The following is a 288358-nucleotide window of genomic DNA, read 5'->3' as shown; positions in this document are numbered from 1 at the left end:
CTCAAAATATGGTATGCAGAACTCGTACACGTACTATGTGTTCAAAAAGTAAATACTCGGTTGATGATGGCGTTGAGAGCGAAAATTAAAATATGAAATCAATTAAGACCAAATCGTATAATTTCATGCCATTGCCACTTGAAGTTCTTGGAGCGACATACATATTTCCTTTCCTGGAGTGTCTACATGTGTGCTAGAAAGATTTCCGTAGGTAACAGAAAATAAAAGCAATAACGGTCTTAAATTACGCACATCTGAAAGACAAAGAACGAGAATAAAAGTATTCGAGTGATAAGACATTCAAGTAATTTATATGATTTGTTACCGCTGCCGCATAAAGTAGGAGCTGTATGTGAGTGATTAATGTTATCTATTGGATGCGTGTTTGAGCTCCCATCCCCAACGTAATGGAGTTCTTATTTAACTGCCATTTATAAAATGATGCCGGTACGATTTCATTTTCATCTTAAATCGAATTTATTTTTCCTAAATTTCCGGGGACAAATTTAGTACAAGAACTTTCACTTTTCCTCTTCATCTATTGTTTATAAGAATTAATGTGACAAAGGATGGACTTTTGTATGGCGTATTATGTACATAAAATCTTTGTCCAGTGTCACAGCACATGGCCGTATTTAGAGAGGGACTTTGGATATCCAAAGGTTCACCCCCATCCCCCGAAACTTCTGACATGTTGTATTAATGGACGTCCAGGAACCAAAATCAGTATCACATATTCAAAAATGTATTCGAAGTTTTCAAAATACAAGGGTAGACAATGCTGAGACGATCGATATACCTTTATCAATTTCATCATATCATCTTTCATCCTCATATTTGCAATCAGCTAAAAGTAACAGAAAGCGAAGTAAAGTAGGCCAAACCAATCAAATGATCGAGCTAGAATTTTCAAACATTTGCAATTCCCGAAACTTGTGCAAACAGTTTTTTTCTCGGAATCACAGCCCACCTCCATTGCTCCATTTTCACTTCTGCTGTTGTCTTTCCAGTGTATTTTTCTGGTTCTGACTGAAAAATGGGTTTGGGGTGTCCCAAAATTGCCTTTCCGACCTTTAAGTTCCCCCATTTGATAAGGTTTTAATCCTCCTTGACAGGAGTTCAAACCTACGACCTCCAGCTTCGTAGCGCGTTACGTTCACCACCCTCCACCCAGCGGCCTATGTAGTGTATACATGCAGTCCTATAAAACACGTACTTAGTGCATAGCGACTGTCGTCTGTCGACTGTTTGGTAAGTATAAGAACAATTATGAGCATCGGGAGGAGAGGATCGAACCGAACCGATCCATGGACCCCCTGGAATTTGCATAGTTTATTTCAAGATACAAAACATTTTTACTATTAATAAGAGAAATAACAAAACAGTTGTATTATTAATAAGAGAAATAAAGTTCAGTTAGTATTCGAACAGGATAACAAAAATAAAAGTTTCATTAGATCGAAAGAAATAGTGTACATTAAAGAAACCATTTTATATATATATATATATATATATATATATATATATATACGTATATATATATATCATAATCTACCATTTAATCGAAATAATAAATGGTTCCACAGTTTTGAAAGTTCCATTTTTTTTAAATAAAATGTCCAGCTGTCTCACTTTGAAAGCTTTTATCGAACAACGAATATAAAAGATATTAACAAAAGAGAATAACTACACATGTCGTGTACTCTAACTGTATTAAATGTAAAATATACAATGTAAAACAGCTATGCTGTTCATCTGGTGGATCGAGAACGAAAGTCTCCTTACGGATATAATACCAGCAATAATAATAATAATAATAATGAAAATTATGATAATAATAATGGAATTAAATTATATAAGTTTTATGGTATTTTGATTAACATTGTATAATAATATTTCTTATTATTGTTATTATTTATATTATTGAAATTTGATCAATGGTCTGATCCCTCCCAAAAAAATTTTTTTGAACCCAACCCATGTCTACGGCCATACCATAGAAGGAATTAAATTCCGCCACCAAACTGATTTGCCGGAACAGAGTTCCGTTGTATTCCGGGTCTGCTGCATATCTACTTATTTAATGAACTATTCACATTTCCATAAAGTGTAAATATTTATTCAATTTGTTCAGGTTTTCAAACGGGTGGCGACAGCCCCCACCTTGGCATGTATATTTACGTATGTATGTGTGTGTGGGAGAAAGGGGTCATCCCCAAAGAATGAACATTTGCAAGCTGAAAGAGAAATTCCCCTTTTAACCTTCCCCCAAACAGGTATCACTCAGGCACGGACACACGCACAGATTTACAAAGATAACGTATCACCAAATAATGAACAAATAATGCATCCCTGCTACTGTTTCTGGCACCTAGAAATGTGTGTGACTCATTCTTTTAGATGTCCCTGGTTGATGTGATGTGGGAGGAGATTTTCTTGATCTTAGCATAAACAGTAGTTTCCAATAACTGGATGTTCTTGACCCATCCAACTAGAGCCCACGGGCCATATAGCACAGATTAGACACACACACACACACACACACACACACACTCACACCTGTAATACAACTCTAAAACGTTGCCAGAGTATCCCATATATATATATATATATATATATATATATATATATATATATATATATATATATATGAATGAAACCGTTGAAAGCATATGAATTTTCCTCAAGGTAAAAATGCAAATATGCAAAAATCAACCCACTAGTAATGACGTGAGACTGGAGGGTGGTGGAGGGTGAGGGCGGATGGAGGGTCGTGGAGGGTGAGGGCGGTGGAGGGCGAGGGCGACTGCGATCTCGGAGGGCGAGGGCGACTCCGATGTCGGAGGGTGAGGGCGGTGGAGGGCGAGGGCGATTGTGATCATGGATGGTGAGGGCGGTGGAGGGCGAGGGCGACTGCGATCTCGGAGGGTGAGGGCGTTGGAGGGCGAGTGGCGAGAGCAATCTCGGAGGGTGAGGGCGGTGGAGGGCGGAGGGCGAGAGCGATCTCGGAGGGTGAGGGCGGTGGAGGGCGAGGGCGACTGTGATCTCGGAGGGTGAGGGCGTTGGAGGGCGAGGGCGAGAGCGATCTCGGAGGGTGAGGGCGGTGGAGGGCGAGGGCGAGAGCGATCTCGGAGGGTGAGGGCGGTGGAGGGCGAGGGCGACTGCGATCTCGGAGGGTGAGGGCGGTGGAGGGCGAGGGCGAGAGCGATCTCGGAGGGTGAGGGCGTTGGAGGGTGAGGGCGAGAGCGATCTCGGAGGGTGAGGGCGGTGGAGGGCGAGGGCGAGAGCGATCTCGGAGGGTGAGGGCGGTGGAGGGCGGAGGGCGAGAGCGATCTCGGAGGGTGAGGGCGGTGGAGGGCGAGGGCGACTGCGATCTCGGAGGGTGAGGGCGGTGGAGGGCGAGGGCGAGAGCGATCTCGGAGGGTGAGGGCGGTGGAGGGCGAGGGCGACTGCGATCTCGGAGGGTGAGGGCGGTGGAGGGCGAGGGCGACTGCGATCTCGGAGGGTGAGGGTGAGGGGAGGTTGACTCAAAATGAACACCTCTGCATATGAAGAATCACACATATCACCACCCTCGGTTCCTTCGAGAAAACCAAACTCCCGTGAGGAAACGAGGCTGATGTGACCGCGCAGTGGAGCATGCTATAGAGAGTCCTATGCGTCTCGAGAATGTTCATTGAAAAATACACTTGTTACAATTAAAACCAGCATGTTTCAAAGAAACCAGATAAAGTTATATATTAACATGAGTTTTATTGCACGGTATTGAAAACAAATTGAAAAATATAATGTTAACAAAAATCTTTTGGAACCATTCTATCGTTCCATTACTCCCCTAAGTTAAATTAAAGACACATACCAAATACGAATTAGAACTAACGAACGCTACCTTACATGAATAACGATAGTGTAAGAGCAGTGTATCTGATCGGCGTGCTACCCAGAACTCAAGTGATTCAGCCTTTCTGGTAGCTCTTGAACACTCGAGCTCGTCTTGTGCAGCACCAATCAGATCACGCCTGACGTCATCTCTACTTCTTATATTTAACCCTAGAGTTCGTTAGTGTACACATCATCTTGAAAGACCCACATTACATAACAAAGTGGTCTTACACAGAGTACAAATGAAGAGCTCATATGATTAACAGCCCGATTTGGCAATACTTAAAACAATGTCAAGATGTCTATATGAATCAATCGGCCAAGTGTGCACACAGTTAAATCTAAAGAATCTTGAGCCCTAGTGTACAAATGAAGAAGCCTCAACAGACAGATTTGGCCATGTGTGCAAAGGCTGAATCTGTGAGATTGTTGTTTGATGTAAGCCTGCTAAAGATATCTAATACAATACAGGATTACCTTGGACAAAGGCAGGCTGCAAATAGAACTGTTACCTGTTTTCTTCCTAATCTTTGATCAGTTTTATGCCTGGGGCAGTAATTACTTAGCTCAGAAATGCATTAGTCTGTCAGACAGTTTCGATCGAGGAGATCGATGCATTGCTTGCCCCGGTAATAAATTATGCCCACTTGGGGACTTTTATATTCCATTATTGCTGTCATGCATGGGAGGTAATCTACACAGAAAAAAAATAAGTTGAAAGGGGGCATTATTGATATTTCTGTGTAATTCTAGAGAAAATTTCTTTTGCATGCTCTTAGCAGGCCTGACACATGCCATTGACTCCAATTCACTAGAAGGGCAAGAAACTTCAATTAATATTTCTGAGTAATAGGGGAAATTCTTACTAAAAGGACATTACTTCTTTGCATAACAGCATGCAAGCCTGAGTCCAATTGTAAAAGGCTTTGCTCTGAAATAATATATACACAAGTGAAACTTTGAAAATATTCACTGCTAGCTGATATCCAGCTCAGAGCTCCCGGATCTGAAAACCGGTAGAGAGTATGGGCATAGCCCCATGGCTTATATGCCTTGTAATCAAGAGGCTCCTGGGCTCTGATACTCAATAGAGCGTGGCATAGCCCCATGGCTTATATGCCTTATAATCAAAGGCTCCTGGGTTTGAGGCCTCCCCATGGAGAAGTGTTAATATTGCTGCCTTGTAATCAAAGGCTCCTGGGTTTGAGGCCTCCCCATGGTGAAGTGCTAGTCTTGCTGCCTTGTAATCAAGGGCTCCGGGTTTGATACCAGGTAAAGTGTGCAGGCCTCCCTGATGGCAAAGTGTTGGTATTATTGCCTTGTAATCAAGAGGCTCCCGGGTTTAATACCTGGTAAAATGTGTGAGATTGAAATACATGTGGTAGAATAATATCCCCACACGTGAGACTTTGAGAATATTCACTCCAAGTCCAAAGTTGGATTTTGACTGTATTTAGCTGATATCTAGCTGATAGCTCCTGGGTCTGATACCTGGTAAAGTGTGTTATACAACAGCATCATAGAGCAAAACTACTCTATATTGGGGATCACCAGAGCCTAGTTATTGCTGTTGTCTGGGTATAAAAGCACCAGCTCAGCCACTAACTGCTGTTATAATTGTTTTGGCATAGTTCTGTTTTTTTGGACCAAGAAATTTTATATAAATAAACAATAAAAATGCTAAACTTGAAATATTGTAATCAATGCAATAAAAATATATCTAGTTCTAATTGGGCTAGGCACCGGCATAATTGTGATCCTAAGAAATGCAGAAAGGCTACAAAAATATGTCCAAAATGCCATAAAATATTAAGCAAAGCATATTACAATAGGCATAAGTGTACTTGTTATGTACAGTCATCAACATTGCCCTCACAGCCATCTACATCTGGTCTGAAAAGGAAGCATGAAACACCTGTTAATGCTAGAGCAGCAAAGCAGCCACGCTATGCACCACCTATCCATAGCAGTTTTAATGGCCAACTTAGGGATCACTGTTTTGAATCAGAGCCAAGATGTGACATTAAGAATTTTTTGAACAGTATAAATCCTGATGTGCAGGCAATTCTAAATGCACAAAATGGCTCTTATAAGCTGTCCCTCAAATTGTTTACACAATATAAGAAACCAAATGGCACAAAATTTACACAGCCCCACATAAAAGAAACTGTAGCTGTATATTCAAATGCAAATTTAGACAAAATAATAAGCAGTTTGATAGAGCAATTGAATATTAAACACTCTGAATTTGCAGCAAAAGAATCAGGATGGAGCCTATGTGGATCTCCACACAAGCTCTATGTTAATATTTCTGAATTCAGCCCATTACAAGGTTCTACATATCTGCCATTACCTGCCAATATTAAAAACAAAAGAGCCGTGGTTAACATAGAAAATAATGATGAGAAATGTTTTCTGTGGTGTATTTTAGCTGCTTTGTATCCAGTTTTAAGGAATCCTCAGAGAATAAGTTATTATAAACAATATGAACACAATTTTGATGAAGCAATGGAGGGCTTAAAATATCCAATGTCAGTTCAGAATATTGATAAATTTGAAAAAAGCCAGGGATATCAATGGCAAACAATTATCTATTAATGTTTTTATTTGTTCTACTGGCCGTGGCAATTGCTTGATAGCACCTCTCAGAATCAGTACACTTGATGATGATTCTGCTGTTCCGATTGATCTGCTCTTAATTGAAGGGGATGACACACACCATTACACTCTGATACATAGTCTTGAAGCTTTAGTCAGAAAACAACTAGACAAATCTAAGACAATATTCAAGTTGTGTAGAAGATGTTTGACTGTATTTGATGGTAGAAAAATGATGAATGGTGTTTGTGAACAGAATGCAGAAATTGCTAAAAACAAGTTAATTGAACATTTAAAATACTGTGGCAACCATAAACCTGTTCATATGGTGATGCCTAATCCAAGTGAAAATGCCAAATTCAAAAAATTTGAAGCCTTGTTGGAACACCCAGCATATATAGTCTGTGATTTTGAATCAAACCTCAAACCCCTTGCATTCTGCAGCCCAGATCCTGATGAATCTTCAATTACATCATACCAGTTACATGAGCCTTCTAGTTTTTATTATGTTGTTGTACAAAATGGTGTGGTTAGTAAAGAATATTTATACATGGGAGCAGATGCCATCAAAGAATTTGCACATAGAATAGAAAATGAGTGCCATGACATAGCATCTAATGTCTTATTAAAATCAAAACCTATGTTGCCTTTAACAGAGGATCAGATTTAAGATTTCAACAATGCAGAAAAATGCCCGGTATGTGATTCTGAATTTTCAAATTCAAATATCAAGGTGCATCACCATTCTCATACAGATGGTAAATTCAAAATGGCCCTGTGTAATAGCTGTAATATTAAGATCCAGAGACCAAAATTTATCCCAATATTTTGCCATGGTGCATCTAATTATCATTTTTCATCATTTGATCAGGTACGAGGGGTTTGACAAGCAGAATTTAAATATTTTAGCAGAAAATGATGAGAAATATATTGCTATTAGCAAGATAATTAAAGTTAATGGTGTTCCCATTCACTTAAGATTTCTTGATTCCTACAGAATTCTGTCGGCAAGCCTTGCCACACTGGCCAGTCAATTATCTGATGATCAATTCAAAATCACATGTGCTTTGTTTCCAAATCAGGACCTGAAATTAATTAGGCGGAAGGGTGTATACCCATATGACTATGTTACAGGTTTTTCTAAATTTGATGAGTGTGCTCTGCTACCACAACAAGAGTTCTACAGCAAACTCAGAGCATCTGGAATCACTGATGAAGATTATCACCATGCCCAGTTGATGTGGAACAATTTAAAATGCCAGACATTTGGTGATTATCATAAGGCATATTTGAAACTTGATGTGGCTCTCTTGGCTGATATACTTCAGGCATTTAGAAAATCATCGATGGAAAATTATAAACTGGATCCAATGTATTTTACAGTGCTCCAGGCCTAGCATGGTTTGCAATGTTTTTAAACACTAAAATGCAATTGGATCTGATCCAAGATCAAGACATGTATCTGTTTATGGAACAATGTATAAGAGGAGGCATGGTGCAATGTTCTCAGAGATATGCCAGAGTAAATAACAAGTATATTCCTGATTATGATCCAGCACTGCCATCAAATTATATACTGTATGTAGATGCCAACAGCCTGTATGGTTATGCTATGATGGATAAATTGCCATATGCAGGGCTTGAGTGGGTTGAAGATTTCAATATTGAGGATCTTCAGGACTTTGATGACAGTGACTATGGCCTGTTCTTAGAAGTTGATCTGACAATTCCTGATGATTTATACAACACATTTTCTGATCTGCCCCCAATTCCTGAGGTTAAGTGTTCACCTGGTTCTAAACAGAAGAAGCTAATGATGACTCTAGAGCCAAAACAGGATTATGTCATATATTATAAAAACCTCCAGTTCCTGATGCATCATGGTGTTCAAGTGACCAAAGTTGGCAAAGTCTTAAGGTTCAGGCACTCAAGATGGTTGAAGCCATATATTGATACAAACACCGAGCTTGGACATCTGCAATGAACCAATTTGATAAGACCTTGTTTAAATTGATGGTAAATTCAGTGTTTGGCAAAACCATAGAAAATGTCAGAAAACATATTGATGTTAAATTAATTACTGACCCCAGCCTGAGCAAAAAATTGATTGCAAAGCCTAATTTCAACTACAGAAGAATTTATGATGAAAATATGGCACTCTTCAACATGAGAAAAACAAAGATTAAGTTTGATAAGCCTATTTATGTAGGGGCTGTGATATTGGAATTGGCCAAATTACACATGTTAAAGCTCTATTATGATGTATTGAAGCCTATTTATGCTGATCGTGTAAAACTGATGTACATGGACACAGATAGTTTTATTCTTGATATTCAGACAGAAGATGTCTATCAAGATATGTCACAGCCTGCATTGCTTGAATATTTTGATACCAGTGAACATAGAAAGATTCAACCCCACAACAAAAAGGTGCCTGGCAAGTTAAAAGATGAGACACTTGGTGATGTTATTGTGGCATTTGCTGGGTTAAGGGCCAAGATGTATAGTTTTGAAACATGTAGTGGTGTTGTTGCCAAAAAAGCCAAGGGCATTGGCAGAGTAACTGTGGACAAAGAGCAATTTAAAGATTATGAAGATTGTCTCAAATCACAGAGTTTAATCAGAACATCAGAATGCAGAATTCAGAGTGTGGATCACTTGTTGACTACAAATGTTGTAAGAAAAGTGGCTCTGGACCCACATGATGATAAGAGATGTATTTTATCATGTGGCATACATACTCTACCATGGGGTCATTGTGATTTGAAAAGTGGTAATCAATGCCCAATTACAGAGCATGATTTGAAATAAATAAACATGCCTATGAACTTATTTGGGTTCAAAAAACAGGCTATTATGGACCTGCCAACACCAGCACCCTCTTCTGATATACAATCTATGATATCTAAACTAAGTGGTTTGTTAATTATTCATCTGAACAGCATACTTACAGATGTTGATGATAAAACAGGTAAAACATTATACATATTTAACAATAATTTAAATCATTACCAATTACCTGTAGGTGGTCAATTACAATTTATTACAACTCCCGAGGGTAATGTCAAGGTTTCAATAGGGAGAAATATTTATTGAATTAAGCACTCAAACATGATTTCTGGCACTGTATATACTGTTTCTGCTGGTGATTGTTTATATATTGAGGTCCCGGGATCCTATGACAAGCTTATACCTTTTTTTATAGAATTAAGAATTAGATATTTTATAATAAATAACCACTAAAACAAAAATGCCTAATGATATATTTGGCCATACAAGGCATGAAGATCACAGTGATGAGATTCTGATGCTTGATGTCAGAGTCAAAAAACTAAGAAGTGATTTACAAGCTTTACAAACCACACTCAATGCCAGTCTTCAACTAGAAATTACAAATTTACAATCACAATGCATGGACCCTCTTCTTAAAATTGATTCAGAACTCAAATTTCTGCTTCAAAAATATACTGACTTGGCCACATTAGATAATTTTCAAAGTTTAGAGGAAGCTGTAGCAGCTCTTCAAGCCAAATTTAAGACTCAGGCTAACAACTCTGAGCAATTGAAACAACAATTGGAAGAGCAGATTAATAATGTCCAGGCACAGCTCCAAACAATTGTCAAAAGCATAAAATCACAAGAAGATTTTGATCTAGCAATTTCCACTCTAAAGGAACAGATTCAATCACTACAGGTACGTAATCTGGACCCCTTGAACAATGCTATAGCTGAGGTTAAAGAAAAAATTGAGACACTTGAAAATTTTATGAACAACCTGGAATATTCTGATGCTCTGAGTGCTATAACTCGTAGTGTTACCAACATAAGCTGCAACTTGAAACATATGAAGATTTTTAAAAATTCAGAGTACCATAAGCCATCTTGAGGGTACAATAGCAGCAGTGCAAAGTGATCTGACAAATGTACAAGAATCTCTAGAATTTCGCCTGCCTGGTATTGTAGATACCCTTGTCAGTGTCCAGCAACAGATCACAAAACTTGAAAACCTCAACACTGAATCTGAGCTATCTCATTTTCATCACTTGATCGATGATATCCAAACAGAGCTTGAAATTTTACAACAATCAACACCTACTCAGGCAGACATAACCCTGCTCCAAGATGCTATGCGTAGTGTGGCTGATGCTTCTGAATTAAATGATGTGAAATTGGCACTTGAATCTTTGCAAAATACTGTATCAAATCTGCCTACATCACAACTTAAAAATATTAAGAGAGCTGTGAATCGCATATTGAAATCAGAAGATATCAAGAATATCCAGACAGAGATCAAACTACTTACTCAGACAGTGGCCACTCTACCAACTAATCAACATATTAATGAATTGCGTGCCTTGTTTGAGGATATCAGAAGACAAGTCCATGATCTTACTGCTCAAAATTCAAAATTGGCAGTTGTTGAAAATTTACAGCAAATTGTAGCCAACATCAAGCAACAGGTAGGGACCATGGAATCCAACCAAGCAAATGCTCTGTCTGTTTTTGCCACGCAGCTTCAAGAAATTGTGCAACAATACAAGAAACTTGCTGTGGACATAAGAATTAAACCAGGGCACGATGAGATTGTTAGGACTATCAATGAGCACCTTGAATCTGTAATAAGCAGATTGCTTACAGCAGAAAAAGAAATAACTGGCCTAATCGAGAATCCTAAACATACAGTAATTCTTGAATTGTACAGTATCCCCAACAAAGAATATGATTCACCATTTACACCAGGTGGCAAAATATATATGCTGTCCCCTGCACAATTTTATTACCAGTTTTTTGTTGGGGGCACACTCAGACCAATCAAGATCAAATATTGGCTACAACCACAGGCACACCACTACCCTACCTTATCAATAACCAATGCTGACAACAAACCAAAGGTCACCAGTGTAGAGTTAGAGGATTTTACAGACCCCAATACATTAGAGACAGCTTATGTTGAAGATGATGATTTTTTGGAATTTAATATACAAATAGGAGACAAATTATATTTAGAAAATCTTGTAGTATCAGCTGCTGAACACCCCATAGTTGCAATATTCTTGTTTACGTACTATGTCTAGACAAATTATTGTTGATGAATTACACAGACAAGCCAGACATAATTATAAGAGACTGCCAGTGGTTACAAAAGGCATAGATGATTTATGGCAGTGTGACTTGGTTGAGATGGCAAGTGGACAGCTGAAAAATTTAGACAAGATCAACAAGGGCTACAAGTATCTACTCACTGTCATAGACACATTTCAAAATTTGCCTGGGCTGTGCCACTCAAATCCAAGACTGGAGCATGTGTTACAGAAGCCTTCAGGACAATCATCAATCAGAGTGGAAGATCACCGCGCTATTTACAAACAGATAATGGCAAAGAATTCTATAATTTGGTGTTTCAAAAATTTATTAAAAGCCAGTCAATACAACATTACTCAAGTTACAGTGATCTCAAGGCCTCTATTGTAGAAAGATTAAATAAAACCCTAAAAAATCATATTTATAAACAATTTACCCTTCAAGGTAATTATAAATGGCTCAGTATCCTACCAGAACTTTTAGATAGATATAACAACTCGGTCCATTCCACAATCAACATGAAGCCCTCTGAGGTAACTTCATCTGATGAGCAAAAATTGATCAGTACTGTTTATTATCCTAGATACCAGCCAACAACAAAAGAAGCTAAATACAAGTTGGTGATCAAGTAAGAATCAGCAAATATAAGCACTTATTCAAAAGAGGCTTTACCAGAAACTGGAGCACTGAATTATTTACAGTGGTTCAAGTTAAACCTGGGACCCCTAACACATATATAATAAAAGACCACCCAGGAGAAATTCTCAAAGGCAGGTTTTATGAAGAAGAACTCAGCAAAACTAAGCAGCCTGACACATATCTTATATAAAAAATCATCCGCAGAAAAGGCAAAAAAGATACTGGTGAAATGGCTAGGACTCCCAGAACACAGCTGGATCGAGGCAGACAAAGTGATACTATGAACACCTGCGATGTTATAAAGAGACTGCCAGAGCCTGAACAGCAGATTAAGAGAAATGGCAAGCTGCTGCCTGATAATATTAGATGTCTTATTGTTGGGCCATCGGCTTGTGGTAAAACTACACTAATGATTGATAATTTTTTATTGGCACCCAACTGGTTAGACTGGAAAAACAGGCACTTGTATGTTTTCTCTAAGAGCTTGGAACAATTAAAATATCAGCAGCTGATGAAGCTATATGATGGACTGGATATAGCCACTTTTGAATCAGATGTTAAGCCACTCCATGATTGTCTTGATAACTCTGTTGTTGTGTTTGATGACATTATACTGGATAATCAAAACAAGGTTAGAAATTTCTTTACACAGGGCCGACACAAAAATATAGATTGCTTCTACCTGGCACAGACTTTTTCTAAAATACCGAAGCAGCTGATCCGAGACAACAGCAATTTTATATGTGTGTTTCATCAAGATCATACCAACCTCAAACACATACATGATGAATATGTAGGTGGTGACTTGAGCTACAATGATTTTTCTAAGTTTTGCAGTAGGTGCTGGAATCAGGACAGCTGTGGGTTTGTCACAATTGATATGACAAGGAAACCCAATAGTGGTAAATACAGAAATAAAATCAACAATTTTCTAGACATTGAAACATATATAAATAACCATGAAAAGGCCAATTATTGATGATCTTAAATTAAGAGATTATCTTGTAAAAAGATTTAAGGGATGGAAATCAGAGAACCGAGGAATCTATGAACAACACAAACAAACAGAACAGCCTATTATTGATGCTATTAGTGAATTAGGTAAAAATATCAAAACTGTTACAGAGCAAAATCAAAATTTAATCACAGAGCTTGTACCTGTAGCTGCTAGGAACATATTAGATTATCCAATCACCCCACTTTCTAGTATTCATACACCTAGTCCTGTTGCTCCTCGAAGAATTGAGGCTAGTCAGGATCCTATTGAATTGGGGCTTCTTGCTCAAAAATATTTAAGCACACCTAAAGACAACAAAGATGAGGTGTTTGGTTTATATGCTGACACAGAGGTTGATGGTTGCAACATACATAGAATTGGCAATTTTAGGGTAACATTTATGGGAGATGATCTAATTGTATATTCAGAATCTCATCTTGGAGAAAGAGGTGATTTTGTTAAGTATCCTGGCACACCTGGATTGTGGGAACTGATGACTAGGAAAAGGCCTGGCAACTATACAGATCAAGATTATGAGCATTACAAAGAAATATTAATAAAATCAGATGCTCTATACCAGAACAATGATCCCACACAAAAAAGAGTCAATTCTAGCAGTGGAGCAAAATACAACAACTTAATCAAGCCCATATGGTCACAGATCAAGACAGGTAGTGGGATCAAACAATACAACACCCTGCCTAAAGAATTTGTGTGGGTTGATGATGTCAGGAAACTTGTAGATAGGTTGCTGGTCATAGCTGGGGAAGAAAATGCTGGCAACCACAATTTTTACAATGAAAAGGTTGGAATTATGGACATGATAAGCACCAAATTGTCTAATTTTATAGTGAATGACACTAAGGGGATTGGATATCTTATAAAAATTATTAATACTCTACCATATAATTTTGGAATATCTCTGAGGGTCGGGGTCTGGTTAATGACATCATAAACAAGCTGCCATTTGAACTACACATACCAGGCTATCAGTATTGTGGTCCCGGTACAAAATTAGACCATAGATTAAACAGAGGTGACCCTGGTGTTAATCCTCTAGATGCTGCTTGTAGAGACCATGACATAGCATACAACACACATTCTGATCTTGACAAGAGACATGTTGCAGACAAAAAATTAGAAGAGGCTGCATTTGGTAGATTTGTAAGCAAAGATGCTTCTTTAAGTGAGAGAATAGCAGCATTGGGGACCACCATAGCTATGAACACCAAACAAAAACTGGGGTGGGGTTTGTGATAAATTAAATAAATTTAAGCCTCTTAATTAAGCTATGTAATCCCAGAATATATATATATAATAAACCTAGGATGAAGGCCAAGGGTGTTATGTATCAGATACCTTATGCAGGTCTCAAATCTCTTAAAACTATTGATAGTCTTTTAACCAAAAAGCAGCGCAAGAAAAAAAATTCTTGTCTTGCCAAGGGCCATGGTATGAAATTATTACTTAGTACCCCTCAATTAAAAAAATTACAGCATTCCAGGAAAAAATTGCATACAGGGGGCTTCATATTTAGTATCCCGGCCATCTTAGCAGCACTTGGTGCTGTTGGGAGCTTGGCTGGGGGATCAGCTGCTATAGCAAAAACAGTAATAGATGCCAAAAAGAATAAGGCAGAATTAGATTAATTGAAGCGCCATAATCTGGCCATAGAGAAACAAGGCAAAGGTCTTAAGAGAGCCATGAATAAGTTTAAAAAAAAAACAATTGCCGCTTACAAACCAAGATATTGAAGCTTTAATCAAGCCACTGGGCATCAAACATTTTAGAGGTGTGTACATGTCTGATTCTTTACCAGAACAACCACTCAACAGAGAGTGTGGCATAGTTAATTTGGATAAGTACAAAAATCAGGGCACTCACTGGATCTGTTATCTTAAATATTTAAAAGATGAGGCATTTGTGTTTGATTCATTTGGAGGTACTCCACCTGAGAATTTAATAAAATATCTAAAATCAACTAATTTTTATTACAATAATGCCCGTGTTCAAAACTTCAAAGATGTTAATTGTGGACATCTGTGTTTATCTGTTCTTAGATATCTGTCTCAAATAAATAAACCATCAATTGAAGATTTTCAAAAGGCCTTGTGGTATCTGAAGCATCATGGGAGTATTCCATCTCACCAGCCAAAATTCAATATTGAAACTTAGATTACATGATGATATAGTGTATCCCAAAACAATAGCTCTCAGAGCATTTTATGGCATGTACTTGATCCCTAATATTACACACCACAACAACAAGATTGCAGTTGGTGATCAAAACATTGTCATCACTCCAGGGCAGTATAATCTGTCTACTTTAAATGCTCAGTTACTCAGAGGTATAGTTTTAACTCAAAATTCTGTCACTCACAGAGTAGAGATTGTGTCTGCTACAGAGACAGTGGATCTGGGTACTATAGGAGAGCTGTTAGGATTCCAAAACAACACAAAACTTGAACCAGCCATCAAACATACTGCTATTAATATACCTAAATTCTTAGCCATAGAGACTCTGAATATTCACTGTAATGTGGCCGAGGGTATGATCACCAAATCAGATGGCATAGGCACTCACAAACAAACTGGAATCATTGCAACATTCAAACCTAACTCTGAATTTATGGAACCGATCATCTACACTCCATCACCAACATTATATTTTCCTGTGTGCCATAATAGAATACATAACATTGAATTGATGGTCACTAATGAAAAAGAAGAATTAGTTGATTTTGCTGGAGCCACAACAACTGCTATCATAGAGATTAATATTTAAATAAAAATACATACAAAAAAAATGGAAAATATTGAGAGTTATGAGCTACAATCATTCCCCCCAAACAGGAGGACATTTGCAAATTTAAATCAAGCCAACACAGAGATTGAGGTTTATCTTGATGTAGGAGATGGCTTTATACACCCCCACAGAGCAGATCTATATATCAAGTTTGATGTTGTAAAGCTCGATGGAACAGATTATCCGGCAAATTCAAATATAAGATTGGTAGATAATTTTGTGCCGCATCTGTTCTCTGAAATTGAGATCAGAAAGCATGGTGTTGTTATAAACAGAGTGGATTATCCCGGCATTACCTCCACAGCTTTGGCCACACTAAAATTATCCAAAACTGAGGCTTCTTACTACAAAATAGGTGGATTTGAGGCTGGTGATAAAATTATATCTAAGATCCACACAGTGCTGTTCCCAATGCGCCTGTTGCCAGGATTCTTCTCAGATTACAAAGATATTATGTGGAAGGGTGGTTTAAGAATCACATTTAGAAGAGCTGCCAATGATAATAATGCTTTGATGAGGTACAGCACATTAAACTCTACAGGAGAAGCTCTGCCTAATACCCTACCTGATGAGGGCAAGTGCATTATTCAGACTATGGAGCTAAGAATCCCGGTTGTTGAATATGAAGCCAGTTATGCTCTTAAATACAAAGCAGATATAATAAAAAATCCACAGATTCCTTTACAATTTTATACATATCAATGTGTACAGAAGCCTGCCACTGGTAGCTATTATGAATTTGATGCTACAAACTCATTCTCCAGAATACAATATGACATGCCAGATTTTGTGGTGGTATTGTTTCAGACTGGAAGACACAATAATCAGGAAAAAAATTCAAGTAAATTTGATAGCTGCAACATCAAGAACATATATCTTAAAAATGGCAGAAATGAGGTGTTTCCTAGAGAAAATTATAATTTAAACATGTCCAAGGATGATTTCCTCAAATTATATGAAGCATTTACAGCATACAAAAGGGTCACTACTGGCAATACTGACATGTATTACACACCAGATGAATTCAAAGCACAGAGACCCATGTTTGTCATCAACACCTCAAAAAGGAAACAAGTTGTGGTTAATGACAGGACAAACATTAAAATTATCTGTGAATTCCACGATACACTCCCTGATGACACCATACGTAGTGTTATTCTTATAGGTGAAAAATCATATGTTTATGATGTAAGAAATGAGAGCGTCACAGAGCAATTCTAGAAGGCCTCTGCATATTACATTGTCTTAGTACTAGATATGCAAGTTGGGCCTGGTGCCCAATTAAAATATTGAGCATATTCCAGGTAACAAGTATTTAAGCATAAATTACATTATACTACTGTGTAAGCAAAAGCTCTTATGAGCATTTTTGGCTTAGTTTTAAGTGTAGCCATAATAATATCAAGAATACTATATCTTTAGCAGGCTTACATCAAACAACAATCTCACAGATTCAGCCTTTGCACACATGGCCAAATCTGTCTGTTGAGGCTTCTTCATTTGTACACTAGGGCTCAAGATTCTTTAGATTTAACTGTGTGCACACTTGGCCGATTGATTCATATAGACATCTTGACATTGTTTTAAGTATAGCCAAATCGGGCTGTTTAATCATATGAGCTCTTCATTTGTACACTGTGTGATTCTTCATTTGTACACTAGGGCTCAAGATTCTTTAGATTTAACTATGTCCACACTTGATCAAGTGATTCATATAGACATCTTGACATTGTTTTAAGTATAGCCAAATCAATCTGTTTAATCATATGAGCTCTTCATTTGTATGATTTTTGTGCTCATCCTATCACAAATAACACTACTGTTTGAGGTCGGGATGTGTTGTCTTGAACGCATTTCTCATTGTCACGGTCCTTCTTGATGCGTTTCATACACTTTCCATGCATTGTCCTTGCTGGAAATCCCCAATTCCTTTGAGGACTCCATTGCGCATGCGTGCAGTGAACTTTTCATAGTGACTTCCGGACTGAGAACATTCGATTCCTTGCTGATTCCCTTGGAACCGCCTCTCTATCTGTGATAGTATTCGTCCCAGTTAGGTGTGACGTTCACTTTGTCACCTTTTGCGATGCTCCTATCTCGGAAACGAAGCCTCAGTCGTAAAAATGGAACTCACACTTTTTGCTTGTTTTCGTGTGAGGAATCACCTCCCAAGCGTTGTAAACGACCTTTAGAAACACCCTGTATATAAGTATGTGTGTGTGTAAGTCTTGATCTCATGTTGACAAAGTCACATACAAGGGCCTACAGGGTTATTCAAAAGTCCCTTAACACTCCCTATAAAGAGTAAAGAAATTAGTCTTGGTACATGATAGAAACAGGTTAGGCTTAAGGGGAACCACATTGGTATGTTCCAAGCGGACGTCCGCCATATTGAATTCAACTCAAAATAGGAAGGGGGTGATGTGCATTGGGGGTGGGACAAAGCTAAGTAAAGCACTGATCTCTTTCTGTTTGCGGGGGGGGGGCAAAGTGTATTTTTTTAAAGTTGGGACCTAAAGCAAGAGAGTTAAACTTTGAGAAATTGTAATATGTAATTATACAGCATAATTCTTTACATGTAACTTTTGCCTGAGAATTTGATTATCATATTCCGTCCTTTATAGGAGTTTAATATCTTCACACATATTTACATAAAAAAGGAAGGCCCAAGATAAAATTTTCATCCAGGATAGGTGGATTTTTGGCACCCCAACTGTCAACCCTGTCACTGCCCGCCTCAACTTTCTACCCTAGTCTCATGTCTCATGTCTCATGACCGTGCTGTATCTGCAATTACGGTTTAAACGACGATAAATAATAGCCGTGTGTTTTCAATGCCTTAAATTCAAAGAACGCGGATATTGTAACTTGATATCAAAATAACAGTAGTCTCTTAGTTTAAATTTGCTACATGATTTTGCAATATACACTTGTCATTGAGAAGTAACTTCAATCAATTTTTCCTATACGAATCCAACTCTTTATAAAACAAATATCCACATTTATGTAATCAGAAATGAGAATTTGGCTCTACTAAATCGAGACGCCTCGGTCTGGCGCCGTTGAGGGCGGTGCACCGGACATTCGCTTGGGTCGCCCGGCCCTTAATACCCCCCCCCCCATACACACACATACACGTATTGTTTTAGACGTTGGATAATCACTGGTATACTGGTAATACTGCAACTTTCAGCCACATCAATGCAGTATGAAGTAACACACACATATTTACAGGTACATGTAAAGAAAAATACTAATCCTTATTATATAAAACAGTGGCATATTGAAAAACAAAATATTTTCAACTTCTACTTGATTTTTCCGAAGGGAAACAAAAATTTATATTTTGCAATGGACTAGCTGATTCAAGAGCACGAAGACTATAGTATTCCCATGCTTCTTCCTCTATTCTCGCACATATTCATTCATAATATACTACCATGCGTTTTCCTTAATTCATTGTCGGTTTGAAAAATGAAATACTGAAACAAACAGCAGAATCCTGCGTAATTTACCACCTGTTGTGTGCAAATTTTCTGTGTGCAAAAGTTATGTAATATGCTGAAAGTTATAGATTGGGCTCCCTATAGTGGGGGAGGGGGGCTAACGAGAACTGGAGGGGCCGGGACTCCACTGACCCCTCTTGGTTTCGCAGACCGTGGTGATGTAATATATATATGACAATGTTTTCTCACACCTGGAAAATGATACATTTGTTACAATCATGCAGTCATAACATTTTCCTGATTAAACCACTGCATTTCTCATGAAATTCTAGCGTAATTTGATTCTAGTCTGATTGCCACGTGGGAGACCCGGGGAGGGTGATCTGAGGTCGGAGTATTTCCGGCTTTGTCCCCACATAAAGCGGCTCCAGGGCCCACCCAGCCTCAAATCATATTGTACCAGGTGGAGGGTAAAGGCTGCCGGAGTGTGGTGCTGATCACATCACTTCCAAGATATCGGACATCGAAAACATGTGGGGCCCTAACCCCCATACCCTTAATGTGCCTTCATGGCACAGGAGATTTAACTTTACCTGTACATATTGTATTCGTTTCTGTACCCCTGAGTAACAATGCTTTTTTTTCCTTTTTACATACGCGAACCCTCTACTATGTCAATGGCCGAGGGCCCCCTAAAGGCTCCCTTGTCTCCGCTCACCCCCCCCCCCCGCACTGTGGGGGTTTTGCGGCTTTTAGATCCGGCACTGTGCATGCTCTACTAACCTCTGGATCATGGATTTTGGGTCACGTAATAACAATGTTATAGGTATTTTCTACTCTTGCCTCGGGCGGCCCTCATGCTAGCAAGGGAAGTGGGGAGCGGGGATTACGCCGCAGATCAACCAGACAACGGCGGTGGCGCCGAGAGATACGACGTGGCGGAAATAAGTACTATGTGAACCTCGTAGAGGCTGCTGCATTTCTTAAGGCGATGGATTTGTCGCTTCCCCGCTCCCCACTTCCCTTGCAAGCATGTAGGGAGCCCGCCGTAAGATTAGAAAGGACCTTTAATATAAAAATACATTTATATTTCAAGATGTAGCCCACCCAGACTTTTGACAGTCGCCCAGTGAACATTCTGTCAGCCCTTCTATTTGGAGTTGGTGCCACTGAATTCAATGCTGTTACCAGGGAACGGTAAGAAAAAGAAAAAAATTTTGCATATACAAATATGTAGTTAGTAATTTCAATCCAAATACGGAAATAAATTCGAACTTACAATTGTGAAAAAAATTCATTAAGTAAGCGGCGAGCCTAGCTAAATAAAATTCATCAGGCTTGCATGACAATGTAATGCATAATTCATGCAAAATGTCCATAATTTTTGTTACCAAAATAATGGAAGCTGCGTGGGTTTGGATGACTCACAGACGACTGTTGTCTCTGAATAATTTCAGCATGCTGTTTCCAAAAATGAAATCCATTATTACCCATCACGTCTAGTTTCTTTTTTCAGAAAATTGCAACATACATATTAACTGCCTTAATTTCACAATAAAATGTCCAGTTTTATCATTTCCTCAATAGATGGCTCTGTTTTGATGGTGCTAATATGTTGGTTATCTACATTACAAATCCTCCAATTTTGAACTACAAATGTACATACAATAGAAGCATTTAATCTATATTCTATCCTCACAGGAAACATCGGCATGAAAATTGTAAACTTTGATTATGTCAGTTCCATTTTTGAAATCCCTCATAAAAATTTCCTTTACAAAATGTCTAAAATTCAATGTTATAATATGGTGGTTTGGTTGAATACAGCGAGCTCATGACCTCTAAGATGCCGAGAATAGTATACTACAAACGACAGTTCCTGAAGCAGCAGCAGCAGCAGCCATCTACTGCGTGCCAAAGTCGACAGACTAAGAAACCTTCAGATAAGGTAGTTCCGAGCCAGGAAAGACCTACCTATGATGGCCCTACAAAACAAGCCTAATTCGAGGCTTGGTGCACCAGTTTCTCTCCCCGGCCAAAGATGAACAAACAGAATGCAGCTACAGCAGCAGACCAATTGCAATGGCACTACTACCCCGCCATTGCAAACAAATGAAGGAGCGCGGAGGAACATCACTTCAGGTTAACAAGAAGTAAAGTTCCCCGAAAGAAAGACGAAAACCAAGATGATGATGGAAAACAACACAAGGCTAGCCCAGCAGACTCAAACTGCCTCAGATGATATTGCAAACCGCAAAAGAGACCATCCTGTCAAGTCATCCGATGAAATGGAAGAAGAAGGGGCATTTGTCCTGGCAAAGAAGGCAGCATGGAAACAGCACGCGAATGACCTACCATCACCATTTATTGAAACAAAGAACACATATCACAGCCTCAGTGAAAATGAAGACGAGATATAAGATACATCAGCTTCAGCTAAGCAGCCCAAACCGCCGATAGGTTTCGTCTACGGAGTACAGAACCAATATAACTTCACTGCTTCAATAGCCAGAGCAGCAAAAGAAAATCCCATAGGCCAAACAGATCAAAAATGGATTAAAGATACAGTTTCAGACCAACCATGGGTTTGAACTGCTTGTCAACTTCTGACAACAGCAACAGTATGGATATGCAGTAGAAACTCAACATAGAGAAAAACCATTGAAAGCAGTCATCAGGAAGCTACCCATAGATGCACCTACAGCAGAAATTCAAGAAGAATTGACAGAAAACTACAACCTAAACATAATTGATGTCAAGCAGATGTCCAGAAGATCCAGAAGCTCAGAAAAAAAGAGTACCAATGCCACTCTATTTGGTGGCCCTTAAAAGGGCCGGGAACTGTCGCGAAATATATAATGTAGAATATCTACTTCACTATCGAATAGAAGTGGAACCCTAAAGATCACCAGGGGTTCTGCAATGCCACAGATGCCAGCACCTGGGCCACTCGCAGCTGAACTGCCATGCAAGACCTAGATGCGTCAAGTGTGCAGAGGACCACCTGACAGCTGACTGCGAGAAGCGAGACCTACAAGATCCAGCTAAATATTGCAACTGCGGAGACAATCATTCAGCTAATTACAGAGGTTGCAAAGGCTTTCAAACCAAGAAAACCGTAAAGCAACTAACTTCGCAGACCAATCAAGAAAATAAGCGGCACTTCTCACCAGCAACCTCAACAGCAGACAAGTTGTACGCGCAAGCGGCAGACCCAAAACGACCAACAGCACGTCCCACCCAAAACCCACGCCAAGATGATGAGACAGAAGATGATGCACAAACATTCTTCACATTTATGAAAAAATTCTGCAATAGCCAAATCATGGACCAGGTGAAATCTGCAGGCCGCAGAATGCAACAAATCAGGGACCAGATCACCAAAACAATGATTGTTCTTGAAACAATAATCCAAATCATCGCTACTGGCGACTTCTAGATGACAAAAATGTCACTTGTAAAACCATATGGATTTTCGGCCCTTCTTAGGATGAAACTCTGGTAGGCATATACCATAACAAACCAAAGCAGATTGAACTTCAAGCAGCAGTTGCAGAAGTTCTATAAGACCTATCAAAAAATGCAGGGTAGTGAAATTTATTCACCAAAACAATGGATCATCAAACTTTATTTTCAGTGCTGAAACGTGAATCTTCTTCTGTTATCCCTGAAGACTGATTTAGATTGACTGAAACTGCGTTCATTGTCAAATGAAGTAATGAGAATAAATTTAAAATATGCAAAGGATTTCACAGCAAAGTTGTTGACAAGATTGTTATAATAACGGATGCATTGTCTATTGTGAAGATGTAAAATAAACAGAGTACAAAGAGAACAAAATACGGACCAATTGCATGCCTTTGGTATTTAACACAAGAAGGAAATAAGTGGTAACAGCATGAATATGGAGTGTATGTCGCAAAATATTTGAAAATGTGGAAATTACATGTAAAAAATAACTAAAATATGTCTTAAGAGTTGATATAAGTAAAACTACTGAAAGTACAAATAGCAATTTTCTAGTTTACTTACAACGATTATTACAGAGCATACAAATCATTAAAGAAAGTTTATTTCATGTTCTGAAAATCTATTGCAAAGCTGTGTAGTATTACGCAATCACATACTTCATTCAGATGGAACGAAAGAAAGAAAACGATAGAGAGAGAGAGAGAGGAAAGCGAAAAATAAAGAGATGGATAATGAGAGAAAGAGACAAGACGAGAGAAGAAAGAAAATAGAAAGAAGGGAGAAAGGAAGAACTAGATAAAGGGAGAAAGGTAGATAAAGAAATAGATAAAGAGAAGAGGGAGAAGATACAATAAGATAGAGAGAGAGAAGAAGACAGAAAAAAGGGAGAAAGAAAGAACGAGATAGAAAGAGAAAAAGGAAGAAGGAGAAACTGGATAAAGAGAGAAGAAAATAAAAGGAAAGGAGAATGAAAGAACGAGACACAGAGAGAGAGGTAAAAAGAGAAATGAAAGGATAGTTAAAGAGAACAAGGGAGAAAGAAGAACGAGATAGAGAGAGAGAAGAAAGAAAACTATAAGGAAGGAGGAAAAAACAACAAGACAAACAGAGAGCAAGAAAAAGGAAGAAATCGTAACATAGCCCTAATGGCTTGGCACTCACTCACCCATGTCCCCCCCCCCCCCAAAGAACTGCGATTTGAGGTATGGGCCTGACCAGATCAAAATTAAATACGTTTGTAGGTCTAATATCATCGCATTTGAAAACGGCAGAGCAGCTTAATACAGAAGGGAAGAAGGGACTTACCCTGTCCGTGCAAGTAGGGTCTAGAGCTCTCCTCTCGACGATCTCCAGCTCTGCCCCTTTCTGATCACCTCTGTCCTTTTTGTTCTGTCAGTATTCCGCAATCACACCTCACTGACCCCGGCAGTGACCGGGCATTTACCTGTGGAATTCCCTTCTCATCATCTTTGAGTTGCGAGAGACAAACCTGCACCGACAAGCATTTCAGGAAAGAAAGAACTACATAGAGAGAAGAAAGAAAAAAAAAGGGGTATGTACAGAACGAGACAGAGAGAAAGGGAGAAAGATATATAAAGGGATAGATAAAGAGAAGAAGGTAGACAGAAATATGAGACAGAGAGAGAGAGAAAGAAAGAAAATAAAAAGAAGGGAGAAATAAAGAACGATATAGAGAGAGAGGAAAAAGAGAAAAGACAAGAAGGAAGAAAGAAAATACGAGATAGAGAGAGAAGAAATAAAATAAAAGGAAGGAAGAAAGAAGGAAAACGATATAGACAGGGAGGGGTAGAAAGAAAGAATGGGAGAAAGAAAGAGTTAGAGAGATAAAAGGAAAGAAAATGAAGGAAGGGAGAAACAAAAAACGAGATAGACAGAGAGAAAAAGGAAGAAGGGGAAATAAACAAATGGATAAAGAGAAAAATGGGGAGTGAAAGATCAAGATAGAGAGAGAAGAAAAATAAAATAAAGTGAAGGGAGAAAGAAAGACCGAGACAGAGAGGGGGAGAAGGAAATACAGAGATAGATTAAGAGAAGAAAGCAGAAGGAAACTAGATATAGAGAAAATGAAGAAATATAAATAGAATGAAGGAAGAAAGAAAGAACGAGATAGAGAGAGAGGAAAAAAGAAAAAGATAAGAAGGGAGAAAGAAAATACGAGATAGAGAGAGAAGAAATAAAATAAAGGCAAGGGAGAAATAAAGAAAACTATATAGACAGAGACAGGGGGAGAAAGAGATAAAGAGAGAATGGGAGAAAGAAAGTAAGAGATAGGGAGAGAAGAGGAAAGAAAATAAAGAAAGGGTAAAGAAAAAACGAGATAGACAGGGAGAGAAAGGAAGAAGGGGAATTAAAGAGATAGATAAAGATAAAAATGGAGATTGAAAGATCAAGATAGAGAGAGAAGAAAAAGAAAATAAAGTGAAGGGAGAAAGAAAGAACAGAGAGGGGGAGAAGGAAATACAGAGATAGATTAAGAGAAGAAGGCAGAAGGAAACTAGATGTAGAGAAAGGAAGAAATATAAATGGAATGAAGGGAGAAATAAAGAACGAACCATAGAAACAAGAAGAAAGATGAAGAAGAACAAAAATTAGAGAAGAAGGGAAAATAGTAAAACAGACAGAAAAAGAGAGTGTGTGGAGAGTGTGTCTTAGCACAGGACACTGTAATCACTAACCTTGAGCCAATAACCATCGCTGAAGTACAGGAACCACAAACACAGTACAAATACCGTGTGGGGAGGGGTGGGGGTGCAAACGCACGCAAAGTAAAGAGTGAAAACACAGAATATCCACGTGCTCCGCTTGCACTAGAACATATGGTCTAATGTCTGCTTGCACAAAGCCGCAATTGTGTAGGAATCCAGAAACGGTTTACACAAATCGAAAACTCTCAACAACGTTTTTCTACGTAGTTGAAACAAAAGAAGAACCTCGGATGAATGAAAACATTGTAGAAAACGAGTTCTAAGGAACAAAGCAGTAGTTCCTTCACGGTGTATAAAAGGAAATCAACGGAAGTTGGAAAGCACAAGTGAAACCGCTCCACAATGGCTTCCAGAGTTTTTCTCACCGCTGCTTCTCTGCTTCTGCTGCAGGTAGATATTTGTGTCTCTACCTTGTGCCGATCACCGTGATGGAGTGGTTATCACAGCGCGCTACAACGCCAAGGGTTCCCGGGATCGAATCCCGGCCTGCGCTTGGGTGTTACTTGTGAATGTCCCTTCACAAATTTATCATATCATCCTCGTCTTCGCGATTAGCCAAAAGTGGCAGAAAAGCGAAGTAAAATAAAGCTAATCAATCAATCAATATACTTCTACTTTGCCAATCTTTGACAAGTAACCTAAAACGTACAAAAAATGGGGAAACCCCCGAAAAGAGACCGCATACTTTCAGAGGTATACGCTTATGCCCTGGTACCTAAAATCTTTAAACCAGGGCGTCTGTTTGTCGAATGGTTCCCATATTTTTTGTTGCTCTTTATTGTCTCATTTTGGGCCATACATTTTCCAGTCAGAGTACCTTTCCTTTTTCTGGTTTCCAGAACATTCAAAGTTTACAGTTCATTCGTAAATTTTCCATCATTTTTATTTATATATACGTGTATTCAAATATTGAATTCTGTTGGTGTTTTAGCACAAGTATGCACATTAAGGCTAATCGGGACTGAACCTACAGTTTAAAGTGGGATCTGAACCACTATGTGCCTCCACCGGTATCAAACCCGGGACCCCTTGATGACAAGGCGACGACGCTACCACTGCGCCATCGGGGAGTCATTGTATTCACATACTGCTACAACTCTTGGTATTGATAGATAATGACATAACATATGACGTGAATAATAATAGTTAATATGTTACATTACCACGTTTCGAGTTGGAGTACGTCGCACGTTCTGGTTTCCACTTATTTCGTAAATGTTCTTGAAGGGCACAGTTTCCAGTGCACATTGCACATTGTCATTTTGATTCACCGATGCCACGTCCCTCGCGTGAGCATCTACCAGCTTAGCACAGGGGAGAGACAATGAGATACCTCTGGGCACAGACCAAGGTTACTAACGCTAAGCATATGTGAAAGGAAACAACAGATTTAACCCACTACGGAGGGTACAATTCGTACTATATTCTTGAATAATTATATACAAATATTAAAATCTTTGTAAATCCTTTTATACAATATTCTTCTTCTAATCTTTAGGCTTCTTCTTCTTGTGATCAATATGGCCTCTTCTTCTTATGCCATCTTCTTCTTATGGCCTCTTAATTAATATGGCATCTTCTTCTTATAATTAATCTGGTATCTTCTTCTTATAGCCTCTTAAATAATATGGCATCTTCCTCTTATAATCAATATAGCATCTTCTTCTTATAATCAATATAGTATCTTCTTCTTATAATGATTAAGGTGCCTTCTTCATGCAATTAATAAGGCTTCTTCTTCTTATAATCGCTAAGGCTTCTCCTTCTTGTAATCAATAATATTTTTTGTTCCTTTTCTTTGTCGATCCAAATTTACGGAAATATTAATAAAATCAATCCCCCAGACAAACAAAGAGAAAGGGGTTAGTTAAAGATCGCCGCCTAGCCTGCGCTAACCTTAACTTGGAGCTACAATGTATGCGCTTCCAAATGTGCTTGGGTGCTGCCGTGAACTGGCGCTACACCTGGGGAAGACAACCCAAAAGCCACACGAAACTCTCAGTTCGTGGGAACTGTAATAGACACAAAATCGAAATTACAACTCGACTTCATTACTTTTGTATATTAATCACTTATGCCATTACTGAATGATAATTCCCCTTTTCTCCTTATTTATATCCTGTTATTATGTTAAATTTATTTATTTATTTCCTTATAATAGTATTAATATATATTCACTATATCATCATATCTGCTCTTTCCGTTGTCTCTATTTACAATCGTATAAGTTCTCCTGGGTGGTGGCATCTCTTACCCACTTTCTAAACTATTTTATGCATCACCTCATATAACCGTTGTTCCTTTTGCATGCTGCCATCTATGGTCCTTTATTTCAAAGAATAGCAATGCAGTTTGTGTACGTGACACCGATTTATTACACTTCGCTTTTCTGCCACATCTTACTAATCGCGACGATGAGGATGAATAGTGATAAAGTGAAATGAATGAAGACGCAATAACAAACTCAAATTGGCAGCACACAACGCGAGCCATATAGAGAATTATACTGGCCTCGAGTACAGAGGACTCCGCCTCGTTAGTCTGCAAAATGCAGTCCAGGGTGTACTACGTGGAAGGGAGGACCGTGCCATTTTGAAGCACATAGAAGGATGCTGAGGTAGAACTCTACACATTCACGTTCTTGGCTCTTTTTTAATATTTTTTTTAATGTGAAGGGAGCAGCACCACGCTCCGGCCGTCTTTACCACCCCCATGTATCCATTTATTACGGACTGGGTGAATCCTCAGAGCCTCTTTAAAGCAACCTTAGATCACCCACCCCGAGAATTCTACCTGGGTCTCCCGCGTGGCAGTGAGACGCTCTACCGACTCAACCAACGCGCTTTCCTTTCAGAAGTAGTGCAATAAAATGAAACATAATTTTGTCAAATAACAGAAAAATGTATAACACGAAATTGGCAAAAAATATATATAAAATAATGTTCTAAGCAATATATACTAAAGGTTCTAGGAAATCCGTGTAAAGCTTGGTCCGCCATGTTGGAAAATGGCCGCAAGAGCATTATAAAGAGCCTTGCCAAATAACAGGAAACGCTCATAGAAATTTAGCAGAAATGTGTGGAATGTTGTTCTAGACAGCATGCTAAAAGTCCTAACACACTGGAAATTTGCTTTGAAGCACGCTAAATATATTATATAAGATATCTTCAAAATTTTGTGATTTTTATATGATTTTCGTCCCAGTTCTGTTATTTTAGTTATTAAGTTTGAAGAATTATTGTTTCTAATTATATGTTTTATGTTTGTTGCAGGTTGCCTATACAGCAGGAAGAGAACTCGCATACCCCAGGTAAATAAGAAACGTTACAACAAGAATCATGCTTTGAAAGAAAAATTGATCAATTATAGTATCAAGACACGCCACTCTCAAATATTTCACTTGGCACTACAGTGTGTAATTTTGCTCACAAATAGAACAATCAGTATAACAATGGCCGAAAATATTATAAAGCATGTATGCATTTTATTTTAAGTTGCAATAAATTGTGCATGTTGTTTCAAAATAAACATACAATAAATATATCAAAATAGGACTAAAACACATGGTTGTGGTCATGCATACCCTTGCTCAATATACCCTGTGTCGGCTGTCTCTGGAGCAGGAGAACGAAACCAAGTCTCTGCTCAAGTAGTGACTCGAGACGGCTCCACCAATGAACATGCGAGAGGGAACGGTATTGGGTGAATGAGGGGGGAGGGAAGAGACTGCATTTACCAGCCCTGGCAGCAGCATGTACTGTCTTCGATGTGCCCACTCGATTTCCACTCCTTCTCTGCGGCTATGAGCGGCTTTGCCCCAGAGATAACCGGGACAGGGTCAGATGCGCAACCACGATTTTTTTTCTGTACCAATAATAATAATAACAGTAATAATAATTTTAATAATAATAATGCTAAAAATTATAATGTTAATAATAATAATGTTGTTATTATAACATTATTATTAATATTATTATTATTATTATTGATTTGCTTTTTTTTTTTTTCGCTTCTTGTGCCACTTTTGGTTAATTTCCGAAGATGGGGATGAGTGATAATATGATGGCCAAGCCGGGATTTGAACCCGGGACCAACATTATTATTATTAGTAGTAGTAGTAATAGTATTGTAGTATCAAAGATGTTATTACCCTCGTAAATTATTCAAAAAGGGGGTAGAAGTTAGTGCTATAGCATTTGTGTTCGAACAAACGATTTGAATTATCTTTTCAAAATATTCAATTTCACATTAATAATGGAAAACAAGCACATAAACTATTTTTGAAAGACAGAAAATGCTTGATAAATGCATTCCAAATATAATTATTTTTTACATTAACATGTATAACTTTCAAGCACGATGTATGTTTCACATATATGCAACGTGGAGTGACGTGGACACTAAATTGTGTACGTATTCAAAGTTTCTTTAATACATATTACATACAGCATATAATATTTAAATACATTACACAACCAATTCATCCATCTGACAATAAACCAACAGCAAAAGTTACATAAATCGTCTCTCAAATGTGCATGCTCCCTTTCCTCCAAACAACTGTTCATGCATTTAAAAGAAAATCAAGTAAGACAAGTCTTGTTTCTCTGTCTGGAAAATTTACAATGCATTATAGAGAACAACGAAACATTGCGAGCGAAACGAGCAAGAAAATTTTTGGATCCACTTTTTTGCAGGCTGTAATCAATAATAGGGCGCAAATAATTTCACGGGACGCGAGTGCATTCTCTCTTTTACAACTTTTGTGCCTCCCCGATGGTTTAATGGGTCCCGGGTTCGATACCCGGTGGAGGAACATGGCACAGTGATTCGGATCACACTTTAAACTGTAGGCCCAGTCCCGATTAGACTCTCTGTGCATAAAGTGGACTTAAAATCGCAAATCAATCAATCAATCTTACAACTTATTTTCATTTAGATCGTCCGTCGTCCAAGGCAGAAGACTCCCGCCGCCCCTAGCTACGGTTATGAACTTGATAAGACTAAGAAAAGCAGGCATTGCTAGCGCAGCGAGCAAGAAAATTTAACGAAAAGAAATTATATTTTCATAAAATTTGAAGTTGTGGGCGGTAATTGACCCCTGCAAGTGCACTTAGCTGTCAATGTTTGCCCCCCTAGAACTCATTTCAGTCCAAGGTTGGGGGGCAATGCCCCCCCCTGTGGTTTCGCCACTGGACAGGATATAGAGTGCTGCAGGCAAGAAGAGGATTTCGTTCGAACGCCAAATAGTACGCACGGACGACGCTAGATAGCGTACGGAATCGAGAGCTTCTTCACTCGAGCGAATAACGCTCGAACGGACAAAACGAGCGGTACACGTCTAACCGTAATTTGTCTGTGGTGGTGAGTGAGTCCTCATATATGGATCGTGAGGGGAAAGACGCACTGACATTGAAACTTAAGTGAACAAAATCATCCTCTGCACGTTAAAATTTAGTTTAGTATATACTCCCAATACAGTGATATATGAAAACGAAACGTGAATGTGGGCTGAAACTGCCAAGGCAGATATTTTACATATGGTCACGTTAAAATGATATTCAATTATAATGCTGTAGCGTTGGAGACTGAAACGAGTATTGCTCACAGGACATGACGACTTGTACAAGAGGTACTGGGGGCGATAGGACTCGCGCTAACCACTAGTCACCAATGAAAAAGCCGTTATGGTAAGCCCCGGCTCTTAGAGGGCTATTGGCGCCATGGAGCTGAGATGTATACAGGGTGTTCCGGGAGGAAACGGCAATACTTTGGGAACAGATAGTACGGGTGATTCTAAGCAAAAAATTTCATATGATCATGGGTCCGATGATGTAGCAAAACGAAAACAAAAACAGTAACAAGTAAAACATGGCAATGTAAAGGTAATTGTGTAAGTAAAAACGAGAAGGGACATGCTGATACTAATCTTTATTGCATGAATTTGTGGTGTAGCAGTAATTAGTACACGATAATTAAGTAATGAAGCAAGCAATAAATGTAGAAAAATGAAATGTTAACACCTGCTGGTCAGTACTCACATCAACGAATGTAAGGAGGGAAAAGGCCACAGAAATGATAGCAGGTCAGAGCAGATTCTCAAAAATACCATCACCAACATCAATGCACTTCTGAGCGCGTCGGAGGACATCTTTTGTTGCACTACAAAGTTCCCGATGATGTTCCCGTATTAACGCAGCAGCATTCATAATGCGAATGTGCAGTTCATCCCTTGTATTCACCCTTTTCCGGTAAACCTCCTGCTTCATCCACCCCCATAAACAGAAATCAAGAGGGGGTGAGGTCGGGAGAACGAGGTGGCCTCGGAACCAGACCACTACCACGACGACGACAACGACCAATCCATCGATAAGGGTAGGTGGAATTCAGATGTTGAATGATCAACCGACTGGAATGACCAGTTCTACATTTATTGCTTGCTTCATTATCCATACTACCAGTTCCCAAAATATTGCCGCTTCCTCGCGGACACCCTGTATGTTCCTATGAATGTGTATCTTTCTTATTTTATTATTCTTCGCCCTTCCATCTCCGTTATTCTTAGGTCCCAACTATTGGTTTAAAAAAATAACCTTTCCCCTCCCTCTCCGCAAACCGAAACAATCAGTATTTACGCTTTGCTTGACTTTGCCCTCCCCCAAAATATCTCTGAAGAAATCGGCGCCTATGAAAATTATTGATAGCAAATTTTACACTTTGTGAATAATGAAAATTTTCTTAAATATTAGATTGTATACTAATTACCTTATTATAATTTAAAAGATGACAAGGGTGAATATTAATTATACCAAATCTACATTATAATTTTAGTTTGTTACAAGCCACAAGAGATGCAAGCTTACGGGAATCAAAATAGATGGCACCACTGAAGTTTTAAAAATTTAGGATGTAACGTTTCTGCACAAAAGTTGGAGTGGAAATTAATGGAATCGAAAATAAAATGCATCATATTACATATGATGTATATAATCAACAGATATTAAAAAAATGCAATAGTAAGGGTTACTTGTTAAATAATAACGAACTTTCGTTAATATAATTAAGAGTTTCAGTTTGAAATTCTCAGATGATGAATGCAGACGATCAATTCAGATTAACAGATCATAGTCATCAGTAGGGTTAGGATTTTTATGACCTAAAAATTACCAAAATATGCAAAATAAAATATGCTCTTATGCCCTAAAATTTTACAAAATATGCACTGCAATTTGAAAAATATGCCCTTATAACTAGTCTGTTTCGAACATCAATATCTAACATATGCTGAAATATTTTCATATGGGCCCTGATGAGTTGAAATGCACAATGAATACTTTCTCTAAATTTTCAATTGAAAATGAAAATGATTTTGCACCTAATAATTACATTATAAATAAATAAATTAAATATATATATATATATATATATATATATATATTCCGAACCACGAGCCGCCACTGAATTATTTGCCCAAAATTAGGTATAACATGTTCTCTTACATGCCACGGAAAAAGATGTGATCCACAAGGCGTAATCAAATACAGCTAGTCAGAAGGGGCTCGGGAGTAAAACATGATGACTTTTTGGTCATTTTTGAGTTAACGAAGTAAAAAGAACGAACCATCCTTCAATTTTCACATGCAATTACCATGTTATACCATTTGATTGATTGATTGATTTATTTGTTGTTTTAAGTCCACTTTATGCACAGTAAGGCTAATTGGGACTGGACCTACAGTTTAAAGTGGGATCCGAACCACTATGTGCCTCCAGCGGGTATCGAACCCGGGACCCCTTGATTACAAGGCGACGACGCTACCACTGCGCCATCGGGGAGGCCCTATACCATTTGCATTGGTAAACATAAGACGACTGCAATGTATATACAGCGTATCTTCTAATAACTTGTTTTGTTAATGAACTCAATAATTACCAAATTGTCACTTGGAAAATGACTCTATATTTCTTGAAAAAGCGAAAATATGCTGAATATAACCGAAAATCCTTCAAAATATGCTTTACCACGTAGAAATGACCAAATATGCCAAAATATGCCCTTAAAAAGCACCTTAATTCAATTTGTTTCTTCACAATATGAATTTCTATATATTTTTAGGGAACAAATCACCCTTAGCAAAAATATATATATATATATATATATATATATATATATATATATATATATATATATATATATATGCTAAGTCATAAAAATCCTAGCCCTAGTCATGAGCTATGAGAGAGGGCTCGGGAGTAAAACCTCGTAAGTGACAATTTGGTAATTATTGAGTTTATTAACAAAATAAGTTATTAGTTTTCGTAACAGTTAATTCTCACAACCTGGAATGATGAGAATGGTAAATAACATTATTATTTCACTGATTTTCGTTTCTTCATTTCTCACAACCGACAACTTCTTTTCACTTTAAAAAGAGGTCTACAACGCGCCTTCTTCGCTTTTTATTTAGATTTTTCCCCCAACCCGTGTGCCAGTTGACAACATTTGTATATTTTTGGAGAGCTTATGAAATGAAGAAGTTTTTTCCGTAATTTTTACGCTAAGTGTGTTACCAATTTTTTGAGTAATCCTCTTCGATTTAAACGATAATTTCCAAATTCCTTCATGACGTGTGCTCCAATGACTGTTTCTTTCTGTGGGTATGGGAATTTTGGGCATGAATTTTTCTCCCAGTAGTCACTCATTCTTCAGCTGTTAGCAAAATGTCGATTAAGTGTCCAGGGTGTAGTAGTTTTTTTTTCACAACTAGTAGTTTTTTGATCGCAAGTCGGAATATGTCACGAAAATCTACAAACTGCAATAACTCGAAACCCATTGATTTCCGACCCCCGGTGCATAGGGTCAGATTTGTTGCAAATGAGCTCTAGTATTGCCCCTTTCCAGGAATAGGTCGAATTACCAATCACCCTGTATATATATATAAATACAGGGTGATCTGTAATTAGATGTATTCCCTGAAAGGGGTTAAAGTAGAGACAATTTGCAATAAATTTGACCATATGATTGATTTCGTTTATTTTACTTCGAGTTTTGCGTCTCTTGGCTAATTTGCGAAGATGGGATGATGCGAAGATGAGTTATGAAATGATGAAATTGATGAATGGACATTCGCAAGCAACCAAGCCGAAGCGGGATTCGAACCTGGGACCCTTGGCGTCGCAGCGCGATGTGCTAACCACTCGGCCACAGGGTCCGGCAATTTGACCATATGATACCACGTCCGAAAATTAGTAGTTTTAGAGATAATCGAATTTCTATTGTTTTTTTTTTTAAAAAATGACAATTTTCCACATAAAAAGATGAATTGAGAAAAAACTGCTCATTGTGTGGCACATATTTCAGCGTTTTCTGATAGCTAACAAATAAGTGGTTCGTTGAAAAAAAAAAAAGGTTTTCCCAAATAACAATCACATGTAAGTAACGGGTGGGTCCAAACTTACAAGTGGTGATAAAAAAAATACATTCTCAGTTTACTAGGCAACGTATTAATAACAAAAATGGTATGACACAAAGCGTACAAATTACTTAAATTACTTCCTTGAGTCATCAGCTATCCAACAAGGTACAAACGTTGCTAACATTCAAATTTGTGTACAAGAAATAATACTTCATTCATTTTCATATGAATGGAATCAATGAACATTACAATTAAAGAACATTACACGTGTTGCTCAAAGTGGGCACCTCCGTTACGAATGCAGGCACGCAGATTTTTACGGACATTTGGTCTCGTAGCTCGTGGTGTGATGGTGTTGACCAGCTGTTAAGATCCTTTCCCTGATCTCTTCTGCTCCAAATGTAGAAGTCGCAAGGCGTCAAATCGGGGGATCGGGCCGGCCAGGGAATCGGGCCGCCTCGGTCAATCCATTTATTTGGGTAATTTTCATACAGCCACTGTCGCACGTCCATACAGAAGTGAGCTGGGCAGCCATCATGCTGGTAAATCATGTCAACACTGATTGTGCAACACTGCAACAATATCAGTAATCGCCCCTGGCAAATATGTCCAAATTTCCATGGAATTGTGATATTTTGCCTGAAATTTCTTATTGCCCTTTCAACTAACTCATCATGTTGAAAGTACAGTTCATCCGCAATGTTAATATCAATCGGGAAAGGTAGAAATAGACACTGGTCTTAATTTGCGTCACTACTGCATGCATTTATTATATTTCTTCTATTTTCTGCTTTCTAGGAACGAGAGGGCAGTGACCAACTGGAACGACGGAATAGACACAATCCTCACCACACTCTCCGGGTACCTGAAAACAAACGGACAAGATCCCCTTGCACTGCCAGACTTCAAGAAGGGCTTCGATGTTCAGGTAAAGCCATTGTTTATTGCTGTTTCGAATGCACCTGCCACAAAATTGGTCAGAAGTGTCCTAGTATCACGTGTATGCAACCACACGACACATACTCGCAGACGCCACTTACATTTATTCTGGCTCTTTGAGAAGGAAGACAATTCTCGTATTCAAAGGACAGAGTATATAGCCAATCAATGCAAGGGCCGCATTCAAGACCCCTGAAAAGAGGCGGTGTTTAGGGGTGGTGCATGGGAGCAGTTGCTACTTTCTGACCCGGAACTATTGCCTTTTAATACTAAGCTTTACCTATCAAGAGAAAGTAAACTGTCCTTGCCCCCCCCCCCCCTCAGTTTTGGCATCCAATCGCCGCTACTACTCATGAAAAACATATGAAGCCCATCTTTAACACAGAGCTATTCATAAGCGTATGCAACATATGGGTGTTGTGCGCTAAAAATACAGTAATTTGTTTATATGTAGTTATAAATAGATAGAAATTATAATTTATTAAAATGTATGTTTTCTTTAATTAATGGTATTCATCACGTATAGCCCATATCAATGCAAACTTTTCCTTTTTTTTAGGGTGTTCTCGGTGTAGAATGGCAGGGAGAAATCGGAATTAAAGATGGCTCCCTTTCTGGGCTCTCAACGATCTACAGAGTTGGCAATGCTACAAAGACCACTGGCCTAGTGTGGAACATCACTCTCACGGCTGGATTTGATAATCTTGATGTGAGTAATAATTTCTTGGATGCTACAGTAAGACTTTGAATTTAAATTTGAATTCAAAACAGCCACTGATTAATTTTGTTTTATCACATAATAATATATAATAATAAAACAAAAAATACCGCGGCTGAGACGTAATGCTTTGTGCAGGCTTATTCTTTCAATTATTCGTTCAACAATTTATTTGTGTTTTAATAGAAAAATAGCTGCGTATGATTTCAATTCAATGTGCCGTGATTGTATGGCCTGGAAATAGTTCTAACAAAATGCGCGAGATGCCACTACTAATATCAACAGGCAGAGACACCTGTGACAGAAGGGCAAACTGTGTGCACAATAATCGTACACTGATAAATGTTCCTATCATTACATTTATACTATAAATTAATGAGAACAGCCACCAAGAGAAAATAGAAAGTCAAATTTGCACATTGAATATGTGTTACTAATGTGTGTAACAATTGTTTAGTAACATTTGATCTCTCTAAAATAAATAGAAGAGATTTATAGATTGCGCCCTTCTATCGCATGTTCTATGTGTGGTAGGTATTTCAGGGTTTGCATGAGACAGTGGCGTGCTATGGGAGGGTCATATCCCCCTTTGGCCCAGTGTTTTTAAAAAAAGAGAACGTTAAAGCCAGAAGAAGATAGCAAAATTAGATCTGACTACTAAAAAAAGTATACCTAAACCCCCTTTCGAAAATCCTGGGCACGCCACTGGCATGAGAATTAATTTTATTACGTATATTCAGGATCACCCTAGCGGATGCGAAGCTAGGTATCTACAACAAAAAATATATGAACTAAAGATGCCTGAAAATATATTAAAACTGCTGTATACACTGAACCCAAGCACATGAAAATAAATTCATGTTTCAGCTTCAGTACGGGTTTGTGGCTGAATTCATGAACCTTGGTCCCCAAGGAACGATCAACGCAGTCATCTCCAAAACCACAGCTGACGTCAAACTTCAGGTCAAGATCGTAGGACTGAAAGCCGAGCTTCAGTCACTCGATTTGCATCTTGGGTAAGATTGCCTTTTTTCTGTTTGTTTCTTTCCTTGCATTTGCGAAAATTCATCTGTGTTTTCAAAATGTACACACAGAGAAGAGAATGCATCAAGTTGAATATATTCAGTTCAATTATTCAATTGTTGTTGTACTCTTGGTTCGTTGTTGATCGAAACTTATGCATTTTTAAATGCATCAAGAAAAAATGAAGTATGAAGATAAGCCAAGAGAAATTCTTGAATATTTCTGTGCACTTGAATCGAAATTTAATGCATTTATAAATTTTACTGCATCATTAGTTTCTACAAATGGCTTAACATGCATTTTTATCTTAATCTTATTAATACTTATTAATGTTATTCTTCTTAATATGTTGTTGAAGATTTGAAAAAAAAAGTTTTCTCAAACAGGAAATTAAAAATGACAAATATTTGATGGTTGCTTTTATGCTACTCTTAGCTAATTGATGAGGATGAGTGATGATACGATGAAAATGATGAAGGCACTTTCACAATGTACACCCATGCTCACGCCGGGTCTCCCTGGCGTCGTAGGAGGGGGCAAGGGAGGCAGCTGCCCCCTGGAAAATGAATGTCCACCTAAAAGTTATATATTTTACACATCATTTCATTTCAGCAACAGTAATTTATGTTAATTATTATAAATACGTTGAAGGAACATGATAATTTCAGACTGAAATAGTGTTTCTTGAGGGGGGCATCACTATTATGGGGGAATATGCCTCCCTTGCCCCCCTGGAAAAAATTACCTTGCTTGCCCCTCCCTGGAAAAAATCCTGCGGACGTCCATGGCTGTGCTAACAACTCCGCTACGTAGACCGGTAAAAATTACCAATAATTAATACGTTATGCAATAAAACAAATTAGTTCTTAATCCCATTACGATGTATAAAATAAAGTTTCCATTTATGGAATAAAGAGTTGTTTAGAGTTAGGTTTACGTAATATTTAACACATTTTAGTGAGTCGATTAGTATACTATAATATTTATATACAGATGAACGTTACTGCATATTCAATATCTAAAACTTTGAGAGGATTCTTTGAGACTAAAGCTATTGTGCACTACTTTGCATCAATGTATGCGTTCAGTCTTCTGTTTGCTGTTTACTACTTCACCTGTTTTACGCACACGAATCTACAATGAATTTTGAAGGAAGGGGCCCCAGATTTGAATCTCGGTCTGGGAATTGGTATTCTTTGAGTGTCACTTTATCAATTTAATCATATCGTCACTCATTTGCGATTAGCCAAAAAAAAGTTGCAGAATAGCGAAGTAAAATTAACCAAATCAAACGTTTCAACCTATTTTCTTGAATTCTCTTCAAACGTGAGATTCCAGAGAGCTCTTGCTTCAGTTATCCTTTCTTCCGGATATGATCCAGATCCGGAATTTTAAAGTATATACACCTCAAATTTCAAAAATTCCCCAGATGGCAATGTCCCAGGGGTTGAGGTCAGGTGACCGTGGTGGCCACACGACCACAACAGCGTCACTGGTTTCGGATTTTACAACGTAAAGCTTAATCTGTGTTGTGAATCTGTAGTAAGAAAATTTAACCTTTATGCACGAATTACTATTGGTACAATGTATGTAAGGTAATGAACTGTTTTCCAAGAAATTAGTTTCACATGTTGGTCTAGAATGTATCTCCTTTTCTACTCAAGCCATAGTGAATGTAGTATGTTGTTACGTATCTTCGAGTCTTTTCAGGAATTTTCCCTTCCCTCCTCATGCCGTCAGCAAATGATTCTAGTAATCACAGGTTTGTAGTAACCACAACTTACTCATGTACCTTAATAAAAGGTTTATTCTTCATAAACGTACATAACAGCAATTTACAAACTTAGAACCAAACATTGGAATTATTGTCGACATTTTTATACTACTATCCTCTTGTTGCTATCCTATTTCTAAGTTTGTTCATAAATCTCTCAGGTTTTTAAATTGCCAAGTTGGTACATGAAGGTTAGTCCATTTGTCCATCTGATGCTAGTTGCCTGTGACATTTTAATTTGACAAATTTTAAAAAAAGAACAAACACAACGTTACAAATAAATAATTATAATGTAATGTCCAGGGCCTGTTCTTTAGAAAATTCACACAATATATGGGTACAAAACATATTGCTTCTGTCTTTCAGTCACATTGATGTAACAATCAAGGGATTGGGTAAAATTCTTGGCTTCCTCGCTGGAACTATTTCTGAATGGATCGTCAATCTCCTGAGAGGACCAATCAACGCCATTGCTGAGCGTGTCATCGCTGAACAACTCAACGACATCCTGGCAACAATTGATATTGGCGGCATTGTTAACGGCTAAGCAACGCCACCTACAGCATACATGTCTTAACTCCGTACCTACACAAAGTGAACTTTAGATATACAATCTTATCGAAGACAAATTCTGTACCCCTCCTAACATTTTTTGGTTTAATGGAAATGTAGAATACATTTTGTTTGAATCCAATGCACCTTTTTTCTTTAAAAACTAAATCCTTTGGAGTGTTCATGAATTTTGTCTTAACCTATAAAAGTTTTAAGACTTAAAACAACCTGGACTGGGCCTACAGTTTAAAGTGAGATCCGCGGCCATGAATGTGTAGCACCATCGGTAATCGATCAAGAGTGATTACTTGGCGAATGCGTTAACCAGGCAGGGGCGATTCCTCCAGGAAGTGAGGAACTTCCTACAGTTCATTCATACTTTTTTCCAGTTCTCTGCCTTTTAAGAGTTTAATGCACGTTGTAAAATTATGAACGCAATGTACGTACAATTGACTAGATTAGCCACTGTCGAGAGTTGCTCTTTCGGAACTTTCCTTGAAGTAAAGTGGCGTTCGAATAAGAACTTCAACTTTATGCGTTCATATAGGAATGCGCGCCCTGACAACTTTTATATCACAGCGACGAAAAAGTTAACGCATGCTTCATTTTAAGGTGATGGAATTGTTGGCCGTAATAATGAAAAACACGGATTTGAACGTCTTATTGTTAACTAGCTTTAGGGGAAAGGAAGTCCCAGTGTTTCGGAATGTTCGCTGTTGTGGTGGGCGAATGTACAATGTCGTCTGATACAGGAAGTTTTATAATGAAAGTTGGAAAGATACGTTTTGAAAGAATATTCGGAGAAGAACGAGAATTAAAAGTTATGGCTAGAATTGTGCGAGATCGTACAAAAGTGGAATGAACTATCGCCTGCAAAGAAGATCAAAGGTAAGGACAAATTTGAACATATTTGAAAGATGTTAGTATATTTTCAGTTCAAAATACAATATATGAACTGTGTCACAATGGATATCAGTTAATATTTGCACAAATTAAAAACAGTTTATGTTTTCTCGTAGTACGTGTGACAACAATGAATGCATACTTTTAATACTTCTGCTTTTATTTCTATCTCAAGTCAGCCAGAAGCGTAAGGTGGCCACAGGAAACTTGTGGAAATATGACCTATACAAAACAGAACGTTGATATCATGTAACAATTTATCGCTAGTGCGCTGGGCCATATCGTTACAAAAAAATGATTGCTGCGTTTCGAGAAAATGGGCAATTCTATGCTTCTAAATTTCTTTTCAAAGTCAAAAAAGATCGGAATTGAAACACTAAAGTGAGAATCATAGAACTTAAGACCTTCTGTAAACAAAAGCACGTGTACCCTAACAGTGTTGCAAACTTATGACAGAAAAAATAATCCACATAGCCTACAAGGTGTAAAAACATTCCATTTGTCAACAGATGCGGAATATGCAGTGTATCACTGAGTGATGACCTGTTGAAAGTTATTGAATGTATGTTTTAAAAAAAGTTAAAAAAATGTACATCTTGCCTGGTGGCAGACTTTCAGAGTCATCACCGAAGTTCCCTGGCTCAAATCCCGGCATGGGTGTTATTTTGAGTGTCCCTTCATCAATTTCATCTGACGATCACTCATTCTCATCGTCGGGATTAGCCAAAAGTGGAACAAAAGAAACGCTAAATTAAAAGAAATCAAATACAAAATGTACATCTTATCCCCCAGAAGTAAGACGGTTCCGTACCAAAGGATTAATTTTCTCTCATATTTTACTAAAAAAACCTTGCTGGAAGAATGTGACACATGAGATAAATTACGTTTTGAAACCGGGGTTTCTTCATTAAATTTATTTGATGTTTGAAAGTGTTATGATTTATTATTATAGATAATGAAAGTAAGCTAATACATATGATTTGATTGACTAAATTGATAATTATGCAGCAAAGACACCAAGGGAAACTAAAACGGCAACTTAGAGAAGCATAAAAGTGGGGAAAGAAGACTGTAGAATACAGAAATATTTTGAGGTAGTCACATTTTATTGTACGCTACATATAAAATAAAATTCATATTTGGGGGTGAATTTTTAAATATTGTCACATTTTTCTTCTCTCTTGTTGTGAGGTGTTCATTTTAAATCAACCTCCCTCACCCTACGGCCTGCCCTCCTTCACCTGCAAAAGTATTCCGGAGTGTGAGGATGTCACCATCCAGATGGTGAACACCTCTGTATTATAGATCGACTCCCGCGTCAGAAAAATTGAACTTTTGGCGTAGAAAAATATGTTCATTCTTGAACAAGAACACGTATTTAATCACTTGTAGAAAATTTATTATACTTCAATGTGTAGATTATCAGTTAAAATAAGAATACGTTTTTCCATGTTACGTAAAATTAAAGATTGCGAGTGAGCAGCATGTGATGGCCGCACCATTCACGAACAGCTGGCGCGGAGTAATACGTTACTCGAAGTGAGACGGTTGTTTACAGAAGGTCGGAAGGTTCGGGATTCTTACTTTTGATTGTTCCTTTCAGCACTTTACAAGTAATATTATTTCTAGATTAGATTGTATATACATGAGATTATCACATTACCTGAGTACTTCCATGCTGCACAACCAATGTTTGGTTTTACTGGCACACGATGTAGCTTTGAGCTCCGTCCAGTTCGCCACACTTTTTGCCTCTCTCTGCACTGGCGCGTCTAGTTGGCTACGCGGTGCAACACCGACTCCTCTACTTCGTTCATTAGGTGTCTGCACCGTTTGCACCACATTCTGAAGCGGCAAGAGTGTGGTGTATGATCACGTGGTGCGTGATAACTAATCAAATGAAGTTTTATAGCAGCAGACAGGCATTTGTTAAATCTTCTGAACTTGAACATCGCTATTCGCCTACTTGCACCAGGCTGCCAGTGACACCGGGATATACCTGTGCTACACCTAGTGTCAAAAAGTGCAGCGAAATAGACGGAGCTTTTGGCTAATGTATCGTTTTTCTGTCTGGTCCCTATTCAACGAACTAGCAGCAAGCTTCTTCAAGTCAGCCATTAGGTTCCTAAAGTGTAAATCACCAGCCCTGAGACCTTCCGTAAACAAACGGTCTCACCGATTCGATGTATCACTCCGCGTCAGCTGATTCATGACCGCAATCATCTGCTGTTACACTCATAGTTCGCCGGACCTATTCATTTTATATAAGAGCCTCTGAATGTGAGAACCCGCTATCAAAACATCAGACGAATATGCAGCCACATACATTGTTACTCTCCCGGTCATTCTCTCTTTCATAACCCTTAAAACTGCAGACACTGACTCACCACTGCACTGGGATACGAACTTAACCACTTCATTTACTGATTTCTCGGGATACCACTGACAGAACGTTACATAAATATTGAGTAGAATACGTTTCTCACCCCTTTTCAAAGGCTGTCCTTGCTGGTGTTTTGAAAACAAGCTCTGAGAACACGGAGACTTTCCCGCACGCATAGAACTCGGCATGTTATTTTTCTAAGGATAAGTTAGGCAATATTATTAAGTTGCACTACTTCCTTGCTGTTCACATGATTATTTTTAGAAAATAACCAATGTTATAATATCATTATGTACACAAATCTCTAAGCTCATTAAAAGTTACAATGCATATTACTACAAAATGTTCACACTTATCTTGCCTTGCCATGTCACCAAGTTATTTTACGAAGTGCACTATATTTGGCGGAACAAAAATCGTTATTAGGATGCTTGTCAAAGTTTCCAACCGCAATAAATTTACGAACTTTTTGTCTTGTTTTGATCATCATCATCAATATATTTATTGTACTTACAGCAATGCATATGGCTGTTTATGCCCAGTATATATTTTATTTACATAAGATAAAGATAAACCATAAGATAAACCAGAAAAGCCCCCATCAAGAAAAGTAAAACTTCAGGCAGGAAATAACGTTAGTTGTAAAAAAGAGTAACTGCGGTTAAGACTAAATATGCACAGGAACTTGTACAGTCAAGAGCAGAAGCATTACATAAATCGTGTCATCTTAACAAGAAACCAAAGTAATTTATTAATCATGTTCTTCAGAATAAGAATTTTCTTATTAAAACACCCTCGATTGTACTAAACTGCTTGCCTGGTAATTTGAAATAATATTGGGACATGGTTCGAGTCGCGTCAGCGCGATCGCCAGCAGCAACGTCGCTGGAATCAAAGTTTAAACCTCACAAGCTGAAAAACGGGAGCAGCGCCAAAAGTGTTAACACCGCTGCGGGCGAATCCTCCGCGATAACCAAGCAACCAATCACCGCGAGTCCAGCCCGACGTTATAAACATTAGAGAGAGTAAACAGTACAGTTTTAAACACGTGCATTTTTGTATGGGAGCGACCAAAGTCCAGCTCGGCAGCGGAGAAGCAAACCCCTCTCACTCCTCAAACCCCTTGCCATCCCGCAATCCTCCGTCGGTCATCTTTGGACCCAGTCGGCTTGTCACGACACATTTTTTTTCTTTTCCAAACGTTGAATTTAGTCTTGAAGCCGTCGGAATGAAGAATTTGCAACGTAAGAAAATCACCCCCCTTTCCCTCTTGTATCGAGTTACGCAGCAAGAAGCAGCCACTTCGGCCGCGAAAGACATGTATTCCTTTAACAGGACAACCACGGGAAGGAAAACTTCAATGATAGCAAATTCTTTGTTTGATACAATGTTGCCACTCCGGCGTTATAATTCCCAGAAACGCTTTTACGAACAGAATTTGCTTCAAGCGAAGCAAACTATTAGAATAAATTTAAGCGATTATATATCTTAACGTTTTATTTTCCAGTAAAAGTATGTATATTTTAAACCTCTCTCACCACAATGAGCCAGTACACGTTCAATTTTTAACGATAACAGGACTTGGTCGACTGTCTAGAATGTTCGTTAACAATAGTATAATAATAGGCAAAGTAGAGTTTTCAATGTTTATAGCAAGCAATTTTCCATTCAAAAGAGTAGTAGTAATTTAAGTTGAATCAAACGGAAACAGGACATTTCTCATAGCACAAGGGAAATTAAAGAAATAATTTCGATAATTTTAACAAATATTTCATTGGTTTCGTTATGAATTCTCACATAAATATAACTAACCTTATTCAGTATCAATCTAATTACATACCTTATTATTTTATGGTTATTAGCTTTCTTTATATTGTATTATCGTGGTAACTTATAAATGTTCATACGAGGAATGGCAAAGCAGTTGAATTTCTGTATTTGTGTTAATAAGTCTAGATCAACACCCCTTTCCTCATTTCCCGTTTACGAAATTATACTTTATCCTTTACCTAAGTCTGTCTATTCATCACACCAGTCAAGAGCTATCAACAGGAGAAGGATTTTCCCAGCGTATCTATTGGGAATCAACATGCAGCAGTTTGGCCAATCACCAGCGAGGAGAACGGGATTCGAACCCGAATCTGCACGCATCCCGACGGTTTAGCTTCCCAGGACAACAGCATGCAACAGCCATGTGAGCCAGCCAGCCTGCCAGTATTTTAGTACATGGAACAAACACTTTCCACCCTTATAAGAAGAAACTCCCAAACCGGACAAAATTCTTCAGTCCCTTTCCCCATCAATGCTCCCACAAAAGAAGAACAGAGGAGATGCAGAAAAGAAGAACAGAAGACATGAAGAGGGAGCAGGGAAGAGAGCAAAATACCAGAGAGAAGAATGAACACCGTAGTTTTGTCCCCACAAACTACACACAATATGCTCCTGTTCCGAAAGTGCATCGCTTTCCACAAATATCACGGTACTTCAATCAAAAGTGCAGCTTACATAATCCAAGTCATCACTGTGTGTAAACGTTCCCCAAAATCTGCCAGTCTTTATAAATTTCACCCAATGAAGAAGCAGAAATTCATCAAGGACGTATCCTAGTGTTTACACTTCTCACCTCTGTACACTTGCATTACAGAATGTACATGACCCCTCCTAAAAAGTCATTCCGCAGTGTTTACGAAAGTGCATTTTTATGTGACATGTAATGCGTCACATTCAACTCTACAACTTTCATGTAAAGCAGTTTTACACCCACAAAGAAGAACCTTCCAGTGTGTGCAACCTGTCTTTTAACGTCATGCACAGGAGTGTACTCAGTGAGTTTCAACGTCCCATGTCTCATTCACTTTTCCATAAATGCACAAACTATGCTTATCAACGGTGCAATTTTACATGGTTTAAGTGAATATGCTGCATGACAAAATCGTGTTTCGCCAGTGTCTACAATTTTGTCGACCGTTTCTCACTTAGTTCCTTGAAAGAAACGTTGAAATGAAAATCTGTGTGCAACCAGTTGTGCAACTTTTGCACGGGAGTGTACCATGTGAAAATATTTAAAAGTCGTTTATTCATCATTAAGTACACCGAACAATACTAATCAACAGTGCTTTTAACACATGCCCTTGTCGATCGTTTTCTTACCAGCTTTAAAGAAAACATCGAAGCAAAATTGCTAAGTGCATCAACCTACAAAGGGAAGTCTCACAGTAACTCGACGGCATGTTTCCCCCAAGTGTACATGTGTGCTTCATGGATTCCAAATATTAATTCATACTTACATCCGTAATTCCAGTAGTGCCGAGAGTGATAACAATCCACTGAACTATCGTGACAACTCCAAACACTTCCAGTGAATGCGTGTGCATCGCGATATAAAACAAGAAGAACCCAAGTGGAAATATATTTATTATACACACATACAAACACTACGTAGTGTATCCGCGAATTTACGGTACTTTTTAACTCAAGTGAAAATATGTGTCGTGTGAGTCCACTTGTGTTGACTACTAACGCACACGTGTGTTCACGCCCCCTTTTGGCGACCTCAGGTCATAAGCAGTCATCATTGTTGCTTGGCCACACCTTTAACATGTTACGTCAGTTATGTCAGTGATCATCACATGTCAATCTTCCGCATCTATTACAAAATTGACGGTACGCTCATTCCATGCATGATTATGTGAGCGAGTATCCAGTATACAATATGACATGCCAGATTTTGTGGTGGTACTGTTTCAGACTGGAAGACACAATAATCAGGAAAAAAATTCAAGTAAATTTGATAGCTGCAACATCAAGAACATATATCTTAAAAATGGAATAAATGAGGTGTTTCCTAGAGAAAATTATAATTTAAACATGTCCAAGGATGATTTCCTCAAATTATATGAAGCATTTACAGCATACAAAAGGGTCACTACTGGCAATACTGACATGTATTACTCACCAGATTAATTCAAAGCACAGAGACCCATGTTTGTCATCAACACTTCAAAAAGGAAACAAGTTGTGGTTAATGTCAGGACAAACATTAAAATTATCTGTGAATTCCATGATACACTCCCTGATGACACCATATGTAGTGTTATTCTTATAGGTGAAAAATCATATGTTTATGATGTAAGAAATGAGAGAGTCACAGAGCAATTCTAGAAGGCCTCTGCATATTACATTGTCTTTGTACTAAATATGCAAGTTGGGCCTGGTGTCCAATTGAACTTAAACCGGAAGTAAACCGGAAGTGAACCGGAAGTGGACAGGAAGTAAATATGTGTGGGTGTGGGTGGGTGTGGGTGTATGTGGGTGGCTCATATGAGCATTTTTGGCTTAGTTTTAAGTGTGGCCAAAACAATATCAAGAGGGGCATATTTTTGACAAGCTTATGGACAACAATCTCACAGATGTAGCTTTTGTAAGTGTAGGCAAATCTGCCTGAGGGGGCTCATCATTTCACGGGACATTCCCGAGGGCATTTTTACAAAAATCTTGGGTTAGACAGAGTACCACACTTGAGCAATAAGCTCATATGCACATCTTGAGCTAGTTTTAAGTGTAGCCAAATCTTCCTGAAGGGGCTCATCATTTATCGCGCCAGTAATAGGGTATTTTACACTACTTAAAATATGTAAAAAATGAGCCAAAACCTAACATATGTACAAATATGGAAAATAAAAACAGAATTTTTGGAGTCTGCATGCCATGATGCGCAAAGATAATACAAAATATATTTTATTTCAGTTTCATACATAAATATGTATTTACATATCAATCCGTTCCCTGTTCATGAGATTCATTCCGTATTGTAGCGATACCATACAAACCGGTAACACAAAAACTACAATATGGTTTTGATCGCAATAATATTGCTTTCTCTAATTATCAAATTTTGTTTTCGTCGCCAAGCAACGTTTTACCAAGATGGCGAAAATTGTGAAAGCAGCCAGCTGACGTACCAAATATTGCAGCTGCGTTCGTCAGCGCTGGAGGCTAGGATGTCTGTGCAATGTTGGACCCTGCACTTCAACGTAGGCGATAGCACGACGTCTGCGGATCGTGGAAACGATCGACGGGCCTAGGTGATTCCTAGGGCGGCATCCCCGCGCAAAGCAACATGCCAGCGGGCTCCCGAACACATTGACTAAACGCTGCGCAAGGGAAGATGACGTCATCTGCCCGCTGGTCCCGGGTTTCGGCACCGGGCGCTGCCTCTTCGACGCCGCCACTCACCCCTTGGAGGCTGCAGGTCCGAGGGGGTAGGGCTCGTGGCGGAAGCCTAAACAAACGCCCGTGGTCGTCGGGAGCTTCTTTCAGCCCTGCGATGAACCTTGCAACACGACGGAAATCGTAGTGCCAGCAAGTTTGCCATCGTTAGCTGTCTGCTCAGTTGTAAAGAGACATTGTACTCTTGTAAATAACTGTATATAAGATCTGTGAAACGTAAATAATTGTAATTAGAAACTTTGCAAAACTGTAAGTAATTGTAAACAGTTGTGAATATGTAAATGTTTTTATGGGATGTAAGTAAATAATGTACACAAAATGTAAACTTGATACATACTGAAGCGTATATAAAAATAAACATTGTAAACCATACTTGCTTTTCTTTTATGTGAATTCTAAAAAAGTTCCCTATAAAATCCATTATAAAACTAAAAACAAAAACGAAATGATACTCATTACAACGCTAAGTTTAAGCATTTTGCACTCGAAGTTTGGAAAATTAGTTCAGACCGTTTAGATCACATTTCTTCAACTATACTGCTAAACGTTTGTAATCTTTTTCAACTTCGGTGTGGAGGTTGTTGATGAACAGAACTGCAATTACTCTCTTATTGTGTAATGAAAATACGTTTACATCTCTTTAACAAAAAGGTTGGTATATTTCGAGTCAGAAATACACAATAACAGATAGATACTCCAGTCAATTTCAAAATATGTCAGACTGATCAAAACCTTTCATTTGTATGATATACTTGATGTGATCCATATTTTTGTGACGTCACTACTTGAAACTATGTCACTAATATATTATTTTACGAAGGAAAGCGTCATTTTTGTGTTATTGCATGTAAATTGCACTTTGTAATGTATATCTCTTCTTTAATATTTATTGTGTTCTATATTCTATTTTCAGTGATTGAATGTATCTTTATATTTGAGAAAATTCATTGTGTGAATTTGGAATGTAAACTTGTGTAGATGTCAGTTTTGTTTCTAGCATGCTTTCGTAATTAGTAAGTGATTCATCTGTGTTTAATCTGTGATCTTGAAAAGGTATAAAAGCGAGGATTTCGCATGAGAATGAACATTCGCCGCAGATCATCTACCGAATTCAAACCAAAAACTGCTCGGTGTTGTACAGTCTTGGACACTGCAGGGTTGTAACGACCCTATTGAAGAAGCACTGAAGCAAGCCATCCATGTCTGAGCATCAAGCGCCTTGTGACTAGACAACCCAAACAGCATTGCAATTCTGCGGCTTGTATACCAGTCACGGGTATACATCTCTGTACATTGAGCAGTGATGCCTAAGAGAAATACGAGATGAAGTTTGTTGGAAGTAATGTCTCGTGTTCTCGACATGGAATAATACTAGGTCCACGTTACGTTCCTTTATTTAATGTTGTTTGGGAACGAACCTGACGAACTGGGTTTATATTTTCACTCCTTGCATTGCACTAAGTTCTATATTTTACAATTATATTAATGCTTTGAAGGAAAATAATACCTAGAACAACATCAAACACACGTTCAGACCACTCTTGTCACACACATGCACGTGAAAACACACAAACAAAGCTAAATTTTAACTTCCAAGTGAAAGTCCAAATAACAGTAAACGGAGAAGCATGATGTGCGAAACATGGGATATTTCACAGAAAGAATGCGTCTATTTTTTTTTTTTTGACGTACGTAGTTTCTATCAATAGACAATGAAATAATTATCAGTGAAATTAAGATGGATTTACTTCTTCAGATGTTGAGGAAGAAACACACTGATTGGAGAAAAGAAAATGTAGTGTTATTGATAGTGTGTTGGTTAGCGTGCAGAGTTTTCATCAGCGAGGCGTTGGTTCGATCACCACCATGGGCAACTTTTTTTATTTTTCCTAGCAGTGAACAAGTATATTATATTGTTTTCTAGGCATTGTGACGAAAGGATAAACATCAAATTTAATATTTTAATCTGCCCTTCATTCTTCTAATAGGTTCTCTATCACAAGGGTTTTGAGATTTTCTATCTTGGCGAAGGATATCTTCAATGGTTCCGTAGCTACGATTCTTCATATCTACTCACGAAATACCATGAATCTAACGAAAACACACAGATATATAGTTAGAACAAGATACACACCTCTCACAGAAGGTTTCAGGCTTGAGTTCTGGATTTTTTGCGAGGGTGATTATTTCTGGGTGTCTATTTATCATCCTCGTCTAAAAAACATTCCTCACTATTCCCATGATTAACTTAGGGAGAGACCAAAGCTACTCAAATAACAAAAGTACAGAAAATGCAAGACACACCTACCAGGCGATGTTATACTTTGGGAATTAGCAATCTGAAAATAAATTTTCGGTTTAGTCGACTACTTGCAAGAACGTTTCGTGTTGTCTGGTTTGGAGTGTTTTGTCGACCTCCGTGGCGAAGTGGCGTCGACCTCCGTGGCGAAGTGGTTAGCAGAGCGCGCTACAACGCCAGGGGTTCTTGGTTCGAGTCCCGGGTAAGGCATGGGTATTTGTGTTCGTCCAGTTGATAAGAGCCAATGAAAAATGTAAGAATTGAAAAGTGTAAAAGTGATAAAAAGAGTGAATGGTGGGGGATACCTCCGTGTAGGGGGTATTTCCTTTAAAAAAAAAAAAAAAAAAAAAAAAAGTGGTTAGCAGAGCGCGCTACAACGCCAGGGGTTCTGGGTTCGAGTCCCGGGTAAGGCATGGGTATTTGTGTTCGTCCAGTTGATAAGAAACAAAGAAAAATGTAAGAATTGAAAAGTGTAAAAGTGAGAAAAAGAGTGAATGGTGGGGGATACCTCCGTGTAGGGGGTATTTCCTTTAAAAAAAAAAAAAAAAGAGTGTTGGCTATCGTGTCGGACTAGCATGCGGATAACCTGAGTTCGAGCACAGCGGAAGGTAACTTTTTTTGTCAAATTTCATCCAACCTTATTTATGAAACTGAGGTTTCTTCAATACCTTTTGAATTACATGCCACTTCGTATGTCGGTAATCTGAAAGCAGCAAATGTGAAAATTTATTGTTCCGAAGCGACGATGTATTTGTGTATAAATTGAAAAATTGCAGGAACATGATAACTTGACACTGAAGAGTTTTTTTTTTAAAGGGAGTAATTCTATTTAGGGGAAATTCTGCCACATTGTCGTCGTCCCTCCTCCCTTGGAAAAATACCTTGCTTGTCCCTTCCTGGAAAAAATCCTGGAGACGTCCATGTGTCAGCGGCGTTAAAAATTTCATTAAATGTCCATATATCACAGTTGACAAGCACACATAATATGCATGTAATGATACAAGAGGTCCTCCTCCGTAGTCGAGCGGGTTAAGGCGTTCACTGCGGGACGGCGTAGGTTCGAATCCGGCTCTGGTCGGAATTTATTCGGCCTACGTATAGGGCCGGTGGCAACCCACCATCGTGAGGAAATTGGGAAGCTCCGAGTGAGTGAGCGTAACCTGGTCAAGAAGACCTACAATAACGGCTGGGGGTTCGTCGGGCTGATCACTCGTCACCCCAACACTGGTCTGAGACCTCCACGCTATAACAGGTGACGGCGGAACAGTGTGGGAGGGAGACCAGCAGTCGGTAGGTAAGCCAAGGCCCGCCATGGTGCTGTAGAGCTGTAGAGTTATGTTAATGATACAAGAGATCACAGCTTTTAAAGGCTTCTTTTTATGACAGTGAAGAGAAGAGCAATACGCGCAAGTAATACTTTTAAAAGAGAACAATCTAGCCAGAATTGGTGTAGCATAATTCTAATACAACTGGCAACACTGGATCTGTCTGGCAAAGGCGATGTCTCTACCATGTACGGAAAAGTCGAACGCAACGTACAGCGCAGCGAACGAAGTTCTCAACCCCGAAAACACCCTCCTCCCCTCTTGAAACGGGCACAAGACCAATGCGCTAGCCGATTGCACTGAGTCACCTGCAAGGAACACGGAATACGGCACAAAACGAAGCTGTCTGTTGTATGGGGGAGGTGGGTCGGACAAATCCGCAAAGCAGAAAAACCCATTCAACACATAACATGCAAACTCTTATATCTGTCACAATACAAATTAGTACATTTCAATACAGAACTACTATTTACGAAATTCATATTTCAACTTACTACATCAAATTACGTACTATAGCTCTCTCTCTCTCTCTCTCTCTCTTGAGCCAAAACAGCATTCTCGTATTGTTTTACCAATGTTTAATGTGCATGATTGATTGAATGATTTAGTTCATTTTATTTCTCTTCTTCGTCGCTTTTGGCTAATCGCGAAGATGGGGATGATCGATGTTATGATTAAATTGATGAACGATACACACAAAGATTGTACACTCGCCTCACTTAGAACTTTATACAGCATACTTGCAGAAGATACAATTCAACACACAAGTGTATCAATGTAAGCTCTATAAAACAAACTTATTACTAACTTCGTTGACCCTGTACAAGCCCATGTCGGGATTTGAACCACCCCACGGATCCCTGACGTCGTAGGGTGCTGTGCTGTAGAGCGACCACAAACAAAAAAGCTTCGGCCAAAAGTCCCTACACACCTCCCATCGCCCGTTCGACTAGGGCTATAAGGAAGCATGATACACTCTGTCCCTACCCTCCAAGCGGGGGCGATCATACAGACAAACAACTAGAGTATGTGGAAACAGGACTGCAGGCTCTTTCCCATGTGGTTCCACTACAAGGTCCGTAGACCCTAGTTTCCCCCGCTCTTGAAGGTCTGGTCATAACTCGCCTCTTTTCCAGCCCCCAAGTTTACAACCTCTGTAGGCTTTCTGTGACGACATCAAGATGAAACTTCTATTTTCAGCACTGTAAAGCACACAACGGTCTTGTTTTTAATAGAAAAAGCACATATTGAGAGCATCGCAACACAACTTACACAGAATACAGGAATGTAATGTGCATAGAAAAAATATAAGTAAGCAAAAACACAAATTTACCCACGGTTAGTGCTGGAAAGAATTGAAAAAAAGGGCAGCTGTGGATCCATTGCTTTTGCTTTATGGTATTTGTCCTTTTAATTTTTTTGGATCCTGCGGTTCAAATATCGACAATATCGACAAAACACGAAGTACTTTCTGTTGTTTTGCTTTTACAATTTTTCGTTTTGTATTAAACAAACAAATGATAAGACTGATCAAGATTTTTGTTCTCGAGGTTACACACACACTTACTCAGAACATTTTTCCTAGCACATCTTGTCTTCACACTAAGGATGGCCAAAAAATATGACGTCACAGTTTCACAACCACCTCGTCTTGCTCAAAAGGGGCGTTATGAACAGACCTTCCAAAGCAGGCGGCAAACAAGTTAACGGACCTTGAATTATATGACTACAAAAGTTCCGCTGTGTTTGTTGTAGTAGCTCTATATAACATTATACACTTTTAAAGTATGAGAGTAATTTGCACTCAGAATTTCTGCTCACTGTAAACTACTGACTGACTTGATTTTCGACTTGTCATATTTTTCCTTGTAGAGTGACGTCTCTTTTATTCCTTGGTTAAACTCTAAAGTGTTGCAATTTTAGTATTGTCATAGTTGTACAAAGTCTCTTCTCAAAAATACTCCGTAACTTCCTGAAGCTCTCTAAAAGTTTGTAAAAACACTTGATTTTGTACAGTAGAAAAAAACTTATCTTTAATGTACATTATATAACTTCAATTTTGTCGCTCTAAAGTTTTCTTAACCCAATTCCATTGCTCGGTTGTCAACATATTTTAATGTCTTATTTGCAGGAGCTAATGTAGTGCCATCTATCCGAGAAAGCTTGAATCATTGTTAATGTTAAGGTGCATTGTTTAAGATGCTTGCTTGCTGTTGTCTCGGTATTGCACCAATTTTCTTAGGACTGGAAACTGAATCTTTTCATTTATGCTTTGATGTAGTGAAAATAAAAGTTTTCGCATGTTATTTCCAAAGGAGAACTGCTGTATAACACGGGAATTGAAATGCCAAAATGACCCCACAATGTTTTCCATGTGCAAGTACCATGTGTCACTTTAACAATAACATTTAAGTTTACTTTGTTAGTTCTCCTGGGTAGCTCAGTTGGGGAGTTCCGTGGAAGCCTTCAGAGAGAGCGGACGCGGAAACTAGTTGCTCCGTGAAGGTCAGTGAAAAGTTGCCTTCAGGAAACAACGAGCGGGAGTGCCGTGTGCGTGTTGCTTGTGGCGTTTGGTGCAGTTGGCTGGCGAGTAAGTAGAATTGGAAAAGTACTTTAGAATAGTAAAAAGATGAATATTATTAGACAAAATACCATCCAGATACGTTTTCCGTTCGGGGCACCGAGGCCGTCGGCGCGAGAAATTCATGACTTTATTCATGGACAATTTCAACTCCACGTAGATGAGATCTTGGGAATACAAATACCTACGCATTTTCGATGTGTTTTCGTAAAATGTATCAGAGAAGTTATAATGACGCGAATATTAGAGAAATGTGGTCCGGAAACAAACTTTTGTTATGATAATGGTGAAACTGTAAAAGTGCTTTTGAGTGATGCGGGGAGGGAAAGAAAAGCGGTAAGAGTGTTCAACTTACCACTAGAACTAGATGATGACTGTGTGAAAGAAAAAATGACGGAATTTGGGAAGGTGGAATGTATAGACAAAGAAACGTGGTCTGAAAACTTTAAATATCAAGTTTACAACGGGGTGAGAATAGTGAAAATGGAACTGAAAAAACCGATTCCGTCGTTCATTACAGTTTGGTTTGAGTTGGTGTTTTAAGTCCACTTTATGCACAGTAAGGCTAATCGGGACTGGACCTACAGTTTAAAGTGGAATCCGAACCACTTGTGCCTCCACCGGGTATCGAACCCGGGACCCCTTGATTACAAGGCGAGGACGCTACCACTGCGCCATCGGGGAGGACAACGTTCATTACAGTAAAATCTCATCAATGCCATGTGATATACGACGGACAGTCGAGAACGTGCAGGGTGTGTGGAAAAGAAGGACACGATAGCTGGCAATGTGATAGTCGTCAGATAACAACGCTTCGTGTGAATAAAAACCGAGAGAGAAATTATAGTGATATAGTAGTGGAAAGGGGGAGTTCCTCGAACGTGAAAAATCAGTTCCAACCAGATAATAATCAAAACAGGTCGGAAGGTCTACAAAATGTGATAAAAGAACAAATGAAAGATAAGGGGATAAAGAATGTGCCAAGTGACACCCGCCCGGTGGAAATGTTCCCACCGGTAAATACGGAGACCACAAAGGAAGAACACAACCAGAAAATAATACCGATGGACACAAAACAACCGGGAACTTCCCACCTAGACAAACAAGAGGAAAAAGGAAGTGAAGAAATGCAGGATGACCAGATGCAGGACGAAGGAAACTCAGTTGATCTTCCTCCCATCCCAGCTGCAAAGGACAACGTCCCAAAAGAGGAGGACAAGGGACCATCAAAAGACTGTGAGCTGGAAAGTGAATTGAATACAGAAGAAGAAAGTGACGAAAGTGTCACTTCAGTGTCAAAGTGGAAAAAATCTCAGCAGGTGGGTGCAAAAAAACGGACGAAAAATACTTCGAAAGGTAGCGAGAACACAGTAGCGAAGAGGAGATCAGTGAGAGAGGTAGGAGGTATGAATAGAGTAATGAACAGAAGAAGTAAACCCTAAAAAGGGAAATTTAATTTGATATTTCATTTGTTGTTTGCATTTCTTTTTTCAACGTTATGAGGGACGATCGGAAAGTACTATTAACTGTGTGCTATATTATTCATTTATTAATGGTATATACCACTAGAATATGTACTATTAATATTAATGGAATCTTTTCGCCTGTAAAATGTAAAATGTTAGAAGAATTTGTACGGGTACACTCCATAGACGTATTGTTTTTGCAGGAAATTTGTATGTGTGACTTTCCATCAATATATGGTTACGAAGCGATAGTTAATACTGGTATCAATGGCCGTGGGACAGCAACACTTGTTAAAAACGGCCTAACCATTACTAATGTAAAAAAGTTAGTAGATGGGAGAGGCATTAGCTTTCAAAGTAAGAACTATACTTTTGTGAATATTTATGCCCCATCAGGCAATCAAAATAGACAGTTACGTGAACAATTTTATAATCAGGACATTTTATATTTGCTACCGTTAAATGAATCTAAAATAATATTTGGGGGTGATTTTAATCAGGTATTAAATCCCACCGATTGTTTAGGAGCTTATCAAAAGAGTCCAGCCCTTGCAACATTAATTGAAGAATTGCATTTGAAAGATATTTGGTTACAGAAGAGACAGGATATAATATTTACATATTTTAATAATAAATCTGGATCGAGAATCGATAGGTTATATACAAATACAGATCAAATAAAAAATATAACATCCATAGAAGCATGGCCAGCGCCCTTTACTGATCATATGGCAGTAAAAATGGCAATTAACCTGGAAGAAACAAAACTAGTCAGGGGTCCTTCATATTGGAAGCTAAATATACAGTTATTAGAGCTTCCACATATCAATGAAATATTTGCACAAAAATGGGCCGACTGGTGTAAACAACAAAAGTATTACAGTAATCATAATGACTGGTGGGTTCGATATGTAAAACCAAAATTAAAAACATTTTTCTGCTGGTATGGAAAAGAAAATGCAAAAGACAGAAACGGATTGATCAACTTTTATTACCAGTGTTTACATGAGGCATGTCAAGGGAGAGATGTCACCAAAAATTACCAAGCCATACAGCAGTATAAAGCCAAAATCTTAACACTGCAGAGGCAACAAATGGAAGGCATAACAATAAGAACAAATTCCAAGAATTTAATTCAAGATGAAAGAACTTCGATGTATCACTATGTACAGATGCAAAAACAACAAAAAACACTCATGATAAACAATCTTGTGGATTCAGGTGGAGAATCGCATGCGAGTCAGCCAGGAATCATGCAAACATTTTATGACTATTATGGGGAGCTTTATCAAACCGGGGAGGGGGAATCAGAAGCAAGAGAGACAATACTGAATTCTTTAACTAATGGTTTGCAAGAAGAGGATAGACAACTTTTAGATACTGAAGTAACAATAGAAGAAGTATATGAAGCGTTACAAACATGCAATCTTAAAGGAGCACCAGGAAAAGATGGTATTGGTTACAAGTTTTATTTGCAGTTTTTTGAGATTATAAAATATGAACTAATCAAAATCATACAAGATGCCTTTAAAAATGGAAAAGTTTTACAAAATGAAGGCATCATCATATTGATACCGAAAAAAACACATGCTAAACAAGTAGACGACTACAGACCAATAACATTACTAAATTGTGACTATAAAATAATGGCAAAGATCTTAGCAAATAGGTTAAAGTTAATTTTACCACGGATACTCAGCGAGAAACAAACATGCATTGGCAAAAAGCATAACATATTCAGTGCAGTTGGAGGGATTCGCGATCTGATATCCTATTATCTGGTGCAGAAACTTGATGCATGTGTGCTTGCTTTTGATTTCAAAAAAACGTTTGATTTAGTGTCGCATGACTACCTGTTTGATGTGCTAAAGGCATATAGATTCAGTGATAAATTTATTAATATTTTGAAAGGTTTCTATCAACAGGCAACATCTCGGATAATGGTCAATGGATTCCTGTCGTCCCCAATAAATATAACAAGATCAATTCGGCAAGGATGTCCACTAAGTATGCTCTTGTTTGCTTTAACCCTGGATCCTTTGCTGCAATATATCAGGAAAACTACTCCCGACGCGATACACGCCTTTAAGGAAAACCAAGTGTTTGCTTTTGCAGATGATTTATCCGCTTGTATCACCACAAACGAGCAAATGGAGAAAATGATGGCAGCGATACATATATACTGCTGTGCTAGTGGGGCCAAAATAAATATGGAAAAATCAAAGGCGTTACCCTTTTGCACTTGGGATCAAAAATATCCAGATATAGGGATCCCATATGTACAGGAAATTAAAATATTAGGAATAATTTTTCACAGGGACGAGGAACAAATGTTAGAATCCAATTGGCAAAAGATAGCGAGAGACATTCGCATACAATGTTATAAAATGCGAAGCAGACAGTTGAACATGATACAACGAGTGTGGTTTTTGCAAACATATATGTTTAGTAAATTAAACTATACGGCCCAAGTGATCCCAATCAATCAAAAATACCTCAGAATAATGAATTCAGCAATTGGTTGGTTTATGTGGTATGGCCATTTTTTTCGAATACCACTATCCAATCTATGGCAAATGAAACAAAAAGGAGGATTGGAGCTCACAAATATTGAGATCAAATGCAAATCCCTATTCCTGGCAAGATCCTATACGCTCTATGGCATTGAACATTCCATTACATCATTATGGATACAGTTATGGACGGAGGAATTTCCACCCCAAAATCCGCCAGATCTACACAGATTGCAAAACGGACCGATATATCTACGAAGTTTGATGCAAGAATTCAGTTATGTGGTGCTTCCGCCAAAAGGTGAAGATGTAAAACTCTCTCAATACTTATATACACTGTTTCACAAACAGTTGCAGATACCGACTCACCGCATTCAAAAACATTTTCCCAATAACAGATGGCAAAATATTTGGAAAAATTTAAATAAGAAATTTTTGGATACATCAGTGTATAGTGTTTGGTACAATGTAATACATGATATTATACCAACTAATGAACGCTTACATAATATCAAGAGACAAACAACTAATAAATGCCACATATGTGGAGAGATAGACACCACTGAGCATAGAATAGTAACATGTAATGGAGTACAGGAAATTTGGAAATGCCTAACGACATATCTAGGACAAATATGTCGAACATCACCCCAATACTTTGAACCGTCGATGTGTACAAGACCAGATTTCAAATATTTTCCAGAAAAGAAAAACAATGCAGTAATTTGGTTAATAGCTAATACAATATATTATGTATTTTGTAAAAAGTATGAGAGCAATAGCATTTTGTTCACACAGTATTTAAAAAGAACTAGATGGAAAATGTTACAATATCCAAAAATGTATGAGTATTTTGGAAACTACCTCAGTGTTGTTTAGAAAACAATAATTTTGTACTTGTGGTGTGAAAGTGTAAACAGGTATTAAATATATGAAGAAATGTATATTTATATTACAGGTACAAATGCATGTTTACGCCAAAAATATTGTATCAGGTAGCCAAAATGGGACTCTTACTATAATACTTACTATGTTAAAAATTCTATACAATACTTTAACAGAATTCATGTAAGAAAACAGACAAATTTTGTATATATGCTGATAAAATAAAATTTTGTTAAAAAAAAAAAAAAAAAAAAAAAAAAAAGCGTGTTGGGTGGTAGACTCAACCCGCTTTGATCCAGAGGTCTCGGGTTCGAGTCCCGGCGAGGGCATGGGTGTGTTTTAATGTCCGCAACAGACATGTGATGGGTTGCAAATAACCCATAAAATAAACAATATTTAACAGTTAAAAAAAAAAAAAAAAAAAAAAAGTTGGTTAGAGCAGGTGGACTTAAGGTAAGTCGGGTCTGCGAGTTCGAGTCCACCGCAGGAGAACGATGACTTTTCTCTTTACAAATTACATTTTAAAATTTTTTATCTAGTTTTTTAACAAATATATTTTATGTTTTTAGCAACACGTATTTCGTTTTTGATAGATAAATTTCGGATGTTCATGTGTGCAAATCTACAAATGACGTTATATCTCATTACTGATTGACTGTTTTTCTTGGTGATTTTTTTCTTTGAGTGGCGTTTCATTGCATGGACGTCCGGAAGGGGGCAAGGGAGGGCCATGGTTTCCACCTGGAGAATGAATGTTCACCTAAAAAGTATATAATTCACACATAATTTCATTTCAGCCAACGTAATTTATGTTAATTATTATAAGGGCTTTGGAAGGGACCTGATAATTTCAGACTGAAGCTGTGTTTTTTTGAGGAGTTGTCGCTATTATGGGAGAAAATATGCCTCTTTTGCCCCCTCGCCCTCCTCTGGAAAAAAATCACCTTGCTTGCCTCTCCCTGGAAACAATCCTGCGGACGTCTGTTGCTTCATTGACTCCTATTTCATTTCCTCTTTTCCTTGGCATGGCGAGTTGCTGATCGGAGTTTCTTTTCAGTTCTGCTACTGTTTACGTATCACTTCGTTTGGTCCTGGAAGTGGCTACTCGCTGCTGTCGGTGTCAGGTGAGTAACCCGTGGAATTACCGCTGTGCCTACATGCTTCTGGGTGCGGCGTTAGACTCGCTTTAGATGGGAGCATTTTCTTTAACAGTTTTGCTAGCATAAATGGCTATGTAAAAAAAAAAAAAAAAAAAAAAAAAAAAAAAAAAAAAAAAAAAAAAAACTTGCTGCAGAGAGTACTTTACATGGAAGCATTTATTGTTCCGAAGCGACGATGTATTTGTGTATAAATTGAAAAATCACAGTTATTAGCGAAAAGCATGCAGCCATGTTATCATTGAGATCGCATCCTAGTTGTTAGTGCCAATATGGCAGTAGTTACATTCTGTCAACGCACCAACTTTCACGTTCTCCGTAAAATTATTACCTTTCCACGTTTCAAAACCGTGAGTGCTGTCTGAAGTAAATATTTGATACTTGTGTTTGCATGTTCGAATCCAAAGTAATACAATTTTTTTCCCAGCAAATGACATTGAAACCATTAATAACTGTTTTTGCAATGTGATATTGATATCATATATTGAAAGAATAAAAAATGGAGAATTTCGCTTATACCATCTTTAAAATGATCATACCCTATGTGAAGCCTAAGATGCACGATAAGAAAGCCTAAGTGTTGCATTGAAAACTGCAGAGAACAATGACTGACTTATGAACAGTGAAAGGTTTTTGTATGCTTCAATGAGCTTTTAGTTATTACTATAAATAAACAAGGGAGAAGAACGCAGGTTGGTTTGATGAACTAAATTGTAAACTAAAAGTTTTAATTAAAGAAAGAAGACACGTTCACGATTTAAAATATGACATTGAATTTCAGGCACATTCCACCAACTGAAAGAGTTTTTTCAAATTTAATAATATTTGGATAACCGACAAATCCAAAATTGACGTTGAGTCCGTAAAGCACTTGATAATTACAGAAATATAATTTTACTTGAGAATGCCCTTAATTTTGTTTCTTGATTGTGGAAATAATGTGTTGCAACAAGCAGCAGTATGTTTTAGAGAGTGTGTACTGCATGAGAATACTGATGTCATTTTTAGTTTCCTAATCAAATAAAAATGATTCATTGTAATCTATAAAAAGGAAAGGCTTTGTTTCTTTGCGGCTGTTCATGATAGAAATTCAATTGCAAACAATTATCAAATTAACAAATATTTCTCTTAAATATTTTAGGTATGTGCTCGTATGCTTTATACTCTGTATGTCTAGTGTGGTTTGCCTGTCCCAAAATAGTAAGCTGAAGACAAACATATGTAATTATAATATAGCCTATACTTTTCTGCAATTTGTCTCTTGTCTTAACCTTTCGAACCAGTTTTTACATTGATTCAAATTACATGTATGTATTTTGATATTTGTATATGTATAATATAAATGAAGGTGTGAATTAATATTTTAGGAAGGAAAGTTCAAAAAGAAACTAAAGAAGAACGAGTAGGGTCGCAAAACTGAAATTTGCGGGGGGGGGGGTGCAGAACGTGTTAGTTACGCCACTGCTCAAATCTGCTCTTTTGGTTTCAGTCGAAGTAAGACGAGAAAAGTAAATGCATCAGCTGAAAAAAAAGAATACATAAATTGGTGCATTCAAGTACATTTCGGCATTGCATTACTCAGTTCAATAATATGATGCATTTTGGCGCTACCTGATACAATTGATATACATTAAACTGTAAACTTGATTATTGGCAAAGACAATAAAACAGACTTGATTGCATCAATCTAGATTTTATGCATTTAGTTCTCTGTGTGTAGAAAGAAGCCTTTCTAGGTACGTTAAAATGGTATCAACCAGGGGGCGTAATAAACGAAAAACAATTCAGGCACCAGCCCCTTTTTCCCTTAGAAGTCAGCTTGTTTTTGGACAAATATGGTATAAGAAACCATTAATCCAACATTTAATTTATTAATTAATACAAGATTGGATTAAAAGTAATTAATTATTCCACCAGAGTGGCGCTTCTAAGGAAAGCTCAGCTGGTAACGCCATGAATGACCTAAACTACCTAACTCTCTTGCCTTCTTAAACCCGAAGGTTTATCGCTGCAGCAACACATGCCTTCCACCTGTCCTTATCCTTGGCAAGATCAATCCAATCTTTTCCATCCTTACCGATTTCCTTTAGGTGCATCTTAATGTTATCCCTCCATCTTCGTCTTTGCCTTCCTGCAGGTCTCTTACCATCAGGTTGCAACGTCCCCCCGGTTGGACACCAGTCGTCACAAAGTTAGTCCGCTGCTACTTTTGTCGGGAACATGAGACGCTTTTATCACTCATCAGGGCTTGCTGGGTAGAAAAGAAAACACAACATTCTTTTCAAAGTTAAACACAGTTTTATAATCACTTATATTTCCTAATCACTTACCAATAAAAACACTAGAACATTCAATACTAACGTTGGGCAATTCACTCACATATAACGAAAGTCAAATTACATAATTAATTGTCTACTTTCAACTTATCGGCAAGAAGAAAACTCGAAAACCCAAAATCTATACTTCAATTCTCTCGGTTTCCAAGTTCTTATTATTTTTCACCTTCACCTGTTTTTCAAACTCAGTCTGTCGTCAGGTGAGGAACATTTAGGTGGGTTCACTTCCTCGGCTGAGATTAGAAAGTGACGTCAACACGAACAGATTTTGACGTATTTATAAACATATATAAAAGTTCCAACTACAACTGTATCAGTCTAACTATAATTATCTGTGACAACTTGAACATTATTTGAAGTAACAAACATTTTAAAAATCTTAACTTCTTACAAATATAAAATCTTAAACTCTCAGGTTCGTTACAAGGTTTCCCAACAAGAATCCTGTAAACTCCTCTTTCCTCTCCCATTCGTGCCACATGGCCTGCCCACCTAAGTCTTCTTGATTTAATCATTCTAATAATATCTGGACATGAATACAAATTATGTACTTCTAAATTATGTAACCTTCTCCACTCACCTGTCCCCTCATCCCTTTTAGGTCCAAATAATTTCCTAAGGATCATATTTTCAAATACTCTTAATTTATGTTCCTTTTTTTAGTGAAAGGGACCAAGTTTCACATCCATATAATAATACATACTTACTATACAGGGTGGCTCAAAAAGTCACTTAACACCCTCGGTACAAGGCCACTGCAGCGTGCAACATGGAAATGGTCATGACCAATCGTTGCCAGGCTAAGGGGGAACCACATTGACGCCACCCGCACGGTCGGCGGCCATCTTGATGTCCGCCATCTTGAATTCAACTTCAGAATTTTAAATGGGACGGGGGTGATATGATATATCTAATCAGGCTAGAATTTCACGAGAAATGCAATGGTGAAGGTTTTCTCCAAGTATCTTTAACCAGTAAAAAGTTATGACTGAATTCTTGTACCAATTTGCTCCTTTTCGAGGTGTTACAAAAATGCCTTAAAATTTGTTTAGCGCATCGGTAATGCATCGAGACCAAAGTGATGTCTAGGGAGAGAAGTTCGCATACCATTGCACACGATTTTAATCGGATACATCCACGAAGAGCTGCGCATTATGAATATAGTTGTCGCGAACAATTTACAGTGTGACGCTTCCATTGAATTAAAAGTCCTTCACAGTGACAAGGCTAATGTTTATGTTCATAAGGAAGTTCATAAACAGAATATGCAACCCTTGTCACCTGATAACTAACTTTGGAGATAAACTGCTTCACAACGTTCCCATAGTGTTCTGGTGGTCCTCCCTATTGAAAAAAAATCTCTGTAACAAGTACCTTCTTCCATAAGCAAGGATGAATAAACCTGTTTATTTAACAAATCCAAGTAGCCCTAAGCATTTAAGGTTCCGTTGATGGAAAATTGACTAACCAATCGTGTTCCACACAGCACGCCACACCATTAACTTACCAGCACTAACCATTCAGCTTTGATCTGGCGAATATTAGTTATCAGATAAAAAGCATCGAATATTCTGTTTATGAACTTATGAACATAAACATTAGCCTTGTCACTGTGAAGGACTTTTAATTCAATGAAAGCGTCAAACTGTAAATTGTTCGCGACAACCATTCATAATGCGCAGCTCTTCGTGGATGTATCCGATTAAAATCGTGTGCAATGGTATGCGAACTTCTCTCCCTAGACATCACTTTGGTCTCGATGCATTACCGATGCGCTAAACAAATTTTAAGGCATTTTTGTAACACCTCGAAAAGGAGCAAATTGGTACAAGAATTCAGTCATAACTTTTTACTGGTTAAAGATACTTGGAGAAAACCTTCACCATTGCATTTCTCGTGAAATTCTAGCCTGATTAGATATATCATATCACCCCCTTCCCATTTAAAATTCTGAAGTTAAATTCAAGATGGCGGACATCAAGATGGCCGCCGACCACGCGGGTGGCGTCAATGTGGTTCTCCCTTGGCCTGATAACGATTGGTCATCACCATTTCCATGTTGCACGCTGCAGTGGCCTTGTACCGAGGGTGTTAAGTGACTTTTTGAGCCACCCTGTATATAAACTAAGGCTAGGGTTTTTATGACCTAAATATCACCAAAACATGCAAAATAAAATATGCTCTTATGCCCTAAAATTTTACAAAATATGCACTACAATTTGAAAAATATGCCCTTATAACTAGTCTGTTTCGAACATCAATATCTAACATATGCTGAAATATTTTCATATGGGCCCTGATGAGTTGAAATGCACAATGAATACTTTCTCTAAATTTTCAATTAAATATGAAAAAGATTTTGCTGCAAAGCAAGGGAGTAAGAACGAATCCACTTCGAAAATAACTGTATATTTCTTGAAGAAGCGAAAATATGATGAATATAACCGAAAACCCATCAAAATATGCTTTATCACGTAGAAATGACCAAATATGCCAAAATATGCCCTTGAAAATTACCTTAATTCAATTAGTTTCTTCACAATATGAATTTCTATATATTTATGGAACACATCACCCTTTCCAAAAAAAAAAAAAAAGTTCTAGCATATGATCGACTCTACCATGACGCAAGTTTTGAAACTCGGCTACCAACAATGAAAAAACAAATATTGGTGTTTTTATGATTGTGATTTGATGATACGGAAGAGACACAGACATTAAGAAACACACATTGTACACGATATTTTAAATTAAGGATATTTTCACAACCGAACTCGAAATATTAGAGAAAGAGTATGAAAATTTTCAGACCTACCTCTGTTAACAACACACTACATTTACATTGCCACAAAATTTAATGCATATCCTTGCAAATAAATGCATGTTTACGAGTGAATTCAGCACCCTTCCCCCCAAAACTGTACTGTACCGGTGGTCAGATATGAAATATTTCCCTGGTTATTATTATGCGTCGCCAACGTGGGGGACGGGGGAGGGATGTATTTCCACGGAAATAGCCTGTATGAATGTTCGGAATAGATAATAACAGAGCTACAATCACACACGCAAATAAATGATATAGAGAGAAGGATATAGAAATATAGAAGGATAAAAGGTAGAAATGGTATAAATAAAGAACGATAAGAGAGAGAAGGGCGAAACAGATGGAAAAAGGCTCAGATAACGAAAGCAGTAGAGAAGGAAGGAGAGGAAGGTAAACAGGCAACAAATAGATGTATATATTCCTGAGAAAGAGAGAAATTGAAATAGAAGAAAGAAAAAGCGAGAGGAAGGAAAAGAGATAAAGAGAAGGAAAGAAAGAGGAACAGAAAAGTGAGAAGTGAAGGAAAAGGAAGAGAAATATATAAAGTAAAGTAAAGAAGTGGGAAAAAAGTGAAAAAAGAAGTGAGAGGGAATAAAAAAGAAAAAGTGAAATAGAAATAGGAAAACAAAATTCAAAGGGAGGATGAAAAGATAGAAAAAAGAGAGAAATTTAAAAAAGACTGTGAAATAGAGCAAGGAAAAGCGAAGGAGAAGTAGAATTTGAAGAAAAAACTGATAGAGAGGGAGAAATCAGAGTGAGAAACAGAATATTAGGAGAGATCACATGAAAATATTTGATCCACCTTTGACAAGCCCCAGACGCCAAACACATAAAATTTCTCTATCGAGACAATTGTTACAACGCTCCCACGGCTTCACATTTCGAAAAATTATTTGCTTTACTGCATTTTCTAAACTCTTAAGTGAATATTCCACCAGATTTAATGCATACGAATCCGTACCTAGTGATAATAATAATAATATTTCTTTCAGTCGGTCAGAGTGGCTAATACCGCATATCCTGTAGGATACGCCACTGCTTACGGATAATGGGTACAGGAAATGACGTAGTGACCTTGTGGGACAAATTGTAACACATTTTCTTGCTTCACCTGTAATGGAGCTGTAAAACAAACAGAAGGGTGTGTGTCATATCCATTCATTCCGTGACCTTCTGAATTGAGATCCAATCAAAACATTCCCTCCACACTTGTGCAACGGCAGACATTATTGTGGAGAGCTCCATTGACTTCTGTTCGCATACGCAGACGATATTGTCTTCAGCAGTGGGAAAGAAACAGCGCACATGGTTTAACAATGCAGCAACAATGGTTTTTGGAAGAGATTAGGCTACTTGCATTGTGTGCGTCCACGTGTTCGATGTGCCATGTGCTTGCTTCCATTGGGGTATAAAAAGCCCCTAAGAAACAACTTTCATCATATCCTGTCTCCTTGTTTTAGAGAAGAACATCGCTATCAAGATGATCATGACGTGGATTTCCGTCTTCTTGTCTGCATTCCTCATTCTTCAGGTAACTATTCGAAAAAATCCGTAACCTATTTTTCAGCAGGCTGTTATTTTCACATTTTTCCGCATAAATGTTTACGAATGCCCAACAGGGGCGTGAGAGGGGGTCTCTAGCCTATCTAGACGAGAAAGTTTCAAAATGATTTAAAGTGCAATCACCTGCAAGAGAAATGAGACACCTCAGTCCTGAAAAGCGTTATGCGTGTTGCATAATTCTAAGGCGATTTTAATAGCAAATTTTCAATGGCAACTTCTACCACCGCTGTCGAGTTAGGCAACACACATAACGCCTTGCTGGGAAGCGAGTGTTTCATGATCTAGGTGACCTGCTTTTATTGCTTGTGACTGTACAATCGCGCACTCACATAGAAGGGTAGTTGCAAGAATCAGATTCAGACAGATAAGAAATAAATCCGAGGAAGAAAGAAAGTGGAACAATGGGAAAAAGAAATATAGTGATATAAATGGATGGAAATGGGAAACAGCTGATGGAAGGTAGACACAAAGAAATAGGAAAAGGAAAACATAGAGATCCAGAGGGAGAGAAAGAAAGATAGAGACAGGGAATGAGATGAAAAACTCATAGACAAAGAAATTGGAAGGGAAGAGGAAAAAACCAGAAAAAGAGGAAAGTTAGAAATAGGTAGAGGGAGACAAAATAAGAAAGGGGGAAGAAAGATAGAAAGAGAAACAGAGGAAGAATATATAGGAAAAGGGAAAGGGTAAAATGAAGAGGTAGGAACATCGAGAGGGATAGAAAGCAGAAGATAAAGAAACAGTAAAGGAAAGGTAGAATCAAAGAGATTCGAAGAAAGGAAGGAAGACCGAGAGAAGAGCGGATGACCACAGAATAACAGGACAAGTAATCGATTTTCCCATGCTGCGGGCATTCCAAATTCTGTTCAAATTTTCGAATCTTAGTTTAGACTGTACGAGTCGGTGTGTTCAAACAGGAGGGGACTCCTTTGAAGGGAATTCATCACAATAACCTGTAAGTACTGTCATTTTGAAATTTCAAGCCTGAGAACTTTTCAATCACACCTCGTATTTATGGGCGTAAGAATTTTAACTGTCAGTAATTTAATTGAGGAAATTTTCTCAGATGGCGCCACGTCACTGATGCTTAGTTATGTCCTAAAATTTTAATGTTCTTATTTCTGTTTCTTATTCCAGGTCACATCTCAAGAAGGGGATGTAGCTGATGTGTAAGTACATCAATTGCATGTATCCCTATATTGAAGCATAGTATTTCAACACTTAAAATATCTAAAAACTTCCATATTAGTTTACAAAATTTATAATTTTTATTGCTTTTCCCCCTAATAAAATTTAATAATGTCAAATAACTTTCGATTGATTGATTGATTTAGTTTATTTTACTTCGCGTTTTGTGCCTCTTGGCTAATTTGCGAAGATGGGGATGAATGATGAAATTGATGAATGGACATTCACAAACAACCAAGCCCGGGACCCTTGGCGTCGCAGATATAAGTTTCGAAACAAACTTTTCCAATTGTTCGAATTTGAAATAGAGTATTGCACATTTTCCACACAAGATGGCACTGTCTCAAAGATTTTTATGCTTAAGGAATATACAAATGCATTAGACATACTTTACTAATATTATTGTATGTGTTTATTGAGTATTAACTATCGCAGGGGAAAGGTACTTAAGGTTCCTTACTAATTGGATGACAAAACTGCTTTTATGGAACAAAACCTTTAATCCTCAAGAACAAACACTTATGAAAAAGTTACTAAAATGAGATGCATGATCCGAAGCGCCATGATCGCAGAATTAGTAACCATTCTGAAAATCAGTAATCCTCAATCTTACAGGCACTATTCTCTAAGAATGAACGTCTCCATACGTCACAATTTTAACAGTACAGGGTGACCACATAAAACCTCCCTGGTTTCAATTACAATTGGGAGGAAAATATTTGACATAGAGCCTTACGGTTTGCGGCATCACGTAAAGCAACTCAATTTCATGGATCCGAACCCGACACCCCAAGCGTTGTAGCGCGCTGTGCTAACCACACCGTCACGGTGGGTGGCGAAATGTTGTTAGATTATTATATATGACTACCAATGCTATGAGCTAATGGTACAATTGTAAAGTTGTAATATTATGGTCCAAATTAACGAAAATATACAGCCTCCTCCCTGAACCCAAAAATCAGCGATAAAGTTGCTTACAGACAAAGGTTGTATCACCCGGTGAATTCAATTCAATTTTTAGTTTTTTTTAGTTTGAGCTTGATGATGATCTGATCTTGGCGGTTTTTGCACTGTAGATTTGGAGTTCCAGCTGGTTTGCTTTGCTTCCTGGTTTATTTGAATGGTTGTTGTAGTGACAGTTATTTCAACATTGAAGAGTTGTTGACGCCGCACAACTGTCGAGGACGATGAGTGGTCGTCTGGTTTTCCCCTGTTTTTCAGGTTTTATACTTCTTAATGATCTGGGGAGAGGATCCGTCGCGCTCCTTCAAAAGCGGTCACCCATCCGAATAGTGATCCGGCGCAACACTGCTTGACTTTGAATATCGATGGAAAACTGCCTATTCTTCATTGGAGACGGGGCAGCCTGTGCGTTCTTCTCGCAGGTTGGACGTCCCTTAGCAGTTGGATGGTAGGGTTGTGGTGATGCGGCTGCTGGGCCCAGAATTTTACTTTTTCCCTCATCATAAACTCGTATAGCATCTCTATGTCGAGGTCGTCGTGAATCTGGGCTGTGCTTGTGTATCGATCGGCTCCATAGATAATTCTGAGGGCTCTATTTTGTACACGTTGAAGGCTGTCCAGGTGACACTTAGAACTGTGGAGCCACATTGCACATGCGTAGGTCAGAAATGTTCGTATTATTTTCTTGAAGACTCGTATGCGTACACAAGATTGTTTGCGGAAGATTGGATTGTTTTAAGTGTACCTTTGTGCACAGGTAGGCTAATCGGGACCGAACCTACAGTTTACATTCGAGTAGAACTGCGTTTCGCTAATTAGTAATGTTTGCAAATTTTCATTTTTTTAAAAAAGAACATGTCTAAATGTGAGTTAACCCCCTCCCCCCAAAAAAGAAGACATTTTCGCATCACGACTGCAGATTGAAAAAGTCGGGACAGGGATTAAAGGGAATGGACTGTCCCGACTAAACCGGGTGGCCTGGCAGCCATGTATGAATGGTTATAAATCTGGAACTACCCAATATTGCGACTGCATACTTCTGGAGCCTGCCTCTCTACTCAACAAACACGTTCATTTATGCAATATCAGAAATAGAAAAATTTTACATTTTTTCAAGTCGTCCAAGTTATAGTTGCACATTCAAATATTACATACCTCTTGGCGGGGGCATGTCCCACATATCCCCTCCCCTGGCTACGGGCCTGAATTTGACGCCATTAGAAGACACTATTTTCTTGCGCTGTTTTAATTATTCTTATTTTTTAAATTACTATTTCTACTTCTGAAGTCATGGACCATCCGATTTTCCTCTTCGCCTTGTGTTCCTCTTCTTTGCTAGTCAATTGATCTCTCTACTAAACATTACTTTTAGATATCCACAAAATCCTCACAACATGTCCGTCGCTTCTATGATCGTTCCACCCTTTGTCTTCACAGGCATTAGTAATGTGTTCAAATCCTATTCCAATTTTAAACTCTGTAAAGAAAATTGTTTCTCGCCAGTACTAGGGAGAAATAAAAGCCGGTGAGAGGTGACTGCCACCCGTGCTGACTTGCAGCCCGAGCTGCCAACCACAGTTGATTGATTAGGTGTCTTAGGACCACTTTATGCACAGTAAGGCAAATCGGTACTGGACCTAAAGTTTAAAGAAGGATCAAAACCACTATGTGCCTCCACCGGGAATCGAACCCGGGACCCCTTGATTACAAGGCGACGACGATACCACTGCGCCATCGGGGAGGCCTGCCAACCACATGGAAAGATGACCTTCCGTTGAGATTTCCACTGCGATATCAGAAAATGCTATTGCGACAGCGTCGGTTGTGGATGAACCGATCTAACAGTGGGGCGCGTTGCTTCCCGCCTCCAAATTTGGATTTTGACACAGTGATTTTAGTTTCATTAATAAATATATTGAAGTGGAAATATTCTTATACAGGAATTTTCCGGTGTCCGAAATGGAACACGCCAATGAACGTCAGCACTTCACAATTAAATTTAATAATATTGGCCAGACGAAACTAAAAGATTACATTATTGATTGAAGTCCACTTTATGCACAGAGAGGCTAATCGGGACTGAACCTACAATTTAAATTCGGATCCGAACTACTTTGTGCCTCCACCGGGTATCGAACCCGGGATCCCTTGACTACAAGACGACGACGCTACCACTGCGCCATCTAGGAACATAAAACATTCCATTAGATCCTGTCGTTGTCATCTAATTTAAACCAAATTTTACATTTATCAACAAGCCTAAACATAATCTAACTATTACTGTCTATGATTATGGCCAAATTTATTTATAAATATTAAATTTCAAAGGTATTCACGAAGCTTGAGAACCACTTTTTTACATTGTGACAGCGATAAATTTTTTGCAGTCACTCTGTGACTACTACTAATTGTAGTAGTCCATGTGTTGAACAAAGAAAATCACAGAAATATAAAAATCACAGTGAGTATGAAGTAGCAATCACAATTTAATCGGTGACTGAGAAATCACAGTGACTGTAAAGTAGCAATCACAATTTAACCGGTGACTGAGAAATCACAGTGACTGTAAAGTAGCAATCACAATTTAATCGGTGACTTAGGAATCACAGTGACTGTAAAGTAGCAATCAAAATTTAACCTGTAACAGAAATCACAGTATTTTCCGTCTTTGTTCTGAATACAGGGAAACCGTGGCAGCGAAGGCAACCGACTGGAACGCCCTCATCGACGGGGTCCTGGCCAAGGTAGCAGCCGCACTTCCGGAGAAGCAGATGGAGCCAATGGCACTTCCGGATTTTGAAACAGGCTTCGATATCACGGTAAGTGTGCTTGCGTTTTTATTCATATATTGATATTGATCGGTTTAAAATAACTGGCAGTCTTTTTTCTTTTAATATTCAAGCAGAAACATCATGTTTTAGAGGAAATTTTATTTTTTAATTATTTTTAAAATGCAAATTATTGTTGTGAAGACGGCATAGTTATTTGTAATTGTTGGGACAGACAATGTTAAGCATTAATGTATTGATAGTAATTTAACATATTAAAAAAGGACTAGTATAAACTTAATATGGCACAGAAATTTCGTGTATGTACGATTAATTGATTATTGAGTTAGTGTTTTAATTCCACTTTGTGCACAGTAAGGCTAATCAGGACTGAACCTACAGTTTAAATTGGGATCCGAACCACTACGTGCTTCCACTGGGTACCGAACCCGGGAGCCCTTGTTTACAAGGCGACGACGCTACCACTGCACCATCGGACAGGCCCATTTGTATGATTAATATATTATGTATTGGATATTATTGATGTATAGAAAAGAATATATGTAATTTTGGAGCCATACACGTGTACATTGTACATATATATATTATATAGGGTTTTCTTTTTCTGGGAAGAAAGTTCATTTACTCTTTAAGTTGTTTCTTATTGTTGTAGTCCTCATCATAAGAACTACTCAAGATATTGTGGTATGACCATAATCGATCGTGCATGCATGCAGTTACAGACACACACACACACACACATAGACATACACATAATTTTTTCGTTAAGACGGAGAAAGATACATTCGCACCCGGTATGCACTTATTTCAATATCGTCAGAATGGACACTGCTACTGAAAAAGCAAAACATAGGACAAGGGAGTATAATTTCTTTACCCATGTTGCAAGTAGAAGAGGTTTTCTTATTAAGCTAGCTACGATGTTTGAAGCTATAATGAGTAATTATTCATAGACTCCCATGTATTCCTTATGGACAATCAAGTTACGGCTAATCAAATGTAAGTTTCAACTTTTCCTAAAACAAACAAAATCTTCAACCTTTCCTCTTTCTGTTCATATGTTTTTCTGCGCCATCCGAAGTTTGATATTCCCAAGAGAACAAGTAAAATAATACACCCAATACATTCTTCTCCTCCTTCTACAGCAATCCTGCTCAGAGACCTCTCTTTCCCCAGCTTGCCTTGGGAAAAGGTCGAAGAGGGGGGGAGAGTAGTTTAGGGGCCTCGTGACTGGCTGGAAGTGGCTGAATCGGGCAAAACAATGTGTGTATGTGTGTGTGTGTACTCAAATTTAACCCCTAACACAACATCTTAACTACGTTACTGTAATCACTAGTATAAAACTTGATAGATTTCTTGCGGATCACCTGGGAAGATCTGGTGGTCCGCGAACCTCAGGTTGTAAACCGTTGTCACTTACGTGTGTTGTTGCTTTCAGGGTCTCATAGGTTCCCACTGGAAGCTGGAGATTGGAATCAAGAACGGCGAGGTTAGCGGTCTGTCGTCCATCCATAGAGCTGGCAACGCCACCGTCCACAGAGTCGGGATGGCCATGAACGTGACCGTCGCTGCCCAGTTCGACGACCTTACCGTAAGTATAAATCTGGTAATCTAGTACGAGAAACATCCACTTTCATGTCCCTGGAGCCTATGCACCGCGTGACGATAGAGAAGGGGAGAAAACGAGGGGACGGAGCAAAGCAGACGCGTTCCTCCCTCCATGCATTCACTTCTCTCACGCGATCATTAGTCGAGCCCTACTTGCGCAGAGAACTTGCTTTCGTTCGCATGCTTCACATTCTCCCGGGACAGAGTATAGAACGCCGGTGACTTAATTACCTAGAACGAATAGAAGTTGGATTTTTGAGTTTTTAAATGAGTTTCAACTCCGCTTCATACATTGAAAGGCTAATCGTGACTGGACCTACAGTTTAAATGGGAATCAGAAACCAATACGTCCCTCCACCAGCTTTCGAACCCAGGACTTCTTGATTTATATAAATGTATTTGTCTCCTAGTGGAAGTGAATTTGTAGTGAAAATATCTTTGTTCTTTAAGAATTGCACCACCTTCCTTCAGAAACGTTTCGGTATGTCTCGCATCCACCTCATTTCCAGCCTTAAGTTCTGAATTCCAGTCGTTGAATTGGAAAACGAAATATACTTCATCTTGGCACCTTGGCATCTTCATCACTAACACGCTTTCTATTCAAGGGTGGTATTTAAAAAAACAATCACTGACTTAAATCACTTTAAAGAAATAATTTATAAAATAATGTACATAAGAATTTTGCAGATATCAGAATCACTTTTGGTGATTGTACATTAATCTTGTCATCATTTAATGGTGATTATTAGGCTCTGAGAAAGAAAACAAAATGTATGTACTGATGGTTGATTGATTTGGTGTTTTAAGTCCACTTTATGCACAGTAAGGCTAATCGGGACCGGACCTACAGTTTAAAGTGGAATCCTAATCACTATATGCCTCCACCGGGTATCGAACCCGGTACCCCTTGATTACAAGGCGACGACGCTACCACTGCGCCATCGGGGAGGCCCTGTGTACTGATGGTGTGAAGCTCATACGAAAGGAAATGTAGACCCAGGATTTATCTTGATTTAAAATTCAATAATTTTTATAGGCAAAAGTAGCAAACATTTTGTGTAGAAAAATATACAAAATAATAATCATGTTAAACACTGAATAGTGTTATTATCATTAAACTGTAAATAAAGATGGTAGCTGATATTTTTCAAACTATCATTAAAAAGAATTCCAAAATTCATCTAAGACTATAAAAATATTTTTAAGTTACAATTATAGAGTACATCCAGAATGTTTTATTTTCACTGGATGAAAAGTTACTGACACTCAACAAACATTTCCATAGTATGTACAGTATCAGAAAAAGAAAAAATGTATATTTTCATAATTCTTTATTTGCTTTAATCAAACTGTTCAAATATTTTACAGGGCCGTTTACTAGAAAAAGCCTTCCTATAAAAAAATCATATATCTATATGTATGGCGACAAAAACCATGCAAGCACTTTTCAGCGTGTTTTCTTTTTTTAAAAAAATTATAAAAAAATCGATTTAAATAAAAAAATCCGATTAAAATAAAAAATGAAGAAAAATGATTTTTTAATAAAAATCATGATTGTTATCCACTCTGATTACTAGTAAATTACATGTAGTATTAATACTACGTATATCCAGGTGATTGTAGTTTTACAGTGTATTTTGTATTTGAAACCGAAATCTGTACCCCCAATTATATTAAGCTGCCCCATCACTGATAAAACATTTGCTACACCGTGCTCTAAGTGGTGGTTCTAACTCTCCTCTGAATTTCCAACTATCTAACTTGCCTGTTTCAATTTCACACTTTCTAACTCACCTGTCTCAATTTTCAACTTTCTAACTCACTTGTTTCAATTTCCAATTTCCTCAGTTACTCACACTAACACTCTCCTGTTTAAATTTCCAGATCTCCTACGGATTCGTGGCTCAGTTTCTTGGACTCGGCCCCTCAGGCAGGATAAACGTCATCGTGACAAAGGCCACAGCCAACACGATGATCAACGTTAAAATCATTGGCTTGAAGGCATCCGTTCTGAAGCTGGACTTGAAGCTCGGGTAAGTTTTTCACTGCTGTAGTGTTTCCGATGGTCTCCGTATAGATGGCAGTGCTTCAATAGGGCGTCTAGAATCATGCAAGAGCTACATATCCAAGTTACTTTAGGGCAAGCCCGATGACGCAGTGGTAGCGTCGTTGCCTTGTAATCAAGGGGTCCCGGGTTCGATACCCGGTGGAGGCACATAGTGGTTCGGATCCCACTCTAAACTGTAGGTCCACTCCCGATTAGCGTTAGTGCATAAAGTGGACTTAAAACCCAAATCAACCAACCAAGTTACTTTCTGCCCACGTTTATAACAAAAAGATCTAATCATAAGATCACGTGACTTACGAAAGTATTTATTGGTCTGGTAGTTTTGCCTTTATTCAGCTTCCTGTATAATTAAAACGACCACAGGTATTAAATATATAAAATAATTTTTAAAAATGTGACTAGGTTGGACAATAAGATTCTTAGGTAAAAGCTGCTATCTGGTCAATAGGTGGGTTTCATGTGACGTCATGATGCACACAGCCGCCATCCTTTGTGGCCAATTTTCTTTGTCGTGTGCAAGGGAATATCGTGAAATAACGTGAGCTTCTGTTTGAAACACCGAATACTGGACATTGTATCATCGTAAACAAGGTTAAAATCTCCCGCCCGGTCGTTTGAATTCCGTATGCTTACAAGAACTGGCCCCAATCATGGCTGCTGGAAGCCACAATTCAGCAGTTTGTGAGGTAGGTGAAACACACCTATAAGATTCCTCTATGTCATGTGAAATTGTTCACATCGACGCAGAATGGTATTTTTCTTAGCGCAGTGATACGGGGGAGAGGGCACACCACTGAAGAACCTATTAACGACCAAGCCAATGGCAGACTAACGTCACTCTGTCGTGGGAATTGATTATCTTTTTTCTCAGCTGTCAGCCGTTTAGTTAATTTAAGGTTTGTTGCTACTTCTTCTTCTTCTTCTTCTTCTTTTCTGGCACTCCAGTCCTTCACAAACCCTGACCTCCTTCAGAATCTTCCGCCATCCATCTCTATTCACAGCCTTCCTTCTCCAACTCCTAATTCCCAACACACTCAGGTCCTCTTCCACCAAATCAACTCACCTTAAAGGTGGTCTTCCTGCTTCTCTTCTCCCATCCATATTCGTAAATGAGATCTTCTTGCACACCATGTTGTCTGGCATTCTGTATATGTGCCCCAACCACCTTAGCCATGTTAGTTTAATTGCCTTCACAATTTCTATATCCTGATAAAGCCGATATAGTTCCATATTATATCTTCCTCTCCATAATCCATTTTCATATAACGGCCCACAGATCCTCCTCAGAATCTTCAAAGCTTCCGATCCTTGACTCAGTCTTCTTGGTTATTATCCATGATTCACATCCATACATTAAAATAGGTCTTATTAACGTTTCGTATAGTTTCACTTTTGTTTTCCTCCTGACGTACTGAGACATCATATGTTTTCCGAGGCCAAAATAGCTTCTATTTGCCATACTTATCCTGCGTTTAATTTCTGTCAGAAAATCTCCCTTCTCCGTTATATATGCACCGAGATATTTATATTCCCGAACTCTCTCAAAAGAGAGCTCGTTAACCTCAAAAGTTGCAATATTAGTAGGCACTTCAGTCATTTCTATATATTTTGTTAGCTGATTTCTTATTTGTACTCTACAACGTACTTTTCTAAGATTCTCTTCTACTAAGTTTGTTAACTTCTGTGGGATGTCAAATTTCCTCATGGCTTCGATTAACTCTCTCCATTTTATGGTATCATATGCAGATTTAAAGTCTATGTAAAGGTGATAGTTTATTCTAAATTCCTATGTCTTGGCACATATTTGTCTGATTGTATATATGTGATCTGAGGTTGATTTTCCCTCTCTAAAGCCACATTGGTAGTCTCCTATTATATTATTTACATATGGCTAAAGCCTTCGGAACAATATATATAAGAAACAATTTTGTAAATGTTAAGTTTGCTAATACCTCTATAGTTTCCCGTTTGTAGACGGTCTCCTTTCTTATATATGGGGTATATGATACCTTCCTCCCATTGTGATGGAATTTCTTCATCCTTCCATATTCTATTTAGTAGCTTTTGCATGCTTCCCATGAAATCCCTTCGATTTAGTTTCATCATCTCAGCTGTTTTTCTCTCAGATCCTGGCGCTCTGTTTTTGTTCAGCTTTGCAATGGCAGTGCTAACTTCTTCAAGGCTATGCCTATCTTCTCCCCGTTCATTCATTTGGAGGGTCGTGGCATTATAATTTTCTTCCATATCCTGATTCGTTCTTGCTCCCTTTCATTCTCATTCTGGTTCTGGTCATTCAATAGTTCACTAAAATGTTCCTGCCATCTAGTTAAAATATCCTGGTCATTGCTTAGCAGTCGTCCATCCTTATCATTATATATATATGCTCCTGTTTGGAATCATACTCTCATTTCAATGACATTTCTATAGAAACGTCTACTTTGCATTAAATCTTTCCAGTTTCCTCATCTTATTTGCTTCATACTCCCTATTCTTCCTTTTATGTACTTTCTTTTCTTTCTTCCTCCATTCCCTATATAGTTCTAACTTTGTTCTTGTAAAGTAGCTTTGTATCATATTTCGATAAGCTTCATTTTTCTGCCTGGTTATCTCCCTACACTCCTCATCAAACTATTCACTACGGTTTTGTTTCATCATTTCCCCTATTTCTTCATCAGCTACCTTCATAATTATATCTCTTATGCTGGTCCGCCCCTCAGTACTAGTACTATTCATACCACATACCAATTTCCTCAGCCTGTCAGCAATCTTTTGCTCATACCTTTTTCTTCCGTCTTTTTCCATTAATTTATTTATGTCATATCTTGTAATTTCACTTCGTTGTCTTCCTTTTATACAAGATATTCGGTTCTTAACTTTAGCAATAACCAGGTAGTGGTCTGTATCCACGTTAGCTTCTCTAAAACTACGTACATCTAACATGTTAGATTTGTGTTTACTATCTAAAATTACATGGTCTATCTGATAACTTGATCCCCCATCCGGAGTTCTCCATGTTGCTTTATGTATATCTTTATGACGATAAAAGGTGCCTGCTATGATCATTTGATGTCTATTTGCGAGATCAATCAGTTTTATTCCATTATCATTACTCTCGTGCTGCAGGCTTTGCTTTCCAGTCACTGGTCTAGCCAGGTTTCCTGGCCTACCTTTGCATTAAGATCTCCGAGGATTATTTTAATATCATATCGAGAGCAGGAATCATAGGCCCTCTCCAGTTTATCATAGTAGGCATCCTTTTTATCCTCCGTTGGTGCGTGGGTTGTTATCAAGCTGTAGTTATGAAATTTTCCTCTAACTCTTAAAATACAGGTTCTGTCATCTACTGCCTTAAAATCCATTACAAGATTTTCCAACTTCTTCTTTATTAAAAACTCTGTCCCAAATTCATGTCTTTCTCCACAGCTATAGTATATTACTGTGTCTTTTTGCTCCAACGCATCCTTTCCAGTCCACCTTATTTCATGTAATGCAAGAATATCAAGCTTGTATTTATTGAACTCTTCGATAAGGTTTCATAGGGCCTTTTCTTTGCCTGTTAGTCTTACATGTTCCAGTCCGGCTCTCCGATTTGCAGGCTTCTCAACTGTTGGTGTTATTACTGGCAGGAATGGTCAGTCCCACGCCAAACCCCCAAACTTGGGGGACCAGGATTTTCCAGGATGTTGCTACTTAGTTGCTGAAATTTAGGTTTCGAAAGGGGGATTGCCTTTTCCAGTTGGACCACAGACCTGCGCAGATCTGCGAGTCCTGTGCATCGTACTCGCGCATGGAGGAGAGGGGTAAAGTGGAACAGGCAGTTTTATGGTCCGAGTTGAACGGATGGAGGGGAAGGAGCGCGAATGCTCTTTTGTTTGTGGTCGCTCTATAGACATCGAAACAGAAGATCGTCAATTATTCTTTTGTCAAATAAAATGTTGTTGTTTTCAGACGCCTCAGGGTGCGTGACTGTTTATTTTTGGATATCGAATAAGAATGATCGTTAAAGTTGAGACGTCACTTGATTTTGGATTTCAAGTGGGGTGTTCGTGTCAAAATAAGGCAATCACCAATGTTCCTTTCGTTAATTAAAAATTCATTGTTAATATTAGGCGTCTCACAAGGCGCAAATGCCCCAGAAACCTCACCTCTAATCCGCCTATTGACTAAACACCGTTACCGATTCTAGTGTATAAAGTTGTAATGAAAGTTTACTAATTGTTCCGTTAATTTAAATTCTCTCGCCTTTCTACAGTCACATTGATGTCGATGTTAAGGGGCTTGGCCTCCTGGGTCTCCCACTCGAGTTGGTCAGTACCTGGATCGCCAACCTGGTGAAGGGACCAATAGCCAACCTCATCGAATCCAAGATCAAACAAGAGATTAACAATGTTCTTGCGGACGGAATATTGAACAACTTATAGTTGATCAACAGATGGCAGCATCGGTCTCTATGACGTCACATCTTTTCTTTACGAAGGTGTGTAAAACCGAGTAGAGAACGTATGACTGAGGAACAACGCTGAAAATATTAACATTAGCATATTAGCATATTTGGGAAAGTTTTAATGCTGTTACTTTCCAAATAGATTTCGAAATTGTTTCCTGTAAGTTCAAAGTACAAATATACTTAAATAATAAACTGAATCAGTTTTAAATCTGTGTTTGATTGTGTAGTTTCTAGACTAAAATGTATGTTGTGTTAAATTAGTGTTAGATTAGCTACTTTCCGAGGTGGTTAGTGTACAGCTCCTTGAAACCTGAGCTCCTATCTTGAAATCCTTAAAATCCAGAGTAAGTCATAAACGTTTTATACCATATTTGTATCTTCATTTACTTCATCTCTTCACCGTTCACCCTCATTGTCGCGACTAGCCTGGAGAGGAAGAAAGCGGCGTATAAAATAACGAAAATTCAGACACACAAGAAAAGCTTATCAAAATTTACTACCGTCCATGATGATGTACAGACAAGGACAAGTTATACGCTATAATAATAACAAGAAAACACAGGATAAATATATCAACACTAATAGTAATGTCCATGCTGGTCATGAAATCGGAGGACACCGTCTCGGCTAGGTACATGAACTCACTTGACCTCGCCATCTCGTCCACCAGAGAGGTCTGGGGCGGTCGGTAGGTGGGGAGGGGGCTGGTCCTCCTTGGAACCTCTTGGTTCGTCCGCAAGGGTCGTTGGACGTCGGCCATGACGGTCTTCCTGAAGACGCTAGGAAGGAACCGCTCTATCCAGTGGACGATGTCTTCCTTGTTGAATTTCACGAACTGGGTGGCGGACCAACTTAAAAGCCAGCACAGGTACTTGAGCCCCGTTACCTGGACGCTGATGTTCCTGTGGGAATAGAATTTACTCAGTGTTTTAACCAGGTAATTATCTAGAACTATATTTCGGGGGAGGGTCCGAACCAAGCGTCTCAAATGTAATAATAAACGTTTTGGTTAACATTTTACATATTTTAGTTACTTTTACACACTATTTCCATATTTCAGATAATTTATTAACATATACTCCATATTCGCGCAATAACTATGTACAGGGTGGGCACAAAGTCGCTTTCCCCAATAAATGAAGAAATCAAATATTTGGGGAAAGCGACTTTGTGCCCACCCTGAATGTGTCCCCGTGTGACTGAAATACTTGGGTGATTTTCTTGCGAATAAACTGACAAAATTTCGAAACGATATTAAACGAACAATAGTGTACGACCTTTTTTTTATGCACCCAATTGCGTTTATTACAAGTTTTCTGTCATCCGAACATTATTTTTTACACCTTAAGATTCCTGTTTATTTACAATTGTTGTCAACAATGGAGAATGAGGGTTCAAGCATCGGCTTCTGGTTGTTACAAACGTTTGAAGAGAGTCCCAAGTCGAGCAGCCCATTGCTATCCCCACCCTCTCTACTACAGTTGTAGTTGCGAGCCCGACAGCATCGCCAGAAGCAACGATTGTACGGGATTCGCTTCTGGTTTCTCTTGTAGACAGTCACGACAGCAGCGCCAGAAGCAACGTTTTAATGGCACACGTACGGGATTCGCTTCTGGTTTCTCTTCAAGACATTCACGGTAATAGTCACAATGCCGAGACTGAATTTCATGTAGCTCGTGTAATGTCTTATATTATTAAAAAGTAATATCTTACAATCTTAAGTTAATATTGAACTTCATTTTTTGGTGAAAATAACTATGTATTTATATATTTAGCACATTTTTACTACATTTAAATATGTTTCCTGATAATAATAATAATAATAATTTATTTAAGTGATGAACACTATTTGACAACCAGGTACATCACTATGTCTAAATGTATTATACAAAATTACACTCTTGAATACATAATTATAAAATATTGAAGTAGATCCTACAATCTTATACATCATCATAAATTCAAATTGCAGGTTTCAACAAGATCAGCTGCTAAACCTCTGGCCTTATTTAGGCATGTGAGAATTGAGATATACCTATAGGAATATATAGGAATTTTATAGGATATATTATTAAAAAAATGTATCCTTTTCATTTTTCTTCTTTCTTCTAAGGTAAACATATTCAACTGTGTTAACCATTCAGAGTAATGTTGGTCATAGTATGTTTTTAAAACTTTGTGCATAATAACCTTATAAAAAGATTTTGAACTGATTCAACTTTTTGAAGTTAATTCTTGGCTGTCAGAAACCATAATTCATTAGTATATTCAAGAATAGGACGAACCATCCTTTTATACAGGTATGTTAAGGTATTTTTTTTAAAAAAATCTCAATAATAATAATAATCATAGTTTGTTATAAGTGCTGAACACAGTATGCACTCTATCTATACAGCACTGAGTCAAGTAAAAAAATACAAAAATATATAAGATATAGAATAATATACTGAGAGTAGCATTAATTTTCGAGTTAATGTTTTCGATAAGATGTATTGCACCTCACATAAATAATGCTGAAGACATCAATGACTAACAGTATTATATGCTTATACAAGATATACCAAAAGGGGACAAAGGGGTGACCTTCCACCCAATTGTCAACCTCACTTCCACGTAGTACACCCTGGACTGCTTTTTGCAGACTAACGAGGCTCTGGCGACTGGCCCTATGGCCAGTATAAGTCTGTGTCTTGTCCTGTGTTTTGCCCTTATGTGTGCCTCTTTACAGCCTTAGCTTTTAACCGATCAGAATATTTTAATATTTTAATTACACGTCATTACAGTTATGACATTTTAGTTCTGGTAAGGGCTGGACCCCGTATCATGTGACGGGTGCAAAATGGCTTAAGTGCTGACGCACCTACAATTTTAAATTCAAATTCAACGATATGCCACAACGTCCAATTTCTACACAGTACATAATCACTTAAATTTTCTATTAGTATTTTTATCAGCTCAACATCATTCTTACTATTTAATGAAATAAAGAAATTCTGTCTAATGATATATTTGGGAACTTTGCAAGCTATAGCTCCCATACACCTATTCTGTTACTTCTTCTTCAGTACAATGTTTGAATTTAAGTCTTTCCAACCACTCCTCATATTTAAATATTGCATAGAAATGTTTTTTTCTCATTCACAATAATCTGATAAATAACTTTTTAATTGGCTTTATTTTTTCTACATGACATTTAGCTGCTGAGCTCCATAATTCGCAACCATAATAATAATAATAATAACGTTTATAATCAATAGGTTAATACGAATAATATGGGCCTGTCTGACGGCGCAGTGGTATCATCGTCGCCTTGTAATCAAGGGTCCCGGTTTCGATACCCGGTGGAGGCTCATAGTGGTTCAGATTCCACTTTAAACTGTAAGTCCAGTCCCGATTAGCCTTACTGTGCATAAAGTGGACTTAAAAACAAAAAATCCAAGTGAAACGAGATACTTGTCACCGGTCTGAGAGCTGCCTTTCCTCTTTGTCTCATAGTTCTTCCTCTTTCACCTACATATTCCTTTTCACGTTAATTGCATCATACCCTACAAATTCCTGACACTTGTACAAAATAAGGTGTTCTTTTCTTGCCCATATCTTGTCTGTAGACGCGCAAGTACGTGTACAAAAATATTTTGGGAGGGGTTCAAACCAAGTGTCTCGCAAACACATATAATAATAATATAAATGTTTATAATTAATAAGTCAATATAATTAATAGATCTCAAAAAGGTTTCTCGGGGTAAAACCTCTTCATCATTCGGCGCCAGGAAAGATTCAAGAATAAATTATGTACATTGATATTATTACTATTATATGAATAGGTAGACAGACGGCATAAGGATTGCGATATAACAGCACATATTCATTATCTAGCTTACGTAATCAAGATCGCTAATATTTGTGCAAGAAACAAGTGTCCTGGCAAAAAAATGTCACAAAAATAAAAAAATCGAATTAAGTAACAAAAAATAATCTTTCTGATTAATATTTAATGCATATAATTTTAAGTAGCAGTGTGCATAAATCTTCTTAGGTACTTTTAGTTCAAGCACGATCTAATTCTTGCCTTCGTGTAAGTTAAGCGGAAATAAATAACACTCGATTATGCAACAAAAGCTTAACAATGTTTTCGTTATTTTATCTTAGTACCTCACGGATCCCCCTCTATAAATACGTTCTTGTCTGCAGATTACTCTTGCTGCAGAAAACGTTCTTTTCCACAGAAGTAGCTATTCAATTTGCTTCCAGTCTTCGCTTTAGACAAGCTTTGGAATCACGTGATACTCGGTGCGTGTCGTACTTGCTTGTGTAGTCCGGTGTTCCTCTGCCAATTGAACAGGACTATCGAATGTGTACAATTTTTTCAGTAGGAAGTAAAAGTCTATGTTCGTGTGTTGCACGAGGAAGTTTTAGTGGTTCGTAGAACAAGAAATGTGGTCTAGTGCAAAATTGCCCAAATTATTTTTTTCTAAAAGTGAATTTGTGTGATTCGTGTCAGACAAGCCCTTGCCTCTATAACCATGCAGTGAGAAAAGCAACATGACAAGGTACGTATTGTTCTAAGCAACATTGCTATCATTGAATATATCTTCTATCAAATGTGCTGTTATTGCGTGTACTCGAATAAAAACTTTGCTAGATCTTTTCAATTTTAAGGCGCCATATTTGCAGGGAAACGTTGGGCAAGATGGGTGCGACATCTATCGGATTTATTTTTAAAAAACGTTATGGGTAAAAGTTTACTATCTGTCGGACACCTATAACTTCTGAGTTTCGTCAATTTTTGACATTCGTACTTACCTATCTGCTTCGCGGAACATTCCGTGAATGGTTTTTGGGGCTATCCATCCCGGAATCTGTGCGAAATTTAAACAAAAAATATATATTTTTTACTCAAATTTCCCACCGATTCCGGGCTCCGCCCCCGGGGGAAACGTACCTCCTTCAGTTACAAAAACACATGTTTGGAAACACTGACCGGGATTACGTCATCACACACAGGCAACATGCGGCTGGAAGGAAATGGATGCAACAGCTTTCGTGCATCGGTCACACATTTATATCAATAAATACATGATTTACCGGCAAAATTCAATGAACGATGCGAGAAAACACTTCCCCGAACTTCCACAAATCTAAAAAAAAACTGCATTCCGTAAGTAATTTCACCTGTAAATTTTAAGAAATCCGCTTTCCGGATACGGAAGTTTCCCATTAGATGGCACACTCGAAGAAAAATTTGGTTAGCATATAGATTAACACAGAATTGAATAAGCTAAATTTGGTTTTTATGTAGGTCTACTGGTTAATTTTTAATTGAAGTCTAAACTCGAGTAGGTGTTGTTTCGTCAGCTCCCCTAGTCTGATTCAGTTCATGCAGTTCACAGTATCCCGACTTCATATTTACAGTTTGAACTAGTTCATTCCTCTGTCCCTTGTGCGCCTGACGGTGACCCGCTTGGCGGCCGGCCGGACGGCAACTCCCGTCAAATCGCGTGATATCTCCGCTATGGAAACCGCTAGCTTCGAAATGACTTCAAGTTCTCAGAATTACAGTTAGAATTATATTCAAAGTGAGCACGTGAACTGTCACGGTGGATGTTGGGAATGTTGTCCTCGTGCATCTACACATTTTTTTCATGGATGTAAACGTATTATTTGGGATTCCTTTGTGGGTCCCTTGACCGACTGTGACCATCGAGAATTACGTCCACAAGTAGCAGATATATGATCCCAAAGTATGGCCCGCGTAAGTAAACACCCTCCTTATCTCGAAGTACTTTCGTCGCTTTTTGTTAGTAAACACCGGTTAACACCCAAATAACGAAGTAACATGTTCAAATGATAACGTCATCAGACTTAGCACTCCTAACGTCGAAAATTGCTAGCAGCGTCAAACCTAAATATCATAACCTAATAACCTAAAATTATAAACACCAATAAATCCTAACGCTCCTAAACACTGGCAGCAATTGGGGGGAGCGAGGGAGCAGTTGCCCTCCCCTCAGTTTTGCCAGCTTTTGCCCCTGCACTATAGCATCTTAATGCCCCCCCCCCCCCCCCCGCTCTCAGATTTGGCATCCAATCACCGCTACTTCTACTAACGATAGTTTCACTCTGTTTTGTAAGTTTTCAGTCCACCTTTTTTTATTTACTTTATTTTATAATAATTATAATAAATTTTAATGTAAAATAAATAATATTTATTGTAAATTTATTGACTTTCGTAATTAATATTTTGTGTGTATGAAGCGGTAGGCAACGTCACACGTCCCGTCTGCTGGGTTGAATTTTCATGTTGGGTGCCATTGCAAAACCTTGCTACGCTGCTTCAGACTTCACAGACTTCACACTCACACTCCGTGAGTTAAAAACAACAGATAAATGTTCACAAACAACATTATCTTCACAAACTATGCATTTTTTCACTTTTTAGCGGGGGTACAGAGGATCAAGGCTCAAGGGTACCCTTCTTTTGTACACTTTATTGCGGCCTGATTTAGCGAGTCCATAAAACAATTTAGGTTTTTATTATCAATGCACAAGTTTCGCGTTATTATGACATAACCTAAAGAACAATCCTTCAGGCATGACGGGGCGCCACCACATTTTGCGCCCCATTCTCTTTGTACACTACTTTTTACTTTTTAACTTTAGGTGGTAGAGCAGCCTACGACTGAACCTCGCCCGCTAAATAAAGGAATTATTATTAATTATTATTATTTATTATATTAACGTTCATTGTTACGATGGGCTACAACATTATATTATCGTGTTCTTTGAATTTGTTGCTCGCTTGGGCACACAGCTCTTGCACAGTGCTGAATCCAACCACTTTCCTCCGGGGGGAGGGGAGGGGATAACAAACTTCACGGGTGGAATGTCATTATAAGCATCAAATTATATACTAATAAAATAAATACCAATATTATAAAATTGCCCTTACCCTTGATATGTAATTCAATTAAGTGTAAATTTCGATAACACTACAAAAGCATGTCACTAACATTCCACAGCAAATTGTTGACTGCCTAACCGTTAAAATAGCTGTTAGAACTTGAAAAAATCGTTACAACAATACAGGATCTACACGTGTCCATTGCTGAGTTTGAATTATTTTTATTATATATTACTACTTAGCATTTATAAGAACGGACGAAAATTTACTTCCGTTCTTTATTTTCACTTTTAATTATAAAGGATTGAATCAGTTCTTATTAATTTACGCTAAAGCAAGGAAAAGTACGTTCTACGGTAAATTAAATGAAGGTCAAATTGAAACATGGTTGCCAAATTTCTTAGCTATTGTCCGAAGGGTCTCACATATCGCCAGTGATGTGCCTCTAAGCGTAAACAAGGATAGTCTACATTCTACACGTAGACTATTTTATACACGTAGATGACGTAATCTATGTAAACAACATGGCGAAAGGTGATAACTCAGCAAAGGGCGCCGTGGAATTAAAACAAAATTATACTGCGTATCAGTTGCTGATGTGTGAGGAGAACTTTTCATATACTCCCTTCCAAATTCGGGTACCTGTGCGATTTCCACAGAACACCTCTCACTCGTTTATTTCGGCATTTTTAACATTCGTATTTACCTATTCCGCATTGCGAAAGATTCTTTAAGGTGGCATTTTGCTTTTTTCACGAAAATAATTTCAATTTTTCACACTAACAGTATTGTTCTTCGTTTTTTCGCTTCCGTAACACACAATATGGCAGGTACAGCTTGAGTGGCGTCGTGGATCATGTGGGTATGCAGTGTTTCCAACCTTCGTAACCGAAAAATACCTGAATAGTCCCACAAACCATTGACGCATAGCCAGAAAAACCATTCACGAATAGCCACTCGAACCATTTCCGGCAAGGTTAGGTTAGGTTCGGTTAGGTTAGGCAAGCATAGTTAAAATTTTGTTCGTAAAACAATGCGATACAGCTTTAAAAAAGAGAAAAATTCACCTTCACTTCTTGCAAAACAACGGCGTGGTTGGAAAAACTGACAGGGGGTTACGTCATGAAACGTACGGAACATCCAGCTCACGTAGAGGAAGCAACGGTCACTGTGCGTCGGAGAGATATTTTTCTTCAAAAATACATGAATTCCCGGTCGAATAGATTCCACAATGGAAGAAAATACCTCCACGAACTTTCAGAATGCTAAAGAAACTCATTTCCGTAAGTAGTTTCTTCTGTAAAAATGAAGAAATCCGATCGGCGGAGATCGCACTGTTACTCAAATTCGAAACATTTCTCACCTAGGAAAAGAACCTAACATAGCAGACATTCTAGTGTAACGGGAGAAGGCTTTTTAATTTTAGGCTAAATGCCTACGTTGTTAGGTTAGGCTAGCTATGTCTAGTTCTCTTAGCCTAAATAATAATTTTTAATTGTGTTTATGCTAATGGAACCTATCCTAACAGGCCTAACCTAACCTCGTAGGCATTCCTCGTCTGACGTCAGAACACAAGATAGCAAAACTGTTGTGCGAACAGGAAGACCCATTGTCCGAATGCTCTGCCAGGTTGCTGAAATTTTCGGGGGGGACTTTTCTATTCCCGGAGGGGATTCACTCTCTCTCCGGGGCCAACCCTTGAAGTCATCACGGTTGACCCCAGGTATAGACACTGAGGATGAACGCTCTTCATATTCGTATTTCACCATTGTCTTCACTAGCACTAAACACTTCATTTATTTATTTTGACTTTTGAATGCTAAAATGAATTATGGCCGTCCGTGTTGCCCCAATGTGAGGACAAGGAGAGTAAAATACATATTTCAAATTTTAGTTTATATACCAATGTTTCATGCATATTTTTATTTACAAAGGTTCTGAAGGAATCTGTGCTGAAAAGGATTGTTTGTATATATTAAATAGACGTTCCATGTACAACATCCTTCACGACGTTCTCCTGTGATCTGTACTGATGAGATTTCATAAATTATAAATTAGCACAGGGCGATTCGACGCTAGGGCCCCGGTTTCGAATCTCGGCATGGGTGGTCTTTGTGTTCAGTGGTGGCAATTAGGGGGCGTGGCGCCAGTCGCCCCCACTTTTTATACTTTTGCCCTAGACACAAGCTAAACCTTATGTACCAAGGAAAATTGTTCTTGCGATCCCCTAGTTTCGGAACATAATCGCCGCCGCTGCTTGTGATTGTCCCTTCATCATATCGACTCATCCTCACCGTCGCGGTTAGCCGAAAGTGGAAGAAAACTGACTTTCAGTAACAAAAATCGTAGGATAAACCATCGGGAAAGACACTTGTTCTTGTAATAGAATGTCGACTCGTAATCAGAGGGTACCGGTATCCTATCCGACAATGGTTTCGGGTGTCATTTGATTGATTGATTGATTTACTTTATTTTACTTCGCTTTTTGTGCCACTTTTGGCTAATTTGCGAAGATGGGGATGAGTAATGATCCGATGAAATTGATGAATAATGGGCACTCACAAATATCCATGCCGTGGCCGGGATTCGAACCCGGGACCCCTGGCGTCGTAGCCCGAGGGTGCCATTTGAAACTGTACGTTTAGTACCGATTACAGTCTGAGAATAAAGATGACAAACTATTTTTTTGTCAGTCTTCATCCCTTCGTTCCCTTTAACTCCTCTTTCTTTCCATCTCCTTCATTGTCTCTCTATCTCTTCCTCTCTCTACGCATTTGATGTCTTCTCCCCCTCTCTCTTTTCTTTTAACTCTACTTTCCATATATTATTTTCATTTTTTCTTTTTCTCGATTTCCATTTTGTTTCGAACCATAGCTTTAACACTGCAGTGGCTATGCTACTGCAGTTTGGCAACACTCTTGACCTTGGCTCCCAGTCTACCTTCCTGAAATAAACGATATTTCTCTATCTCTTGTTCTTCATGTATCTGTCTCTCTCTTTCCCTTTCACCGGTGGAGGTACATGGTTCGGATCCCGCTCTTGGCCGGTCTCCATGGCTAGCAAACCGGGCAACGATGTCACGGTTCGAATTCAGGCCTGGGCATTCTTTGAGTGTGTCCCTTCATCAATTTCATCATATCATCACTGGGGAACGGATTTTAAGATGCAGCACCTTTCCAAAAATATAGCTGTTTCCATACCGATCATTTGAGATATGTGTTTTAGGATATGAAATCAAGTAAAATGAACATACTTTGTTGCACCTTTTCGTGATAGCACATTTATCACCTTTTTACCCCTCTGTGATGCTTCAGTAACTTTTTCCTTCATCTTCTTTCATGTTTTGTTAAAAAATTGAACAGAAAAATAAATGATTTTTACTCTTCTTGAGCAGCTACTTAACATAATATAGTTTTCATTTCGTAGAGCAGAACGAGAGCTATAACATGGTATAATATAATCTTTGCAGCCCAAATAGTTCCCAAGATAATGTAGCAAAACCCGCGAGAGAAAACACAAACTTCAACCTAACCTACTCGGCAGAACCACAGCTCTCTACGCGGTCCGCGCTCATTATATACAGAGGCGCAGAAAAATAGCATTTTATCAGAGACTTTTCTTGCGCCTTTTTAAAACATTTTCAGAACTTTTTTTCCTTTTCCGACCATAATTTTGCACTATAAAATCCTTTCCCCAATCATCACTCATCCTCATCTTCGTGATTAGCCAAAACGTGGCACAAAAGGGAAGCAAAATATAAACAAAATCAAACAATCTCACTTTAAACTGCAGGTTCAGTCCTGATTAGCTTTCTGTACATAAAGTGGACTTAAAACAAAAAAAAACTATTTCCCCTTCGTTCTTTACTCTCTCTCCTAGTCTCTTCCGTTTTCCTTACTCTTAACAAACTATTAACTCACTCTTTCTCCCTCTCCTCACCTCAATTTCTCTTTTCTTCCCTCTCCTTTCCTTTAGTTCCGTCTCTACAGATCCATCCCCTCTCTCCCTTCTTGGATCTTTCTTTCTCACTGGCATTCTATCTCCATATCTCTCAATCTTTCTCTTTCGACCTTGATTTCTGCAATAGCCTCTCGCTCTTTTACTCAAATCTATTTTTCTTTTTCGATTGATTCCTCTATCCTCTCTTTTGCTATTACAACTGCAAAAACTTCCAGTGTTGTGTGTCACAATTTAGTAGACGCTCCCTTATATTGAAACTCTGTCCCTACTTTCCTCTGACTTTATCCAGGACACAAGGAATTTCCCGTTTCTCCTTTGTTAAGCACAAGAAAGCAACTGCTGTTAAGTACCCATAATTAATACTAATTTCTTCTACTAGTTCAGACTTGTGTGATAGGAAGGATATCCGACGTACATTTATAGTTTGCTAAAGTAATTAAAGCGCCATCTATGTTTGTATTTCCTTACTTAAGAAATTCCTCAAACGATAAACTTCCTCTTCCATTGTAATGAAACTTATGATATTTCTACTTTTGTTCAATGTTTTAATTTAAAGTAGTTTGACAGTTCGTGGATCGTTTGCTCTATTCTCAGATTTAAAAAAATAGTTTATAAACAATTCTTACGTGCAACTTCAATTATATTACTTATATGATTACACCATATTATTATATAAGCGCATATGGAGAATGAATGTCAACGTAAAATTATGCATTTCACACATATAATTTCATAGTCTAAGTAATGTATGTCAAAGAGATAGGTTTGGAAGTTAACAAAGAGAAAACTAAATATATGCTTACAGGCCGAAACCAAGTGTTAGGTAATAATCAAAATCTAATTATTGATAACAACTCGTTTGAACCAGTTTCCAAATTCAAATACTTAGGAGTAATATTAACAAATGAAAATTATATTAAAGAGGAAATAAAAAGTAGGCTTAATTCAGGAAATGCATGTTACTTCTCTCTTCATAAACTTTTGTCTTCTCGTTTAATATCTAAGAAACTAAATGTTAAAATATACAAAACAGTAATTTTGCCTGTAGTATTATATGGATGTGAAACTTGGTCCCTTACATTGAAAGAGGAACATAAATTGAGAGTATTTGAAAATAAGATCCTTAGGAAAATCTTTGGACCTAAAAGGGATGAGGAGACAGGTGAGTGGAGAAGGTTACATAATTTACAGCTACATAATTTGTATTCATGTCCAGATATTATTAGAATAATTATTAGAATAATTAAATCAAGAAGACTTAGGTGGGCAGGCCATGTGGCACGAATGGGAGAGGAAAGAGGAGTTTACAGGATTCTTGTTGGGAAACCTGATGGTAAGAGACCTGTAGGAAGGCCAAGACGAAGATGGAGGGACAACGTTGAGATGGACCTAAGGGAAATCGGTAAGGATGGAAAAGAGTATATAGATCTTGCTCAGGATAGGGACAGGTGGAAGGCCTGTGTTGCTGCAGCCATGAACCTTCTGGTTTAAGAAGGCTAGAGAGTTAGTTAGTTAAAGTAATTTATGTCAGTTATTATAAGGGATTGCAGGAAAATGATAACTTCGAACTGATGGACTGTTTTTTTGAGGGGGCAACATGCCTCCTTTGCCCCTCCTTGGAAATAATCCTCGAGACAGTCATGTATACATAATACCTACGATGTGTGTGTGTGTGTGTGTAAATTTGGCAGAGCTACTCATGCACATTGTAATTGCCATTTGTAAAGGTGGTCCACTCTATTGAGGTGACATCCCCACCAGAAATAATCCACTCCGGGAATCGAACCCAGGCCTCCTGGCCTGGGCATGGATGTTTGTGAGTGTCCATTCATCAATTTCACCATATCATCACTCATCCTCATCTTCGCAAATTAGCCAAAATTAGCACAGAAGCGAAGTAAAATAAAGTAATTCAATCAATCGATCAATCAATGTTAACCTTTACAATACCAGCCCCCTCCGAAAAAAAATCCTACATCTAGCAGAATCTAAGAGTAGCAGGACAAAATGATACTGAAGATGGAATTAGTTTTCATATTTTTTTTTAAAAAAAATTTCCAGATGGCCAAGAGTAGCTGCAGGGGCGGCACGGAGGGGTAGAGGGGCAATTGTCCCCCACGATTTCAAATTTTATGCAAATAAAAATAAGTTTCGTAAAAATTTTTTGTTCGCTTCAATCACAATGCCTGCTTTTCTTACAGTCTCATCAAGTTCAGAGCTGTTGCTAGGGGGTAGCAGGAGCCGGATCTGGGCACCGAACGATCAAAATGAAAAAAGTTGTAAAATAGAGAATGCCATGACGCTGCGTGAAATTATTTACGCCGTATTAAATCAATATTGTTTTCAGTTTGTAAAAATTGGAGCTAAAAATTTGCTTGCTTGCTTCGCTCGCAATATGATTATTTTCTGTAATGCATTGTAAATTACTAGAGAGAGAGAGAGGTAAGACACAATATATACTTCAGACTGTTGCTGCTCAAAAAGTTTTGTTTCAAATGTATGAACAATTGTTTCGAGGAAAAGAAGCACAGACGTGAGGCAATTTATATCATTGATGCTGTTGGTTTGTTATGAGGTGGATGAATTGATTATGCAATGTATTTAAATAATATATATATATATATATATATATATATATATGTGTGTGTGTGTGTGTGTGTGTGTGTGTGTGTGTGTGTGTGTGTGTGTGTGTGTGTGTGTACGAGAAAAAACATTGAATACATGCGCAATTTAGTGTTAACATGTTCCATAGATATTTTCTTATTTTACGTCGCTCCATGTTGCTTAAGTGTAAAACTTATGTTCTACATGAAAGTTATACATGCCATATGTAGAAAAGTAATTACATTCGTCATTTTTGTGTTTCAAAAATACAGTTTGTGTGCTTGATTTCCATTATTAGCTAATCTGAAATTGAACGTGTTGAAAAAATATAACGAAATATGCCAATAATAATAATAATAATACTGTCATTATTATTATTGGCACGTTTATCCTCCTAGTACTTGCCCCCCTCCCGGACAAAAAATGTAGTTGCGCCTCTGACAGATCCAACAATAACCAAACAGAATCTGGAAAGAAGAAAGATTCACTGTGACACGTACCTAATGTTCTCGACACTGGCCTGTTTGAGAACGACGTTGAACCTGTCCCTCTTCTTGATTTGGAATTCTATGAGGAGGGAGATGTCGCCCACCGACGCCCAGCTCTCCCCCTTCATGTTCAGGCACATAAAATGGGCTAGGAAGTTGCTGAAGTACACCTGTAAGAGATTCAAGAAATGAATTTGTTAATATTTAATTCTCTGCACAATATTACACAGAATTGGTTTGTTTTTATTAACTATATTCTTTAAATGGGATTATAGGTTCGGCTCGGGTTATATTGACTTATCCGAGGAGAGGGGCTGAAGGGCAACTTCTTCTTTCTACTTCCCCTTCTAACAAAGTGACCTGGCTGCAGTGTTGCCAGTAGCATAGGAGTTATTCTACACTATGGGTTGATGCATAAGTTCGTAACGTTTTTTTCACAGTGCCAAAAGTATTTTTATATGATACTAATTTTAGATTAACAAAAGACATAAGTTAAATAGTAAAAAAAATTCCTTCATTGTCTACCAACACTGGGATAGTCGCTTCAATTCAACGCCTGAAGAAATCAGCTGATTCCGGGTTTAAAAGCGTCGTGAAGCCATGTTTGAAGAGCATTTTCGTCACCAAAGGAGCTTCCTTGAAGATTGATGGATTGAGAGCTGAATAGGTAGCAATCCGAGGGCGCAAGATAGGGGGGAGGAAGGAGGATGTGGAATAACTACCCAACCAAGCTCCTGGAGAGCAGCTCTTGCCATGTTAGCAGAGTGTGGGTGTGCATTATCGTGTCGCAGCACTTGATGGTGTCTTCCTGGTCTACTCGCTGATTTGGTTGTGTTCATTTAAAGCGTGCGGTATCCTGAATATTACCCATGGAATGCAAATGTCGGCCGATGGTTCAATGGTCACCGTTCATCACATTTGCTAATTCTCGAGTCGACTGACGTGGATCCTCGTGGATTAAAGCTTTTAAACTGTCTTCATTAAAGCCCGATGGTCTTCCTGAACGTGGAGAAACGCCTAAGTCAAAAATGCAAATGCATTCTCCCGTAGAAGGGACAAATGTTCCGAGCCGCCTCCGCTGCCTCTCCCCTATGTTAAACTCAGAAAAAAATATGCCGGAAATGTTTCCCCCCAATGGACACTTATTGTTCGTTAGCCCATAAATAACACCCTCTTTCTTCAAATCTGTAAAATTCAATGCGTATTCACAAGCACAACAATGCCACTCCAATTGATGAACATTAAACAAACTCCTAACACCGCAGTGTTGCCATACCAAACACAAACGCTACGAACTTATGCATCAACCCAATAGATTAATATCTCCGTATTGTGGCTAAATTTTGTAGTGTGTCCGAGAGGTCCCCTTCCCCCATAGATTATACAGGGTGATTCTTTATGTAGTTTACAACTTCAATAAAGTATAATTATTTATTGGAACCACATACAGACTTGGTTTATATGTCATTATGCAGCAAAACACTTCAAGTTTTGACTCACGTAGTGTGTAGTTGCGGAGTTGATCACATGCAGCGCCACCGGTCTATCGTTGAAAATGGCTTTCACTGGTGCGGAAAGAGCTAAGTGCGTGTTTTGGTTCGAAGAAACACTCCACTCGACTTTTTTTGTGGGGGGTTGTGAAAGATAGGGTGTACACCCCTCCCCTACCTCATAATCTTCATGAACATCAAGATCGCATCACAACAGCCATCACTAATGTTACCCCTGAAATGCTGGTTAATGTTTGGCAGGAAATCGACTTTCGTTGGGGTGTGTCCAGGATGACCAACGGTGCACACATTGAACCATATCAGATTTCTAATAAAAAACTGGAAGTGTTTTGCTGCATAATGACATATAAACCAAGTCTGTATGTGGTTCCAATAAATAATTACAAATTATTGAAGTTGTAAACTACATAATGAATCACCTTGTATTACACAGTACATATTGGGGTGTAAGGGGTGACCTTTGGAGAAGTCACCTAAAAATCAAACTTCCTTCCACGTAGCAACCCCGGTAATTGCAATGTTGCAGGGCAACGAGGCTCTGGCGTCTGGACCTACAGCCAGGATAATCCTCTGTATGGCTGTGTTTGTCCTGTGTTTTGCCCTTGTATGAGCCGAGTGTCCCTTGCAGCCTCAGCTTTTAATTTCGGCAAGGAGTTTTTAGTCCTTACAAACAAAGTGTTAATTTCAGTTACGGTAAGGATCTAGATCCCGTGTAATTTGACGGGTGTAACGTAACCCAAGTGTTGACACACCTAAAAATTGTATTTTAACCCATCAAACATAGTACAGTCACGGACAGTGCTGGGTTGTAACGACCTTATTGAGGAAGCACTGAAGCAAGCCATCCATGTCTGACCACCAAGCGCCTTGTGACTAGACAACCCAACCAGCATTGCAATTCTGCGGCTTGTATACCAGTCACGGGTATACATCTATGTAAATTGAGTTGTGATGCCAAAGAGAAATACGAGATGAAGATTGTCGATCGTAATGTCTCGTGTTCTCGACATGGAATAATACTCGGTCCACGTTACGTTCCATTATTTAATGTTGTTTGGAAACGAACCTGACGGACTGGGTTTATATTTTCACTCCTTGCATTACAGTAAATTCCATATTTTACAATTATATTAATGCTTTGAACGAAAATAACACCCACAAAAACATCGAACCCACATGCACACCACTTCTCACACACGCACGTGAAAACAACCACACAAAGCTAAGTTTTAACTTCCAAGTGAATGTCCAAATAACAGTAAATGGAGAAGCACGATGTGCGAAACATGGGATTTTTCACAGAAAGAATGCGTCTATTTTTGACATACGTGGTTTCTATTAATAGACAATGAAACAATTATGGGAGAAATTAACATGCATTTTCGTCTTCAGGTGTTGAGGAAGGAAACAGACTGACTGGAAAAAAGAAAACATGGTGCTATTGAGAGAGTGTTGGTTAGCGTACAGAGCTTTTATCAGTGAGGTCTAGGTTCGATCCCCACCAAGGACATTTTTCTTATTCTTTTCTATTAGTGAAGAAGTATGTAATATTGTTTTCTAGGCATTTTGACGAAAGAATACACATCAAATTTGTTCATTTAATCTGTATTTTCATTCTTCTAATAAGTTCTCTATCACAAGGGGATATAGAGATTCTCTATGTAGGCGATGGATATCTTCTCAATGGTTCCGTAGCTACGATTCTCCAGTCCCTTCCACCCACTTATCTTATTTATTTACTTCATTCATATCAACTCACGAAATACCATGAATATAACGAAAACACACATATAGTTAGAACAAGAAACACAGCTCGCGTCGAAGGTTCCAGACTCGAGTTCTGGCTTTTTTGCGAGGGTGATTATTCTTGTGTGTCTGTTTATCATCTTTGTCAAAAAAATATTCCTCATTATTGCCGTGATTAACCTAGGGAGAGACCAAATCGACTGAAATAACAAAAGTACAGAAAATGCAAGACACATCTGCCTAGGCATGTTATACCTTTGGAATTAACAATCTGAAAATTAACTTGCGTTTCAGTCGACTACTTGCGAAAGAGTTTGGTGTTGTCTCGTTTGGAGTGCTGGTTATCGTGTCGGACTGGCATGCGGGCAACCCCAGTTCGAGCCCAGCGGAAGATTTTTTTTTTTTGTCTAATTTCATCCAACCTTATTTATAAAACTGAGTTTCTGCAAAACGTTTTGAATTGCATGCTACTTCGTATGTTGGTAATCTGAAAGCAGCAAAGATGAAAATTTGATGTTCCGAAGCGACGATGTATTTGTGTATGTGTTGCAAAAACGCAGTTATTTATTAGCGAAAAACATGCAGCCACGTGATCATTGAGAACGCTTCCTAGTTGTCAGTGCTAGCACGTTTCAAAATCATGAGTGCTGTCTAAAGCAATACTTTGATACTTGCGTTTGCATGTTCGAATCTAAAGTAATACGAAATTTTTTGTCCCAGCAAATGACATTGAAACCATTAATAACTGTTTGCAATGTGATATTGATATCATATATGGAAAGAATATAAATTGAGAATTTCGCTTAAAACAACGTATAAATATATTAAATTATGTGGATACCTGATGTGAAACGTACGACCGCGAACGTGTTTTGTTTCTTCAATTAAAACTTTTAGATTACAATTTAGTTCATCATACCAACCTGTGTCCTTCTCCCTTGTTTATTTATAGTTATAAATAAAATCCCATTGGAGCATGGAAAAACCTTTCACTGTTCATAAGTCAGTCATTGTTCTCTGCAATTTTCAATGCAACATTCAGGCTCTCTGATCGTGCATCGTACGTTTCACATCAGGTATCCACATAATTTAATATATTTATAAGTAGGGAGCGGAAGTTGATGACCTAAAAAATATAGGTATATGACCTATAGAATATCCTAAAAAATGGAAAAAAATGACGTAAAAATGCAAAAAATGACCATTAAATTTGTTAGTTTCAGGTTAAAAATTGAAATGAAAATGAAATTAAACAAAATGCAATCTTGCTTTAAAAAAAAGGCACCAAATGATAGCACATGCACATTCAATTAAAATATTCAACGAGGATTTCCAATGGAAACAGGGTGTAGCTATGGTATTTCCAGCCTCTCCTTATCTAATCTTAAATCTGAGTTTGCCCCAGACGTGCACCTGGTGGTTTCCCCCGGCACAACAAAGACTGTCACCAGTTCAGTTTTTTTTGCTCGTAAATTGCAATCCTGCGAGATAGGCATATATTCACCTTGGTGAAATGATTCAAGTATATTACCAAAAGCAAAGAAGTGACAAAATATGATGAAACAATATACCGAATATTGCAAAAATGATGGGAAAATCCCGAAAATCGGGGAAAATGACCTAAAACCTGACAAATGGCAACAAATGCAAAAAAATGCACTTTAAAATTACCTTTTTTGGGTTCTAGACGAAGTGTAATATTGTGTATATTTAATGGGCATCCTGTCCGAGATGTCAGAAAAAAGATGACATTTCAAGAACTTCCGCTCCCTTTTTATAAGTTGTTTTAAGCGAAATTCTCCATTTTTATTCTTTCCATATATGATATCAATATCACATTGCAAACAGTTATTAATGGTTTCAATGTCATTTGCTGGGAAAAAAAAGTTTCGTATTACTTTAGATTCAAACATGCAAACGCAAGTATCAAAGTATTGCTTTAGACAGCACTCATGAATTTGAAACGTGGAAAGGTAATCATTTTACGGAAAACGTGAAAGTTGGTGTGTGTTGACAGACTGTAGCTATTGCCATGCTAGCACTGACAACTAGGAAGCGTTCTCAATGATCACGTGGCTGCATGTTTTTCGCTAATAAATAACTGCGTTTTTGCAACACAACAAATACATCGTCGCTTCGGAACATCAAATTTTCATCTTTGCTGCTTTCAGATTACCAACATACGAAGTGGCATGCAATTCAAAACGTTTTGCAGAAACCTCAGTTTTATAAATAAGGTTGGATGAAATTAGACAAAAAAAAAAATCTTCCGCTGGGCTCGAACTGGGGTTGCCCGCATGCCAGTCCGACACGATAACCAGCACTCCAAACGAGACAACATCAAACTCTTTCGCAAGTAGTCCACTGAAACGCAAGTTAATTTTCAGATTGCTAATTCCCAAGGTATAACATGCCTAGGCAGATGTGTCTTGCATTTTCTGTACTTTTGTTATTTCAGTCGATTTGGTCTCTCCCTAGGTTAATCACGGCAATAATGAGGAATATTTTTTTGACAAAGATGATAAACAGACACACAAGAATAATCACCCTCGCAAAAAAGCCAGAACTCGAGTCTGGAACCTTCGACGCGAGCTGTGTTTCTTGTTCTAACTATATGTGTGTTTTCGTTATATTCATGGTATTTCGTGAGTTGATATGAATGAAGTAAATAAATAAGATAAGTGGGTGGAAGGGACTGGAGAATCGTAGCTACGGAACCATTGAGAAGATATCCATCGCCTACATAGAGAATCTCTATATCCCCTTGTGATAGAGAACTTATTAGAAGAATGAAAATACAGATTAAATGAACAAATTTGATGTGTATTCTTTCGTCAAAATGCCTAGAAAACAATATTACATACTTCTTCACTAATAGAAAAGAATAAGAAAAATGTCCTTGGTGGGGATCGAACCTAGACCTCACTGATAAAAGCTCTGTACGCTAACCAACACTCTCTCAATAGCACCATGTTTTCTTTTTTCCAGTCAGTCTGTTTCCTTCCTCAACACCTGAAGACGAAAATGCATGTTAATTTCTCCCATAATTGTTTCATTGTCTATTAATAGAAACCACGTATGTCAAAAATAGACGCATTCTTTCTGTGAAAAATCCCATGTTTCGCACATCGTGCTTCTCCATTTACTGTTATTTGGACATTCACTTGGAAGTTAAAACTTAGCTTTGTGTGGTTGTTTTCACGTGCGTGTGTGAGAAGTGGTGTGCATGTGGGTTCGATGTTTTTGTGGGTGTTATTTTCGTTCAAAGCATTAATATAATTGTAAAATATGGAATTTACTGTAATGCAAGGAGTGAAAATATAAACCCAGTCCGTCAGGTTCGTTTCCAAACAACATTAAATAATGGAACGTAACGTGGACCGAGTATTATTCCATGTCGAGAACACGAGACATTACGATCGACAATCTTCATCTCGTATTTCTCTTTGGCATCACAACTCAATTTACATAGTTGTATACCCGTGACTGGTATACAAGCCGCAGAATTGCAATGCTGGTTGGGTTGTCTAGTCACAAGGCGCTTGGTGGTCAGACATGGATGGCTTGCTTCAGTGCTTCCTCAATAAGGTCGTTACAACCCAGCAGTGTCCGTGACTGTACATGTTACGCTTAGATATGGCATGTTTATTTATTACAACATATGCATCTATTTATTTATATTGTAACGTACTTGGGAACTTTACATTACGTTCGTAATATTGCATTCATCCGTGCACCAACACACACGTCACTAGCCGTTCCTCAGCCAGGGACGGCGCTACAGGGGAGGGAGCTAGAGGGGGCCTGTAGCCCCCAAAGTTGGTCCCAGCCCCCCTGTATCCCCTAGATTTTTGTAGGATGGCAGACGGATTTCGACCGAAAACTTGAAAAGCAGAAATTTATGATTTCCATTCTCAAACTTTCATTGAGGCAAGTACAATGATCAGCTGCATTTTCTAGTTCGGTTAGATCGCAAGGCAATTTTATTATGATGTGTTCTAAAATGAAGAGGAGGGGCAGCTGCAGATATACCTGGTTAACAGTGGTCACTGATCATTTGATACTAAGTAATTGGCCAGCATGAGTCGCCAATCTTTCTGCGAAATCTACTGCCTGCCTGGTAGGTGGACGTATTCAGTGGCTGTGATATTGTTCTTTGATTGTTGGCATTACAGCTAAATGTGTACAATTATCAGCCTCTATAAATCGTACCATTATACTTCTGAATAGGTCTAACAGGTGTGACAAATGAATTTGTATATGTAGGACGACGTTCAAAATCTAAAAATGCGTTATGGCTTTTTTTCTGTGTGTTTGTTCCTCAAATGAGAATGACATGATGTTCGCTCTGGTTTCATTATTGGAAAGATTAAAATTGGGCTCCCAGCACAGATAGTCTAGCGATAAAACTTCATTTCAAGGGTCGCGGGTTCAATCTTCGGTGGAGGTAATATTCCATTAAGTGGTTCGGATTCCAGTAGAAACTGTAGCTATTGTGCCGATTACCCTCTGTGTATATAGTGGACCTTTATACAAATCCATTCAACTAATTATTGCAATACGGTGTACGCTTGGACAAATTTATTGCTCGCACTCCTAGCCCTACATGTTCATTAATTATAATTTGTGAGGTTAGAAAATAATTTCTGAAGTGTCATCATAGTGGCCAAACTTGATTCTGTGCAGGAGAAACACATTTAAAACTATTGATCCAATTCTGATCAGTATTTATGCATAATATATTCTGAAATTCAGCAGTTATTTTCACTAATCAAAATGCCCAGTTCAAGAGCTGCAAATACATTCATTGCTTCTATGTCAATGTACAGTCACGGACACTCCTGGTACAGCGCCTTGAATAACGTAGTGTGGAAAACGACCCAACAAACTAGTTCCCCAGAGGGATGACAAACATAGACGGCAGTGCGATCGGACCAGGTGCTAATTTTGTTATGCAAGTAATGCGGCTTAGTTCGTTTTTGGAATATATTGTGTAGATTTGTTTGTCTAGAAAGGCGGTAAATGAATTGATGTAAACAGTTATATTTGTGGAGTGATTTGCAGTCACTAAATTACATTAATTTGGAAAGAAAAGTAAAATAAAATTAATAAATAAATAGCATGTGTAACACAATAAGAAACATCGCAAAGTGATTCCGGACGTCAGGTGTTGGATTGTGTACTAGAGTTTTATTTTTCTATAATATTAGAATATAAATAGTATCCTGAGAGATATTTCATACCGAGGCGACAAACCACAAGTGTCGCTTGGAAGCGAGCAGTTCGTAATCAATGCAGCCTTTCGAACCGTAGGGGCACAAGCTCTGACTGCACGGGTCCTTCGGTCCAAGGCAACTTTCATACCGAAGCGAGACGCGACACATGTCGCTTGGAAACGAGCCAATCAAGAGCAACATTTCACATTGTAAAGGCATGACGGGCAGCACAGGCCAGCGTTCGGTTGGTGAAATCCTCAAGCGATAAGTGTCGCGTGCCGCTTTGGTGCGCAATATCCCTAAAGCAAGACACTCATTGCATCGTGCATGCGCGAACAACAAACCACGGCAACACGTTGCAAGCTATTGAGGAAATGGCCCAGTTTGAGCGACACCCAAGCGACAAAGCGACACGTGTGGCTTATCGTGTCGCCTAGATCTGGTGTTCGCACAATTAGCAGCAAACGCTTGCTAATAGACTGAAGTGCCGCTTCAAGGCTGTCGCTTGTCACTTAGTTGGGAACTCCCCCTCTAGCGCGTCGCTGCGGTCTGAGCACCCTTTCTTTAAGGAGCTTTTCCGACCGAAAAAACAAGTAGCATGCGAATACGACATATGAACGTGTCGTTTGCTGTTTCGACCCTCATGTGCAATGAATGCTATTTTACAGTCTGGAAGTGTGTGTCACTAGTGTGACAGTGCGAACATCCCGTGTCGCTTGTCACATTGGTTTGAAAGTTTCCTTATACTCATGTCGATGGCACTAAGAAAGTTTTGTGGGGTTCCCCTTGTCGTTTCATTGAATCATCAGTATCATCATCGCCGCGATTAGTTTAAAGCGGAAGAAAAGAGACAGTAAATATCAAAAATACAAATGCTTCAGTGTGTATATCTTTAAAAGAAATGATGATGATGATAATAATTATGAACCTAATTCATACACAAAAATTTAGTTGCCAAGAACATTCCACGCGTATTTTTTCTCCCGTATTATTAACGAAAGTATGACGATAACAGGACGTGGTCGACTGTCTAGAATGTTCGTTAATATCTTCGCGACCACTGTACCAAATATCATAGCAATTATCACATTCAAAGAAATGCTTCATGTAAAAGAATCAGACGTTGCAGCGAAAACTCCATTTACTTCCATTGTAAGCAGACGAATACCAAGCACCGGCTCCAACACCAGCGCCTCTAGCGGTATCATTTTCGAGTGGAACCAGCCAGAGAACCCAGAACCATGCCGTTTTCCACACTACGTTATTCAAGGCGCTGTACTTCTGGGTTGTAACGATTCCATTGACATTTAATGGGATTGTTACAACCCAGAAGTGTCAGAGACTGTACGTATTTGTCTCCTAGTATATGATGGGGGAAAATGCATCATCTCAGTGATATATCTTTGGAATGAACTGCAAAATATGTCACTCGTAAAATTATACCGCAGAAATCGTATTGAGCAAATACCTTTTACTCGGCATTAGCTAACCCGCCGAGAATTTGACTCCGAAATTTGTAGCCCCCCACTTATTTCAGGCTGGCGCCGTCATTGTCCTCAGCACTGTAACTGTGACCGCTCGCATCAGCCATTGCGCAACAACAGCGGCCCGTCAAGTATCTGAGCGACGCTCGCTGAGCAAGATTTTCCACTCGTTCAGCAGACAGATCATTTACTTGAAGCCGTGTGCTCATTGATCCAAAATATCAGTGCCTTTGAATAATCTGTGATGAATGTGGCTGCGTCGAGTGGACAAGATTTCGGTGTTTGAAAAAGCTGTTAATTATGGAAATAGAATAGTTGATGTGAACAAAAGTGTCGAACTTTCCAAAACTACAGAGTGTGTATTTAATATTTTTTTACTTTCGAATAAACATGTTTTATTTTAATACAATTACAAAAACTGGAATATTACATCACCTTCTGTTACTTGAACTTCCTCTCTAAATACGCTACTGGCGCAGTGGTAGCGTCATTGCCTTGTAATCAAGGGGTCCCGGGTTCGATACCCGGTGGAGGCACAAGTGGTTCGGATTCCATTTTAAACTGTAGGTCCATTACCGATTAGCATTACTGTGCATAAAGTGGACTTAAAACACCAACTCAAACCAAACTCTAAATACGCTACATCTCAAGCCGTTCATCATAAATATTTCCTTCCTCATTGGTCGCCACCACGCCGTCATCATACAGTTTTCCTCTTCTTCACTTTGGCTCACGACATTGAAACACAAAAACGTTATATTCTGTGGCTGAAACCTGTGGCGAGCAAGGTTCAAGTTCGCTCAGCGATCAAGTGAACAAGTGAGCAACGCCTATTTGGCCGTCAAGTAGCTGAGCGATCACATACGTGACGCGCCCCTGATGTACGAATTCAAGCGTTCCATGTTCAGAGCAAGGTTGCCAACCACGAGAAGCGAAATATCTCAAGTAACCAAATACCGGCCAATACGGTCGGAACAGGATGCATGGAAGTAGGTGTACGGGGACATCTAGGACACTCTGTAGACAACAACGAAAGAAGAAGTTCTAAGCAGTTGTGATAAGTATATTGAATTTTGAAAATTTTATTGGTTTATCGAAGGGAGAGGAATTTTCGAAAACGACTTTGTTGCCGGAGACTAAAGGTACTCCGTGACCTTAAACCCATATCCGGATTAGGCAGAAAGGGGTTAAAGAACTGGAGCACGGATAGCATGTACACTCTGTCCCAGGAGTCTCTGGAGCGAGCGAACGAAAGCAAGTCTCTGCGCAAGTAGTGACTCGAGAGGGCTCGACCAATGAACGCGTGAGAGGGTAAGTGAGTGCATGGAGGGGAAAATGCGGAGGTAGCTACCAGCTGTTAGCTGTACCGCTTCTCTCCGCCCCTTAGTTTTCTCCCCTTACGTGCAGCCTTCCTCCACACATTCCCGGGACAGAGTATAGACTAAGTGTAAAAGGGTATTCAGAAAGTAAGTTCTCTTAGTGTCTCACTGACCTTCCTTTAAAAGAAAGGCACGTACATATTTGCCACGAAATTTATTAAGGGCCTCCCCAGTGGCGTACCGGTAACGTCGTCGCCTTGCAATCAAGGGGGTTCATGGTTCCATACCCTGTGGAGGCACATAGTGGTTCGGATCCCACTGTAGGTTCAGTCCCGATGAGCGTGCCTGTGCATAAATTGGACGTATGACAAACTTGCATAGTTACAATTATAATTCTTCATTTCTCAGTCAATGTTACATTCCATTGACGACGTCATAAAACCAGGAATTTTAAATAAATTCCATTCCGGTCCAGGAGAGAAAATCAGTAAGCATAAATGGGTTCTGGACCGTAAATAATATTTTTTATCGGTAAAGTATTTCAATTCCTTCCAGGAACCTATTTTCCAGATCAATTTATATTCGGTCCAGGAACTTTTTCTCGGGATGAATTTAAATACGGTCCAGGGACCTTTTTTCAATGAAACAATACGCAACTTTGACAGAATTTAAATTTGGCGAAAGAAATGGTTCCGATCCTGCAGCGAAACCCAATAGAACCCATTAGAATTTAAGGATTCCTGGAACTTTTAACAACCTGCATAAAACTATTTCGCACTTTTTTGCCCGTACGGTCCATTTAACTGATTTGGCGTGTTACGATATTTACTATGGGTCGCACGACATCAACAACGAGACATGCTGACTGTGGCATCCGAAACACGTAGCGAATGGATAAATGCTGTTTACGAGCCGTAAAACTTGTTAACCTTGTTCATGAAGGTTGTCTCGGTGAGAAAACAAAGTCCGCGATTTTGCAAATCAATTTCACTTTTCTTTCTTGTTGTCACTAAGAACAACTCAAATTGTAAGTCAGCTGCATAAAAGAAGAAAATTCAGCAACGAATTCTGAACAAAATAAATGCTGATGGTTAGCACAGCGCGCTACGACGCCAGCAATCCCGAACTTTCTGAGTGTCATTTTCTTCATATCATTGCATATCCTCATCGTCGCGAATAGCCATGAGTGGCAGAAAAGCGAAGTAAAATAGACCAAACCAATCAATTAACCTGCAAATTACATTTTTTAAACTTTATTTACGTTTAAATAACTCTGTAACCAAATAAATAACTCTGTAACCGTGTGACCTATCAAAACCAAGATTATTACAAAAAGGGAAGCACACGACCTTGAGGCCCTTGTTATTCGCGGAGATTCCAAGTAAATTTTCCACCAATTTTCAGCTTTACACTTAATTTGAAAGGTTCGGTCATATTTTTGCATAAAATTACTTGTCTGTCAAGTAAGGATTGCCTATTCGAATGTAACCATAGGTGTCGACAGAAATTTTTGTAGGGGCTGTCTGGTCTTGAATAGTAAAAATAACATTAGTTTTGAATTAATAATGAATTATTTTATTGCCAATGCGTTATTATGTTAGTTATTAAGTATACCTTGAACGACACAAATTTTTTGACTTCCGAAAAACTCATGAAACTATTTATTCCTTGGTTGGATTCAGTGCAGAATATTGAAACGAGACGTTCTTACGGTTATTACACTCAATTTATCGAACTAACTCATATTTTCCTTTTGCTATTCTGTTTGGATACATTTCAATGTAATTTTTATATTTACTTTTATTTATTCATAATTTTATTAATAATTTCAATTGATTGATGCCAATTTCTAAGAATGTGTTCGACTAATCTGTTTGATACTCCGTCGCTATGCTCATGATTTGACCCAGTTTTTTTACTCAAAATAAAAGCCTTACTTTTCCATTGTGTTAAAATTCATTGTTGAGAAGTTATGTTGATAACATAAGCAATCATATTTTTTACCAGAACAGCGTCATGTTTTCAATTTTAACAAATTTCCAAGGCGATGCCATACGGATCCGAAATAACTTCAATTATTTTGTGGGTCACTGTTTAATATGCCCGGCTTGAAGTCAATTCTTTTCTCCGATTCGTGTTGCAATTCGTAGGTCGTAAAGTGCTCGCTAGATGGTGCCAGTAAAGCCGAATGACAACTGGCCAACCTTCACCTCAATGTACTTTGTTTTTATTGGCGAGTTGAGTCCATGAATAACAAGATTAAATGGATTGATTGACAAAGCAGTGCTTAAAAGAATTTTGTCCCTGCTTAAAGTAAAGCCGTAGAATTTCATATTCATATATTTAATCAACTGGTACAGCTAGCGACAAAAAAAATACTAACACGAACTGCGGCATGCTTCTACGACATAATGAAAATAAATTTAGTAAATTGAAATCAGTACAGAACAACATATGCTTCGCATTCTGTAGGCTGTACACCGAAGTTCAATAATCGAAACACAATCGATTGTCATAGAAAATAATACAAATTATTAATCGATCATTAAGTGAATGATTTTTCTCGAAATGGAATATGAATGATTTTGTGAAGTGGGTTATGGGGTAATTTTGAAGTGAATGAATCCATTGTGCTTGCGCATGCGCAGTGTTTTAAACTATATAATAGATGAACTGCTGGGAGGAAGTAATTCGTCAGTTACTTCCCATGAACTCTCCAGTCTATTACCAGTGCGTAGTTAAAGATCGGTTAGTAATTTGAACTATCCAACCTAACTATTGCCTATTTTTGTGGAGCATGGAAAAATGTATTAAGTTCTTGCCTTGACTCATTCTCACCCAACAGGTCTGTAGGTGCCTGGGCTTTCCCCAAGTTAATACCTTCCTGGAGATGGGACCCGCTCCAGAAAAGGTTCCTAAAGTCTTAAAGATGAAATTGTTTGCGGTGGGTTTTTTTGTTCTCACGACGATAAAAAATCGAAGACATGGTCAAAGAAAATTTTGGTTAGCATAGATTAACGAAGAATTGAATGAACTAAATTTTCACGTAACTCTCGCTTTTATCTAGGTCCAGTGGTTAATTTCTAATTGTAGTCCAAACTCGAGTATCTATATTTTTTATAGTAGTAGCGCCAACCACGGTTCTAAGTTCGAGTCCTGACATGTTCTTGGGAGTTCCTCACACTATAAACATTTCCATGTAATCATCTTCATCGTCATATTGGTTCTACATCAATACAATACTCACTTGCACATGCTGAAACTTCCGATGACTGAATTAAGTAACCTGGCATCAGTGATGTGCAGTAGACTATAAGTTTACGTCTACATGCGTTGTCTACACGTAATCTACGCGTAGATTACATTGGGTTGTAGTTTACATAGACTACTTACACAATCTAAAGTGCATTAAAATTAATTTTCAAGGGTTTCATGAAAGGAAAGTGACATATTCAACTATATTGGTTCCTAACGAAATGAAAAGAATTCTATTTACAACAAAATTTCTCTTCTCTTCTATTATTAACTATGGAAGAAGATAAATAGTATGCAAAAAAAACAACAGATGGCAGTCGTGAGGCAAGAGTGGTTTTCTTCCCATAAAACACTAGAATATTTCCTATATTAGGTTTCTTCCTAGGTGAGAAATTGTTCGAATTTGGAAGAAAGAGTATGAAAAGTTCTTCTCACACATCAACAACTGATACGCAGTATAATTTTCTCCTAATTCCACGGCACCCTTTGCTAAGTTATCACCTTTCGCCATGTTCTTTACATAGATTACGTAAAATACGTGTCTAAAATAGAGTACGTGTAGAATGTAGACTATCGTTGTTTACGCGTAGACGCACATCACTGCCTGGCATTGAAATGATACAATTTAAGTTATTCTATATTAAAGTATTGCCTCTTTTATATTCGTGCCAGCAAAAGTATGAGAAGAAATTAGGGGTAGAGGTGGCGATATATTCTGGTGCTGTGACTGGCGGAAAATGTCTGCTTAAAACAAAGAGAGCATGTGTTCAGGCACGTAGCTAGGGGGGGCTAAGGGGGCTGAAGCCCCCCGAAATCCTACAATATCTAATTTAAATGTTATTTTTATTCTTAATAACAGAAATAAAGTTATAACCACAGTAAAAACTGCATTACATAGAAATAAGTTTAGTGTATAATAGAGGAAGCAGTTTATATCCACAACTTCCAAAACTTGTAGCTTTCTTTGTGAGAGGTCACAGAATGTAAACTTTATGAGTAAATTTTACCACTAAATGTTAAAGCCTTTTTTTAATGATTTTGGTTTGGTTTCGGTTTGATTTGGCGTTTTAAGTCCACTTTGTGCACAGTAAGGCTAATCGAGACTGGACCTACCCGAACCACTATGTGCCTCCGCCTGGTATCGAACCCGGGACATCTTGATTACAAGGCAACGACGCTACCACTGCGCCATCGGGGAGGCCCTTTTTAATGATTTTGTAAAAGTTAATAGCAAAATACAATAACTATGATTTTCAGTACAATAACTGTACAAAATATAAGAAAAATAATGGACAACAATTGTGTTAGATATTTACTGATACGGTGGATCGAGTAGCAAAATCTTTCCATTTTATGTAATAACAATAAATTTGGATTCAAATTGGTATATTTTTAATAACTTATAATAGTTATTATGTAAAATAAAAATAATTATTAGTCATTATTATTTGTACTAATCAAGTTTTATCTATGGTCTGACCCCCTCTACAAATATTTCTGGCGACGCACGTGCTGATATAAGGATGAGCTCCCACAGCCCCGAAATAAAATTCTGGCTGCGGGCCTGCATGTGTTGACACTAAATTATTGGAGAGGGCATAGCGCATAATAATAATAATTATCATGCACACTAACTAACTCTTAGCCTTCTTAAACCCGAAGGTTTATGGCTGCAGCAACACAAGCCTTCCATCTGTCCCTATCCTTGGCAAGGTCAATCCAATCTTTTCCATCCTTACCGATTTCCTTTAGGTCCATCTCAACGTTATCCCTCCATCTTCGTCTTGGCCTTCCTACAGGTCTCTTACCATCAGGTTTCCAAATAATAATAATCCTGTAAGCTCTTCTTTCCTCTCCCATTCGTGCCACATGGCCTGCATATCTGTCTTTTTGATTGATTTATTCTAATACAAAGGTGCCCACTGGAGGGGGGGAGTGTGGCGCAGATTGCGCCATCAAAATTTTGGGGGGGGGGGATTTTTCCTTAATGTAATATAAAATTCAACATTTATATATTATTTCCAAAATAAATGTAAAGACGTTTACACCTTAGGTACACCATATTTAATCCATTAGATGAAGAAAATGAAGTATTTTGAGGTAGCGATGCCCACAGGTGGGTTTGTGGACTCTCGTTATGTCCAAGCAACTTATTTTTTTTGGGGGGGGGGATTTGATGTAAAACAGTACAGCATTTGGCACAAGTTGAATTACGTTATTAACTATCCATTGCTGTTACATAAATAGCAAATTCTAGACTGCCAAGGAAATTGTAACGGGTAATATTATTGTTAAGGAAGTGGGGATATCAAACTCTTACACATTGGGTCTTAAATCGACACGTGGATTCTGCTGGGGGGGGGGATTGAGGATTAAACGTTGGGGAAGGGGGCAATATCTGACTATTGAATATCAGTGTTAAATCTTAGATTATCGTGGGAATTTTAGTTAGTGGGGGTAATATTACGTCTGAGATTGTAGCGAAAAATCTGGTTTGGATGTTTTTTTTATTTTGGAAGGAGTAATATCTAGGTTGGAGGATTGAATATTAAATTTGAGGCGAGGATATATGGAGCTCTTAATAAAGTGTAAAATCTTAGATTGTCAAGGGATTTCTTTAGGGTTCGAACATTATATTTGGGGACTATATTTAGCGATATGGTATGCGCACGTTTCGGCGCCGACCATGGGGAAAAGAGAAGCTGGAAAAGAGTAATATCGAGGGATCCTATGAAAGTATTGACATCCCATTAAATTAATATTCTTGCAAGCCTGCGTTGCAAAAGCGTGTGTGTGGCATTTTCATGAGCCAACTGTGAAGAATTATGCGGTACCTGCAAGATATAAACAATATTCTCGATATTTATTAATAATTTAATTTCTTAAAACATAATGTTTAGTGTCGGTATACTGCTTAATTTAAAGCAGGTGAGTCAGTTTGATGATATGGTTCTATTAGCAATATTATTCTATTATTGATTCCCTGTAGGCTATGCTGCAATAGTTGTACTAACTGTGTACTTCATAGTAACGCCTTGCACATTACTCGATAAAACTGGAAAATAAATAGTGTCAAATTCGCATTTCTAACTTATTGTTGCAGGGTAAGTTTGCTTTAGCAAGTGAAATTTTCACTTAAGATGAAATCCATGTAATTATTGCTATGGATTACTAAAAAAATGTAATTAGCCCAAGCCGGGGGGGGGGTGAGTTCTTTGAAGGAAGCACCTTATTATATTCTCGTCCCGACCTTGGGAATTTCTAGCTAGGGTTCTGTAATTTTCGATCTTAAGTTGTGTAAGACTTTGTGTTATATTGAAATTATCCAACCGCAAACACTGTTTAAATACATATTTATATAATTATGACACTTGAGATTGCTAGCTTTCCGTTATTTCGAAAATTTGAACCATTAATAAATATGGACAGTTTAACAGGCTATTGTATTAAAATAAAATGAATTATTACGTATTAACCAAAATATTTTGAGGGGTAACTTGGGGATGAAAACCATATTTACTGGATTATTTATGGAGTTTCTTCGATTACGACACCTGGCGTTGAATATCCATAACCAGAAAAGAACATAAAACAGTATACAATGAAAATTGTATTGTTAATCTACGGCAGCTGTAAATAACACAAAATACACTAAGTTTAGAGCTCTTTGTGTATGAACATACGCTATTTAGCCCGTTCGAGCTTCTCAACGACTTACAATATTATCTAAAAAGTCACAAGATACACTTTTCTATTGTGTATTTTTAAATCGAGAAACTAGTCACGTCGGTTAAAATAGTGTTTGAAAGAACACTGCACCGCGCTCCGATGTAAAGCTTACAGCAAACAAATGAACGATATTCTCTAAAGCCCGAAAAGTTTGACAGTAAATAGCCGCTTTCGTAGTTCGCGAAAACCTCGCCAGATGGTGCTAGTAAAGCTGATGGGTAACTGGACAACCTTCACCTCGATATACTTTGCCCTTTACTGGCGAGTTGATTGAGTTAGTACTAAGAATAAACAACAAAGCGGTAAGCTTAAGTGGATTATCTGTACTTAGAGTACAGTCGCAGAAACTATACATAATTCGCAACTACCAAGTAAGAATTTATGCACTTTATCAACTGGTATGATACAAGTGCGTTATAGAATTTGAACCATGCCACTGCGTGACGAAATTTCAAGGTGTACCTGTTTTCTTCGCCCTTGAATTGCATGCGTCAGATGATCCAACATTACGGTACTCGAAAGCAAAATTTTACAACAACGTTTCAGGAACAATTAAGGCATGGAGCATATGACCAAGGTATGAAAATTAAAGTTTCGTGAGTGGTGAGCGGTAGCTATGTAATTGCGTGCAAAATTACGTGAATTTTGTGTTACTTTTTTGCGGATATTTTGGTTGATTGCGACAAAGAGGGAGAATGACGATTGGTTGAAATTGATGAACGGACACTTGGAAAACCAACGCTCATGTCCAGGTCGGGATTCGAGCCAGGAACCTTCAACGGAGAGATCGTCATCGTCATGTTTCAATCAATACTCAAAATCGGGCCTATGCAGCTAGCCACAAAATGAACCTTTGCACTTTCCGGTTCCATCCAAGCAAATCGAAATTGTCCGGCGTGTCGCCGATTTGCGGTAAAGCGCGAAAGTCCTTGTAAAATTAAGAAATCATTATTCTGCCTCAATTTCTCGTGGCGTTTAGATTCGTTCACTCAAGCTAGACATGTGTTCCGCTGGAGGACAGTATTATGTATAATTATTTGTAAATAAAATTGAGAAGCAACGTGTAATAAGTACTTTCGTATGGGATATATTGTTTAAAAAAATAATATTAAAAATGTTTCGTACGACAGTAAAGGTCTAACGTACGCGCTCGCACACACACAAACACCTATCATTTGCAAATTAGAATATTTAGTGAAGCCTTAAACTTTAAAGCGACATAGTAGCGACGCGAGAAACATTTTAGAAGGGGGTCCGAGGGACGACAGGCTTACACAAAAATCTCACAAATCCAAAAGTTAATATACGTACAATATTGCACCGCACGTGATACTAAAGTTGCAAACCATCGATTATATACACATACAAGAGACTAAGTAGTGCTCGAAGTGAGGGGGGTGCGGGGGGGGGGTATCCCTCCAGCAAGCAAAATTTTCGAAAAGCATCTCTCTCGGCTGTCTCATTCTCTCTGTGTTAAACAATAGGAGAATCCTCCCAGCTAACCCCAATGCTTGACCACCAACGTCCCCCGGCTAATATTTTCCACTTCAAGCTCTGTGTTGATTGATTTGGTTAATTTTACTTCACATTTCTGCAACTTTTAGTTAATCGCGAAGTTGAAGATGAGTGATGATACGATAAAATTGATGAAGGCATACCCCCTGCCCAAGCCGGGATTCCAACCCTGGACCCCTGGCGTCGTGACGCGATACATTAACCACTCCGTCACGGAGATCGGCAAGCGCTTTGTATGTATATATAGCCCAGTCAATAAAGATTTATGTCGGGAATAATTCCGTAAAAGCTCAATTTTGGTCAGATCTTAGAACACTACTAGTAGCGCAAAATCCCAAAAGTCCCTCCCCCTCCTCGCGGTATTTCCCCTCCAGCGTCCCCCCAAAGATCAATTTCGCAGACTCGCAGATATTGATCTATATCTCTGGAACCAATTGTCGTAGGGAGGTAATCTTTCTTTAGTCTTAATCCTGATTAGATGGACTACAAATAAGATTCTGTTTACTTTTTCGATAATGTTGATGGTTTTGCCGTAATTTAAAAAATAATCTTCAAAAAGTGATTTTTTTCTAGTACTTTCTGAGGTTTTTGCTTTGTAACTTTTGAACAAATTAAATGACAAAAAATTGTTTCGAATTAAAGTTGTAGCCTAATTTATAAGCTTTAAAATGATATCAGTTGTAATATATTTTAATGAAGGATGCGCCATAAAATGTGTCTCTTATGTCTTATCACAGTCCGGCGTTTAAGTCCGGAATCATTGACTTTTCGATAAAGGCATGAGACTTGGTAGAATCAATTGTTATACCACGTTCAGTCGAGTAGCCAATCGCCATCTGCGTGCTGATGGCCGCCATCTTGAAAAGAGTCCGCCATATTGGATATTTTTGATATGCTATATCTCAGGATTTTTCAGATATGCTCCAAATAGTGTAAACTTTCATAATATATCAATAAATAGAAATAGTGGTTTTCTAGAAAAACTCACTAATACTTTATGTGAATAACTCCGAGTTAAAAGTCTTAATAATTCTCGAACCATACAATAGTATTGTATATTTGGTAACGTTATGAAATGTTTGTTAGAAGACTTAGATGAACTGAACCCTTAAAATACTATTTTTTGTATTTATAAATTTACCTTAAATAACATTTTTAAGAGGAAATTTAATTTATGTACAACCAAATTTGATTTCTGAAAGTAGAAGTAATTGAAATTCTATTAAATTGTTTTATTTGAAAGAAAAAAAGCATTAACTGTAATTGATGATACGAAAATACCGAAATTTGTTTTACAAAATATTTTGTAATGAATTTTCTCATTACATCGGTTCCCTTCTTGATCAGGTCTTCAATTCAAATACTTCACATTTGGATAATATAATACAGGCAAGATTTTCCATTCAACACCAAACACCTATACTCTATCCTGGGAATCTCTGGAGCAATCCCGCGCATAACGGAAAAGAAGGGGAGAAAGCGAGCAAAGCAGTACACGCTGATGCAAACAGCTGGTAACTGCAGTCCCTTTTGCCCGCCCACGCAATCCAGTTTCCTCGCAAATTTCATTGTTCGCGCCCCTCTTGGGCAGAGACTCACTTTCGTTCGCTTGCTCGGTAGATTCCCGAGACAGAGTATAGTACTCTGTGCTTGTTGTAATGGTCTTGACCGTGAAAAACCCACTGCAGATTGCACAAAGTTTTGATGTATAAAAAGAAGTTTATTTCATGAAGGCTCTTTCCCAGGTGAACAATGTGAAGTTCTCTCACAATTTAAGTTGTTACACTGAGAGTTTTGGGCTTTTTTAGTTTCTTGCATGCACTAGTTTTCCAAATGACAAGGTAAACATCTTATGCAGTTTGTAGAGTACATACGTTGTAGTCTGATGGGCATGTGATGTTTTCCTCACATGTCTAGCTTTACTAAATCAATCCCTTGTACCAAACAAGAAGGAATTTTGGTTTGCTCCAGAGTTTATATGTAGGCTCCTCCAGTAAGAACACCGCCATGCATTTGAAGGTAGTCATTTCAAGGTGGAACCTCCCAACAAGACGACTCTCTTATCGTCTTCATATAGTTGTGGCTAGCCGGAAACCACTGAACCCAGTTCGATATTTTGAATACATGTATATGTACTGTACGTATATTCAATATCAATATGCAAAAGTTGAAACTGTAGTGTTTTCAGAAGATTTACGGTTTTTTGAGTGACGTCAAACCCATGTCAGTCACATCATTACGACTTATTTAGTCATTAAGAAAGAAAAACAGCAGTGCTGTTACATCACGTGAATGGGTTGAAGTTTGAGTATCCACTCATTGCTATCAACTCATCCAGTTCATAACATGTTAGCAACAGGTGGTTTATTTACTTGCAAGTTCTTACTTCATCACATCTTGAAGGCTGAAAGGTACTCAGCTTAAGTAACTCACTCACTTCCTAGCATTTCTAAACCCGAAGATTTATGGCTGCAGCAACACAAGCCTTCCATCTGTCCCTATCCTGGGCAAAATCAATCCAATCTTTTCCATCCTGGCTGATTTTCTGTAGGTCCATCTCAACGGCATCCCTCCATCTTCGTCTTGGCATTCCTATAGGTCTCTTACCATCAGGTTTCCCAACAAGAATCCTGTGAACTCCTCTTTCCTCTCCCATTCGTGCCGCATGGCCTGCCCACCTAAGTCTTCTTGATTTAATTATTCTAATAATACCTATCTGGATATGAATACAAATTATACAGTTATAACAATCTCCACTCACCTGTCTCCTCATCCCTTTTAGGTCCAAATATTTTTCTAAGGACTTTTTCTTCAAGTACTCTTAATTTATGTTCCTCTTTTAATGTAAATGACCAAGTTTCACATCCCTACAATACTACAGGCATTTTTTTTTGTTAATTTTGACTTTGTTTCATAGATATTATGCGAGAGGATAAAAGTTTATGAAGAGAAATGTGTTTTGAGCTTAAGGCCATCCGGAAATGCGTAGTTATTGGAAAATACCCCAATAGTTTTTACTCGTTTCGACATGGTTAGAATTGGATATTGTGATCCTCTTTTGTCAACATGAGGATGTTAGAATAATAGAATTTGTGTATCATGAAAGAACCTCCAGCACTTATAGCCATAGGGTTGGTATCTTTGTAAGTGCCTTTGTTCTCAACCCAGCTCTGCTGATTTCTGACGGAGGAGTACAAAGCGACAGAGGTCCTTGGATACGTCAATGGCTGACAATGTATGTAATTATTTGCTGGTGATAACTAGAGAGAAATCATAAAATACGCGCCAACAGTGAACTGGACGTTCCAAGTGTTGAATGGAAAATCTTGCCTCCACTATATTATGCGAATGTGAAGGATACGATTTTGAGATCTGATCAAAGAAGGAAAATGAACTTCTGAAAAATTCATAGCAAAATATTTTCTAAATAATTTTCACTATTTTCGTATCATTCATCAGTTACAATGAAAATGTGTTTTTCTTTCATTCATATCTTCAGAAATCAAATTGGGTTATATATATTTTGTATTTCTTTTTAAAGTGTTATTTGAGGTAAATTTATAAATACAAAAAGTAATAGTATTTTAAGAGCAATATCAATAGTTCATTTACTTTTTTTACATCAAACCGGATCCAATAATCCTCTTTCTATTAATAGTAATCTAGATAAAATCCATTTCATCCTTATTTTTCTATTAAACATATATTAGGGTTTATAATCACAATCTTAACACTAATACAACTTTCATTAATATTTCCCACAACATTAGGAGAAAAAGTTAGTTAATAATAACATAGGAATGTCAAACCTAAATTATCTACATAAAGATACTTTCTAATTCCAAAACATACCCATTAAATTGAATTATTCTATTTATAATATAACTCGGAGTTATTCACATAAATTATTATCGTGAGTTTTTCTACAAAACCACTATTTCAATTTTTCAAAAATAGATTTTCTGAAATATGAAAGAATACACTATTTGGAGAATTTCTGAAAAATCCAGAATTTCAAAAATATCCAATATGGTGGACTCTTTTCAAGATGGTGGCCATCAGCACGCAGATGGCGATTGTCTACTCGACTGAACATGTCTTAAGTGGTATAACAATTGATTCTACCAAGTCTCATGCTTTTATCGAGAAGTCAATGATTCCGGAATTAACCGCCGGACTGTGATAGAGACACTTTTTTCGATGTCCTCCATTTAGAGACACATTTTATGGCGAATCTTTCATTAAAATATATTACAACTGATATCATTTTAAAGCTTATAAATTAGGCTACAACTTTAATTCCAAACAATTTTTTGTCATTTAATTTGTTCAAAAGTTTCAAAGGAAAAACTTCAGAAAGTACTAGAAAAAATTCACTTTTTGAAGATTATTTTTTAAATTACGGCAAAACCATCAACATTATCGAAAACTTAAACAGAATCCTTTTTGCAGCCCATCTAATGAGGTTTAAGACTTTAAAAAATTTCCTCTCTACGACTATTGGTTACGGAGATATAGCTAACAACTGACCAAAATTCAGCTTTTACGGAATTATTCCCCACATTGGCCCTTTTTTGTATTCATTAACTGTGCTAATTGCTACATCAGCACATCTTGCAGATAAAACTCCAGAAGACTTTATTCTGGTGAACTGAAGGTATATGTATTGGTAAATAAGGTTGCCGGGTATAAGTGTAGACATTATGTAGTTTTCTGTGAAAAAACGTAATAATTAATCAGAAATTTGATAAACCAAATGCGAAAAATATCTAAGCCGAAGGAATCTATCCGGGTAGTTCTTGCAGATCACCACCAGAGGCACTGCAGAGTCTGGAAGTAGCTGCACTCTAGTGGCCATTGCATGAATTAAGTTATAAGTCCTTTAAGTGTATTCTAAAGCAGTGTTTCTGAAGCACCGGCGGGCTCTGGAGTCAATCATACCGGGTTGCGAAGAGAAGAGGTTCTACTGACACTTGCAGGTCAAGCTGGCAACCACTTGAAAAGATGGGGTTTCGTTTGAGATCCATCAGCGATAAGAGGAAATCCTTTCTCGCCAATGCTGGTGAGAAATCAAAGTCACTGAAAGGGGAGCGTCACTCGTGCAGCCTCCAAACCTAAATTACAACCGTGGGGTTGTTCTCAAGTTAGGGCCAAAAAGGTGAAGCGACTTACAGCCTAGGGGGAGGGGGTATCGAAAGTCCTGGACTATTTTCCAAATAACTGTTACATTTAGTAAAATCAGAAAATCACAGGAGGTAAAAATGACACCATCAACCCTTTAAATTTTAATAAACATGAAAATTTCCGGGGTGAAATGCCCCCATTCCCCCGACAAGTTAGGCCTATGACAATTTCGTTTGGCTCTGCTTCGGTCATCATGTCTATGAAGATTGTCTCATTTCACACTCAATTTTTCGTGTCTGTTTCTGTGTCTATGTATCTCGTCCTCCCCTCTCTATATTTTTATATCTACCTCTACCTCTTTCCCTCTCTTTCTCTTATCTACATACTCCATACTCGTCTTTCCACCACTGTTCCTTTACCTCTTTCTCTGTTTGTCTGTCTTTCCTTCTCTTCCTGCTCTTCTATATACAAAAGACAAAGACCGAAGATAACGCTTGATTTTCCCCAACTAGATGAACAAAAGAGAAAATCGATGACGTTAGATTTTCCCCAAATAGAAATACAAAAGAGAAAAACTATGACGTTTAATTTTCCCCAACTAGAGAAACAATGACGTTTAATTTTCCCAAACTAGAAAAACAAACAAAACTAGAAAACGATGTATCTTGATTTTCCCGGCTGAAGAAACAAACAAAAGAGAAAGATGAAGGATGACGCTCAATCTTGGCTATTTAAAGAGGAAAGTACATATTTTTTTCTTGGTGCAGGCAGTGATTCAATGAACAACCGCTCTTCATATCACATATCTCTGTCAGAAATTGTTAACCCAACCTATTGTAGATTTCAAGCGAGGTTCGATACTGAACTCAAACGCTGGGATGTCTGCTTCTACCACAAGAAGCAAGAGACTAGGTAACATGCCGTTCATTCAGCCGCAAGTTCTAAACATAGATTTATTATTTTCATATGAAAGTAAATACATACATATTTCGATGTAATGAAATTTTTAAAAGTAAGGGTTTGTATTTACCAACCACCAATATTAAATGTCCAAAGATTATTGCCACCTGTTGGTAGACAGGGATTGATGTGCCTTGACACAACGAACACGTGTCTGGATTTCCGCGACTCAGCAGTGGCGTGCCTGAGGAATGGGGGTGGGGGGACTCGTATTAGGTTAACGAGCACGGCCACAGAGTCGTAACGTTGGCGTATTGTCTCGTCGTTTTGTCATCAAGGAGTGACTGGTTTGGTACTGTTGGTCCATTCCGCATTAGCATATGTGTGCATAAAGTGGCCTTGAATAAAACAAGTTCCGAGTTCGTTTCCTATGGGTGTTCTAAGGTCTGAATTTTCCCGGCCTTGCCCCTGCAAAAAGTGGCTCTGCGGCTCACCCACCCTCAAACCAATGGGTAAAGGTGTAAAAATTGCCGGAGCGGTGTGCTTGTCATATCACCTCCAAAATGACCGAGATCGAGAATGTGTGGGGCCGCCCCTATATTCCCTATAGGTACAGCACGGTGCAATATGGACGGGGAACTTTACCTTAAGGGAAGGTGGACATGACAAAGGAAGTAGTGCCGGTCACCGTGGCGGAGTGGTTAGCAAAGCACGCTACGACCCCAGGGGCCATGGGTTCGAATCCCGACCTGGGCATGGGTGTTCTTTGTGAGCGTTTCTTCATCAATTTCATCCTCATCTTCGCGATTAGCCAAAAATGGCACAAAAGCGAAGTAAATTAAACTAAATCAATAAGCAACAACTGTAGTGCCACCCTAAATTTATTATTTTTTTAATTTTTTTTATTATATAATTTTGGCTTTTCGTTTTTCTTTTATCAGTTAGTTTTTTCAAAGTCGCACCCAGTCCCTTGCTTGGCATGGCTAGAGGGAGAACCGGGCTCTTCAGGCAAGTTACACTGGCTAGGGTGTCCTTCTTTTTTCTTAGTTTTTTCTTCCTTTTGGGTATTTGTGTGTTTGTGTGTGTGTGTGTTAGAGCCACTGTACAAGGCTAAAACCGGCAACATTGGAAGAACACAGGGAAAGTTTGGGCGTCTTTGGGGAAAGACGGGACACAAGGATATAGAGGTGAGAGGAGTGAGGAGCTGTATTTCGAAGTGTGGCTAAACTGTGCGTATGGCATCCAGCGATGCAAGGAGACACGTTACCAAAGTAGGTGAAGTGTGGCTGTTGAGCAGCTGGCAGCACCGTGCAGCGGAAGTAGCGGTGTTTTGTTCCTGTGTAATTCGAGCTACTTCCCCGTGTTAATCACAACATGTCGCAGGAGCATCAGCCATCAAAGTACGTGAAGTGCGATTTGTGACAGCTGACAGCGCAGTGCAGCAAGAAGACCTGTGTTTTAATTTTGTGTAAATGGAACTACTTCCGTGTGGTTACTGAACAATACATGAAGCAGATCACACCATGTGACCGGAACATCAGCCAACCTGACCTGAAGCCGTGAACAATCCTCTTTTACCCCCCTTCAACAACGAACCACAGCCATCCCCTGCAATCTAAAGTAGGAGCAGTGTGTGTGAGGAAGTGCATCGCATAAGTGACAATAAAAAGTAAGGGATCCCAACAAACCTTTACTTATGGCCATAAGGTACATGAAGGTTATTTATTACTTGTGTTTGTATTTGTATGAGCTATGCCGGGTTAATCTACATATTTTCTTAAGATCAATAATAATCTTCGGAACAAATTTCATGTTATTTACATATTGCCCCACCACACAACAATAAAGGAAATGGTGGTCTTACAACAGCGTGTATTTTCAGCCATCTGGATAATCAGATATGGCCCAGCTGCAGGGTGGATAATAATCATGATTTTGTTGATTTTCTTTATTTGAATAGAATTTTTTTTGATTTAAATTGATTTTTCTGATTTTTTTTTTTAAAAAAATGCTTAAAATTCCTTGAATGGTTTTTGGCACCATGCATATAGATATATGTGTTTTTTTTAGAGAAAGGCTTTTTCTAGTAAACGGCCCTGTAAAATATTTGAACAGTTTGATTAAAGCAAATAAAAAACATACATTAACATACATTTTTCTGTTTCTGATATTGTAACTACTATGGAAATGTCTGTTGAGTGTGTTAATGAAAACGATAATAATTTCAGTAACTTCTCTTCCAGTGAAACTAAAACATTCTGGATGTACTCTATAATTGTAACTTAAAATATTAACTTTAATATTTTTATAGTCTTTGTACCCGATTTTTGGAGATTCTTTTAATGATAATTTGAATGATATTGATATATAATGATATTGACACTATTTATGGTTTAACATGATTAGTATTTTATATATTTTTCTACACAAAATGTTTGCTATTTTTGCCCATAACATTATTGAATTTTAAATCAAGAGAAATCCTGTGTTTATATTTCCATTCGTATGAGCTTCACACCATCAGTACATATATTTTATTTCCTTTATTTCCCTATATTAGAACCTAATAATCACCAATAAATGATTACGAGATTAATGTAATTTCGCCAAAAGTGTTTCTGATATTATTAATTTAACCTGATTAAATCAATCCTCCTTGCACAGCTGTGACTACAAACAATTCAACTATTCTTTAGTCCCAGTGCTAAATTCCAATAGGGCTCACTGCCCCATTCGCTGAAATAGCATACGCCACTGGATAATAGCCCCCTCTCATTAATTTAGCCACGCCCCTGTTTCCATGCGGACCAAACGAGAGAGTGCCACAGACGCAAGCGGAACAAAACTTCAATTTGTTCACCAGCGCAGTTGTCGGAAAGATGAATAAAAAGCAATGCGTACCTCTACGTTCTGCAAGCTGATTTTGACCACGAACGCCACTGCGTTTCCGGCTATCCGTACGTGGCCTCCTTCGATGGTGAAGTTCTTGTAGTCCACGATGCAGCCTTGGGATGCCTTCAGAGAGGCGTTCCAGTCCATGAACATTGCCTGGTTAGGAAGAAACAGATAGTTTTAAAAATAATAAATTTCCAAGCATTAAAATCTATATTTACGTCATAGCAGTTGCGAAGATATAGTACAAGCACTGCTTGCACTATTAGAATATTATATAATGTACTTAATGTTTTAGCCCTATTTAGTTTCCATCGCACTCGATTTGACAACTTTTTACTGCCACAGACTCCCTCAGCAACTCCGAAGCAAGCACCAGACTCAATGATTGCGTCCGCTGAATAATACAACCAGTGCATTCAAAGGAGGAGAAACGGACCTCAACCCTCACAGAAAAGCTGAGCCTTCAGTGCTTCTCATAAAGCAACCGAAAGGAGAAGGAGAAATTGACAGTAACCAATGTGTGTCTTCCTGCACGCTTAAACAAGATCGCGCATAAAGAAACTATTCTCATTGCTCTAAATTCCATATAGGTTACTTAAATTACAACTTATTTTGTATTTCGCGAATTTTAAAACGTGTCAAAAATTTGACGGGTTGGGTCAAAGATGGTATAGTCGACGCGCTAGCTACGTTAACGACCGGCTGGCTTTGAAGTCCACGGAGCGCGCCCACCAGCTGCAACAATCACATTCAACGCACAGTGTTGCCACACATCTACTCTACGCCACCTTGTCCCTCCGCGCACAAGCACGGTCTCCACATTGAAGTTTCAAAGTACGGCAACAGCGTATCCGCAGTCATGTGACTGAGACTCCACGTGGAGTAGACTTGCAGAATGACAGCTGCACCCATTGGCTGAAGGTTGAGTGTGATTGGACGAAACAAACTCGCCCGCTAATTATCCCCACCCACGTTTGTGGCGGCGGGTTTCTTTAGTCTTCGACGTTAACGAAGTAAACGTGCTTCCGGGAAGAGGAATGTCTGCAGTCTTCAGCCTGCGTCCATCTCGAATTACACCACTAGTGTTGACAGCTACAGTGTTAGCAACTGTCAAATTATTTACACGGTAATTCAAGTGGACTGTTTGACAAATTTTACAAGTAAATTCAATAAATTGATGACTTTTGAATATAACTTTTTGGTGAAAAAGAACTATCTTCTGATATTTGTAAACAGCACAAAAGTAAATCGTATACATTGCACACACATAAGAACATTTTGTATTATTATGGCACTTAATTACTTGAATATTATATACATACTCTTTCTGTTGTAATGATTTTGATTCCACAGCGCAATTTCTATCTCCAAATTGATATATCTTCTCCCGTGAGCGATAAAATTAAGGACATGGTTTGCTGTCACTTTCTGTCGTTTCAGAGCTTTTCAAGGTTATCTTGTTTGGATGCTGTTGGGGGAAACGTTTACAAGGATGTGTGTGTTTGTTGCTGGTGTTTGTGCTGTGAATTAATCGAAACTAACATAAATTTGGGAACGGTTGATACGACGAAGTGCGGGTGTTTTACTGAGATAGGCTGATCAAGACTAGACCTACAGTTTAAAGTGGGATCCGAACTACCATGCAATGTGCCTCAACCGGGTATCGAACCCGGGACCCATTGACTACAAGCCGACGGTGTTACCACTACGCCATCGGGGAGGCCTCAGGGGTGAATTAATTTGTAATTTAAATGGGGAGATATTGCAATTTGGCTGCAGTCTTTGTCTTCTGTAAGTATGATACATAAAATAACAAAGAAAATAATTCCAAAGTTTGAGAATGTGGTAAAAATTAGGTCACAACCGTATTTCTATACCGTATTCAACAAGTACAAATATATTAAATCCAGAAAAAAAAATGCAATGTGTCATTTCTAAACCCAAAGTTTCACTGCCGCAACAACACAACTGTTCTATCCTTGGCAAGATCAGTTCAATCTTAACAGCTCTGCGTGGCGGAGTGGTTAGCACATCACGCTACAACGCCAGGGGTCCCGGATTCGAATCCTGGCCTGAGCATGGATGTTTGTGTGTGTCAATTCATCAAATCATCACTCATCCCCATCTTCGCAAATTAGCCAAAAGTGGCACAAAGGGCGAAGTAAAATAAAGCAAATCAATCAATCGAATGCCATGCCGGCCTGGGAGCAGAGTTGTTTAAGGTCCAGGAATTTTAAATCAATTCAATTCCGGTCCAGAAGATAAAATCAGAAAGCGTAAATGGGTTCTGGACCATAAAGAACCTTTTTATTTTTAAAGTATTTCAATTCGGTCCAGAAACCTTTTTCCGGATCAATTTAAACACGGTCCACGAACCGATACAAATTGAGAATACCGGAAGAATCTCCGATTACTTTCAAATTCGGCATACTCACTAATTTTGGCCTCGTAATCACAAATCTGCAGCTAATATTTGGCGGCCACGTCTAGAAATTGCAAAATAACCTTCTCAATTACCGCTATCATTCTCCGTACACTAACATGGAAACATCCTTTCCGCACAACGGTCCTGCTACCAACGTTGCTCAAGTGTTGTGCAATAAGTGAGAGTGTTGATTTGCATGTGAGAAAATGGCATCTTGCGTAAAGGTGGAAAACATGTTTGCCCCACGAAACCATTCACGGTAAGGTTAGGTTAGGTTAGGCAAGCATAGTTAAAATTAAGGGTGAACGTAAACATAGTTTTGAAACGCTAATCATTGCAAAAAAAATAGTTGTTTTCTTCATAAATCAAGGGTGTTTTCTCCGTTCGCGGACCCACTTTTTTCGACTTATTTTGCAATTTATAGACATGACTGCCAAATTTTAACTGCAGATTCGTGATTACGAGGCTAAAATTAGTGAGTATGTCGAATTTGAAAGCAATTGAATTCCGATATTCTCAATTTGTTCCCAGGAACCTTTTTTCCGTATAAATTTAAATAAGGTCAAGGAACATTTTTTTGAATGAAACAAAATGTAGTTTGGACCGAATTTAAATTGTGCGAAGGTTTCGGTCCTGTTGTGGAACCGAATAGAACCGAATAGACTCCTGTCTCTTTAACAACCTTGCGTGGGAGTTCTTTGTGAGTGCCCTACCATCACTTTCATATCACAACTAATCCTCATCGTCGCGTTTAGCCAAAAGTGGCAGAAAAGCGAAGTAAAATACACAAAAAAAAAACAGTTTATTCTTTACCATGTTTACGAAATCCCTTCAGATCCATCTTAATATTGTGATCCCATCTTCGTCTTGGCTTTCCCACGGGTCTCTTACCATCAGGCTTACTGACAAGTTTCCTCTCCCACACATGTAATCCTCCAATCAAAATCTGTATTTAATTATTCTAGAAATTTAGATTTCGTAACCACCTCAACTCGCCTGATTCTCTATCACATATAATTATAGTTCGTGGGATTTTATCTTCAAATACTCGTTAGTTATGTCCTCACAGGATCCATAGTTTACAAACATATAATTAGATATACACGTAATAACTGTTATTTAAGAGTACTAATTAATGCATGCTAGTATTTAAATTTTGAATATTTTTCATATTACAACATTTCAACCTTCAAAGAACCTGTTCTGTTCTGTTTTCTGTTGGAAACTGTTTATAAAGATATATGAAAAATATAAACTTGCTGACAATGTCAAGTTTTCCACGTCATCATGCCCTTGGCATTTGCCTCTGGGAACAAGGCAGTTTCATACAAAGAAAGTATGAAATATTAAATTAACAATACTAACAAAATGTACTGTCTCCCATCGCGTAAGTCAAAGGCAGTTGTCTATTAAATCTTAACTAATATTTTAAGTTCTCTTTCTTTGTGTAAAAATTAATCTCCTCTTTCTTGTTTCTTTCTTGTACTCTTTCTCCGCATTTCTTATTCTTTTCCATTCTTCTTCTTACTCTTTCATCTCTTCCTCTCTCTCTTTTTGTCTTTATTCTTTTTATATTTTCCTCCATCTATCTCTTTATTTCCTTATCTTATTCTCTTTCTCTCTATATATTTTTATTTTCTTTTATTATCTCCTCTTTCTTTTTATTCCTCTCTCCATTTCTTTTTGTCTCTTTTTCTCCGTTTCTTTCTCTTTTTCTTTTCTCTCTTTTCCTTTCTCCTTCTTCCTTTTTCTCTCTCGCTATATCTTACTCTATCTTTTTCTTTTCTCTCTTCTTCTCTTTATTATTTTTATCTTTCCTTTCTCCATCTCTCTGTTTTTCTTCATCTTCTGGCTTTTTCTTTCTTGTTCCTTTTCTTTTCCTTTCTATATCTTTCTTTCTCTTTTCTCTCTCGTTTTCTCCTTTTCTCTTTTTCCTTCTCTTTGTTTCTTTTTCTCTCTCGCTATATCTTCCTCTCTCCTTCTCTCTCTTTTTCTTTTCTCCCTTCTTCTCTTTATTCTTTTATCTTTTCTTTCTCCATCTTTCTCTTTCTTTCTTTATCTTCTGGCTTTTTCTCTTTCTGTATTTTTTTATTTTCTGTTTTTCTTTCTTGTTTCTATTATTTTCCTTTCTATGTCTTTCTTTCTTTCTCTCCCTTTTCCTTTCTCCTTGTTTCTTTTTCTCTCTCTAATCTTTCTCTCTCTTTTCAGTATATATCTTCTCTCTCCTTTTCTCCTTTCCTTTCTCTCTCCTTCTCTTTAATTTTCTCCCTCTTTTCCTCCATATCTCTTTACCTCTCCATCTCTCTAATTCACTTTTCTTATTTTTCCTCAATTTATATATCTGTAAATATCGTTCTTATATTACACGCTCTCTCTATCTGTTTCTGTAGTGTAAGAAGTGATCTTTGCTATGAAAACTCAAATGTCAACCTTTCTTCTACGTAGTACTATGACTTGGACTACATACTTGCAGACTAATGAGGCTCTGGCGTTTCTAATCGCAACTAGGTTTTTCTTCATGAGTCTTGTGCTATATCTTTTCATCCGCATCGTCGCGATAAGCCAAAAATGCCAAAAAAACAAAGTAAAATAAACAAGTTCATTAAATGATTTTCAACACATGTTTATCCCAATTTACATGTGTATGAAATACATAATTTTACAAGGCTGTAGGCTAACATTCATTTTTCCAAAGAGGCTGCCGTCATGCTCCTGTATATTTCTATCACTCGTGTTGCCTGCGAATGAACCTTGTGAAGCAGGCATGTATATAGAAATATATTTCGGCGGGGGGGGGGGGTCCGAACCAAGTGTCTCAGAAATAATAATAATATAAATGTTTACATTAACATAATTACATTAAGCTAAATTAAAAAATATATTATTAATTAATATTGTATTATTATTACATGAATAGGTAAAAAGACGGTATAAGAATAAGAGATATAACAGCATGTATTCATTATCTAGCTTACAAGTAGTTATGATAGCCAAAATTTGTATAAAAACAACTTCCCTGGGAAGGAAATTAAATTCAAGTAGATAACGAATTGAATATTTATTGAATAACAAAAAAGGATGTTAGATCTATTTGGCGAGAAATAAAGTTCCTGGTTAATATTTTATGTATTTTATTATAAATAGTAGTGTGCAAGCATAAATCTTTAGTTCTGTCCTTCAAAGCTATATGATCCCAACAGTGGCGGCGATTGGGCTCCAAAACTGGGGGGGAGGGGGGCAAGGACATTTTATTTTCTCTTGGTAGATAAGGTTTAGCATAGTGCGGGAGCAAAAGTGACAAGGGGGGGGGGGCAATGTCCCTCATCGTCCCTCCTAATCGCCGCCACTGATTCCCAATATAATCTTGCTTTCCAATAAGTTCAGAGGAAATTATAACCATCCATTATACAGGGTGTCGCACTCGAAGGTAGCGCCAGAAATTGTTGTGTAAAAAGGGTAGGTGGAGACGAAATGAAACAAAATTCGTACCTGATATACCTGTATATGTGAGAAATGAAATGAAATCACATGAGGTGCTGGAAATGTCCTCCCCCAGCGACTAAACACATTTGAACACGACGTTCCAAGTTTGTGAATGTGTCTACCAGAACGTCGGGTGTCGCTGCCTGGATTTCACTGCGAATGTTCTCCCGTAACTCGTGGAGGGTGCGTGGTTTGTCACGATAGACCTTGCCTTTCAGGTGGGGTCAAATCCTGTGACCTGGGAGGCCATAATCCTCTTGAAATGACTCTGTCAGGGAGAAAGGATTCCACCGCAGCCATGCTCACTCGAGAAGTGTGGCATGTTGCTCCATCTTGTTGCTACCAACCGAGTGTCAATTCCTGATCATCCAACCGATTCACGAACTCTCGAAACAGTTCACTGAAAACACGACGCCAATAACAACGACTCGCGAAACTTGTTTGTTACCGCCCTTCCTTAACGGTTACGGCGTACAGTGTTGCCGCGTCATCTTTCTCATGGAATAAATTACATTCTCTCAAACGGTCAAATATTTACTCAATGACGTGATATTTTGCGAGGCTACCTTCGAGTGGGGCACCCGTTATAATAAATAGTAAACAAGTATATATTCATTACGTAATTTTAGTACTTGGTAAATGTAAGTAGTAATGTGCATGGACGTCCGGAGAGGGGGGCAAGGGGGGCTACGCCTCCCCCCTGGAAAATGAATGTTAACCTAAACATTATATATTTCACACATAATTTCATTTCAATCACAGTAATTTATTTTAATGATTATAATTTCGTTGAAGAAACATGATAATTTCAGACTGAAATAGTGTTTTTTGAGGGGACCTCATTATTATGGGGGAAAATATGCCACCTTTGCCCCCCCTTGGAAAAAAATAACCTTTCTTGCCCCTCCCTGGAAAAAATCCTGCGGACGTCCATGGTAATGTGACTAAATCTTTAGTATTGTTCAAAGCTGTTCGTGGACATAGTTCTTCGGATCCCACTACAAACTGTAGGTCCAGTCCCGATTAGCCTTACTGTGCATAAAGTGGACTTAAAACACCAAGTCAATCAATCTATTCAAAGCTGTCCATCACAATCTAATACTTGCCAGCATTGATTATACAACAAATGCGAAAGCACCACCTGGACTCCCCCTCCCGCCAAATACATCCTTGTGTGTAAGTGACCTACCCTTCCGACGAGAGAGAAGCTGTACTCTGGAATCTCCAGCCTGGAGAGACTCCTGATTCTCATCTCCGTGTTGATCTCCTTCAGGACTCTCCGAACGATGTCGGACTCGTTCACGATCAGCGGGATCTCTTCATTCCTGTGGGATAAACAAACAACGTTCATTTACTGGAACGGTCATGATCTAACAGTGTATCTGTAGTAAACAGGTGGGGTGCTAGGATATAATGGGCGGGTAGGAAACAGGTCAAATCTGGATATTTCCGGATATCGCATGATTTTCTACCTGGATTTCAGATATCCGAATATTCGTCTTATCCGGATATCCGAAATATCGTAATATTAAGCAGAAATATACAAAAGTGGTTAAACAAACATTTGGGGTACACAATTTGTCGAATCCAGGTAGGGGAGAATTACAGACAAATACGGATAAAAGATATGTGAAGGAATTAATTACCAAGTATGATATAAACAAACAGAACGAACGAACGACAGATTTGCTGAAAATCTGTACCTTGCATTTACGAGCAGAGAGGATTATCCAATCTATCCAGATAAAGAGCATAATCAGATGCGCAGATGTTTTGAATGGCGAGGTTAAGGCACGAGACTTTCCTTCCACTTAACCATCTCTAATTCATTACAATAGCTAATTGTTTGCGGAATACATATATAAGAACTAAAAACAATAAAATATAAATGAAAGAGATAAAACACAAAAATGTTAAAAATATACGCAAAACATATCAACACACACACACATACACAGTGTGCGAATTGAAGGGGGGATTCCGGGGACCCCCTCCCCCATAAAACATTTTATTTCTGGCAAGAAAAAAAAATATTTTTATCCCTACCAGGGTGTCCGCCTCAAAGAAAATTGAATTGAGAGCATATTGGATATTATTTCTTAACTGTAACAAACACAATTGAAAAATCATTAGTGATTTTTTTTTAATTTTCTATACTGTGTACGCTTTTAGATAGAACATGAGTTCAGTTTCGGGACGGTAAATCGGAACTTCTGCCTCGCGAAGTTGTTCGTTGTGGTGCTGTAGATTACATAAATACCTATGTCCCGTTTTGACCGGGACAGTCCCGTTTCAAAGGCGTGTCCCGGTCGTTCCGTTGATGTTATTAGAAAACCATTATTGTCCCGTTCTATAAAAGTCTAGATGTTAGCTTGAAAATGGAGTATACGTTTTACATTTATACTAAAAACACAATGTTGATCCGATTTTTAAACTAGCGTCACGGTAAAACAGCTGAAATGCGTTTCCAACACTTCATAACAATTAAAATGTTTCATTATTGTCGAGAACGTTCTGGCACACAGAAGTTTACTGTTAGCTCGCATCGCGGGTTGTTTTGTTTTGTGTGTGTTCCGTTACTTGTAGAGCAGTGAATAAGTATGGTGACGAAGCGTACATGTAGTTTCAATACAGGCATGTAAAAATAATTCAAAATCCTGTATCTTGACACAAACTGAAAAGACAAATCTCGCGTTGTATGTCTGATATGTGGTGTAAGTTTTCTGCGAATTTTATTAACAATTGGTCAAGAATACTAATGTACAGTGCGTCCATTTCGATCTTCAGCCGAGAGATCGGGAGAAGCATGGCGGGCGGCGCTGGAGGAAATGCCGACATTTGCGGCCTGTAATGCCCGCTTATTTTTATGGACATATGCAGATATTTCTATAAATATTGCAAAACGAGCACTAACCTGTGTTATAATTTATCATCTGTAATTCATCCAAGTTCTGCCCTTATATTCACAAAAAATACGCTTTAAAAAACAATGTAAAGAGCCACAGATAATAAAACATTTTAATCATAGTTTTGACCAGTAACGTCCTGCTTAAGTTTATATTCTTGAAAGAGTTTTGTGTCGATGGGGATCGTTTGGAGGTTTCGAATGTGCTACACTGTATCAAGATTACGCTGTAGACGAAACCGTTAAAAGGCAATGGTGTTCGTGAGCTTCCTTGCAATCCGAAATATCCGAGCTCGAGTTTTTTGTTCCTTCGCGACAGAGCTGTGAATATAGTGGCGAGCAGATGTAAACCAAGAGCGTGTTAATTTCGTACTGTGTGCAAGAGTGTTATTATTGGTTACTTGCCGTTACTTGTTTGTGTTATTGCAGTGTGTATGTGTGTTGTGTCAGTAAGAGGATTGGAATGCCAGCCGCAAGGTTCACGTTACGAGGGGGGGCTGATAAGTTCTCGGCCCGACCTAGAAGGACTTTAGCTACAGGCACGAAAGTTTCAGGCTATTCAACGCATTCTCCCCGAAAGTCTACACACTTGGCACTTGGTGGATATCAGTTTGAACAATTCTTATAACACAGGTTAGTGCTCGTTTTGCAATATTTATATAAATGTCTGCATATGTCCATAAAAATAAGCGGGCATTACAGGCCGCAAATGTCGGTATCTCCGTCAGCGCCGCCCGCCACGCTTCTCCCGATCTCTGGGCTGAAGATCGAAATGGACGCACGGTAGTTCCCAAGAATGGTTCTGCTAAATACTTCTGGTATTCTTCAACTTCAGCGTAAGACTAACATCAAAGGTGAATCAGAAGAGAACAGAAACACTATGCAAGCCATACCGAGATTATAATTATTATTAGCTTTTGACATCGGAAGATAATATTTCATTTATGTTTGTGATGTATCTTCATGTGATCCAAACTTTAATTAACAACAATAATAATAATGACATTAATGTTATAATTAGGTCTAACAGATTTTTAAAGAGATGGAGGAATAACTAATCTACTTGGAATGTCCCGTTTTTGGGTCAAAATATTATCGTCACCCTATATATAGATGATTCTTGTAGATCTGCCGCCGTATTTGGGGTTAGCATGTTGTTGTTTTAAACGTTTAAAACACACGACTGTTTCTTACAAAATGTTTAAAACGTTTAAACCATGGCGTTTTAAACAAGTCTTCTTAGATTTGTTTAAAACGCATTGATATTTGATAGTCTGTAGTTATTGCGTGTTTTGTAACTTTGTCCTTTCAATCAATCCGTGCAATTTTCTTTACTGTGCACAGAAATAGCTTGAGTGGATGAATATATATGTTATTAACACAAAACATGTCGTAATTAGTACTACCCGTTGGCCACATTTAGAACAACTGGCCATGTTTTATTTTGTTTACAAGTGTTTAAAACATTTATAAAATTAAATAGTATATGTATGAAGCAGTTTTGTTTCGTACTTAACATACTGCACATGGTTGTTAAATGTCAATATTTACACGATAAAATGTCGAGTTAAGAACTCATGATCGAAATCGACGAATCGATATGATACCGTAGGCTATACCCAACCTATCATTTAGTCTATATAGTAGAACAAAAGGTGGCGCTTTATCTTTATTAGCTTTTCACATTGTTCTTTTAAAAATCTTGAAAAGATATTCTCAAATGATACTATTACGTATTTGTATTCTTTTTCGATAAAAATATCCGTAAAGTTGAGAAAACAATCTTGGAAAGCCAAACTCGAGATTTTATATAGTTGGAGTGGATAACTTAGAAGTTCGTTTCTTACATACATTTATAAGAGCTGAGCAGTTGAAGTTCCATGGTACAGAAAAATCATTATCAAATGGCAAATTCTCATAAAACGTATGATTACTATATTCTGGAAGCCAAAAACAATTTTTCTTCACTTTAATATCTATGTGGGCGAAACTGTTGGTTGCAACATTGTTCGTGCGACGAAATTAATTCTCTAATCATTTTCATTTCCTGCGTTTCGAGGATAGACTTCAGGGGTCGAATTAAGGGTTTCCCTTATCGCACAACGCGAGAGCAACCTTGCGTTCTCTGACGTCACTGGACAATATTTTCATTGTTAGGCTAAATGCGTAAGTTGTTACGTTTAGCATACATAATAGATTTACAGTGTAGAACCAAACCTAAGGCACCTAACCTAACAACGTAGGTATTCCTCGTCTGACGTCAGGTTGTCCTCGCGTTGTGCGATGAAGGAGACGCTTGAATTAATGTGTCTACCAAATTTTGTATTCATTGTAGCAGTGTTACCATATAAAGGAAAATTTCCTTGTTATTTGCCTTGTATTTTCTTTCTTTTACTATTTTTATATATTTATAGTGATCATATATGCATTAAATATTTTGTTATTTATTTCCTCTCAAAATTAAATGTTATTACATCCAACCCATATATTATGTCTTTACGCTTGTGATTAGCATTGTTTATATGGAAGGTTAAGCTCTAGGAATTATTAAACTATGTACTTGCATAAGGATGGATATGTTCCAATTACACAGTTATACATATTTACTTTATTATATTATGTAGTGTATGTGTGTGTTTGTGTATGAATATAAGTATATATAGCTATTGTTGTATATACAGGGTGCTTCATTCGCTCTCGGCCTCTGGTCTTCGCTTATAGAAATCAAATTATTGATCATTATGTAATGAAATTTGCTACGGACATACCTTGGTGTATGAAATGAATAGTGACGTCATTGGAGATGGCACCACAGTCTCTATAGTCCTTGCGTGGACATGCGCGTGCGTCTGGTCGATTCTGCCTTTAATTGCCAATCGTACGGACGTGTGCTTTCAGTCTGAGTTTTTGCCCTGCTGTTGTGACGCACCCGATAGTGGTTCGTGTTTGTTCGGTTGAAACTTCGTGAGTAAGTATAAGAACTTTTTAAAATGATATATGATTTCTACGGTGAAAAATAATTGCTTATAACGCGGAAAAGACAATGTGTTAGTTTTACCTACTGATCGTATTTGGCGCTGACGTCGAAGTGCAACCCGAAATATTTCCACTTCCAGTCCAAGACTTCGAGACAAAACTGCGAGACCATTCAAGTACGGTGTTGTACCTTTTTGACACTAGATGTAGTGCAGGTGTATGTCAATGTTAGGCTGGCGCAAGGAAATTCTGTTAGTAGGGTAAACGGTGCGTTCTGGGCCACCCCCGAAATTTTGGTTTACTTTTATTGTGTACACCTATACAGTAATATACTCAAAATCGAACTTTGACTGTTACAAAAAGTGACACAATACAAGCGCAAAAAAAAGTCAAAGCTCAAATTCCAATTTTCATAGTGCAAAATTGTTAATTTTCGAAAATCCCTCTAACTTTTGCTAAAATTTTATTTTTCAATAATTAAAGCGAAGTGCTAAGTTAAAAATATTATAAATTATTACAAATTTTAGCAACATACCCCAGCATCTATTCGGTTCAGATCTGAACCGAAGATTCTGTATTTGTATATTTCTATATCATTATATGTGTACTAATTTTTATTTCTTATACTGTTAGGAAGTTGAGAGAAGAGGTTTGTTAAAATAATTAATTATCTAAAATTTTATAGTTTTGAGAAGAATCCTAAACCTCAACATATTTTATGCAAATATATTAATAAAATAACCATATAAATATTTTCTAATTATGCCAATGAATGTGTTTGGGTTTAAGAAACAACATATTCAACAAATAGAGAAAATTCCAGTCAACATGGATATTATAAAAAATATTCTTAGTAAACTGAGAAGTTTGGTCATCATTCATCTAAATAGTATCTGGTACCAAATTGATGAAGACACAGGGAAACAATTACATGTATTCAATAATAACAAACCATCATATAAAATTCCTGTCAGTGGGAAAATGCAAATAAGTATCTCTCCATCCAATGCAGCACTTGTACACATAGGTCGGAATTTGTATAGAATTAAGCATAATGCAATTAGTCCCGACACAACATACGAAGTGCAAGCAGGTGAATTCCTGTATGCTGAAACAATTGGGGAGTATAATAAATTAATTCCTCTCTTCATCGAAATAAGAATAATCTATGAATCTATGAATTTATGAAATATATAAAATACCAAAAACAAAATAATAATAAATAAATAAAATAACAAATATATTATGGACATATTTGGGAACAGGAGAAGACAGGAAATACCGGATAATTCCAATGATATTGCTAGATTAGATGAACGTCTAAGAAAACTTAAATCAGATTTATTAATTTTACAAAATTCATTAAATGTGAATATACAAGCAGAAATCACAAATCTTCAAACTCAACTGATTGACCCCATAGCAAAAATTGATGGAGAACTCAAATCTCTACTGGAAAAATATACCAATTTAGCCTCAATAGACAATCTTCAAAACTTGGAGGAAAGTGTAGCCAAATTAAAAAATGAACTCGATAAATTTCGACAAATGCAGATAACCAATACCGAACAATTGAAACAGCAATTAAACGAGCAAGCGAATAGTATTCGCACCGAACTGCAAACCATTGTTCAGGGTATCAAAACTCAAGAGGAATTTGAACAAGTAAATGCGAGTATTACCAAATTACGAGAACAGTTTCAATCTTTCGAGATTCCTACACTGGAAAATATTAAAATAGAACTGCAGACAGATGAACTGCATTCAGCCATAACCGAAGTTCAAACCAAACTTCAAACATTGGAAGATTTTATTCATAATTTGCCTTCATCTACTGAACTCAATGCCATTGCTCGTAGTGTAACAAACATTAAATTGCAGCTGGAAACTTTTGAGGATTTTGGTAAGATACAAGCAACCATAGCTCACATCGAAGATACTCTTAAAACTATGAAAAATGAATTAATTACTGTACAGGAAACTCTGGAATCAAAATTGCCAGGTATCACCGAAACTTTAGCCCTAGTACAACAACAAGTTGCTAAATTAGAAAATCTCAATACCGAATCTGAATTATCTCATTTCCACCATCTCATAGATGACATACAGAATAAGTTAGAAACACTGCAGCAATCTACGCCTACTCAAGATGACATAACCCAACTGCAAGAAATTTTGAAAACTGTTGCAGATGCAACCGAACTGGATGCTGTAAAATTAACTCTGACCACACTTCAGAATACTGTAGCAGGGTTGCCTACTTCACAGGAAATAAGAGCCATGAAGAGAGCAGTAAATCGAATACTCAAATCTGAAGATATTAAAAATATTCAGGGGGAAATTGCACAAATCAAAGAAACTGTTGCTAATCTTCCCACCAACCAAATAATCAATGAACTAAACTTATTATTTATGGACATCAGAAATCAAGTACACGATCTCGCTAGCCAGAGTTCGAAATTGAAACTAGTAGAAAGTTTACAGCAGATTATCTCGAACATTAAGGTGCAAATTAGCACCATTGAAGCAGCACAAGAATCGAACTTATCGAATTTCGCCAATCAATTGCATGATTTGAAAGAACAATTCAAACAGGTATATGTGGATGTGAAAATTAAACCGGGTTACGATGAGTTGGTTCGTACTATCAGCGAACACCTGGAACCGGTATTAAGCAGATTAGACGATGCAGATTCTCGTCAGTTTTATTCTATGGAAATTGTTAGGTTACAAAGTATTCCAAACACTCGAGGGCACTGGACATATGTTAATGCAGGTAATGTTTACAAATTATACCCGTACGCACAGGCACACGAATTTTTTGTTGATGGCAAACTTAGATTTTTGAAGTTTAGATTTCTAAATAATATAAAACATGTCGAAGTTCCCAAATTTACTATAATAAGAAAAGATGGTATACACAAAGCAGTTCAAATACCTATAGCATACTGGGATGAATCTGCCAACAAATATAAAATACATGAGGATGAACAATTATCGCTTTTTCATATTGAAACTGGTGATAAATTAATTTTTGACATAAAACAATTATACCCTGAGGTTAATCCATTTTATGTAATATTTTCTCTTCGCAGTTAATGAATTACACAGACCAGCCCGTCGTAATTACAAACGATTATCTGTGGTAACAAAAAGCATAGATGATCTGTGGGAGGGTGATCTGATAGAAATGTCTACGGGGGTTTTAAAAAATTTACATAAGATAAATCATGGTTACAAATATTTACTTACCGTGATAGATACATTTAGCAAATATGCATGGGCAATTCCTATAAAATCTAAAACAGCAACTTGTGTCGCTGAAGCTTTCAAATTTATTTTCGAGCAAGGTAGGATACCGAATTATTTGCACACAGATAGAGGAAAAGAATTTTACAATTCCACATTTACCAAATTAATGAATCAACATAATATTAAACATTATTCTACATACAGTGATCTTAAAGCAAGTATAGTAGAACGATTCAACAGAACATTCAAAAATCTCATGTGGAAACAATTTACTCTACAGGGTAACTATAAATGGGTAGAAATTTTACCTGACCTAGTACATAATTATAATAATTCCATGCATAGAACCATACATATGAAACCTGCCGAGGTAATTAAATCTGATGAACAACGATTGATTTCTACTGTTTACTGTCATAAGTATAAATACACAACAGAGAAACCCAGATTTAAAATAGGAGATAAGGTGCGAGTTAGTAAATTTAAGCATTTATTTGAGAAAAGTTACACAAAAATTGGAGCACCGAATTGTTTACAGTGGTTCGAGTTTTACCAGGCAACAGGTATACTTATATATTAAAAGATAATTATAATAAAATACTGAAAGGAAGATTTTATGAAGAGGAACTCAGTAAAACAAAATATCCAGATACATATCTTATTGAAAAAATATTAAAGAAAAAGAATAACAAATTGTATGTAAAATGGCTAGGATTGCCAGAAAAAAGTTGGATAGAGGCAAACCAGGTGATTCTATGATACCAACTTGGAACGTTGTGCAACGTTTGCCAGAGTTAGTAGAAACTAGTAAAAAAATGGTGAGTTGTTACCAGACAATATTAGGTGTCTTATTGTAGGCCCATCCGGTTGTGGTAAAACTACACTGCTGGTAGATAATTTCTTGCTTGCGCCTAATTGGTTAGACTGGAAAAATAGGCACCTGTATGTATTCTCAAAAAGTTTAGAACAACCAAAATACCAGCAACTCATGAAATTGTATAAGGGACTGGGTATAGCCACATTTGGATCAGAAATTAAACTTCTCGACCACTGTTTAGAAAATTCTGTTGTGGTATTCGATGATGTGATTCTGGAAAATCAAAATTTAATTCGAAATTTCTTCACTCAAGGGCGACACAGAGGAATAGACTGTTTTTATTTGGCTCAAACATATTCTAAGATTCCCAAACAGTTACTGAGGGATAATTCAAATTTAATATGTTTGTTTCGTCAAGATCACACTAACCTTAAACATGTTCATGATGATTATGTGGGGGGAGATTTAAATTACGACCAATTTTCCAAATTTTGTTCATCCTGTTGGAACGATTATGATTTTGGATTTGTTACAATCGACATGACTAGAAAACCTAACAATGGAAAATATAGAAACAAAATCAACGATTTCATGAACGTTAAATCGATATAAAAAACGTTAAAACGTTATAAAAATAACCTCTAATCAAAAAAAATGACAAAACACAAAATAGAAGACAATTCTAAATTACGTGAGTACCTCACCAAACGATTCAAAGGTTGGAAATCAGAAAATCGAGGATTCTATGAACAACACAAACGTCAAGATCAACCAATTATAGATGCAATCAGTGGTCTTGGTAAAGAAATTAAAGGTGTCACAGAACAAAATAAAAATCTCATAAATGAATTGGTACCTCTTACTGCTAAAAATTATACAGATTTTCCTCCTACACCATTATCTAGTATCCATACTCCCCTAACACTCCAACAGCCGCCTATTAAAACTATAGATGAACCTGAGAAAATTGAGTTGGGTCCTCTGGCAAGAGATTACCTAAGTACTGGAAAATTTGAAAAAGATGAAGTGTTTGGATTGTATCCGACCATGGAACCAAATGAAGGTGTAGTATGGAAAATTGGGAAATCTAGAGTAACATTTCAAGGCGATGATGTGAAAATAAATTTGGGTGAAAGAAATAGTTGGTCGAGATACCCGGGAACTATAGGGTTGTGGGAACTGATTACCAAGAAACACCCTAAAGATTACACAGATGAAGATTACCAGAGTTACTCCGAAATTTTGATATTGTCCGATGCTCTATACCAAAATAATGATGCCAGTCAGAATAGAGTTAAATCGAGCAGTGGCGACAAATACAAAAATCTAATTAAACCGATCTGGAACCAACTTAAAACCGGTAGTGGTATCAAACAATATAATACTTTACCTAAAGAGTTTGTCTGGGTGGATGATGTGAGAAAACTCATAGATAGATTGCTGGTTATAGCCGGAGAAGAAAATGCTGGGAACAATAATTTCTATAATGAAAAAATAGGTATTGTAAACATGATCAGTGATAAATTAGCCAATTTTATTGTAAATGATCCAAAAGGTATAGGATACTTAATTAAAATTATCAATACTCTACCTCCTAAATTCTGGAATATATCAGAGGGTCGAGGTTTGGTGAATGATATTATTAATAAACTTCCATTCGAATTACATGTACCTGGTTACCAGTACTGTGGTCCGGGCACCAAACTTGATAAACGATTAAAAAGAGGAGATAGGGGAATTAATCAACTTGATGCCGCTTGGAAAGATCATGATATTGCATATAATACACACACAGACCTCGACAAGCTGCATGCTCTAATTTTTGATCGGCTGATCGGCATGCAGAGTAAATTGTTTCCACATGAGATTTTTGAATGTTCTGTTGAATCGTTCTACTATACTTGCTTTAAGATCACTGTATGTAGAATAATGTTTAATATTATGTTGATTCATTAATTTGGTAAATGTGGAATTGTAAAATTCTTTTCCTCTATCTGTGTGCAAATAATTCGGTATCCTACCTTGCTCGAAAATAAATTTGAAAGCTTCAGCGACACAAGTTGCTGTTTTAGATTTTATAGGAATTGCCCATGCATATTTGCTAAATGTATCTATCACGGTAAGTAAATATTTGTAACCATGATTTATCTTATGTAAATTTTTTAAAACCCCCGTAGACATTTCTATCAGATCACCCTCCCACAGATCATCTATGCTTTTTGTTACCACAGATAATCGTTTGTAATTACGACGGGCTGGTCTGTGTAATTCATTAACTGCGAAGAGAAAATATTACATAAAATGGATTAACCTCAGGGTATAATTGTTTTATGTCAAAAATTAATTTATCACCAGTTTCAATATGAAAAAGCGATAATTGTTCATCCTCATGTATTTTATATTTGTTGGCAGATTCATCCCAGTATGCTATAGGTATTTGAACTGCTTTGTGTATACCATCTTTTCTTATTATAGTAAATTTGGGAACTTCGACATGTTTTATATTATTTAGAAATCTAAACTTCAAAAATCTAAGTTTGCCATCAACAAAAAATTCGTGTGCCTGTGCGTACGGGTATAATTTGTAAACATTACCTGCATTAACATATGTCCAGTGCCCTCGAGTGTTTGGAATACTTTGTAACCTAACAATTTCCATAGAATAAAACTGACGAGAATCTGCATCGTCTAATCTGCTTAATACCGGTTCCAGGTGTTCGCTGATAGTACGAACCAACTCATCGTAACCCGGTTTAATTTTCACATCCACATATACCTGTTTGAATTGTTCTTTCAAATCATGCAATTGATTGGCGAAATTCGATAAGTTCGATTCTTGTGCTGCTTCAATGGTGCTAATTTGCACCTTAATGTTCGAGATAATCTGCTGTAAACTTTCTACTAGTTTCAATTTCGAACTCTGGCTAGCGAGATCGTGTACTTGATTTCTGATGTCCATAAATAATAAGTTTAGTTCATTGATTATTTGGTTGGTGGGAAGATTAGCAACAGTTTCTTTGATTTGTGCAATTTCCCCCTGAATATTTTTAATATCTTCAGATTTGAGTATTCGATTTACTGCTCTCTTCATGGCTCTTATTTCCTGTGAAGTAGGCAACCCTGCTACAGTATTCTGAAGTGTGGTCAGAGTTAATTTTACAGCATCCAGTTCGGTTGCATCTGCAACAGTTTTCAAAATTTCTTGCAGTTGGGTTATGTCATCTTGAGTAGGCGTAGATTGCTGCAGTGTTTCTAACTTATTCTGTATGTCATCTATGAGATGGTGGAAATGAGATAATTCAGATTCGGTATTGAGATTTTCTAATTTAGCAACTTGTTGTTGTACTAGGGCTAAAGTTTCGGTGATACCTGGCAATTTTGATTCCAGAGTTTCCTGTACAGTAATTAATTCATTTTTCATAGTTTTAAGAGTATCTTCGATGTGAGCTATGGTTGCTTGTATCTTACCAAAATCCTCAAAAGTTTCCAGCTGCAATTTAATGTTTGTTACACTACGAGCAATGGCATTGAGTTCAGTAGATGAAGGCAAATTATGAATAAAATCTTCCAATGTTTGAAGTTTGGTTTGAACTTCGGTTATGGCTGAATGCAGTTCATCTGTCTGCAGTTCTATTTTAATATTTTCCAGTGTAGGAATCTCGAAAGATTGAAACTGTTCTCGTAATTTGGTAATACTCGCATTTACTTGTTCAAATTCCTCTTGAGTTTTGATACCCTGAACAATGGTTTGCAGTTCGGTGCGAATACTATTCGCTTGCTCGTTTAATTGCTGTTTCAATTGTTCGGTATTGGTTATCTGCATTTGTCGAAATTTATCGAGTTCATTTTTTAATTTGGCTACACTTTCCTCCAAGTTTTGAAGATTGTCTATTGAGGCTAAATTGGTATATTTTTCCAGTAGAGATTTGAGTTCTCCATCAATTTTTACTATGGGGTCAATCAGTTGAGTTTGAAGATTTGTGATTTCTGCTTGTATATTCACATTTAATGAATTTTGTAAAATTAATAAATCTGATTTAAGTTTTCTTAGACGTTCATCTAATCTAGCAATATCATTGGAATTATCCGGTATTTCCTGTCTTCTCCTGTTCCCAAATATGTCCATAATATATTTGTTATTTTATTTATTTATTATTATTTTGTTTTTGGTATTTTATATATTTCATAAATTCATAGATTCATAGATTATTCTTATTTCGATGAAGAGAGGAATTAATTTATTATACTCCCCAATTGTTTCAGCATACAGGAATTCACCTGCTTGCACTTCGTATGTTGTGTCGGGACTAATTGCATTATGCTTAATTCTATACAAATTCCGACCTATGTGTACAAGTGCTGCATTGGATGGAGAGATACTTATTTGCATTTTCCCACTGACAGGAATTTTATATGATGGTTTGTTATTATTGAATACATGTAATTGTTTCCCTGTGTCTTCATCAATTTGGTACCAGATACTATTTAGATGAATGATGACCAAACTTCTCAGTTTACTAAGAATATTTTTTATAATATCCATGTTGACTGGAATTTTCTCTATTTGTTGAATATGTTGTTTCTTAAACCCAAACACATTCATTGGCATAATTAAAAAATATTTATATGGTTAGTTTATTAATATATTTGCATAAAATATGTTGAGGTTTAGGATTCTTCTCAAAACTATAAAATTTTAGATAATTAATTATTTTAACAAACCTCTTCTCTCAACTTCCTAACAGTATAAGAAATAAAAATTAGTACACATATAATGATATAGAAATATACAAATACAGAATCTTCGGTTCAGATCTGAACCGAATAGATGCTGGGGTATGTTGCTAAAATTTGTAATAATTTATAATATTTTTAACTTAGCACTTCGCTTTAATTATTGAAAAATAAAATTTTAGCAAAAGTTATAGAGGGATTTTCGAAAATTAACAATTTTGCACTATGAAAATTGGAATTTGAGCTTTGACTTTTTTTTTGCGCTTGTATTGTGTCACTTTTTGTAACAGTCAAAGTTCGATTTTGAGTATATTACTGTATAGGTGTACACAATAAAAGTAAACCAAAATTTCGGGGGTGGTCCAGAACGCACCGTTTACCCTACTTCTGTTCAATCAAGTAGACTCTGTACAAGGAGAAGAAGTGTTCAAATTCAGAAGACTCAACAAATGCCTATCTGCTGCTTTAAACGTCCATTTGATTGGTTAGTACATATCACAAGACCACACACTACATTGTGAACTGCTCTAGAAATTAGTACAAAGGCTGTAAACACAATCGCTTCGTAAGCTCGAAGCATTTTTCTTTACTCTAAAGTCTATGCCCCGATACCAACAATTTAACCCCCAACTATTTTTTCAAACTTTATACGTTAAGTAATATATACAGTATGTATAAGCTTGGAACTGAATATTAATAAAAATAAATTGTGGAATAATCATAGAGTTGTTCGTTTATGTCTAGGCTTGTTGACAAATATAAAATTTGGTTTACTTAAATTAGTTGACACTGAGTGGATCTAATGGAATGTTTTACTTTCCTCTGGCAAAATTCATTAAATTAATTTGGTAAGTGATGAATTTCCAAGGTGCCAGCTTGGGCTGCAAGTCGTTTCAGCCCTTCCGGCACAAGCTCGAGAACGGCCAGTCCGTCAACCTCCAAATTTGAAGGCGGGGAGGTAGATCATTTGGTCCATCACCGCTGCTGTTGAGAAAGGATTTCCTCTTATCGCTGGATTTTGAAATTTGAATTTTAATTTGATTACTCCATATAAACCATTGGTATTTGGAGGGTTCAGTACAGTTGAGATAAAAATATTAGAAAATGTCTATAATTTACTATCTAGATATTCACTAAGCTCTAGTTTCTTTTTAAATTTGTTTTTGAAACTTGTCATATTTTCGGTTTTAATATTATTCGGTAGGTTATTGAATATTTTAATTGCCATCTGCTCGGGTCCTTCTTGAACCAATGTTAGCCTGGTGATGTATGGATTTAGGAGCTGTTTATTTCGGGTGCTATATGTATGATCTATTGAACTTCGTAGCGTAATATTTTTTCTCGCATAAAATGACATTTCATATATGTACAGTGAAAGGAGGGTTAATATTTTGAATTTCTAAAAAAAACGTTTTGCACGATTCCCTAGGCTTTATTCCTGATATAGTCCTAATGGCTTACTTTTGTTTTCTAAATGCTTCTAAACTTGCCGGTGAGTTCCCCCAAAATTCTATTGCATAATTTATTAGTGAATGAAACATTGCATAATATACCTGAATTACTGAATTTGTATTAAGTGTTTGCTTTAATATCCTGAGTGCAAATATTTTCGAATTTAGTTTTTTGATAGGTATCTTTACGTGGTTTGACCAATTTAGATTTTCATTTATAGTTACTCCTAAAAAAAATTGTTTTGCTAACTAATGTTACTGGAAGATGGCTATTCTTTACTACATCTTTAGTTTTAGTGTGAAAAAGCAGGTAATTAATTTGTTTTCTGTTCGTTCAATATTAATTTGTTACTGTTAAACCAAGATTTCATTTTTCTCATTGTTTTTTCAATGCTGACTTTTAACTCGTTCATATCATTTCCCTTCACTATTGCGCTACTTTCGTATGCATAGCTACAACAAAATCTTTATTATGTATATTTAATGGTAAATCATTTATGTACAAAAGAAGAAAGTAGCGGGCCTAATATTGACCCTTGGGGAACTCCATATTTTATTGTCTTTAGAGTGGATTTGTATTTTCTTACGTTTCCTTCTCTTTCGTGGCTAATTTCAACAGATTGCATTTTCTCTGGTGACCCCCGAAAGAAAGTCCAATCTTTCCATCTTATTGCCAGCTCTGGCTGCAAGTTAGGATGACCTCTCGCTGCTTGGTATAATTGACGCTAGGGGCCGACACCTGAAGCAGACGACCCAGTGTTTTACTTTGTAACCAAGTAGACACGTGATTGCAAAATGCAGCGAATTACATGAGGCTATTGAGGACTCCAAGGGCGGAACGGCTACATCTTGCCGTGGACGTAATCGCCATGTAATCAAGGGATCCTGTGTTCAATTCCCAGTGGAGGACTTTAAACTGTAAATCCAGTCCCCTGTGCTTAAAGTGGACCTAAAACTCAAGTAAGCCACTTTTTCAAAAAATAAATGTCTCAAATTTCACTCTCTTCATGTCCTTAATATGATCAATAAACTGTCATTTCGTTGTCAAGGAGAAATTGTGGATACTTGTTAAATACAAAATACTTAAATCGCTACTTAATCATATTAATTCAGTGTTTGGCAATTGTAGCAGGTTGTATAAAAATAAAAATTTGCAATATTTTCGATGAGCATATTCATCATATTTTACTGATAACACCATATTAAGCCTTGTTTCCATGATAACCAAAAACTCAATATGCTGACCAAGGCAGAATTTATATAATTTCAAAACATAAATACAAATGGTACAGAGTCTGAAGAAGACCTTGCTAGAAGGTTGAAACGTAACGTTTAGTTGATGTTTTCAAATAAGATAAATTCTGCCTTGGTCAGCATATTGAGTTTTTGGTCATATTTTACTGCATATTTTGAAAGGAAAGTTACCAAATGTCTAGATTCTAGGTACGACTGCGGACACAATACAAACAAACTTGTCGAGTAAGAAGTCAATTAACATTGTTGATAAACGGTTTGTTTTCCACCTACTTGTTCTTCCTTACACTGGAGCTGCTTTTAAGGTATCATCAAGTCTTGCTCGGGAAATTATTTAATCCGAGTTGTACAGTGGGATCCATGAGTATTACTGTGCAAATTGTCCATGACTATTTTCATTAATTTTTTTCTTACATCCTGTACGTTTTTAAGCTATGGATTTTTATGTACGCTGGTGCAGAAGTTGTCAACAGCTTATTGTGAGTTTTCTTTAATTCTTAAAGCTCTTATTGGGTCAAATAAAGTGCATGAACATGGTGATGGACAATTTGCACGGTAATACTCATGGATCCCACTGTACCATGAAGAGTAGTTTTCTTCTTAATACGTTCTATGTATTTGTTCCACGTAATATGTCTAGTAAACGTACCATTTCAAGCTTTTTCAAAAACTGTTAGGAAGAGGCCCAATGTTCACGAAGAAATTTTGTTGTTGGGGATGGTGCTGCAGAAGGGATTTTAAAGATGACACAGTTGCTGTGCTCTTCGCGTTTTGTCTTGTGGCAGACGGAAGGTATAATGTAATATGTATTTTGTACCCCCATTGGTTACATTGAAAAGTTTCAAAAATTGAATTTTTAAGGGCAGAATGATTTTTTATTTTGTATTTCACTACATAGTTCAATAAGACTGCAACGTGTATCTGAATGTTTACACTGCATGACCACTTTCTTGGAGTAGAAGACTTAATACATATCATCATGGACGTCCAGGGGGAGGGCGGGGGCAGCATCATTGGAAAATGAATGTCAATCTAAAGTTATATTTTAATTTCAGTCAGTAATTTATGTTAATCAGTGGTGGCGATTAGGAATGCAGTTGCCCCTCGCTTATTTTTGCACTATGCTAAACCTTATCTACCAAGGGAAAGTAAATTGTCCCTCCACCCCCCCCCCCACCAGTTTTGAAAGGTTGAATACGTGTTTCATGTTTTCCTTACTTTCACAATCACACCCCTAGATGTGTTATCTTGGCGCCGCCGCTGAGTGGCACTCACAAATAACACCCATGCTCAGTCCGTGATTCGAACCGGGGAGAGACGGCCTCGTTTACACGGTGAGAGACCCCCGTGAAGTTGGCCCAACCCATTTTCGTTGCCCACCTCAAACCTAGTCAGGACGTTAGTTCTTCGTTAGTTCTCGATAGTTCTCATAAAATTTTCGCTAGTTCCGAAAATACATAGAAGCTATTAAGGAAATAAATGGGTTGGGCCAACTTCACACTTTTTCGACCCATATTCAACTTTGAACCGAAAACCATCCAGATCGATTGATTTTCGTTAGTTCTCGTTAGTTCTCATAAAATTTTCGTTAGTTCTCAAAATTTATCCAATTTATTCGCCGAACAAATAATGAAGGCTATTTGCAGTTTTCCAATTCTCACACGGAATTTTTATCAAAAAATGGTCCGTATTGGTAGAAAGTAGAGAGTAAGAATCAATTTTGTTGAAACTTTAGTCATTTTATAAAATTTATCCCATTTATTCACTGAATAAATGATTAGTAGAAATGTGTTGGCCAGAGAGGCCAAATTTCGTTGCCCACCTGAAACCTAGTCAGGACGTTAGTTATTCGTTAGTTCTCGATAGTTCTGGTTAAATTTTCGTTAGTTCTCAAAATTTATCCAATTTATTCGCCGATCAAAAATGGAAGCAATCTGAAGTTTCCTAATTTTGACACGCAATCTATCTCAGAAAATGGTCTGTATTTGTAGAATGTAGAGAGTATCTTCCAATTCTGTTGGAACTTTAGTCATTTTATCAAATGTATCCAATTTATTCACTGAATAAATGATTAGAAGAAATGTTTTGGCCTGAGAGGCCAAATTTCGTTGCCCACCTGAAACCTAGTCAGGACGTTAGTTATTCGTTAGTTCACGATAGTTCTCGTTAAATTTTCGTTAGTTCTCAAAATTTATCCAATTTATTCGCCGATCAAAAATGGAAATAACTTGAAGTTTCCCAATTTTGTCACGGAATTTTTCTGTAAAAATGGTCCGTATTTGTAGAATGTAGAGAGTATCAATCAATTCTGTAGAAACTTTTGTCATTTTATCAAATGTATCCAATTTATTCACTGATTAAATGATTAGAAGAAATGTGTTGGCCTGAGCGGCTAAATTTCGTTGCCTACCTGAAACCTAGTCAGGACGTTAGTTCTTCGTTAGTTCTCGATAGCTCTCGTTAAATTTTCTTTAGTTCTTAAAATTTATCCAATTTATTCGCCGATCAAAGAATGGAAGTAATTTGAAGTTTGCCAATTTTGACACGAAATTTTTCTGTAAAAATGGTCTGTATTTGTAGAATGTAGAGAGTATCAATCAATTTTGTTGAAACTTTAGTCATTTTATCAAATGTATCCCATTTATTCACTGAATAAATGATTAGTAGAAATGTGTTGGCCTGAGCGGCCAAATTTCGTTGCCCACCTGAAACCTAGTCAGGACGTTAGTTCTTCGTTAGTTCTCGATAGTTCTTGTTAAATTTTCGTTAGTTCTCAAAATTGATCCAATTTATTCGCCGATCAAAAAATGGAAGCAATCTCAAGTTTCCCAATTTTGACACGGAATCCATCTCAGACAATGGTCTGTATTTGTAGAATGTAGAGAGTATCAATCAATTCTGTTGACACTTTAGTCATTTTATCAAATGTATCCAATTTATTCACTGAATAAATGATTAGAAGAAATGTTTTGGCCTGAGCGGCCAAATTTCGTTGCCCACCTGAAACCTAGTCAGGACGTTAGTTATTCGTTAGTTCTCGATAGTTCTCGTTAAATTTTCGTTAGTTCTCAAAATTGATCCAATTTATTCGCCGATCAAAAAATGGAAGAAATCTGAAGTTTCCCAATTTTGACACGGAATCCATCTCAGACAATGGTCTGTATTTGTAGAATGTAGAGAGTATCAATCAATTCTGTTGACACTTTAGTCATTTTATCAAATGTATCCAATTTATTCACTGAATAAATGATTAGAAGAAATGTTTTGGCCTGAGCGGCCAAATTTCGTTGCCCACCTGAAACCTAGTCAGGACGTTAGTTATTCGTTAGTTCTCGATAGTTCTCGTTAAATTTTCGTTAGTTCTCAAAATTGATCCAATTTATTCGCCGATCAAAAAATGGAAGAAATCTGAAGTTTCCCAATTTTGACACGGAATCCATCTCAGACAATGGTCTGTATTTGTAGAATGTAGAGAGTATCAATCAATTCTGTTGACACTTTAGTCATTTTATCAAATGTATCCAATTTATTCACTGAATAAATGATTAGAAGAAATGTTTTGGCCTGAGCGGCCAAATTTCGTTGCCCACCTGAAACCTAGTCAGGACGTTAGTTATTCGTTAGTTCTCGATAGTTCTCGTTAAATTTTCGTTAGTTCTCAAAATTGATCCAATTTATTCGCCGATCAAAAAATGGAAGAAATCTGAAGTTTCCCAATTTTGACACGGAATCCATCTCAGACAATGGTCTGTATTTGTAGAATGTAGAGAGTATCAATCAATTCTGTTGACACTTTAGTCATTTTATCAAATGTATCCAATTTATTCACTGAATAAATGATTAGAAGAAATGTTTTGGCCTGAGCGGCCAAATTTCGTTGCCCACCTGAAACCTAGTCAGGACGTTAGTTATTCGTTAGTTCTCGATAGTTCTCGTTAAATTTTCGTTAGTTCTCAAAATTGATCCAATTTATTCGCCGATCAAAAAATGGAAGAAATCTGAAGTTTCCCAATTTTGACACGGAATCCATCTCAGACAATGGTCTGTATTTGTAGAATGTAGAGAGTATCTTCCAATTCTGTTGAAACTTTAGTCATTTTATAAAATGTATCACATTTATTCACTGATTAAATGATTAGAAGAAATGTGTTGGCCTGAGCGGCTAAATTTCGTTGCCTACCTGAAACCTAGTCAGGACGTTAGTTCTTCGTTAGTTCTCGATAGCTCTCGTTAAATTTTCTTTAGTTCTTAAAATTTATCCAATTTATTCGCCGATCAAAGAATGGAAGTAATTTGAAGTTTGCCAATTTTGACACGAAATTTTTCTGTAAAAATGGTCTGTATTTGTAGAATGTAGAGAGTATCAATCAATTTTGTTGAAACTTTAGTCATTTTATCAAATGTATCCCATTTATTCACTGAATAAATGATTAGTAGAAATGTGTTGGCCTGAGCGGCCAAATTTCGTTGCCCACCTGAAACCTAGTCAGGACGTTAGTTATTCGTTAGTTCTCGATAGTTCTCGTTAAATTTTCGTTAGTTCTCAAAATTGATCCAATTTATTCGCCGATCAAAAAATGGAAGAAATCTGAAGTTTCCCAATTTTGACACGGAATCCATCTCAGACAATGGTCTGTATTTGTAGAATGTAGAGAGTATCAATCAATTCTGTTGACACTTTAGTCATTTTATCAAATGTATCCAATTTATTCACTGAATAAATGATTAGAAGAAATGTTTTGGCCTGAGCGGCCAAATTTCGTTGCCCACCTGAAACCTAGTCAGGACGTTAGTTATTCGTTAGTTCTCGATAGTTCTCGTTAAATTTTCGTTAGTTCTCAAAATTGATCCAATTTATTCGCCGATCAAAAAATGGAAGAAATCTGAAGTTTCCCAATTTTGACACGGAATCCATCTCAGACAATGGTCTGTATTTGTAGAATGTAGAGAGTATCAATCAATTCTGTTGACACTTTAGTCATTTTATCAAATGTATCCAATTTATTCACTGAATAAATGATTAGAAGAAATGTTTTGGCCTGAGCGGCCAAATTTCGTTGCCCACCTGAAACCTAGTCAGGACGTTAGTTATTCGTTAGTTCTCGATAGTTCTCGTTAAATTTTCGTTAGTTCTCAAAATTGATCCAATTTATTCGCCGATCAAAAAATGGAAGAAATCTGAAGTTTCCCAATTTTGACACGGAATCCATCTCAGACAATGGTCTGTATTTGTAGAATGTAGAGAGTATCAATCAATTCTGTTGACACTTTAGTCATTTTATCAAATGTATCCAATTTATTCACTGAATAAATGATTAGAAGAAATGTTTTGGCCTGAGCGGCCAAATTTCGTTGCCCACCTGAAACCTAGTCAGGACGTTAGTTATTCGTTAGTTCTCGATAGTTCTCGTTAAATTTTCGTTAGTTCTCAAAATTGATCCAATTTATTCGCCGATCAAAAAATGGAAGAAATCTGAAGTTTCCCAATTTTGACACGGAATCCATCTCAGACAATGGTCTGTATTTGTAGAATGTAGAGAGTATCTTCCAATTCTGTTGAAACTTTAGTCATTTTATAAAATGTATCACATTTATTCACTGATTAAATGATTAGAAGAAATGTGTTGGCCTGAGCGGCTAAATTTCGTTGCCTACCTGAAACCTAGTCAGGACGTTAGTTCTTCGTTAGTTCTCGATAGCTCTCGTTAAATTTTCTTTAGTTCTTAAAATTTATCCAATTTATTCGCCGATCAAAGAATGGAAGTAATTTGAAGTTTGCCAATTTTGACACGAAATTTTTCTGTAAAAATGGTCTGTATTTGTAGAATGTAGAGAGTATCAATCAATTTTGTTGAAACTTTAGTCATTTTATCAAATGTATCCCATTTATTCACTGAATAAATGATTAGTAGAAATGTGTTGGCCTGAGCGGCCAAATTTCGTTGCCCACCTGAAACCTAGTCAGGACGTTAGTTATTCGTTAGTTCTCGATAGTTCTCGTTAAATTTTCGTTAGTTCTCAAAATTGATCCAATTTATTCGCCGATCAAAAAATGGAAGAAATCTGAAGTTTCCCAATTTTGACACGGAATCCATCTCAGACAATGGTCTGTATTTGTAGAATGTAGAGAGTATCAATCAATTCTGTTGACACTTTAGTCATTTTATCAAATGTATCCAATTTATTCACTGAATAAATGATTAGAAGAAATGTTTTGGCCTGAGCGGCCAAATTTCGTTGCCCACCTGAAACCTAGTCAGGACGTTAGTTATTCGTTAGTTCTCGATAGTTCTCGTTAAATTTTCGTTAGTTCTCAAAATTGATCCAATTTATTCGCCGATCAAAAAATGGAAGAAATCTGAAGTTTCCCAATTTTGACACGGAATCCATCTCAGACAATGGTCTGTATTTGTAGAATGTAGAGAGTATCAATCAATTCTGTTGACACTTTAGTCATTTTATCAAATGTATCCAATTTATTCACTGAATAAATGATTAGAAGAAATGTTTTGGCCTGAGCGGCCAAATTTCGTTGCCCACCTGAAACCTAGTCAGGACGTTAGTTATTCGTTAGTTCTCGATAGTTCTCGTTAAATTTTCGTTAGTTCTCAAAATTGATCCAATTTATTCGCCGATCAAAAAATGGAAGAAATCTGAAGTTTCCCAATTTTGACACGGAATCCATCTCAGACAATGGTCTGTATTTGTAGAATGTAGAGAGTATCAATCAATTCTGTTGACACTTTAGTCATTTTATCAAATGTATCCAATTTATTCACTGAATAAATGATTAGAAGAAATGTTTTGGCCTGAGCGGCCAAATTTCGTTGCCCACCTGAAACCTAGTCAGGACGTTAGTTATTCGTTAGTTCTCGATAGTTCTCGTTAAATTTTCGTTAGTTCTCAAAATTGATCCAATTTATTCGCCGATCAAAAAATGGAAGAAATCTGAAGTTTCCCAATTTTGACACGGAATCCATCTCAGACAATGGTCTGTATTTGTAGAATGTAGAGAGTATCTTCCAATTCTGTTGAAACTTTAGTCATTTTATAAAATGTATCACATTTATTCACTGATTAAATGATTAGAAGAAATGTGTTGGCCTGAGCGGCTAAATTTCGTTGCCTACCTGAAACCTAGTCAGGACGTTAGTTCTTCGTTAGTTCTCGATAGCTCTCGTTAAATTTTCTTTAGTTCTTAAAATTTATCCAATTTATTCGCCGATCAAAGAATGGAAGTAATTTGAAGTTTGCCAATTTTGACACGAAATTTTTCTGTAAAAATGGTCTGTATTTGTAGAATGTAGAGAGTATCAATCAATTTTGTTGAAACTTTAGTCATTTTATCAAATGTATCCCATTTATTCACTGAATAAATGATTAGTAGAAATGTGTTGGCCTGAGCGGCCAAATTTCGTTGCCCACCTGAAACCTAGTCAGGACGTTAGTTCTTCGTTAGTTCTCGATAGTTCTTGTTAAATTTTCGTTAGTTCTCAAAATTTATCCAATTTATTCGCCGATCAAAAAATGGAAACAATTTGAAGTTTCCCAATTTTGACATGGAATCTATCTCAGAAAATGGTGTGTATTTGTAGAATGTAGAGAGTATGTTCCAATTCTGTTGAAACTTTAGTCATTTTATAAAATGTATCCCATTTATTCACTGAATAAATGATTAGAAAAAATGTGTTGGCCTGAGCGGCCAAATTTCGTTGCCCAACTGAAACCTAGCCAGGACATTAGTTCTTCCTTAGTTCTCGATAGTTGTCGTTAAATTTTCGTTAGTTCTCAAAATTTATCCAATTTATTCGCCGATCAAAAATGGAAGTAACTTGAAGTTTACCAATTTTGACACGGAATTTTTCTGTAAAAATGGTCCGGTATTTGCAGAATGAAGAGAGTATCAATTAATTTTGATGAAACTTTAGTCATTTTATCAAATGTTTCACATTTATACACTGAATAAATTATTAGAAGAAATGTGTTGGTCTGAGCGGCCAAATTTCGTTGCCCACCTGAAACCTAGTCAGGACGTTAGTTCTTCGTTAGTTCTCGATAGTTCTCGTTAAATTTTCGTTAGTTCTCAAAATTTATCCAATTTATTCGAAGATCAATAAATGGAAGCAATCTGAAGTTTCCCAATTTTGACACGGAATCTATGTCATAAAATGGTCTGTATTTGTAGAATGTAGAGAGTATGTTCTAATTCTGTTGAAACTTTAGTCATTTTATCAAATGTATCCAATTTATTCACTGAATAGATAAATTATTAGAAGAAATGTGTTGGCCTGAGCGGCCAAATTTCGTTGCCCACCTGAAACCTAGTCGGGAAGTTAGTTCTTCGTTAGTTCTCGATAGTTCTCGTTAAATTTTCGTTAGTTCTCAAAATTTATCCAATTTATTCGAAGATCAAAAAATGAAAGCAATTTGAAGTTTCCCAATTTTGACAAGGAATCTATCTAAAAAAATGTTCCGTATTTGTAGAATGTAGAGTGTAACAATCAATTTTGTTGAAACTTTACTCATTTTATCAAATGTATACCATTTATTCACTGAATAAATGATTAGAAGCAATGTTTTAGCCTGAGCAACCAAATTTCGTTGCCCACCTGAATCCTTGTCAGGATGTTAGTTCTTCGTTAGTTCTCGATAGTTCTCTTTAAATTTTCGTTAGTTCTCAAAATGTATCCAATTTATTCGAAGATCAAAAAATGAAAGCAATTTGAAGTTTCCCAATTTTGACACGGAATCTATCTAAAAAAATGTTCCGTATTGGTAGAATGTAGAGAGTAAGAATCAATTTTGTTGATACTTTAGTCATTTTATCAAATTTATCCCATTTATTTACTGGATAAATGATTAGAAGAAATGTGTTGGCCTGAGCGGCCAAATTTCGTTGCCCACCTGAAACCTAATCAGGACGTTAGTTCTCGATAGTTCTCGTAAAATTTTCGTTAGTTCTCAAAATTTATCCAATTTATTCGCCGATCAAAAAATGGAAGTAATTTGAAGTTTGCCAATTTTGACACGGAATTTTTCTGAAAAAATGGTCCGTATTGACAGAATGTATAGAGAGTGGGTGAGTTTTGGTAGAACTTTCGTCATTTTATCAAAATGTATACAATTTATTCACTGAATATATGTTTAGGCGAAATGTGTTGGCCTGAGCGGCCAAATTTCGTTGCCCACTTCAAACCTTGTCAGGACGTCAGTTCTGCGTTAGTTCTCGATAGTTCTCCTAGCCATTTGTGATTTCCCTACTTTCCGCAGTCGAGTTTGACTATACAGTGGTCCATGTTAGGTTTTAAACATTATTGCCTTGTTTTTTGTAATACGTAGGTATTTTTTTACCATTGTATTCATGAGATAAATGGGTTGTGAAAGTTTGGAGATGTAAGTGGTCGGAGGAAACCGTTTATCTTTAGGAGGGCGGAAATTTTTTCCCGCGGGTTTCTTGTTTCGCCTTTTCCACACCGCAAAGTGTTTGATATTAATTAAAAAATAGATTAATTGGCCTCAATTTTCTAGTTCCACATTATTTATCTGTATCACTAATGTTAAAGCACATTTGTATCTAAATTTAAAATACAGCTTTCGAATTAGAATTGATAGGTACACAAAAGTATACCGTCAATCAACAGTTTGTTTCTTAAATTATCCAAAATGTACTATGAAACCTTTTTACATTTGTAGCTTAAGGTATTTGTATTCTGTATTTGAAGTGTATCATATGTAATTTAACTTAATGGCTGCTGAATCTGGTCATGGAGCAAGTCCTGTTGCATTTTTCCAATCTAATGTAGTGGTTCTGAACCGTTGTGAGACCAAAGAGCGAAAACTTAAATTTATTCTAGTCGTTGGCCTACTAATATATATATATATATATATATATATATATATATATATATATCCTTTCTATTTTTTAAAAATATTATACAATTTAAATTGACCCTTTAAATTAAATATTAATAAATATATTATGGCATGCGTTATATTTCCAGGCTTCACAGCAAATATAAACTTGGGTTTAAAATAATTGTCATCCACAAGACATAAGTGTTTCTCTTGGGCCGGTACCTGGCCACAGAGTGAGTGCTCGGTAACCCTAAAACTGAATCAAAAACAGAAATAGATTGGCCACAAACGGCAAAAAAAAAGTCCACTTAAAGAAAGGAAGAAAAAACTAGCTTTCCTAAGACTGTTACATTTAATAAGTAAAAATCCGGGACGTTATTCACCAGAAGTATGTTGTGTAGCAAGAGAAGAAGGCTTTGGGGGGTGGGGGTTCTAGATCCGACAAACTAGAATGTATGTACATCATAATTATTATGCACAGTCCAATTAGCATAATCGCTAAACTTTCTAATAAACACAAATTCACTTTGAAACTTACACTTCCTTTTGGGTGTCATAATGAACTTACTCCCGATCTTATGTGACTTTTTGCCCCGCACTATGTCGCCTTAATGCTAAGTCTTGTCTACCTACGAAAAATGTCGTTCGCCCCCCGCCCCGAGTTTTGGCACCCAATCGATGCTACTGGAATTAACTTAAATTCAACACCACAAACAGAAGGAAATGACAGATCTCTGCTGCACATTATTGCAACTCAGCAACTGTTGTATTATTGAGAGGAAGCGATTCAATGTGCAGTTTGTTTTGTGAAATGACCATTTGAAATATTGTTCACACATTTAAATAGAAATAATTTACATGAAAGTATAATCTTAATTATTTCTGCTTTCCCACCCCACTCAGGGATATTTGTGCGTCCTAAAGGGACTTTTCAGGACACTGGGATAAATTATACCTTTCCGGGACTATCCTGGAAAATGCGGGACGTATAGCAACTCCTAGCCTTCCCTCTTTAAAATTGTGTTTGTTTATGACCAGATATGCTAATTGGGATTGGACCTACGTCTGAAAATGGAACCTGGACCTCTGTGCCATTACTTTATGCCATCAGGGAAGCTCATTCTTTTGTTCTAGATATATATTTCTTATACATAAGATGAAATAAAAAAAAATCCGGCAATTTTTCAACAACAGCACTCAAAGTTATAAGATACTTTGGGCTCTAAATTTCCATTGCAGTAGCATACTGATCGTAAGTATTACATTGGGTATATATACGTGCATTTCTGCATACGTATTATGAATTGTAAATTTTCTAATTGCTTTGAAACATCTAATAGTTTAATATATTAACATTTGCCTCATTTTATGACATCATCGGCACAAACACATGAAAGTTTGTTTTATGTCTATTATTATTACTATTTTATTAATTATTTATTTAATTAATTATTTTATTAATGCTCAGATACGTTAATCAGGACTGGGCCAACAGTTTTAAAATGGAATCCGAATTACTATGCCAAATGTCTCCACTGAGTATCAAACCTGGTATCCATTGATTACAAGACAACAGTGTTACCACTATGCCCCTGTGTAGGCACGTAGGACAAAAATAAATTATACCCTATCTCAGTTATCTCTGGAACAAGCGCAAGGAAACAATCCTCTACGCAAAAAGTGACGCGAGACGGGTCATCCAATGAACAGGTGGAAGCGACTGCAGTTACTAGCATTCGCAGCAGCGCGTACTGCTTCGCTCTGCCCACTCTATCTCCCCCACTCCCTTTTCTACCGGTATGCGCGGCCTTGCTCCAGAGATATTCGACTCAGAGAAGAAATTGCCAATATGTCTCTCGTTGTTGCTACATCATGTAAAATTATATAGCTAGTTCCAAATATAACATTACGAGGCTCTAAACTCTTAACTGACACTGCAAGTGAACCTCGCATACATTTAGAAGAAGGAAATAGAAATTTATTCACCTCATATTACTACACCTGACTACAAAACTCAATACATGCTGTTGAAAATATCTGAAATGAGAACTTTCTTGTGTAGTACAGGATATTCCAATCCAACAGTTTAATTCATTATATTTCCTTATGCAAATAAATGTAAAATGATATGTTTTTAATGTAGAATTCAATTAGGTTTGAGAATCTTTGTACTTGAGCACTAGACGTGTAATGTGGTGGTTTAAATTGTATTTTAGTGATATATTTAGTATAAACGAAATTTTAAAAAATAAATTGAATAATGCTAGAAGTATCGAAGCTCACACTCTCGTAATTATGTTATCAGGTTAATACATGTGCCCAGTACCTGCTTATAATAATTGCAAAATTGTGTGTTTCCAACAACCATCTTGTAGGGATTTGTGTAAGACAGCAGCAGGGAGCATGGGATGCTGGAGATTAGAATAGAATATTTATACGGTGAAAGTTTCAGGAGGCAGTGGTCTGAAAATTTGGGGAACCACTCTAGTAAATTGAAAAGGAAGCTACCCCCTTTTTTTTATTCAGAATTCTGCTGCAATGTTACATTAATAGGATGATATGGTTCAACAAGTGCAACCTCTGCTCACATGAGAAGTACGATATTTCACAATTTTCCTTACCCTTGATGTCCTTTGTTCCTCTATTTTGTTGCGGCTCATGAAAATATGTCTGTCTGAGGAACGTGCCTTTCTAACGATTTTTACAAGAAAATTGAACATGCAGGAAGCTCTCAAAGATATTTATGTAATAACCGTAATAGGATATGTATTTATTACATGCAATTATTACTCCACACATTTCTGTGTATTTTTAGCGGTGGAGGTTAAAATGTTATTGGAAGGATTTGGCCAACCATTTAAGCGGAAAGGAAAAAACAGGTTAACATGACCAAGTGGAAATATCTCTTCTTTACTCGTAATTTAATGGTTAAAAGACAAATAGCTAGGTGGGAAGAAAATCATTGTTTCCACAAGTAATTGTGTGTTGACAATTAGTTGAACATGTATAGAGGACGCTTGGAAAAATTAGTATGAAATGGGGTAGGCTGACAATAAGAAGTGGTTTTCCCTGATGGGAATAACATTTGTTCACTTCCTTTCATTTACCTCTTCACACCAGACTAATTACTCGAAGGCAAGGATTTGTTTTGCAGCACCAACATATTACTTCCATCATTCACGACCTCTTTCCTTTTGTGATGTACAGTCCTATCTATCGACATAATCCCATCCTCCGTGGTGCCTTATTTAGAAATATCTATTGTTCGTAATGTGTCGTTTCAGGGACATCGGACGCAGTAGCAAGCTTTCACGGCCGTGTTGTGTAACGAAGTCTCCTTTCCAGCGCCAGGTGTGTACAGGTGTTCTGCCGTGAAAGAAATAGCTGTGAAAGCATTCGTAGACTGGGATTCTGTTGTAATTGTAATTTTGCCGTTAATGGAGGGAGTTGGTTTTGTTGTAGAACTCACGGCCTCTGACATTTAGAATTAAGCACGCTACTGAATTTGATTCAATTTCACATATTATTATTATTATTATTATTATTATTATTATTATTATTATTATTATTATTAAAGCTACCATTTTGATATTACAATAGATATGAAAGTTCGATCGTCAAATTCAATAGCCTTCTTGCAGTGGCGTGCGCAGGATTTTCGAAAGGGAAAGGCTTCATATACTTTTTTAGTAGTCCGTCTTCATTTTTTTCTTTTCATGCCTTCCACATTTTTTTTTTTAAATACTGGGTCAAAAAGGTATGACCCTCTTCTACACAGCCCCCTTGGGAACGCTATTGCCTATTTGAAATCATTAAGAACTCTAAGGATTTTGTAACCCAGATACAACCAGGAGTCTAGGGTTCCAATCTCGGCCTGGGAATGGGTAATTGTGACTGTCAATTCATCAATTTCATCATATCACTCATCCCTATCTTCGGAATTAGCCAAGAAGTGACAGGAAGGTGAAGTAAAATAAACTAAATCAATCAGCCAAATCAAAGGATTGTGTGGTGGTTATTACTAAAATTGTGTAATAATTGGTCTGTTTAAGGTTAAATATTCCCTTCATTAAATTGTAGACAGTTTTAAATACCTAGGTATATGCGTTGAATGTGATATATAAAGTGGAGGATGTCTTTCCCTAGGCTATTGTAATTTAAGTAAAGCAGGCTCAGAGAAATACCTCCATTTCGAGTACCAAAACTATTAAGAAATCAGCTGACGACATACGTAAATGTATATATATATACCGATTGTTCCATCACTTCTGAAATTTTCTATCAAGAAGATAGTAATTTATTCGCTAGAAATTTTAGGAATATATCTACTTTACATGAAAAATTTTCGTCGTCTTCCTTAGCTTCAACCAAAGACGAATGCGATTGACTTTTTTATTTATTTTTATTTTTTATTTTGTTTTTCGGGATTTAAATCTTCTTCCACTACAAATAGTTGTATATTATGTACCTTGTCAAGTGTATTTTGGTTAGGCGTTGCAAGACCGAAAATTATAGAAAGAAAAATGTAAGCAGAAATCAGTCGAAGGCCACGGTTTTACCCCCGATGTTTTCTACGCTACCACAGCTTTTCCTCTCTCGCTGGCACTTAACAACAACAACAAATTAAACCATTGGAAAAGCTAAAATATGTAAGCCAATGGTAAGATCTGTAATATGCATAAAACACATTTATGAATAAGTCACTGCGCTCTTGATATGAGCTGAAGTTGTAATGGTATTCGGCATAGAAAGGGACAAAATACAGGGCAGCATAAATTCACAGACGATTACATTGTATCTACGTCTAGTTAACAGAGCTTCGACCATGTAGTTCAAGGTCATACTTCGTGAAAGGGAAATTGACTTTTAGGTGCCTTCGAAAGTCACCCCTTACACTTTGGTATAAAAAAGAAACTCTTGAAAAAAACGAGAGCTCAAACACCCTGTGAAGTTGACCCGACCATTTTCGTTGCCCACCTCAAACCTAGTCAGGACATTAGTTCTTCATTATTTCTTATAAAATTTTCGTTAGTTCCGCAAATACACAGAAAATTGTAAGGAAATAAACGGGTAGGGCCGACGTCACTCTTCTATGACCCATATTCAACTTCGAAAGGGAAACCAACCAGATCGATTGATTTTCAATAATTCCCATTAGTTCTCATAAAATTTTCGTTAGTTCTCAAACTTTATTTAATTTATTCGCAGAACAAATAGTGAAAGCAATTTGCAGTCTACTCAATCAATGTAACACTTTCTGAGGAGTAGAGTCTGTGCTGTAGTAGAGGCAACATTGTTATGAGTTCGCTTATTAAATGTATTTTTTTAGTAACCATAAATAGGAGGTGGTCCAACACCATGAAGTTTGTTGAACTCTACCATGAACTTAAATGTCTGTGGAATTTATGTAATATCTATACAGGAACAAACAGAAACAAGCCCATAGTGCAGGAGATGGGATTGTATGGGTATGACGTTGGGATGAGAACTTGAAAATAAAAAAGAATACGCTCTACGTACAACCAACAACTACCGAAAATAGAAAAATCAAAGAAGTCAGGTTTCTTGCTTTACATGTCCTTGTGCATTATTGTACTCATTTCTCATTAAAAAGAACCTGTGTAACCCGTTGCAGGACCTTTCTATTCGCCAACGACGGTATCCATGGATTACGAATGGATTCAGTCTGCCAGACAGCAGAAAATAGCTGAAGACAATATCGCACTTTTCTAGACTCGAGTAGAGAGTGTGTAAGCAGCGGCTCCGTTACTTTGTAACCCAATATTTTTGTACCATCAAAACCTCATTTGTCAATTTTTGTACTATTTTTGTAGTACTCAAAAATGCTAAAAATAATTTTTGTACCATTCAACTTACCGTCGAAAAACAAAAATCAATTTTGGGGTTACAGGGTAACGTCTCAACCTCATCATCGGTTTCGGCTAAGTTATCCACATCAAAATATTGTACTATTTATGTACCATTTTGTACCACTATTTAAGATTTTTTGTACACGTCAGGAACAGCCAGAAAAAAAGGCGGGAAAATTTGTACCTTGCAACCGTATACTTTTGTACCGTCTCGAGTTACTTCGTAGAATATTATGCTATTTTCGTACTAATTTTTAAAATTAAACCTTCTACACACCTACTTTTCAATAAGTGGATATCCGATGAAACACAATTCTTAAAAATCCCCCCCAAATTTTCAAATTTGTATTTATTACTTAGAGGCCACGGAAAAAAATGGACAAAATGTTATCGAATTTGTGAGGTTTATTTTGCTTAAAGTTTAAATAAAAATCTTCTGAATCAGTACTATATATTAAGATCGTTTTTTTGTTTTTGTACCTTCACGTAAAACCCGGAAAATATATTTTTTTAAATTCTTACTTCTTCGCTAAGACACGCAGTTCACAAGAAACTATGGACGAAATATTATCGAATGTGTGAGGTTGGTATCTACGTATTATCTAAATATAATGTTCTTAATCAGTACTATAAATTAAGCCCATTTCTTATTTTTTTACCGTCACGGAAAAACCGTGAAATATTTTATAATTCTTCCTACTTTGCTAGGACACGAAGTTCACAAAAAACTATGGACGAAATATTATCGAGTGTGTAAGGTGAGTATCTAGGTATTCTTTAAATAAAATCTTCTACATTTGTACTTCATATTAAGCCCATTTTTGATTTTTGTATCGTCACGGAAAAATCCTGGAAATATTTTATAATTCTTACTTCTTCGCTAAGACACGCAGTTCACAAGAAACTATGGACGAAACATTATGGAATGTGTGAGGCTAGTATCTAAGTATTATTTAATATAATCTTCTAAATCTGTACTTTCTACTTAGGACCTTTTTGATTTTTGTACCGTCACGGAAAATCCCGGAAATAATATATAATTCTTCCTTCTTCTTAGCGAAGAAGTAAGAATTAAAAAAATATTTCCCGGGTTTTACGTGAAGGTACAAAAATCAAAAACGATCTTAATATATAGTACTGATTCAGAAGATTTTATTTAAACTTTAAGCAAATATCTCACAAATTCGATAATATTTGGTTAATAATTTCTTGTGAACTGCGTGCCTTAGCGAGGAAGTAAGAGTTAAAGAAATATTTCCCGGCTTTTCCGTGACGGTACAAAAATAAAAAAAAAGGACTTGATACAAAGTTTTAGTCCATGAAATATTATTGAAGGATTAATGAGCTCTAAATCTCACAAATATAATAACATTTTGTCCATGTATTCATACGAAGTAGTACATCGAAGTGAAAAAAAAAATTGAGAATTATTTTGGGGTTTTCCGTAACGGTGCAAAAATCAAAAAGGGTCTTAATATAAATTACTTATTTAGGACATTTTTCTTGAACGTTAAGCAGATATATACCTCTCACATCCGATAATATTTGGTTCATATTTTCTTGTAAAGTGTGTGTCTTTGCGAGGAAGGAGAAATTTTTAAATATTTCCTGGGTTTTCCGTGACGGTACAAAAACCGAAAAGGGACTTGATACAAAGTACATTTCTTTAAAATTTTATTGATGATTTGAAGACCTTTAAACCTCACCAATATCATAAATATAATAACATTTTGTTCATGTATTCATAAGAATTAGTACATCAAAGTGAAAAAAAAATTGAAAATTATTTTCGGGTTTTCAGTAACAGTACCGTAATCAAAGAGGGGCTTATTAGAAAGTACTTATTCTGAAGATTTTATTTCAACATTAAGCAGATAAAGGCCTCACACTTTCGAAAAAATTTTGACACATTTTTTCAGTGAATTGAAAATTTTGGGGGGGGATTTTTAAGAACTGTATTTAATCGGAAATCCACTTATTGCAAAGTAGGTGTGTAGAAGGTTTAATTTTAAAAATTAGTACGAAAATAGCATAATATTCTACGAAGCAACTCGAGACGGTACAAAAGTATATGGTTGCAAGGTACAAATTTTCCCGCCTTTTTTTCTGGCTGTTCCTGACGTGTACAAAAAATCTTAAATAGTGGTACAAAATGGTACATAAATAGTACAATATTTTGATGTGGATAACTTAGCCGAAACCGATGATGAGGTTGAGACGTTACCCTGTAACCCCAAAATTGATTTTTGTTTTTCGACGGTAAGTTGAATGGTACAAAAATTATTTTTAGCATTTTTGAGTACTACAAAAATAGTACAAAAATTGACAAATGAGGTTTTGATGGTACAAAAATATTGGGTTACAAAGTAACGGAGCCGCTGCTTACACACTCTCTACTCGAGTCTAGAAAAGTGCGATATTGTCTTCAGCTATTTTCTGCTGTCTGGCAGACTGAATCCATTCGTAATCCATGGATACCGTCGTTGGCGAATAGAAAGGTCCTGCAACGGGTTACACAGGTTCTTTTTAATGAGAAATGAGTACAATAATGCACAAGGACATGTAAAGCAAGAAACCTGACTTCTTTGATTTTTCTATTTTCGGTAGTTGTTGGTTGTACGTAGAGCGTATTCTTTTTTATTTTCAAGTTCTCATCCCAACGTCATATCCATACAATCCCATCTCCTGCACTATGGGCTTGTTTCTGTTTGTTCCTGTGTAGACATTACATAAATTCCACAGACATTTAAGTTCATGGTAGAGTTCAACAAACTTCATGGTGTTGGACCACCTCCTATTTATGGTTACTAAAAAAAATACATTTAATAAGCGAACTCATAACAATCTTGCCTCTACTACAGCACAGACTCTACTGTCCTCAGAAAGTGTTACATTGATTGAGTAGACTGCAAATTGCTTTCACTATTTGTTCTGCGAATAAATTAAATAAAGTTTGAGAACTAACGAAAATTTTATGAGAACTAATGGGAATTATTGAAAATCAATCGATCTGGTTGGTTTCCCTTTCGAAGTTGAATATGGGTCATAGAAGAGTGACGTCGGCCCTACCCGTTTATTTCCTTACAATTTTCTGTGTATTTGCGGATCTAACGAAAATTTTATAAGAACTAAAGATGAACTAATGTCCTGACTAGGTTTGAGGTAAACAACGAAATTTGGCCGCTGAGGCCAACACATTTCTTCTAATCGTATATTCAGTGAATAAATGGGATACATTTGATAAAATGAGTAAAGTTTCAACAGAATTGGAACATACTCTCTACATTCTACAAATAGAGTCCATTTCTTGAGATAGATTCCATTTCAAAATTGGTAAACTTCAAATTACGTCCATTTTTTGATCTGCGAATAAATTGGATAAATTTTGAGAATTAACGAAAATTTAACGAGAACTATCGAGAACTAACGTCCTGACAAAATTTCAGGTGGGCAATGAAATTTGGCCGCTCAGGCCAACACATTTCTTCTAATCATTTATCTATTCAGTGAATAAATGGGATCCTTTTGATAAAATGACTAAAGTTTCAACAAAATTGATTGATACTCTCTACATTCCACAAATACAGACCATTTTCTGAGATAGATTCCGTGTCAAAATTGGGAAACTTCAGATTGCTTCCATTTTTTGATCGGCGAATAAATTGGATAAATTTTGAGAACTAACGAAAATTTTACGACAACTATCGAGAACTAACGAAGAACTAACGTCCTGACTAGGTTTCAGGTGGGCAACGAAATTTGGCCGCTCAGGACAACACCTTTCTTCTAATCATTTATTCAGTGAATAAATGGTATACATTTGATAAAATGACAAAAGTTTCAACAAAATTGATTGATACTCTCTACATTCTACAAATACGGAACATTGTTTGAGATAGATTCCGTGTCAAAATTGGGAAACTTCAAATTGCTTTCATTTTTTGATCTTCGAATAAATTGGATAAATTTTGAAAACTAACGAAAATTTAACGAGAACTATCGAGAACTAACGTCCTGAAAAAAATTCAGGTGGGCAATGAAATTTGGCCGCTCAGGCCAACACATTTCTTCTAATCATTTATCTATTCAGTGAATAAATGGGATCCTTTTGATAAAATGTCTAAAGTTTCAACAAAATTGATTGATACTCTCTACATTCTACAAATACGGACCATTTTTACATAAAAATTTCGTGTCAAAATTGGGAAACTTCAAGTTACTTCCATTTTTGATCGGCGAATAAATTGGATAAATTTTGAGAACTAACGAAAATTTAACGACAACTATCGAGAACTAACGAAATACTAACGTCCTGACTAGGTTTTAGTTGGGCAACGAAATTTGGCCGTTCAGGCCAACTCATTTCGTCTAAGCATTTATTCAGTGAATAAATTGGATAAATTTGATAAAATGTCTAAAGTTTCAACAAAATTGACTCATACTCTCTACATTCTACCAATACGGACCATTTTTTGATAAACTTTCCGTGTGAAAACTGGAAAACTGCAAATTACCTCCATTTTTTGTTCGGCGAATAAATTGGATAAATTTTGAGAACTAACGAAAATTTTACGAGAACTATCGAGAACTAACGAAGAACTAACGTCCTGACTAGGTTTGAGGTAGGCAACGAAATTTGGACGTTCAGGACAACACATTTCGTCTAAGCATTTATTCAGTGAATAAATTGGATAAATTTGATAGAATGACTAAAGTTTCAACAAAAGTGTCTCATACTCTCTACATTCTACCAATACGGACAATTTTTTGATAAAATTTCCGTGTGAAAACTGGAAAACTACAAATTACCTCCATTTCTTGTTCGGCGAATAAATTGGATAAATTTTGAGAACTAACGAAAGTTTTATGAGAACTAACGGGAACTAACGAAAATCAATCGATCTGGATGGTTTTCGGTTCGAAGTTGAATATGGCTCGAAACAGTGTGAAGTTGGCCCAACCCATTTATTTCCTTAATAGTTTCTATGTATTTTCGGGACTAACGAGAATTTTATAAAAACTATCGAGAACTGCCGAGCAACTAATGTCCTGACTAGGTTTGAGGTGGGTAACGAAATTTGGCCGTTCAGGACAACAAATTTCGTCTAAGCATTTATTCAGTGAATAAATTGTATAAATTTTATAAAATGACTAAAGTTTCAACAAAATTGACCCATACTCTCTACATTCTAAAATACGGACCATTTGTTGAGAAAAATTTAGTGTCGAAATTGGGAAATTTCAAATTGCTTCCATTTTCTAAATGGCGAATAAATTGGATAAATTTTGAGAACTAACGAAAATTTAACGAGAACTATCGAGAACTAACGTCCTGACTAGGTTGGAAGTGGACAACGAAATTTGGCTGTTCAGGACAACACATTGCGTCTAAGCATTTATTGAGTGAATAAATTGGATAAATTTGATAAAATGACTAAAGTTTCAACAAAATTGACCCATACTCTCTACATTCTACCAATACGGACCATTTTTTGAGAAAAATTTAGTGTCAAAATTGGGAAATTTCAAATTGCTTCCATTTTCTAATCTGCGAATAAATTGGATAAATTTTGAGAACTAACGAAAATTTTACGAGAACTATCGAGAACTAACGAAGAACTAACGTCCTGACTAGGTTTCAGGTGGGCAGCGAAATTTGGCCGTTCAGGACAACACATTTCGTCTAAGCATTTATTCAGTGAATAAATTGGATAAATTTGATAAAATGACTAAAGTTTCAACAAAATTGACCCATATTCTCTACATTCTACCAATACGGACCATTTTTTGAGAAAAATTTAGTGTCAAAATTGGGAAATTTGAAATTGCTTCCATTTTCTAATCGGCGAATAAATTGGATAAATTTTGAGAACTAACGAAAATTTTACGAGAACTATCGAGAACTAACGAAGAACTAACGTCCTGACTAGGTTGGAGGTGGGCAACGAAATTTGGCCGTTCAGGCCAACTCATTTCGTCTAAGCATTTATTCAGTGAATAAATTGGATAAATTTGATAGAATGACTAAAGTTTCAACAAAATTGACTCATACTCTCTACATTCTACCAATACGGACCATTTTTTGATAAAATTTCCGTGTGAAAACTGCAAATTACCTCCATTTTTTTCGGCGAATAAATTGGATAAATTTTGAGAACTAACGAAAATTTTATGAGAACTAACGGGAACTAACGAAAATCAATCGATCTGGATGGTTTTCGGTTCGAATTTGAATATGGGTCGAAAAAGTGTGAAGTTGGCCCGACCCATTTATTTCCTTAATAGTTTTTATGTATTTTGGGAACTAACGAAAATTTTATGAGAACTATCGAGAACTAACGAAGAACTAACGTCCTGACTAGTTTTCAAGTGGGCAACGCGAATGGGTCGGGCCAACTTCACAGGGGTCAGAGAGAGTGTCGTCTTGTCTCGTGTCTTTTCTAGTATGCAAACGTCTGAGATGGTGGTCAGTTGTCCATTTCGCGTTACGTAAAACAAATATGATCTACGTATATATAAACTTCCAAGCATTTACTGTGAGGGTTGAATAAGTCTTAGAGAAAAACAATACCTGTTTTGATCTAACTTTCACGTGTACTTGCGTGATAGCACACTTTGATTTTCAAAAATTAATTGTGGTCTCTGAAACATAAGAAAAACCTGTTTGTGCTTGCTAATGCTCTTCGTAACCTCTCTAAAAGCCAGCACCATCTATTGGCTGAGATTCAAAGCTTCACGCATGAGACGTCATTAAAAGAAACCCGATTGCCACTGTGTAGCAGATAGAAACAAACTTCGCAGCGACAAACGCCAAGGTCGGATGAAGTGTCTGGTGATGGGAACGCAACAGTCGACGTCTCTCTCGCCAAGCAGAGAAGCAAAACAGATGAATAATCGTGCTCCAACGTCTGTTGACATTTCCGCCTTTGGATTTGAGGAGTAGCAGAACGTGCGCAGCTAGGAAAACATCCTCATTGACAACGTTATTTATTTGAAGCATGCGTGTCTGTGGTGCAGTGGCGAATTAATGACCTTCTCAAGTGGGAGGCGAATGACCCTTTCTGTTTTTTTAACTGGTACGGTTCGCTGAAGATTTTAACGCCATTTCTCAAGGCTGACCGTTTAGGTTAAACCATTTCAGAGGGCGATCGTTACCATTGGTAGAGAATATCGTTCCACTCTTTCTGTTTCTTTTTTATCTCCTTTCTTCTGCTTCTTCTTTTCTCGCTTTTCTTGTCTTTCATTCTGTCTTGTTCTTTCTCCTTTTCTTTTTCTTTTTATTTATTTCTCTCCTTCTTCTTTCTTTCTTCATCTGTTCTTCCTTTCTCTTTTTTCTTTCTCTTTTCCTCTCTCTCTATTTCTTTCTTTTTCTACCCCTTCTTCTTTCTCTTTTCTTTCTTCTGCTTCATTTTTATCTTTCTTCCTCTGCTTTCTTTTACTCTATTCTTCCTCTATTTCTTTCTCTTTTTCTACCTCTGCTTCTTTTATTTTCTCTCATTGTCTTCCTCAACTTCTTTCATTCTCTCTTTTTTCCCTCTCATTCTTTCTATTTTCGTCCACTGGTTCTTTTTTTCCCCTGTTTCTTTTTCTTCCTCTTCTTGTTTCTTCTTTCATAAAGACAATGAGAGAAAAGTGAAGCATAGAGAGAGAAAAAGATATAATTAAAAGAAGCAGAGGTAGGAAAAGAGAGAAAGAAACAGGGGAAGAAAAGAGTAAAAAGAAGCAGAATAAGAAAAGGATAGAAGCAGAGAGAGAGGGATAAGACGATAAGCGAGAAAGGAGGAAGCAGAAGGAAGATGGAGATAAAGGAAAGAGGAGAAAGCAAGAAATGAGAGAGATGATGATCGGTGACGGTGTCCCCGATCAGTATATACCCTCACGTTAATGACCATTTATTGCTAGACATTTTAGTGGGCCATCGCTTAACTTTAGTCGTCAGGAGGACGATTACTTATGCTCTTCTGTTAAAATCGAAGCTGTTCACAGATCCACTAATCGGGCATGTACCTACCGAACTAACCAAGTACTGCCAAGCAAACAAGAAAACAAGAACATGCGATGATAACCTATATGTTTTTGGAACAACACCTCAGAAATAATATTTTGAAAGCTGGAACCGAATCTTGTAATAACAACAGGCGCACCTGGGAAATACGCCTCAGTGAATCCCACTGCATGGATCTCAGCTATGCCTCCGAACAACCTTAGAGAAACACTTACGAGAGCTGCGGCCGTCACATGTCCACGTGTGTGTCCTTACAAGAATTGGCAGCATAGAAGGGACGTGTGAGGTCACACACCTGCTCAAGATTATGAGGTAGGTATGGTCCAAGTTTCATTTAGTCTGGCCTGAACTGTACTGCAATTCTCGGGATTGCGTTAGTTTGTAGTCTCCCGAATATCACACTGAACGGAATAAGGAATAATTGCCTAGTTGTTCTCTTTTACTTGTAATTCTCTTCCGCTTATCTTTTCTTGTATCCTCTACTTTTCTGTGTTTCCACTTTTCTAAGTCCTTTCTCATTTTCATATCTCTGTCTCTTTCTCTTATTTCCCTTCGTTCTTTATCTCTGCCACCTTCCTACTTTGTGTCTTTCTATGTTGCTTTCTCACTAACAGCTCATCTAATTCTTTCATTACCCACCTCTTTCTTTATTTTCCTCTGCTTCATTCTCTTTCTCTCTGCTTCTCTTTTTTCGTTCCTCTGCATCTTGCTCTATTTTTTCTTCCTCTGATTATCCCTTTCTCTTTTTCGTCCTCTGGTTCTTTATATTTCCCTCTTTTTCTTTATCGTTCTATGCTTCTCTCTTTTGTTCCTCTGCTTCTCTTTTGTGTCCATTTCCTTCTTTCTTTCTATTTTTCCTCTACATCTATTTCTCTTTTTCTCTGTTGCTTTCTCATTATCTCCTTTTTCCTCTGCTTCTTTCTCGCTTTCTCTTTTTGTTCCTCTGCCTTTTTGTCTGTTCTTCCTCGGCTTCTTTCTCTGTCCGTCACCCTCTTCTATTCTCTATCTCTTCTCCCCTCTAAATCTTTCTTTCTTACAGCCCATAACAGGGTGCGAAAATCATTTAAGACTGGCGTGAGGGGAGAAAGAACTTAATCTACAAACCCCCCTCCCCACAATCATACATATAAATTATACGATATACATATTTATAATGTTATAAATAGTAAAAATAAATTACTAAATTAAAACTATATAACTATAATAATTCTTGATATTATAAAGTAGCAAACTACGTCCTTTACTAACAGGTTAAAGATGTTAATAAATTATGAATAGTTGAAGTGGTTTTATTATGTGTACGTTTTTTTTAAGTTTTTGCTTTATGTTAATATATATCAATTAGATTTCACAGTTATTATTGTCTTGCATTCTTGTTTTGATGTAGATTTCTTAATGATCTCTTGAGAGAGAAAAAGCATTGAACACACAACTACACTAATTTGTATTCGATATTATTATATTATTCTTAGTACAGTATATATGAAATTAAAAGTAATTGCTTATCTTTTGTTTGTTGTAACAAAAACTCTCCCCCGCCCGAAAATTTTTGAGGCCAAAATTGTTTGGGGGGGAAATTCCCCCCAGCAGAATTTCGCACCCTGGCCCATAAATAAGTCCCATTTAAGGACACTCTTTTTTTATTTCGACCCCCTTTGGAAAGTTTTCCACAGATCACAAATCTAGAACTGCTGTTTTGTTTGCTTTAAACATTCATTTGACTAGTTAGCACGCACCACGTGATCATACACCACACACGCACGCCGCTCCAGAACGTAGTGCAAACTGTGCAGACACCAAATACACCACTTGACACCAAATCAAAGAAGTGGACGAGTCGGTGTTGCACCATGTAACGGAACTAGAGTGCAGAGAGAGTCAAAAAAGTGCAGCGAATTAGACTGAATACTATTACGGCGAGATTTAAAACACTGCATGTGGGAACACTGTATTCAGTCACCGTTCACGTTGATAGAAACTGGTTCCTCGTTCCCTGGAACGTGGGAACTGACGCAGTCGTGACCCAAAAGATGCGACACGTAGTCATTTAGCGGACGGGGTTATATAACGCACACATTAGCCATGCACAGAAACACGTGCTTTAACTGATTCAGGGAATTACCATCTAGACCGTGTTGTTTTTTATACACTTGCACTCAATCCCTTTACACACTTTTCTTCGACATGTGACACAGTTATTCACTTCTATCTTTCTTCTTCTTCTTTGTTTCATGGCTCACACCGCGGTTTCAGTTTCTAGCCAAAGTTGTATTCACTTCTATCTCCACGTTGAGAACAGTGGCGAGCCCGTCCAGTACGCTGCACATTTTGCCTGTCTGCATTCGCGCGTCTACAGTCCGGCAGAATTAATTTTAGAGAAATGGCCGCTCTCTGAGTGATGCAACAGCGCTCGAATTGGCTAGAGCAGGGGACTTCCCGCTGTAACGGCCAAGCAAAACTCTAATGTTCGAGCGCGCGAAATGTTACCAACTGTTGAAAGGACTCACGTGCAGTGACTGGTAAAGCAAGCGAAGTGGCAGTGTTTCCAAATTACGGATTTAAGGTAAAGAATAAACTGTTTACCCATTTATTGTGTAAGATAGAATACTTTATAATGCTTATAATTTTCTTAGCATGTCCTCTTAATACAGTGATATTTCCTTTACCCAATGTAATTATTTTTCAAATCTCCCGTTGTCAGCTGATTGCCCGTGAATCGCGTAAGAGTCAAGCGTTCGCTGTAGGTTGGTACTCCTGCAGCGGCGCCGGCAGCCATTTGTCTCAAGTTAATTCTGCTGGACTGCAGTTGGTTACATGGTGCAACACCGACTCGTCCACTTCTTTGATTTGGTGTCTGCACCGTTTGCACTATACGTTCTGGAATGTAGCGTGCGGTGCATGTTCACGTGGTGCGCGCTAACTAGTCAAATGAACGTTTAAAGTAGCAGACAGGCATTTGTTGAATCTTCTGACCTTGAGCACCGCTATTCGTCTACCTGTACTATACTTAGTGTCAAAATGTGAAGCGAACTAGACGAGGTTGGTTACTTCCTAATGCTTGGTGCAGCCAAGCATGGGATTACTTCCCCGAAAGTTGATTTGATTTGATTTGGTTTTTAAATTTTGGGTGTGTCAGCACTTAGGCTATTTTGCACCCGTCACCTTATACGGCGTCCAGCCCTTTGCCAGAACTAAAATAACATAACTGTAACGTCGTGTTATAACTAAAATATTAAAATATTCTGACTTCGGTTAAAAGCTGAGGCTGTAAAGAGGCACTAAGCACACACAAGGACAAAACACAGAACAACACAAAAAAATATATATACTGGCAATGGGGCCAGTCGCCAGAGCTTCGTTAGTCTGAAAAATGCAGTCCAGGGTATACTACGTGGAAGTAAGGTTGACAATTGGGTGTAATACGTGGAAGGTCACTTAAACCCCTTCCCCGAAAGTGATTGATTGCTTCAATTAGGTTATTTTTCATTGCTTTTCTTTAACTCTTGGCTAATCGCGAAGATGAGGATTAGTGATGATGTGATGAAATTGAAGAAAGAACGCACATGCCCAGATCCGGATTCGAATCCTTGATGGGGGTTTCCCCAATGGTGTATGTTACCTCTATTTGTGCAAAGGTACATAAATCTTAATATTAAACCACGGCTAATATATATCTTCAGGGTAGGGTTCTTGTTTGAAAACGAAACCTGACAGGATGCCTTCCAATGGAGACGTTTAACCGATTATATTATCTCAACAAGGATACGTGGATTTATATATTTACATAATAAGATACGTATTTCTTTGCTTCTTATTTACATTCAATTTGTATGCTTCATGAGTTTATTTATGCTTTCTATCGGGTATAACTTTATTTAGTATATGCTTTCTTCTGGACTTCCTTCTGGATTTCATTGTTTCTGGGAATCTGGATCTGGACTTCCTTCTTTGTGGGAATCTGGATTTCCTTCTGGACTCTTATGTATTCCCTGGAACGTGTCTACTTTATGCCAATTCCTTTGGTATTTTAGGTTTTCCCTCTTCACTAAGTCCGTTTTTCGCAAACTGGTAACACTTCACTTTTTCTTCATTCGCACCAAGTCCTAGAGGGTTACGAATTCGAAGGTAAGGGTTGATACATACGCCGCCTATTTCTATTCTCCTACCTTGAGGCAACGGCTGGAACGCGCCAACACTTAAATAAGTCCAACAAGGTGTATGTATACTTGGTGCTAGACGACCGAAACGCGCCGCCACTGTATAAATCAAAATTTCCCCCAAGGGGATGATGGTAAATCGAGCTGAGAGATTCGACATCTATCAAAATACACGATTTTGTATCAGTGTTTTCACTTCTTTAGTTTTCCGGTATAATTACATATGAGCACCAATGTAATTTATTAGGTATTTACATTAATTATTGTTTATATATATATTTCTTCATCCTCTTATAATGGATTCTATTGTTGTTCATCTTTTCAAATTGCCTTGCGCTAATTTACACTGCTATTCGCGTATCTCGTGTTAATCTTCAATCTTGCACATCTTGTGCTGCCATCTCTGTTCCACCTCGGCAAACCGTTTACATGGGTTGAACCCATTGGGTACGTAACATGTAGTGATAATCTCGTCCACTTGAACCTTCCAACTTTCCATATATTGTTTACATATTCATTCGTCACGCCGTCTTGCCTGTATTTCCTGTACATTATGATTTAATGACTGTTGTAATGATTGCCTCGGCGAAATTCTAGAAATTCCGCGGAGACCGGATGTTATACCATCAAACAAATGAATAACCATCACGAGCCGCTATGGCTCGGTCGGTAGAGCCACGTGAGAGACCCGGCTTCGTCCCGGGGTCAGTGACCTCAAGGGGTAACATCGCGCCAAAAAGTGGCTCTACTCGATGGGTAGATGTGTGAATCCAAACCTCCACACCTCTTCATGTGGCTTTATGACAGTTTAAAGATTTTTTTATTGATTTTTCTTTACCTTTCACACACATTAATCGATTTCCTGTATAGCCTAAGCTATCTTGTTGCTTTTGTGTAACAATCGCTTTCCGAACGTCTTTTATTGTTCAGAAAAACATTAATTTAATTTATTTTATGAAATTTCGCTACGTTAAAGTTAACCGGGTGAAATGATTATTAAAGTGCATAAGATAGAGCTGAAACCTTCGCTTGGGGTTGGTTGCCGATATTGGATATTTCAGTCCGCGAATTTCTTTGTCAATCCTCCTCCCATTTTCAATTTCATGATGATCCTTTTCCTGTTTTATATCGGCAACTACTTCCAATTAATGAATTAATTTGAAAGTAAGATGAATTGGATAAAAGGGGGAATGTTCTTGTCATTAATGCACCTCCTACGGATAGATCACTAAATAGCGTTGCCCCAGGCAGCGTAAATAGCGTCGGAAAGTCTGTTAACCAGTGTTAATAATCACCGGAATACACCCTATTCAGTGTAAATATTACCGGAGCGCTTCTTACCCGGTTTAAATTTCACCTAATGCAAATAGAACCGGGAACCATCCTAACTACGGCTGAGCCGATACCACATTTAACAGATACCGATTCTCTCAGCGATACCCACCGATACCGATACATGGAAATTACAATAATTAAAATTTGTTCAAAATATTGATCAATATAGGTGTGTAAATATTCTTCTTCAATTATATACATCAATTTACCAAGAAATTTGATTTAGAATGTTCAAGAATCGCGTCAGAATATTACAATAGATATAATGCAATCACAAAATATAGTTTTTCGTGCATAATTGGTGCAACATTTTTTAAAAAGTTTGAATTTTGCATAATATCCAGGATAATTAAAATCAGCGAAAGGGTCGCCGACATTTTTGGGACCCAGTGATAGACGAATATGCCGGGAAAATATCGGCTGACATAGGTAGATTAATCGCAACCGATACATCGGCACCGACTCAGCCCTAATCTTAACCAGTGTAAATATGACCGGAATGCCTACTAACCATGGCAAATGGTACCGGAACGGTTTTAAACAGTGTAAATAACACCGGAATGCTTGCTAAGCAGTGTAAATATCATTGCAACGCGTCCTAACCAGGCAAATGGCACTAGAATGGCTTTCAAAAGTGTAAATAGCATCAGAAAGCCTCTCTACTAGTGTAAATAGCTACGCAGCGACACCAAAACAGTGTAAATAGCACATGGACGCCCCCAACCAGTGTTAATGGCGCCACAACACCTGTTAACCAATGTAAATACCACCAGACTGGTTCAAATGGTACTAGAATTGTTTTAAACAGGTTAAATAGTGTCAGATCGCCTGTTAACCAGTGCAAATATTATTGGAACGCCTCTTAACTAGTGTAAATAGCCCTGCAACAAGTCCTGAACGGTGTAAATAGCACAGGGACGCCTCTTAACCAGTGTTAATGACAACGGAATACCAGATAACCAGTGTAAATAGCTCCGCAGCGACCCCTAAACAGTGCAAATAGCACAAAAGCGACTACAAGATAGTGTAAATACCACCGCAGCGACCTCAAAACAGTGTAAATAGCACCGCAGCGTCCCTTAAACAGTCTTAGTAGCACCGCAGCGCCTCTAAACAGTGTAAATAGCACCGCAGCAACCCTTAAACAGTGTAAGTAGCACTGCAGCGTCCCTTAAACAGTCTTAGTAGCACCGCAGCGCCCTCTAAACATTATAAATACCAACGCAGCTACCTCCAAAACAGTGTAAATAGCACAACAATGCCTCCCGAACAGTGTAAATAGCACAGGAAAGCCTTCCAACCAGTGTTAAAGGCACCGGAACGCACCTCCGACTCCACTAAACCACCCCAAGTGCTAAAAAAAAAAAAAAATAGTAACACCGCGAACAAAGATTGCAATCCACGCAGAAAGAAGCAGGTCTCGTAGTTATCGATAAAGTAAAACCATTGAAAATAAGACTCACTCTCTGTTGTCGTCCTGGCACCTCCAGCCGTGTCCATCCACTTTCTCCATCCTGTCAGAACTGGAAGAAGGCCTCTCCACGCCGTGGCACACTTACGGACCAGTGAAAGGAGTAGATAACCTTCGCCGCTCCACATTGCGGGCGGGGGGACGCGCCCCTCCAGACACCAGCGAACGGAACGACTCTCCTGAAGGTCGCCGGGGAGAAAACAATGCACGCCGAACAAATGTGGCGCCCCCCCCCCCCCCTCCTTTCCATACACATAAACGCTCATGTGAGAATCCCTGCATTAATTCCCAGCTCGCATAACGCGTGGCGTTCTCCAATTATCCTTGGAGGTGGGGGACTATAGTTTTGCTAGTCAGCGTTTTCATTGTTTAGAAAGTTGCTGTCATTGGCGTAGCCAGTCGTGGGGTCAGCGGGTCCGGGGTCCCACTTTTCCGATTTTTTTTGCCAAATTATGTAGAAAATTTGTTGCAAAATACGTTGCGACTATGGAATCGTCAGAAATTTTTATGGGGGGACAGGCCATAGTTAACTTGAAGTAACAATAAAAAGCAATATTATGCAATAATAACTATTATAAACTGATTGAAATAAACCAATTTTATTACAAAATTATTATTAGTAGTAGGCCATGTCCTACGGGAGGTTTCTAAAGTTATCAAATGTGTGACCGTTGCAACTGTTTTTAATTATTTTTTTTTAACATTTTGAACAGTTAGTGTACTTAAAAGTAGGCTATGCTAGTGTGTAATTTGCACACACCTCGTTCAAGTAATAATCTCTGAAACGTAGAGACAAACTTTTAGTCATAAAATTTAGTTATTTGACATCTTATATATAAACTTTTTTTTAAAAAAAATCGATTGATTCAATTTTGTTATTTAGTGGCGCTTTTCTACAACCTTTGGCTAATCGTGACGGTGAGAAGTGGATGTGATGAAATTGATGATGACCGGGATCCGATCTCTGGACCCATGCCTCTGAAGTGTGCTGTGCTAACCACTCCACCACGCAGATCCTCTTGGACTTTTGAAAACTGCGTATTCTTTGGATTAAGTGGTAGACTATGAAGAACAAACTGGTTCGGACCCCCCCCCTCCTCCCTCTCATGTTAGCGACTCTTGATCGATCTTTCATTGTTTACGATGAAATTTCAGTTCAAGCAAACAACAATGGAAATTACAACATGAGTGATCAATTAATGTGGCGCAAGTACTTGTTCATTCGTACACACAATGCCATTATGGTTTAGCATAGTGACAATGAGATAGGTAGGAGATGCCTTTTCAGAATATCCCCCCACCAACCTGCACCCAAAACTTCCAGCCTGCCAACAATGCCGCGCACTTGGACTCAAAAATCGGGTGGCAAAGCCTGAAAATTATTTCCACAAAATGCATTTAAAATGCACATTTCACGCAAGCATTTTCCTTAACATTTACGCCATGATAAAAAGCTACCGTGCAAAGTGGGAAATGTTATGGCTTTTTTGATGCCATGGCATATTTCATGGCGCTTCTCAAGGATAGGCTCGGTCCGTAGCATTTTTCGTAGCGTAACCAATCAGAGGCGAGCTCTAGGTCACGAGTGCCGTTGTAATGGCGGCAGCGTGAGATGTGAAGAATGTATCACTTCACGTTTTTAAAAGCCGATAACTATTGAACCGAGAGGAATAACGTTTCGTATTAAATGCATTTAGGTACAAAAGAATGGCGCTGTTTAAATGCATACTTTATAACGTTCACTGTACACGCATGGAAGAACATTTTAGTTGTTTCAATTGTAAACACCGTGCACTCATCATAGATGGTGTAACTCGACGTGCCTTTCGTGCTGTATATATTATACATTGTAATCCCAAACGTTAACCGAAATGTTATATGAAATGCTTTCGTGTAAACTACTATATGCTATAAAATTTTTCGAAACATTTACGAAGCATATATGCTAGTAAACATGTTAAGGTAAATGCTGTCGTCTAAAGCGGGCCGAACTGTACATTGAATCACTACCCTGTTATTATCGAGTTACAAGAATGTGCTGCGGAGAACTTTGACTTCACGATGGTGCAGCTCAATTGACTTGCTGACAACAATTAATAATAATGCTATTTATATTTCCTTCTGTTTGCAGTGCTGAATATCAGTTAAGATCATCTTCCATCGTTTAGCTGCTCATCGTAAGTAGTCAGTGCTCGGGTGGTTGTCTGTTCAGTCCGCAGTTTTCAAATAAAGTTTTGACACTGTGAGATTGCTGCTTATCTCGGTGTGTCACCGAGAAGGAAGTGTAAGTTTAATAATAGACTTCCAAGTGAATTTCCGTTTATTATGAAGTGTAAAGATAATTATAATGAGACCGTCCATAATAATTATGGTGTAAGTCATGAGAAAAATACTTCTCCCATACAGCCTTAATACCAGTAGTCTTATAGGAGAAGTATTTCTTTCTACGACAGTACATACATGCTATTTTATCGGGTCCATATCCCCTCCCCCCTGTTCCCCAGCAGGCCTCCGGCTTCTGCAATCTGTGGCGGTGATTAAGGGGGCAATTGCCCCTTTTTTGTCTATTTTACCCCCGCACTATGCTAAACCTTATCTACAAAACTGTCCTTGCCCCCACTTCCTAGTTTTGAACCCAATCGCCGCCACTGTGTGCAGTGTAGCAACCCTAATCAACATGAAGACTGCAAGTAGGGATGCTTACGCAAATTATTCCACCTGGAGAGATGTTTTGCGAAAATTTTCTTAACTCTAGGGATAGTATCACCCTCTCCATCCCCTTTCCCGCCACTTAGCGTTGCTTATTCACCTCTTCAATTAATCGTGACGATGATAAATTATGGTAGGCTGAATGATAAACTGATAAACATAAACGATGAGACAGACAAAATGATGTATCCTTTCCTGATCCAAGGTTCGAAGCTGGACTTAGTTGCGCATTAAACTGACCATATGGAGGCTGACTCACATATTTTTTTTAAAAAAATATAAAAAAATATACTACAAGGAATAAACTCGAAAGTAAATCCCTTTACTTAAATATGAAGATAATATTTTTTTATTATTTTTTCTAGCATACCATAATTTTGTTACTAATTGCTATTGATTAACCAAAGAAACTGTGGCACGTTCAGAATGCCTGTTGGAGACTAACTTAGGTTTCATCGGCAGCGCCAGAGGGGGCAACGGCCAATCCAAAAATAGGCTTGTAATGCCTTGGACATTACACTATAATTCTTTGTTATGTATTTGCAATGTTGTGTTTGTTATTTTTTTAATGTCAAATTAAAATGTCACAGGCAACTAGCACCAGATGGAAAAATAGACTAACCTTCATGTACCAACCTGGTAACTTATTTTTTTAAAAGAAACTTAGAGATATATGAACAAGCTAGAAAATAGGATAGCAACAAGTAATAGTAGTATAAAATAAAGTGGTTTCAAGTTTATAAATTCCTGCTAAGTGTGTTTATGAGGAATAAACCTTTCATTAAGGATAAACAGTTTTGTTTACCACGACTTGTGATTGCTCCTAGAGTATTTTGCCAAGGACATGAGGAGCGAAGGGGAAATTCCTGATTAACCCATATTTTCAAAATGTAATACGCAAACTTTGCGATAATGATTAAATGAATGTGCACAGATACATGCGAGAACAGTTGGACAATCTGGAGGGAGGAAGCTATCGTGACAGTCATCACAGGTAACACTTGAAATCTCAAAGTGTAGGAAACAATCTAAGTTGGCAACTATGCTTGACAGCGGGATGCAAACACAGCTTTCACATTTTGCAGATGACACTATCATCTTCGCCTTTGCCGCTCTGAAGTGAAGGTGTTTTTACTTTCACTGAGGCCAAAGCAAGTCATGCGGAGAAAGTATTATTCATTCCGTCTCTCACTCTCTCCCGAGGGGACGTACTGTTTGTGTTTATGAACGTTCATGAGTTGGAGCTGTGGTCAGTGCCACGTTCCGTTCGGCTTTACTCATCCGCAACAAAAGTTCTATGTTTTAGGTTCGAATCTCGGATAAGAGGGCGGTAAGTGGTTGCCTTTCGATCTCGCCACCAAACTTCCCGGGTTGTCATCATCACTCATTCTCACCGTCACGATTAGCCAAAAGTGGCAGACACGCGACGTAAAATAACAAAAACGCAATAATAATATCTTCAGCTAATTTGATATAATTTCGGGCGGGTCCTATGCCAGTTTGGGCCAGGTTTGATACACGGGAAATAAAAGGGAATATAATGATTTCGGAATTTTCATAGCTTTTGCCAATTCATTGTCTCATGGTTTCATTATGGTTTCAAAATATTTCGTGGTAACTTCAACACTTTTGCTTATCGGAATATGTAAAATTGGGACAACTTATACAACGTATATAAAGACCCAATCCCATCACTGACATAAATCGTCTTTGTAAAGGAAGCCGCGGAAGCAAAAACTGCACCATTACGATAACCCCCCCCACAAAAAAATTAATATCCCCCAATACAAAAGTTACCATTATTAAAATTTTCTATCTCTAAAATTATTATTTCATTTATTTAATTCCTTCACTGTATACTGTATCACATAAAATGTTATTTAATATAAATTACTTAACCAAGTAAATATAAAACTCTTTTCCACATATTATATTTTAAACCACTCAATAAACAGCAATAAAAAAAACATTCGCCGAATTGCATGGCCAACTATTAGATACAATGTTGTACATGCCAACCTGGCACACATTCGTCTGGTAACAAAGGGGTCCCGGGTTCGATACCTCGTGGAAGCTCATATTGGTCCGTAATCTACTGGAAACTGTAGGCCCAGCCACGATTAGTCTATCTGTGCATGAAAGTGGACTTCATAGGAAACTCAAACAAAGAAACAGCAATGGCCACGTCAGGACTCGATAAAGCGTCGGTAGCCATAGATATCATGAGTCCTGCACTCAATGCACTTGAGAGAAACTTTTTCATATCTTATTTTTCCCTTTCCTTTTCACTTTCACTCTTAATTTTCACTGTTCGAAAAGAGTTTGGATGTCTCACGGATGAATGTTGTCTCTGAATAATTTCAGCATGCAGATTCCAAACAAGAAATCTCTTTGTACACATCACGTCTAGTTTTTTCCCCAGAAAACAGCAATAACTGACTTAATTTCACAATAACATGTGTAGTTCCATCATTATCCCGATAGATGGCTCTGTTTAGATGGTGGTAAAATATTGGTTTTCTACAATACAAATCCTTCAAATTTGAACTACAGTATAAATGAATATACAATTGTAAACATTTAATCCATCTTCCACCTTCACGTGACATAAAAATTGTACTGGCTTTGGTTATGCAAATTTCTTTTTTTTTAAATCCCTAATATAAATTTCCTTCACAAAATATTCAAAACTCAATATGTATCATCGACCGAACCTCGAGCGACAGTTGCAGAGGTAAGAGAAGCCAAATCATCGCACTACGCCACTACCACAACTTTAAAACAGATGGGAGTCAAGGAAACGGTACTTCTACAAGAAAACTTCAAGAAAATGCAACGTGGGTACATTGAACATGGGGAAAAATCTTGACGTGATGGGAAGAAATATATGTCATTTCGTGATCAGCATTTTTTTTTCAAAATGTCAAGGTCGACCAGTGTTTACAACAGAACAAACACGAACATCCGTGTCGAACCCGGAACCCTTGGTGGCGTCAGGGGTGCCCAGAGGGGAGGGGGGATTATGGCGCACACTGCTCAATCGAGATTTGTGGGGGGTGGATTTTCTACCTCTCAAATAACATAAAATTCAACATTTATATTTTTCTAAAATACAGATATCTATATCTAAAGTTTTTACACCTTAAATGCACCATATTTAATTCATTAGATGAAGAAAAGAAAGTACTTAAGGGAAGGGGGCTCATAGGCGGGTTTGTGGACGCCCGTTGCGTCAACCCAATTTGATGGGGAGGCGGGATTTTTATGATGGAAATTTGACACAAGTTACCATTGCTGCTTTATAAATAGCAATTTGTAGACTTCCAAGGGAAATGTAAAGGGTAATATGTGTTATCGGGGGCGGGGGTGGAAGGAAATATCCATCTTCTACATATTGACACGTGGATTCTGCGGAGATTGAGAATTAAACGTTGTGGGGGGACAATATCCAACTCTTGAATATCAATGTTAAGTCTTAGATTATAGAGGGTATTTTAGTTAGGGGGGATGGAGCTTTAAATTGAGGGGGTATCCAATTCTTGTACATTGCTATTGTCTAGACTGTTGCGAAAATTCTGGTGACTGAGAATTACAGAGCGGCCCGGCGTCAGTGCTTGTCTTTCCCGGTGAACGGGTCCGCGACAGTCGCACGCTACAGTCTGTTTCTTTCGCTCTCCCTGCCTTCGCTCTCTTTCCCCTTCTGTTGACATTGCAGACTGACGCCAGTATAATCCTCCCTCGGAAGTTGTGTTGTGTCGTGTCCGTGTGTTGAAGATTGTGGCTTAATATGGCACCACAAAAGTTTACATTACAACAAAGGATTTATCTTGTCGAGTGTTACTTCGGAAAGAGGAATTGTGGAGAAGTGCGACGACGTTTTGCAACGACATTTCCTGGTGTTCCCGTTCCACATAGAATCAGTATATTAAACCTCGTAAAAACGTTTAGAGTAACAGGGTCAGCCTGCGACTTTTATTTATGGGGAAATCTAAAAAATAAAGTATACAAAGACAATACGCACACCATCAGTGAGTTAAATGACAGTATTGTACGAGAAATCGGGAGAATTACAGTAGACGAACTTGCACTTGTAAATGCCAATTTCCTTCGGAGATGCCAGGAATGTGTTGCAGAAGAGGGACATAATTTTCAACACCTTCTGTAGTCAAGGTTAGTACACAATATGAAAACTGTAATTTTAATAGCCGACTGTCGCGGACCCCGTTCGCCGGGCCGCTTGCCGCCGAGTATCGTAGCGAATGTCATGGAATGCTCTGTATTTGTTTTTGAGGAGTCAACATCCACTCTTCAACATAAACAGTAAGTCTAAAATTGGCACGGAGGATTGAGTATTAAATTTAAGGGGGAGATATGAAGCTCTTGATAAAGTATTAAATCTTATATTGTCAATGGATTTCTGTAGTGGTGGAAAGTTGGAATATTATATTTAGCGATATGGTATCCACAAGTTATTGGCGCCGAACGTGCGAAACGAGAAGCTGGAAAAGAGTAAATATCGGGGGGGGGGGTCATAAGAAATTACTGACATCCCATTAAATTAATATTCTTGAAAGACTGCAAAGAAATGGATGTAAAAATGTTCTTGCTCGCTTTGCTCGCAATTTTGTATTACGGAAATGCGTGTTTCGTTTCATACTAAAGCTGCATTACATAACATCACTTCTTAACATATAATGCTTATAGTGTTGGTATTCTGCTTAATTTAATGCTGGTGCATCATTAGGATGATGAACTTCTATTAGCCGTCTTATTGTAGTATTGATTCCCTGTATGCTGTAGTAATTGTACTATGTGTACTTCATACAGTAACATCTTGCACGTTACCCGATAAAACAGAAAAATAAAAATAAAAAATATCAAAATCCTTCGCATTTCTAAGATCTTGTCGCAGGACAATTTTACTCTTAACAACTGACATTTGTACTCAAGATGGAATCCACGTAATTATTGCTATGGATTACGAAAATAATTATATTTACCCCAAGCAGAGGGGGCGAATTCTTTGAATAAGAAACCGTATTAAATTCTCGCCATTAGCTTAGGAATTTCTAGCTAAGGTTCTGTAATTCTCGTGAAACAATGATTGAATCGTTCACACGTCTGCGGTATGACATTTGGTTGAATTTTCTATCTTAAGTTTTGTAACAATTTCTGTTATACTCAATTTGTGAGTCTTATAAATCTCATAAATCTTATTCTCCAGTTACAAACACTGCTTAAATGCATATTTATATAATTTAACTTATTACACTTAACGAATGAATGTGCTAGCTTTCCGTTATTTCGAAAACTGAACTATGAAAAATATATGGACAGTTTAACATGGTATTGTAGCCTATTCAAATAAACATCAATCATTACTTATTCATCCAAACTATTGGGTGGGGGGGATTATGATGAACGATTGTCGGGAGGTAATGCATCCACGGTCTTGGGGTGATGTTCGGTTAAAGGTTATTAAAAATAGGTTGGGGGATTCAATATTGCCAAGTCTGCTTGTTTTGTGTAGTGACAGTGACATTCTTGCACAATTTCCAAACGATGAAACAAGAGAAGAATTCGCAAGGTCCAGTATTCAGAGACAAAAGCTTCTTTTAAGATCCTCATACTAAAGTTCGTTTTAGTATCAATGCTGTCTTGTAAATAAACATTAATTTGAAAAAAGCACAAACGTTCTACTTCTGATATTCCTTTTCAATGAGTAATCAAGAAACATAGCAAAAAGAGTAATATGGCTTACCATTCACGTGATACTCTGAGAACTTAAGATTTCTTGTCATAAAAATGTACTGTGTAAGCTGCGGTTCAATAAATACGATTACGTGGTTTCTTTGTACAAAATATTAAGTTTTTAGTTCTTACTAGGGAAACAATTGTACATTTTGTTCATATACCTACATCTTTTAATGAATGACCACGAGAAATAAATAGTAAAAAGTCAATATATGTCTTTACTAAAATTCATATAATTATAATTACCTATTGTATTTCCAAATATGCAACATATTTTCTCTTAACAGAACTCGTACATTGTTATTTCATATAAATTTAGGCAGTTTAAAAATGGTAATGCATTTTATGGCGTTAAATATGTTAAGAGTTATCTATATATCAATACTATGTAGTTTGATGTGGCAATTCATCTCATATCACCTGATTAATGGTAAACTTCGCTCAAATTAGACGCAAAACAGATCATCGAGTCTCCACTTTGCACTACACAGTATTTGATGGGATAGCGGCATGTTAGATAAAGAAAGGAATAACTCAGGACGGGGAGTGAAGTGAAGTGTTTATTAAAATTAAATGAGAAAATATATATCCGAAAACACTGTCCTAACTAAATACTTTATGGGGATTTTGACATGAACTTCGGGGGGGGGGGCTTTATTGGCTTTTGGGGGGGATTGCGCCATTAGCCTTGGGGGGATGGGAACCCCTGGGCGGCGTAGCACAATTTTCTCACATAAATGGGTATTTCACCTGCGGCAAGGAAATTCAGACAGATTTTTTTGGTAAAGGTTTGAAAAGGGGAAGATGTATAAAAATATACATGAAAACTTGAAAGTATCAAATTCATATGCAAAATTTAAAGTTCTTAAAGTGTGACATACATTTTCTCTCTTTCCTCGTGTGTTTTTATCAAAAAATAACTAAAATTTTAGATTTCACTTAGTAAAAGTTAATATCTTCATATAAGTCTCTAACTTTTATTTTTTTAATATTATCATGACGTAGTTAGTACTGCATGGTTAAAAAAAGTCATTACTTAGAGCCCTCTAAAATCCATTAAAAGCAACGGGTTGTGGTGACACTTGGTATAGAGGCTATTCAGACATGGGGAAGCCAATGTCGACGGTAGTCGTTGTAATTTTCGCCACCAGGTGGCACTAAACACAAATCTAAATGTAATGTTTATGAAAAGTATCTTATTTCTTATATTCTTTTGCAGATTGTACAATTTGCTGTAAATAAACTTCATTATTAATTCGTAATCTTAATTAATTAATTAAATCCATTCAAACATATTTGTGAATTAACCCTTTCTAAGAGTCCACAGAAAACTAATAATCCTACTCCATTAATAATAACCACAGTTGTTAAAGTTCAGTGGTGTGATTTCAATTTTTCTAAAACTGATGGGGGTTCGACGTGCTGACCCCACGTCACGCAATTACCGGTCGAAGATCTCCACACCTCTAGGCAGGATTGTGGGAGCGAAACTGGCGGTCGAGGGATCGGCTTACGCCCTTCAAGGGTTGTCGAGCGACGGGTTATTATGTTAAGGGAAAAATTTGGATGAAGATGGAATTTTAAAAGGGAAAATTTAGATGAGAAAGGGAAATTTTGAACCTTTAAAAGGAAACATTTTATGCAGAGGGATAATTTGGAACCTTAAAGGGTAAAATTTGGATGAATAGGAAAATGTTTATCTTTTAAATGGGAAATTATGCTATCTGGTAAGTGGCACACTTTCGCAGAGTTCCACAGAGGTTGACATAGGCACTATCCCACCGAGGGGACTCTGACTGACTGCTTAGGTTTACTGTAATTCCCTTTTGTGACACCTGTGGATAATCGCGAAGCTGAGGATAAGTGTTGATGTGAAATTGATGTAAACACCCAGGCTGAGATTCGAACCCTGTCATCCCTAACTTCGTAGCGCGTGTTGTGCTAACCACTCCGGCACAGAGGTCGGCGAGGAGACTCTTGAGCCATCTGAAACCTGCTATTGGGCCTGTGCCCACCTGACACCTGCTCTGGTTTATTTCAAAATAATTGATTCTACCACACCCACTTGTTAAAAGTATATACTTAACGTCTCATTATCTATACGCAGATGACCTCCAAATCAATTTAAACGATCATGGCGGGTAATTGTGTCTTATTTATTTCAGTGTTTACTCAGACGACGGAAAAGTCAGCAGCTTTTGGAAGTTCTTCCAAACTTGTCCAGCAACTTCACCTCGGCTCAAGGTCCGCGGACGCTGGAATCGGAGACCTTGAGGTGTTAGGTAACACCGCGGTGTTACGCAAGCTGTAACCGGAGAGCTTCATGATATATGTACTCTAGAAGCTGGAGCACAACTTTCCCAGACAAACGTCAACTTGTCCTGATAACATTTTCCACCATTCCGTCGCCGAAACAAGACCACAAGTTCTTGGCGGGTCTGCGTAACGTGTGCCGGACGTGGAGTGAACCGATGGTCATCGACAAGTCACCGGTTCGGTTCCCGAAGTACGCTACGTGGTTAAGTTTCGTTTAGTCGCTCCGAAACCGATTTCCTGAGTTAAAAGTTGCTACAAAGCAGTTACATCATTTACCAAGAATAGAAAAGTGCAGAGCGTTGTGGCACGCTCTTGCAGAGCTGGTGTCACAGTGCAACCCTCCCCCCCCCCCCCTTGGCAAACGTTCCCCGCCGGATAATATAGAATAATTTGTGGAGAATTCACAGCGAAGCGACAAGCGACACTAGGCCATTCAGGCTAAAGCAAAACATTCCCCGCGCATGCGCGAACAAGAGGCAATGTCGACGATAGTCGTTGAAATTTTCGCCACCAGGTGGCAATGAACATAAATATAAATGTAATGTTTATGAAAAGTATCATATTTCTTATATTCTTTTGTAGAGTGTACAATTTGCTGTAAGTAAACTTCATTATTAATTCGTATTCTTAATTATTTAATTAAATCCATTCGAACATATTTGTAAATGAAGCTTTTCTAAGAGTCCACAGAAAAGTAGTAATCCTACTCCATCAATAATAACCTAAACGTATGACACGATGCACGGTATTGAGAAAACGGTCCAGCCAGAGCGACACGCAAGATACAAGCGACACGTGTAGCTTGTCGTGTCGCTTCTGTTTGAATTGATTACTGAAGGTTCGCTTCCAAGTGACACGTGTCGCTTCGGTGTGAAATCTCCTTAACATTGACTCCTGTCTCCAGAACAGATATCGTTTTCGCCAGAAACCAACGGATGTTAATGGTACAGCTACAGACGTGGTCCGGGACGACCGCCGACAGGTCGGTGGCAGTGGGAGTTACCCTTGACAAATCGGCAGTCGCACCAACCCCCGCTGCGACTCAGGTAATGGAAAACAGGACGCATCCCCCAGTCATAAAATTATAGCTGTGTCGAGAAAAAAGTTGTGTTGTTGAAACAAAAGTCAGGGATTCTTTAGAAGGTCGCTGAAAAAGCAAAATGGCCAGTATTGAGATTTTGCTTTATCGGAACCTGCCTATCAACAAATGGAGAGAACTGCGTTCCAGACATCTTGCTACGATTATTTCACTGATATCGCTTTCTGGGATGCGCCCAGTAACATATTTTATTTATATCGCTGTTGTATTAACATGGGACATAAACAATAAAACCTTTTATTCCAGGCAGGAGACATCTCTGCTCTCGGACTTTGTCCACAACTTTTCAGTGCTCCCACCAAGATAACGGCAAGAACTCTGTATTTATCGATGCGTGGGTAAAATTCGTGTTGGTGTCGTCGCCGATATCGTGTACCGACAAAATGTCGGTACGTCTGCAAGCGTTCTAAGTCCATTGTGAACTTTCCTCCTAAATGGTCATAGGCGCCGACTCCATGGGGCTTGGGGGGGCTAGAGCCCCCCAATATTAACGATGTGGGGGCAGAGCCCCCCAAATAATTTTGCTTAAGATGATCTAATGTATTACTTTGCTTCTCTTGTAAAGTTTACTCTGAATTGTGCCACATGAACTTAACTTTAAATACGTATTTAAAATTTTCTAGACCATCAACTTTGGGGGGCTGAGACCGCTAAACCATCAACTTTGGGGGGGCTATGACCAGAGACAGCAAAACACATGACTTATTACTATATACTAAATATGTAATTATGAGTATTGTTAAACTTTTTACTAAAAAGAGTTTCAAGGGACGATGTGCATGAACTAGGGTAGTGGATGGGACGTTTGGGCTACAAATGGCTCTCACATGGCATTCACAACGAGATCATTGATATATTAGGGAGATCTGTTTTGCGCTCCGTGGTATCAGATATTAAAAGTCGGGAATATTTTGCTATTATGGTTGACGAAACTTGTGATATATCCATCCGTGGACAATTAATAAATATTCTGCATTCGAACTGTGAATAAAAAAATTGATATTTTTGAGGAATTCATGGGCTTTTATTAGGGGTGTGCGGTACGGGATCGGGACGGGACTAAGTCGGGAAATTTTCGGGACGGCAAATTTCCAAGATCTTGGAAATTTCCCGAAGCTCTGAAGATCTCGAATTCTACACGTCACTTTCACTTTAAGTGATTTCTGGATTAAAAACTAACAATTTACGATAACTTCCAGAAATTGACAATGAAAAAAACGTCGAGAAATAACGACATTTTAAAATGAGCATTGGGTATTTCCCGACTGCTCGGGATTCCAAAAAGTCGGGATCGGGACGGGAATTTTTTTTCCAGATTCCCGTCCCGACTTTTCGGGATCCCGCACACCCCTAGCTGTTATGAGATTCCGAACACTGAGGCTAAAACTTAAAAAAAGGGGAGAGTGATTCATTCATTAATTTATTTCAGTGATCAGAGCCCCCCCCCCCAATAATTTTGACAAGTCGGCACCCCTGTTAATGGTAGAAGGGGAACGAAACACAATTTGTTTCAATTAAGGGTATATTATACCCCAGAGCTTTATAACAGTTGAACTTTTGTATTCCCCCACCCCAACCCTCTTGAAATTTATAGATGGAGAGAGAGATCGGTCATCTTGGCATCTTCAGAAACAGTCACCCCTTATATCCCGTTCAAATGAAGGGGAAAATGCATCGAATGTTCGGAATACTTCCGTAACAGCTGAATTTTGGTCAAATTACGTCAAAACGTCTGACATTAGCAAAAAACAAACATAATCTCTTTTATAGCGCATTGAATTGTTAGATTCGATTGATTTTACTTAGCCTTTTGTGCCACTTTTGGCTAATTTGAGAAGATGAATGATATGACGAAATTGATGGACACTCACAAACATCCATGCCCAGGCCAGGATTCGAACCCGGGACCCCTGGCGTCGTAGCCGGGAGCCGGCCCCATTGAATGAGAATCATGACAAAAGAATGTCTGTTTATGATCATTAGGAACTGGGATATAGGTCAGGAACTGAGGTTTTAGCGGGGTGGGGGAGGGCTTTTAGGATTTTGCACTATTTGTAGTGTTCTAACAACTGACCAGAATTCAGTTTTTTAACGGAATTAATCCCAACATTTAATTTTTCCCCCTTCATTGACTGGGATACAAGATTTTTCATTGAATAAGGCATACACTACTGTCAGATTGTTTTTTATTCTTGTTACCAAAGCAATCCCAAAATGCAACTTACACCAAACATATATTTTTATATATGCAAGGTCAAAGGTCACACCATGTGACCTTCAACTGAAAATTTCAATATTTTTTATGAAAACTGTGGTCCCTTAGCTTCAAAACAAGCTCAAGATGAAAGTTATACCGTAATTGGATGCAAAGTTATGAATTGTTTTAATTGACCTTGTAAGCACATAAATTTTACATTTGTTATAAGGTTGGCAACCCTGCTGTGTGAATACCGTGCATCACTGAGGACCAAAATTTCACATGTGTACGTTACTTCATGTCTTCTGCCATCGTTCCAAGTTTCATGAAAATCTCAAATGGTCGGGTTGAAAGTTCATTTTTCTGTACATGAAATTTGTTTTAATTAAGATTTATTAATAGAAGCCTTGAAAATGGCACTAATTTATTTTGCATTCCTTTAGAACATACTTTAAGGTTCAATTTGAGAAAAAAATGTCATGATTACTGCACTGCCTTTTAGTGATAATGCAATTTTAATAACGTCAGACGTTGACACAAAAAAATCAAGATTATTTACAATACATAAATTTTTTCTGACTCTCAGTGCAAGGAAATCTTGATGACAACTCTTTAAATGGTGGATATACAAGGTCTCATTTTAATTGCGCCCACAGACCACAGAAACGTATAGAGGACATCAAAACAAACAACTTTTCTCAGTAACATTTTTCTCGTTGGTGCGTAGTTTCGGCGCTACTGTCGTTAAAAAAAACCGTTTTGCCGCCTGAATGCTGGCAACCACACACAACATTTGATTGCAGTTCAGGCGTCATTTCCTGTCATGAAGAGATGCGTTTAAGGGTTGCCAGGAACACACATATTCTGTGAAAAATGACCTAGCGACAATCAGCCACATTATGTACCCTAAAGCGAGAAAACAGGTTTCGTAACCCAACAGGAACTAAACAAACGATACGAAAAATGGTAGAAAAGAAAGGATTTCAAATGGAAGTGGTATCATCGAATTTTGTCTCAGCTTAGCTACATGTAAATATTTGCAAATCTCGTTGCCAAGTTGGCATCTACAATTTAGTCTATCCACTTCGTCCTTCTGATGCTCGTTGTCTGTGACTGTGACACACTGAAGTTGACAAAATAGAAATGAAAGAACTCAAAATTCCAAAGGGTAAGTAACGCGTAATGTAATGTACCGGGTGTCCCAGAAGTCTTTCCCTGATTACAAACTTTATTCATATGCACTATATGCAATGTAGAGATGTGAAAGTGGTGCCAAAAATGTTGGAAAACTAACCAAGTTTTTTTGTTGCAGGTTTGAGTAACGTGGCTGTAGTGTAGCAGTGTCAGTTCCCAGAAAACCGGAAATGTTCACAAATCAGGAAAAAGCTCAGCATGTCCTCTGGTATCACGAGACCCGGTCACCAATAACAGTGCAGAGGAACTTTCAAATGTACGTAATTCTTTCGTCTAGAATTATCTGCCATCAATAAGTTGGTATTTAAAAAATGGAATTCATCTTCATTCCCAAATCCTGTCAAGTCCAAGAAACATTGTATGGAAAGATGCCAACCGATGTCAAGAGCATTAATTCCGGATTCCTTGTCACTGACACTGCTACACTACAGCCACATTACTGAAACCTGCAACAAATAAACTTGGTTAGTTTTCCAACATTTTGGCACCACTTTCACATCTCTACATTGCATATAGCGGATATGAATAATGTTTGTAATCAGGGAAAGACTTCTGGGACACCCACACATGTAATAGTTTACAACTGTGAATATTCGTTAATAGGTTGTTCCTGTGGGTAACAGGACAAAGGGATATACAAACCTATAGATATAAACCTTGCAACGAGATTTGCAAATATTTGATATGTAGGTTGAGACAAAATCCGATATTGTCACTTCATTTTGAATACGGTTTTTTCTACCATTTTTCGTATCGTTGGTTCACTTCCCCCTTCCCCTGGGATGACTTGTGGTCTTCTGTGCTGGTAGGCTGTGTTTCCCTAGATATTCGGTCTACTGGACGCGATCATATCTTCGTTTTACAGCTCATAATGTGGTTGGTAGTCTGCCATTTTCCCCAAAATGTGTGTGTTCCTTGCAACACTGCCGTGCGCTGTTTCTCCGCAGGACGTCATAGATGGTATCAAATGTTGTGTTGGGTTGCCAGCATTCAGGCGGCGAAACGGGCTTTTTTGAACGACTGTAGCGCCAAAACGACACACCAACGAGAAAAATGTTACTGAGAAAAGTTGTTTGTTTTGATGTCCTCTACACATATCTGTGGTCCATGGGCGCCATTAAAATGACACCCTGTAAATGAGCTTTAAAAAAAGTTTCAAAGTGATATATCGATTTGACTCTTAGATATACTGATCCATGCAAAATTCGGAAACTTTAGCCTCCTGTTTCTCAGTAACTATGAGGTGTAGAGAAGAAAAGTTTTGCATGTTTTTATATCTTGGTATAGCTCTTTTCAGTTCTTACGGCGGGCGCTCTAGAAGCTGTCAGGGGAAGTGGGGAGCGGGAAGCGACCAATCCAGCGCGATAAGAGACTCAGCAGCCTGTAGAACGAGGTGCACGTAGTATTTATTTCCGCCACGTCGTACCTCTCGTATTGTCTGGTTGGTCTACGGCGAATTCTCCGCTCCCCATTTTCCTTGCCAGCTCCTAGAGCGCCCGCCGTAAGAACTGAAAAGAGCTATAGTATTAACAAATAAACCAAGTTTATTGAAATCTCAATCGGTGGGTGTCATTCTGAAATTTTGCTGGGTAGAATAAGTCTCCCATTTGCAATGTCTGTGGCTAAACGATATCACTTGCAGGTGGCGCCACTGCACTGTTTGCGGCGGACAAACTTTTAAGGATCTTACTTATCGCACACCGTATTGAGCACTGCTCCGCCCTCCGTCTGTCTGACGTAAGCGCGAATTGCTTTCGTTGTTAGGTTAGGCATGATAGCTCTACGGCGCTTAGGATAAATACCGTCCTTAGACCATCCACTCCCGGAATCGAACCCGGGTCTCCCGCGTGGCAATCAGACGTCCTAGGTTGAACAGCTGAAACAAAAAAAATCAGGCGAAACCATGGTCGGTTCAGTCCGTAGAGCCTGAGACACGGGTTCGAGTCGGACACCCAAGCCTGTATCTGTCTCTAAACTTTTCACGTAGTCAACGGCAAAGATAATGGTAGGCAAATTGTACACCGCTATTTTCATAACTTTTTTATTCTACCTTCTGTGTTGTTTTAAGGAATGAAACCAGAGTGTCTCACAAAGGGGTTTACATTATTTGAATGTTAATAACAGAGAAAGTATTACAGATAACCTGATGGAACCTTTTGTATCTGGATCTGTCATGATTAGTGTTTGTTGACATTCATTTATTTTTCTTTAATTTCAGTTCAGTTGCCAGTAGTGACAAGTAATTGACAAGATGGCTGGGAACCTTTCCGTTGAGCAACGGAAGTGGATTTTAAAGTGTTTTTGGAAATGTGAGAACATGAAAGAAGTGCAGAGACGATGGCGGTCAGAATTTGATACTTCGCCACCGTCACGTGTAACAATTACGAAATTACGCGACAAGTTTGAGTGGGAAGGAACTGTGCGTGATCTGGGACGGTGTGGCAGGAAGAAATCAGTATCGGACGAAAGAGGGATGGAAGCAGTGGTACAAACTTGCACAAAATCCCCAAAGAAGTTCATACATCAAATTCTGCCCGCCATCGCTTCTGCACTTCTTTCATGTTCTCACATTTCCAAAAACACTTTAAAATCCACTTCCGTTGTCGAACGGAAAGGTTCCCAGCCATCTTGTCAATTACTTGTCACTACTGGCAACTGAACTGAAATTGAAGAAAAACAAATGAACGGCAACAAGCACTAATCATGACAAATCCAGATACAAAAAGTTCCATCAGGTTATCTGTAACACTTTCTCTGTTATTAACATTCAAATAGTGTAAACCCCTTTGTGGGACACTCTGTATGTTGGTTCGAAGCATGCATTGTTCTCTGCTTATTGACGTCATTATTTCAATTCATTGTCAACACATCGTGTAATTCAGACCGAGTGAAAATGGTGGTGGACAATTCGCCTTCTGTTCTTTCGCCGTTGGGTGTACATCCCCTGGCGTACGCAGAGAGGGGTTGATGGGGCTACAGCCACTACCGAAATTTTGAGAAAAACAACATTTTCAAAGCAAAACTGTAAAGAACTCGAGAAAACAAAACACGCCAATTTAAATTTTTTGTCTTTGAGCATTCTTTAAGACGAAGATTTTGGCGTAGTGGTAACGAAGTCACATTATAATCCAGGGGTCTCGGGTTCGATATCCGGTGGAGTCACATGGCACAGTGGTTCGGGTTCCACTTTAAACTGTAGGTCCAGTCTTTATTAGCCTTTTTGTGCATAAAGTGGACTTAAGACAACAATTCATTCAAGACGAAGGTTAAAAATTATAATTGAAAATATTTTAGCGTAACCCCCGAAAACGCAGATAGGTGATATCCACCTTTACAATTCCAACCCCCTCTTGCGTACGCCAGTGTCTCCTGTGAGTGCCAAGCTATAAAATAATACAAAGAAATTTCTTCAGACGTGGCCATAATGTGAAATACAGCCATTCCTCCGACAAACAAATGATATCGCAACATTACAGGCTGTGGTAAACTGTATCGCCTTGTAATTAGAAGATAGGGGAGGATGGAAGGAGGTCAAGATAGGAAACTAGGGCACCACATCCAGCCGGCGCCCTATTTATCAGTCCTATCAGTTCATGGAAAAATGCAGGTCCCTAATTGCTGTTCTTGCATCCATACAAGGGTGGAATCGCCCTTTTGCGAATCTGCCGCAGCTTCCGGGGAAACGAAGGATATGGCGATACGGTGGGGACAAAAACTTCGCGAGATATCATCTCCTGCGCACTCTTCATCTGGAGCTGGATGCTGCAAACATGGTGCACGTCGAAGTTTTGGTTTTTATTGCGTCTCTTCTCTTGTGAGTAGTCTTATTTTATACATATATAAAGCAAAGAAGGAGAAAGGAAACACTCACCGGACAGTGGAAAAATTCAAAATTTTCGCTAGCTTAGTAGCATCATCGTCTCACACTGATGATGCTACTAAGCTAGCGAAAATTTTGAATTTTTCCACTATCCGGTGAGTGTTTCCTTTCTCCATTTTTTATTTATATTTAGCCCTTTTGGCCCTCCTTGCTTTTGTATATATTATATAGTGTTTCCGTAACCTTGATTCAAACATGCAGGGTGGATAAAGACAGACTTAAGTACCAATATGCACTCAGAGAACTAAATGCATCATATCGATTGATGCACCATAATGCATCGATTGATGCACTAAAGTGTGTTTTGTAGCTTCTTCAAAGAATCAAATTCACATTTGATGCATTTTGGTGCATTTTTTGTATCTCGTGAAAGAAACACCAAAGTGCATCATTTGATTCAAGTGAGGATTTATTTCAGTCGAGATGCACGTTAATGCATCAGCTGATGCGTTTTGATGCACCAGAATGCATCTTTTTTGATGATGCACTTAAACGTTTCGTCTGAGCTACATTAAAGCCATTACCTCAGACCAAACGTTTAAGTGCATCATCCAAAAAGATGCAGGACTGATGAATTAAAGTACATCTCAACTGAAAAAAAATCATCACTTGAATCAAATGATGCACTTTGGTGTTTCTTTCACGACATACAAAAAATGCACCAAAATGCATCAAATGTGAATTTGATTCTTTGAAGAAGCTACAAAACACACTCTTGTGCATCAATCTATGCATTCTGGTGCATCAATCGATATGATGCATTTAGTTTTCTGTGTGTGACATGAACAACCTCGGTCCGGAAACGTGTCATCAAGAAGTTATAAGCCGAAACTAGTTTTGGCCGCCTATGACAGTGGAATGAGACAATCGAAAGATACTGCTTCCAGATTTGATACGGATGTTACTACAGTGTATCGTAGCACTCCAAGACGAAAACGTTACAGTAGTTGTTCAAAATGGCGACCCCAGTGTCAATGCAGGCACGACAGCGTCGCAAGAAGCTCCGTCGCATCTGCTGTAACCAGTGGCGTAGCGTTATAGTACGCCCGTACGCCCGGCGTTCCCAGATTTAAAATTTCAAAAATGCGTAAATGCTGTGAATATAACGTAAATCTTGACTATTTTCATATATGTTTGACCTTCATGGCATTATAATAGCTATTTTTCGCGATCCACTTGCAACGCTCCACTAACAACACTCGTTCTAGCATTTTCTTTCAATGCCTTTCCTGGCTGGACGCCGGGCAGGTTCGGCGAAAAGGACTATATGTATTCCTTGCTGTCTATCTGTAGGGAAAGCTTGGATCTCTGACAGCACGCGCGCAAATGCTCTCTCGTACGCCAGCGTACGGAGCAGAGGGCTACGTGATTGGTTCATGTGACCCTTCCTGCCTTCTGAAGCAGACGACAGCGGTAGAATACCTACCCGCTTCTTCGCGCTCGTGCCACTCGTGCTATGTGATGCTACAGTACGCAATATTGACTAACAAAACACAGTTTTTGTAAAATAAGTTGGTGAAGTCCTCGTGGTAGAAATTCAGCCTGTGGCTGCTCTACCACTTAACCCGCAAAACTATTCTTTTTATTATTATTATTATTTTTTCGTTAGTATCTGTCAATGGAAATGTCTAGCACTCATTTGAAAACTCTTAACATCGAATGATATCTGGACAAAATTATTTTAAATTGTTTATCAGCATTCTCAAGATGTAATAAACAGTGGTCTGAATTACTAATCGGCACTGTTACGTCAGTTGAATGTACTATAGTTGAATCATCCACCCACATCCGTGTCAGAGTGTTTTACACAGCGCGCAAAGACGACAGATGTCCCTGATTCGAATCCCTGGGTGAGCACGGGTGTTCTTTGTGAGTGTCCCTCCTTCATCACTCATATTCATATTCGCGATTAACCAAAAATTGTAGAAAAGCGAAGTAAAATAAACCAAATCAATCAGTAGTTGGATCATCCACAACTATGACGTCTACTGTTGTGCAGATTCAGGTAGGTTTTTAATGACTTGCGTCATGCAGAAAGGTATAAAAAAAGGTATAAAACACCAGAGTTCAAAACATTTGTGGCATGGATGATGTTTTATTGAAAACCCAGCTGACTTCAGGCAAATAAACAATACCTGTGGCGACTAATTCCATAGGGCCGACCCTTCCTTCGAACTTGGCGTTCCCATGCCCATGCTACGCCACTGGCTGTAACTTCCCCGGAGTCTGACGATATTACAAGCAACAAGGATTCTTGCCAGGAGGGGGTATGCCTCGGCTCAGCACCCAATCGTTTGAGTGAGGAGGCCCTGTTGGCAAGAATCCTTACTATATTGTCAGAATGATTCCAGAGCGGATAAGACGTTGAATCCAAAAGGGATAGCGGATAATTTGAAATCCGGATATTATTTAGTAATCCAGATTTTGTGGAAATTCCTATTACAGAAGTTTGTCTCGTTCGTGGTCTCATCTGCTGGTGGATTAGATATAAGAATTAATGGAGCCAAACAATTGTTATTTCCAGGCTTCCAGTCCTGCCGCTGGAGATAGAAGAGGAGGAGCTCGTGGACGGATTCATCAAAGCGATCAAAATGGACATCATGAGGAAAGACTTGGACAGATTGAGGATCCCAGATCTCGTGAAAGGGTTCTCCAAGAAGGTACGCTCAAGTATTCTCACCAACGGCGTAGTGGGGTGTCCGGTACTCGAGTGACAGCCTCTCTTCCGGGTTGGGTCGTCAGAACAACCACGAAAGAGTTTAAGCGCGAAAGTGAAATTTTCGCTGTTAATCCGTTCGCCTTCAATCCGTTTCGCGCTTAATCTTTTTGCTCTTATTCCTTCGCTCTTGTTCTGGTCGCGCTTAATCCGTTTCGCTGTTATTCCTTTCGCGCTTAATCCGTTTCGCTCTAATTGGTTTCATGCTTAATCCGTTTCGCTCTAATTGCCTTCATGCTTAATCCGTTTCGCTGTTATTCCTTTCGCGCTTAATCCGTTTCGCTGTTATTCCTTTCGCGCTTAATCCGTTTCGCTCTAATTGCTTTCATGCTTAATCCGTTTCGCTCTAATTGCCTTCATGCTTAATCCGTTTCGCTGTTATTCCTTTCGCGCTTAATCCGTTTCGGTGTTATTCCTTTCATGCTTAATCCGTTTCGCGGGTGTTCATTTCGCGCTAATTCCGGTGTTCAAGTATCGTTTGCCCGCAAAGTGCAGTACAGGGTGTACGTGGAAGTGTAGTTAACATTTGGGTGTCAGCTTGCAATGTATCTTTCACTCTAGATATCAATGGGCGAGAAACAGTAAAAAAAAAAGATATGTCCAATGCTAAATTTGCCATTACTCGCGACTTAGTATGAATAAAAACCATTTTTATCATGCATTTTTATCCAATTGTAAGCAATACGGTGCAACATTTGCGGAAACTATCAAATGTATTCAACAAGTTAGTAGTTTTCTAATTCAGTGCCTCAAAATGTACGAGGCGCATGTAAAAAGAAAAGGGTTGGCAACACTGATGAAGTTGAGCATGCGCAGGAGCATGCCCTAGTATTCTGTGCTTGCAACAGAGATAGAATCGTCAAAGTGGGGTTGCGTACGTGCGAGTAGCAGTAAGGTGAAATGGCTGCCGTAATACAAAATCCCGCCAAACGTGAAGTGAGATCTGTCATACGATTTCTGAACGCCAAAGAACATAATGCAGCTGACATCCATCGGGAATTGTGTGCCATTTATGGACTACGACATCGGCTCTCGCGCTCAATACTGACGTCATTGAGGTGGGATTTCCTTTGGTTATAATGGCTGCTAACATCGTCTCTTCTTCTAGTTCCCTCCCTCTCTCTCTTTCTGTTCATTTCATTCTCTCTTCCTTTCTTTACCTACTACTTTTCTCTATTGATGTCATCATTTATTTCCCTATTCATTTCTTCCTCTCTTTTCCTTTTTGCATTTCAACATCTCTTTTTCTCTTCCACCTTTCATCTCTCTCACTCTCTCTTTGTACCTTTATGGTTGTTGTTCTATTCCTGTCTTTTTGTTTCGCTATTCATTTCATTCCTTTCTCTCCCTTACTCTATTCATTTCATTCTCTCTCAATCTTTCTCCATTCATCTCATTCTATCTCTCTCTTTCTCTATTTATTTCATTCTCTCTCTCTTTCTTGCTTCCTTTATTTGTCTAGAACCTTCGTTCTCACTATCCCTCTCTCTATTTATGTATGTATATGCATACAATTTTCTCACTTTTTATTTCACCATTCCTTTCTCTGTTCCTAATTCCGTTCTTTCTCTTCTCCTTGTTGCTCTGTTTCATTATGCTTCTGTTTCTCCCTGTCCCTAACTTTCTATTTTTATCTTATTCTTTCTTCTTCCTCTCTCTCTCTCTCTCTCTTTCTCATTATTCAGCACTTTGTATCTTGCTTCGGTTTTGCATTTAGAATGCTGAGTATGCAGAGAGCTGGTAATCATTCCTAAAGAAAAAAGAATGTAACAAAACACAACGACGACGTATTGTAGCCTAAATGACAATATTAGTTGAATAGATATGAATCACATTGAAATGTCAGGACGGAAAAACGTTGTTCTTAGCTTCGTAAAATGTGGAGTTAATGTTAATTGTACGTTTCGTCGACAGATGGCCGCAGTATATGTACAGTAAGACTTCTGTTCAGAAACAAAGTGTAAGAGAAAGAAATACGGCTGATATTTTCCTTATTATTGTGAATGTTGTTTGTTTGTTGGCTCAAATGTTCTTAGAGAGACTGTTTGAATTAATACTGAAGGTATTTCTAGAAATCGTAAAACTTTCGGAATTACCATTTCATAAACAACAATATAATATGTTACAAAAACTAAATTTGCTCTTTCCTACTCCATATTCAGTTTTGCCGTTTGGCACCCCCTCTCGCTGCATTTAGCTATCGCTCTGCTCTTATAAATAAGTAACAAGAGACCAATGTTAAAAGTACAGTACAGTAAAACCTCGTTAATCCGGATCCCGATAAGCCGGACAATCCCAAAAAAAGAGCAGAATGCAAGGTTTTAAATGTAGCTAAAAGTTAACAAGATAACTTCCCAAAGAAAAGACTGATGAAATTCTGTTTCCCGCAGACTTTGTACTGTACTGTATAGTGTATTTAGGCATATGCCCTTTAAATACATCATAATAAATGTGTTTTGTTGCTATAAACGGAGTTTTAATGCACTTTCTACTGTTCTTTTAGGTTATCCTGACTTTTGTTAAACCGGTCAACTTATCCCCCCCATTAGTCCAGATTAACGAGGTTTTACTGTATTTTCCAACTTCACACCAGATGGCTGTGTCTTGTAAAATATTAATGTTTTTTTCTGTATCTAACGAGTATTATAATTATCAACTTCTATTCTTGCAGAGTACTGCACGTTTGTCTAATACAAATATCTTTCGAGTCTTGTGTTTTTGTTTTAGACTGCATTCTGACTAGGGTCTCTTTGTAAACACGGTATAAAATGTTCTTACAATTATAATAGTTGGTCTGTACTCATATTAGGACATACTAGGGAGTGGATTTTCAGGTGCTAAAACACTGAACAATATTTATTTTTTGTTCTAAAAACAGCGAAAATATGTGGCTACAAGTCAAACAAATAACTACAGTGGTTTCTCGTTGTAGTCTGTTGATTGCAATGAACATCAGAGCACATTTCCAAATTGACCATTGAAAATTCAATCTCATTGTGTGAACGATGACTTGTTTGAAAAGTACCTTGAGCAGGCCTGTAGCCAGACACTGCCGTCAGCCCGCTTGACATTAGGTCAATAGGTAAAACTGTTTTTTGTATAATTTGTTTGGAGTGAAAATGGAGACAGCAGCTATTACATTCATTCATCTTGTATATGAGCCGAAGTCTAGGTAGAAGATTCTCTAGACTTTAGAAAGATCTTTTTTAAGGGAACTTCTTTATCTGTACCTTCATTGCTCCTTCCACATCTGCGTCAACGGTCAACAGTTCCCAATTTTTGGGACGAAGTGGCGTTTCATTGCTTCGGCTGGGGGTGGAATGTACTGTAGGCACTATGATTGAATATTGTGTACTTTTTATTGTATGATATAAATATCTGTATCATCAAAAGTAGTATGGAGCGTGCAGCAAGGGATGATGTGAGTAGATGTCAATTAACACTTCAGGAGATGTTTTAGAAGATGTAGAAAGAACTGTAGTATTTGCATAATATTCCTAAATTTTATGTTTTACTTTAACTTGATAACCCCCTCCCCCCACACACGTAATTTATCTTCATTTAGTACTGTTAAGCTTTCGAAAATGGACTTGATCTACAAATCCTCCCCGATAACCCGTGAGCCCCCCCTGAAGATGAATTCTAGCTACGGACCTGGTATTAAGACGTGCATATTTGATTCTTAAACCATCAATTTCACTTACATGTTTGGGTCCCACTGCACAGCCAAACTTTAAAATCTAGGCTGGACTAATGAAACATGGTGTACTGAACTCATCTTGTATGTATTGGGCGTCTCTTGCAGGTAATGATGGTCACGTGGCAAGGATCCTTCAAAGCAACCGACGGTTGGATTCAGCACATTTCAGAACTGGAGAAGATCGGGAATTCAACCGTTGACTTCTTTGACGGAGGTGCACTGGCAACAGTTAGGCTAGGTTTCGAAAACCTGGAGGTAAGTGCGTGTTATGGTTTCTAAATATCTAGGTCCTGTGATTCCCCAAACTTGAGTCAACAATTGAGATTAGTCAAAAATGGCAGAAAAGCCAAGTAAAATAATCCCAATCAATAAATAAATCAGTTATTGTGTTAGCTGGTTATAATTCCATCCTACAATGACGTAATAGATAAGAAACCATACTAGTTGACGCACCTGCTCACATACAAAGCCTATATAGACTCTGTTTACATGTGACGTCATCAATGGTAAGTCATGGATAGCAGCACGATATCAGCATTACAATAGCAAATTTGTGCTCAATAGGCGGGATATTAAGATTTAACATTGAATTTTTAGTGTGTGTGAAAAGAAACACATTTGCGACTGTAATGATACATTTCTTGTGATCGCCTACCAATGATGACGTTACATGTACACAAAGTTTCTGGGCAGGCCTTGTATTTAAGAAGGTTATGTTGAGGTTGCTTAAGCCCGCTGTACACGGTCTCAGGTTTTATTTAGCAGCTTTGTTACTTCCATTTTATAACACTCTCCTTTGTGTTTGTACTAATTCTTGGATCTCTCTGTCCTTCAGCTCGAGTATGGGAATTACACGGTACAGTTCATGAAGGTTGGTATGCGGGGAAACATAACAGCGATTGTTGGAAGGGTGGTCATGTACATGGAACTGACGCTCGCGAAGAAAGGAAAGCTCCTGATTGGTCAGTTGGAGAAGCTGGATATAGAGGATATCAGGTAAATGTTACAACAAATATCTGTGGATAGTTTACAGTGAATTTCTTGCATGTCCTGTAGGTTTCTTCGTATTTAAGATGGTAATTTTCCGCTACGAATTTCCTCCTTGCAATGTGTCTGTAGCCATGTAGTGGCATAATGCTAACGAAATTTCCATTCATAGATTGCAACACTTGCAGGCAGGAACGAACCTTGGCAGAAACGAACTCAGGTGCTGAATGTATGTATGTGTAAAACCACTCCCTGCTCATTGCCCCGTGCCAATGTTTAAGTACACCTTTATGCACAGGTAGGCTTATCGGAACTGGACCTACAGTTTCAAAGTGGGATCCGAACCACTATGTGTCTCCGCCAGGTCTCAAGCCCTGGACCCCTTGTTTGCATCTCGGTCATACGGGAGGTGGTATGATCAGCACCACGCTCAAGCTGTCTTAAAATCCCAATTTTGGCCTGGGTATTAGAGACTGGGCGACCCCTAGTCACTTAATGCGAGTTTCACTTATCGGACACCGTATTGAACACCGTCGTCTACGACGTTCTCTTTGTTACGTAAGGCTAGGACAGTTGCGGCGATTAGGGGGGCGAGGGGGAGCAGTTGCCCCCCCACTTTTGCCTCCGCACTATGCTAAATCTTATCTACAAATGGAAATATACTGTCTTTGCCCCCCTAGTTTTGGCACCTTGCCCCCCTTCGCCCGGTTTTGGGACCCAATCACCGCCAAGACACGTTATATTTAGAGCTTTCAGCATAATTAATACATTCTCTTCAAGCCCCGAAAAACTGCAGTGTATTTGCGCAAAGAGAAAAACCTAACAAGACGTAACAACGAGAGCATTCCGCGCTGACGTCATTAGACGTAGGTGTTCAATACGGTGTGCGATAAGTCAGAACACTTTATACGGGGAAATTCGCACCCTGAGAATCTATCAGTCACTCCTGCTTAGCAGTCAGGCGTCCTACTTCCCTTTGCCCCCAAAATATGTTAAATGAACGTCCTTGATTCAATTTGACCACTGGTGAAAGTCTAGTCGTTTCCGTTCTGCTACTAGATGGCTCTGATCGTTTCAATCTTATTATGGGTTAAATCGTCCATGTATGAAAACGAGCATAAATAATTAGCCATATCATGGGTTGCGTTATATAACACTAATTAATATAAAAGGAATACAACGTAAACATATTATGTAATCGTAGCCCAACGGGTTTGGTTTACTTTTGTTTCTTCTTGACCTCTAAATTCATTCAAATATAAAACATGGTAGTGCTTTACTTACATAACTGTTGTTCAAAGTCGATACTATCGTACCTCCCAGATGTCACCACTTGTGCTAAATACGAATCGAAAGCAAACAATGCAAAGTTTGCCATCTGCAGTAGTATATCTCGTTGAAGGAAAACTGGAGGTTTTGTGCTGCATAAAGAGGAAAGAGTTTTTTGAGAATTGTGTAGGAATTAGATAAAAACACTGATAAAAGGAAGTGGGCTTTTATGTGAAGACATCGTTTGTTGTCTTATTCATTGGAGGCCTTATTTAACGTATTATATTTGTATATTCTTACACGGAATAGGTTTTACATATTTCTGTTGTCGTTTCTTAACCATGCAACTTCAAAAGAAGCACTACAATTAATCTAATCTAGAGACAATTCCCTACAAAACTATGCAACCCTAGAACTACTACAAAGCTACAATATATGAAATTCTTAAGCACAAAACCACGGTCATCATTTCTATATATCATTTTAAAACTGTCCAAGATAGGAAATACAAATATAACCACATGGATAATAAACCTTTTACGAGCAAGGCCTCATCTCCAGTAAAGTATCAACTCGGGGCAATCCGCGGCACCTATTAACCTGTTGGGTGAGACGAGTCAAGGCAAATGGATAATAAACCTTTTCCTCCTCCCACAAAAATAGGCAATAATTAGGCTGGAGAGTTCAATGAATAAACCGATCTCTAACTACAGTGTTAATTTTATTTTATTTATTTAATTGAAACACAACAGGCGCATGCCCAAGTACAGTGTTCAATATTGGATGTCACCATTACATTGACAAAATCATAATAAAGATAGTTCACAAGAAATATGAATGACGTAATATACAATTTTCTCAGGCATTTAGAGGACGTTGTATTATAAAACAAAACAAGAAATGAGTGAGATGGTTCCCGATCAACTTAAAAGAGGTCTAACTTTGAAATATTTCTAAAACATTTGACAAAGCATTTATTTGTAATATAATTAGCTGTACCTAATGACGCTCTTCAAGCACTGAAAGTACTACAGTATCATTCATTTCATGTACAAAACCGAAATCCATCAGATCTCAGAGCAACCAAGGAAAATCATACGCTCGAAAGTTTTTTTTTTCTTTTCAATCTTTGATGGACAGTATGAAGAGTCGGTCAAGGTTTCTTCTCGTATGTAGTATTATTAAATGCAGATACATGCGTGCGTTTTAGGGTGACATGTCAATTCCTCGTTTATGTGAAAAGCTGAACTTTAATGTAAGCAAAAGCATGTGCTCGTCACAGTTAAAGGTTTTCGAATCTACAAAGAAAATCGAAAACACGTTCGCACCTCGTCGGCCTCCTTGGCGGAGTGACCAGCATAACGGGCTACTACGCCACAGGTCCCGGGTTAGAATTCCGGCCTGGGATGGGTGTTATTTGTGAGTGTTCCTTCATCATATGACTCCTTCTCATCTTCGCGATTAGCCAAAAGTGCCAGATGCGAAGTAAAATAAACCAAATCAGTGAATCAAAAAAATCCATCTCACTCAAAAATCTTGTCAATACAATCCAAAATCTACCAATATCTAAGCCGAATGTGAAAGCGGGTTCAATACCACAAACCTAACTGATTAGAGATATCACTTAGAAGTTTTAAACCTACTTTTCCAAGCCAACTGGCAAACACTAGAACCTGCAGTGAGTCTCATTTATGTCGTGCATTCATCTGACTAATGTAATTTTCTTACATTTGACTTTAGACTTTAACTTAAAATGGAATTGTGTTTGTGTTGCATTCGATATCAAAATTAGATTTTAAGCAATTAATGTCCAATTTTATGTATACCTAATACGATGGGTAAAAATAAGTCCATCTCTCTTTAATAAAACCCTTCTTATAATGTCTATGAAACATTTAATTTCACGTAGGAATGATATTGCGATGCGACGAGTCGAGAATTGTGAGAGCCTCATCTCGTCTCCTGTGTGGTGAGGTCTTTCTCATTCTTGTTTGTGTTCATGTTTGTTTCGGTTTCCACTCAGAAGTTATTAAAACTTATTCTAGATTCACTTCATGCTCAGATAGGCTAATCGTGATTGGATCTACAGTTTAAAGTGGAATCCAAAGCACTGCGCATGTGGACCCCTTAATTAGTAGGTGAGATATCTCATCTTGTCAAACGAAATGTTTAGTATAAGCAACGCGACATTGTGTCACCACTCAAAGTTTCACAACGTATATATGCCATTAAAGCAAAAACCTTTCCTAATAACGTTTTTCTGCTTTACATCTTGTATACAGAACCGTCGAAATATGGAATTTTATCCTGAATAGATGAAATCGGGCAGCACGTGCTTGCAATTGTCAATAATGGATTTTAAATTCAATAGGAATTTAAATTTATGTTAAGTAATTTCTTCAAATATGTTTCGAACGAGATCGTCTCGGACATCAAGGATCATCTCGCTCTCATTTTGCAGAGATTTACTTCAGTCTCTTCTAGAAAATTGAGAGGAAACACAGACTTTCTTGTCCGAGAACCTTCTCTACTTTCAAAAAATCTCTTAATATATAGGTTTAAGTATAGTATGTCGAACACCCCCTTACAAAGCTATGATAATTATGGGTGAGGTACAGGATTACATTCTACCCCCAAGTTGGTCTGTCGTGTCTCTTCTCCTTTGTGTAAGTATTTCGTTTCGGAAAATTGCATTTGACAAATTCAAAAGAAAAGGAGGTTAGTCTTCTGATGAAGATTTGTACCTTATCTTCGAATTGGCCGGCCCCCTTGGCAGAGTGATTAGCACATCGCGCTACAATGTCAGGGGTTCCGAGTTCGAATCCTGACCTGGGCATGGGTGTTTGTAAGTGTCCATTCATCAATTTCATCATATCATCGCTCATCCCAATCTTCACAAATTAGCCAAAAGTAGCACAAGAAGCGAAGTAAAATAAATCAAATCAATCAATCAATCAATCTTCGATTTGACGCGACCACTTCTTTAGTAAAGTGTACCCCCTTACGAAAAAGAGTATTCTTCTGGAGTGTGATTTACCTGATTCCATCGTTGCACACACATTTTAATCAATTTTCATATCCTTAAAGAGGTTTCCAAGAACACAGGTCAATGAATTAACCAGTAGCAAGCACAATGTAGTAGAATAAGTTTCCAATGGTTTGAATTCCTGTGGTAAGGAAGATAATGCTTGTAAGTTATAAACAATATATACTTATATACTTTTTTTATTGAGTGAATTGTAAATAAGTTTTTTTAACAGTAGAACTTGCCTCTGTCAAATTATCTAACGGGGGTACAGGGGGTACAACTGAATTTACGGATTTAGGGAGGTACAGCACCCCCTTCAAAAATTTGGAGGGCACAATGTACCCCTGTACCCCCCGTTTCTGCGCCACTGCAAATTCTCCTCAGGGGTTCAGCTTCAGCCATTTTGGTTCTTCCGAGGGGGATTTGAAAGAGGTCAGTTCTGGGCCTTAACATACAGTTTGGTACGTAAAAATTTAAATTAGACAGCAGATGAGAAGAATCTATTTTACCATTATTAAGTTTGGAGAGGAAAGTTAATTGACTTTTTCATTCTTCAAGTGACGAGGTATTAAAGATTTTGCCTAATATGTTACTATTAGTGAGTTTTGGATATGTACCATCAAGTTTAAATAGTAGATATCTGAGAAATTTATTTTGAAGTTTTTCTAATTTTTCGATATCTTTCTTGAGTTGCGAGTTCCAAACAAGAGAGGCATATTCGAGTTGCAAATACATTAATTTTGTGTTTTATTGTTACTAAACTGCTTCTAAAAACAATTCTTGCTTTTGCAGTGATATCAAGGTGGATATCTCCGGCTCATCGTCTCTCAACTGGATAGCAACACAGATCACAGGCTGGGTCGTAATCGCCGTGAAGGAGCAGATCATAGTAGAAGTGGAGAAGACTCTTGGAGATACCATCACGCAGATGATAGACCAGCTAGAAACTAGCGGATCGCTGTTCGTTTAGACCAAAACGGAGTGTTTGGTCTGTATTTTTAGTGTGTTAATAAACTTTGTCCTGGTAACACTAGTTTAATTGACACTTTTAACCAGTGTTTCCAACCATTGTGATTTTTACTAGGGATGGACAAATCTGGACCCCGTGAGGGTCAAGGCCTACCTACCACTTCCAGAGGTGGTCATCCAACCGGTTACGGGGTGACGTGTGGTCAGCCCGAAGAACTCCCAGTCGTTGTTGTAGGTTTCCATGACCGGGTTAGGATACTCATTCGTAGCTTCTCAATTTCCTCACGATAGTGGATGGCCACCGGTCCAATACACAGGCCGAAATCCCAAGAGAAATGTTGTTACGTTTCTTCGCAGGAGATTCGAACCTGCGCACGTCCTGTAGCCCAAAGCATGACGCCTAGACCTCGTGGCCACGGTGCGGATCAAATCTGGATAAAATTTTATCCGGATTTCAAATTTCCGGATGTCGGATATTCTGACATCCTAATTATCCGCGGATTATCTTACATATCCGAAATACCCAAATGTGTGCATTATCTGGACAATCTTGTCGTTTATCTGTCTGAGACCTCTCCACATATTGTTTTGTGGGTCATCTGTCGAACGCATTCGCAACAAATCCGACATCCAATCAATTCGGTTATCGATTTACAGATTCTCAGCATATTCCTTAAAAACCTTTTTTTTGTTTAAAACAGATCTCTGCGTTCCTAAGTACAGTAACTATCACTTTCGTTTTCTTACCAGGGCCTCCCAGATGGCGTAGTGGTAACGTCCTCGCCTTGAAATCAAGGAGTTCCGGGTTCGATACCCGGCGGAGGCACATTGCACAGTTGTTCCGATCCAACTTTAAACTGTAGCTCCAGTCCCGATTAGCTTATCTGTGCACAAAGTCACCTTAAAAACAACAATTCAATTCAACGTTTGTTATCTTAATGATGTGGGCCATTTGTGCAAGAATGATAATCTCGAACTTTTATTTGATAATTACGTCCTTCATTTCAGAAGCTACTCGTGGCATAGGATTATCTACACGGATTATCTGAATATCTGGATAATTCCAAAATCAAGATTTTCCGGATTATTCGTTGCATCCGAAACGGATATCGGATAATTTTATATGCATTATCCGGATTTTGTGTACTCTGACATTTACATGTTCTTGCCAACGCAACGTAAGGTATAATTTTTCTGTTAAATGTAATGCTACAGTAGTAATTACACGAGGCGAGGATAGGAACGTTGAAAATTTCACATTGAAAATACTTATCTCCTTCTAAGGAAAACCTCTTTTCAAAGAGGGGAAATTGCAAATATCCCCCCTCTCATAAGTGGGGTCTGGTGCGGCACACACCCAGCATCCACCAAACACCACAACTAAATGCTAAGAACTCTAAACCTGGCCATACTAACCTAACCACTAACGAACTTAAGCTTGAGTTTTTGTTTTCAGTCCATTTTATGCACAGAAAGACAAGAGCGGGTATCAAACTCGGGACCTCTTGATTACAAGGCAACGACGGGGCAAGATCAATCCAATCTTTTCCATTCTTACCGATTTCCTTCCGATCCATATCAACGTTATCCCTCCATCTTTGTCTTGGCCTTCCTACAGGTCTCTTACCATCGGGTTTCCCAACAAGAATCTTGTAAACTATTCATATGTTTATTGGACCTTACTATTATTTTAGGTCAGGAGCCTTTAGTTTTGGAGTTTGTTGCAAGCTGGGGTGTCCCGCAGCAGACACCTCATCACAAGTGACGTCAGAGTAATGTACTTCCTGTTCCTTGTGTCAACAATTAAAAAAAGAGTCTTCTGTTATCATACACGAAGAAGTGAACTGGTATTCTTGTCTGCGAATGTTGGGTTCTGGGTTTAAGCCATACAAGTTGCTTATATGTGCAAATGTTGTATCCAGTGATAGAAAGTCTTTCAATTCTTGAAATAATGTACTCAGTAGAATTGGTGAAGTACATTATGCATATTATACGAAGCGTAACGTACAATTTTTAGTGCACGTTGCATGACTTTTTAGTGAATATTGAAGCGCATATTTTGGCACTTATTTAGTGCATATAAGTGCGCCATCTATGTAGTAAATAAAAATGCAGTCTTATCTGTATAAATTAATGTTATAGCTCGTCTCGTTCTTATGCAGTATTTCCACGAAAGTCGACAGACCCTACTTGCATGTATCCTGTTGTGACTGTGTTGAAAATTGACAGGTTAGTACAGCGAACACGGCAGGGGTCCCGGATTCGAATCCTGGGTAAGACATGGGCGCTTGCGTTTGTCCCCAATGAAAAATGAGTAAAAAGTGATATATGTGAAAAACAGAGAAAGGAAACGACAGAGAAAACTACTGTTTAAGTTCTTTCAAAAAAATCTTTTCGGTGTCTGACTGGCAAGCGGGAGATCCGGGTTCGATTCCCGGTGTGGGTGATCTAAGGTCGGAATTTTTCCGGCCTTCTTCCCGCATAAAGCAGTTAGGGGGCTCACCCAGCCTGAAATAAATGGATACCTGGGGGAGGGAGGAAGGCGGCCGAAGCATGGTGCTGTTCACATCACCTCCAAAGTGTCCGCGATCGAAAAATGTCTTGGTAATCTTTGGAGCGAGCGAACGAAAACAAGTCTCTTCGCAAGTAGTAACTCGAGAGGGCTTAACCAATGAACGCGTGAGAGGAGATGGAATTGTGTGGAGGGGGAAAGCGACTGCAGCTACTAGCCATTTGAAGGAGATTATCCTGCTTCGCTCAGTCCACTCACTTACTCCCCTGTTCTGTCGTTTTGCGCGACCTTGCTCCAGTATATCCCCACATCCCCCTACATATGCCTCATGGCATGGCCAAAGTACACGGGAAACTTTACCTGATAATAAAACTTTTCGAGCAAGACCTCATCTCCAGGAAAGGATCAAATCGGGGCAAGCCCCGACACCTATTAACCTATTGGGTGAGATGAGTCAAGGTAATTGGATAATAAACCTTTTCCTGCTCCCCCTAAATAGGCAATAGTTGTCGGATAGTTCGATTTAACTTGTTGTAATAAATATATCATATAGATACAAAATAATCTACGGCATGCGCGTGCATTCCAGTACAGCAAGACCAGCAGTGCTGGCCCACAGTATTTCATTGCATAAGTCTTTATTTTTATTTATTTTTTCCATTAATTAATGTCTACCATCTGAAAGGAATGAACTTGCAGTCCTCCTAGTCAGGTCGTTCTCGAGATCTCAACCCTCGGCACCATCTTGGGGCGATTTGATAAAACCACTGTATATTTCGGCCAACCTTCCGGCCCCAGGGGAAGCAGGACATGAAAATGAGATTCGATGACCTTGAACTATCCAATAACAGCAGGGATGGCGCGGTGCTACAGAGGGGCTTGGGGGGGATACAGATTTCGGAGTCAAATTTTCGGGGGCCTAACTAATACCGTGTAAAAGGTATTTACTTAATACTTTACTACGGAATAATTTCACCAGTAACATATTTTACAGTCAAGCAGCCGTTGGTGGGTATATGCACATTTCAATAACACAAAGCTTGTATGAATCGTAAAAGGCAATTTTAAATATTTCAGCAATTGCAAGCAGCTGTTGAAGGGTTTTTCTGCTTCAGAGTGTATCATAACTCTAGACTGTCCAAATGACAACAGTAGGGAGCGGCGAAATATTGTAGCCTTTCGTGTTCCATAAATATAGCACTAATTTAATTAATCAGGCATCAAATAAACAATACCGATGATGCCAATTTCTCTGCCATGACATATCTTACGCAACTCTTTCTTGTTCTGGGTACTTTGATTAGTGAAAATAACTGCTGAAGATTATAATTTTATTGCAAAATATATTATGCGTAAATACTAACAAGAATTGGATCAATAGTTTAGATGTGGTTTAAGGACTGATTCTTCTGCACGGAACTAAATTTGGCCAATATGACAGTACTGTTATTTTCTAACATCACAAACGGTAATTAGTTAACATGTAGCGAGCGTTCTGATTTTCGCACCGAATTGCAATGATTAGTTGATCGGACTTGTGTTAAGGTTCACTGTATGCACAGAGGATAATCGGGACAAGATTTACAGCTTCTAGTGGAACCCGAACCACTTAATGAATACCTCCACCGGGGATCGAACTCCGGACCCCTTGATATCAAGGCAGGAGTTTTATCGCTAGACTAATGGAGCTGGAAGCCCAATTTTAATCTTTCCAATTCCAATTTAAGAATTAGGTAGTTTGATTTGATTTTGATTTGATTTGATTTAGTTTATTTTACTTCGCGTTTTGTGCCTCTTGGCTAATTTGCGAAGATGAGGATGAGTGATGAAATGATGAAATTGATAAATGGACATTCACAAACAACCAGGCCCGACCGGGATTCGAACCCGGGACCCTTGGCGTCACAGCGCGATGTGCTAACCACTCGGCCACAGGGTCGGGCAATTAGGTAGTTTGTGTACTATTTGTTTCTTTAACAGTGTATGCGCCCCTTTCGAATATTTGCAGCGATGAGGATAGACAAATCGATGAAACCAATGAGAGAACATCGCTAACACTCATGGCATTTTCGGTACTCTAATGAGGAACTAACAAACAGAAAAGGAACATAACTTCTTTAGATTTTGAATGTCTGCCTACCAATAAAAATACATTTCTCACACCTGTTATACCTTTCCGATATATAGTGATACGATTTATAGAAGCTAGGGAACGGATTTTAAGGTGCAGCACCTTTCCAAAAATATAGCTGTTTTTTTACCGATCTTTTGAGATCTTTTACGACATGAAATCAAGTAAAATGAACCCATTTTTTCTACCTTTTTGCACCTTTTCGTGAGATTAGCACATTTATCCCTTTTTTAGCCCCTTTTTGAGGCTTCAGAAACCTTTTCCTTCATTTTCTTTCATGTTTTGTTAAAAATTAGACAGAAAAATAAATGATTTCACTTTACTTGATCAGCTACATAAAATCCTATAGTCTCATTTTGTAGAGCAGAACGAGAGCTATAAAATGCTATAATATAACCATTGCAGCCCCAATAGTTCCCAAGATAATGTAGCAAAACCCGCGAGAGAAAACACAAACTTCAACAAAACCTATTCGGCAAAACCACCGCTCTCTCTGCGGTCCGCGCGCATTATATACACAGTTCTCTATGCGGTCCGCGCTCATTATATACAGAGGCGCAGAAAAAGAGAGCATTTAATAAAGATATTTCATCAGCACCTTTTTCTTTTTTTAAAACATTTTGAGGACCTCTTTTTCCCTTTCCTGACCATCATTTTGCATCTTAAAATCCGTTTCCTACTCATAACTGAACACATTTAGCTGTATATGCCAACAATCAAAGAACAATCTCACAGCCACTGAATACGTCCATCTACCAGGCAGGCAACAGATTTCGTAGCAAGTTTGGCGACTAATGATTCGTCAATTACTTAGTATCAAATTATCAGTGGCCACTGTTTTCAGGTATATCTGCAGCTGCACCCTTTGATTTTAGAACACATCGTAATAAAGTAACTTTGCAAGCTAACCGAGCTAAGACAATGTACTTTAACATTGTACTTTCCCCAATACAAGCTTTATAATGTTTTTACTTTTTATAACTTTTCGATCGAAATGCGTCTACCGTACTACAAAAATCTAGGGGTGTACAGGGCGGGCTTTAGCCCCTTTGTAGCGCCATCTCTGGCTGAAGCCCTCCCAAAACTAACCTCTGCTCCTCCTGTAGCCCCCCCCACCCAGATTTTTCGACCGAAATTAAGAAAACCTAGAAGTTTTCTTGCTTAATTATTTCGATTACAAAGTTTCAATTTGGCCAGTCATAAGTTGCCAAACTTGCTACTACAGAGCATTCCCTGACATTCGCTACGAGACTCGGCGGCAAGCGGGCCGGCATCAGCGCTTGTTTTTTTCCCGGTGAACGGGTCCGCGACAGTCGCTTATATTAAACCTCGTAAAAAAGTTTACAGTAACAGGGTCAGTTCAGAATAAAAGTGGAAAGAAAAATGGGAAAATAAAGTATACAAAGACAATGCGCACACCATCCGTGAGTTAAAAGAGAGTATTGTACGAAAATCTGGAGAATTACAGTAGACGAACTTGCACGTGTAAATGCCAATTTCCTTCGGAGATGCCAGGAATGTGTTGCAGCAGAGGGACATCATTTTCAACACCTTCTGTAGTCAAGGTTAGTACACAATATGAAAACTGTAATTTTAATAGCCGACTTTACCGACTGTCGCTGACCCGTTCACCGGGAAAGAGAAGCTCTGATGCCGGGCCGCTTTCCGCCGAGTCTCTACTGCCTGCTTGGTATAGTCGATGGATGTATTCAGCGGATGTGCGGTTGTTCTTCTGTTGGAAGTTCAAACGGAAACTAAGAATATGTGCATATACAGCTAAATGTGTATAGATCTAACACGTGCGAAAAATGAATTTTTATAAGTAGGAGGACGTTCAACATCTAATGAACCATCAAGTTTCATCTGTTTGTTAGTTCCTCATTCGAGTACCAGCAGTATGAGTGTCAGCAATGTTCTCTCATTCGCGTCATAGTTATGTATAGGCTATCCTTATCGTTGGAAATATTCGAGACTGAGATATACGACGTTAAGGAATCTACCTATTTCTTAAGACTAAGAACTGGAAATTTTAAAATTGAGCTCACCACCCCGGTAGTATAGTTGCAAGACTGCTGTCTTGTAAAAAATGGTCCAGAGTTCGATCCCTGGTGGAGGCACATTTCATTAAGTCAGGGCTGGAAATGGAAATTTTCGCGAATCTAAACGCTTTACTTTCGTTAACATGGTGTTGTTTTTATTTTATTTTATATTTCTGTTATCTCTCATTACAGCGAAGAGACGCAAAATGACGTGCTGTGTTACAATTAATAAAGGTTAGGCTAACATTAAATTCACACTGAAAATTAAAAGAATGTAGTAAAATATGTACAAAATTTAAACGTACCAAATCAGTCCGTTGCCATCTTTGGCGAAAAGGAACGGAAAAGTTCCAGATATTCACGAACAAGGACGCCATACCTCTAGAAGCTGTGTATCTCGTCCCGATTAGCCTCTGTGCATGTAGTGGATGTGAATACAAATCCAACCAACTAAATGCTGCAATACGGTGCAAAAATCAGCGCGCTTGGATAATTGTAATGCTCGTAGGCCTAAGCGTAGGCCTACATATTAATGTACACTCTGTAAAGAAAAAATAGCGACACTTGCTCGGATATGGTTTTCTTCACAAGATTATGAAGTGAATTAAAACTATAAGAAAAGCAGGATTTGTCCAGCAGCCGTATTTGTGAAGCAGCGTTCTCGAATGCATTAGTAAACTGTAGAACGAGCAGGGGTGCTGAAGCGTTGCTAGGGAGCGGATAGGAGGGAGTGAGAGAGGCAGGAGGCATCGACGGTCGTGTTCGTTCGATGGGAAACCTCTCGTCATGTGATTCCTCTCCCACTCCCTCCTATCATCGCAGAAGAAACTGGAGGTGGTTTTGCGAAAATGATGACATTTATCCAACAACCCCGGGTTTTTTCTATTGTCATTTATTTTTTATGTTTCAATGCAAGAGGCTTCCTCTGGTGCTACTCTGTTGCTTTTGAGGTGCATTGTGCAGGCGGGAAGTTCGCATCGCACGAAGCACTCATCGGCCTCCATGCAACAGAGTAGCACCAGAGGAAGCCTCTTGCATTGAAACATAAAAAATTAAATGAAAATAGAAAAGAACTGGGGGTTTTGGTTAATGAATCTTGTGAAAATTTGTCGCTATTTTTTCTTTACAGAGTGTATTAACATTCGGGAGGTTAAAAAATAAATTTCTTCAGTACTGTCATAGTAGCCAATTTCGATTCCATCATGTGCAAGCAAAAGAGCTACATGTGAAGAGAATATTAAAATTATGATTTATTTTCCAGTGCTTGATCTTCTAATTTCTAAATTAAAGGAAAACTATACTAAGGATAGTGATGTGTTAAATGCATAGCCGTTTCAGTTCAGAAAGTTGTGACTGTCATCTTTTTATAACATTCACAATTAAGTTGTATTAATGATAAAAATCTTTGATAAGAAGAAAGACATTTCATTATCACTGTTACTGTTCTAATTATGTATTATGGGATATAGTGTAATATACCAATTCGTAAGTAGATTTCTGTATATTCTCTCTTAAAACAAATAATATATTTGTACTAGTTGCTAATTCGAAATGAATAATAGCAACAAAGTGCCGATGACAAGCTACAATCTTTCGCCACTCACTACTTTTGTGATATGGACAGTTTAGTCTGAAATTAAGCTGATGGCTAAAGTTCTGCCAAGTTACGAGGCAGAAACAAAACTCAAATTAAGAATCCTTCAGCAGCTGCTTGCACTGGTTGAAACGTTCAAATTTGCCTTTCACATTTTTAAGCTTTGTGTTACTGCAAATTGCAGTGTGCATACCCCATCAACAGCTGGTTTGAAATAACATTTTTCTAATTTCCAGCAAATCAGATGTTACCTTCGTAATCGGATTCGTAACCAGAGGTTGAGTGCTCTAACTATTGTCTTGAAGGCAGCAACTATTTAACAAAACACTACTTCTATGCGATGGAAGAATTTTCGATTCCCCCTCCCGGCTCGGAAAGTTAGGTCCCAAAGTACTCCCATTTTAGCCCCGAAATTTTGAAAAGGAAATCTGGAGGCTCTTCCCCCACTTATATCAGGCTGATGCCGTCACTGAATAATAGGCCAGCTTCTAAGCATAATATCTTTACCCCCAATCAGCAGGGGCTGAAATGCAATCGCAGTACCATCAGTAAGGTCTGCTACTGCATCGTTGCAAACTGTACGGTTAAATACGTGGGTCGTTCAATAGATAAGTTTCCGTATGCTGTAAAAATCTTTCTTTTTAAGATACATTAGAAAGCTATACATACACGTGTAGGAGGATCCTTCCTCACTTCTCCACATAATCCCCATAGAGATTCAGGCATTTGTCCCACCGTTGCACCAATTTGTCCATACCCTTTGCAAGAAAATCAGGGCTCTGGGTATTGAGCACTATTCTCATATTCCGCTTCACTTCTTCATGTGTTTCGAAACGGTAACCTTGCAATTCAGACTTTAACACCGGAAAAAGATGGAAATCACTCTGCGCTAAATCGGGGCTGTGTGGAGGGTGGGGCAGCCGTTCCCATCCCAATTCTTCAATTTTGTGTTGTGTTTGCACTGCTGACTGCGGGCGAGCGTTATCGTCAAGAAGAATGACACCAGCTGACAGGAGACCTGGTCGCTTATGTCGAATTGCGTTTTTCAGTTTATCCAATGTTTGACAATAACGGTCAGCATTAATTGTTCTTCCTCGCTCCAAAAAGTACATCAGCAGAACACCCTTAGCATCCATACTTCTGAACTCCTTATGACGCGAGCCCGTGTTTTCCGAACAAGCATTTACTTTTCGCTCTTGAGCGCATGCGCTTTCACGTCTGATAACGAATCGATTTTGTTCCTTGTAGACGAAGGATGGCGCTTGTCAACCATGAGCTTCTTTTTAATGCCATTGCTTTATACAGTATTTTATAGCACAGGGAAACTTATATATTGAACGTCCCTAGTATCTACGTACAGGGACAGATTAGCGAAGTTTTTTTTTAAAAATATAATTAAAAGCTTTGGTGCACAGTAGACACACAAAACAATGATTTTTGACAAGAATTACGTATACATGAACGTTATCATTTGAAAAATATTTTTGCCAACATTGAAAGCAAAGGCCATTTCTATCAAGAAATGACATGAGTTTGCAAAGACAGAGAAATACTAGTTTTCACCTTCAAATAGCCACTTTCCGGAATAGTGTTGCCCACGGGACGAGACGGGACAGGCTTTTAAAAATTCGAGACGAGACGAGATTGATCATGTGTCCCGAGACAAACGAATATTTTCGAGACGAGACAGCATTTCACAGCATTTCCACGAGACGAGACAGGCCAAAGTCTCGTCTCGTGGGCAACACTATTCCGGACCCTGTGTCAGAGTTGTTAGCACATCGCGCTGCGACGCCAAGGGTCCCGGGTTCGAATCCCGCTCGGGCTTGGTTGTTTGTGAATGTCCATTCATCAATTTCATCAATTCATCACTCATCCCCATCTTCGCAAATTAGCCAAGAGGCACAAAACGCGAAGTGAAATAAACTAAGTCAATCAATCAATCAAAATTTCTTATTTTTGGGGGGCTGCTTCCCCTAGCATGTCACCGCACGCTTCGGATACCCTGCAGATACTGTTTGAAACAGTATTTTCACCACTAATAACAGGCTAGTAATACATTTAACGTTTTTTATTTCGTAGTTTTAGGTGAGGGGGGACCAGGGGATGGGGTGCGCTTAGGAAGACTGACCCGACGTTATGTGCACTTGTGACTGACAAGAAGAAGTCATTCCATTGTTCTCCGCTAGTGCTGCCATCTGGTTGCTCTGACATGCATCTGTCACACGCGCGGAAGGGCAATGTGTGCCGTATGTGCTTCGAGTATCTGCATCGTGTCCTTGGTTAAGATGGCGCAACCAACACAAGCCAATGATGGTTGGTTCACATATCTTCGTTCTGACTAGACTCTAGATGACTTGGTGTTCGGTTGAGCGACATTTAGACATATCCCAGTTACTCGTCTCCTAAAGCTTCCATCATGAGTTCCCTGTTAAAAACAATAATAACAATTAGTATTAATTACACGAGGTTTGATCAAAAAGTAAGTGAAGTCATGATACCATTGTTTGACACCAACAACCAATAGGAAGCTGTTTCTCTCGTGACGTAAACTGAACCTCCATTACGCAAAAAATAAGCAGGCAAAAGTCACATGATATTTTTCTATTGTAAATAATTTTTCAGATATTACTTGGCGTAAATATAACATTTTCCCATCTCGTTAGCAACAGTACAACGGGCAATAGGTAGGGACCTAAATATTTCGGTGTTCTTTTCCCCAAATTCGAGTTTTTCATTTGAGCACACTTGTCTGCCATATGTACATAAAGTTATATCTTCACTGTGCTTTCAAACTAGTATATTAAAGTGTAGGGCACATGACCTGAATCTGTTTGTGACAGTTTCATACGTTAGAAACGATTTTTGAGGAAAATATTTCCATTATTTCTAGCATGACAAATAACCGATGTTGCGGCTCCAGTGTGAAGGAAAGTGGCCACTCGATCTCACTGCCTCATTTCGCTCGGTGATGTAGGAAAAAAAGTTCCAACAGAAGGTGAAAAATCGTGGAAAACATCCATTTACATGTGGTTTCTTCATGTAACTGTCCGAATTATTTCATGTATAACACGCATCATAGCTATCTTATGGATAAAATTTTGGAAAATGTGTACATTATACATGCGTAAATATGGTACATTTTTTGAAGCCTAAAACAAGAATGATGGATTTTCGCGGTATTTTAATTTAGTTTTTTTTAAGCATAAAGCGTGTTGAAATTCGTGAAAAATGCCACAATTCGCATTTTATGTCAAGCTCGCGTTATTTGGCGATTTCGAATGGATGAAAACTAAGTTCAGGACATTTCTTCCGTCTTGTGTTGTTGCATTTGCGGGAAATCAAGGTTTCCTATAGGTACCAATATGGTAGCTTGCAGTTAACAGCGCCTGCTATACTGAACACAACTCCAACTGGCGGCTGGGAAACAGCGAATCAGCGATCAGTGGAATTCTCTTCGACCGACATCGGGAATTTTCGAGTCACAAGGTGCCGGACGTTGTTTGCGAGACGAAACAAATGAGCATTAGGTCCACCGCATGTTGCCAAGCGTACTGTAAAGGCCAAGAGAGTCTTCTAGGACAACGATATTCGCGATTAAAATTACCACCCGAGCGCTAGTGTCGCTTCCAATATGGCCGCTCTACGTAGGATAGATCTTTGTTTACATTCAGTAGTAGTATGTAATAGCAGCGTGTTGTCATTGCTGGTATGGAAGGAACGTTTAAATTACACGTTAAATTTAAATATTGCGAATGCGATGTAAATTCCAGGAACTATAACGAAGGTGAAGCTGTGCTGAGAGCGAAGCATTTAATTGTGATAATGAAAATAACACGGAAAACGGAGACCAAACTAATGTATACGCACTGGTTTTTCAAAGCAATGCTGTTTTCATCTGCACTGCACCTCGGTTGTAACTGCCTAACTGGGGGCTCAGAAATGATTTGAAAATAAAGCAATTCACCTGTATTGCAAAGCGTGGGAGGAAATAAATGTAAACATGCCGTTACAGTGTTTTCCCCCAAAGAGGCAGGCTGGTTTAATAACAACACCGGATAATAATAATAATAATAACAACAATTTCATTGAGGCTATCTTCACTCGTCACTAAAAATTTACTTACTGAATGAAACAGCAACATTAGCATGTCAATTATGTTTTTCTGACTTACTTCTATGATTACGGACATTAATTAATTCTCAAACTATTTTCATCTTCGCACTTAATCGACTTGCACCTGTTCCAAATTACATACATAATACATTGTTTTCAAAAACATGTTATATTCATAAAGAACAAAAACACTAAGTTGCTGACCAAGGTAGTTTATTAAGATAAAAAACACTTAACAGGTAACGTTTCAACCCTGTATCAGGGTCTTCCTCAGACGAAGAACTAAACTAAAATGATGGAATATACTTCACACAGAAAGATTACATACACATAGCAGGGTCACTAGCCACACAACAACAAATCAAGTTGACAGTCCTTATCTAAGAAGATTTCTCCAAAGGAATTAAACATATCACCTCCTGACAGTTGACTAATGGGTCTACTACACTAACAGGTGATTGACAGGTCAAGATTAGCAAGAGTCTAGAACCACCTGCTTACCACTCCCCCACCCCTCCTGCCTTTTTGGTTATGGATTAATACCTCCTCCTCTTCTTTCTTCCTTGTTCATACTTCTTTTTCCCTCATTCCTTTTCTTTATCCTTTCAACTTTCTCTAACACACTCTTCCATTCCATATTTATCTTGAGTCCTCCATTCCAATTCATGATGTCTTCTCCTTTCTTTTCTATTTCTTTGACCTCCTTCCATTTTCACACTAGTTCTCTCTTCTCTTTTCCTATTCGTCTAGCCGAATCCCATTCAACTTCATGTCCTCTTTCTCTAGTGTGTTTGAATATGGCATTCCTGTCTCTCTTCAATCTCACATCGTCCATGTGTTGCTCTAACCTGTCTTTAAGTCTCTTCTTCGTTTCCCCTATATATACACTTTCACATCCTCTGCACTTCACCTCGTAGATAACCCCTTCCTCTTCTTCCTCTCTCTTTTCTTCCTTCTTCTTGCTGGCTATTCTTAAAACAGTGCGTCCTCCCTTCCTGTAAGTTCTTATACTCACTTTCCTCAGCACTTTGCATATCTTCTCTGTGGCATCGCCCATACTTCTTATACCAAACCATCTCTCTTTTTCTTTTTCTTCCTTCTCTTCCAGTCCTCTCTCTTTTATATCTTTCCTTCTTCTGTTGATCTTGTGTCTGTCTTTCTTCTCATAGCCATTCTCTTGTAGTTGTTCCCACAGGCTATTAATCTTGGTTTCTTCTTCCCCTTTCTCTGTGCATATCTTCTTTATTCGGTCTTCCATGTTCCTTATAAAATTACGTTTAGTTCCATCACCCACATCACTTCTTTTGTGGAAGAACACTCCTGCCGAACACTTCTTTTGATACCATGTAGCCACAATCCCCATTCCTCTCTTATTTTTCATCTCAATATCCAAGAAATTTAATGTTCCTTCCTGTTCCGTTTCGAGCTCAAGGTATATCCCTGCTTTCTCATCTTCTACATCTTTAACTAACTTACTCAGCTGCCTTTTCGTTCCCTTCCATATCCCAAAACAATCATCCACATATCTCCTCCTTTCACTATCACTTCATTCTCCCATTCATTCATAACTAATTCCGCCAGAGGGCTCAAGCAAGAGCCTATATTCAGACCTTCACTAATCTTGATGATTTTACTTCCCACTCTGCTGTAGCCATTGTCCCAATGGTTTCCAGTGCTTGCACCACTCTCTCACTATCCCAAGGCTTAATTATATTACAATAAAGAACAATTTAAAACTTACTTTTATGGCAACAAAATCATCTTTCCGAAAAATTATTTCGGAAAATAAAGTGAACAGACTCGTACATTCTTCGTAATTTCCTTTCCGCATTTCAGTTATTCCAATCTTGTCAATCAGTTCTGCTTTCCCTGATTTATTTAAATATTTCTTCTTGTTGATTCCACGGGGTGAAAAACACATGTAAGCTTTTCACTTGTCCTGAACCACAAAACGATTTAGAGCAAAAACTGATGAACAGTACAGTATACGCTACTTTTTTGCATGTTCCCCATGCTTTGAACGGCTTCAACACGGCGAAGCGCAGCGAAGTGTCCTACGTGGAGTGGTTCCTGAAAATCTCACCAGATGGCATATCGGATAATTTTAATCGCGAATTGCCAGCACCAGAAATCAGGAGGGTGTTAATAGTACAAATGCACACGTGGTCCTACTTGAGGGAATTTCCCACGCAAACACCCTACAAACACGCATTTAGACAACTGGCAAAAACAATAGTACGCTTGGCAACGTTGCTTCGGGAGAGCGATGTGTCTGACCCCTTCAGGTTTTACTTCGCAACTGAGTTTGTTGAAACCCATCGAGCCACACACCCCCGCAGACGATTGGAGGACAGAAAGGGCCAGAAATAGCCATCAAGGCCACTTGGAGTTGCGTTCAGTATATCAGAACTTGTGCGACGCACATTCAATTTACCTCAAACAAAAGACAGTCTAATTAGAGCTTTCCGCCACTCTACGAACATTCCGTGTTCGTTGGCGCCCAACACAATGTGCTCGACCATTTTCTCTGTGGCCAATAAACAAAATGGGAGGCATCATTCACTACTTACCACGGCAATTGGGGATTTATGTTGTAATTCTTGAGCGAGTTTTCTATGAGAGGTGTTAGAAACGACTTCATCTGGCAGCAGAGGCTGTTCTTAATGACCTCCGTGTAGCTATTGGCAATGTTCGAGGCGATGCGGTTCATTAATCCAAATTCGCTAACCTTCATGTTCACTCTCCTACAAGAACAAACATACGGTTTAATTTATTAGGCTACTATACTATTAAAATTAACAAAAAAGAACAACATTTTTATACTAAAAATAAGGTCCGCTTCAGACGAAAGCATTTTTCTTAACATTTATGCCATGACCAAAAAGCTACCGTGTAAAGTGAGAAATGTTATGACATTTTAGATGCCATGGCATATTTCATGGCATTTCTCAAGGATAGGCTCGGTTCGTATCATTTTTCGTAGCGTAACCAATCAGAGGCTAGCTCTAGGTCACGAATGTCGTTGTAATGGCGGCCGCGTGAGATGTAAACAATGTATCACTTCACATTTTTAAAATACTATAACTATTCAACCGAGAGGAATAAGGTTTCGTATTAAATGGTTTTAGGTGCAAAACAATGGCGCTGATTAAATACATACTTTACAACGTTTACTGTACACGTATTGAAGAATATTTTAGTTGTTTCAATTGGAAACACCGTGGAGACATATATGGTATAACTCGACGTGCATTTCATGCTGTATATATTATACATTGTAATCGTAAAAGCTAACCGAAACTTTACATGAAATGCTTCCGTGGAAAGTACAATCTGCTATAAGATTTTTGGAAGCATTTACATAGCATTTATGCTAGCAAAAATGTCAAAGAAAATGCTTTCGTCTAAAACCGGCCTAAGACTGAACAACTATCAGCAACGACAACGAATTTTGTGAGTTCAGGGGCGGACGACATATTTTCAGGTTCCGTGGCGTTGCGTTTGTAAGGATGGGGGATCAGGCCGTTTATAAAAATTATATTGTAGTTTTGTAATGGTACAAATACTGAATTTTATGTAAAAACTCCTACTCTAAACGGAACATGCGTCATACATCTCAAAATATGGAAATATATGTAACATGAAATCCATGTATCCCTCTTAACAATGTAATTTCGCCGGCATATGTCACATGGCTCATAAAAAGGAAGAAATATATATGTATGCTTTTGTAATGGGGTGGCAGTGTCACAAAGTTTACATTATTATTACAATAAAAGTATGACAAATGACAGTCACATAGAACTTGTTCAGTATGCCACTAGATGTCACTGTTAATATGCCAAAGCGTTCTTTAAAAGGCACTAATCTTTTCAGACAATCATGTACACGAAAGATAAGTGTTTTATTTCTCGAAATTACGCCTTACTACCTTACTACTTACCTTACTACCTCTATTTTTTGGTTTTACATGTACATGTGCTCTTTCTATAAAAAATTAATTCTGGTAATATTCCTTCAAATTTTGAAGAATATTTCTACAGTCAAATCCTCTTATAGTAGGCGTTCTGGGTATACCTTACAGTATTCTACCATTAAAATTTAACAGTCTGCCTGTTAAATTACAAAAACCGCACACGACCGTTGTTTTTTTAAAAATTGAATACTTTATAATGCATGAAAATGCGTAAGTAATGATTATACGTAGATTGCAGTCGTGTGCACTACAAATATATTTTTGGAAATTACATTATTTAGGTTAAATAAGCAATGACCTTTAAAACTTTAAAAACTTTTTTCATCTTTTTTTACGGTAGTTGGATGGGAGCGAAAATTAACGGTCTTATACCGTATTTTTCTTCAATCAAATGTTTACAGTGTGCATTACTTACTGGAGCGATATCTTCAGATCTTCTAGTAGGGCTATATACTGCTTTGTGCCTAATCTCACAATCCTAAACCTGAGGGTGACTGTATGCTTTGTCACCTTGCCAAATATCTTTCCAACACGCCTCCAGTTTCTAGCTTGGCCTTTCAATTGACAACGGTCATATCCGAACTGTAGAAATAGAAGATGATAATATCATGTATCGTAAGATATTTACGTCAATTAAATTATATTTATCTACAAGTCTTTTCTAGTCTTGGTACCTTTTTCACAAAATTATCCTAGAATCCTCCTTATTTACAATTCTTTAACTTCTACTCTTCATCTTCAAACCCTCATCATCCATTCTTAATTCTTGGTTTATCGTTCTTTCTTTGTTGATAGCGCTTTCATTTTAATAATGTTTTAAACTCTCGTTACTCTATTCATTATGCATATAATGTTATTATATCCTTTAGTTTCATATCGATGATTATGGCGGAGCGATTAGCACAGCGCGCTACAACTCCAGAGGTTACGGGTTCGAATCCCGGGCTGGGCGAGGGCGTTCTTTGTGAACTTCCCTTCGTAAATTTCATCATTCATGCTCATGGTCGCCATTAGCCTAGATGTGGCAGAAAAGCGACATAAATACAGTTCTTTAAAAAAACAACTAATTGGTTCATACAGTCTTCATTAATATCATAAGCTCACCGGACAAAACATTAGTCACTCATAGCAGAATGTACTTAATCACGGGTGACACCGCTCTAGCCTGGATAACAGCATGAATCCTATGTGGTAGTGACGTCATGACGTTGTAGAGCTATGCAACATCATTGTGCAGACACTGGAGTCCATTAGTGGTGACGTCACAAGCATACGGCGATGTGGAACTGAGTCTACACAACAAGAGAACGTGTTTTCTTCCTATCCAATTCAATGCTATTTTCCTTCGGAAGGGGTATCTTTAATTATTGCGACAGCAGTTATGAAACAAAATTATGATGCGTATCGTTCATCAATGTAAAGATGAGATTTCGGAGAAAACGGCTATATATCACACATACCTTACAGAGAATAAGGCAAAGAATAACCGGAGTAAGAAAATCATGTATTTTGATAACATTCCAGTTCCGAGCACAACCGAAGCCGTCCCGAACTCACTCGATTTCAAGTTGCCACGCTGTCGCCATGGATGATGGAAAACCAGTAGCCTCAGGCGATTGAACCGATGGCGCCCATTGGCTGAGATTTATTTTGGAGCATTCGCTTTACTCGATTTCCTACCACATTTATTCTTTACGTTCTCATCTGTAAGGTATATGTTATCCATAGACGTATTCTCCGAAACTTCATCTTTAGATTGATGTACGATGCACATCACAGTTTTGTTTCTTAACTGCTGTCACAATAATTAAAACTACCCCTTCCGAAGGAAAATAGCATTGAAATGGATAGGAAGAAAAGCACGTGTTTATTTGTTTAGACTCAGTCCCAGCACGTCGTCTGCTTGTGACGTCACACTGCTGGACTCCCCCGTGTCGTCAGATTAGCCCCGTCTACTTCCCTACACTTTTTGACACCAGGTGTAGTGCAGGTGCACGTCAGTGTCAGGCTGGTGAAAGGAAATTGTGTTCAAACAAGTAGACCCGCAAGTTCAGAAGATTCAACAAATGCCTGTCTGCTGCTTTAAAGTTCTGCTGCATTCAATGTTCATATGAATGATGAGTATGTGGCACGTGACCTACACCATACTCCACACCGCTCCAGGACGTAGTGCCAACGGTGCAGGCACCAAACACACTATACCTTGTCCCAGCTAACTGTGGAGCAGGGTCGCGCATATCGGAAGAGGAGAAGGAGGAAAATCGAGTGGTGAAAGCGCAGCGTTGCCAACCGTACGGTACTAACCATACATGTTCGGACGTACGGTCCGGAGTCCGTACTCTAAACGCACGGCTTGTCAAAATTTGCTTTTTCAGTTTTATCCCTAATATTACCCTAAGAAATTCTTAAACCAATCGTACGGACCTGGAGACAAAAATACGGTCCGTTTGCCATGTGCGTTAGGTATTATCCTTTTCAAAAGTTTGCAACGCTTACAGAGAGAACGTGTAATTCCCCTCGCCCATTACACAATCCGGTTTCTCTCACTGTTTATTGGTGGAGCCGTCCCGCGTCACTACTTGTGCAGATACTTGTTCCCGTTCGCCTGGTCTACAGTTAGCTGGTACGGAGTTTATGTGACACCAATAGAGGCAATTGGGTGCCAAAACTGATGGAGGAAGGGAGCAAGGACGCTTTACTTTCTCTTGTAGACAAGGTTAAGCATTAAGATGCTATAGTGTAGGGGCGAAAAGTGGGTGGCAACTACCCCCTCGGCTCCTAATGGCCGCCACTGCGTGACACCAAATCGGCTAAGTAGACGACTCGGTGTTGCATTTTGTAACCACTAGACACGACAATGCAGAGAAAGTGTAAAGCTGCAGCGAAGTAGACGGGGCTGTTAAGTGTTTATAGCGTTCACCCGCCGTTCTAAATAATTCCACAGATTCTCTACGGGATTCAAATCTGGGGAATTAGCTGGCCAGTGGAGATGAGAGAGTGTTGGGAATGCTAGTGGCGCAGATCGAGCCCAATTGTCGTTCTGGAAGACGAGCATCAATGCGGTATGAATCACGGAGTTTTCTGCTAATAGACAGCACTTAGTCATTCATAAGCCGCATCCTTCAATTGTCTTACTCCACTGTAAAAAAAAAAAAGCAGTGCTAACTAGTTTTGACTTTTAACTTTCTAATGACGCGTTTCCGGACCAGGGTTCCTAATCTCATATTAGAACTTGATTCAGTCTCCATCCACCCTGTCTGTTTGATTCAACGTCACGGAAACACCATGTACATACTCACACGATTCCTACACAGCTGCCACTTCAACAACCCTTGTTTAGAATGACTTCGTTCTTACAGTAGACAGAGAATCACAAGTACATTATTGAACGATTCATCTTCATCGTCGCGATTAAGCATAAAGAGGTTGGAAAGAGACGGTAAATAAGTAATCCCAAAAGAACATATCTTCCTTACTTACTTGCAGAGTGGAAAATTCCAAATCCACAGCCAGTGTGACGTCAAGGCCATCAAAAGCTACCGTGGCGTCTCCACGTCTTCTGCCCGAGGACAAATTCTCCAACCATCCTACCGCAGCTCTGAAGATACCCTTGAGTCTTACGCAGCAGAAGACCTGTTTCAGAAAAATCAGAATAGTTACGCTCACAGACAACTCAAAGCTTAACGCCCACTGAGACGCGGCAACAGAACACAACGGACGTGTTCCCGGCTTCTTACTGAGCGACAGCCTTTAAGATAACATGCAATCTTCTGGTAAGGACATTCCGCACGTTCCCCTGTAGTGGGCGTAATACCATTGGATTTCCATAGAAGCAGACAACAGAAGTTCTGCTGCATTCTGTTGCCGCGTCTCAGTGGGCGTTAAGCTTAACCAGTGGCGCAACCACAGGGGGGCAGGGGGAGCATTGCCCCCCAACCTTTGACTGGGGGGCAAACATTGACGGCCAAGTGTACCTGCAGGGAGCAATCACCGCCCGCAACTTTAAATTTTATGCAAATAAAAATACTTTACGTAAATTTTTCATGCTCACTTCGCACGCAATACCTGTTTCTCTTAGTCTTATCAAGTTCTGAACCATAGCAAGGGGGCGGCGGTAGTCGGCCCTGGGCGCCGAAACATCTAAATGAAAATAAGTTGTAAGATTGATTTTTGGTCTTAAGTCCACTTTACGCACTGTAAGACTAATCGGGACTGGACCTACAGTTTAAAGTGGGATCGGAACCACTGTGCCATGTGCCTCCACCGGGTATCGAACCCGGGACCCCTTCATTACAAGGCGACGATGTTACCACTACACCATCGGGGAGGCATAAAAGTTGTTAAACAGAGAATGCATTGGCGTCCCGTGAAATTATTTGCGCCCTATTAAATCAATGTTGATTACAGCCTGCAAAAAAATTGGATCCAAAAATTTTCTTGCTCGCTTCGCTCGCATTATATGATTCATTCTCTGTAATGCATTCTAAATATCCATGTTGCATATATGTGAAACATATATCGTACATGAAAGTTATACATGTTAATGTAAAAACGAATTATATTTGGAATGCATGTATCAAGCATTTTCTGTCTTTCAAAAATTGTTTGCCTACTTGTTTCCCAGTATTAATGTGAAATTGAACGTGTTGAAAAATAATTCAAATTGTTTGTTCGAACACAAATGCTTTAGCACCAACTTCTACCACCTCTTTGCATAATTTACGAGGGTAATAACGTCTTTGATACTACCACTGCTACTATTACTACTACTACTAATAATAATAATAATGTTGGTCCCGGGTTCAAATCTCGGCTTGGGCATGGATGTTTTTGAGTGTCCATTCATCAGTTTCATCATATCATCATTCATCCTCATCTTCGCAAATTAGCCAAAAGTGACACAAGAAGCGAAGTAAAATATAGCAAATCAGTCGGTAACGCGTCTGACTACCATGCTAAAGGTCCCGGGTTCGATCCCCGGCCGGTTCAAATCCGGGAACTTTTCTAACGATGGAAGCGGCCCCGGCGCCCACCCAGCGTCGAATAACATGGGTACCTGGAGGAAACCCTGGGGGGTAAAGGCGGTCAGGGGCGTGATGCTGATCACATCACCCCCACTCACGACCGGATCAAGAAAGAGTGGGGCGTTACCCCCTCACCCCCTATACGCCTTCATGGCGTGGTGCTATGCACAGGAGAGCACTTTACCTTTTTTACCTTTTTATTATTATTATTAACTTTTTATAAGTATTAGTACTACTACTATTATTAGTGGTACCCCCCCCCAAACAAAAATTCGTGGTTGCGTCTCTGAGCTTAACTGTACGATTGCGATAGACGCGCCAATTTGATTGGAATATACCAAACGCAAGAGGGGAGGTAGGTAGAATCTACGCTGCCGATGTCTTCGTTTAAAACGCTTGCACATCGTCTCCACAGACTTTCTACCAAGTTTCACCGCAATCCGTTGCTTCGAAAGGGCTCCAGAGGGCTCTTCAGTAGGGCAACTTTAATTAGGATACGAAAATGAAAGTAAATTTGTAAACATTGTGTTCATTTGAGGAATATAGCCTAGTACTGTTCGAATACTTATGAGAATTGATTGTAAACAATGAGCTGTACGCCTTGTAGCAGCGTAAGCGACTGCGTTGCTGTATGTCAAGTCAAAGGGTGAATCGGCGAGTCGAATTTCTTCCGTTACTTTGGACGGATTGGTTAGCACCAGTGATATGCCGTAGACTATAAGTTTACATCTACATGCGTTATCTACACGTAATCTACGCGTATATTACATTGGGTTGTAGTTTACATAGACTACGTACACAATCTAAAGTGCATTAAAATTAATTTTCAAGGTTTCCATGAAAGGAAAGTGACATTTTCAACTATATTGGTTCCTAACGAAATGAAAATAATCTTATTTACAACAAAATTTCTCTTTTCTTCTATCATCAACTATGGAAGAAGATAAATAGTATGCAAAAAAACAACAACAGATGGCAGTCGTGAGGCAAGAGTGGTCTTTTCCCCACAAAACACTAGAACATCTCGTATATTAGGTTTCTTCCTAGGTGAGAAATTGTTCGAATTTGGAAGAAAGAGTATGAAAAGTTCTCCTCACACATCAGCAACTGATACGCAGTATAATTTTGTTTCAATTCCACGGTGCCCTTTGCTAAGTCATCACCTTTCGCCATGTTGTTTACATAGATTACGTAATCTGCGTGTATAAAATAGTCTACGTGTATTTAGAATGTAGACTATCATTGTTTAGCACGGCACGCTATGGCTTCAGGGGTCACGGATTGGAATCCCGGCCTGGGTATTCTTTGTGATTGTCCCATCATAAATTTCATAATATCACTCACCTCCACCATCGCTATTAACCAAAACTGGCAGAAAGCAATGTAAAATAACCGAATTCAATAGCATTTTTGGATCTGCCCCCCCCCCCCCCTTAGAAATCCTGAGTACGGGCCTGGATGTGGCAACACTGCGGATTCAGCAAGCTTCCTGTTGAAATGTCCCAGAGTATAGACAATTTATACGTCTGCGAGTTAACACTCTACTTTCATATCGGACCACACACCTTCCTGATAAAATGATCTTCGATGTCCGGGATTGAGATTCGATCGTGCCCTTCGAGAGAAATTTTCTCCTTGTTGTTCTCGAGGTAGCCATCGATGACGCCGTTGAATGTCCTGGTCAAAGTGTCCGCGAGGAAGTTGATCTTGGACGCCTTCATGGAAGGTTAGTCGTATGACCGCTGGGGGAGACACAATCGCCTGTAGAATCGCCATGTATCCCTGGAACACAATCTGTCACTGATCGAGGGCATTGTTGAACAATAGTTTAGGTGCATTGTTGGTGAGCACGAATTGTTGCAAATTTCCACAGGAATAATGTTATCCTTATATTACAATGATCTGCCTAGAGTGAAGAACAAAATTCTCAATGACTGGTTTGATTGGTGTCGTCATGAACTTTTAACAGTTTCGTGAATCATGCACATCAATTGCTCAATTCAAGCCACATGAATCATCGTGTTGGTGGTACAAGAAATGCAATTGTGTTAATAAAGAAACTGAGTTCGGGACATGTATATCAGAATTGGAGGAACCAGTAAGAAGAGATGTGAATATGGTTGGGAAAGTGCAGATGTGCCCCATATAATACTGGAATGTCCAAAACATAATAGAGAAAGAAGTACATTGTACAAAACTTTATGAAATTTAAAAGTTCAATTTCCAATAAACTTGACAAGTTTTGTGGCCAATTCAGATGCTCGAGCGAGATATGGTTTGTTAACATTCTTAAGAAAATGTAACATGCAATTGTAAGAAGAAATTATTTTATGTTTGTTCTAATATAACTTCTGTGAAATAATGGGGAGAAGAGATATAATGATGATTTATATGTAAAGCAATTATGTATATTCTGGAAAGAACTCGTGGACAAAAAACGACTTAAAAGTAAAAGCTCTTAGGTCCAAAATAAAAGATCCATTGATTGATTGGAACAGGTATGCATCAGGACGTGTGGAGGACATGGGCGTTAGGAGGGGGGGGGGTCGACTCCCCTCATTTATATTGGCATCTTGCATTTCATGTTTCGGAAAAACAGAACATTTGTTATTTTTATTGTTAATTCAAATGAAATACATTTCATTAGTTAGTATTCGAAAACATTAACCAAATTTAAAACTGAATAATATCCTAAAATAGTGCAAAATAGAGTAACGTGGTTGTTTTCATGTATCATTTAGTGCAAAAAATAATTTGTTCCGCTGTTTTCAAAGTTCGTAAAATTAGAGTTAAATGTGAGAAGTCACTGAACATCAACTTTATGACTAGAAGTTTCGCCTAACTTTTAGTGTGTAAAGACATAATTGAGCTAATACTATAAGGTTATGTCATAATTTATTTATTAATATTGAATTTCAAAGGTACAGAGCTGGAAAAAAGTTCTTCCCCATAAGACTTTAATGGCAGTAAATAATGCCGGAAGGGTAGGCAACACACATTGCACCTTTAGGTGATTGGGTGATTCTGTCTGTCTCAAGAGCAACTCGTCTTTCATGAAAAAGCCAAGAGACACAGGAAATGTAGGAAAGTCACGTAACTTGTCAGGTGGAACGTTGTTCGTCAGAAAATCGCCTTTTCTCAAGCCAGGTCGCAGAACCGACAAACGCTACACGTTCTATGTCCGAAAATGATTCGCCCAAAAACGTTGAACGAAACGCTAAAATAATTCTTGCCTCAACTACAAAGGCTACTGTACTATATGTGCCGCATTAGCTCAGTCATTAGAGCGTTTTATACCCATGGGAGAGATCTGGGTTCGATCACCGACGGGGGAGAATCTGGATTATGTCCACCTGTTCAAGCGGCTCCGGCGCCCACCCAGCGTCGTATAAAGTGGGTACCTGGAGGAAACTCAGGGGCGTAAAGGCTACCAGGGACGTGGTGCTGATCACATCATCCCCACCTTCGGCCTGATCAAAAAAGCGTGGGGCCTTACCTTCACACCCCCTACACGCTTTCATTGTTTGGTGCAAAGCACAATGTAGCACTTTGCTTTTTAATTTACTATACATCCCGATTTTGTCCGAACAGAACTTTTCAATCTCTACGTGGACTTTCTTCCAAGTTCCGTGGGATGTGAATAGGCTCCAATTTATCTTGAAACAATTCATACATGTTATATTTCGTTATAAGAACAACGGCCGATATCCTGTGTGTGGGGGGGAGGGGGGTATAAACATGTGAGGTGTTCCTTTTTCCACTACTCCATTCTCGGATTCTTCGTATCAGAAATAAATCTGTTCCACACACTAAAAATGTAACACTTTCTACATCTTAGCATGCAAATATCTAGTAGCAAAGTAATGTGTGAAAAGATAAAAATTAATGACTTGTAACGCACTCTGGAAATTTCGTAGTTTTTTTTTTTTTTCAATTTGAACTGACATTCATAACGTTCATTAACAATCCCAATGTTCACTCAAGAATAGCTTAGTCGTTCTGCTACTTTCAATTCTTCATTAGCGTAGTCACCGTAACTCTCTATCTTAGCCTTCCCGATATCGCAGTGGTAGCGTTGTTGCCTTGTAATCAAGGAGTCACGGGTTCGATAGCCAGTGGAGGCACATAGTGATTCGGATCCCACTTTAAACTGTAGGTTCAGTCCCGATTAGCCTTACTGTGCATAAAGTGGACTTAAAACACCAAATGGAAATAAAAATAAAAATCACCGTAACTCTCTACAAAGCCAGAGGATCCAGGTTAGAAACCTGTTGAGGCTTAGATGTAGCATTGCATTCGTATCATTACCCATCATCTTCATCGTCGCGATTATTGCAAGAGGTAAAAATGCGACGCAAAATAACCCAAACAGAAGCTTGGAATCAATCTGAATATTGGTTACGTTCGATACATGGTAGAATTGTCTTGAAATCACTTCCTGTGATGTAATAAGATTTTTGATTAGAGACCATTTGTATATCTGATTAATACGTCTTCTGCGATGTATATCTGTAATGACTGTAATACATATCGTGTTGCTGCGAACAATAAGTAGTTTCACGTTCACACTCTTCGGTTGTTTAGAAATCATAAGGAAGAAGGATCTATAAATTTCCGCTTTCACATGTTAATGAAACTTTAACCTAAGTTCAGTGAAGGTCACAAAAGAGATTCACATATTGTTATGATATCTTTTACACGTCACGAAATCTAATTACAATAGAATACGACACTACTCCTTACGTTCCTGTAAATGTTCAACATTAGTCTGGCGAAAGAAAAAAGTAAGGAAGATTTCCGTGTTTCTTTGAGCAGATATAAGGCACGTTCTTTCTACAAGCACAAACCTCGTTCAGTGACCTTCACTGGCAGAGTGACTTAACAGAAGGCCTGCGCTCGTTCCAGTGTGCGTATAAAACAGGTATTTTTTTTCCGTTTCGTTCCAATCCACAGTTACTGTATATCAAGCTAACATTCTAGTATTTTCGTAAAATATGTGGTAAACAAGTTGTATAATTATGGGCTTTCTCCAGAGTGTTGTTGCCTGCTATTTACACGAGGGAGAAGTGGGTGTTGTAAACATTTCTGAACCCAAAGGTCGAGCACGAAGAAAAAGTCGTGCAAGCATTGGAGGTAATAACAAGGAAATAGAAGTTGATAGAAATGCTGGAATAAATGATATTAGAAATTGAGTAAATACAGTTTTCATCATAGACATATTGTCTCAAACCGTTGGACATCGCATTTGCAGTAAATATAATAGGTTACTAGGACATATTAGCATATAACGATAATATGACATATCTTCAGCTCAAAAATTAATGTTCAAGTGAACTGTTGAGTTCAAAATTCCCCAACTGCTAATTAATAGCACGGCCGTATGTAATTTCAACTTGTGTATGCAAGACGGGGCCAGGAAGAGAAAACAATCCATGAATTCGGGAAGGAAAAAGTTCACAATTTCGTAAACAAAGTCGGCAAGTTCATGGTTATTGAAATGGAAAATAATTCTATACACTGACAAAAACCAGAATTGTGTGCCTTATTTCTCCAATAAGGACTGTTTATGTAGTTTCTGGAATGAAACTTGTTACTTCGAACAAATTACCAACACTTATGGTATCGATAAAACTTCACAAAGTAAGCATTTCTATACATATATCCGGACTTTTCCGTATCTAGAAAATCGTGATGTAATTTCTGAGCTGGGATTGGATTTTTATTTCGAACAACCAGTAGCAAACTTGCACACTCCTTGTTTAAAGCGTACTTCTCCAAGGAACCACGTCAGCTCAGACTTCTCTCAGATTTTCTGTTTCCACATCTAATTTGAAGTTACTTGATGCCCAAAATATAAGACTTTTGTGATTTCTTTTGAAATTCCTTCCGGATATCAGACAAAACTAAAATGTAGGACACGTCCGGAAATAAGAATGCGTCGTTTTTCTGTCAATTTTTGGTAATCCTGACGACGAGGATGGATGATATGATGAAATTGATGAAGGGGCACTCACAAATAACACCCATACCCACGGCAGGATTCTAACCCAGGACATCAGACATCGTAGTGCACTGTGCTCACCAGTCCGTCAGGGTCGGAATTCTTATAGTCCTAATCATTCCACAAGATTTTTTCCTATCTTTAACTACACACGAAACACACAGAACAATCTAAATAACAGTCACACACTAACCGTCAAGAAAACATATGCATGTGAAAATACAATGTAATATTTATTTTAAGGTACTTGTGATTTATTTTTGTATATTAAAGAAATACATTAGTAATAAAATGACGGAAGTAGAGGAATAACTCCAATGAAACACTCGTGCCTTATGGAGAATTTGAATTTCTTGCCGAACAAGGTTCCGAGTTCGAGTCCAGACCAAAATGGGTTCATTGTGTATGTTCATTCATGTGTTTAATGTAATCATAAATCGTCGTCATGAATAATTAAAACTACAGAGGAAGAAAACTGAGGCAATTACTAATAAAAACAATAACAATGCAAATTTGATCTTATAGCCCTGGCTTTGCGCTACATATTCCATCAGGGGGACTGGCACTTTACGTAGGTATAGACACGCTTCGTACAATTTGATGATATCGCGATTACATAACTGATATGCATGAATCATGCAGCCACTTAACTGGACCCCCAAAATTCCCATTTTATAATTAAATTCTAAATTAGCATAATATCACATAGTTTACCTGTTCATAATGTGTGCCGCTTTGGTGCACTTTGTGGATTGTTTTGTTGGTTAGTTGTTTTAATTAATGTTGCACTAATCAACATCAGGTTAATCGCGATAGGGAAAGTGGAGGGTAAATGACAGTGAAGCAGAACAAGGGTGCCCTTGGTTCTCGATTAAAGAAACTCTTTCTACATGCAACTGAGTCGCTGCGTGAAATCGCGGAAAATGTCACTTATTAATTTCTTAATTTTGCTTATCTTATATTGCTATTCTAGCCCTTGCGATGAGGATGATTAATGAAGTTATGAAATATATGATAGAACATGATGATCCATGCCTTACACAGAATTCTAATTTAGGACTAATGAATATCTATTCTTTGAATTTGAATTTGAATTTGAATTTAAAATTTTGGGAGCGACAGCACTTAGGCTATTTTGCTCCCGTCACATTATACGGGGGCCAGCCCCTTATCATTACAAATAACAACTCTAGCGTTGCATAACTAAAAAGCTTAAAATGTTCTGACTTCTGTTAAAAGCTAAGGCCGTAAACAGGCACTCAGCACACACAAGGACAAAAAACAGGACAACACACACAAAATTATACTGGCCATAGTGCCAGTCGCCAGAGCCTCGTTAGTCTTTAGTCCAGGGTGCACTACGTGGAAGTGAGGTTGACTTTTGGGCGCCTACGTGGAAGGTACCCCTTACTATCTATTCGTCTTATGATTTGTCAAGTAGTTATTTATAACTCTAATCTTTTTCAAGGAATGACAATACGTGTTGCGCGATGATGATTCGATGAAAACCACCAGTTCAGTGAACTTTCTTGACAATGACTTGAGTTTGAGTTTGAGTTGGTGTTTTAAGTCCACTTTATGCACAGTAAGGCTAATCGGGACTGGACCTACAGTTTAAAGTGGGATCCGAACCACTTGTGCCTCCACCGGGTATCGAACCCGGGACCCCTTGATTACAAGGCAATGACGCTACCACTGCGCCATGGAGGAGGCCCTCTTGACAATGACTAATACCAGTAAAGAAAACATTTCCTTACGAGTAGTTGGTGTTAAGAAACCAATTCCTGAAACATTTTCTGGAGGTCTCACGGCACCCAGCTGTTGTTTGTTATGGGTGGGCCTGGGGGTATGACTCATGCTGCTCGTATCAATACTCAATCGTTCCCGAGAAGCCAGGTTCACCAGGCAAACCTAAGCGACAATTTTGCTATTTGGGTTGCATAGACAACAGGCTTTAAGATGTTACGATATCGTAGTTCACGTGGCCCACAAACTACTTTCTCTGACTGTACATATTAATTAACGTATAAAGTTATCAACAAAATGGAATATGTATTTAAGTACACTACCTGTACGAAACATAAAAAAATAATGAAAAGCAGTTTTGCTTGGTATTCACTCATCTGGTGGGTTGAGTTGAAAAGTATCCCAAGAATATAATAATAATCCATTTGGAAAAAAATTGGTTTATTTGTATTAGTTTATATTTATTATTATTGTAAAATAGCAATAATAACCATGAGAATGACTATTCTTATTTCTACCATTCAAGATTTTTATCAATGGCCTGAACCCCCTCAAAAATTTCTGGCGATGCCCATTGTGCAGGACCATGAGTAACTACGCCAGAATCAAATGAATGGAGAGGCAGAGTGGGTGAGGGGAGGCAGTTGTATTTATTTTCTATCTTTCTGTTATTCCGCGTCGATTTTTATACTACTTAGATTAATCGCGAAGATGAATATTAATGATCAACTTATGAAATGGGTAATGGTAGAAACACAATGATATTTTAATGCCTGACGAGGGTTCGAACGTGGAACCCTGACTTCGTAGCGCGATTCTCTCACAATGCGACAAGGAGGCAGATATGAAGTCTCATTTAATGTATCTTAAATAAAACCTACTTTATTACCGCGCTTTGAGCCTAGCTCCGTGGCGCAGTGGCTAATACATCGGGCTACGACGTCAGGGGACTCGGGTTCGAATTCAGGTCTGGGAATGGGAGTTTTGTGAGTGTCCCTGCATCAATTTCAGCATATCACCACTCATCCCCATCGTCGCGATTAGCCAAAAGTTGCAGAAAGGCGACGTAAAATAATCTAATTCAATCACTCAATAATTTACCCACTTTGACTACTAACATTAAGCGACTACCCCTCCAGACCTCAAAATTTAAACTATCAGCCACGAGAAAGCTCTAAAATTAAGCAATTTGTTCATCCAGTTGTCTAAAATTAACAATACGTCTTCAATTAATAAAATAACAATTAGCGATCACCCAGTGAACGTCTATAATCAAGCAAGCACACTCCGGAGAAGACGTCTAAATTTAAAACTAAACCTAGCAGAGGAGAATATCGTGTTCCCTCCACGATATACCAGCCCCGTCCAGTTCGCTGCACTTTTTGCCTCTCTCTGCACTCATGCGTATAGTTGGTTACACGGAGCAACACCGACTCGTCTACTTCGTTGATTTGGTGTCAACTAGTGTATTTGGTGTCGCACCGTTTGCACTACGTTCTGGAGCTGTGTATGTGTGGTGTATGATCACGTGCGTGAATCAAATGAACGTTTAAAGCATCAGCAGACAGACATTTGTTGAATCTTCTAAACTTGAACACCGCTTTCCGTTCACTTGGTTGAACGTCATTTCTTTGCAGCAGCCTGACACCGGGATTCACCTGCATTACACCTAGTGTCAAAATGTGCAGCGAACTAGAGGGGGCCAACTACGTCAATTCGCTATTGATACATTCCAATGCATCAACGTTCTATGTAACGAGACTTGCCTTATTAATAAAAAAATATTTACTTACAGATTTATAAATTTTAATACGTAGAATATAAAGGAAGTAATAACATTACAACGAGTATTATATTGCAAAAAACAGAAACACTTTTGCAAAATTATTTCATGTAGTATTGCATTCCTGAAAGCAACACAGGGATTACAAACGGATGCAACATGTTTCCCTACCACAAAAATACAAATTAGGGGAGACCGGGGCTAGTTGTTACAAGCCGTAAGTTGTTACATAGAGTTTTCGGTGACTTCCGCTAGGGGTAGCACTTCCTTACTCATAGAGCACGTGACTTATTTGACAAATGCAGTTTGACGCCAGTGGTGGCAAGTGAGTGGACGTTGCGAGTGTTTTTCACTTTTTTTTGTTTGAAAGTGATTATTGAGGGTTGCGTTCCAGTTGTGATTTTTACATGAAGAAGTGAAGGTAAGTTTGCGCTATTTTTCATGTTTGAATCTCTAATTATTAACGTTGATTTCACGCAGTTACCGATCACATTATTTTATTCTCCCAAGGACAGGACTACATTGGAAGTAATGGAATCGCGCGGGACTAGTTGTTACATTGTGAACTAAACAAGAAGATAAGAAAAGTACAGCATGAAATGAATTCAGTGAAGATGAAGACTGTTTGTGTAGTATTTCCTTTCATCAGTTTTCCGAAAGTAAAAAGGGGGAAGATTGGGTACAGTGTATAGTACAGAAATTGAAATCTCATTGCTTTTATTTTTTTTTTCTTCAATTCGCAAAAAAGTTGCAAGGAAAAAAGTAAAAAGTGGATAAAATGTTTGTGTACTTTATATAATTTTGCCTCTCTCTTAATCTTTATTGTTATATGTATGTTTTTACTGTATAAAACTTGGTTGTAACAACGTGCCCGATAATGTTCAACTTGCCCCAATGTGGGGCAAGTTGTTACAATTTTCCGAGTTCCAGAAATGTAACCTTTACAAGTTCATAATGTAAAGCTATTCCCTTGGAAAACATATATGCATTGCCAAAAGGTGTGATGGTTTAATACTGAAAATTTGATTATTGCATGTGCAGTGGGAAGCTCATAAAAAATCTGAAGTTGAAATTGTAACCACTAGCCCCGGTCTCCCCTACATACATTGATTTCCATGTTAGAGAAAAATTGTAAAGTAATACAGAAAATATTTGTACACACATCTATATACACATCTCTTATACATATAACAAGTCAATATATCATAACCACTTTAAAAATTAATTCATTTATATACATGCATAGTAGGGTTGAAACAAATTATGTACTCTCTACATTTTCAAGTTAATTATGAAACAATACAGAGATATTTGAAAAAAATTAAGACTTTTACACATTCAAGTGCTTCTGGAAGAATATGAGATTAATTAATAATAGACATACAAAAATTAGGAACAAATATTTTCGTTGTTACTTTGGGAGAACTTATTGATATGCACTACATAAGTACATGGATTTCATCTCCATTTGGAAGTGTTACAGAAGAGCAACTTTATATGTTGATGTTCAGGGTGTGATATTTTTTTGTTTATTGGTTGTTTTATTAATATAACATTTGCCATCAGGACAGGCTTACAACATTACCAGTTATGAAAAATTGCTGCATAGTAAATCCTTGAGACACACGATACATTAGTTTTAGAATGCTTTCAATTATTCAATTTCAATAAATCTCTTGGTAGGAGAATATTATTTTAGTCCACTTATTTTGAAAGTTTGTATCAGAAACCTTGTACCATTGAATATTTATAATTATTTGGAAATGTATGTTAATGGAGAAGAGAATATTAAGTACAGCATACAGAGGGTGAAATATGATTTGTGTAATAATTTGAAATAACTTGTTAACACTAATTTTTATTAAGCCACTTCAAATTATAGTAAAAATTGAGCGTAACGAGAAAACAAGCAACTTCACACTTTGAGACACTTCGTTTACACTGTCATCTAAGAATATATGTTTGTATGTGTATACCAATTTATATAGGAATAAATAGTCTTAAAGGGTCTTTACGTAGTCATAGTAATTTGTGTTTATTTGTGTGTGTATGTGTGTGCATGTGATGTTTTCCCTTCAAATATAAAATGCAACATCATTTCTGACTCTATATCAACTTTACTAATACATCATCTCATTAATTAGTGAATTATGGTCCCCTATTTTGCGCGATTTTTATTATCAGAAGCTCCTGATGGATATTATTAATGTCAAATCCGCTTTTATCAAGATTATTAGCCTCTACAATAGAACTCATTTCTCAAGGTAACAGTTAACACTCCTGGTCTTGGAGACCCTTTGGTTAAGAATAACACAACTGAATTTAGTAAAACCATGGATCTATCCAAAATATTCCATCTGGAGGGGGTGTAAGTTTGTATTTAGGAGAGTGTAATAGTAGTTTTGTAGCCAAAATGATCAAAAATTGGGCCTCTGTGAAAAATTTTAGGGATTATTGATGAAATTTTGAAGTGGACGTGAATAAATCACCAATTCCTGTTCAAACCAATATAGGCAAATAGCAAGTATAGCTATTGGAGATATAGTACAGGGTGGCCCGTAAGTCCCTACCCATTCACATGTTTTATGTGTCCAGTGTATCTTTATGCTGTCCTTCATTCTCGCTGCATAATATTATGTTGCGCCATGTTCTGTGAGACATTTTTCGTAACATAGCAGGGGTTATTGTTCCAAATGCCGCTGTAAGAGCTGCCCTCAACTCATCATTGGAATTATAACGTTGTTTCGACACAATGTCCTTTATGTATCCCGAAAGAGAGTTATCACACGTTGTCAAGTCCGGACTTCTTGCGGGCCATTTCATAGGCGCCGGGGATATTTCAGAACCACGACCTGTCCATTTGTTAGAAAAAGTGTCATTGAGATATTCACGCACACAGAGGGCATAATGAGCCGGAGCCCCATCTTGTTGAAACCAAACCTCATCTCTGATTCCAAGTTCATCGAGTTTCGGTATAAACCATTGTTGTAACATAGCGAACCCTGCTATGTTGCGGAAAATGTATCACAGAACTTGGCATCGCATAATATTATGCGCAACAGCACACAGAAAACTCTATACACCAGATACATAAGATATATGAATGGGTAGGGACTTACGGGCCACCCTGTATATGCAGAACTATATATTCATTCATTACACGATTTGCCTATTTCACATCGTATTCATGGGGTTAAAATAAAGTAAGTGCATTTCAATTTTAAAAAGATAATTAAATTACAAGTTCAATTTTAACCAGCTTATAGTCATGCATAATGATGATATTTCAAGACTGTGAACTATAAAAGGCTATTTCATTGATATATTTAGTTTCCACACATTCCAAAATTACATTATTAAATTATATTATTGCATAAACGTTTTGCAATCAATCATGGTTCTTGCAGATAATTATAATAAAGACTGGCATTTGGAGCATTCAAAATTTTAATAAAAGTTCACGGGTCACATTTGTTGAACATTTCTGTACATTTTCAACAAGTTAACATTCAAACACACCAGCGCGCCAACATAGAGAAGCAGCACATTTAACAAGTAACTTTTACTCGGATACAAAGTTGAAAGATAAAAAAACAAACATTGTTGACGTTTGCGACCATACGGTACTTAACGTTTAAAAAAAGAAAGCAGCGCGTTCACCAAGGCAAGTACGGGTTGACATCGAAACCTTCTAGAGTTTGTTTGACAACGTCTTTTACTGCAGTTTCGATCTGCACTACAAGGCCTTCTTTCATGTGCCCAAGGACGAAAGTTGCAAGCGTCGACGCTAACCAGTTCAGCAGGCCCAGTCCAGTGATTTCAACGTCTATGTTACTGTGAAGGAAAAAAGAGGAAGAAGCAATGCTACAGAACAGATGCCTGCAGAATATATACTCTGCAAAGAGAACAGATAGTCAAGCAGGAAGGCCATTTTGTACGGCAAGAAAACTTTGTATTCAGGTTATTTAAAATCCCTTTTCTAATAAATACTAATACCATAATTTAAAACATATAGAACTTACAATATTCTTGTAACATAGAATTGTAATTTATTTACTATTGCTTGTAACAAAATATATGGATAAATTAACGTTAGTACTTCCTTTTAACCTAATTTGAAAGCTATTTTTAAAAAAGCTACAAAATAAGTTTAAAAGTTATGAATTCGTTCTAATTTTCTTTCCTGGATTTGCTTCGTTATACGTTTTATGAACAAGCAAAGAGATTACATCACAGAAGAAGATAATTTTACAATTGTAATGATTAATCCTTCTAGTAGAAAAAAATAATAACTAAAGATTGGCGACCTTCATATTTAACAATTAATCACATTTTGATAAATCATGTGTACGGTAATGAGGCTCTTTTGATATTTGGTATCAGATTTCCATGTCATAGTTACATAGCCCCTTCTGCATGTGGCGCATCAACCAAAATGGTCGAATTTGCATTCAAGAGTTCTTCACCTAAGAAAGTACCAGTCTCCTACATAATAATGACAAGGAGTATGATACATAGTAAACAATTAGTTAGTATCCTGCGTATTATTACATAAAGGTTAAATTAATACATCTGTACATTGTTGTTAGGGTGCTGAAGTTACTACTTAATCTCTTAAACTAAAACAATGGACTGCCAAGAAGTATGGGAATATTGAAATAATCATATTTCTTTCAGTCATAATCAGCGAAATGTCACTGCTTATATTGAATTATTAAACCGAATTTTATTACTATGACTATCACAGTGATAATTTAATCATATTAACCATTTAATCATATCACCATTTCTACCTAAACTCTCATACATTCTAATGACCGGAATGAATTTACATTTTCTGCATATCAGAATCAAAATGATTAACATATATACACTACTTTCTATTATTATCACGAAGTAACTTCAAGTAATGACAAATTTGCTGATGTATCCAATGTCCTTTACTTGTCTGAGCTATTGCTTGCCGTACAGAATGGACACCTGCTTAGCCTCTTCGAACAATCAGCTATCTAGCACAGTAAATACATCACTCTACAATCTGTGTCTTGGGAAAAAATACCAAAATATACAATCGCACACACAAAAACAAAACACAAACTGACTTAATAACGAATGTAACAAAGACTTAACCACTACAGCGAGAAACTAGTGATCATCAAGTCTACATACAATCCCTGCAAATACAATAATGATAACGCACTGTGGAGTCTGGTGTTCCAGCGTTCACCAAGGCATGTAAGGATTGACATCAAAGCTTTCCAAAGCTTCCCTGATCATGTTGGCTACGATAGGCTCTAATCGAACAACAAGGTCATTTTTAACTTGGCTAACTACACAAGTAGCTATGTTGGACGCTAGCCAGTTGAGCAGAAAGAGGCCGGTGATTTCCACATCTATGTCGCTGCGAAGAAATAGAGAGAAATCATAATTATAGAACACGGTTCTCCAATCCAAGATTAGATAATAACAGGTGGATGAATCAGCGTTCGGAAACTTTCTGGACAACTTGTTATTCACACAAGAATAAGACCAAAACAAACAATTTTCAAACATTTTTTTTCAATTTTTTCTATATGTTTTTAAAATCCTGAAAGGCAAACGTATTGTTCGTCAAAATTCACATTATCTCGTGTTAAGCCATCAATCAGTCTGATGGACCTTACCTGCAATCAGTGGCATGCGGTGACATTTTCCGTTGGGGTAGCAGATCCCGAAAAATTAAGAAAACCAAGAATTCATTGCTTCTACATGGTACGTTATAGTAAAGAAAAAAATAGCACTCTATCTGATACTGTTTCCTTAACGTCTCTAAGGGGAAAGATGAATGTCCTGGCGCAGTTGTTCATTTTTTCGAATTTCAGTTGGTCTGTTGTGAAACGTATTTAATACAACAGACGATCGCGGATGATTGAGACAATTTCCAAGATTTTCACGCATTGCAATATTCACAAGTCCACTTTGCACCACGTAATTATTTCCGTAGTAAATAGTAAACAATGCCAACAATAAAGTTTTTGAAGCAAACATATAGAAATTCACCCGCCTGAAAAACCGTAAGTTTTCACCTCGCAAAGCGCTTGAAAAAATTGTGACCGCGGCCAGCGAGTTTTACCAACTCTATTTGCCGGATGTGTTCAAGGACATGTTAGCTGTCTTAAATACCGAACGCTCGGAAACGTTTATCTTCACATAGGATATGTCATCCGTATGTCAACTATCATATTGTTGTGTTTTGAAACTTTATAGTTTATTTATGAATATAAATTTTAACTAGATTGGTGGATATGCTACATCGCTGACATTATACAGTACACTTGGACACTTAATCGTGCAGTTCGCAACACTGAGCTCATCAGTAGAGTGATCCGATGGCATTCTGGCTTTCTTTCAGGCTTACCGGTTGGAAAAAAAAATTCCCCAACACAACCTACCCTCCCATTGGATCCTTCAAGGTCGCCGGGGGATTTCTCGGGCTCCTTGTGGTATTATAGGCTACCGGATGGTCAGGGTGATACTACGCAGATGTTTTGTAAACACGCCGCGAGAGGGTGTTGATGGCCCCATATCGGAAAAGGATGAACCTTGGAGGCTTGCAGGTTGATTTTCTGTTGAGGTAACCCGGAAGAAATAATAAGAAACCAAAAGTTAAAGAATTAATTTGTAACAGTAATGTGTGTGCCACCACCGCTGGCCTTGCTGAACCGAAGTGCACGCGCATACCTGCAATATACTTAACTTGGACTTTTATTTTCCTGATCCATTTATCCAGAACGAAACTGAACTCATGACTGATATAGTTACATAAAATCATTAAATAATACAGATATATTATTGAGAAATTCTAAAAAAAAAAAAATGCTGCTAAATTTCACAGGGAAGTGAAATATTGCGATATAGATAATATTAAATTGTAAGCCTTTTCCATTCAAAGGTTTTACAAATCGTTCAAAACAACATTTCTAAATATGTACAGGGTGGTCCATAAGTGTGGAGACACCCGAATAAAAGTTGAATGACATACAATTCTGCAAAACTAACATTGCAGGTTCGTAATAGGGTTGGGAGAAAATGTTATAGATCATGTGACGATGACGGCCGCCATCTTGAATTCAATTTCAGAATTTTAAATGGGAAGGGGGTGATATGATATATCAGGCTAGAATTTAACGAGAAATGCAATGGTGAAGGAATTCTTATACCAATTTGCTCCATTTCGAGGTGATAGAAAAATGTTTATGTTCAAAAGGAAGTTCATAAACAGAATAGTCGATGCTTTTTATATGATAACCCATTTTGGACAAATCACAGCTGAATGGTTAGTGCATAAACATTATCCTTGTCACTGTGAAGGATTTTTCATTCAATGGAAGTGTCACACTGTAATTGTTCGCGACAACCATTCATAATGCGCAGCTCTTCGTGGATGTATCCGATTAAAATTGTGTGCAATGGCATGGAAACTTCCCTCCCTAGACGTCACTTTAATCTTGATGCGTTACCGACGGGCTAAACGCATTTTTAATGCATTTTTCTAACACCTCGAAAAGGAGAAAATTGGTACAAGAATTCAGTCATAACTTTTTACTGGTTAAAGATACGTCGAAAAAACCTTCACCATTGCATTTCTCGTGAAATTCTAGCCTGATATGATATATCATATCACACCCTTCCCATTTAAAATTCTGAAGTTGAATTCAAGATGGCAGGTTTCAAGATGGCAGGTTTCAAGATGGCAGGTTTCAAGATGGAGGCCGTCATCGTCATATGCCCTATAATATTTTAGCCCCACCCCTATTACTAACCTGCAATGTTAGTTTTGCAGAATTGTTTGTCATTCAACTTTGATTCGTGTGTCTCCACACTTGTGGACCACCCTGTATATACAGTTAAGTATCAGCTTATTGGAAAACATGTTAGGTGTAATATGAATCAAGAACTGGTTAATACAATACATAATAAAACTTTATATAATTGATAATACAACTGCAACAGAAAGATCTATTATTAGTTTCTCTTTGGAAGTTGAACGTACAAATATTAGATCTACAAGTGAACAAGTTTGTCGTTAGTGCTTCTTTGGAAAACATATCTGTTAATGAAAAAAGCTTTTGTTAATAATGTACCTAAGGAAGAAATTATTGGTTAGTATTGGAGATCTTTCAAGTTCTGCAAGAAATGAAGATATGTATAGCTATTACAAGTACGAAGCTGTTGCTTAAATTTCACAACTTGGACACAGTTATGAGCACAGCATACGAGCAGGGTTGAAAATAAAGTTCTGGCAACATTGACAGGAGACTATTATTCTTGATATAATTGGCAACTAAAGAGCTTGTAAATAAATGTGTACTAAATCAACAGGGCGCTGATGGTTCTAATATTAATACTTAGAAGTGTATGACGTAAAAATACAGACTAACACTGATAAATTTAAAATGGTATTGCTGAAACTAAAAGTATGATCCAAAATTTTGAGGTAAAAATTTTGAAAATAACTTGACTAATTTAAACTCCGTCATATACAATACGTATAGAATAAAATATAAATTATAATTAACGGAAAGAATATGCTCATTATAATGTTGATGCGGTGTGGGACAAATTGTAAGACACGCATCGTATGTTTCGTCAGTACCCGCACTTTGAGAATCTGTGGCAAAAATAAGCACACTGCCGTAGCCAGAGTGGGGGCGAATGGGGCTACAGTCTCCTCCGAAATAGAGAAAAATTAGCTTTTTCAAATACAAACAGTGATAAACTCTAGAAAAAACAGTGATACATGCAATCCCTTCTTGAAATGGCCCCCGATTGTCATTTTTGAGAGTGGAAAGTTCCAAATTTACGAAATATCTTACTGTGTATTCCGTTCTCTTACAAAGCAGCTACGCACTATCCACCTTAACAATTCCAGCCACCCCCCCCCCCAAAAAAAAAATTCTTCACAGATATCATTGGAAATTTGAACTTAGAATGTAGTACATAAAAACTGTCTTATTAATTTCAGCTGTTAAAGTCAAGGGCCTAAAGGAATAGTGATAAGTTACAAGTGTTCGAGTAATCGATAGCAATTCAAGATAAGCAGCCAGAGGCGTACTGGCCCAGAGGGCAAGGGGCCCGAATACTGATCCAAGAAAACGAAATGAACTCATGTCCTGTGTTGATGGATTTCTTCTTTTTGTAACATACAAAAAATTAATGCTTAGTTCTGTGCATTACAAGAAACTAGCCTCTGAGATTGTTTATGCTACTTTATTCACACCCTTCATTATGCGAATTTGAATAGTTATTTACTTGGTTTTCCTAATAGAGAATATAAAATGTCATTTTTGAAAGAAAATTGTAAGTCTTTAGCTTATTATACAGAAACACAGCCATGACAGTAGAAGGAATAATGTTATGTAAAGATCCTCATAAGACATACTTAGCTAAATATTGTACACTATGAAGATAATCTTACTCTATCTCCTTCAGTTTAAGGTCCACCAGCGTCACCATGTACTTCCCGCTGTCCAATTTCACCAGCTTCAGGATAATAGATATGGAGTTGGTCCCAATGGACACCTTCACCTCCCCCACAGGTCCCAGGTTCATGAACTCGAAGCGGTAATGGTCATATCCAGCCTGTGAGGAGATATAATGACAGGGTTTGTTTGAGTTTGTGTTTCAAAGTCCACTTTATGCACAGAAAGGCTCATCGGCACTGGACCTATAGTTTAAAGTTGGATCCATATAATGATAGGATTTGTTGAGATTGCACAAATGTTTATTTGACATTGAGGACTTATTACTAGAGTCCTTCACTTTTCGCAAACGCAAATCACCAGAAAATTATATTTGTAATTGTTGCAAAAAAAATGTGTTTATGTATGTGCACAGACATGTTCTCAACACATATTTTTCTTGCATTGGAAATAGCGAAATAACGCGAATTTGGCATAAAATGCGAATTGCGGACTTTTTCACGAATATTAACATATTTCGTGCTTCAAAGGTGAAGAAAACAGCGAAAGTTTACCCTTCCTTGTGTTTTAAGCTTGGAAATAAAATGTACCGTATTGATGTGTGTATAACGTGCACGTTTTCCAAAATTCTATCCGCCCAAAAAAATTAACGCGTGTTATACATGGAATAATTCCTACACCTACACGCAACCACGTGTAAATAGATGTTTTCCATCATTTTTCACCTTCTGTCGGAACATTTTGCATCGCCGAGGTGAGTGGCGAAGTTTTGACGGGGATCGAGTGAGTACATTCCGTCACTTGAAAGCCGTAACATCGGTATCTGTCGCGCCAGAACAAAATTGCCTTACCGAGCGAAGTTTTGTCGAAACTCGAGTGCTATGTTTGTTTTCTTATGTTTGTGACGTTGTCTAGCTACATCTGTGACTTGTTTTTCATCAGTTGCGACAATCACCATGTACGTGATCACGCTACGTTACGAGGGAGGCCCATTCCGGTTAGCATTCCGATGGGAAGAGCGTAGCAACATTAGATAACATATACAGCACGAAAGGAACACGCGTTACGCAGTTTTCATTTAATCTTCTATATACAAACATGGACGTGTGTGTGTATATATGTATGCATGTTTGTTCCGGCATAACTCTCGAACGATTGGAGCAATTTCAACCAAACTTGGTACACATATGACTTACAATCTCGAAACAATTACTGTGCAGGTAAACACCCCTGGCACCCCTAGGAGTTAGGTGGGAAGGGGGTGACAGGTAAAAATAATCGAAAACGACCGATATTAGTGTGGAATCTAGCTTTCGGAGTCGCTAAGATGAATAGTGACACTCCCAATGCCGTTCAATTTATTTATTCTTGCTCCTGGAGGTGAAACTAAAAATATTGTTTATATACAAGTTTTGATTTCAATTAATATTATAGTCAATTTGTAAAAGATTTTACGTACTTTTAAATACCTGTAAATAAAATTAGTTACATTTTACACTACAGTTAGAATTCAATATTATATCCATATATATAATATAAAAGAGGAAATAGTCATTTAATAAATTAGATATCGTGTAAACAAACAAACTCTACACATTAACCATCAACTACATCTACACATTGAGATATTTCTGTCCATGAACAAGTGACCGGTATTTACAATCGAAACAACTAATTTATTCATTCACACGTGTACCGTATGCACTACAAAGTGTGTATTTAATCAGCGGCATTGGTTTATATCTAACATCGTTTCGTAAGAAACACTCGGTTGAACGGTTATTGTCTTTAAAAATGTCAAGTGGTGTGTTGATTACGTCGCACTCAGCTGCCATTACAACTGAACTCGTGACCTAGAGCTCGCTTCTGATTGGTTGCTAATTCTATCTGTGGAATATGCTATGGCATATGCTATGGCATAAAAATGGAGGGAGGAGGATGGTTTCCACTAGGCTATCCTCTAGGGGCCCCAAAAAAATGAGACGCTGAAGGGGATAGCAATGAAAAACACCATCGACTACTAAAGTTCATAAATATTGTAATACAGTAAACCCTCGTTAATCCGGACTAATTGGGGGATAAGTTGATCGGTTTAACGAAAGTCCGGATTAACTGAAATAACCTAAAAGAACAGTAGAAAGTGCATTAAAACTCCGTTTATAGCAACAAAACACGTTTATTATGGTGTATTTAAAGGGAATAGGCCTAGCTATATACACTATACAGTACAGTACAAATCTGCGGGAAACAGAATTTCATCAGTGGTTGACTGCCTTTTCTTTGGGAAGTTCTCTTGTTGACTTCTAGCCACTTTTAAAACCTTGCATTCTGCTTTTTCGGGGGGAGGGCTTAGAGTATAGAAGGGTAGAGAGAGCGCAAGCGTGATTTCTGGGCGAGGGGAATCAGGCCGTGAGGGGAAGGGGGTGAGGTAAAACCGCCATCTTGGGATGTGCCACAGTTACAGCTGATGCAGTGGTGGAAGTAGGGATTTGAGCGTGGAATATTGGTTTATAGTGCATACTATTTGTACATTTCAGTGACACTGCGAGCAGATAATAAATAAGAAGCTATGCCTCTGTGCGCAGCTTTCGGATGCAACAATAGAAGTGGCAAAAAATGTTTTTAAAATAGAAGGAATTGAGAGGTCCCCAAATAAACATATTTACGTTTATTATACACGCATATCCGTTGTGATTTTATTAGTGCCTTACTGGTCTCGGAAGCATGGTTGAAGGAGAGTCTTTCGGACGATCTGGTGCATCTTCCGGGATTTCGTTTATTTAGGAAAGACAGAATCGGAAAGAAGGGAGGAGGAGTGGCAATTTATTTGCGCGAGGACATCCCTGCCAAAATTCTCTCAAAGTCGTCCGATGCCTGTGACGGTTCGTCGGAATATATAACCCTCGAAATCAGTATCTGTCAACAAAAACTCCTCCTGGCGGTAGTCTATCGTCCACCTTGCACTCGCCTTGATAACTTCGAGGACGACGTTGCAAACTTTCTACCAAAATATTCACACACGATCGTTCTGGGAGATATGAATACCGACTTACGTAGCAAAAAAGAAAAGGTTATAGAATTCCGTGATAGGTTCTCTGCTTTAAATCTCTCCATATTCCATTTAAATCCAACCCACCACACGGCCACTTCCGACTTGTGGCTTGACGTCATCTTGGTTTCTGACGAAAATCGTGTAACGCGCCATGGCCAAATACCAGTGCCTGGAATTTCCTACCACGATTTAATTAAGTGTCCTATTATCTTCGCGTTCCTGAATATAAAGCAAAACAAGTTTCATATAGAGACTTCAAGAAAATTAACGAAGCGCGCCTAAATGAAGACGCTGCCCTTGTATGTACCATGGCATTTAATCAGTACGTTACCTACAGTGGATGAGCAAGTTTTATTGTTAAATACCTTTATCCGAAAATTGTACGATAAACATGCTTCAGTCAGGAAGAAACATGTTTCGCGTCCCTGGCTGACGAACGAGTTGCACAGGCTTATGGCGATGCGTGACAAAGCGTACACCAAATATAGGAAGGCGATCAAGGTCGGTGATCATAACACATCCATCTTCGAAAATTACAGAATCCTGAGGAACCGTCGCACCCAGGATGTACGAAAATCAAAGCGCCGATTCGCGTCTGAACGACTAACATACGAAAGCAAACCTGACGTCCTCTGAAAAATATTGAAAATACTGGGAGTTGGGAAGCGGAGAAACCACGAATCCATTAATAAATTTCCACCGGAAGTATTGAACGATCACTTTTGTGATCTTCCGATCGTCGATGATAATGTGAAACACGAAACGATTCGAAACATTGAAACACGCTCCACAACTGCTCCAAAATTTTGTTTTTCTTATTTTTCGCCAGAACAAGTCAGAAAATCGTTACAGAAGATAAGTCATCGGCCGTAGGAGTAGATGAAATTTCTATCCTCATGATTAAAAAAATTCTCTACCACGTACTTGCTCCTATCACTCATATTTTAAATTTTTCTTAAATTACCGGCGTATTTTCCTCGTCTTGGAAACTCTCCCTGGTACGCCCTATACCTAAAACAAACAATATAATAAACGTCAACGATACTCAACCACCATCTCACCTGGGCAGAGCACGTTAACTCTGTATCGTGAAGAGCTTTCGGTGCATTGCATTCACTCTATCGGCTCAAAAACTTCCTCCCTGAACGCATAAAAATTAAACTGGTCCAGTCTCTTGTATTTCCCATTGTTGACTATTGCGACATTGCTTTCTTGGATGTCAATCACGAGCAAGCTAAACGACTGCAGCGAATTCAAAATGCCTGCATTCGTTTCCTTTTCGACCTAAAATATTCAGACCATTTGACATCGTACTTTGCGAAGGTCGAGTGGCTTAAATTAAGCGATAAACGTAATTTTCATAAGTTAATTTTACTGTACAAAATCCTCTAAATAAAAGACCCGCAATATCTCTATAACCGATTTCAACATCTTTCCGACTTTCACAGCCGCAACACCAGATCGCGCGAAAGGTCTCTGCTGTCCATTCCACTCCACAAATCCAACTTTTATGCAAATTCTCTTACTGTTACCTCAGCAGGCCTTTGGAACAAGTTGCCACCTGAAATCCATGTCTCTTCCTCAATTTTGACGTTCAAAAAATTGTTAAGGTTACACATATTATACAATGAAAATTAAATGTTTGATTTCCCTAATAATATGGCGGGTGCAGAGAATGATAGAAGGACGTAATGCACAAAAATAATTTAACGTAATAGTTAAGATAAATTATCGTCAAAGTATACCGTTTTGGACTATGTTTAAGTATGTGTAATGTTGGACTGTGCATAAGTAAGTGTAGTGTTATGAATTTGCTTGTACGTGTGTAAGGGCAAAAATATGTATGTGTGAGTGTGAGTGTGTGTACCCGTATCTATAGGTTAGATTACCATTCTTATATATAATTTTTCTTTGTATTTTTTATTTCTCTGTAATTTTTATATATTTTTTTCTTCCTTTTTTTTCAATATTTTAATTATTTCATATTCAATTTTTTTTTGTAAACATGGTCAAGTGGAAGAAAAGGCTCCACAGCCTTAACTTCGCCAACACGAAATAAATAAATAAATAAAATTATTATTATTAACGGTATGCATAAAATTCAAAATTGTGACATATTGGAATAGGGAAAATCGATCGCACCTTTCATAAAGGTAACTATTGCAAATATTTATACGTGTTGAGAACTTTGTGGAATGTAAATTCATTGAACGAACAAAGAGAGACTTCAGCGATGGAAAAAGAGAGACATGTCGCTTGGAAACCAACCATTGTTTCATACCAAAACAACAAGCGATACGTGTATCTTTGAAGATTTCACAAATGCTGTCTGTCTTGCCGCCAAGGCAGGTGTAAACGTTGGCTTGCTAATTCCTACGCGACAAGAGTCACGTGTACATTAGATCTGAAACCTCCATTATTTGAGGCTACAAGCGACACGAGCCCCTTCAGTCTGAAGCAAAAAAAAAAAAAAACCGTGCATGCGCCACCAACAAACCGAGGCGACGCGATTAAGAAAACGGCCCAGTCCGAGCGACACGTGCAGCCTGTCATGTCGCTACGGCGAGAAACGTTTGCTATTGATTGGCTCGTTCCCAAGCGACACGTGTCGCCTGCCGCATCGGTGTGAATTCTCACCAAAACAAAATATTCACCGCAGATGCGCGAACAACACACCGAAGCGACACTATGTATGGTATTGGGAAGATGACCCAGTCTGAGTGTCATGCGAGCGACAAGTGACACGTGCAGTTTGTCGTGTCGCTTCGGTTTATAAATTGCATTCATTTCTGAGAGTCGGCTGCCAAGAGACACTTATCGCTTGTCGCCTGTCGCTTCGGTCTGAATGCTTCCATTGAATGAACGGGCTCCTGTCTTTTGTCGCCTATCGAGTGTCGCGTATCGCCTGATGTTTCGGTTCCAAATCTACCTATAATCTCGACTTAGGCTTACTTATTGAGGTGGCGTAAATTGTGTTGTTAAATCGTTACTGTAATAGCAAAATAAAAGATGTCAAGTCCTTTCACTTGCTTTATTTCATGAAAGAAGGTAGAACGAAGGAGACTCTTGGAGTTTAAATAACTTCTTATACCATAATCCTATTTTCAGAGGTCACGCAACAGTGCTCGAATATAAACAATTGTTCCGAATGTAAATATTTTGAATGGGAACAAATGACTGTCAAGAAGAGGGATATTGACGGCTGTTGTTTCTCAGTTCGAGGCGAGTGTGGCTACCGTAATGTAGTGTCGGTTTATTTTCCTTTTGGTGTGTGTGCGGTATTAGTGTTGTGTGGTCAGTGACGGCGATTGGGTTCCAAAACCGAAGGAGGGCAAGGTGCCAAAACTTAGGGGGGGGGGGGGGAGCAAAGACAGTATATTTCACTTTGTAGATAAGGTTTAGCATAGTGTTGGGGCAAAAGTGGCGAAAAGTGTGGGGAGGCAACTGCCCCCCTATTGCTCCCCCCTAATCGCCGCCACTGTGTGTGGTAAAATGCGTAGTGCAAGTGGCGCTTATATACGAAAGAAAGACATATTTTAAAAATTAGAAACTACTCAAAATTAAATACATTTTTCTGTTCGGAAAGTGTGTTTAATGAAAAACAGAACTGTTAATAATAATAGGCTAATGTCGGTAGGACGCAATAGGGCCCCCCATGCAAAATGCTATACGATTTATTCACTTTATATGGTAGAATTTGAACGTAGCAGAAATGTTCAGAAAAAATGCAAAGGGAAAAAAGCTAAAGCGGTCCATACACAGACGCAAAAATAAGTTAATACGTCAATAAATTTTACACGCGATGTTGAAGTCAGAGCTGCGGATTTTTGCAAGCACAGTCTCTCTCTTGGCATAAAATATACAAAATTGAAATTCTGGAGTGGCAGAAGACTTACCCGGAGAGTTTCAAACGCAACTTGGTCCACCACGACGGTGATGTTCCCGCCTTCGAAGGAGATCTTGGAGTCCCCGACTCGATTCACGGAAGAGAGCTTCTCCGCCCAGCCCTTGGTCGCTTTGAAGGAGCCCTTCCACGTGACCCACAGCACCTGGAAACAAGGGTAAAGAGAAGCTGAGAAATAAGATTTTTCGTTAAATTCTAATGTAGCAATAATATTTATTTACTTTGCAATTCATTTGAAAAGTAGTGCTGTAAATGTCTTTAAGAAACAAGTGATTCTTCTAGTGTTTTCACCACGAATCGAACTTGGAACCACACTCCAAAAGCAAGTATGGGTCCTATTTTTTTAAAAAAATACTTAAAAAGTAGTGGATCAGTCAGTACTAATATTATCAAACTAACTCTCTTCCTAAACCCGAAGGTTTATGCCCGTAGCAACACAAGTCTTCCATCTGTCCCTATCCTGCGCAAGACCAGTCCAATCTTTTTCATCCTTACCGATTTTCTTTAACGTAATCCCTCCATCTCTAACTTGGCCTTCCTACAGGACATTTACCATTAGGTTTCCTAACAAGAATCCTCTAAACCCTTCTTTTTTCTCCACACAAATTAAATCACTAAAAAAAACATGCAAGTTCAAATTACTTTTTTATTCGCTAGATTTTGACATAGAATTAATCTAGTAACTTATTATAAGGAGAGCACTTTTACAGACACTAAAAAATCTTAGAAATGAGCAAATAAAAAGACTTTTAAAAAAACTATAAAAATGTGCACTTACAAAGGCACGATAAAATAGTAACAATGAGTATTTAGTTTCAGTGTGAGTTTTCTATTTAAGTTGCATACTTATTAATTTTTATCGACACTGAAATTTGATCGCTAATCTCTGTCTGTTGTAGGAATGAAGTCAACGTAAACAAATCACGTGGCTTCTGAGGAATACTATTGGATGTTAGCTCTGCAGGAATCTTCCTCGTAAGAATATAGTGCATGTGATAAAACCATACCACACAACGTAGCTGCTACATTGTAGTTGAGGGATATGACATTATGAACTGTGCAGCTACGACGAATGCTTTCATGGGCAACATTACCCAAGAACTAGCACATAGGAAAGGAACTATTTCTTCTGAAGAATCCTACTGGTTTTTTTGGAAGGGCTGCATGCGCGTAGGGATACAGTGCAAGATATAAAGCAACACCACTCGGTTATGATCAAAATAACATCAGAATTAGTACATAGGATGGAAATTATTTTTCAGGAATCACGTGGTTTTCTTTACATTAACTTCGTTTTTGTAGTGGACGGAGAATAGTTTGTATACGAATATGATGAAGTAGGAAACAGGTCGAACCTCTTTGGAGAAGTTTTGTTGAATGTCTGGTATGTCCACCCTGTCGATGCCATAGTCCACCAGCTGCTTCCTGACTGCATCCAAGATTTTGTCCACGATGAGATTCCCGCCGATCTCAACTCTGTCGGCGAGGGACCTGTGAGGGAAAAGGACAACAAATATTTAATAAAGCAGGTTTTTTTCACATGCGTCTGGCACTATACCTTTAACAAGTTCATTCAAAACATTTACTTCCAACGACATGTAACTCGGTTCAGCTCTGCAAACGTCGCATCAGCTCACACATGAGTGGATCGGCCTGATATGGATGCCTCCCCGAGAATTAAAAACTGTTGTGGGCGCTTGTCCCCAGCGACAAGTTCCTTTACCTTGAACGGAAAAGTAAAAGTTGGGCCACTCTTCGAAGCCGCTACCAAGCCCCTCTTCTGATGAGGTTCTTCCGTTGCAATTGTGGACTAGCCCTTGTCCCGTAGCAACCGTTCACATTATCCCCGTCTATAGAGCGTTTCAACCTTACAAGTCAGTATGGGTTAAATGGAGCTCGGCGTTGTCAGATCAACAAACGGAGTCGCATCAAGTCGCTGTTAATCGCTTATGATTGCAACAAATTTACTTCCTTAATATCGTATAGGAAATCATCAAAATCTATGTATTTGATGCATTTTGGAAAAAGAAATGATAGTTATCTAAAGATTTGCATGTAAATGTTTATATTTCGACGTAACTATTTACCATTTTACATTTGCATTATATGTGTAATACACGACGCAACAATGTTACTTCTTTCGTTGAATGTTGTATCCTTTACATAAACAGAATTAAATAAATGCAAAAACAAACATGAAGATACATTTTTCACGGAAAATAAAGCACACTGCACTTCCTACGAACCGCGGCACCTGCCTGCAACTGAATTGTAACCTTGGTGGCGCGCAATGAATTTCATACACGAGACAGCCCGTATAAACAAACTACGATTTTTCAATAAATAACGGTGCTGTGGAGTAACAATGCATTCTAAAAATAACTTCACACATTGGTCAACACTTTTCTCGCTTGGTCTGCATGTGTATCGCGACAAACCGAAAAGTTTCTCGCTAACCAACTTTTTCGTGTTACGGTCTGATGATTTATACGAAATATCCAATGTATATATATATATATATATATATATATATATATATATATATATATATATATATATAACTCTCCTCGTAAGCAAATTAATTCACTCAGGCGAAGAATATCATATGTACAAACGTCATAGATCCCATAGAAAAAAAACTGGCGAAGTTGTTCAAGCGGTTTGATATTTATGGTTTTTGAAGTATTTACTACAAACAAAATTAAGCATTTTGCAAAATTGCATAATTATGGAAATTTCAGATCACATGAATTTGTGACAGGTTATATAATGCCGTCAGTAAATAGAGCATAAAAAACTCTACAGGATAATGATTTCACTGTTTCAAATTTTTTACTTTTACATTTTGTAAATTTTGTAACATCTCGCAACGCAGCGGTGGTAGAGAAGGACAGAGCTATTGGGAAAACTCATGTATTAGATAGAGAGGGAAGTACTGCATTTACTTCCATACTGACTTTTAAGGTTGAGACGCTCTTTTAACCGGGAATAATGGGTTTTCCTGCCCCCCTCTCTCCACCTTCTTTTACACCTCTCTCTCTCTCTCTCTCTCTCTCTCTCTCTCTTTCAGTCCTCTTTTGGTCAACCTCCGCGGCGAGGTGGTTAGTACAGCACGATACGACGCCAGGAGTCTCGGGTTGGAATCTCAAGCCTGGACATGGTTGTTCTTCGAGCGTCCCTTCATCAATTTCTAACTCTCTAGCCTTCTTAAACCCGAAGGTTCATGGCTGCAGCAACACAGGCCTTCCATCTGTCCCTATCCTGAGCAAGACCTATATACTCTTTTCCATCCCTACCAATTTCCTTCAGGTCCATCTCAACATTATCCCTCCATCTTCGTCTTGGCCTTCAGGTCTCTTACCATCAGGTTTACCAACAAGAATCCTGTAATCTCCTCTTTCCTCTCCCATTCAAACCACATGGCCTGCCCACCTAAGTCGTCTTGATTTAATTATTCGAATAATATCTGGACATGAATACAAATTATGTAGTTCTAAATTATGTAACCTTCTCCACTCACCTGTCTCCTCATCCCTTTTAGGCCCAAATATTTTCCTAAGGATCTTATTTTCAAATACTCTCAATTTATGTTCCTCTCTCAATGTGAGGGACCAAGTTTCACACCCATATAATACTACAGGCAAAATTACTGTTTTGTATATTTTAACTTTTACTTTCTTAGATATTAAACGAGAAGACAAAAGTTTATGAAGAGAAAAGTAACATGCATTTCCTGAATTAAGCCTACTTTTTATTTCCTCTTTAATATAATTTTCATTTGTTAGTATTACTCCTAAGTACTTGAATTTGGAAACTGGTTGTTATCAATAATTAGATTTTAATTATTACCTAACACTTGGTTTCGGCCTGTAAGCATATATTTAGTTTTCTCTTTGTTAACTTCCAAACCTATCTCCTTAGCAGTTTTGAAAAATATTTTAGCATTATTCTTAATTGTATTTACATCATCCCCCAGTAAGTCTACATCATCTGCATATGCTAACAACTGAGTCACACCATTTAATTTTAGTCCTTCGTTAGTTTCTTTTACCTTCCTAACAGCATATTCTAAGGCAAAATTAAAGAGCAATGGAGATAATACATCTGCTTGTTTTAACCCATCATGAATTGTAAATTTGTCAGACATTAATACCCACTCGAATTTTACTTTCTGTTTCACTGGTGCATACTTTTATCATACTAACAAGCTTCTTAGGTATTCCAAACTCGACTAATATATTATATAATTTATCTCTTTTCACCGAATCATATGTTTTTTTGAAATCAATGAATAGCTGATGACATTTTGATTATATTCCCACTTTTTCTCAAGTGTTTGTCTGATGTGAAAAATTTGATCTGTAGTTGATCTGTTACGTTTAAATCCACATTGATAATCACCTATAATTTCATTAGCATATGGTGTTAGTCTTGTTAAAAGAATGTTAGATAATATTTTATATGTTGTTGAGAGTAGAGAAATTCCATGGTAATTATTGCAGTTCATTTTATCACTTTTTTTAAACACAGGAACAATTATGGATTCTTTCCACTGTTGAGGGATTTCTTCTTTATTCCATATTAAACAAATTAATTTATGAATTTGACATATTAACGAATTTCCAACATATTTAATTAACTCAGCTGGTATTAAATCAATGCCAGGTGCTATGTTATTCTTTAGCCTTTTAATAGCATCTTTAACTTCAGTCAAGTTAGGTTCTGGAACTAAATGTTCTGCTGTGTGGACTTCACTTACTTCTGATTTATCTCCTACATGAACGTTTAAGAGGTCATTAAATTAGTTCTTCCATCTATTTAAAATATCGCTTGGGTCAGCCAAAAAATCACCGTCTTTATCTTTTATCAAGTTTACTTTAGGTTGCCACCCCTTTCTAAATTAATTTACACCTTTATATAAATCTCTGATATTTTTGTTTTTGCTATTTGTTTCAATTTCGTTAATTTTGCTTTTCAAGTAATCTCTTCTTTTACATATAAACGTGCAGTTAACTTCTCGCTTTATTCTATTATAATTGCTTAGATTTATATCATCAGAGTTATTTAACCACCTAAGTCTAGCCTGATTTCTTATTTCTATTAGATTATGACATTCATTATCAAACCATGGCTTACTTTTTCTTGGTTTATGGTATCCTATACTTTCTTTAGCTGCTGATTCTATTGCATTACGTATGTTCATTCATTTATGCAAGAACAGATTTGAATTTTTTTACAAATTGAAAAATCTTAGCTTTTTATAGATTAACATTGAAATATTTAATAGTCAATGGGGCGCCATGGCACCTCCCCTGGGTACAGTCTGGAGATATGGTGAAATTGATGAAGTGAAGCTCAAAGAACAACCATGCCAAGGCCGGGATTCGAACCCGGGACTCCTGGCGTCGTAGTGCGCTGTGATAACCACTCCACCATGGATGTCGGAAGCGGTTTTTAGAAAGGAGATGAAATTTCACTGGTGCAAAGGTCCAGCGGATCTTTAATTCTCCCAGTGGAAGTTTATCTTTCAGCAAATCCAACGAACAGCCAACTTCTAAACGCTGTACACCCAACGGCAAAAAGAAAAAAAATAGTAAATGAATTGTCCACCACCATTTTCAGTCAGTCTGTTTTCCACAGTATGATGAATTGAAATAAAATCGTCAATAAGCAGCAGTTAACGCCTGATTTAGATCAACAGAATCCCATACTTCAAAATAACACAGAAAGTAGAATTTTTAAAAATGAAAATAGTGGACGACAATTTTTTACTATTATCTTTACCGTTGGCTGTATGCATGAACAGTCTTCCGAAGATAACTCCAGAACCAAGGAAGGGGGGAGGGGGACAGGATGTAACGTTCCCGAACATAGACGATAGCAAGACAGCTGCTCGAAGAAGAACTGAAATAAGAAAAAACTTACGTAAAATGGAGGCAAACGAAAGCAACGTAGCCGAGGAGAAGTTTGGAAACCATGACCAACCACACTGAGCTTGGAGTGCAACGAGTTATCAACTGCCTAGAGGGCGCAGTGTTCGCCTCGCCAAAGACGTAACAAACAGATGCCTCATAGATGGGTTTAGCAGGAACTTGACACTGCTAACCCACTCGGGAAGCAGATGCAACAAAAAAAAAAAGAAATGAAGAAAAAACGCGAATAAACAGGGGAGCTTGTTATGCAATGTATCTGGGGATGATCTAATCTTTTGCTTGGGTAGCGAAACACTACAGCTTGCTTTATACTTTTAAAATTCAAGACTTCCGCAATTTATTTTTCTAAAAGAAGACACTAAGGCACTTTCATCGAGCTGAGCAGAATCCAGGAAACGAGACAGTTTTGAAGCTGAAAAAGGTTAGGTTACGTTTACATTAAATAAACCTATCTATATCGTGGGGTGTAAGGCAGGACTCGATATGGACCAGAACGACGTTTCGGTTTGAATATCATTAACCTTCCCGTTCCGTCTCGTCAGAAATGGAAAACCAGGGGAGGATTTGCCACTAAAAGCACGACCATGAAAATAGGCGTCTGGTCAGAATCATGCTGGTGCCACATATGGGAAAAGCAAAGCGAGAGCGGGACAAAACTCGCTGGTTCCCGCGCACTGTATGGAAACGTCAATCGGGCTGCGTTGCCTAGTTTGAGCGTGAGGCCGACCTCTCTCCGGGGGCATTTTTGTGTCATCCCTGACCTTTGGAGCAAATACTGTCAGTTTGTATCACATGGATTTCAAAGACCAACTCTACAACGAGATATTTCATTCTCTTAACACACGGGGTTGTGCTCCGACGTGGCAACAGCGCGAACTTCTGCCACCCGCCTGATATCATGGCCGTGAGTTAGTCTATCCTAGCATGGGCGTCCGGAAGGGGGTAAGGGGGGGGCGTCAACCAAAAAATTATACGTACTTCACACATATAATGTCAATTCAGCCACTATAATATGTGTTAATTATTGCAAGAACATGGTCAATTCAAATTTAAGCAATGTTTTTTGAGCGAACAACACTATTATTGGGGAAAATGTGCTTTGTTTGCCCCCTTGGAAAAAATACCTTCCTTGCCCCTCCCTAGAGAATATCCTGCGGACGTCCATGTATCCTAGGCTATCTATAGCCTAGGGGCCGCACAAGAATGAGACGCTGAACGGGCAGAAGTAACAAAGACCATCGACTACTCAAATTCCATAATATTGTGATAATAGCATAATAAGTAACATATCAAGTGCTTTTACCTGCTTATATCATGAAAGACAGCAGAAGCAGTGTGTTTCTAGCGTTTAAATAATATTTTCAGAGGTCACGTATCGGTGCTCGAATGTGAACAATTATCCCTTGAAAAATACGAATGTAAACATTTTGAATGACACCAATTGAAAGTTAAGTGGAGGGATATTGATTGTTGAAATCAACATCCTTGTTGGCCAGTGTGGCAACCGTTATGTAGTGTCGGTTTGGTGAGTGTGCGGTATTTTTTTGTGTGGCGAAATGCATATAACAAGAACGAAGTTTAATGAATATTTTTAAATCAGATGTGTACAGTGGCGGCGATTAGGGGGCGAGAGGGGCAGTTGCTCCCCTACCTTTTGCCACTTTGCACTGCACTATGCTAAACCTTATGAACCAAGGGAAAGTAAACTGTCCTCCCCCCACTTTTTGCACCTTGCCCCCTTAGTTTTGGAACCCAATCACCGCCACTGGATGTGTGTATATTTTAAAGATTACGAGTGTTATTAATACAAAGCATACAGCTAGCGCAAGTGAAATACCGTGATAACAGAACGGTTAATAATAATAATAATAATAATAATAATAATAATATTTATTTATTTACGTGATGAGCACGATTTATAAATCAGGTACATCACTATGTCTAGATTGGTTATACAAAATTACAGAATTGAATACATAATTATAAAATAATACAGTAGATCCTACAATCATATACATTATCATAAATTCATATTGTAGGTTTCAACAAGATCAGCTACTAAACCTGGCCTTGTTTAGGCATGTGAGAATTGAGATATACCTATGGGAATATCTGGGAATTTAATAAGATATATTGTTAAAAAAAATCACTGTCAATTTGGGAAGTTAAGATCTTCTGTACAAAATTTATTCTTTTCATTTTTCTTCTTTCTTCTAAGGTAGGCATATTCAACTGTGTTAAACACTCAGAATAATGTTGTTCATAGTATTTTTTTTAAAACTTTGTGCATAATAACCTGTTAAAAAAGTTTTTGAACTGATTCAACTTTTCAAGGTGACTGGTGGCTGTCAGAAACCATAATTCATTAGCATATTCAAGAATAGGCCGAACTATCGTTTTATACAAGTGCATATAATAAGGTATATATCATCTTTTCGATAAACTCTCCATGAGAAAAATATATAACCAAGCATCTTCTTTGCTCTCTTTCAAATTTCTGAAATGTGCTCATCAAATATGAGAGAGGAGTCTATTACTATTCCTCAGTCATTATGGCTGTCGCACACTTGGAATTTATTTTGATAATATAGTAGTTGGAGACTATGCAATGAACTTTCTTCGTACATCTTAAAACTTTACACTTTTTCAAGTTAATTTCCATTTAATTAATCTTGCACCAATATGTCATTCTATCGAGATCAGCCTGAAGTTGAACGACATCATTATTTGTTAAAATACTCTTAACTTTTTTTATATCATCTGCATATAGTAAACATGTGCTAGATTTAAAACATAAAATAACATCATTGATAAAAACAGAAAATAAAATTGGGTCAAGTGGCGATCCTTGAGGTACTTCACAAAAGATTTCTTTTCTAGAGGAAACTGTTGGACCAATTTTAACAGAGAAAGTTCTATTTACTAGAAAGTTGGAAAATCATATCAGAAATCGTGGTGATAATCCCATTGGGTCGAGATTATAATTTAATAGCTTATGGCTGAAAATTTCAAAGGCTTTAGCCAAGTCAATAAATAAAATATCGGTCTGGGATTGCTTCCTAATGTTAGATGTAAGTGAGTCTATTTAAACCAATAAATTTGTAATACTAGACCTTTCTCTAAAAAGAAAAAATGCTGATTTACATTAATACTAATATACTGTTTGAAAGAGAAAGACAAATAGTCAGGAATTATGTGTTCAAAAACCTTTACCATGACATTTAATATACGAGTAGTAATTGGCCTATAATTATTTATAACATTGACTTTTCCATCTTTGTTTTTTGTTACAGGCACAATAAACACATTTTTCCAGATATCTGGAAATATTCCAGACGATAGTGACATATGTAAATTTTAGTTAACAATGGTACAAAAACATCTTTTTTTGCTTTCAAAATAAAATTAGGTATGCCATCAGAACCAATTGACCTTTTACTTTGTTAATTGTATCACCTACATCCTTTTCCAAGATAACAGGAATATCAATTAAGTTGGTGTATGAATGAAGATTAATGTTTTTAACATTTACATGACTTGTTTTTGAGAAAGATTTGTGAAAAATCTCAGTAAAAACATTAGCAATATCATATTCATTGAACAGTACATCATTATCATAAATAATTTCAGTGATAATTTTTTTTCCCTTCTTTCTATTAAAGTGAAATCAAAAACCATTCTTATCACCATTAACATTGTTTTCTAAGGAGCAATAGTATTGCTTTTTTTACATTATAATATTCTTTTTTAACATATTTCCTTAATTGGGAATAAGTAATGTAATATTGACATTTATTTGTAAGTTTAAATTTATTGTGATATCTTCTCCATTGATTGATCATTATCTTCAATTTCCTTGTCATCCAAGAGGGTTGATTGTTTGTTTTTTCTTTTAACTTTTGAAGGAATATTGATTGATTGGATTGGTGTTTTAAGTTCACTTTGTGCACAGTAAGGCTAATCGGGACTGGACCTACAGATTAAAGTGGGATCCGAACCACTACATGCCTCCACCGGGTATCGAACCCGGGACCCCTTGATTACAAAGCGACGACGCTATCACTGCGCCATCGGGGCATTTGAAGGAATATTGTTCTTTAATATTGTATAGCCTACACATTACTAGTCAGTTCTATAACAGATTGCTGTACATCAGGAGATATTTCAACCATATATGGCAAATGTAACAACTCATTATAAACATTTGCATAATCACCTCTAGCAAAATTAAGACTTCTATAAATATTATTTTCCCTTGTATTTTCTTTTTTAAACTTATCCAATTTGAAATGAAATGAGAACGGTGGATGAAATTTTCAATTTTTGATAAAGGATGTTGATTAAAACTAATGTTAGATGTGGAGATGTTAGTGAGTAGAAGGTCTTAAACATTAAAAGTCAGTGAAGGGTCATATGATAGATTGAGCTGAACTGGATATGTAATTTCAACAATTTTTCTGCCTTTCTTTTAACATAATAATTAGAGCAATACAAATTTCCAGTATATAATAATAATAATATAATGTTAGCAGCGCCCAAAACAGAGTATAGCCTAGTGGGACCAAATTTTATAAATTTCAGCTGTGGAAAACAGAAATATTTCCTTTTCAGTGTGGACTAACTTCTTAATATTCTTTAGCATTCATATAAGCTGCACCTTTACGTGAATAGGCGTTGTTGCCGCTAGGGGGCTTAGCTGGGTATAATAGCGTGGCATCTATGTTTTCTTCATCTTTTGTGCCTTTTTGTTCTTGTTTATACTTCTTTATTTGTTAATTATTATTATTTATTGTGTCTTGTGGATTCAATTGTACTGACAGAAAATCCTGGTTCTCTTTTTATGGTCATTCCTGACTACCATTTGTGATTTCCGTCTCATTAAATTGAATAAGGGAAGAAAATTCCAGAAGTGTCTGCTTTCATACCTATATACAGCGTGTCCACAAAGTCCTGCTACCATTACAATGAAACATAGCTCTTAAACTATATGAGGTAAATACATGCAGTTTTTTGCAACGTGTTCTACAGCTCTCACAGTTTTGATCAGTAGTGGTATTTTATTATTATTATTATTATTACACAGATTGAAGAAGTTCTCGAACAGGTTGGTGCTGCAGCGTGTATGGATGAAGATCGAATATCGTCTCGACTTCCTAAGGCAACTAACGGGGCGCATGTGGAAGTGTTGTAATTGTAAATAAAACTTTGAGAGCTGTAGAACACGTTGCAAAAAACCGCATGTCTTTATCTCATATAGTTTAGGAGTTAAGTTTCATTGTAACGGTAGCAGGACTTTGTGGACACGCTGTATAATTAGATTTTCATATAGAATTTGTAAATGGTAATACAGCCGGCCCTTGGCGGAGTGGTTAGCACAGCGCGCTACGACGCCATGGGTCCCGAGTTCGAATTCCGTCCTGGGCATGCGTGTTCTTTGTGAGTGTTCTTTCATCAATTTCATTACTCATCGTCATCTTCGCGATTAGCCAAAAGTGGCAGAAATGTGAAGTAAAATAAACTAAACCAAATCAATCAATTGTAATACAGCACATTTCACTAGTCGATACTCTGATCGCTGTAGTAATCAGATCCAAAAAAAAGAAGAAAGACAACACAGTTTTAACAACAGCAATCGCTCGTGTAAGGGTGAACATTTCAGAAGGGACCCAGTAGCCAACCGTACTTCCCGATAACCAGGGGCGGTTCAAGATAAACTTTTCACCCGCTGGGGCAACTGCCCCCTCCCCATCGCCCCCATAATTGCCGTCACCGTATGCATGTGGTTATTTATACCCACACAATGGCATCAAAGTAACAGTAATCAATTATCCATAACTGTTACTTGATATTGCATATTCTTACTATGTTATACAGCAGTAGCTTCATTTAATTTTTATCTACCCAAATCCAACTAACTAACTCTCTAGCCTTCTTGAACCCGAAGGTTCATGGCTGCAGCAACACAGGCCTTCCATCTTTCCCTATCTTGAGCAAGTTCTATATACTCCTTTCCATCCCTACCGATTTCCCTTAGGTCCATCTCAACGTTGTTCCTCCATCTTCGCCGTGGCCTTCCTACAGGTCTCTTACAATTAGGTTTCCCAACAAGAATCCTATAAACTCCTCTTTCCTCTCCCATTCGTGCCACATGGCCTGCCCACCTAAGTCTTCTTGATTTAATCATTCTGATAATATCTAGACATGAATACAAATTATGTAGTTCTAAATTATGTAACCTTATCCACTCACCTGTCTCCTCATCCCTTTTAGGCCCAAATATTTTCTTAAGGATCTTATTTTCAAATACTCTCAATTTATGTTCCTCTTTCAATGTAAGGGACCAAGTTTCACATCCATATAATACTACAGGCAAAATTACTGTTTTGTATATTTTAACTTTTAGTTTTTTAGATATTAAATGAGAAGACAAAAGTTTATGAAAATAAAAGTAACATGCATTTCCTGAATTAAGCCTGCTTTTCATTTCCTCTTTAATATCATTTTCGTTTGTTAGTATTACTCCTAAGTACTTGACTTTGGAAACTGGTTCAAACGAGTTGTTATCAATAATTAGATTTTGATTATGGCTACAGCCGGATTGCGCACACTTTTCCGGTCTTATCAGTGGTATCTGATAATCCGTTGACAAGCTGTCACAATGTACAGGATTGCGCACAAGAAATTAGGCGATGTTGTCAGATGTAAAATGTTCTCAAACCGTTCTCACTTCTGTTGTGTTTGTTTGTGTGTGGACTTACACGTGATTTTGCAGTCATTAGCCTAACCTAGCCTAACCTAAATTTTGAGTTTGAGTAAATTGGTATGATTTACTATTTTATTTCTAATTTCTCTCTCTCTCTCTCTTCTTGTCTAAAGAAAGAAACAGTTTTGCGCACAGACTTTAAAGCTATCAAAGTGGCAACGTTGGATCAAAATCTGTGCGCAAAACAGGTCAGTGAGATTAGTGGGCAATTCTGGATCTAAAGTGTGCGCAATTCGGTTGCGGCGTTGATTATTACCTAACACCTGGTTTCGGCCTGTAAGCATATATTTAGTTTTCTCTTTGCTAACTTCCAAACCTATCTCTTTAGCTGCTTTGAAAAATATTTTAGCATTATTCTTAATCCAACTCTCTTTAAAACAAATTATCACGCTTATGAAATCAGAAGTAAGGTTTTGGATCTAATCGAGGTGGGCGCCCCCTTAGGGCAGTTGCCCGGTCCTTGAGCCGGCCCTGCCGGTCTTGCAGGCCAAGGAAGCTCTGGCGAGTGGACCTCTGCAAAGTCGTCTATTGTCCTGTGTTCTGTCCTTATATGTGCTGAGTGCCCCTTTGCAGCTTCGGTTTGTAACATGGGTAAGGGAATTTTAGTTACTTATAAGGCACTGGCCCCTATGGGTGCAAAAAGCCCTAGTGCTGACGCACTGGAAATTCCTTCATTCACCCTTTATATCGTCTGTAAGTTGTGATGCATAAACGTACTGCTTTCTACACTCTGTCCCGGAAATATTTGAAGCGAGCGAACGAAAACATGTCTGCGCAAGTAGCGACGCGACACCGCTCGACCTGTGAACACGTGGGAGTGAACGAGATTGCATGGAGGGGAAAAACGAATGCAGCTACCAGCCTTTGCAGGAGCGTGTACTGCTTCGCTCCGCCCTCCCCTTCTCTGCCCTTATGCGCGGCCTTGCTCCGGAGACTACCGGGATAGCATATAGGTGGTTGAGCGCGTTAAGCTGTCGACTTTTGATCTCGCCACCAAAGTACCCGGGTTCGAGTATCTGCGAGTGTCCCTTCACCAATTTGACCTAATCCTCAGTCATCCTCATCGCCGCGATTGCCTAAAACCAGTAGAAAAGTAACTCTAAATATAAAAAAAGAAATACAAATGATATAATTAGATCAGCAAGTTTTTATTGCACCTTGAGGAGCCAGGAAACAGATGGCGTAGCTGTCGCATTTTTTAATTCATATTTTATGTGTGTTATATATTGAACAGAAACTTATTTTTGTTGGTCTTAATAAGCAGTTTTTTTATTCCTTGATAATAACACTGGGGAACAATTTTTTTTTGTTGTATTGATACTAGCACTTATTCTTAATTTGTTTTTCTCTGTAGATAATTCAACATTTTAATCTTGATATCCACTTTTCAAAATTCAATTCAAAATTTTAAGCTTGGGTGCCATCTTGGCGAAGATATACTTAATTTATTCACAAACACGTGTAAGTGCCTCACAATATGCATTACAGTTTGAAAATACGGTAAGATAGAAACACTTTCTGGAGTATTAACAATGTATTCGATAGAGTCAAACATGAATATAAATTTAAGGATTAAGAAATAATAATAACACATATGTCTACATGTAGACGGAAGGCAATATAAGACATTTAATATGGATCGCATGCAAAGTTCAAACAAGTTATATTCAGGCAAGAATTTGTGCCTGTAGCTCTTGCTCAGGGCAATCTCGTTGGCAACTGTATTGATTTAATTTTGTTTTAAGTCCACTTTATGTAAGGCTAATCGAGACTGGACCTACAGTTTAAAGTGGGATCCGAACCACTTGTGCCTCTACCGGGTATCGAACACGGCCCCCTTGATTACAAGGAAACAACGCTACCACTGCCATCATATTCTTGTCTCGTCGCCTTTCAGATGCTCTTTTGTCATTCTGTTTTTCTCGCAAATGCAATGAGTGACCATCTACTATTTAGGGAAGCAAACAGAAATAAGTGTTCTAACAGAATATAAACCTGAAAGTAAAAGAAGAAGAAATGTTAAGAATAATAATTTAAATAAATAATGCAGTGTGCAGTATGATATTAGTAGAAAAAATCGTAATTTAAAATATTTTTTCTAACTCTGCTTGAAAAAATAACATCTGTATTACACATTCTTCTAAGTAAAATTTACAAAAATATTTGTAAGACCCGACTGGTATCTCGGAAAGAAAACAACTTTTCTTACTTTCGATGAAACAAGATCTTCATTCATCGTTTCAAAATAGACCATTTTTCTATTTACAATATTGAGAGATTATTTACCTATCCTGACCCATTGCCCATCTCAGGTAGTTTTTAATTCTTCGTAGCATAATCTGACTTTGTTGTATTTTATGTTTCTTTTTAAACAAAAGCTTTGAATGGCTCCCTCTGTACATGGCACCCAAGGCTTCAGCCCCCCTAGCCCATCCCTCGCTACGGGCATGCACACTGTAAAACAAAACATAAGTATGAAAGTTAATAAGAGAACAAAATGAAACACAAATAAAATCTATGGTTTATTGACATTGTGAGAAAACTATCTGGTGGAGCTTTCACAGTGAATTGTTCATATCTTTTACCAGTTTTGAAAGTAAGGTTCCCTACTGAGGAAATAGAGTGCCTTTATTTGACTATTTTGCCGCTAGAGAGCGGCCCGTGCAGCAACTGAAAGCACGCCGCTTGCCGGGTAAATTGCATGTGTGAACTCCCTTAACTCAAGCGCATTAATTTGTTTTAATAAAAGCGCTTCATAATTACAAGTAAAGCAATAATGTACTTTTGTAACAGAAGATATTGGATTTTTTTCCTTGTTCTTCCATACATCTTTGGAGAAAGTACACTTAAAAATGCCTCCACACACCTTTGCACTACTATTTTCGTATAAGAAGTGGTCATATCAGAATTGTAATAACATTTAGCATAATTGGTTTACCACTTACATCACTTAACCTACACAGAAGCGAAGTATGATACCAAGAGTCCCGGGTTGGAGTCCCGCCTGGGTATGGATGTTCTTTGTGAGTGTCACTTCATCAATTTCACATCCATTCATCCTCATCGTCGCAATTCGCAAAAAGTGGTAGAAGAGCGACGTAAAGTAACCCAACCATTTAATCGGCCAACAGAAACGAATACGCCAGTATGAAAGTCAAAGCTGTCTCTCTGATGGCGCAGTGGTAACGTAATCGCTTTGCAATGAAAGGATCCTGGGTTCGATACCCGATGGCGGCACACATTGGTTCGGATCTCTCTTTAAACTGTAGGTCCAGTCCCGATTAACCTTTCTATGCGTAACGTGGACTTAGAACATTTAAAGAAAATTGAGGAAGGAAATGCTGACATTCATGGCAGACAGAGAGATGCAATGTTCCGACGGCATGGATCTGATTTCGATAACATGTTGTTGATAAAAGTTATGTCTACTGCAGTGTCTCGCAGTGTGCGTACCGAAGAGAAACTTGACGAAACCCGGACTTAGAAAGCTACCAAATACGCTATTCGCTTGACTTAAGGAGATATGCATATCTGATTTAGCCGGAAAGCGGGATAGTTCCAATCGATACACAGGGCGCGTTCAAGCGGCACAATAATCAAACAAAGGCAATTTATATTCTCAAAGTGAAATAAACAAACGTCGGATGTGTTAATAGAAAATTGTTTTGTCATGAATTCATTCAACGCTTAGACAATTTGTAAACAAGAAAAAAAAGAGCCAATGAGAGGTATTTTTGTTAGATAGGTTTGAGTTTTGCACAATTGAGCAACTTACTGAACAAATATAGTAGCGATAAGGCAAAAAAATGTCGACAAAGGTTATCATTTTCAGACGATAGAATTTATCCAAACTATAGTAATCATTTTACTGCTCTTTTTACACAACTTTTCGTCTATACATCGTTTTCGTATTTTAAATATCATCTTATATACACTTGTAACTAACTTTAAGAACGAATATACATAAAACGCCGCTACTGCTATGAAAAAGTCAGACGTCAGTTGCATACGCAGTTCTGTGCAGACATAATAAATAAGAGCACCTCACTAGTGACATCTGTTACTGAACAGGAACACCACTGTGTGCAAAGAGATCCTTGAAATGTGCACACAGTAAATAACGCGATGACGACCTACCTTGGTAGCAGTGTTGCCAGCTATTTTGAAGTATTCTTGCGTAGGTGTTAATCAGTAAATGATTCTTTTTAATTTAGTTTCAGCACATTTGTAACTGTTACCATGCATTTCTGTATCGAAGTGTTCTCTTGCACAGAAAATGCATATATTTCCACTGTCATTGTATGTTGGGTAACTAATGAACATTTTTAACAGTAGTTACAAAAATTCAAAGATAACATTTTTCTAATGTGAAAAACCACACCTTCTTTTCATCGTCCAAATATCTTTTCCGAGTAGGTAAATTCGCGTGATGGTTTTTGATAACAGTACCACAAAATAACCAAGCGAGTAAGACTGTCTGTGGTGCGGTTTTGCTGTGTAAAGGTAAGGCCGTGAAGTGAGCATGATGGCGTTATAATGGTACAGGAAAATATGTGAAGCAATAGAGAGAGATAAATAAAAATTTATAAAAAATATACAATGTTATATTAATTTTAATTATTTTTGAATACCCATAATACATACCCTTCGTGTATGTTTGAGATTGTCCATTCATCCATTTCAACACATAACCCACCATTCATCTTAATCTTCGCGATGCGGCTTAAAGCGAAGTAAAGTAAATCAATCAACTATTCCTGATCATACCCCGAAAATTAAATATATTGTACCAATATCTTAGCAGTCCGTACAAACAGGATGTATAATAATATAATTGGCTGATTTAGCAGGAGGGTCATGAGGAGACACTTCCACTTGTGTTTTATGAAAAACTCCACAAAGTGAATGGTATTCTTACAATTTCTTACTTCATTACTTACAAGAACTTTAATTTGTGTTATAATATTAATATCAATATAAATTACGTTGTTCAATTATTTATTTCTATGCTTAATAATCATTATTCATTATTTTTTTAATCTTATTTCACATTCATTCTGTCAATTTTTATATATCATTATAACCTTTTATCTTTTAAAGCCTTCTACTGCCATCTATTATTGATTTTCGTAAACTTTATTCACCCAACACTTCTTGTGTACGTGACAATGCCGGAAATTGAATCCAAAACTTAATTATAGTCAACTGCTTAACTGATGACATAATGCAAGAGCAATCTACGTAGGTCAAATATTTCCCACATTTGTGACAGTTTTGAAATTAATTCCTCACGAAATGAATTCTCATCCTTATCCCTTCTGAATCATTGTTAATTCAAATAACGTAGAACCTCTATTTCACAAAAACCTCTACTGCTATCATCTTATCAAATGGACATGAGTTCGTTTCCTTGTGGAGGTATACTGCACAGTGATTCGGATTCCACTTTGAATGTGGCCACATATGCCACTGCTTCTAGCTGCTCAGTTGCCGAGTCGTTAAGCGGTCAACTTTCCCAGATTCGAGTCCTGGTGTGGGTGTCCCTTCACCAGCTTCATCCAGTTATTACAAATCGTCACGATTAGCCCAAAGAGGCAGAAAGGCGGCGTAAAATAACCAAAATACAAATACGAAGCCGTGTAACTGTCCTGATGCGAGTATGGCACATTCCGTGTCAGAGGCGCCAACTTCACTTATATGTATATGGTTTGCCCCCCACCCCCAAAGAAAAAATTCTAGATACGCCTGTGGATAGCAGCGTTCATTTCTGCCTACTTACAGAGGTGTATACATTAATATGAACAGCCACGTCCGTTTTGCGACAGGGTAAAGCATTAAAGTGGCAACACTGCATCCACCCTTGGACCTCTTCTTCATTCTGAGTCGGAAAGTCCAGCTCTGTTCTTGCACGATCATTGAAAGTAGGTGCGTCGTTAGCTTTCAATTATTGAGGAGACTTTTCTGTCACTTTCGGCTAATCGCGAAGATGAGGAAGAGTGATGATATGAAATTGATGAAGGGACACTCACAACGAACATCCATGCGCAGGTCGGGATTCGAACCCGCGACTCCTGGCGGCGTAGCACGCTGTGATAACCACTCCGTCGCGGAGGTCGACACGTAGTCTACAATACATTAATTTATCCCGTATATAATCAAGAAGACTTAGGTAGGCAGGCCACGTGGAACCAATGGGAGAGGAAAGAGGAGTGTACAGGATTCTTGTTTGGAAACCTTATCGTAAGAGACCTGTAGGAAGGCCAAGACGAAGTATGGGATGAAATATAAAAGGTGATTGAAAGATATACAGAAAGGATGTAAAAGAATGAGAGGGAAATTAAGAGGGGCTAGGAAGCAAAGAAGAGAGAGTACAATAGAAAAATATAGAGTGGTGAAGAGAGAAAGGTTAAGAAACAGAGGGGAAAAGAAGATGAGAAATAGAGAAAAAGTAAGAACAGAGTAAGGAAGCTAAGGAGGAGAGAAAAGGAGAGAGGGGGATAAATAGTGAAAGAAGAATGAAACGGAAATAGAGAGAAAAAGATAATATAAGAAAGATATAAAGAGATATAGAAATTGAGAAAATAAGGAGGAAGCAAAGGGATAATGGGAGCTATAGAAGAGAAACAGAGAACGCAAAAGGAAAATTGAAAGAAGAAATAGAGATAAGGAAAACAAGACAGGGAAATACAGGGAGAGAGAGAGAGAGAGAGAGAGAGAGAAATGGACGAAAAGAAAGATAGGGAGACGCAGAACAAACAACCTGTCTCTCGTCTCTTTAGAGTAATCTTTAGAGGTTATTTCAGTCGTTCACCGCCAGCGTGACGGCCGGTCGGCGGACTCTTCATGCAACAGGTCCCGGCAAATTGCGTTCAGGAAGTCCGTAACAGAAACCGCTTGTTTTGTAATGTTTCCACTTTTCACAATTACAGTTACAATTACAATTGAAATAAGCACGTACCTTGTCGCAAGGATGCTGTGTGTGTGTGGAAAAGGTGTCCTCCCAAATACAAATATTTCTGGCACCTTATTTCTGACAGAAAATCTTAGATTAGACATCGCTACTTTATCGTCAGTTGTCAGAAAGGGAAGACAGCATCCCGGCGCATAAAGCAAACCGAAAGCGTAAAATGATATTTAAAAGTAATAATAATGATGATCACTAACCTCCTGTGTTATAAGAGATGTTGAAAATGACCTCCTTTAACAGCAATACAACACGTTTCTTAGGTTCAAGAGATCCTGTCTATCGTAATTCCCTGACCACTTTTCTGCAAGAATTCGTTTTCACGTAATTATCGTACATAAAAACTCTCTGTTCAAGACTATATTTGTTTAACGATATAACTAATGAATGAATAACAATTAACACACAATAAAGCACTAGCACTAGCAATAACACAGTATAAAAAAACACGCGTAACTGATAAACGCAAACAGAAGTGAACATGAGGGTACGGTACACTCACTACGTCTGGTAGACGACAGTGTTGCTAACCATTTTTCGGCAATGTCCCTACAACTGACCAAATGTCCCTACGCCAAGTAAAGCGACTAAAAAAATTATCACCTCATGAGCATGCAAAACAGAAGATAAAATATACACATTTACTTACCAAATCTTTCTGCTCGGTGCTTCCACAATTAATGAAGGAGCGAATTTACATTTGCCTATCCTAACTTAACCTAACCGTACCTGGAAGCGGCCCCGGCGCCTACCCAGCGTCGAATAACATGGGTACCTGGGGGAAACCCTGGGGGGTAAAGGCGGTCAGGGGCGTGATGCTGATCACATCACCCCCACTCACGACCGGATCAAGAAAGTGTGGGGCGTTACCCTCACACCCCCTATACGCCTTCATGGCGTGGTGCTATGCACAGGGGAACACTTTACCTTTTTTGTACCTGAATGGTTCGTGGGGCTATCCGTCAATGGTTTGTTGGGCTACCCGTTTTTCGAGCCCAAATTTTAACTATGTTTGCCTTGCCTAACCTAACTTAACCTAACCTTACCGAGAATGCTCAGTGGGGCTATTCCTGAATGGTTTTGCGGTAATTGTGATTACGAACCGATAAAAAATATTTTTTTCGTAGCACTTTAACATCATCGAAGACGCCATTTTCGTATCCTGCAATTTTATGATTGATGTAATGTTGCCAAATTTACCTGTAATCAAATCAGTTCTTCTACATCGTGATTGTCGCTGTCACATGTAAGCATGTTCTTTGGGCAATATACTGAAATGAATAAGTTTATTAATTAGCCCTCCTGCACACTCCACCTAACAATCTGTATAACATTAACAACTTTTTTACTGTTCTCTTCCGCTATTCTTACACAATCCATGCTCTCCAAGTATGAAATCAACAGTGTGGCAACGCTGTAGACAGCGTAACTAATTGTAATTTGTTCATATCAACAAATATGGCTACCATACTTGTATACGGAGAATCATTGCGAGAATTGAAATGCTTATTTTACAACTTTTACACGTTAATTAACATTTTTTCCCCCTCACCCCAACATGTTAACTTGAGATAAATTATCACGACTAATTATTTCGTGAGTATAAGACGTAGCATAGAAATTACAGAAGGGTCCGGTATTGTAAATTCTTGCCTTAATGAATAATAGGGGTGTGCGGGACAGAATGTTTTGGGTGGGGACGGGATCGGGACGGTAATTTTTTTAAATCCCGACATTCGGGACTGAAAAATTTGCAATTTCCCGACCAAGTCGGAAAATTTTCGGGACGGGAAATGTTCGAAATTTCCCGAAGCACTGGAAATCTCGAATTTTACAAGTCATTTTCACTTTAAGTGATTGTTTTTGCATTTCTAGAATAAAAACTTACAATTTTCGATAAGTTCCAGAAACTTACAAGGCAGAAAACGTCGAGAATTAACGACTTTTTAAAGTAAAGGATCCCGCACACCCCTAATGAATAACGTTGAGTCGTTTACTGTTGATTATGTTATTTGAAGTCATACATGATGCTGCTGTGCAGAGATAGATGTTGGTTGGTGATGCTGTATTTCCTGCAGTCTTTAACAATTCTGGTCCCATTTTATTTCCCTTTTTTGTTTTTGTATCACTTAACATTGAAAATATTCTTTCAGTTTCCGCTTTAGAATGTGGCAATGTTAGCACTATTTTCGCGAGAGTGGAAATGTTTTCAAAAAGGAACTTGCCTTGAAAGTTTTTGGTAACCGATAACATGTTCCAAAATTCTCATGGAGATTTGTTAGTTAGTTCTTTTTTCTCCTCTTCGCTAAAGTATCCAGATAAACTAATTCATAAAATGTCATTTACCAAGATTGAAAAAAGTACCTACGTTTTCCCTCATTTGGCAAAATCTGTCCCTGCGTTCCTACGCGGGCGAAATTTAGTGAAAAGTCCCTATGCTTAGGGACATGTCCCTACGGTTGGCATCACTGCCGACACGTGCAGTATGAAGCGCCCTCTCGCGGCTGACAGACAACTCACCCAACCCCCGATAAGCTGCCGGCGCTGTCGCGACAACTGAGGATAAAGTAGCGATGACTAATCTAAGATTTTCTGTCAGAAATAAGGTGCCAGAAATATTTGTATTTGGGAGGACACCTTTTCCACACACACACACACAGCATCCTTGCGACAAGGTACGTGCTTATTTCAATTGTAATTGTAACTGTAATTGTGAAAAGTGGAAACATTACAAAACAAGCGGTTTCTGTTACGGACTTCCTGAACGCAATTTGCCGGGACCTGTTGCATGAAGAGTCCGCCGACCGGCCGTCACGCTGGCGGTGAACGACTGAAATAACCTCCCTGTAGAACATAAGATCAAAATTGCTACTATGCTACTTATCCGACATGCTTGTCTGTCTGGTTAATTTTAGATAGGCAAAGCTGATGCAACGTGTATAAACTTTTCTCCACCTACAGTTTGTTAAAATGCGTATGTTTTATATTTCCGGTATATATTAGTTTCGAGACTAGAAGCGAGACTAAAACGTGAACAACAATGAAGTTTAGCTATCACGACCGAGAAAAATACAGGTATTTTCAACTCGAGACAGGAAATAATATTAAACAAAAGCTAGTTTCTGTGCCATACCTACCCGAAATTTCATGGCATGATGGATTCTGTTTACGTACACGGAGGTTTTTATTAAAAACAACTGATGTTAATGAACCAGGGGTGGCCAAAAGTGCTTAGCGCAACGCCCTTTACGACGAACGTCATTTGTCTGATAGTTACACACACATTTCTAGCAATGTACGCATATTTTTTTTAAAGAAATGTGTAAATATTAAGAAAATATATTCAGATAATATCTTTTCGTGATTTTAGTATTTAAACAGTTTACTTATAACAATAATTCAACCTTGCATTAACACTAAAGTGCGTGAAATTGGTATTTTATTTACATTATTGGGACGTATGAAAGATCACTAGCTGAACACGTCAGCCACAAATGTTCCGCGAGCCACAGTTTGGACACCCCTGTTGCATGCGAGAGACTTACGGATCGATGAAATCTGGCAACATCGTAACAGCTGGTGCATTAGATAAACTAGTTGTTGCTTCTCACTTCGAACGATTGAGAGCCAAGACACATTTCACATCCATGCATTTCATTGTAGAACAGACTTACATGCTTACGTGTTCCTTTGTGCACAAGTTAAATCTTGATTATGTGAATTCCCGGAACACATTTGCTTCAAATATCCATATTTACTTGGCACACTTATTAATCACACTTTATCTACATTATTTCCACGCACTCTGGACATTTTTGGCTGCCCCATCTTCCACAAGGTCTAATATTAGGCTCGTGATTCATTTTCTTGTCATTTCGTTGGGTTAAGTTATCGGTGTACGTTTTACGAGTCATTGATTGTCCAGTTTCTGTCTAGCTACTCCGTTGTAACGTAAGACAGCACCTGCCATCTATTGAGCAAAAATCTAACTCCGTTCACCACTTTGGAATTCTGCTCAACAGAAGTGGCGATGCTGTAGGGTACGGGTGCCTACCAGACCAGAGGCGTCGCCACTGGGTGGGTGAGGGTGGGCCGGCCCAACCCGGCCCAAATCGGCCTTCTTAACAATTGACTAACATAACCCCGTTTTGGTAAATGTCTGTTATATCGGAGATACATTTCTATCGGATATTTTCAGTTTTAAATGGTTCGTACTTACCAATTGTGTATTGCGGAACATAGTTGAAGGTGCCATTATGCTTTTTACACGAAAATAACTTCGATTTTTCACATTACGAGTAATTCTTTTGGGTCCTTTCTTCCATTGCGGAACATACAATATGCCGCGCACAGCTGTGCTGTGGATCATCGCGCGTCGTGCTTGTGTTTTGTTTAGTGGGTATGCAGTGTTTCAACCTTCTTAACCGAAAAATACCTACTTTAGTGTTCATTATGTCATCACAAACCATTGACGGATAGCCCCAAAAACCATTCCCGATAGCCCCACGAACCATTTCCGGCAAGGTTAGGATAGTTTGGGTTAGGTTAGGTAAGCAGTTAAAAAAAATTTAAAAATAAATTCTGGTAAAAAAAAAGGCACGTTTGGAAACACTGGCGAGACTGCGTGACTTTCGACGCTCGCGCCATCTGCAGGTACATAAAGGAAACAACGGCATAATGTTGTCGATTTGCACAAAATGCAAGTTTAATATATCAAAAGTGCTTATTTCTTGTTGTGCAGCATTCTACGGTGAGAAAATAACTCCACAAACTTTCAAAATACTACAGAAACTCATTTTCGTAAGTAGTTTCTTCTGTAGAAATGAAGAAATGTGTCTCCGATATACAGACATTTACCCCAGTTTTACTTAAAAAATTAAGACCGTTTGTAGATTCATCATCTCAGTTGGTTTCCTTTCATTAACGTGCAAAATATGATTTTAACAGGCGTGGTTCAATCGCAACGTTTCATTCATAGTGTGCGCGAGGAGTTGGCGGAGTTCGTGGCATGGTGGTGTGCGTTTACGTATTTATGCTTTTATTTGGAGAAAATTCGTGTGTAAATTAACTCTCTTTTCTGATTGCGTCTGTGTGAAGATGACATTTTAATTAGTCTGGTATAGTGCAAGCACATCAAGAGGAGTTAGTGTATCCGATTATTTTAGACAAGATAGAAAAAAGTCTAAACTTGATGCCATCCATGAAAGTCATTCTGGTGCCAGTGTAGAGGAATTTGAAGGTGTTTCATCAGTTGAAGTTGATTCAGAAGACACGATCGAAGGAAATATATCGGTAATTCTGCCGTTTCAAACTCTCTTCCCAGTGTTATTGCCGAAACTCCTATTTCCATTTCCATCATCCTAAAAACGCTGCCTACTTTGACCGTAATTTTAACTCTGCCCTTAGGTGGAGCAACAGGGCTGACCGCGCCGTCTTCTGGAGGCGCCAAAATAATCAAATTAAACTTCTAACATACATAAAAACAATGAAAAACCTACAAAAATAAGAAAAAATATTGAATAAATTAGATTAAAATTGTTATTCCAGAATTCTGTTTACTATTCCATCCACTCTGACGAAATCAATTTTGGTATTTTTTTTTTTTAATGTTTATGTTTTCAGTTGAACATAATTTTTCACATCATTGCGTTGCTCGTTTACAAGTTTCATTGTCTTGTAAAAGCATAGAAAATCTTTTGTTTAACAGATGAAGACGTATTTCGCTTTATTATTATAATATTCTTTCTTTTTACAATATGCAGGAAATTTATACGTTGAATTCTTTAACACTAATAAAAATTGCATAGAAAATATTTGTAATAATATAATTATAAGTATTAATTTCAGCCATGAACAAGAATGCTCCGGTAAAACACAAAGTTGATTGCGCAGGGGGAAAGGCACCCTCATGAAACAGGGGTCCACCTTGAAAAAATCCTAAGACCATGACCGGCAAACCACAGCCAACTAAAAAAAGTTTATCCACCCTTGAGTCCACCCTGAGAAAAATGTCTGGCGACGCCACTGGACCAGACCCAGGGGGTCAATTATATATGGCCATGAGAGGTTCTCCTGAAGTTTGTAACTTGCAGCCCGAGCTGGTAACCACCCGGAAAGATGGCCTTTCGTTCGGAGTTCACCAGCAATAAGAGAAAATTGTATCTCGTCAGTACTGCTGAGAAATCAAAGCCTCTGAGAGGGGACTGTCACGAAATTTGAATTATAGTCGCTGGCTTGATCTCGAGTCATTAAATATATATAATATATATGTACGAAAGGCGATCAGGTTTCTCTGACCCTAACATAGAAAGAGCGGCAATAGGGTTTCATTTTTTTTTTCCAACATACTCCCCTGCAACTCAAATGCACTTTTCCCATCGGTGCTCCAACGCCTGGATACCTTGCAAAAAAAATTCTTCCGACTGGTCCTCCAACCATGAGTCCACAGCCGCCTCAGAATCATCACAAATTTTTTGCCCACGAATGTCATTCTTCAAATGTTTGAACAAATGGAAATCACTGGGGGCCAAATCTGGGGAATATGGTGGGTGGGACAGCAATTCGAACTATGCATCTGCGATAGCGGCCCTCGCAATGCGTGAGGTGTGGACAGGTGCATTGTCCTGGTGAAGGAGCACACCACGGGTCAACATCCCGCGCCTCTTTTTCTTGATGGAATCACGTAATTTCTTGATTAGGTCACTGTAGTATGTGCCAGTGATGGTTTGGCCTCTTTGTAGATAGTCCACAAGAAGGACACCCTTGCAGTCCCAGAAAATTGAGGCCACCACCTTCTTGGCTGACGTTTGCACCTTGAACTTCTTCGTTGGTGGAGAATGTGGGTGTTTCCACTCCATGCTTCGTGATTTTGTTTCTGGGTCGAAGTGATGGACCCATGTTTCATCCATAGTTACAAATCGGGTAAGGAAATCGTCTGTATCAGCACGAAACTTGTCAAGAAGTTCTTGACTGATGAGCACTCGGGTACGCTTCTGATCTGGGGTGAGGTTTCGAGGGACCCATCTTGCAGCAATTTTTTTCATTTGCAATTCCTGGGTAATTATGTTTTGCACAGTGCCATATGACAGGCAAAACATCTCAGCAACATGACGAATAGTGACTCGACGATCCTTCAGCACGATATCGTAGACTTTGTTAATGTTTTCGGTCGTGATGACAGTTTTTGGTGCTCCACCTGCACGTTCATCCACACACGAATCTCTCCCACAATTAAACTCACGACACAATCTCCTTACCATACTGTATGAAGGAGCAGTGTCCCCTAGTGTATCCACCAAGTCCTCATGAATTGTGGATACCGTCCACTTCTTCTTCACAAAATATTTGATCACCGCTGTCCCCTCAGTTTTCTCCATTCTGGCACATTGACACAACTTCACTCGGTTATACCCCTGTAAAAAGAAAACTGTACATTCCTCAGACTTGCAATTCAGAATGGAAGCATATAAAGGATCACTAAACAATAACAAAATTAAAAATAAATCATAACGTCATTCCTTCTATGTTAAGGTCGGAGCAACCTGATCGCCCCTCGTACATCGTGTCAGCGCACGATCTCTGAAAACACAAAGAGGTCATTAAGGCAAACAATTTTTCTCCATAACGTTTTCCTGCTTGACATCTCGTTTCGACGCTGAGAACTCTCAAAATGCAGAATTTTATCCTGAATATAGGAAATACACAGATACACAATTGTAACTAATTGATTAACTTTGCAATTATGATAAACAAAATATGACTCATCTTTCAATAATCAGGTAAGCTATATATCTGCTTCATAGGCTACGTTCAAATAAGTCATGTGGTTATGTAGGAATGTTTTTCAAATTCCAAAGTTTCGAACGAGACAGTGGCTCGAACGCGAATTCTTGTCTCTCTTAAATTTTCAGAGATTTACGTCGGTTCATCTCCAGTTTTTAAAAGAACACCTTGGTATCGTCTCGAAATTGATAAAAGAACGACAAGTTTTGCTCATTTCATGCATTACGGGCGACACATGCATAAAAAAGTATTTTAAAAAAAATTGAAGTTGTGCCAGAGGGCAGTACCAAGTGTTATTCAATCAATGCCCAGATGAAAGAAAAGAGTTGAAATTTATAGGTTAGCCTTTCTTGTGTAAGTTAGAAAACTTACCCAGCGTACGTTTCATATCCCTACCGCTTCTTGCACAAAAGTACGTCCAAAATTTCGGTTGCGTGATTTTTTGAACACCCTGTGTTAATGTATATCTCTTATACACGTGCACACAAAAATAGTTTCTTTTTTTTAAAAAAAAAGGAAAATGTAATGATTTACATAATTAATGTAGGTCTATATCAAGTTAATATTTGTATCCAATTTTTTATAGCAAGAAATTTTACTGGTTTTAATTTAAAATCTTTTGTTGATGATAATAAATATTAATAATTAAATTTTAAGTATTGAAATTGTATCATCCTTAGGGCTTCAGTATATTAGCGCCACCTATTATTTCTCTATGTCTACGGCCATGAGGACATTGAATTCATTTATTAAGAACCGGGATATCTAGCAACCCTTATCGGTTCCGAGATGTTTCAAACAGTATGTTTGTGTGAGTTAAAATTCGCACTCAATCACATGTGTCCGAAGGTCACTACACTTGATAAGACGGGGGGGGGGGTTAATAATTGGAAACTTACCAGACGTGCAGACCAAGTCGAACTTTGCAGTTTTCATTACCAGCTTCTGTTACAAGAATGTAGTGAACGGCCATGTGGAAGTTATATGCGCGGTGGGCGTTTATATGTACACGTATGTGCGAATGTGCAGCAACTGAGTTGGCGCAGTCACCAGGGGGGGTTCGGTGGGCCCACCTTGTAATGTTCTGAGGATACACTCCTGTTCACACAGTGAGGGAGGGCACTAAATGAAAAATCATCAGAAACATTTAGAGTAGAGAGAATCATCATGTTTAACAGCGTTGCCAGATTGCCAAAATGTCACGTGACGTCCTTTAATTTAATTGGTTGATTGAGTTAAAGTTGTTGGGTGCGTGGGCACGTGTGGCCATTTTGCACCCATCAATATAAACGGCGAAATATCCCCTTATCTAAGATTCTTACTTAAAATGTTAAAACAAGGGGACGTAAAGAGTGTAAGGTTGTAAAGAGGTCTTTTATGTAACCCCATAAAAAAAGTCACAGACCGGTAAATCAGGTGACCTCGGCGGCCAATTGTAGAAGACATTATCATCATTTCCGGCACGTCCAATCCATCTTCCTGGAAGCCGCTCATTCAGATATTTCCGAACATGTAAATGCCAGTGAGGAGGTGCTCCATCTTGTTGAAAAATAAATTCATTGCCTTCATTTTCTTCCAATTGTGGAAATAACCATTCAGTGAGCATGTCAAGATAAGCTGGACCTTTCACAGTGGCCTCTCGAAAGAAAAATGGGCCATAGACTTGACGTTTCGATACGGCACAAAAGACATTCACTTTAGGGGAGTCTCTTTCAACTTCCAAAATTGCACGTGGATTCTCACTCCCCCAAATCCTTACATTATGTCTGTTCACTTTTCCACCAACGTGGAACGTTGCCTCATCACTGAAAATTATTTTTCCTGACAGATTTACGTTATCCTCCATTAGTAACATAAAATGTTCAGAGAAATCTAACCATTTTACAGGGTCATCAGGTTTCAACTTGTGTACTAATTGCAGTTTGTAGGGGTGAAACTTCAGTCGCGTACGCAGGATCTTAGATACGGTGGATTTAGGGATGTTCAACTGCTGACTAGCTCTACGTACAGACTTCTTAGGACTACGAACAAATGCCTCCCGCACTTGTTCCACAATTCCCGCATTGACAGATGGTCTCCCTGAATGGCCTTTTCTTTGATGACATGTGCAGACACGATCCACAAAATCCCGGTACCACTTCAAAATTTACGTGTGTGAAGGAGCCTGATTTTGAAACATTCGCCTATAAGCACGCTGAACCTTCACCAAACTCTGCGTGGAATGATATTCTAAAACACACCAACTACGTTCTTGTGGGGTCGCCATAACCACTTCAATCCGCACGCTGAACCTTCACCAAACTCTGCGTGGAATGATAAAACACACCAACACGTTCACCAAACTCTGCGTGTAATGATATTCTAAAACACACCAACTACGTTCTTAAATCTTCTGTAATAACAACACAATTTTAAATGAAAACATTCACATGTAACCTGCCTGCCTGCTAAATATCCAACAATGAACCCGCATCGTCCATTGTTGTCAGGAGTGAATTTATTTCAGTTTCTATGTTTGATCTCGTTCATTGTTGTCCATTGCTGATATTGGTGTCCATTGTTGACTTGCACAAAAATATTTGAGTTTTTATTTCAAATGTCACCAATTTCATTTAAATACGATTATCCAAAGCGACGTAATACCACTTTAAAGTATGACAGTATATTTATGGACACGGTGTATTATATTGTCAATTAGCATTACAATAGTAAATAGTAAATTAGATATTTGCAATATCCCGAAAATGCAATTTGGTTGAAGTAATTAGAGGAATGACTTTGGCCAGACTCAAATCCTTCTTTTGCAAAGCGTTGCTGAGGATAGAAAGTGCACTGAGGATTTCATTCATCACATTGCAAGTAATAATGAAACTTTCATTCGAGATGGGAGAGAGGAGATAAGGCTAGTGCGGTTGCCAGTTTTATTCTGCTTCTTCTGTAAGATTGGACAAGTGTGGGCTTTGTTATTTACGGAGGGAAATGTAAAGGTAAGAATATTCGCCACACAAAGCAATGCGGTCCGATGAGAGGGAAACAACGGCAGCAGAAAAGTTTTATAATTTGTTTTTGTTGTGCAATTTTGTCCGGGGAACGGTAGATTCCCTCCGGGGGTGCACCCCCGGAAAGGTGCCTGAAAGAAACACTGTTCAGCCCTTGCAGCAAGTGACCATGGGTGAGACGGCTGTGTCCAATACGTAGTCGAGTAAGAAGTACTTCTCGACGAGAGGGACGAGAGGGACGAGACGACGAACGCCATGCACCTATCGTGGGCTTAATAGCGGGAAGATTGTTCCCTGTTGCAGGATCCTACTCTTCCTGCCACGTGTCAAGAAGGCAACAGCGAAACACATTCTGCAGGTCGCTAGTTGGCAGAAGGTGGACAAGAACATCGCCGTCTGCATTAGTAGACTTATCGGCTGCTTCGTTCCTATTGATGCCCACGTGACTAGAGACCCAGCAGAAGAGGACATCAGGACTGGCAGATAAGGACACAAGCTGCCGAAATATGCTCATTGCTCAACACTGCCGGATGCCGGGAATTCGGCGATTCCAATGTCTGAAGCACGCTGGTCGAGTCACTACACACAAGGACATCCTTCATACCATTAACGTCAGCAAAGTCCATGCCTTGAGGATGGCGTACAACTCTGCCGTATGGATGGAACAGACAGGATGTAGCGAGTAACTGGAACTTTGAGAGTCTAGGACGAAGGCGCAACCAATTGATTCAACTGTCTTGAACCCATACGTGAAAACACTTTAAAATTGGGGTACCGTGATCGAAAGTCTAAAAACCGCTGCTGATATACGACCATTGGTGTGTCTGCGTTTGGGAAAGCAGTCAGAGACAAATCGATGGAAGGTGCAGGATTCATATGTTAGTAATTGATATGTAGTTCGTTTCTTTGACAGTAGCGGCGGCCATAGCAACTTGTTGACATCACCAATTCTGACCTGCCTAACCTACGTACGCGAAGAAGCACAAACTTTTAAAAAAACACTGGCTGGGCTCAAACACTTGAGTTATAAGTTCACAAAAATCTCATAAACCCTCCCTTCCACGTATCATGATATTAATTCACACCAACAATGCATCTTTACTTATATTTTTAAAATTATATGTTATTTAGTTACTGAGCAATCCACGAAACACAATAACAACCAGAGGCAGCGCCAGGGGGGCGCGAGGGGGTGCTTGCGCACCCTTTAGTTTTCTTCCGCGCTCTCTTCAGCACCCCCTACGTTCAACTGAAAACCCTAACCCTTAGAGTGTCATATTATGTGATGTCGTCATATTGAGTGCTGAATGTTGGGTATAGTCGACGCGCTAGCTACGTTAACGAGCGGCTGGCTTTGAAGTCGACAGAGCGCGCCCACCAGCTCCAACAATACATTCACCGCACGGTTGAGACTCCACGTGGACTTACCGAGCAAAATGACAGCGGCGTCCTTTGGCTCAAGGACTCCATGTGGAGTAGACGAGCAGAATGACAGCTGCGCCCATTGGCTGAAGGTTGAGTGTGATT

General features: G+C 38.1%; 6 protein-coding genes across 8 annotated transcripts; 3 read left to right on the top strand and 3 right to left on the bottom strand.

Annotated features, from left to right (window-relative positions):
* Positions 1–25944: 25944 nt before the first annotated feature.
* Positions 25945–40168, top strand: LOC145994418 (uncharacterized). The gene is made up of 6 exons (XM_083130545.1): positions 25945–26037; positions 28920–28957; positions 35862–35991; positions 36562–36711; positions 37588–37736; positions 39884–40168. The coding sequence occupies exons 1-6, from the start codon at positions 25990–25992 to the stop codon at positions 40062–40064; spliced, it is 696 nt and encodes a 231-aa protein (XP_082986671.1). The 5' UTR covers positions 25945–25989; the 3' UTR covers positions 40065–40168.
* A 27257-nt stretch (positions 40169–67425) lies between these two features.
* On the top strand, positions 67426–80662 carry LOC145994417 (uncharacterized). The gene is made up of 6 exons (XM_083130544.1): positions 67426–67501; positions 68671–68702; positions 72368–72503; positions 73912–74064; positions 75966–76114; positions 80402–80662. Exons 1-6 carry the CDS (start codon positions 67451–67453, stop codon positions 80568–80570), a joined length of 690 nt encoding a protein of 229 aa, XP_082986670.1. The 5' UTR covers positions 67426–67450; the 3' UTR covers positions 80571–80662.
* Positions 80663–81076: 414 nt separating this feature from the next.
* Positions 81077–177400, bottom strand: LOC145994414 (uncharacterized). Of its 2 annotated transcripts, none has more exons than XM_083130540.1 (5): positions 177226–177400; positions 130341–130476; positions 123250–123396; positions 94562–94719; positions 81077–81498 (listed from the first exon to the last, which is right to left on the bottom strand). In XM_083130540.1, the coding sequence occupies exons 1-5, from the start codon at positions 177273–177275 to the stop codon at positions 81093–81095; spliced, it is 897 nt and encodes a 298-aa protein (XP_082986666.1). In that variant the 5' UTR covers positions 177276–177400; the 3' UTR covers positions 81077–81092. The 2 variants fall into 2 exon arrangements, with proteins under 2 accessions (XP_082986666.1, XP_082986667.1); XM_083130541.1 differs by lacking the exon at positions 177226–177400 and adding an exon at positions 131412–131597.
* LOC145994415 (uncharacterized) lies at positions 85106–209110 on the top strand. Of its 2 annotated transcripts, none has more exons than XM_083130543.1 (5): positions 85106–85146; positions 198907–199042; positions 202904–203053; positions 203634–203794; positions 208875–209110. In XM_083130543.1, the coding sequence occupies exons 1-5, from the start codon at positions 85139–85141 to the stop codon at positions 209050–209052; spliced, it is 633 nt and encodes a 210-aa protein (XP_082986669.1). In that variant the 5' UTR covers positions 85106–85138; the 3' UTR covers positions 209053–209110. The 2 variants fall into 2 exon arrangements, with proteins under 2 accessions (XP_082986669.1, XP_082986668.1); XM_083130542.1 differs by lacking the exon at positions 85106–85146 and adding an exon at positions 196210–196316.
* Positions 209111–219410: 10300 nt separating this feature from the next.
* On the bottom strand, positions 219411–232211 carry LOC145994413 (uncharacterized). The gene is made up of 5 exons (XM_083130539.1): positions 232009–232211; positions 228900–229052; positions 225835–226001; positions 224014–224187; positions 219411–219755 (listed from the first exon to the last, which is right to left on the bottom strand). The coding sequence occupies exons 1-5, from the start codon at positions 232162–232164 to the stop codon at positions 219722–219724; spliced, it is 684 nt and encodes a 227-aa protein (XP_082986665.1). The 5' UTR covers positions 232165–232211; the 3' UTR covers positions 219411–219721.
* Positions 232212–243669: 11458 nt separating this feature from the next.
* On the bottom strand, positions 243670–262451 carry LOC145994009 (uncharacterized). The gene is made up of 5 exons (XM_083130079.1): positions 262316–262451; positions 257746–257881; positions 256383–256535; positions 249431–249594; positions 243670–245374 (listed from the first exon to the last, which is right to left on the bottom strand). The coding sequence occupies exons 1-5, from the start codon at positions 262366–262368 to the stop codon at positions 245197–245199; spliced, it is 684 nt and encodes a 227-aa protein (XP_082986205.1). The 5' UTR covers positions 262369–262451; the 3' UTR covers positions 243670–245196.
* Between the last annotated feature and the right edge of the window lie 25907 nt (positions 262452–288358).

This window comes from Lepisma saccharinum, chromosome 10, assembly GCF_977018435.1.
Source record: "Lepisma saccharinum chromosome 10, izLepSacc3.1, whole genome shotgun sequence".
Taxonomy (NCBI): Eukaryota; Metazoa; Arthropoda; class Insecta; order Zygentoma; family Lepismatidae; genus Lepisma; species Lepisma saccharinum.
This window is presented reverse-complemented; position numbering and strand designations above follow the sequence as displayed.

Coding starts and splice junctions, on each gene's coding strand:
- LOC145994418 (XM_083130545.1), top strand. CDS start 25,990: ATGGCTTCCAGAGTTTTTCTCACCGCTGCTTCTCTGCTTCTGCTGCAG. Junction 35,992..36,561: donor AGAAGGGCTTCGATGTTCAG/GTAAAGCCATTG, acceptor CCTTTTTTTTAG/GGTGTTCTCGGTGTAGAATG. Junction 36,712..37,587: donor CTGGATTTGATAATCTTGAT/GTGAGTAATAAT, acceptor TTCATGTTTCAG/CTTCAGTACGGGTTTGTGGC.
- LOC145994417 (XM_083130544.1), top strand. CDS start 67,451: ATGATCATGACGTGGATTTCCGTCTTCTTGTCTGCATTCCTCATTCTT. Junction 74,065..75,965: donor CCCAGTTCGACGACCTTACC/GTAAGTATAAAT, acceptor TTAAATTTCCAG/ATCTCCTACGGATTCGTGGC. Junction 76,115..80,401: donor AAGCTGGACTTGAAGCTCGG/GTAAGTTTTTCA, acceptor GCCTTTCTACAG/TCACATTGATGTCGATGTTA.
- LOC145994414 (XM_083130540.1), bottom strand. CDS start 177,275: ATGGAGAAAGTGGATGGACACGGCTGGAGGTGCCAGGACGACAACAGA. Junction 130,477..177,225: donor TGCCAGGACGACAACAGAGA/GTGAGTCTTATT, acceptor TTTATCCCACAG/GAATGAAGAGATCCCGCTGA. Junction 81,499..94,561: donor GCCAGTGTCGAGAACATTAG/GTACGTGTCACA, acceptor CTATTCCCACAG/GAACATCAGCGTCCAGGTAA.
- LOC145994415 (XM_083130542.1), top strand. CDS start 196,273: ATGGTGCACGTCGAAGTTTTGGTTTTTATTGCGTCTCTTCTCTT. Junction 203,054..203,633: donor TAGGTTTCGAAAACCTGGAG/GTAAGTGCGTGT, acceptor TCTGTCCTTCAG/CTCGAGTATGGGAATTACAC. Junction 203,795..208,874: donor CTGGATATAGAGGATATCAG/GTAAATGTTACA, acceptor TTGCTTTTGCAG/TGATATCAAGGTGGATATCT.
- LOC145994413 (XM_083130539.1), bottom strand. CDS start 232,164: ATGAAGGCGTCCAAGATCAACTTCCTCGCGGACACTTTGACCAGGACA. Junction 226,002..228,899: donor TGGAATTTTCCACTCTGCAA/GTAAGTAAGGAA, acceptor CTATTTCTACAG/TTCGGATATGACCGTTGTCA. Junction 224,188..225,834: donor GATCTGAAGATATCGCTCCA/GTAAGTAATGCA, acceptor TTGTTCTTGTAG/GAGAGTGAACATGAAGGTTA.
- LOC145994009 (XM_083130079.1), bottom strand. CDS start 262,368: ATGGTTTCCAAACTTCTCCTCGGCTACGTTGCTTTCGTTTGCCTCCAT. Junction 256,536..257,745: donor AACAAAACTTCTCCAAAGAG/GTTCGACCTGTT, acceptor CCTTGTTTCCAG/GTGCTGTGGGTCACGTGGAA. Junction 245,375..249,430: donor CTTAAACTGAAGGAGATAGA/GTAAGATTATCT, acceptor ATTTCTTCGCAG/CGACATAGATGTGGAAATCA.